The 235368-nt window shown below is 55.1% G+C and overlaps 54 protein-coding genes across 54 annotated transcripts; 24 read left to right on the top strand and 30 right to left on the bottom strand.

Annotated features, from left to right (window-relative positions):
* Positions 1-1940: 1940 nt before the first annotated feature.
* On the top strand, positions 1941-8476 carry CMQ_6074 (uncharacterized protein; the record flags this gene model as incomplete). The annotated part of the gene is made up of 3 exons (XM_014315139.1): positions 1941-2012; positions 2213-5860; positions 5927-8476. 3 exons carry the CDS (start codon positions 1941-1943, stop codon positions 8474-8476), a joined length of 6270 nt encoding a protein of 2089 aa, XP_014170614.1.
* A 583-nt stretch (positions 8477-9059) lies between these two features.
* On the top strand, positions 9060-10084 carry CMQ_6147 (DNA-binding protein; the record flags this gene model as incomplete). The annotated part of the gene is made up of 2 exons (XM_014315212.1): positions 9060-9198; positions 9285-10084. 2 exons carry the CDS (start codon positions 9060-9062, stop codon positions 10082-10084), a joined length of 939 nt encoding a protein of 312 aa, XP_014170687.1.
* Positions 9068-10600, bottom strand: CMQ_6161 (uncharacterized protein; the record flags this gene model as incomplete). Its single annotated transcript, XM_014315226.1, has 2 exons — positions 9068-9214; positions 10595-10600. The coding sequence occupies 2 exons, from the start codon at positions 10598-10600 to the stop codon at positions 9068-9070; spliced, it is 153 nt and encodes a 50-aa protein (XP_014170701.1).
* A 414-nt stretch (positions 10601-11014) lies between these two features.
* Positions 11015-15611, bottom strand: CMQ_6219 (uncharacterized protein; the record flags this gene model as incomplete). The annotated part of the gene is made up of 2 exons (XM_014315284.1): positions 11015-15426; positions 15560-15611. The coding sequence occupies 2 exons, from the start codon at positions 15609-15611 to the stop codon at positions 11015-11017; spliced, it is 4464 nt and encodes a 1487-aa protein (XP_014170759.1).
* A 2037-nt stretch (positions 15612-17648) lies between these two features.
* Positions 17649-18701, top strand: CMQ_6144 (uncharacterized protein; the record flags this gene model as incomplete). Its single annotated transcript, XM_014315209.1, has 3 exons — positions 17649-17899; positions 18131-18464; positions 18525-18701. 3 exons carry the CDS (start codon positions 17649-17651, stop codon positions 18699-18701), a joined length of 762 nt encoding a protein of 253 aa, XP_014170684.1.
* A 1631-nt stretch (positions 18702-20332) lies between these two features.
* On the bottom strand, positions 20333-21330 carry CMQ_6035 (histidine triad nucleotide-binding protein; the record flags this gene model as incomplete). Its single annotated transcript, XM_014315100.1, has 2 exons — positions 20333-21156; positions 21219-21330. 2 exons carry the CDS (start codon positions 21328-21330, stop codon positions 20333-20335), a joined length of 936 nt encoding a protein of 311 aa, XP_014170575.1.
* A 457-nt stretch (positions 21331-21787) lies between these two features.
* On the bottom strand, positions 21788-27151 carry CMQ_6057 (serine-threonine kinase; the record flags this gene model as incomplete). The annotated part of the gene is made up of 11 exons (XM_014315122.1): positions 21788-21938; positions 22189-23133; positions 23198-24141; positions 24199-24342; positions 24396-25552; positions 25623-25971; positions 26029-26467; positions 26530-26594; positions 26675-26704; positions 26768-26902; positions 26978-27151. 11 exons carry the CDS (start codon positions 27149-27151, stop codon positions 21788-21790), a joined length of 4533 nt encoding a protein of 1510 aa, XP_014170597.1.
* Positions 27152-29215: 2064 nt separating this feature from the next.
* On the bottom strand, positions 29216-31300 carry CMQ_6296 (uncharacterized protein; the record flags this gene model as incomplete). The annotated part of the gene is made up of 3 exons (XM_014315361.1): positions 29216-30271; positions 30335-31112; positions 31290-31300. The coding sequence occupies 3 exons, from the start codon at positions 31298-31300 to the stop codon at positions 29216-29218; spliced, it is 1845 nt and encodes a 614-aa protein (XP_014170836.1).
* Positions 31301-32529: 1229 nt separating this feature from the next.
* Positions 32530-34019, bottom strand: CMQ_6234 (er membrane protein; the record flags this gene model as incomplete). Its single annotated transcript, XM_014315299.1, has 2 exons — positions 32530-33339; positions 33402-34019. 2 exons carry the CDS (start codon positions 34017-34019, stop codon positions 32530-32532), a joined length of 1428 nt encoding a protein of 475 aa, XP_014170774.1.
* A 1146-nt stretch (positions 34020-35165) lies between these two features.
* CMQ_6004 (chromosomal organization and DNA repair protein) lies at positions 35166-36616 on the bottom strand (the record flags this gene model as incomplete). Its single annotated transcript, XM_014315069.1, has 2 exons — positions 35166-35393; positions 35498-36616. 2 exons carry the CDS (start codon positions 36614-36616, stop codon positions 35166-35168), a joined length of 1347 nt encoding a protein of 448 aa, XP_014170544.1.
* A 2350-nt stretch (positions 36617-38966) lies between these two features.
* Positions 38967-40501, bottom strand: CMQ_6090 (formamidopyrimidine-DNA glycosylase; the record flags this gene model as incomplete). The annotated part of the gene is made up of 5 exons (XM_014315155.1): positions 38967-39035; positions 39252-40036; positions 40105-40154; positions 40243-40417; positions 40483-40501. The coding sequence occupies 5 exons, from the start codon at positions 40499-40501 to the stop codon at positions 38967-38969; spliced, it is 1098 nt and encodes a 365-aa protein (XP_014170630.1).
* A 2148-nt stretch (positions 40502-42649) lies between these two features.
* Positions 42650-44767, bottom strand: CMQ_6413 (carboxypeptidase s1; the record flags this gene model as incomplete). Its single annotated transcript, XM_014315478.1, has 1 exon — positions 42650-44767. The coding sequence occupies one exon, from the start codon at positions 44765-44767 to the stop codon at positions 42650-42652; it is 2118 nt and encodes a 705-aa protein (XP_014170953.1).
* A 259-nt stretch (positions 44768-45026) lies between these two features.
* On the top strand, positions 45027-47464 carry CMQ_6242 (isopenicillin n-transferase; the record flags this gene model as incomplete). The annotated part of the gene is made up of 3 exons (XM_014315307.1): positions 45027-45880; positions 45960-46162; positions 46212-47464. The coding sequence occupies 3 exons, from the start codon at positions 45027-45029 to the stop codon at positions 47462-47464; spliced, it is 2310 nt and encodes a 769-aa protein (XP_014170782.1).
* A 352-nt stretch (positions 47465-47816) lies between these two features.
* On the bottom strand, positions 47817-50187 carry CMQ_5956 (vacuolar dynamin-like GTPase; the record flags this gene model as incomplete). Its single annotated transcript, XM_014315021.1, has 5 exons — positions 47817-47985; positions 48043-48127; positions 48179-49833; positions 49914-50048; positions 50132-50187. The coding sequence occupies 5 exons, from the start codon at positions 50185-50187 to the stop codon at positions 47817-47819; spliced, it is 2100 nt and encodes a 699-aa protein (XP_014170496.1).
* Positions 50188-57382: 7195 nt separating this feature from the next.
* On the top strand, positions 57383-63629 carry CMQ_6065 (udp-n-acetylglucosaminyltransferase; the record flags this gene model as incomplete). The annotated part of the gene is made up of 4 exons (XM_014315130.1): positions 57383-61428; positions 61574-62108; positions 62178-62677; positions 63509-63629. The coding sequence occupies 4 exons, from the start codon at positions 57383-57385 to the stop codon at positions 63627-63629; spliced, it is 5202 nt and encodes a 1733-aa protein (XP_014170605.1).
* A 3937-nt stretch (positions 63630-67566) lies between these two features.
* CMQ_6275 (myb-like DNA-binding protein) lies at positions 67567-68871 on the bottom strand (the record flags this gene model as incomplete). The annotated part of the gene is made up of 1 exon (XM_014315340.1): positions 67567-68871. One exon carries the CDS (start codon positions 68869-68871, stop codon positions 67567-67569), a length of 1305 nt encoding a protein of 434 aa, XP_014170815.1.
* A 15616-nt stretch (positions 68872-84487) lies between these two features.
* On the bottom strand, positions 84488-86352 carry CMQ_6496 (uncharacterized protein; the record flags this gene model as incomplete). Its single annotated transcript, XM_014315561.1, has 3 exons — positions 84488-84792; positions 84954-86118; positions 86200-86352. 3 exons carry the CDS (start codon positions 86350-86352, stop codon positions 84488-84490), a joined length of 1623 nt encoding a protein of 540 aa, XP_014171036.1.
* Positions 86353-87579: 1227 nt separating this feature from the next.
* On the bottom strand, positions 87580-89268 carry CMQ_6206 (uncharacterized protein; the record flags this gene model as incomplete). The annotated part of the gene is made up of 1 exon (XM_014315271.1): positions 87580-89268. The coding sequence occupies one exon, from the start codon at positions 89266-89268 to the stop codon at positions 87580-87582; it is 1689 nt and encodes a 562-aa protein (XP_014170746.1).
* A 1716-nt stretch (positions 89269-90984) lies between these two features.
* Positions 90985-91288, bottom strand: CMQ_6133 (uncharacterized protein; the record flags this gene model as incomplete). The annotated part of the gene is made up of 2 exons (XM_014315198.1): positions 90985-91094; positions 91177-91288. 2 exons carry the CDS (start codon positions 91286-91288, stop codon positions 90985-90987), a joined length of 222 nt encoding a protein of 73 aa, XP_014170673.1.
* Positions 91289-96526: 5238 nt separating this feature from the next.
* On the top strand, positions 96527-97429 carry CMQ_6108 (uncharacterized protein; the record flags this gene model as incomplete). Its single annotated transcript, XM_014315173.1, has 1 exon — positions 96527-97429. One exon carries the CDS (start codon positions 96527-96529, stop codon positions 97427-97429), a length of 903 nt encoding a protein of 300 aa, XP_014170648.1.
* A 420-nt stretch (positions 97430-97849) lies between these two features.
* CMQ_6077 (signal recognition particle) lies at positions 97850-100009 on the top strand (the record flags this gene model as incomplete). Its single annotated transcript, XM_014315142.1, has 1 exon — positions 97850-100009. The coding sequence occupies one exon, from the start codon at positions 97850-97852 to the stop codon at positions 100007-100009; it is 2160 nt and encodes a 719-aa protein (XP_014170617.1).
* Positions 100010-100247: 238 nt separating this feature from the next.
* On the bottom strand, positions 100248-107667 carry CMQ_6429 (cohesin complex subunit; the record flags this gene model as incomplete). Its single annotated transcript, XM_014315494.1, has 9 exons — positions 100248-100345; positions 100453-101281; positions 101384-101831; positions 101931-102118; positions 102751-103431; positions 103509-106455; positions 106527-106620; positions 106689-106761; positions 107248-107667. 9 exons carry the CDS (start codon positions 107665-107667, stop codon positions 100248-100250), a joined length of 5778 nt encoding a protein of 1925 aa, XP_014170969.1.
* A 131-nt stretch (positions 107668-107798) lies between these two features.
* Positions 107799-109691, top strand: CMQ_6456 (uncharacterized protein; the record flags this gene model as incomplete). Its single annotated transcript, XM_014315521.1, has 1 exon — positions 107799-109691. The coding sequence occupies one exon, from the start codon at positions 107799-107801 to the stop codon at positions 109689-109691; it is 1893 nt and encodes a 630-aa protein (XP_014170996.1).
* A 471-nt stretch (positions 109692-110162) lies between these two features.
* On the bottom strand, positions 110163-112349 carry CMQ_6304 (cell cycle regulatory protein; the record flags this gene model as incomplete). The annotated part of the gene is made up of 3 exons (XM_014315369.1): positions 110163-111547; positions 111608-111735; positions 111796-112349. The coding sequence occupies 3 exons, from the start codon at positions 112347-112349 to the stop codon at positions 110163-110165; spliced, it is 2067 nt and encodes a 688-aa protein (XP_014170844.1).
* A 2197-nt stretch (positions 112350-114546) lies between these two features.
* CMQ_5942 (guanyl-nucleotide exchange factor) lies at positions 114547-119486 on the bottom strand (the record flags this gene model as incomplete). Its single annotated transcript, XM_014315007.1, has 2 exons — positions 114547-118922; positions 118991-119486. The coding sequence occupies 2 exons, from the start codon at positions 119484-119486 to the stop codon at positions 114547-114549; spliced, it is 4872 nt and encodes a 1623-aa protein (XP_014170482.1).
* Positions 119487-120901: 1415 nt separating this feature from the next.
* On the bottom strand, positions 120902-122281 carry CMQ_6080 (uncharacterized protein; the record flags this gene model as incomplete). Its single annotated transcript, XM_014315145.1, has 3 exons — positions 120902-121466; positions 121533-121930; positions 122111-122281. 3 exons carry the CDS (start codon positions 122279-122281, stop codon positions 120902-120904), a joined length of 1134 nt encoding a protein of 377 aa, XP_014170620.1.
* An 869-nt stretch (positions 122282-123150) lies between these two features.
* CMQ_6418 (n-acetyltransferase) lies at positions 123151-123802 on the top strand (the record flags this gene model as incomplete). The annotated part of the gene is made up of 2 exons (XM_014315483.1): positions 123151-123319; positions 123399-123802. 2 exons carry the CDS (start codon positions 123151-123153, stop codon positions 123800-123802), a joined length of 573 nt encoding a protein of 190 aa, XP_014170958.1.
* A 1544-nt stretch (positions 123803-125346) lies between these two features.
* Positions 125347-127943, top strand: CMQ_6351 (glutaminase a; the record flags this gene model as incomplete). The annotated part of the gene is made up of 2 exons (XM_014315416.1): positions 125347-125520; positions 125583-127943. 2 exons carry the CDS (start codon positions 125347-125349, stop codon positions 127941-127943), a joined length of 2535 nt encoding a protein of 844 aa, XP_014170891.1.
* A 712-nt stretch (positions 127944-128655) lies between these two features.
* On the top strand, positions 128656-130266 carry CMQ_6277 (transcription factor tfiie complex alpha; the record flags this gene model as incomplete). The annotated part of the gene is made up of 3 exons (XM_014315342.1): positions 128656-128750; positions 128889-128984; positions 129066-130266. The coding sequence occupies 3 exons, from the start codon at positions 128656-128658 to the stop codon at positions 130264-130266; spliced, it is 1392 nt and encodes a 463-aa protein (XP_014170817.1).
* Positions 130267-131815: 1549 nt separating this feature from the next.
* CMQ_6155 (uncharacterized protein) lies at positions 131816-132775 on the bottom strand (the record flags this gene model as incomplete). Its single annotated transcript, XM_014315220.1, has 2 exons — positions 131816-132270; positions 132364-132775. 2 exons carry the CDS (start codon positions 132773-132775, stop codon positions 131816-131818), a joined length of 867 nt encoding a protein of 288 aa, XP_014170695.1.
* A 4481-nt stretch (positions 132776-137256) lies between these two features.
* CMQ_6250 (uncharacterized protein) lies at positions 137257-138078 on the bottom strand (the record flags this gene model as incomplete). The annotated part of the gene is made up of 1 exon (XM_014315315.1): positions 137257-138078. One exon carries the CDS (start codon positions 138076-138078, stop codon positions 137257-137259), a length of 822 nt encoding a protein of 273 aa, XP_014170790.1.
* Positions 138079-138676: 598 nt separating this feature from the next.
* On the top strand, positions 138677-140471 carry CMQ_6203 (snf2 family helicase; the record flags this gene model as incomplete). The annotated part of the gene is made up of 2 exons (XM_014315268.1): positions 138677-138767; positions 138928-140471. 2 exons carry the CDS (start codon positions 138677-138679, stop codon positions 140469-140471), a joined length of 1635 nt encoding a protein of 544 aa, XP_014170743.1.
* A 171-nt stretch (positions 140472-140642) lies between these two features.
* CMQ_5976 (snf2 family helicase) lies at positions 140643-143571 on the top strand (the record flags this gene model as incomplete). Its single annotated transcript, XM_014315041.1, has 3 exons — positions 140643-142335; positions 142400-142880; positions 142938-143571. 3 exons carry the CDS (start codon positions 140643-140645, stop codon positions 143569-143571), a joined length of 2808 nt encoding a protein of 935 aa, XP_014170516.1.
* A 538-nt stretch (positions 143572-144109) lies between these two features.
* CMQ_6059 (secretion pathway protein sls2) lies at positions 144110-147708 on the top strand (the record flags this gene model as incomplete). Its single annotated transcript, XM_014315124.1, has 2 exons — positions 144110-144233; positions 144302-147708. 2 exons carry the CDS (start codon positions 144110-144112, stop codon positions 147706-147708), a joined length of 3531 nt encoding a protein of 1176 aa, XP_014170599.1.
* Positions 147709-147929: 221 nt separating this feature from the next.
* On the bottom strand, positions 147930-149231 carry CMQ_6321 (serine/threonine-protein kinase; the record flags this gene model as incomplete). The annotated part of the gene is made up of 2 exons (XM_014315386.1): positions 147930-148954; positions 149015-149231. 2 exons carry the CDS (start codon positions 149229-149231, stop codon positions 147930-147932), a joined length of 1242 nt encoding a protein of 413 aa, XP_014170861.1.
* A 279-nt stretch (positions 149232-149510) lies between these two features.
* On the top strand, positions 149511-150580 carry CMQ_6013 (fk506 suppressor; the record flags this gene model as incomplete). The annotated part of the gene is made up of 2 exons (XM_014315078.1): positions 149511-149531; positions 149612-150580. The coding sequence occupies 2 exons, from the start codon at positions 149511-149513 to the stop codon at positions 150578-150580; spliced, it is 990 nt and encodes a 329-aa protein (XP_014170553.1).
* Positions 150581-150976: 396 nt separating this feature from the next.
* Positions 150977-154068, bottom strand: CMQ_6340 (uncharacterized protein; the record flags this gene model as incomplete). The annotated part of the gene is made up of 3 exons (XM_014315405.1): positions 150977-153364; positions 153494-153930; positions 154032-154068. 3 exons carry the CDS (start codon positions 154066-154068, stop codon positions 150977-150979), a joined length of 2862 nt encoding a protein of 953 aa, XP_014170880.1.
* Positions 154069-154303: 235 nt separating this feature from the next.
* On the top strand, positions 154304-154585 carry CMQ_6334 (uncharacterized protein; the record flags this gene model as incomplete). Its single annotated transcript, XM_014315399.1, has 1 exon — positions 154304-154585. The coding sequence occupies one exon, from the start codon at positions 154304-154306 to the stop codon at positions 154583-154585; it is 282 nt and encodes a 93-aa protein (XP_014170874.1).
* Positions 154586-154747: 162 nt separating this feature from the next.
* CMQ_6417 (actin-binding protein) lies at positions 154748-156030 on the bottom strand (the record flags this gene model as incomplete). The annotated part of the gene is made up of 2 exons (XM_014315482.1): positions 154748-155523; positions 155730-156030. The coding sequence occupies 2 exons, from the start codon at positions 156028-156030 to the stop codon at positions 154748-154750; spliced, it is 1077 nt and encodes a 358-aa protein (XP_014170957.1).
* Positions 156031-156589: 559 nt separating this feature from the next.
* On the top strand, positions 156590-157405 carry CMQ_6419 (uncharacterized protein; the record flags this gene model as incomplete). Its single annotated transcript, XM_014315484.1, has 1 exon — positions 156590-157405. The coding sequence occupies one exon, from the start codon at positions 156590-156592 to the stop codon at positions 157403-157405; it is 816 nt and encodes a 271-aa protein (XP_014170959.1).
* A 606-nt stretch (positions 157406-158011) lies between these two features.
* CMQ_5957 (KAP-like kinetoplast-associated protein) lies at positions 158012-160975 on the bottom strand (the record flags this gene model as incomplete). The annotated part of the gene is made up of 4 exons (XM_014315022.1): positions 158012-158021; positions 158102-158694; positions 158763-160836; positions 160971-160975. The coding sequence occupies 4 exons, from the start codon at positions 160973-160975 to the stop codon at positions 158012-158014; spliced, it is 2682 nt and encodes an 893-aa protein (XP_014170497.1).
* A 3242-nt stretch (positions 160976-164217) lies between these two features.
* CMQ_6485 (tetratricopeptide repeat domain containing protein) lies at positions 164218-165439 on the bottom strand (the record flags this gene model as incomplete). Its single annotated transcript, XM_014315550.1, has 3 exons — positions 164218-164709; positions 164794-165000; positions 165062-165439. 3 exons carry the CDS (start codon positions 165437-165439, stop codon positions 164218-164220), a joined length of 1077 nt encoding a protein of 358 aa, XP_014171025.1.
* Positions 165440-165822: 383 nt separating this feature from the next.
* Positions 165823-169436, top strand: CMQ_6412 (ap-3 complex subunit; the record flags this gene model as incomplete). Its single annotated transcript, XM_014315477.1, has 5 exons — positions 165823-165995; positions 166141-166840; positions 166894-167122; positions 167180-168036; positions 168126-169436. 5 exons carry the CDS (start codon positions 165823-165825, stop codon positions 169434-169436), a joined length of 3270 nt encoding a protein of 1089 aa, XP_014170952.1.
* A 136-nt stretch (positions 169437-169572) lies between these two features.
* On the bottom strand, positions 169573-171161 carry CMQ_6415 (tRNA-guanine transglycosylase family protein; the record flags this gene model as incomplete). Its single annotated transcript, XM_014315480.1, has 2 exons — positions 169573-170819; positions 171086-171161. 2 exons carry the CDS (start codon positions 171159-171161, stop codon positions 169573-169575), a joined length of 1323 nt encoding a protein of 440 aa, XP_014170955.1.
* Positions 171162-171616: 455 nt separating this feature from the next.
* On the top strand, positions 171617-173773 carry CMQ_6394 (lccl domain containing protein; the record flags this gene model as incomplete). The annotated part of the gene is made up of 1 exon (XM_014315459.1): positions 171617-173773. One exon carries the CDS (start codon positions 171617-171619, stop codon positions 173771-173773), a length of 2157 nt encoding a protein of 718 aa, XP_014170934.1.
* A 323-nt stretch (positions 173774-174096) lies between these two features.
* Positions 174097-176108, top strand: CMQ_6443 (short chain dehydrogenase reductase; the record flags this gene model as incomplete). The annotated part of the gene is made up of 3 exons (XM_014315508.1): positions 174097-174836; positions 175065-175587; positions 175644-176108. 3 exons carry the CDS (start codon positions 174097-174099, stop codon positions 176106-176108), a joined length of 1728 nt encoding a protein of 575 aa, XP_014170983.1.
* A 237-nt stretch (positions 176109-176345) lies between these two features.
* CMQ_6386 (ABC transporter) lies at positions 176346-177344 on the bottom strand (the record flags this gene model as incomplete). Its single annotated transcript, XM_014315451.1, has 1 exon — positions 176346-177344. The coding sequence occupies one exon, from the start codon at positions 177342-177344 to the stop codon at positions 176346-176348; it is 999 nt and encodes a 332-aa protein (XP_014170926.1).
* A 156-nt stretch (positions 177345-177500) lies between these two features.
* On the bottom strand, positions 177501-179988 carry CMQ_5980 (mis6 domain containing protein; the record flags this gene model as incomplete). Its single annotated transcript, XM_014315045.1, has 5 exons — positions 177501-178489; positions 178553-179144; positions 179232-179355; positions 179428-179878; positions 179934-179988. 5 exons carry the CDS (start codon positions 179986-179988, stop codon positions 177501-177503), a joined length of 2211 nt encoding a protein of 736 aa, XP_014170520.1.
* Positions 179989-184943: 4955 nt separating this feature from the next.
* Positions 184944-186969, top strand: CMQ_6224 (beta-n-acetyltransferase; the record flags this gene model as incomplete). The annotated part of the gene is made up of 3 exons (XM_014315289.1): positions 184944-186333; positions 186580-186723; positions 186863-186969. 3 exons carry the CDS (start codon positions 184944-184946, stop codon positions 186967-186969), a joined length of 1641 nt encoding a protein of 546 aa, XP_014170764.1.
* Positions 186970-188856: 1887 nt separating this feature from the next.
* On the bottom strand, positions 188857-194088 carry CMQ_5993 (GTPase activating protein; the record flags this gene model as incomplete). The annotated part of the gene is made up of 1 exon (XM_014315058.1): positions 188857-194088. The coding sequence occupies one exon, from the start codon at positions 194086-194088 to the stop codon at positions 188857-188859; it is 5232 nt and encodes a 1743-aa protein (XP_014170533.1).
* A 2192-nt stretch (positions 194089-196280) lies between these two features.
* On the top strand, positions 196281-199384 carry CMQ_6117 (chromosome segregation protein; the record flags this gene model as incomplete). The annotated part of the gene is made up of 4 exons (XM_014315182.1): positions 196281-196350; positions 196438-198315; positions 198383-198686; positions 198754-199384. 4 exons carry the CDS (start codon positions 196281-196283, stop codon positions 199382-199384), a joined length of 2883 nt encoding a protein of 960 aa, XP_014170657.1.
* A 5687-nt stretch (positions 199385-205071) lies between these two features.
* CMQ_6169 (uncharacterized protein) lies at positions 205072-207641 on the top strand (the record flags this gene model as incomplete). Its single annotated transcript, XM_014315234.1, has 3 exons — positions 205072-205305; positions 205380-206489; positions 206739-207641. The coding sequence occupies 3 exons, from the start codon at positions 205072-205074 to the stop codon at positions 207639-207641; spliced, it is 2247 nt and encodes a 748-aa protein (XP_014170709.1).
* Positions 207642-209805: 2164 nt separating this feature from the next.
* On the top strand, positions 209806-211670 carry CMQ_5973 (WD domain containing protein; the record flags this gene model as incomplete). Its single annotated transcript, XM_014315038.1, has 3 exons — positions 209806-211312; positions 211374-211518; positions 211571-211670. The coding sequence occupies 3 exons, from the start codon at positions 209806-209808 to the stop codon at positions 211668-211670; spliced, it is 1752 nt and encodes a 583-aa protein (XP_014170513.1).
* A 357-nt stretch (positions 211671-212027) lies between these two features.
* CMQ_6194 (h k ATPase alpha) lies at positions 212028-215392 on the bottom strand (the record flags this gene model as incomplete). The annotated part of the gene is made up of 4 exons (XM_014315259.1): positions 212028-212053; positions 212084-212490; positions 212550-214412; positions 214563-215392. The coding sequence occupies 4 exons, from the start codon at positions 215390-215392 to the stop codon at positions 212028-212030; spliced, it is 3126 nt and encodes a 1041-aa protein (XP_014170734.1).
* Between the last annotated feature and the right edge of the window lie 19976 nt (positions 215393-235368).

Here is a 235368-nt window from a genome sequence, read left to right as displayed (position 1 = left end):
TTTTAAACATTTGTATAAAAATACAAAAAGACTTAGTAAACGTTTAATTATATAGAAACCCTATAATTTTGTTAATGTTTTAAGGTAAGATCTAAAAAGAAGGCTGTATAAAGTTAATCTTAATAAAGAAAGACTACTTTAAAGGCAAAAAAGGTAGCTATACTTTGTAAAGCTACTAGAAAGCATTAATAAAGGGCCTTCTACCTTTTTATAATAGTTTTTAGTATTACTAGCAAGATAATGCAAGGGTATATATATTTATATTATTAATGTAATAGCTTATAAATAACTAAATTAAAATGCTACCTTTCTAGCTTGCCTACAGCCTAGATTTAAACCTAATTAAACATATTTAAGCTAAATTAAAGCGTTTTTTAGCTAAAAAATACCCTAATATATAAGAATTAAAGAAAAACGCAATGAATATAAAGGTTTTTAAGCGAGCAATTTGTAACTATTAGTAGGCAATTAACTAGGCCTTTATTAACAGGCTTATTAATTCGCTGCCCTAACGGCTAGCCGTAGTACGAAAAGCGCGCGGCTGGTATACTAAATATTAGAGAAAAATACCTGCTCTTTAACATGAATACATTTTTCAAGGCCTAGAAAGGCTTGCAAACGCAGTACGTGCTGTTAATGCAAATGTATCCTTTTGTATTAATGCCCTAAAATCCCGTTGGCGGGGTTACTGGTTCCATATTTTTGGACTAGAGGTGTATTTAGCACGCCACTGCACAATCCTTTATCTTGTTCGGAGGTCTGATAATAAGTCTACTCCATACCGACTCGACATGCAGTTCAGCGCTCCGGATCGTTTACCCAACTTGTAAGCTAGCACAGCTGATTACGACGCAATCCTTTTTCGCCCGCCCATCAGGAGACCTATGGTGTCCATTACCTGTTTATGCAGGCGCGTCTCTAATCGTCCTGCTTGGCCGCTCGCCGAACAATCTAATACGGGACGCCGGTAGAATCTAATTGGACCGTCGGTTGCCGGGCAGCCACTGATTCGCTGTAGGACCCCGTTGCAGCTGTTGCCCCACTCCCACCAGCTCACCAGCTCGCACGCAGTTGCTCCGTACCCGTACATAACACGTAATTTATGCAGTGCCTTTCCTCGCCGCGGGAGCTGGCGGCGTGCGATAGTCCACATCTGCTAGCGCCTGCTGCTACATACTAGCCCCATCGCACGTTGCTGTCTGCATCGCCATTGTTTACTCTTCGCCCAGGCACTGCTCCCATTGGCCACTCCACCGCTTTTCTGACCTTGGTTGCCATCACCTTGCTGAAAGAAAGCCTTTGTCTCTTGCCCTCTTGCTCCTTCCCACCCTGTTACTGGCAAAAACAGAAGCTGCGAGGCTGAATGGGCCACTGCATTGCTGTAGCTCTGAAATTACAGCTCTACCCTCTGACATCGTCAATCTTCTTTTCCCCCTCCTACTTTCCTTTTTTTCTCTTCTAATCTCGCCTCTCACCTCCTGCCTCTCGTTTCGCGCCTCGCGCCCCCAAATTCTTGTCTCTCCTTTTATTTCTGCTCCTTCTCTTCTTGTCGTGCTGCATTTTCTCAATCCAGCCAACGATTCTTGTATTCCCTCCCAACTCCCGCCACAACGCTCTCCAGTCCCATACGAATACGGGTATACAGACATTGGCGGTCTGCTCGGCCGGCCTCTGCCCTTTGAGCCATCGGTCCATTGTCCCTCACGCGCCCATCTGGATACCATTGTTCTCGGTTCGCCCGGCTCATGCCGCACCATACGTAGCTCAATTCGTCCCTTCGTCAATGCTGCCATGGTTTTCACCATTTCTCCGCAGCCCTGATCGACCGACTCTTCTGTTGTGCAGCGCTCTTCCGTGCCGAGCCCATCGGCAACCTGCATTAGAGCCGTCCAGGTACGTGTTACATACTGCTTAGCTTTACCTAACTTTCCCCCGTCGCCATGCCATTTGCTTCTGTCAGACTGGACGTGGACGCGATGAACGCATTTGTCACATCGCGGCCACAGCGTCTTGTTTCTCCAGAAAGTTGCTGACGGCCATTGCCGTTCTTTGTCGATCATAACCTTCCTACAAACCTTAATATGGATTGCCCCAATGATTGCCATCACCTTCACACTATCCTCTGCAATGCCACATTCCATAGCTGGCACATGCAGCCTAGCAAAAGGAAGAATGGAATGTAGCTAACCCTACCTGTTCTTTGTATGTTCAGACCATGACTTCCACCAAAGAGGCGTCCGACGACGGTGGCTCCACATCCGATTCCTCTGTTTCAACCACGAGGCCTGCTCCAACCACGTCTGCGGCGAAGCCAGATGCCGACAATGCCGCGCCTACGTCAACAGATACGCCAACGGCTACGGAAACGGCCGCGGAAACGGCCACGGCATCAGCTGCACCAGAGGATACTCCGGTGACACCAACTCAGAAGGCATCTGCTGGTCAGACGCCTAAGAGCGCGCCAGCAGCGACGGGGTCCGTTGGAGCCAGGCAACGCCGTCTGTCACAACCGGCACGAGTTCAGCCTACCCTGCTCACGGACTTCCTTTTGGGCCGCCAGTCACAAGCTCGTGTTGCTGCCAGCCGGAGAAAAACACTAGATGCCGCCGCTGTTAAGGCGGAATTGCGGACCGCCATGCGTCAGTCTTCCGTCCGCAGGATACAACAGCCAGGTGGCGTCCGGGACCGTGTCAAAAACTGGCAGAAGAAAACTGCCGTTGCATTGGTGGAAGGCGGAAATCCTGAGATAGATCCCAGTGAACCAACCGAGATTGCTTTCAAAGAAGAGGAACGCAGCGTTACCGAGTCTGATCGCGTCCGTATCAAAGCTCGCAAAAAGGAAAAACAACCTCGCGCGCCTGATGACAAGAAGATAGCACCCGAGGAAGATGATGAGGATGATTGGGACGACGACCCAGAGGATGCTGCCAAGCCCATTGAACCTCTACAACCCCCAAAGGCGAGGCCGGGCCCGCGCGGCCGTCCCAAAGTTACAAGTCCTCCAAAGCGAAGAATCGTTAGCGACGACAACTGGATGAAACGCAAAAAAAGAACCAGCCCCTCTCCCAAATTCACCGGCGCAAGGACGAAGCCAGACCTCGGCCGTCCAGTCCCTATACCAAAGGACTTTCTTCAGCGCACCGCCCAGAACCCGACTGTCAAGAACAAAATCAAGGACTGGGCCACAAGGGTGGAGATTCCCGAGACACCACCGGCCAAATACACCCGGAACAAGGAGAGGAGAGTCTCTCGGGAAAAGAGCAATAGGCAATCCTCGCAAGATACAGCTAGACCTTCAAGCTCCCGCAGTGCTCCTGAAGACGGCTTTCGTGCCCGCCCCGTTCGGTCGACAAGATCCGCTGAGGTCAGGCAGGCGCAGATTGAACGCGAGGCGAGACGACGGTCTGGGCCGAAAAAGATAGTCGTCGACGACGGCATTCGGGTGCGGCCTCTGAAGCCCTCGAGTCCTGATGACGGAATCAAAGTCCGGCCCCTGAAGCCATCGAGTCCCGATGACGGGATCCGAGTACGGCCCTTAAAAACCTCGCTTCCAAATGACGGCATCAGAGTCCGACCACTGGAACTACGAAACAAGGGTCCTGCGCCCCGAACCCCATCGGTCAAGACCTCCTCTCCAAGTCAGTCTGTTGCCCCAACAGAGTCAACCTACACTGCACGAAGTGCACCAGCACGAAGCACGCGCCTTGGCGGGTCGTCAACCGATAGTCTGCACCGTTTCGAAAAGAAGAAGAACAGCACGCCGGAGAAGGGCACAAAGCTACGTGAGAGTCGCTCGTATGAAGATCAAAGCAGGCGTGTCGATGAAAACAAGAGGCCAGGTAGTCAAACACCCACGCGGATACCACACCCAAAAAGAAGTCCCTCGATACGAAAGGCGCAGCCAAAAAGCAAACCAAGGCGTAGTCCTAGTCCTGCGGAGACTCGCACAGAAACAGCTACGACGCTTACTGAATCGTGGCAGGACCACGAAGAGTCTGTCAACTCTCAATCCCCGTCAAATGTTTCACTGGGTGAATTATCCGAGCCGTCAACGTTGCCTTCAAAGACCTTGGCCGATATCCCGGTGGGCCTCTCGGCTTTTAGCGAGCTTGATCTACCCGTTCGTGGGGAAGGTGGAAGATCACGACCAAGCAATGCCCGGGGAACGAGCTTCAAGGGTGTCCCGCAAGTACTGAAAAAGGTGGTCAGCGAGGGAAAGAAAATGATCCACGAGGTATACGAGAAGCCAGAGCCACCTCGTGCGGCACCAAACCGGCCTGTCCGGATCGAGAACTGGCTGGAGAACACCGTGGATCCTTTTGTCGATGCGTTACCGGCGCCGAAGGTCTCGCCCATCCAGAAGCAGCAGTCGGTGGAAGACGAGTGGAAGATGGATGCGCGGAAGCGATCGATCCCAGAGCCACGGACGCGCAGTCGCGAGCGATCCCCTTCGATGCCCAACAACATACTGCGTGACAACGGGGACCATGGGCGAACAAGCTCGACAAAAATGAAAGACATGGAGAAGAAGGCACCGGCGCCAGTGCCCAAGAAAGAACGTGTGGTCGAGGAGCCTATGATGACAGCCGCGATACCAGCAGCCGCTACGCTGGATGCACGGTCTAGTAGTCCTGGTCTGCGACGGAGCAGAGCCACACGAGGCTCGGCATCTTCGGTGAGGGCCACAAGTGCAAAGAAGCCCACGCGCGATCTACGTCGTGACACACTGCGTGGTGAAAGTGGAGGACATGCGGCGCCAAGTTCGAACGGCAGCCGCGGATCTTCTAGCCGCGGGCGAGACCATGATGCAGAGTCAGATCGATACAGGGACGACCGTAGCTCTGACAGCTACAGTACGTATAAATCGGGGTCAGAACGACGAGACCACCACCGGAAGATTTCTGCTGGCTCGGGCAAGAGCAGCGCTTTGCTATCATCCTCATCCGCAGACGCATCCAGCATTGCCGAGAGTGAGCTCAGCAGCAGCTATCTCGGTTCGGACATGCATTACTCGGACTATGTGCGACGGCCGCCACCTCCAACGCATGGGGACCATGAGCTGTCAACGATCCTTTCGGAAGAGTCGTCTGGCTCCCGGCCGTCGGACACCATGTCTACGATCTCGGAGTCCACCGTTACCCAAACAACGGTCACGAAGATGGCCGGCGACTTTTCAATAGCGGGAAGCCAGCGGTCGTCGACAGGTCTGAAGCGACGGCTGACGAAGCATTCCGATCTGGTGTCGGTGCTGTCTCTGCCGGACGACGCGCGGCGGCTTTCGCGGGCAAAGAGCATCAAGCGGGCGCGCAGTCTGCATCGGAGGACGAGCAAGCTGGACAATGCAACGTTAAGTGACCTCCTGCTGGAGTTTGGAGAAGATGACGATCTCTACAGCAGAGAGCTGAAGACTCTGGTTGACGGTGTCATCCCCGTTCTTTTGACGCAGTTTGTCCACGAAAGAGACCCCCAGCGGTCAGCGCAGATCTTCGGAGCTGGAGCAGATGCCCACAGGATCAACATGATGTCGAAAGCCGTGGTCGACATGGGCGTCGTCCTCGAGGAGCTGAGAACTCTGCACAAGCTTGTGCCGCTTCACGACGCGCAGCGCATGATCCAATGGATGGAGACGGCCTTTTCCGTGTACGAGGACTATCTGGATGCTTGGCGTCTGGGCTTCCAAGGCATAATTGTCAACCTGGCGCCGGCGGCGGGAAGGCAAGACGACAACGACTCGCTCCTGAACGCCATGGACCGAAATGAAGACGGCGATGTGCTGGACGTGAACGGAGAGCGGGTTGACGTGGCGTACCTGCTGAAGCGACCGCTTCTGCGGATCAGATGGATGCTGAAGTTTGCAAAGGTAAGGCGGACGAGAGATGCCGGGTGTACGAGGAAGCTCTGATTTCTAACGGTTCGGCGAATATAGGGAGTCAAGATCATCCTGGGCGCGGGGCTGGCGGGCGACATCGTGACGCAGCTGGAAGCTCTGCACGAGAAGGCGCGGCGACGACATCGCGAGGAGACGGCTCGCAAGACGGACGAGGATGCGATAGCAACGGACACGACTCGAGCGCGCAGTCTCCGCAACCTGGCCGCTCTGGATCACGTACACATTGACCGAGGACGGCAGGTCAACGCCAAGGACTGGTTCGACCTGGACCTGTCGCACTCCAACGGCCAGCGGCTTGAGTGCCAGGTCGAGCTGATCTTCCGGGACGTGCCGGGCGACCCGTCGGACGCGGGCGACATTCTCATCCGAGAAGCAGGGGCCGACGGCCAGTCATGGCTACTGTTCCCGCCCATCTCGCTGCCGTGCATATCAGCCCGCCGGGGCGAGGACGAGCAGTCACTGGTCGTCATGATCCGCGATGTCTACCATGGCCATGAATGGTACGAGCTCATGACACTTTATGCGGACCTTGACGATGCAGTAGACGACTGGTTGGAGATCATGGGCACCAGTCCGGTGCCACCGATGCTCTCCGACATGAGCGTGGCGGAGGAGATGCCAAGAGCAGCTGAGGAGGCCGACATTCCGCTGGGCGAACGCAGGTTCCAAGAGGCCGGCCACGAGAGTCCTACGGGGCCGAAGACACTATCCCGCTACCACTCGCGCCAGAGTTCCAGCTCGCGGACGCCATCGACACCGCCGTCGCCGTCGTCGCCTAGGTCCGTTTCCGATGCCGAGAAGACGCCGACACAGTCCAGCGCACGTCTGGCATCTCCACCACAGTCACAGGGGCGACGGGCACTGCCGGTGATTCCGGAGAAGCCGACGAGCCACCCGCTCAACGAGGACATGAGGCCGGATCCGTCGAAGCTCAAGAGCTCTTCCTCCAAGAGGACAATTGCGGACGAGGACGGGGCACCTCCTCTGCCACCAGCCCACCGGTCGGTTGGACCGAAAGCGGCGCCGATACTGGCACCGCCGAGCAGCAAGAAGTCGCAGGCGCCCTGGATGCGGCGTCGCACGTCGTCGCCGTTGAAGCACGAATACCATCCGTCAGACCACTCGTCCGAGAGCGACTCGACGTCGGAAGGATCCGAGACGGAGTCGGAGTCGTCGATCGAGGACGACCTGTACGAAGACGACATCCCAGACACGCTGCCGGGCATTAGCATCAAACAGGCGGAGCCGTTCTCGGCAGAAGCCATGGCATCGGAACGAGAAGACAGCATTGCCCCGTCGCATTCCGCCTCACAGATAGGACTGCCGGGTCTGCGGACGTCGCGTGTATCCGAGCACACGCTGCAGTTCACGGCGGAGATCTCGTACTGGTCAAACAAGAAGGGGGCGTGGAAAGGCCTAAAGGACCCGGTCAGCACAATCGTCATCACGCCAGGGCTGATCGAGGCATTTGCGCCGGGAGCCATGGTGGCAGATGCACGGCGCAGTCCCGGACGGACTGAGTCGTCGGAGGTGGAAATCAGTGCAGAGGTGCCACGGCCGCTGATTGCGCTGGACCTGACGCCGCTGGTGATGATCCGGCAGAGCACGCTGATTGACCTTGAGATCCGGTCGCCGGTCAGGGCGTATGCCAAGTACAGCAACCTAGACACGAGCATCTTCCGGTTCCGGGCGTCGTCTCCGGCCGAGCTGGCCAACCTGTACAAGGCGGTGCACCAGTCGCGGATGAACAACGCCAAGTACAAGGCGCTGGAGGAGGAGGCGCGATTCGAGTCGTTTGGCCAGCCGCAGGAGCGAGTGGCCGGCGGCGACGACAACAGCAGCATGCGCCGACGGGGCGGATGGTTCGGGCGCAAGAACAGCTACCGCGCATCGACACGGGCACCGTCACAGGTGCAGTCGCAGTCGCAGTCACAGGGCAGCTCGTCAACGCTGTCGGCAACGAGCTTTTTGCGGCGACTGACGGGACACGTCAACAAATCGTTCAACATTGATCGCTCGTCGGTAGACAAGTCAGGGCGACCAGGCAGCGGCGGCATGAGCTTCTACACGTCGTCCGGGGCGTCGTCAGCGGGCAGCGGCATACACACGATGCCGCGGTCGCCTTCGGTCAGCCTGGCAGACGGCAGCATCCGCGGCGTGCAGGCGCTGGGAACGACAAACATCAAGATGCGCTGCCACCTGCAGATCTCGGGCCAGAAGTGGGAGGACCGGGGCAACTGCACGCTGACAATTGCGCGGCCACCACCGGGCGCGCGACAGGAGCTGACAATCTACCACGGGCTGGAGAAGCGGGTGCTGGTGCTGTCGATTCCGCGCAAGGAAAACATCCAACCGCTGATTGTGCTGGATGTCGTTGTGGGCAGTGCGTGCTTCACGAGGCTGGCGGCTCGCGGCATTGTGCTCAACGTGTGGGAGGAGATGCGCGACGAGCAGAACCGTGTCGGCCATGTGTCTGCGGCTGGCGCCATCAGCGGCCGTGTGCGCAAGTGGTGCTTCCAGTTTTCGACGGCGGCAGTGGCCAGCTGGGTCTACGGCCTTGTGGCCTCGGAGGTGGAGATTGCTTAGACGGGTGTTACGATTGAAGACGAGGAAGCTTGTTCACATGACCTTTTGTATGTTTCCTTTGTCTGCTTTGTCTGCTTTGTCTGTTGTTATCGCATTGCCTTGTATTTGTATGTCTATTTCTTTGGCGAGCACGACTCATAGATAGATACCCGGAGAGAAGAGGGAGTTGTTTGGTTAGTTGAACTTAATGTCACTCGGATACGAGTATATACGGAATAGTCAATATCGCTGTATACAGATGCTTTTATCCACGTGATTGGTGACTAAGCAAGCGAGCAGGTGTTGTGGAGCACGAGCCGGGCTGTGTTGGTCGCGTCTGTCCCTTCGCACAGGCCAAACAGGATAGACGAGGCAACACCCAAGTTTATTCTCCCAACACGCCCAAGTTCGTCTTGTCGAGTCTGCGCTTGCCGGCACTGCTGCGCTATCGGTTTTTGATCGCTCATCTCGTTGAATCTTCGCCGCACCTTTTGGCCGTCTCAGCTCTCGTTGTTTCGGTTCCGGCTTCCTTTTGCGCAAGCTTCCTCGTTTGGCAACAAGTCTGTCGACGACGACGACGACGACGGCGACGACAACGATCAAGATGGCCGACTATTCCTCTCTCAAGGTGCCCGAGCTGAAGAAGCTGCTGAGTGAGCGCGGCCTGACGGTGAACGGCAACAAGGCCGACCTGATTGCGCGCCTGCAGGAGAACGATGCGGCGAGCAAGGGCGGTGCCAAAGGTTCGTTTTCGTCGAGCTTTTGTCGAGTTGGGGGCAAGAGTGTTTGTTTGGTGAAACCTGCGTTTATCTGCTGACGACCGCTGCAGCTGCAGCCGAAGACGAGATCGACTGGGACGACGAGCAGCCGACGGCCAAGGTGCCAGCGGCTGCGGCTGCCGCTGTTGAGGCCAAGGCCAAGGCCGAGACGACGACGATGACGACAGCATCAGAGCCGACGACAGCGGCGGCAGCGGCTGTTGTCGACACGGCCGAGGAAGCGGTGCCGGCTGCTGCTGTTGTTGCGAGCGACGACAAGGTGGGCGGTGAAGTCGGTGAAGTCGGTGAGGCCGCCGATGCAGTCGATGCAGGCGATGCAGAAGATACGACTGCCTCTGTTTCTGCTCCTGCAGCAGCCGAGTCCGAGGTCGTTCCCGGCCTGTCGCAGCACCTTGCCGCCACCGACGCGGACGAGGAGGCCCGGCGGCGTGCCGCGCGTGCCAAGCGCTTCGGCATCGTCGACGACGCGGACGTGGCCAAGAAGACGGAGCGTGCGGCTCGATTTGGCATCGATCAGGCCGCCGTCAAGGGCCTCGATGCCGCTCTGCCGGACCGCCCGCGCAAGCGCGGCGCCGACGGCATCGATGGACCGGGCGGCGCGGCCACGACGGCCAACGGCACAGCCGCCACCAACAATGGAAGGGGCAACAAGCGTGTGATGCCGGATCGCCGCAGTGGAGCCGGCCGCGATGGCCGTGCGGGCGGGCGTGGTGGCCGTGGTGGCAGCGCTGCTCGCGGACACGGAAACGGAAACGGCAGCTTCGGCGGCCAGCCAAAGAAGAGAGCCGTCTTGGATGACCCGGTCGAACGGAAGAAGGCCGAGGAACGGGCAAAGCGGTTCGCTTCTTAACGTGCGCGGACAAGTGGCCTCTGCTGCCTACTCTTTCTCTATTCTGCTCCAAATATAACAGTCTGCTTTGCTCTTGCTTGTATTATAGTTTTGTTTGATTTACGCTCGGGTGGAAATCCAATTTTTGGCTTTTAGCATTCGCAGAAGGAATGGTGTTGGAAGGAGCTCTTTTGGCAAGGAAATCAGAAGCACAAAATGCATCACTACGTGCGTTGTCGTCACATCTCGGCAAGGCTGGGACTTGCGCTGCACAATTCGTCTGTGTCATCTGCCACAAATGGGGTATCTCTTTGGTACTGCGCTGTGCTGTGCTGTATACCAAACTAAATACAAAAAGGGTTCAAATCGGCTTGGAAAGCAAAGAGAGGAAAGCACCTCGCGAAACGCTAAACAAACGCCTGGTCATGCAAGTATATCGTCCATCATCATCCTGCTTGTCATGTCATCGTCTTCTCCACCCCATGTCTTGTCGTCTCCTGTCGCTATAAAAGGATTCAGCCTACAACGGACCGGCATTGTGAGGAGGGAACAACCCCCATAGAAAGAAAATAAGAAAAAAGAAGGAAGAAAGAAAAATGTGGAAGGCAAAAGGCAAAAGCATAAAAGGCCTAGCTGTCCAAAAATCATGCAGGTAGAAGAAGAAGGAAACCAGAATACACTCTATACCCAATCAATAGGTCCCGCAAGGCCAGAGAGTGATTCGCAGATGCCGTACTGTGTATACCGACAATACACTCGTTGCTCTGTTCGGGGGGGAAATGCAGTCTGGGCTTGTTGTCGGCTTGCGCCTTTGTTTCTGATTTTGTTTGGCGCCCTGTCGCCCATGTCGCTTGTTGTATGCATATATGCTGGGTGATTAGAATTATAAAATAGGATGGGTCATGTCGGGTCGTCCGTATCCTGCCGTTCATCCCCTGACCAGCTTCCGGCTCAAATACTGGCGACTCTTTTGGTGTCCGGCACACGCGCATAGCAAGCCATGAGCTTCAAGTTCGTCCCCCACGCCTCACACTCGGCTAGTACGGCACGATCCGTCCACATGTCCGTCTTGACGGACCCGTTGCTGTCTATCGACCCAGACGGAGACTTGGCTGCAGCAGCAATGTCTCCGTAGCATTTGCCGTGCCACCATCGCCCAACCCGGGCCACCATGTTCGTAATGCTCTCATCGGCAACCGGGCTCTGGTCGCTAATCATTTCCGAGAGGCTGCGGTTGTCCTTCTTCCGTTTCCCTGCACTTCTAGGTCTGGCTGTGCCGTTCACGCTGATCTCGCTGCTTGACCGTGGAATCGCTTTTGCTGCTGGAACACCGACACGGCAGGATTTGATGTCCGTATAGCCTTTGCTTCCTAGAAGTCGGAGTATTGCGTCGGCTGCTGACCCCAAATGCACATCCGGTGTCTGGAGATGGATCTGCTCCTTCATCTGGCGTACGGCTCGGCGTGTGCGGCTTCCCATATTGTTCATGTCGAGGTCCAAGATAGACAGTTCGATGTAGCCACCCGGCTGCAATACACGGCGGGCTTCGCTGATGATGTTTCTGTAATGGCTTTCCGGAGCTGCACGAGGAAACCTGTAGACAACAGTCGTGAAAATCTCCGACGCAAAAGGGAACTTGTCCGCGTGAGACATGTACTGAATCTGATGATGGTTGGACGGGCTCATCGGGAACGTCGTGGCCCCATTTCCATGACCGGCAGGCAACGGAGCTCGCGGAGACATGTTGAAAAATGTTGCGGCCGGATACGTCTCAGCAGCATAAAACGACCAGTCGTCATTGCCGAGGCCGTCGACAACGAGGACCGAGTGTCCGTTCGGGGGACTCACGGCCGGAACCATGTCATCACGAGCAGGACTGAAGAGGACATGTCCAAACGTAAGCCACTTGCTGACCGTCATCGATCCGACCCGCAAATTGACCTGTGCAGTGGGAGAGTTGTCTTCAGATACTTGGCTGTAAACGCTGCCGTCCGAATTTCGTGGTTTTTGAGGCCCACTCCGCTCGGACGAAACACTGCTTCTTCGTGGCCCAGCTGCCTTGTCTTCTTCGTTGAGTCCACTGCTTCGGTCGCCATATCCGGACACAAATTCGGAGACGGAAAATGGCGTCGGAGGAAGCTGGCCAGATGGCGGTTCACCCCAGCCGTTAATAGCTTCATGCAACTGAGCCGCCATGTCGAATCCCCACACGCTACTAGTAATTGTAGGCCGAGCATATTGCCGCGTCACTTCGCCCGCAACTTCGGTTCGTGGGTGGATCACAACAGTCGGCGACTCCAGTCCTTCGTCCTCCAGCTTGATCTGCCTGGCAATTGCCTTCACTGACAGTGGTACACTCCCTTCGAGATGGAACGGCAGGCCATGCGAAGAGCTTGGCGAGAGCGGAATCTTTGCCGTTTCGTCCTCACCAAGAAGATCGTCATACTCGTCCCAAACCTCGTCTTCGTACAGAGGAGCAGATGGGTCCGGTACAATCGCTGTGGAGTCAGCAAAGGTAAGAACACCCGAGCTTCTCGAGGTCGTCGTCGTTCCAGAATTATGGCGTGGTGGAAAGGCAAGAAATTCAGTACTGTCACTTGCGGGATTGACTTGAAGCGAGCTTTCTAGCAACGGAGTATCTTTCGCAGAGATTGCACGAGGAATGATCTCGAGGGAAGCCGGGACCTGTATACTTGCCCGGTTGAACGGCCTGGAAAAGCTCCAGGGAGATGATTGTTCTTGTCTGGCGCTGACGACTTTAGGTATCCGACCAACCTGCTGCAGCCTGCTTGGACGTTCGGATTGTGCTGTGGATGTCTGTAGGAAAGTGCTTGGGGAACCGTGTTCCGACGGAGCTTGAGGGCTTGAGATCAGCTGAGGTTGAGGTTGCTGGATTGTCTGGTCTTCGTGCGGGACCATCTGCTGTTCTGGCAGAATGGAGATCAACGGCGGCGGTGGCGGTGGCAACAGTAAATCTTCCTTTGAAACCGTACTGTTTTCCAAAACTAGTCCAGTTTGCTCATCCAAAGGCTTTGGCGTTGGGCTCTGCAAGGCATGGGCCTCACGAAGAACGTGTTCCATGTCCGTATCGCCATCTTCTTGCTCAGACGAATCTATCATGGTATAGAATGCAACCGGCTTCTTTTCTCGTACAGAAGAGGCGGCCTCGACAGTGACCGTGACGGTTGATGAGGACTCGGCTCTCTTCTTCAGGGACGCAGGCTGGCTTTGGGAACGCCCAAACATGTTCCATTTGCGGGGTGACCTCGCTCGTTTTGTGAGCTTTTTTGGCGCAGCCTTGACATTGACAGGCACTGACTCTTTGAGCCCACGCTCAATCACTGACCGAGAGCCAATCGTAGAATCATCTGACAGAATGCCGGTATCAAGACTGGTAACGGAAGACGACACCCCAGGTGGGGACTCTCGGGTAACGATCGGTGCTGGAAGATGGATCTGGGATTCGCTGGGCGCATGTAGAAGTTGAACAGACCGCCGGAAGGCAAGTGTTGGGCGTATCAGTACTTCGGAATCACTACTGTCGGAAGGGCGGTGGTTTGAGAGCTGAGGCGACGAGGCTAGCCGGCCATCGCGGGACATGGCTGATGGCCAAAGCGCAGACCGATCTTCGGACGACGACAGAGACACTTGCGACGTATTAGGCAGGTCGAGACTTGGCCTTGAGAAGCTGAAGCTCGTGTTGCTGTCGGTGCGGCTCAGTTCCAGGCTTGTGTTTTTGTTGAGCACAACCTCGCCCCCAGAGATGATTACCGGACTCAGCCGATCCCGAAGGAAAGGGTCCTGTACCTGCGCGTTCCCCTGGTTGTCCTGCGAGGCCGAAACTCCCCTAGACAGAGTTCCCGCGCTGTTGCTTCGCCGCCGGCTGGCCCCGAGACGACCGTAGCCTTCATGGCCAGTGCCGGCGGCAGGTCCTCTCCTGGGCGGCTTTTCTTTCGGCTCTGCTGCTGCCGTGACGTTCACCACGAGGGCCGGTTTGGTACGCCGGCCGAACAAAGGGAATCGCGTCCGGAAAGTGGAAACACTGGGGCTTGGTGTTCTGGTTTTCCGTCCTGTATCTTCACTGTCGCTTAGTCTCGAGTCTTGGCGCGCCACTCGCACAGAGACGTTTGCAGACCCAGATGCAGAGTTGGGCCCGGGCACGGCCCCAGAAATAGACATGGACGAGCGATTCGCTGTCCGGTCTCGAATAGTAGGTGGCCGCGCTGGAGATTGCGCGCGTTGATCCCGAAACGAAAGAATGGAAGTTGACCTCTGATGGCGCTTGGCAAGAGTGGTGCTGGTTTGTGATGAGAGAGCCATGCCTATGCTCCCGCGCCGGTCGGAAGACCGGGCCGTGGCGAGGCTGCTGTGTATCACAGGAATGGGAAATCTGAAGTGCGAGTGCAGATCGGGTGTTCCGTCTCTGCTCGGACGAGTAGGTGGTGCAGGCTGGGTTGCGGATCGTGAAGGGACCGGCCTCGATGCCGTAGCGATCTGCGACTTCCCCGAGGGGGGTGGTTTCGGCAGAGAGGTTGGATTGGAAGACGCAGTCGCTTTGGCAGGCTTGCGAATCTGGCTTGATACGGATGGCCGTGGTGCGACTGTAGGCCGTTCTTGCAGTGTTGGCTTTGCCAGGGAAACTTTGTCTGTATCGGTTGGCATTCTGAATCCCTGCGATGACTTGCGTGGTGGTGGACTCGGTGGGAGGGGAGAAAGTCTCTTCTTTTTTGGCCTCGTGCTCTTCTTGTCGCCATCGCGAACGGTCCCGTTTGAGGAGGAGGAAGACGAGTTTAGAGACTCACGAATTGCGCTAAGGGGATGCGCCGACGTGCCAGCACAACCACCTATATCACCTGCCACTTCTGTGCCAAAACTGCCAGCCCTCCCCCGGCTGTTCTGACGTACTTTGGAAGCTGCGAGGGTGCGGGTGGAGGTTACCACACCAGGGGAATAAGACGACATCGAGGTAGGTGTTGTATCGCGACTGTATGATCCAGGACCAGGAGATTCAGAGAATCGTGTGGATGGGCTGCCACTGATACCGCTGGCCAGACTGCTCGGTCCGGAGCTGTATGGCGTCGGCGGTGGAGGCAGCCCTTCGGTGGCAAGCCGGAATAAGAAATCCGGATGCTGTCTTCCGCTCTGGTTGCCTGCTATCCCTGACGGCGGTTGAACATGACGATACCTGTCGAGCTCGGGGTAGATGGTTGCCGGGTGAGAGCTCGCAACCTCCGCCTTGTTGGCAACACGCAGCTCTGCCGGGCTTTGCGTCAAGCCACGGTCCGAGCTGAATGGTAGGGGAATCGAAGAGGTGGATCCGTTCTCTCTCGATCTGTTGTGAGGCTTGCTCAGATGTCCTCGATCTATTGAGGGGGGGCGGTTGATCGTGTGGTGTGGATTTGGGCGAATGGCGATCCTGTCTGATCCAGAAGCTGGTGGGGCCGGCACAGCTGCAGAGGCAATCCGCGTGCCTCTAGGATGGGGTGGAGGAGAGACGGCGGTTCGGCCTGGCCGTGCGAGCCCAGATGGGCCCGTTGCTGAAGTCCATGGCTGGGACTGAAATGTGTCAGGGGAGGGCGTGAGTGTGCTGGCTGTTGTAATCTAGGCGGCTGTCGTGAATGTGAGAAAGGAATGTGTGTTTGTGGCAGTCTGCTCGAAGGGTTCGGCCGGGCCCCGGAGGCGGATGCGAATGGAAGCCGACCGTTCTCGGGAGTGTCTGTTCTTCTAGATGGAATGCCGCTAGTGGATCCTGGAGGGTATCTCGCACCAGGCCTGAGGGATTCCATTGTGCTCTCGAGCCGTAAACATGAGGTAGTAGTAGCTGGCAAGATCAACCAGAATAACGTGCCATATTCCAGTGGTAGAATGCAAAGCAAGGTAGATTGACTAGAGCAGATGGTCAGCGAGGACTTCGTAGTTGTGCAATCAACATGGGCAGCACCAGTACCAGCCCTGGCGAGATTGGAATTCGCTATACCACCCTACTTTTAAATTAAAAAGAAGCTGTCCAGAAGTGGTCAGCAGGGGAGCCAAGCCGGTGGCGACCGTACACAAAAGGGGGAGGCCTTTTGTATTCGAAGACAAGGATGAGACAAACCCAAAGACAGAACCAAAAATACACTGTGGCTATCGAGCCAGAGGTAGGCAGGATACCGAGATGTTGGAAAGGTACGTGAAGGCCTGGAAGCGAAAGGCAGCGAGGGAAGAAAGAAGGAGGAAAGAAGAGGAAGAAGAACGGAAGAAGAAACGGATCAAGCTGCCGCCGGGACAGAGAATTCGACAGAGGAATTGAAAACGGCCCAGAGGCGGAAGGACGAGCAGAGGTATTTGACGATGGGAGTGAGGGGGGGCTTCGAATAAGCGCGTTTAGGTACGACGTAGTACTCCGTCCCACACCGAAATAGAACGACAGAGAGGAGTGGCCGTCGAAGGGGGTGTGGCAAGTGGCTGATGGTATAGGATGGGGGGCGTTTTGTTAGTCTCGGGCACGAGGTCCAGCCTGGGCGTTGTAGAACCGTTGCGAAGAGCAGAAGACGGGAAGGCCGATGCACGAGCTCGCAAGCGAAAGTCGAGGACGAGGGCCAGAATAGGAGACGAGCTGCTGCAGACCGACAGAATGGTAAGAAGTCACCGAGAGGTGGTCGCAAGGCGGACGGGTTGAACAGTAAGTATATACCCTCCTCACTGCCGTTTTCCTTCATGGGAAAGGGCCGGGGGGTGTAAATCAAGAAGCATGGGTTGCTCCGAAAAGTGGAGGAGGATTGAAAAGGTACGAGTACGGAGTATCTTACATAGTACTCTCTGTACATTGCAGCATGGGGGCCCAGAGGGCAGAATCTCCAAGAAGACACTAGTCAGATTGTCATTTTATGGACCCGCGTGAATGCAGCCGGGGTGGGGTGATGGCTTTTGCATAGTGAGATACGGAGTACATACGTCGTACTCCGTAGACGACGATCTCGAGGGCTAGAGATGGCCCGTGGCGTTGCCTTGTCGTCGCGGATGCCGACGGCCGTTGGGGATGTCTCTGGCTCATGGCGTATGGTCTGTGGCCTTTAACCTTTGGCCTATGGCTCAGTCTGGCGGTCAGCTTGCTCTCCTCGCCGACAAGCTGGTGCTCTGTACTCCGGCCAGGCTTAGCCGGAGAGGGCGCAGGCCAAGACGGGCAGAGCAGTTGAACCCTACCGGAGGATGAGGCTAGCGAGGTGTTGGAAGTGGGCCTAGACATCCGTGAGAGAAGAGGAGATCCAAGAGTGCATATCTCTGGACAGCGGTACCGACAGGCGAAAAGGGTGGCGGAGACCTGGCCGGCCAGGGCAAGTGGTGTGTTCTGGCGGTGTGGTGGAGACATTTGTGGTGGGGATTGTGCACATAGTATGGGATTGTTTCTTTCTTAATCCGGGATTGCTCTCGTTTTCTTTTGATTTGTTTCGTCTTCCCGGTTTTCTTCTCCCGCCATGCTTTCTCCTGCCGTCCCTTTTTTCCTTTTTTTCTTTTTTTCCTTTTTTCCTTTCTTCCTTTTTCTCTTTTCGCTTTTCCCGTTTCCCGTATCCTTTTTCCGCTTTCCCATTATTCTTCGTAAAACATGCCGTTATCGTTTATCGAGTGCGCCCTTCTTCCCCGCCCGCAGAGACTGCGCCCTGGCGTCTGCATACGGCCATGTCCTATGAGAGGCGGAGGCCCGGACTCGTCCCTGCCATTGGACAGCTCCGAGGCGGGACACGTCCAATGGCGCCTTCCCGCACAGGACGTGGTGGAGACCCTCCATGCGACGCAGGGCAGGTGTGACCGACGCCAGGAGCAACTGCAATGGCAGCTGCAATGGCAGCAGGAGCTGTCCGTACAGACGCGACAGCGACCTCTGGCTTGTGCTAGTGGCGGGTAGTTAGCGGAGCACAAGCTTGCCGTGGCAGCTTGCACAGCGGTCGTTGAAGCTCATACGTCGTAAGATGCTGGTCATAGGCGACACGGGACGACGCTAGGCCTGGGCCCAGCGCCAGCAAGGGCTAGGCCAGAAGGCTACGCTCCCTAAACATCCGCGTCGCACCTGCTGGTGTGCCAGCACAGCAGCATCTCAGCTGGCGCTGGCCCCCTTCCAGAAGGCGAGGCCAAGCTTCGGCTGTCCCAGCCGGCAGCCCAATCTTCAGCGTGTGTCGCCTGCAGGCTTCTCCGACGTTACAATGCGTGTCTCATCCTCCCACAGAGGGTGGTTCGGGGCGGCGACGCTACCACGTACTATGTTAGGGCGACATACGGAGTACTTAGATTGAGGATTACAGGGTTCAGCGAGATTACATACACAATCGCCGTTGGCTCGCTGACCAACGCGCCCGCTAGCAGAAGACCGCTAACAGCCGGTAGCGAGGAAAGGGCCGACGCCATGGTTGTGTTTTATTGGCGTGTAAGAAGGACCACGGGGTTTATATAAAGAAACGGCTATCCGAACCCCTTCACCAAATAGGCCGGCTTGTCGGTGGTGCCCGGAGTCGCAGATGAGAGCCATACGAGGATAGAGCTCCGAGGCTTCATCTTCACAATTAGCTCCACCACAGAGAGCCCACCTCTGCCGCTCCGCTGTGATTCGCTGATCCGCACAGGGGTCCGATGGGACGACGAGGTGGCCAAGCCGCAATGCTGATTTTCCATTCGCTGGAAAAGCGCGTATTTCGAGCCAATGAAAAGAAGCCCCACCCGGGTTGGATTGTCTGTGACCTGCCCATCCTTCCTCCTCTCTTTTTTTCGTCACCCGGCCTTGCTGATCCAATTGACCACATTCGTCAAATTGCTGATCCAATTGCCGCCCTCAACTGTCTGTCAAGCACGTGAGTCACTATGGGGCCACACCAACGGTCCGCGATGGCCTCAGATCGGTCCCACTGCCTCGCAGCAGACTCTGCCTCGAGATGGCAGCTGAGAGCCATGCATCGGGCCATGATGCGTTGGCAGACGAGAAAAAAATTGTGTTCGCTCGATGTTCACAAGGCAGTCTCTGCTGTCAGTGCGTTTTTTTTTCTCTCCTTTTTTCCGGCCTTTTTCCAGTGAAGGAGGCCTATTTCTGGCTTTTTCCTGTTTTGGTGGGCTTTTGCCGGGGGCCTTCAAAAGGCTGCCTCTTTAAATCGGGACCCTCCTGCAGGTTACTCCGTACAGCGCCCAAATGACTGGGCTTCTGCCTGTGCGCTGGCGGGCCTGCATACGCTGGGACCAAATGCTTCTTTTTAGCTGCACTTCGCCACTCGGGCTGGGAATCTGTGCAGAAGCCTTGGGCGGCTTGTGGCTGAACCAAACTCCTGCTATTGCCGGCAGGCCTCGTATCTCGAGATGCCAACACCTTGTTTTGTTCCTGCAGGCCCCTTCTGCAGGGTCTGTCGCACTTTGTCGACGTCTCCTACAACTACCTACTCCGTTGGTCAGCCATTTGGGGAGAGCAAGGGTCTCTTTCTGCCTCTGCTATTGGGTGCAAGTGCCGGGTCTCAACAGTACAACCGTTGCATCGCAATGAGGGGACTATCTTGGCCTTGGCTGAACCGTGCATCTTACGATGCTGACCCGCTCGAGCACGACGGGCCCTTTCGCGTCTCGAGCACCGACTTGCCTGCTTTGCTGTCCCCGGTGGCAAAGCTCGCCTCTGCTAGAGCTGTCTCCTTTTCGAAACAGAGTCTGACGCAGACCTGCTTGCTGCCTGCCTCTCTGCTCTCCAATCCTACGGCAAGCGGCCAGTTCGGCCAATGTCTACAGAGTACGCTTCGTTCGTGTGGACCCAGCAGGCCGGATTGGAAGCAGTAAGACCTGCAGCTAATCTGATGGATCTAGCTGGAGCGGCTTTGCTCGCCTGTCCATTGGTCTGCTCCTTTGCGCAGCTGACAAAAGGGCGAGCGAGCCTGGCAGGATTCGCTCGTTGGGAGTGTCTTGTCTACGGAGGAACAGCTCCTGTGTGACGCGGCTCGATACGAGCTGACACGCAATCCCTGACCAGTCATGCTGACTCAACCTGCTTCTCTCCGGAGCACAGACTGGGCGAACTGAAGGACTGGACGGCGAGAGCGCAAGTACAAAGATGCAGTCCTTTCCTTATTGCTTTTCGGCCCCCCACACTACACAAGTTGACTCGTCCCCAGATCGGAGGCTGGGCCACTCACATGCAGAATCAACTGCTACGATGTAGAGGTGATCCTGTCATACGATTCCCCATCATGTAGCCACATTGTATTAGTATTGCAGATCATTCTGCGTGACCTCACTGCAAACACTCGCGCTATGCGCCAACACCTCTCATTCGCGCTTCCATGCCTGGAACTCCTGTTCCAGGTGCCGCTTGAGGTCCGCGAACCGGTTGCCAAACTGCCGTCCGCACCGCCAGCACGCCATGCTCTGGTGCAGAGAGTCAGAACTGTGTCGAGGGTCCGACGCCGCGAGCGGGAAGGCGTCCAGCGGTACGAAAAAAGGCGTTGTGAACGAGTTGTAGTGCGAGCTGTTGCGCAACCGGTCGCTGTGCATATCTCGCGATAGCACATGTACGTGCAGGTGGCTCATGCTGGGATGGGCGTGCACGCCGACGAGGACCTCGGCCGCCCAGTCTCGGCCAGGTGGCGGATCTCCCCCGACTTCTCCCTCGCCGTCCTCGTCCATGCCCTCTCCTCTCATAAATGCCTCCCGCGCTGCGTCCTGTGCGCTCCCGGCTCCCAGCTGTCGCCGCAGCTCAGCAGCCACAATCGTCCGCAGCTGCTCGGCCGCGGCCCGGAGGCCGGCAAGAAACCGGCTGGCCGCCTCGTCGCTCTGGCGGCTGAGAACCTCCAGCGGGTGCTGTCGGTTGAAGCGTCGGTCGCGCGGCAGCAGCAGACAGTGTACCGTGGCCTTGGGGTACAAGTCGTGAATGGCCACAAAGTCGGCTGTGAAGAAGATGACGCGGCTACCGCGGCTGCCGCTGGCTGATCCGCCGTCTGCAGTAGCAGCCGGGCCGTCCATCAGGTGCGCGGCCGGATCGCTAATGTAGACGCCGAGACCGTCACTGCCAGCGAAGAAGCGATTGTGGTGACGGCCGGTAGTACTGGCAGGGGTGTCCAGCTTCGGTCGCTTGGGCCTCATCAGTTCAGAAACTGGGGTCAGTGCCCACAATGTCAGTCCTGTATCTTGACAACCGCCATCGAGCCCGACTCACATGCATTGTTTGTGTCCCTGCGCTTCTTCGTTGCCGTTGCCTCTGCTAAATCAGATGAGGTTGTCTCTGCGACAGCGTCCTTGTCATGCTTGGTCTGAGCTGTATTGGCCATGGCTGCCGAGAAGAAACGCAGGGTACAGTAATAGGGTCTATTAAAACAAAGGGAAGAAAAAGAGCGCAAGCCCGGCATGTAGGAACCAACACGGATGTTGTTGATTTCACTCTTATATTACGGAACATACGCAAAAGCGTGAATACCGGCGCTACTGCCTTGAATTCCCTTTTCACTCCACATTATAGGCCGTTTGCATGCACTGCTGCTACTGTAACATTTATAGCGCGTAAGGCTTAATTGACACGTGCGCATTCGCCACAAAACTCCGCCTGGCTAGCATCACTTCTATTCCATCAACAGACTGCAGGGTACAGAGATCAAGGAGTAAACAGTCCACCCAAGAAACGCCGTCTTCACTTCCCCCCGTCTTTTCTTTCCTCTCTCAGCCGAAAAGATAGCAAAGAATCCGCCACGCCTTGAAAATGCTCTAGGCTCTATAGAAATACTGGGCCGATTATGGGAATAGCTTCAGTTCATCGCTGTCATCAGGCATTGCGTAGTCATCGTCCGTCATCACACACTCAACCGGCCGTGGTTGGCCCCTCGGCCTTCCGTTGCCGCCGCCGCCGAGAGTGCCCCTACGACCACTTGGCATCGACACTTGGCTGCCGTGTTCGTCTCCGGTTGCTGACTCTGCTGCCGCCGCTGCCACCACTGCCACCACTTCTGCCATGGCCGCTGCCACTGTTTCCAGTGCTTCGACTAAACCGGCTGTTGCTTCCGCCTCCCATTCCGCTTCCCAGGGCCGTTAGCCTTTCGATACGCTCTGCCCCGTGGACTAATGTCGGCCCCAAACCGCCAGCTGCCGAATACCGCCCATTGGCAGTGTCCTTAATTGGCAGTGAGCTTTCGGACCGGCTGATGATGGCAGGGCCCAAGCTTGTTCGGCTAGCATGGCCTGCAAGCTGTCGTGGTGGTTTGATAGCTCCGACAGCCTGGCCTCCTGCACTGCCCCCAGACGCGGACAAGCTGCTGCCGCTGCTCAGACTGCTTTTGGAGCTCCCGCTCGACTCTCCGCTAACACGTCGTGGAATCGACGAGCCAGCCGGTCCTCCATCCTGGCTTCGGGGCCGGTATAGGAGAGATTCCCGCTCGTGTGTTGGGGCGAGCGCAGAGCGCTTCGGTGTGGCGGCCACCTCGATGAAAGTTACGTCCGAAGACGATAGAGACGTCTGAGAGCGGCGTGGCAGCGCGCGGTGCTGATTGTAGTGGCTGTGGTGGTGGTGAGCGCCACCATGTGTCGGTGTCAACGGGGCTGAGGTCGCCGACTGGAGGCCGGGCGGTGTGTACAAGGTGTTGCGCCTATGCGGACCCGACCGTGATCGCGATGAGCTTGCAGTACTCGACACTCCGCTGATTGCTGTGCTGTCGTGTTCGACTTCGATGCGAGTCCGCACGAGCTCCGATGCCAGGTTGCGCACCAACACAGCTGTGTCTTTCTCGGCCAGCATCTGGATGGCTTCGAACAAAACGGCAAGATGTGCGTTGCTGCTGCCACCTTGTCCGGTCCCAGCCATGCTTTCGTTGCTGTTGTCCATGATGTTCCGGACTAGACGTAGGAGATTGAGCCGGACCACGGGCTTCTTGTGGTTCAGTTTCTGCGCAATGCCCGAGTACATCTCTGCCTTGGCCAGAGTCGCTGCCAGCGACGGGCTGAGGCGAAGCGCTTTCAACAATGGCTCGAGGAGGTTCGAATCAAACGCATTTGCTTTCGTCGTATTGAAACATGCCACAATGGCCTCTTGGAACCGGCTTCCGTCCAGGAGATGGCTCTCTACCTTTGCCGTCTCTTCCTGCAGCCTAAATCGGTTAATTGAGATGCACCATGGGTAAGAATACGAAAGTCAGGCAAGCAGACACCTACCAGATAAAGATGGCATCTAGAGCCGTGACCTGCCAGTACTGGTCTCCCAAAAGAGAGACGTAGAAGTCGAGGCCCTTGTTTTGCCACAGATACCGTCTGCCTTTGCTGCCCGAGTGAGCCATGTCGCATAGAATAGGAAGTGCAAACTCTTTTGGTGGCCGTTCCGTCTGCATGATCTTGAGCAGAAGCGGAATGATACCATTGACAGCCGCATACTCCTGCCGTTCCTTACTGAGACGGCACAGGTTAAACATGGTATTGAGGACCTGGTTGGAGATCTCACGGAAATGTTGCTGGCCCTTTTTCATGCTGTGGCTCAGCACGTCGATCAGGAAGTCAATGGCATCGGCAGAGTGAAGCGACTCTAGCGTTGTCGACAGCATGGACAGGTTCTTGATGAACTTCAGCATCGTGATCTGGTGGTTGGGAGACATGTGTGTCAAGTCCTTCAGCACTGTCTTGAGCACCTGTCGGTCTGCCACAACCTCCTTAACGTAGTTCTCCGCCTGAGAGAAGAGATAAAATATGTTGACAATGCGGCCCTCGATCAGCTCCGAAATGGCTGTGTCCTCTTCGTCCAAGACTTTGTGCAGCACAAGAGCTAGGGGGTCGAGGATCTTGCTTCGTGAGAAGATGCGGCAGAAGTCGTTTTTGGGAGTTGGCCCTTGCAGCTCAAAGACGTTCCAGATACCGTTGACCCCAATCAGAACAAGGTCACGCGATGTATCGTAATCCTCGTCCAGGAACTCAACCAGAACATTAAGCCCGCCTGCGCTGACAAACATCTGCAGGGTTGTGGTCGATGTCTGGTACATCTGCCGCACAAACGCGGCAGCTTCCAGCCGGATTTCGTTCGAGTACTGTCGAGCCGCAAATTTGGTGACGATAGGAATGCCACCTACGAAGCATAAGTTCTCTTGAAGCTCTACATCATCAAGAATGATCTGTCGCCATATGTTAGGAACAGTGCGCAAAAATTAGGGAAGTCGCGTTTGCCGTACCGCATTGACAATCTTGAGCAATTGCAGAATCATGTGCTGCCGGCTCTTAACCGTGCGAGGCTCAAGAATCTCCAAAATGGGCAAGAGGCCATGTGCACTGATAATCAAGTCCTTGACTTCCGTATTTTCCCACAGGAGATTGAGCTTGTCACATTAGTATTAGGCCTTTTAATCGGGGAAATGGGAGTCAGGCGTACAAGGTCTTCCGTAAGTTCTGACAGATCATCTTCACTCTTGGCAATTTTGAGTGAGCGGACCAGCTCTTCGACCCGTTCGGCAAGACGCGCATGACGGTCTCTGGCTATGTTCGCCTCGAGATCCATCTCGTCCCAGCCAGGGTCCATAAAGGCAAACGGATCATCCTCGTCCTCCTCGTCACCCAGCCACGAGTTGTGGGATAGCTTGGACAATAGCATAAGACCGCCATCGTCGGACCCACGATCACTCTCCTCCTTCTCGGTGAGGTCGTCGCTGGGACCAAATATATCAGAAAAGTCTTCATCTCCAGCGCCTTCGGCAAAGCGCTCAATCTCCACCGAAGATCGTGTCCGGCGCATAGGGCGGTCCGGCAATACAGAGGGTCGCGTTGGTGGTTGGCGCCGCATACTACCGCTAGGAGGAACTAGCATAGACCGTGGAAGACTTGTGAGATCAGACGGGTGGAACAGCTGAGGTGAGTCTTGGGGTGTGCTGTAGGACCGAAGGAGGCCAATAGAGTGTGCCTCCGAAGACCCGGAACCGTTTAAAACCAAGTTGAGGCGGTTGTTCGTGAAGACAAGATCGCTTTCGGCGAGCAAGTCCGAGTAGTCCTCCACAGGCTGTTCCTGGTAGGCCATTTCAGGACGAGACGGAAGCTCAAATTTGTTGCCAAACTGAACTTTGGTGGGCGATCTCTGCGCAGAGAAGGGGTCGTGCGATCCCGAGGACACGTATTTGGTTCTACGACGACGAATTGGCTTTGGGGATACCGATGGCGGCGAGCTGAAGACCGTGGAGGACGCTGGTGATGCTGCTAAGTAATTGGCTGGTGGCGATGCGGCATTATTTGCCATGGCTGCAGCGATGGCCGCAGCGACGGCCGCCTTGTCTGATCGCCTTGGAAGTGGGCGGATGGTCTGCTCCTGGAAGTCCACCTCTGACAGCTGTCCTGTTGGGACCTTGATGGTCATAAGCTGTTCTCCTTCCGTAAAGTCGTCATCCCAGCTGCTGACCAAATTTCGGCACTCGTCGATAGATGCAAATTGTTTCAAACGGTCGCTAGAGAGCAGCCCGCCAAAGTTATCCTGGGGCTTGAGGTTTTGCAAGGCGCTGGGCGAGATGGCCGTGGCGAAGTCATTGTCCCAATTGTCCTCGTCTGTAAGGTGCATTGCTGTCAGCTAGAACTCGTAGCAGCGTCAAGACATAGTAAGAACTGAGAGACGTACCGGGAAGCTCCGGAGAGCCAAATACGTCCGCACCTGGTCTCGGTTTGCTGAGAGAAAGCGGCCGATTCGCCCGTTGCTGCTCAACAGAGGAGAACCTCGAGGCGAACTGGCTCATCTGTGGCGGGCCAGAACTATTGTCGGAACCGGTCGATGCCCGCAGGTTCGTCTCGGAGGATTCCAAAGCCCGGTTCCAGCGTACAACCTCTTCGACTGCCTCTGTTGGGTTTTTTGAAACAGGAGCGTCGCTTCGCCGACAACCAACGATCCATGGATGTCTGCCCAGTTTCTTGGCGGAGACTCTCAGGTTGGGGTCTTTCTGAAAGCACTGCATGAGGAAGTCCCGGGCGGCCTATACATGTCAGATATCTTGAGAGATAAGGAGAGCAACAAGGCGGGGAGCACCTACAGGAGAAACGCCCTCTGGCAACGGTGGGTGGTCATCGTTGACTATGGCAAAGAGGGCCGGCATGGCAGCCAGGTTATGGTACGGAGGTTTACCCTGCAAGAGCTCAATGACAGTACACCCTACACTCCAGATATCGGAAGCAGAGGTAGCACCAGAAAGCTGGATGATTTCCGGTGCCATCCAGTAGGGTGTACCGACTACCTGGGCCTCCTTGTCCGGACCACCGAGAGTGTTTGTGGAGACGCCAAAGTCGGCCAGCTTGACGGTGCCATCCTTGGTGGTGAGAATATTGGCACCCTTGATATCGCGGTGAATGACGCCCTGGTCGTGTAGGTACTGCAGGCCCTGAAGCACCTGCGTCATGTATACGCCCACGAGATTTTCGGGAAACTTGCCGTAAGCTTTGCATATTGAATGCAGGGAGCCGTTTTCGCAGTATCTAGGGTAGTTGCAGTGTAAGCGGAAGCAGCCTCGGGGAAAGTCCATACGGAGAAGACGCACTCGAGAATGATATTTAAACAGTCGGTGGACTTGACGAAGCCAATGTACTTGACAATGTTGTCGTGCTGAATATCGCACAGATTAGTCAACACAGCCTACACCGGCTTCTGTCCTCCCTCCCGCCGGTGTATTCTTCAACACGTACATGGAGGTTCTTCAGCAGGTCAATTTCGGCCTGGGTAGGATTGCGTCATTAGTCAGGCTCGCCTTACTGAGTGGGGATGGAGGGTCACTGTACCTCGATCATGCGCAACTCGCTCTTGGGCACGTTGGTCAGCTTTATCTGCTTCACCGCCACGGCCTCACCTGTGCCCCAGTTGAATGCCTTGTAGACGGAGCCGAAGGCACCTTTGCCGATACAGTCACCCAGACGCTGGCCTTGTCAGCTAGCTGTTTCCTAGGTTGTCAAGACAAGCAGAGAATCTCTCCGGTCCCCGCAGTCACTCACGTAGTCTTTCAGCCCAGGGTCTTGCAGTGCTCCGGATCGGTCCCGCATGTTGCTGCTCGAGGCGGATTTTCGAGAGGCAGGTGTCGGGGCCGATGCTGTAGACTGCGGGACACCGATGCTGCCGCTGTTGTACTGAGCATCCCTGGCTTCCGATCTCCGCGGGGTGCCAGGCATAACTTTGGCTGCCATAGCCCGTGAACCGCCGCTGCTGCTGCCGCTGCCACTGCCGCTGCCGCTGGCATTGTGGTGGTGCTGCCGGTAATTGCTGCCACTGCTGGTGGCCTGATGCGACGGCGGCTGCGTCTGTGTTTGAGTCTGTGTCTGCGTCTGTGCCTGCGGTTGCGAGTGGCTGTGGGCACGGGCATGGACGTGCTGATACGCACGCTGCTCCGAGGAGGAGCTGCCTCCTGGCGCCATGTGTAGCCCAACCCGGCGCCAGGGCTGAATGCCTACGGAGGCAGCTTCGACTTGTCACCAATCCGTCTCCCGGCTCTCCGACTGGCTTGGCGCTGGCTGTTCCCCTTTTGCTAATGGGTAGGGTTACAGGCCAACCGGCGTTGTGCGTTTCGGGCGAGGGGAAGCAGAGGTGGTAAAAGTAGGGCGTCGCGCGCTCGATCGTCTTTGGAACGTGTTTTCTCGGCGCGGATGGGCGTGCAGGATTCAAAGTGGGGAAAAGAGATATTCGAAGGGGAGTGGACGAGAGACAGCAAGAGGATACCTCCGCAAAGCGTTCCTTTGTCTTGCCCAGTTCTGATAGAGGCCAGCAGCAAGATCGATCGTCATTGGCAACGATTGGGGCAATTCGGGGTGGCCGTTTCAAGGGAGACCATCCTATTTGGCCGCGTAGTGCTTTGGCCGTTCAGGCATGGGCCGAAGTTGGGCTGCGTCAATGCGAGGTAAAAGGGAAAATATAAAAAAAGACGTCTGTTGGAAACGCAGACCAGGCCGTGATGAGCGAAGCCAGACCGCTCGTTGGCCAGAAAGGCGGGAGTCGTGCAGAGGCAAGAAAGGGAAGAGGGAAACAGGGCCAGGTGCGGAGGGCCGGCCTCCCACTCCCACGAGCGCCCCGGTGCTTTGGTGTGGCAGCGATGGCGAAAGCGGGTCAAGGCTGAGGACAGAAACCGAACCGGAGGTAGCCAATGGCGCCGGCGAGGATGGTCTTAAACGAGGAGTGAGGGCTGTAAAAACATAGATCGCTTGGACGATGCGACTGGCTAGTTTAACAAGGCGAGCAAGTGCAGGCGGGCAGCTGAAAACTAAGTGAAAAGGGAAGGAGGGAGACAACGGAAGGAGCAATCGTGCCTTATCCAAATTGCAATCTCAGCAACATGTATTGCACATTACCTTCTTCCTCTCACTGCAATGCTTGCAATTTTTTTTCCATCCCGCAATTTGCAGAAAAATTCAATCCGGAACCGAAGCTGTGTTGCCGTCCTCCAGTGCTTATCGTATCTACCCCCCTGCACAGCGGGCTTGCGAATGGAGGGGCTCACCTGTTTCAGGTTCAGCATCTAAAAGACCACAGACATAACGCTAAATGGCAACGGAAAAAATGCGACACGGATGCTGTGGGGATGCCACTAGGAGCAAATGACCAGGGCTCTCATATGATCACTGCATCGCATTCGTTCGGTCCTCAAAGGTGTCGATGGTGCCGGTTGTGCCTCGTATACCTCTCGTGGTGCCGCAGCACATGAGCAAGGCCAGATGGCACAGTTGCACGCCACATGGCTGAGTGCTACTGGACATCCCATGTCCATTACGGGTCTATTGCCACTTCCGTCGCCTATGCCTCTGTCCCTAACTGTCGCTCTTCGCACTTTGCGTGCTTGTCATCCCATTCCCCTCGTCGGTAAGGAGTATGACAAAGAATAAGCAGTGCGAGCCATATGCAGTACAACGCCTATGGATCTGTACCCTCATCCGGTCCAGTCTTTCTATCGAGTCTGGTTTGACAACGACTCACATGTTGTTTCCACTCTTAACAATGTATTCAATCCCGTTCCTACACTGAAGGATACAATTTTTGTCCAAGTCCAAACTCACAGGCTCTTTCTGTTCAGCCATATATGCCCATAGCCTTGAGCCCATATTTAGGAAACCCTAACATTGATCATCAATAGCAAGATGATACACCCACATTGCAAAGAAAACAAGAAAATCAGACCCAAACACCAAGCCCGCCAAGCAAAGCTTGGACTTTTTGCAAAACGCCCGATGGGGAATCGGAAAATGCTTTCAGCTGGATGTCCCCCGACCAAGTGTCCGGCTGAGTCCAGCTTCAGCCCAAAGCTCGTCGGGGATGTCTTCCCGTCGTGCCAGATTACGTACAATGTTCAGCATCCCGCTGATGCCAAGACGCTCCAGCAATTCATCGCCATTGTTGCTGCTATTGTTGCCGTTGGCGAGGCCACGGCCACGGCTACGGCTGTGGCTGTGGTCACGGCTGATGTTGCCTGTATCGCCTCCACTGCTGTTGCCTATATCGTGGCCGCCCGCAAAGGACACGAAGGCACGCGTCTCCCAAGGCTGCGATTCGCCCCTTCCATTGAAAAAGAGAGTTCTATGATTCCGAGTCATATCCAAGTACTGGTCTTCGCCATCCATTTCCGAGTCTTCGCATCCTGGCTCTTGACCCACGTCTGGCGCGAAAGCCAGGTCTCCGTCCAGTCCGGTCGTTTCGGGCAAAATGGTAGATTCGTCCGCCGTATCGGTCGATGCCGACACGACGGTAAAAGGAGACCGGACTCTTTGCGACGTGTTGGCCGACGTGCTAGACAAATCGCCAGATGTGAAGCTACCTGCAGGCGGCGACACCACGGCTGGGACGGGCTCTCTTGGAAAAATTGCAGGCGGGCCCGTTCTCGCTCCATTTGTTGGAGATGCCGACGATGTCCTTGCAGCTGGTGCCGGCGCAGTGGTAGAGGCAAACGACGAACCTAAGCTCGGCGGTTGGGGGTCGGGCGTTAGCGTCGTCAGCAGTGTATCCCAAGCACCATCGCCTTCAGGGCTAAGGCTCCGGCTGCGGTCGCCAAGCCCGTCAACCTGGTTGCCCAGAATCGTCCGGATCGACGGCAACGGGTGCGGCTCGTAGTATCGTATTTCCCAGGCACGTCGGCGATTGGCGGCAGCGCTGCTGCTGTTGTCCTGGTGTCCATCAATGTTGCCGGCATCCCCATTGCCGTTGCTTGCATTGGCACGTGCAGAGTTTCGCGCCGGAGACGATCTGCGTAGTCGGCCTATCGGATCGTGGTCGGACCAGCCCACTACAGAGCGTCTCGTTGGGGCAGACTCCTGTTTTGGTTTTAGCAAATGGGGCTGCGACTGCCGTCAGAACAGAGAAAATAATTTCCTCACATGTGAGCGTCGTAGAGAAGAGGTGTGTCGTATAAGGCGGCTGCTAAACGTCTGCCGACGACCAATCGATTCGAGGTTCCCGCCGTTGTCGCCGTTGCTTTCGCCAAGGAAGTCGTCAAACGCGTGATCCACCTGTCCATCAAGACCATACGAGCGAGAGCTGGCAAGATTGCCGTCGTTCGCGCCGGTAGCACTGTGATAAATATCGTATAGTATGTTGGAAGGACTCGAGGGTCCCTGTCCAAAGGCTGCCTGGGTCTGAGGTCCCCACAGGTCGCTGGGCGAGACAGTATCGTCACTCGCGGGCCTATGGTTACGAGGGGGAGGAAGCGATCGAGGCGATCGAGCGGCGTTACCCTCCGGTTCTGCCGCCCCCAATGCGTCTTCTGACAAAAAAGAAGGCCTCCATCTGGGAGGGACTTCACTGCTGCTACTAATATGCGTGCCAGGTGTTCGCGTCAACTCCGGCTGTCGAGCGCGTTCTAGGAACTGCTGGAGGATCTGCTCCCCAGCGTCTGCCGGAGGCCAGTTGGGGAGACCGATGATTCCCTGCTCGCGGCGTCGTTCTTGCTCGTGAGCCTCATCCTGCTCGCGTTGTCGCTCAAACTGACTGAGGTTATGAGCTGCCACCGTAGCCAAGACGCGACGTCGGCGACTCTCGCGCAACGTGTTTGGGGATTGCCGGTATGCGCGGAGGATGGAGGAGTTGACATGAGGCGAAGCAGGGCGACAATTGGCTTTGTGGCGCCGCTGGGCCTCGGTCGGAGCAACGTACAGTCTAAAGAGCCAGCGCGGTCAGCAAAGAGACCGATACAGGTGCTCGAAAATTGGAGCCTACCTCCTCTGGGTGCAACGAGAGAAGAGTTGACGAGTGGCACCGGCTTATCGGGTGATCAACCACAAAGTAAAGAGCAACCCGGACAGCGCAGCAAGAAAACCGAAACTTGATACTTACGGGAGACCCATAGTAATTTGCTGAAGAGAGGCAGTAAATGCGGTTTGTCGGCGGGCTATACTTCGTACTTTTGTCGGGATCCGCTCATGCGACAGAGCAAGCCCGTGCTTGGCGAGAGCAAAGGACAGAAGAGTTCCTGCGCGAAGGTAGAGTGCAAGGTTAACCCTCTTCGCGATGGCTAGAGAAAAAAAGGATCGAGTCTACTATTCAAGCGAGGAATAATGCATGAAGCGCGAAGAGGAGCAGGAGAACGAAATAATAAAAGGAGGAGGGATTCAAGGAAAGGGGAGTAAGAAGAAGGCAAATAAACCAGCAACTTCGTTAGCAATAATAGCTTGAAAAGGTCGGCAATGATGTGAGAGGGAAGCCAGGGGGTGTGCTGATGGTGGGCAGAATAAAACAGAGAGAAGAGGGGATTGGCGATGCGATTTGCGATTTTTTCGGGGGAGCGCCTTGTCTCTGAAAAGGAAGGCAAGGCGACGGGTGATAGCTGAGCGCAAGCAGACCAGAAACTGAGCCGCTTCCAAGACAGACATGTGCTAGCCAATCATTTTTCGGGATATCTCAAAGTACGTATTTTTATTCAGCCACGTTGCCCGGGGACGCGAATTTGCACAGCCACAGTCGCGGGCCGCTCGCTCCTCTTTCGTGGCACGCGTTTCCCACATGGAACCGCGCGATTCGCACGATGAAGCCCAGACCACATTCTGCCGCCAATGCGTACATACTAGATCAATAACACCGACGACATCTTCAATCTGTACTCCGCAGTTGCATCCATTAATATAAAACATAAAAGCTCGTCAGGTAGGTGCTACGCTCGCTATCGTAGTGCTCGTAGCCTCTACTGTTCCTCGTCGGATGCCAGGTCTATTGTTCGAATTTCCCGCTCACCACCTAATCGTACGCCGGCAACCCCGCTCGTGACCAAGTGCGTGTATAACATAGCCCACTAAATACAAGGCGCAAAAGCAAAGAACAGTTCAATGGGGTATAACAGTGCGGGTGCGGGTCTCGGCCGATTCGTGTAGGGCCCAGATATCTCTTCCTGTAGGGAAATGTAGTGAGTAAAAAGGGCATAAGGGGAATCGATCAATGCAAAAGGGAGGGAGGGGGGGTATGCACGGGACACGGATTTTCCCAGCGCTTTCCTCTCGCATGTCGATGATGCGAGGCTCTCCCTTCTGTCTCTGTCTCTGGCGCTGATAGCCGGGGGGTTTCTTCTCTTCCGCCGTGCCGTCTAGTCCATCTTCCAGTGATTCGTCAGGCTGCTTTCATCATCGCCGCCCAGGTACATTTCAAAGGCGTAGAGAACCATGACGCCCACGGCGTTGATCCACCGCCAGCTTGTGCCCCCAGCATTGCCACCACTGAGTGTCCAGCCGGCTTCTTGCCCCATATTAGACACGGGGAAGTGTTGTAGCAGCAAGCTTGTGTATACTGCGATGAGTATGGACGCCGAGAACCACGATAAGAAGCCAAGAAGCTTGCTTGCAGCATCTGAGTCTTCCAGTGTTGGCTCCTTTGAGAGTGCTCGCGCACCCGACTCCTGTACAGACGGGATAATGCGAGTGGCACAGTAAAAGACGATGATGCGGTAGGTGAGTGACACCAAGACAGACGGTGTAATCGTCTGAAAGGCGGCATAGAAAAAGGTGAGGGCGGAGTTGACCGCATTCGGCAGTGTGCTCAGCAGATACACTAGGGTCGAATATGAGGCCATGATGATCGGGGGAAAGGGTGGGAACTCGGGCTGCGTGGGCAGCTGCTGCGCCGCTGCTGCCGCACGGGCTGCAGCCTCTGGCGATGACGGCAGATAGTCGGTAAAGATCTGATACACGCACAAGACAATGTAGGCAAAGAGCAGGGATGACTCCACGGGATTTCCGCGACCGCTGCCGATGCCGTATGCAGAGAGGAAGACGGCAGATGTGATGGTCACCCCGATCAACGTAGCATCGATGTTGTCGATCTGGGGGAACCGTACTACCCGCCAGAGGAAGTGTGCTGCGCTAGCAATGATCGACCCCGAAAAAGCAAGAAGTATTATCTGCAAGCAGTGTGTCAGCTTGCATGTGCGCATATAGCGAGGTAAGGGGGAAGCTGTCTTACCACGTAGGTGTCACTCCTTCCACGATTGACAAGCCACCGTGTGATCTGACCTGCCGCCTGGATGACCAGTAGACTGCAGAAGCCTTCGAGCAGTTGAAATACGGGGCTAGAGTAGCGCAGTGACTTTTCCCAGAGGCCGAGAGCAACAGACTCCACCACTCCGCCGTGGCCGAGCACCCAGTCGTAGAAGCTGGTGCCCGCGGGCCTACTGCTAAAGAGAGCGCCTTCGCCATAGCCCACAAAGCTGTGGCCGTCCGGCCCTGTGCCAGTGGCAGCGCCATTCGAGCCGGTAACATGGGCAACCGTTTTTGCGACCCAGTCGGTTCCTCCCGCATCGACAGAGAAGCGACTCAATGACCAGATAAGCAGGCCTGGCAGGACAAACCATTGCGACATCCGAAGTACGCCCGAGACGGCTAGGCGTAGGGGACGCGCCTCCGGGGGTGTCGCTATCTTGAACACGATCTTTATAGACGAGTAGACGAAGTAGTATAGAAAGAGGGCCAGGCTGTAGGCCAGGCCGGCATCGCGGCCTCCGACATCAAATGCGATGGGTATAGAAAGCACGACGCTTAATAAAAACCAGGTGCTGAAGAGCAGCCGGAAAATCCACCACATGATTGCAGCTGAGGTCTGAGTATGGGAAATATAGAATGTGTGCGTGTGTGCGAGTGTGCGCGTGCACTCTGCCAATCGTCTTCGCGCTCGCGCGGTGTTCGGCGCAGCTTGTTGCTTCTTAAGAAAGGAAGAAAATACGCCGTTTGAAAGCAACAAGCTATGACGAAAGAAGAAGAAAAATCCTCGTCTGGGTGGTCGTCTAAGCAAGACTGGGCAGTATATTTGCGGATGGCAGAGTTCGCTGACCGATCGTGGCGCAAAGTGATGGCGTATGAAGGACTGATTCGTCGTGCGGTCGTGCGAAAGGGTTGAAGCGCTTCGTGCGCCGGTTTTTGTGAGGGGTACTGGAGCACAGGCGTGACGTGGAAGGCGAGGTCGAGAGCGCTCGTGGTTAAAGGGGGACGAGTCGTCCTATCACTTTAGTCGAGGATCAGCATTTTCCCCCGTTTGTGTTTCGCTCTATCCTCTTTTTCCTCTGGCCGAGCGGCGTAGAGGTGACAACGGAGGCGGAAAGAACGGATAGGGTGTGGAGCAGAGACAAGAGAGGGCCACGATCAAAGGGTGACGATAGACCGCTGCGATGTAATTTCACAAAATGTGAAGACAGTTACAGCCAAAGAGGGCGAAGTGGATTAATTTAGAATGTGACTGGGGGGGGTTTGGCTTATCTGGATCTACTCGTATTTTTATCTTCACGTGCTTGTGGTGACCTACATAGTTGATGATGGTTTGATTAGTCATTCTCGACCTAGCAACTCCACAGAATATTAAACGTCTACGCCGCCATTTTAGCTGTCTGACTGCAGACCGTGCATTTGCAACTCTGCATTTCGACTGGCCCTGGTAGCGTCCTGCTCGTACTCGTATACCCTCCATGATCAGACGACGGCACGCCGATGCCAGTTATCGCTGCCGTCGGCTCGGTCGCCGTATCACTGTATCTCTGGTACAGAAGCATTGCAAGGTCAGGCTCATGCCATTTGCCCTGCTGAGCCAATCACCCATGAACTGGTGCAATGCGAACGGCACGGAGAGCGCGGAGCTACCAGAGTCCGGCGGTCTTCGCAATAAGAGGGGCCTTTAGCCGCACTTCTCATAATGCCGTCCTGCGATAATCGTACGTGCGGGTGCCGATGTGACTCCTCATCATCGCTGTAACCGCGCAAACCGCTCTCGCTTGACCTCTCGAGCATGGCCCTCTACCACGCTCGGATCACCTGCTTCTGAATCGTCATCTGCAGCGTCGCCACCGTTTACCTCCTCGGCCTCCACATCTGACGTGGCATCCGCTTCGTTGCGCTGTGCTATTTGCTCGGCACGTTCGATCCTGCGACGCATTACGTTGTCCGGTACCAGGTCGTCCTTGGAGAGGGTCTGCAAGCGAGTCATCGTCAGTGACATGAAAAGTATGGAAAAGTGGGGAGAGAGGGGGGAGAGGCTTTAAAATTCGCAACCTCGCAACCGGGATGGCTCGTTACCTTGTCACAGCCAGTCTGCGGGCACTTTTTCGAGCCTTGTTGCAGATACTCCATGATTCCTTGCTTCTCGAACGTATGGCTGCAAAGTCGGCTCTTGTAGGGGTCCACCATTGTCCTGAGCATCAGGGGACACTTGAAGCTGATGACCTCCCGGGCCACGATGAGGTCGTCATCGTCATCGCCGCCAGCCCCCACCACACCGTCTGGCCCATACTCCACAGGTTGCCCGTCGGCGTCGAACCAGGCGGATGCGTCAGGCAGAAAAGCGTCGCCGTCCGGGTGTATGGCTTCGTGCCAAATCTGCTTGAAGGTGACGTAGTCGTTGTTAAGACCATACCTGCGGAAGGCATCCATCTGTGCGTACTCGGCGGCTCGGTTCTTTCGGGCCTGCCGCAGCACATCGGTCACAGCTGTCGGACACGACTTCTCGTCCTGGGTGTCGATGTCGTCCTCGTCCTCCTCCAGCGGCTGCGAGCCACCCTCTTCGTCTTCCCATTCTCCTTTGAGGCCGCTTGCGGCTCCTGCAGCTCGCCGCTGGATGGCGGCTGCTAATCGCTCTTGCCGCTGGTTCTGCCGTTGCTCCTGCAGGCGAGCCCGCTGTCGGTCCTCCTGCTGGCGGGCGCAGACCTGCTCGTTCGTCCACATGAGCGCCTCGCGTTCGTCCTCGAGTTCGGCCTGCATATCGATGACCAAGCGTGCACAGCGCTCGATATCCACGGTCATCGGAGGCACGTCTGTGGCCAGCTTGTCTACCGACTTGATGACCTCCGTCTCAATCTTAGACGGTTGGTCTGCGCCCCGCTCGTGTCGGCGGTCTGAAATGCGCTGCAGCTCCGACTTTCGCTCAGTATACAGATCGTTGATACTGCCAACAGCCTCTCGTAAATACTCTGCTGACTTCTTCAGTTGCGCGTCGTACATGCGCATTAGTGCGCGGTTATTGGCCAGCTCGGCCATAGAGCGAACTGCAGCATCGTCCAGTGGCAGCGTGGGCGGCTCGTAGAGGGGCAGGTCGTCGAGCTCGGGTGGTGGTATTGGGGGTTGCAAGGAATCGCTTGATCCATCTGCAGCTCGTCGCCTTCGATTAGGCTGCACGAGCAGCCGTCTTCTGTTCAGCATTGCCAGAACCCTTCTTGAGCGATTGGCGAAACTGCCTCGAGTAGCAGTAAAAACCGGGCAATCCAAGTGGAGGCCGGCAGAGACAACAGAAATAGACGGAGTACGGAGTATTTTTTTTCTTTCCTTGACTTTGGTGGTGCGAAAACAAATGAAGGCGCTTTGCTTAGGCTTTAACCCCAAGTTGTCTTAAGTCATGAACAAGACGGGACGACGCGTCGAAAACGCGTTTCTGATATATTGATTCAGGTGGGGTATGCATCAATCGGGTTTCAAATTGAAGACTCGACCTATTGACGAAATGTCGCACACGTGACTTTGACAGCTTAGATCTCAGAGCTTTTTCCGATTGCTAGCCTAGTTTCCTTTCGAACGATCGCAGACGATCGCAGACGAGCAAGTTTGTCACGTACCAGAAGCAGCACATACGTCGTATGCGGTGGCTCGGTAAAATCAATTATTTGACATGGGCAAGACGAGTGAGACGGGACGGCATGCCAAAAATTAAACTACCACCAACTGTCTTCGTTCTGGACGCAAAACGCCCGATCGCTGCAACTCTTGGTCGGCATCGAGATCAGACAAAGATGATTGGTCTACCACAATCGGCAAGCCCCAGCTTGTCGCTCTGGCGCGTGGCTTTGACGGGACGATCGGTCAGCGGCACCTCTTTGTAAGATACGAGCTAAGACAAGTTCTTTTTGACTGCAGCTACTAAATGTCCGAAGTAAAGCTTCTTGCCAAATTCTCGGTATCCTTGCTGTCATGGCACCCAGGTATTGTCGGTAGCTTTAGCTTCTTGGGCTTACACTTATTTTGTAGACTTGTGAGGAAGTAGCATTTTGTCCACGTAGTAACACGCTACGTCTACTATCTTCATAAAAGATATCCAACTCCGTGATCGTATTCTAGTCTTTGCTCGGCCGAATCTAACTGCCTGTGCTCAAAAGCATAAGCTGCCCATTCCTCACAAGATCTCCTAGTAGCTTCGTGATCACAGTGCAGCGCTAGTTTTATCGTAGATCGGCTCTTGTGTGTTTGGATGACAGGTATGCTCTGGAGCCAGCTCCTGGCTGATTTTCGCTATGCATTTCCAAACCTGTTCGTTGTAGCACGCCACATCTCGATCCCTCCAGCATTCTCTGCTACGTTTGAATATGGAATTATTATACAGAGCTCTATAAAAGATGGCTGCCTGTCAATCTGATTTGTCTTGGAAAAAAACCTCGAGCTAACAAGGCTCGGACACGCATCAGACACACCACATATATTCCATCATGTCTTCCATACTAGACCGCTCTATATTACAGACATCGGATGCCTTCCCTGTGGACAATAGCAATGAGGCGAGGGATTCGGGCTCGAGAGGCTTAGCATTGGTTCCCGCTGCAGCGGCTCGACAACGCCAGCATGAAAGGCTACAGTTGGGTCCAAACAGGAGATTTGGGTCCTCGTACAACCCCTTTTCCTACTCAGGAATATACAGCAGTAGTGGTTTCGACATTGTGAAGACCATGGTAGGTTATTCCTCGCATTTTGCGTTTATTGTTCTCTTGTAAGCTTCGATTTTCTATATGATGCCAAGGTAGCCCATGGCTCTTTTCCAACTGACATTCATCTTTTTTTAACAGTTCCTCGTCGTCACTCGCCCCAATCCAGTTGTACAGCTCGGACGGGTCGATGCCTCCTGCTCGATCGTGGTATGCGACCTCGACCTGCCAGACGCACCGATCGTCTACGCCTCCGATATGTTTTTGAAGATAACGGGATACCTTCTGGAAGAAGTGCTTGGCCGAAATTGCCGATTTCTCCAGAACGCTCCGATGCTTAAATCGGGCAGGCCAGAATCAACCACCGCGCACATGGACACCCATGTCGACCCACATGTGCGACAGCTTTTACATCATTCATTGGTACATAACCTCGAGGCGCAGGTACAGATCACCAACTTTCGAAAAGATGGCACTTCTTTCGAAAACTTCCTGACTGTGATCCCCATTCGGTGGGAAGAAAATTCAAACAACGGTGACAGGAAGAGACATCCAGGGCTGGACAGGCAACATAATTATACGAATTCTAGCGGGCTTCGTTATGCAGTAGGTTTCCAATGTGACATGGGTTTGATGAGCTCGACGGATACATAGACACCTGCCGTTCAGCTAGTATAAGGGATGGAGAAATCTTCGCCACATCACCGTTCCGCCTCATCCAAATACTCCGACAGACCGCAGTGCTAGTAAGAGGTTGTATCACACATCATACATCACCGAATAAGAAGAATAAACGAGATATGAGCTGAGCTGGTACTGGAAGCTATGCCATCAGATATACAAGTGCGGGTTGTCGGTTAATGTCAATTTCCAGTGAGCCTGGCGGAACGTCTTCGGCCTGGATTCAAAGGGAGTTTCGCGTTTGGCAACGCCTGCGTGGTTTTAGCTCGTGTCTGCCGAGAGTCAGCTGCTTGTGCCCTCCTTTTTTTCTCTGCTGGCAGCTTTTTCTCCACGACTGGCTCCTCTGATTCTTCTGGCTCGGTTTTCAGCATAGTGCGCTTTCGTTTTCGAGTTTCCACCGTAACAGCGACAGCTGTACTTTCTATTTTGGCCCAGGAAATTTCTTTCTTTATTCTTGTCCGCTTTACCGACTGCATTTCGATCTCTTGTTTGGCCTGTTTCGCTTGTTTGGTCTCTTTCGCCTGCTTCGTTTTAGTTCTTTCTACTCCATCTCCCTTGATGACGACTGGTTCCTCCTTGATTCCTGGCGCCACGCCGCCGCTCTTCTTTTGCAGGCTTGGCGCGAAGCAGCTCGTCCGGCCGCCGACAGTGAGGAAGGACAGCTTTTCGCCACCCGGAAGCTGCGGGACGGCGCCCTTGCTGCCCTTACCCCAGCGATAGTGGAAGAGCCAGTCGTCTGGGAAGCGGTCCGAGTCGCCGAGCAGATCGACGGCGGTGCGGCACACGTGGCAGATGGATGTATACAGCTGTTTGACTTGAGCGCCATCAAATTCGTCACAATACTGCTCTGGGTGCAGGCGCGCCTGGAAAAGGACCTCATCGCCGACCCAGTTGCCGATGCCGCTGATAAAGGCCTGGTCGAGCAGCAGGGCCTTGATGGGCACGTGACGGCGCTGCATGGTGTCGCGGACAAAGGACTCAGTGAAGATGTCGGCATCCACGACCGGGTCTGGACCGTTCTCGACCAGCGGGGAGAATTGGCGGATGCGGTCGCCAGGGCAGTCGATGAGGCGGACGCGACCAAAGCGCCGGGGGTCCGTGAAGGCGAGCTCAACCTTGTCAGCAGCGCCATCAGCTTCTGCCTGGAGATGGAATTTCCAGAATCTGGGCGGCCAAAGATCGGCATCGCCGGGCTTCATTTTGTTGTAGTAATTAGTGTACGCTGTACGCATTCCCTTGATGTGAATCCATCCTGGTAGATTATGTCAGACAAGACAGGCTACAAAGATGAATGATTCGGCTTTTTCAGCGGTGTCCTACCTGTCATGCCAAAGTGCATAACCGGATGCGGCTGGCTGTCAAGCACGATCCTGCAGGGAGCTGTCAGAATTTGAACCAAAGAGGGCCATGTACGCGCGCGAATGAATGGATGTGATGGAATCTTATTCAACCACGCACCAGAAGTATTTGCCTTGGCTACCGGCAGACAGGACTTTCTTTCCCAGCACACTGGCTGCAAAGGTGGCACCGGTTGTGCCAGCCTTTCCAAATACATTGCTATCATCAATAGCTGCAGCCTTCTTGATCTGTTTGCCGACAAGGTGTTTGCGGAGAAAATGCACGATCCGGGCAGCTGGTTACAGAGGTATGTCAGCAGCTGTTCGGAAGCTTGTGTTTACACAGGATTGGCTGGGCGACCTTCGGCAATCTCGGGCATTTTTAACGTTTTTCTGCAAAGGTCGGCAGTTGTAAAAGATAACGATATACAGAAAATACGAGTTCCAGGCACGTTGCCCAAGATGTGCTGCTGCCTTCAGAGCTCAGATGGCGGTGTTGCTTATGCGAAGTAAGCGCGTAGTCTCGTGACCTGAGCTCAGTCACATGACATAAGCCCGGCTTTACAATTTACGGCCCACACCGCCCAGAAAAGAATTGGCCCCACCCGTGGAGACAAAAAAGCGCGGAGCTCAGAATTTTTTTCGTCTCTTCTCTTCTTCTAATACCAACAGACAAAAAATTCTGCTAAGGGCAGCTGTGTTCGCAATGGGATTGCGACACGGCGCTGCAACATCAATCAAGTGGTAAGATTACACTGCCTTCAATTATCACGTAACACCTTCCCCCCCTTTCCTGATGACACAAGCATACCGCATACAAACTAGAGTCTTTGACCTTCGGGAGTGAAACTACGAATTTGTCACGTCAGTCTGAAAGAAAGATACAAACAAACAGAATACTGCTTCATCTAGCCAGCATCTTACAGTTTCAATGGACCAAGCTAACTGTTTTAAAAGATTGGTGTGCATTGCTTAGGTTGGCGACGTCGTAGTTTGTGGATGGGCTGCAGATGGTACGTTTTTTAAATTTTTCGCTCCTTTTCTTGCATCATATGATGATTCATCTTTGCTTCGGCAAGTTGGAATTACCGACTGAGACCATCTGGTCGTTGTGGAAAAAAATTGGCTGTTTCTGATCTATGCATTCACTGTTCATTACACTGTTTTCGTCCCCTTGTTGGTCTTGTCTAACAAGTTCAATAGAATTTAAAAGGTACGCTTTGGCTTATACAAACGGATATTATCCTGTCACATTCTCTGGGCTTCACGCTTGCATGATGAAACGGCACTGGGCTCCGACATTGCATGAGCAGATATGCCACTTCTGCGACAGGCCTAGAAAACCTCGTCCACTGATCCAAAAGAAGAAGCATCAGCACATTGCGTGGTAGAAGATCGTATTCAGTTTTGGAATATGATCTAACGTGTGCTCTGTATAGGTGACGGCTTGATTTGACAGATTGCGACACTAGGCAACGAGTTGCTGTACTACTTATGGTAGGTGTACATATGCTTGCTTATGCCTGCCTTCCTCCACACATCCTACGTGATGATACACAGATGACGAGTCTTATCCGCGTTAGCGATGCAGACAACCTATTATTTCTACCATTCATGCCAAATCTGACACGGACCCTACTTCGAATTTGAACAGTTTTACAATATTAGCAAACGCTAACTGTCTTGTACAGGTCTTCAATAGTTGCATAACATTTGTAGCTGGTCTATATGCTGTAATGGGTAAGCGACTTTCTTTTGTACAATCACTGTTCATTCTCTTTCTCGATTATGCCCACCGCAGATACTTCCAAGGTGTCGAATCAGCCGTGCCTCCTCCTATGATGATCTGACTTAACAATTGACAAGCATATGTCAGAGCTTAATAGCGAAGAAGAGAAATGTCTTGTCTGAGCTGGCTGCACACTTTACCCTTGTCGTTGGATCACTGTTCAGCTTTTAGGCAACACCTGTGCTAACATGGACTTTCAGTCGTTAGATGGCCTGATATCGTCGAATAATTGTAGCCACGCGATGGCTTTTCGCATTGTGTAAGTGCTTTTTGTGCTTTTTGTGCAACCCGCAGCTGCTTTGATGATGAACATAATTTATATCACGACGGTCTACATAGCTTTATGCCTTGATGACAAACGCCTTTGACAGGGCACCCATTCTGATCCAAAGCACATGTTCTGCTGTATTGTCCTTGCATTGTATTGTTGAGTTTAAGCTAACAATAAGTCGCTTAGATCGCGATAACATATCTGAGTCTAGTGTAAAGGTAAGTTTCAAGGTTGCAATAGAACTTAAAAAAATGAATAGCCATTGCTTTGTCTTGTGTTTTTGTATGTTGTCCGTGCTGGTTGTCGTAGCATAATTATCCTATCATTACCATTCCACCTAAGATCACACCATTGATTCTACCATTATCCCACCATTATCCCACCATTCTCATACCTCATTGTTTATTCCATCATCCCATCATTACTATTCGTAGGCAAGTGAACCAAAGAAATAAGGGCGTATCGCGACTAGACCAGCCGCAGGGTGAGAAGCTCCGCCCCGAGGCAGGAAAAGAGGCCGACAGCAAGGGCCAGGGCGGTGACAGACCAGGGTGCCGGTGTGAGGGCGCAGAAGGGCTCGGCGGCGGCGGGTGTAGCAGTGGCAGTGTAGATGCCGGTGAGAGAGGCTCGGGCAGCGTCAGCAGTAGCGGAGCCGCGAAGCATGGTGGTGTGACCAGGAGAGGAGGACGGGTTTCGATGAGAGGAGGCGTCAGCGGCAGCGACGAGGCCGGAAGCAGGGCCGGGCCAATCGCTCTTGGCGGCATACCAGATGCCGTTGATGACGACGCCACTTTGGCTATGAAGGCTGGCGAGCTGGTCGTCGGCGCAGGAGTCGGGAGCGTTGCCAAGAAAGCAGGTGGGAGCTGGGCTGGAGGGCAGCGAGAGGGAGCTGGCCGCGTGAAGAGGACCGGAGGAATTAAAGACGGCGAGATCGACGGGTTCGCCGGTGCCGATGTCGGTGCCGTAAATGATGCGGGCAAAGACCTCGAAGGCGGTCTCGGGCTGGCTGGCGGGCACAAAGTGGCCGGCCTGGTAGATGCGGCTGAAGCTGAGGTTGGCAAACTGGCGGACGGCGCCGCCAATGTAGGAGTCGTTGACGATGATGGGGGCGTAGCCGGCACGCGGAAAGCGGTCGGCATAGGAGCCGGCGGCGGCGCGGGCGACGGCTAAGCTGACGGCCTCGCCGCCGAGCCAGTTGCAGATGTAGTCGCGGTCGCCGTAGATGAGACCGACACGAACGCCAGCCTGCAAAAGGGCGGCCAAGTCGGTGATGGTATCGGAGGCCCGCTCGAGATCGCCGGTGGCGGCAAAGGCGGCAGAGACGGCGCTACTGGCGGCCGTGAAATTGAGCGGCGCCCCGAGAGCCTTCTGTACCGCGTCGCTGTTGAGGTAGTCGACGTAGTAGGCAGGCGGAAAGCTGTCGGGCAGCGCGTGGGCCAGGTCGTAGACCGAGCGGCCGGCCGCGCCGTAGGGGTCGATCATCTGGGCGGCACACGTGTTCTGAGCGAGTGCGCAGGCGCTGTTGGCCGCAGCCGAGCTGCCGTCGTCGTCGGGGTCGCTGCGGGCAACAGCAGCACGACAAGCGGCAATCTGGTCGCCACAGCCGCCGCTGGCATAGAAGCTGGCATTGACGAGAGCTGCCTGCAGCGGCGGCACGACGTGGAAGCCGTACGAGTTGTTGACCAGCATGGCGGCGTAGTGCGGGCCCTGGATGAGGTCATCGACGCAGCCGTTGATGAGACCGAGAGCGGCGAGGTGAATGTGGAGGGTTGTATTGGTGGAGGTGGAGGTTGTGTTGGTGCTATTTTCACTGTTTCCACCATGACCACCACTCTTCGCATTCTCGGCCTGCCACTGCGCCGCAAACACCGGCCCGTAGTGGCCGCCGTAGCTCTCGGCAAACAGGTTGACGCCCAGCGAGGAGCCTTTGGGCGGGCTGTAGCGCGGAAACTCGGCCAGAAAGGCCTGCAGCAGGTGGTAGACGGCGTGGGCGGCCAGCGCGGTGGTGTTGGCCGTGCGGCCGGGGTCTTGCGACGCAAAGGTGCCTCTGAGCAGCATGGGATCGCTGCTGTCGGTCGTGGTTCCGACCGTGATGTTGTTGCTATAGCGATCCAGCGTCCCGTTGACGAGCGCGTCGAACGAGAGCCCGACCTGGGCCGGCTGGTCGACGAAGAGCATGTTGGACGCCCGGTCCCATCCCCACGCGCGCGCCACCGTGCCCAGACCGGCCGCGCTCGTCTCCACGATGGCACACGGACCCGTCTCGGCAAAGAGCCCGAACAGGGAGCTCGATCCGGGCCCGCCGTTGAGATACATGGTCAGCGCGGCGGTCGGCTCGCGCGCGCCCACGAACCAGAAGAACGTGTGCGACGCGTACGGGCGGTCGGCGTCGGCCGCCACTGTCACCCAGCCGGCCAGCTGCTCCTGGCTGTCCAAGGCTGTCGTGCACGCCCCCAGAGGCCGCGTGTATGCAATGCTGATAGCTGCGTCCTGCGGCGACCGCACCGTCGTCAGCTTGGCTCCGTTGAGCGCGTCCGGATACTGCGCCTGGCACGGCCGCGACAGCAGCCACAGAACTGCGCACATCGCCGTCGCTGTCGTCGTGGACACTATCGAGAAGCGTTTCATCTACAATGTGTTGAGATACAAACTGCAAACATGAATGCTGTTTCGGCTAAATGCTCATCTTGCTCCTTCTTCTTTGGCTTTTCGCTCTCCCCCACACTCCAGGGCAAGCCACTAACGCCACAGGTACTAGCTAGCGTCCTTTCACATCAATCTGGTTCAAATCCTCTTGTCCATCACCAGCTTCCAGCAGCTATCCATTTGTGCGCCCTCTGACCAGATGACCCGCCGCACGGGAAGCCAAGACGGTGTCGTCGTCAGCGAAGGTGACTGTGACGGCCACGTCGTGACCGCTTCGATGGCCGCCACCCAGCCGCCGCCGCTTCTGCACCCGCTCCCTCGACCGCTCCAGAACCCCATCTTGCCCGACAACATTCTGGCGTCGAAGCCGCTGCCACTGGTCTCCAAGACACGGCGCCGACGAGGATCGCTGCGCAAGGTCGCCCTACTCGGCCGTGGAGCGGCTTCGGGACCGTCTGCCAGCGTCGGTCTCGGCATCTCGGGGCCGACAGATGGTGATGCTTACGTCAGCCACAGAAGCAGAAATAGCAGCAGCAGTACCAAAAACCAGATCATTCCGCCAGCAGCAGCACCGCGGCCGCGACCGGCCAAGCCGATGTCCACCATCCTGACGCGACGATCGTCACCGACGGCCTACGTGACGACGGACGAGGACCAGCGGAAGCAGCAGCTGCCCCGGTCGCTCTCGCTGCCGATGCTGATGCCCATGACGGCGATGCATCCCGGCAGCAAGCTCAGGGCCAAGTCGCCGCTCTCGCTGACAGACCTGGCCACGCCGCTGGCGCCGTCGTCGGCTGACCCCGACTGGGACTACGCCGAGACTGAGTGGTGGGGCTGGGTCATGCTGGTCGCCACCTGGGTCGTCTTCGTCGTCGGCATGGGCTCCTGTCTGGGCGTCTGGAGCTGGGCCTGGGACGTCGGGACCACGCCCTACGCACCGCCCGAGCTCGAGGATGATCCGACCCTGCCCATCGTCGGCTACTACCCGGCCCTCATGATCCTAACCAGCGTCATGGCCTGGGTCTGGGTCGTCGTCGCCTGGATCGGCATGAAGTACTTTCGCCATGCCAAGATCAGCGGAGACTAAACCAGAACTGTGGCTGCTGTGGCTGCTATAGTACGCTTTGCCGAGGTCCTTCGGCTCCGCTGCTGACGGCGCCTTCCCTACTAGCGCAAATCCACCCCGCAAACAGTACGCTGTAGCTGCAGCTCAGCTCAGCTGCAGCTTCAACCTCGTCGTTTCTTCGACCCTCACTTGTCATCTCTTCACCCTCGCCATGACTGACCCCCCGCTTGCCGGCCTCAGGGTTCTTGAGCTTGCTGGCCTTGCTCCGGGTACGTCTCCGTCTGTCGCTTTCGTCTTTCCCTCCTCCTAACATCACAGCTCCCTTTGCTGGCCTCATCTTTGCTGATGCTGGCGCTGATGTCCTGCGCATCGACCGTGCTCTTCCGGTCTCGTCTTCAGCTTCGCCGTCATCGCCTCTGCCTGTCCCGTCAGACCTCCTCACCCGCCACAAGGCATCCGTCGCGGTGGACCTCAAGGACGCTCGGGGCATCGCCCTCGTGCGCACCCTCGCCCGTCGTGCTGATGTCCTGATTGATCCGTTTCGGCCGGGCGTTTTAGAGCGTCTCGGATTGGGTCCCGACGTGCTGCTGGCCGACAACCGGCGTCTCATTTACGCGCGCCTCAGCGGCTTCCGCCGTGACGGTCGCTATCGCCACATGGCCGGCCACGACATCAACTACCTCGCCGTCTCGGGCGTGCTCAGCCTTCTCGGTCGCGCCGACGCGAAGCCCACGCCACCGACGAACCTGCTAGCTGACTTTGCCGGTGGCGGCCTGATGTTGGCCTTCGGCGTTCTGCTGGCCCTGGCCACCCGCTCGGTTTCGGGTCGCGGTCAGGTCGTCGAGGCCAACATGGTTGATGGCGCCGCCTATCTGGCCACCTTTGCGCGCTTCGGCCTACAGACACCTCTCGGCTGCCGTCCGCGTGGCCACAACCTGCTCGACTCGGGCTGCCCCTACTACGACACTTACGCCTGCGCCGACGCGCCCGCCAACCCCAACGGCTACGTCGCCGTTGGCGCCCTCGAGCCGCGCTTCTTCGACCAGCTGCTGCGTGGCCTCACCGCTGACCGTCCTGCCAATCCAGCCCTCGAGCCCCTCGCCGACATCCAGGCCTGGAAACTGCGACGTCTCGACCCCGAACAGTGGCCCGCCTTGCGTGCTGCCCTCACCGCCGCCTTCCGCCGCCATCCGCGCGCCCACTGGGAAGGCGTGTTTGACGGGACCGACGCCTGCTGCACGCCCGTCCTCGGCTTCGCTGAAATCCAGAATGGCGCCGCTACTCACGGCCGCGAGAGCGATCAGAGACCGCCCGTGGCACTGCAGGATACGCCGCTTCTAGCCGTCGCCGCCAAAGCTGCTGACAACAACAGCAACAGCAACAGCAACAGCAACAGCCGTGGCCAGGGCCCAGGCATCGATGGCGAAGGCTACGAGGGCCAAGCACTGCTGCCCGGCGAGGGCGGCGAAGAGGCCCTGAAGCGGTGGCAAGGCTGGACGCGGGGAACTGAATACGACATCAACGAGGCTGGCGGCTTTGTGCTCAAAGGCACCGATAAAGCGCGGCTATAAAATGCGGACTGGGTACATTGAACGGACACTGATTGTAAGCTGCTGCTACTCAGCAAAACGTTATTTGATTTCGTGTGGTATGGAAGAGTGGGAGAATCGGGAGAATCGGGAGAATCGAAAGATTCGAGCTATGGGGAATGACATATGCAGCAAGGAGGAAAGAAAGAGAGAAAGGGGAGATAGGCTGTTGTGACAGAAAATTACATCTTGTTTATTTTCCACGGCCGTGTGACATCACAATGACAAGAAAAGCCCCGACAGAGACAGGACAAACATGGGCAGGAGAGGAAAAGAGAAAGAAATATAGATTGCCGCCATGAACAGCAGCAGACATGCCGCACGCCAGCAACGTCTACTGGACCTGCGAGACGACCTCGTTTGCTCGTCCCAGAGCGTCCACCATCTGCTGGCACTCCTTTCTCCGGCGCACCGTGTAGTCGCTTTCCTTCAGCAGATCGTCGAGCGCGTCCGTCCGGTACATGTTTTCAAGCAGCTCGCGCTGCATCTCGTCCTTTGTGAATCTATCCGGTTAGTTGGAGAGAGAAGGTGATGGATTGGGAAAAAATAGAAAAACCTACTGCACAAGGTTCAACATAATGGCCTTTGGCACCATGTCGATCATCGTCCGCCTCACAATGCTATAGTACGACTGGATCAGCAGTTCTGCATCGTGTTAGCTGGTTCTCCCCCTTTCTCTCTTCTCCCTTCACTTACTGATCACCTCCACCTCAATGTTCTCCCGCTCCGACAGCGTGCCCGAGGCCTTGAGCGTTGGCGGTGGAGCCTCCATGGATGCCGCCTTCTTCTTGTTCTTGGCCGCAAAGAAGCTGCCGAAGAAACCGCTCTCCTTGTCGTCGGCCGCCAGCGTCGGGCTGGCCGCCCGCACCGGTGTTGCCGATGCCGGCAGCGGCTTGCCTGTCTTCGGGTCTACCTGCACCGGCTTCGGCGGGTTGTGCCGCTCGTTGACAATCGCCATCGCCCGGTGGCCGTTCAGAAAGTCCGGGTGCCCCGTGTTGATGTAGCAAGACTCCATCGCCACCAGGTCCCGCACCAGCTTGTTCGTCGGCTCCATGGCCTTCTTGAAGAACGAGATGACCACTTGGTGGATCTTCTCCTTCAGCCCTGGATAGCGCCGGTACATCGACTTGCTCAGCGACTGCGTCAGGATGCGCACCAGCTCGTCGTACACCAGCGAGATGCACTTCAGACTCGGCTCCTCCAGCCGCTTGATCTGCTGTTTCACAATCAGCTCAAACGCCGTCGTCCCCACAAACAGCGCCGGCGACGAGCCCGACGAGTTGTACAGAATCGTGCGGATGTCCACGTCCTTGACCTGGTCGAACGGGTCGATTGCTTTGATGCCGTTCGAGTACAGCTCGTGGAACACGAAGCTGATGCGCGCGCCGCCCGACAGCTCCGTGCTCGACAGCTCCGTGTTGTTGCCGTCCAGCACCGTCCGCCACTCGTTGGTAAACTCCGTAATGATGTTCAGCACCATGTTCGCGCTGTTGCCAAGGATCGACGGCCCTAAGCTGTCCAGCTCGGCCGAGTACTTCTGCAGCGACCCAGCGATCCGCGCTTTGATGTCCGGCAGCGTCTGCTTGATGTGCATCAGCAGGATCAGGTTCAGCTTGCGCGCCAGATACGGCGTGCCGCAGTACGAGCTCTTGTTGCGGTACGCCTTGTGCGACTCAAAAAAATTCTTCTCTGCCTCCAGCGACATCAGGATCGGCTTCTTGTTGTCAATGTCACGCTGTCCGCGGTTAACCACCGGCACATACCCCAGCCGCAGCGGAATAATGCGCCCGGCCAGGATGTCTACCACGTCGGTGCCCTCGTCCATCAGATCGACCTTGGTCAGCACACCAATCGTCCGCTGACCCTCCGGGTCGACCTCGCGTGCCAGCTTCAGGCCGTCCGAGTTGGCCAGATCCTGGTTAGCCGCCGTCACCGCCAGTACGATTGCGTTCGGCTTCTGGATGAACTTCATCACCATGTCGCGGATCTGCCGCTCAATGTCCCGCGGCTGGTCGCCCACCGGCACCTTGGTCAAGCCCGGAAGATCGACCAGCGTAAGGTTGAGCACGTTGGGCGAGTACACCCGCAGGTTGATTGGTGCCGCCGAGATGCCCGCATTTCGGCCTACTTTAGCCTCGGTCTCGCGGTTGATCTCATCGCGGATCTGGTGGAAGTCGTAAAACTTCTGTCCGGGAATGTGGAGAAACTCGCCCCATTCGTCTGCGTTGGCAGCCTTGTCCGTGCCGCTCGCAATCTCCTCCGACACCCCGTTCGTGCCCGATTGTGCTGGCCGGTTGATCAGCTGCAGAACGAGCGGTCGTCGGGTCACAATGCCGGAGCCTCGCGGCAGGCTGTTTGGGCCATCTGTCAGTACTGCTAAAACACTACCTCCATCCCTCCTTTTCTCTCCTTCTGGCCTGGACAATCTTACAAGTCTCGACCGACAATGTTTTCCAGGACGGAGCTTTTTCCACTCGACTGGCTGCCGACAACAACAATCTGTGGAAGGTCGATCGGGTTGTTGACGTTGATCGTCACAAAAACATCCTGAAGCTTGTTCACAAGCCTGCATATCACAGATTAGCGAAACGGAACAACGACAATACGAAACCACACGCGCAGACTTCAAAGAAAGAAATGACTACTCACTGGATCAGGGCCGGATCCGAGATACCGCCCGGCGTGGCCAAGCTTGCCCCCGTCATCGTGGCGGGTTCGATGGAAACAGCAGAAAGCCAGCGAGAGTACGAGACGCTGCTGGCGTCGTAGATGCGACAGCACTCGGAGGCAGTAAACACGTCCGACGGATGTGTGATGGCAAGCAGAGAGCTCTTCGATTTGGTAGGTTGGGTACCAGTGGCGGATACAAGTCCAAAAAAGGAGAAGCGGTGGGGGATATCCTTCCTTTGTCGGTGGGAGGATTCGGCGAATTAGCTCCCAGCAGGCTAGGATGTCTGATGTAGAAAACGTGAGCGATCACGCGGTGCACACAAAAACAGCTCGAGACGCTTTGCCGCGAGTGGTGATGATGGGGGTGCGTATGGCGGTGATAGAGGTGGGAGGGATAATAGGGTTCAGCACTGCGGAATATTCGTAGGTGAACAGCAAAGCGATAGAGCCCGCCGTTACGCATTGCCTTTCCCAATACGGCATAACGCGTCATGTGATGAGTGGCTCTACCCACCAGGCAGCCGCAAAACATAATCTGCCGCCCGTCACCGCCTTCCGATCGTTCAGGCACCAGCATTACCAGCTGCAGTGACGAAATGCGTTGGCGGGCATTGCGAAGGAGATGGCCAATTGAAAGAAAGCTCGTCAGCGATGACCCTGAATTCTTGTTTTCAAGGTTTACGGAGTATAATACTAACGCACAGAGGCTCAGCGTTGTGCGGAGGAAAGCAAGGTGAGCGCTTCCCACTTGTTAGTGTTAGTGGGGGTTTCTGCTGGGCCCACAATACGAGATAACTCCAATCTGAGATTCGGAGTAGACTGGGCCTCTCACATCTACGTTAAATTTCTAGTCGGCAAGCCTTATGGCACTACATGTTCTTGCTAGGACCTCGTCGAATATAAGTATTTGGGTGATAAGCCAGAAAGTACTCGGTAGAGAGCTCGGCCTTGCACATCCGAACTCATGCACGATCCCTTGTGTATTGAGTACATACATCGGCCTTTAGCGGAGACATGTCCGCAATTCACCAAAGTCGCACGAGTGCATGTTGAAAGAAAAATACTCCGGCTAAGTCGTACTTTGCAGCATATTTCAGAGAGGTCACTACGTTGTCCACTGCTCGAGAAATGATGGGCTTCGTCAGCAAACAGAATCTGCGCGCGATCGGCCTCGTGTAGAGAGGGTTGGTGACAAGCATCAAGTTTAGGCGCCTCGCCTGCAAGCAAGTCTCAAAGCGTCACTGCTTTTTTTGGCTCATGTTGACGAAACAGACCGCGCATCTTTTCAATGACCCACCGTACAGAACTGTCAGAACTCGTTCTCACCGATATCGTCAGTGCGTCGCTCGACGTCTGAGCCGATAAAGAACGACCCCTCTTCTGCATGCCGTCATATGTACACGGGGAAATGGAGTTGAGAGCCAACTGCTTGACAGTGGCTCTATACCTGGGTCACTTCCCGATGAGCTTTGCGGCACTGAACGCGGTCTCCCTTATACTTTCCAGTGGATAGAACGCTGTACGATTGCAAAGCCGGAGGGACCCCGGAAGGTGAAGAGCCACATGCTTGTCCAGCTCACTGCAGAGATGTTTGACACAGCCAGGTCAATAATGCAGAGTTGGTTGAGGCACTACCTCGGCAGGTTCTGCAGTAGTAACAAAGATCCAGTGTCTCATCTCCGCCGTGCTGGTTTTGCCCATGCAATATTTTCATATATCCCTCTCTTTCTTGACTATATGCAGAGGTTTTGTGTCGACTTGGTGTGCATTCACTACTTCTTGGGGTATTAGGGAATCCTATCTTCGCTTGTTTTGTAGCAGGGTTATACCTGGCGTCAACTGGGTGGCCTCGTAATCAAAGAAAGCAATGCCTCTTTACTTGTGGAACGTGGAAAACAACTTTGTTTTGGAAAAGCGCTGTCGTGAAAGTAGAAGCGGGTCTACCACGGCAACACTACAGGCATCTCTGCCATGCGCATTATGAGAAAGTACTATGCCAAGGTTGAGAGTAAATAGGGAGTTCCCAGCTATAGTTCCAATGACTATGTGGCCAATGAAGCCTTGTAAGAAGGTGTGAAGCTCTAGAATGGAGCGCACTGTGATCGTTCTGACTAATGTCAGCAAAGCGGCCTCTCATTGGTCAGACAGATTTCACTGGGGACTAGCCCTAGTGAAATCTCTGCACCAGTGAAGGCGCGCCATGTACTCCTTTCTAGCTAGATACATCACGTATCAGATTCGTGCTTACTTAGCATAAAGGGTTGGTTGTATTACTAAAGAGAGTAGAGGAGAAGATGCAGCTATTCTAGAGGTGTCTACACACAACCCGACCATTCCTACAAAAGCTGAGCCGACCATTGTGGGTCTATTTGTGGGTCTTTTCAATTAGTAATCCTTGCCAAAAAAATAACTGCCTTAGGCTCGTCTTCTACATCTTGTACTGTACTAAAGGGTGGTACAAGTACTATAAAAGCGGTGTGCTTGGTAGGGCGTGGGCGTAAGGTAAAAAGATATATGCGACCTATAGCGTTTAGTTCTTAAACCTGCTTATTTAGTAGAGGCTTGTATGTATATTAGTATAGCTAAGAAGTACCTACTATAATAACCTATATTTTGCTAGGTAACTGTGAAGGTTAAAGGAGGCTATACGTAGCGGTCATATAACGTGATGCACTGTGAGGAGCAGGAGGCTGAATAGGGTCTAGTGTGGGCGAAAGAGTGTTGTGTACTTAGGAAGAAATAGATACATCGCGACCCTTCTGGGGATCCGTATTAATACTAGTGTCAGGCCCCGCTTTTGTGCCTTCTGACCAATTACAGGCCAGTACGGCCAAGTGGGGCGGAAGGGCCACAGTGTGGCGGATTCCAATGCTTGACAGTAACTAAAATTTTATACTTATTATTTGTATAGAATATAAATAAATATACTATTACTAATATTATATATGTTATAAATAATGTTTAAATTTTAAATATAAACTTGTTTTTATATATATACTATATAAATATTTTATATAATATATATTAATTATATTTTTAAAATATAAAAATTACTTAAGAATTTTTTTAAATATAAATATATTCTTATACTATTATTATTATTTATAGTAATTACTTTATTAAAAAGTAGTTAAAACTTAAAATATAAATTAAAACTAAAATATAAATTATATTTAGTATATATTTTATTTACGTTTTAAGTATTTAAATATAAATATAGTTTTTATATATAAATAAAAGTTTATTTATATTTTTATTATATACTTTACTTTTTATATTATAGTTTATATTTATAATAATATTAAGTAATAAGTAACTATATGTTAAAGGTGTACTTAGGTAGGCCAGGTAAGTTAGGCAGGCAAGGAGGTATCTTCTTAACAGGAGGAAGCAGCCGTATATTCAATAGCTAATTCTTGCCTTCTGCACTCTAAGGGAGTGCGGGAGGCGCTCTTTATTATAGGCGCACCTCTGGCGCACTAAGTGCGCAGGACAGGCGCAACCCCGTTTCTACTTAGCCTGTGCGCTAGCACGTGCTGTAGCCTGCGCTATAAGCACTGCTTCTAGTTTACGATGTGCATCTAATACGCTGTGCGCATACTGCGTACAGCTTGCGCATAGCCTGCGTTAGTCCCCTTCCTAGGGCGGCGTTATAGGCTACTACTAGTATAAATTATAATCGTAGTAGTATGCTTTATACTAGGTTTAAACTAACTAAGGTTGTTAGTAATATAAATATTACCTCTTATATTAAACAGCTAGTCGTTTGTATAGCTACTATAAAAGTTATAGAAGAGGGCATAGTAGGCATAGCCCTTTATTAGTTAGAGGCATAAATCTAAGCCTTTATAATTCGTTTGCGCATCTAGTGCGTAGCTATTATTATCCGTAGTAACAATGCTATTGTGTAACCTATAGTAAGGGTCTACGTTTACTGCTTCTTATAGGTTATTAGTAATTATAACTGCACTAAAATCGAGTGCTAGTATAAACGTAAGTACTTTGTTTATAGGTTTAAACTAGACAGTAGTTATAAAGCTAACTGCTTTGCTAGAGGGTTCTTTCTTTACTATATTGCTAGTTTTGCCTTTAAAGGCTTACTTAGGGCAAAGCTTTAGGTTCTTCTTCTAGCATTCTATAATTGTATGCTTAGTATAATTATAGTGCGCGCATTTTATGCCGTCTTAGTGCTTGCTAAAAGCCTTAGTCTTTTAGCTCTTAGCGCTATAGTTGCTATCTTTTTCCTTAGTTATTTTGTTTTTAGTTTTAATCTTACTAGTGCTGCTAGTGCTGCTGCCTTTAGCGTTTAATGTAGTAAATAACTAATCTTTATAGCAGTTAGTAATAAAAAGCTTTATTGCTATATAGATCTTATTACCTGCTATAAAAATTTATTTGCTTTGCTAAAGGTTTAGTAGTTTTACGTTTAAGGCAAGAAACTTCCTATAAACGTAGCTTACTAGATTTACGGCTTTTTGCTTGCTTATAAGTAGTTTAACGTAGGTATTATAGTCGCGGATAACTTCTTTAATTCTACTAAAGAAGTCCTTCATCTTTTTGTTATTATACTAGCGCATTATTGTTTAAAATTTAATGCTATAATTAATGGCTAGATTAGCTTCCTATAGTTTTAAAAGCTATTTAAGCGTTTTATAAATAACTTAAATGTTGTCTCCTTTAGTCTGCTTAAGTAGACCGTTGCTAACTTATAGGGTAACGCCGTATTTAATTAATTAACGGTTGTTAGCAGGCATCTACCTAATAGTAGTAAAGTCGTTAATCCTAAGCAGGCTAAGGCCTTTAAATACATTCTTCTCCTACTCGTCCTAGTCTGCTACGCCGGTAAGCCTTAGCACTTGCTTCGAACAGTAGCTTATAAACAGCTTAATGCACATCGGGTCGACCTAAATCGGATTAGGCGCCGCTGCACTAGCTTGTAACATGGTAGAAGATTCGGGTTTTGGTTCTAGATCGTAAAAAGATTCAAAGGTTTGTGACTGCTAATTAGGTTCTTTACCACCAACGTTGTTTTCGTTGTTTAGAGTGTCTTCGTTAAGCTTAGCCCCGTAAATGCTATTTTCGTTAGCCATGTAAATGCTGCTTCCAATGCTTAATTCGGACTTAGCGTCTAATTCTAATTTAACGATCAGAGGTCTGCTGCTCTTGCTTAGTCTGCCACTGGGAGTTCTGTTCCAGCCAGGCGAGGTTATAAATATAACCTTGGTAATCTTAACAAGGCTCTTTCGTCCGTCAGATTAGTGCCCAAAGCACTAGGTGCTTTACGAAGCGTATCGTAAAGGCTTTTCGGTTTATTTGTTTAGCTTCTCCCGGTCCTCTTGGGCCGGGCTTATAACCTGTAAAGGTTAAAGGAGGCTATACGTGGCGGTTATATAACGTGATGCACTGTGAGGAGTAGGAGGCTGAATAGGGTCTAGTGTGGGCGAAGGACTGTTGTGTACTAAGGAAGAAATAGATACATCGCGACCCTTCTGGGGATCCGTATTAAACTAGTGTCAGACCCCGCTTCTGTGCCTGCTGACCAATTACAGGCCCGTACGGCCAAGTGGGGCGGAAGGGCCACAGTGTGGCGGATTCCAATGCTTGACATACTTACATTTTTCCGTGCCGGCGATTTTTTCCCCTGCCTAGCAGAAAAATTTATTCCTTTATACTACCTTTATTAAGAGTACATTGACGAGCCTAAGGCAAAATTTTCTGGGATGATTATTAAGTGAAAATAGACCCACAATGGTCGGCTCAGCTTTTGTGGGAATGGTCGGGTTGTATGTAGACACTGAAAAAAGGCGCGCCCGCTGCCCGCAAAACATTTTAGCGGTTGAATACGTAATCTATGCATTATTTTCCAGCAGTCACCCCACCCTGGCCGGTTGAATACGAGCCCCTGCGCCGAACTTCTCCAGCGGCGGCCTTAGGGCGTCCTTTCAGTGAGCTAATACGCTACAGCGACCGCTAAAACAGAACACAAGAGATGGCGACCGGCAGGGCCTAGCGCAGTGATGTACACCTTCTGTGCCTAGCGCAGCCGTCAACCAACCCACTGATTTCTTAGGCATTGCTCCGCTTTCAGCGCGATCTCAACAGCTCTCAAACGGCCCATCCCCCACTCTACAAGGGCAAACGTTAGCTTATGCTATTTTACAAATAGCATGATTTGCATCATTGCTCTTGGTCCGTGAAATAGTAAAGCAATGATGGCATTGAAAAGGCTAAGCGAAGGAGCATGCTACATGCAAGAGACACAGGGCTTCTTCTGCTCGCTTTGATATCTTGGCTGCCGAGTCACTACTTCCTTGCTACGTATACCCTATAATACGCAGTAGTGACAGATCGTCCATTCCCATTTTCGCTATTACGGAGTACACCCCGTCCCTCCTTCCGCCCGTCACCCCACCACGCCCCACCATAGCACCGGCCGTCCCTTTCCAGGCGGTCAGCAGTAGTAAGAGTGCTGTAAAGACGTAAAACCACTGCCTCGCGCCAAAAAAAAAAAAAAAAAAACAGTGTGAAAGTAATAGGAAGGGAAGCCATGAAATACAGCTGATAGAAAACCACCCCGTCATCAAAGCAGAGAGGACAAATAAAGAATTACCATCGGGATCCATGCGAGACTGGCTGTTTTTTGCTTTTGTTTTTTCCTGCTTTTCTTCGGCCGTTCCTGCTTGTTTTGGACGAACGCAAGAACAATCAACTCGTATGCATACGCACATACATGGCTGCGTCTCCCGTCAATTGCGCCGCCTGATTCTTTACCAGGGTCCTAAGTGTGCCTTTTAGCGGGCCCGACAATCATTAGTGGTCCCGCTAACTCTTTCTGTAAACAGCGGGCTGAGTGTGTCGAACCTGAATGAGCATCAGAAAATCGATTTGAAAACCTGATGCTTGTTCTCTCTGTTCTCTTCCTTCTTTTTCTCACTCCCTCCAAACCCGTGACAGCACGGCTCATCCACGGATTTTCGCTTCTGCGTGATCCTCTTAGGGCTCAATATCGACATCTGCCTCTCTCTTATGCATCTGCCTTGTTCCTTTCCCCTTCTTCCCCCCAGCCTATACGGCTAGGGCTGTGACTTGGACCCGAATTGGAGTCGAGGCGCCTCGACCTCGACCTTACCGACGACAGCGACGACAATCACGACGATAACGACTAATACGCCCATTACACGACACGGACCCATCAACCTCCCCTAACGTCCATCTCAACATACTATCAACATGCAGCAGCCACTGGTGCAGATGTCCCCTCAGATGGGGCATTCGCCCCTCTATTTTGACAACTTTCACCATGTCCACCTCAGGCCCGAATATATCTTCGCTCTGCAGCAGCAGCAACTCCAGCAGCAGGCCCAACACCAGTATTATCTCTCCCAAAGTCGATCTGTGAGGCCACAATCTTTTCATCAGGCCGCTGCGGTGGCTGCTCCACAACGAACCGTTGCCTTTCCGATTCGCAATTCGCAATCGACGGCTGTTTCGCTTGGCAGCCAGGTTCCGCATTCGCAACTGCAGCACCATCTACAAAACAACGGTCGACCCGTCCCAAATCTAGCCCCTGGCGCTGGCGGCGGTGCAAACGGGGCCGCATTTCCTTACATCAATAGCGGGCGTAGCCTTGCCGAACGATTTCAGGAACACCAACTACGCCGGAAAACGCCAAATGGAACCATCGATGCCGGGTACGATGGATCACCGTCCAGCCTGGCGACGGGCCCGCCACCTTTCAAGCAGATGGCCTTGTCGGTGCCCTCGGTCATTTTTCCCACCGCAGTGGTCCAACAAAATGGTCCTGTTCGAAGGATGCAGATGCAGCAGCTCGTCGCTGCCACCGCCACCACCACCGGCCTGCCCTCCAGATCAAACGTTGTCGCGGGACAGCCTTTGGTACAGACCGACGTGTGGCCATATCAACTGACAAGTGTGAGGGCTGCAACTTCTGCCGCTGCCGCTGCTTCTGCAGCACGTTCTGGCTTTGGGGCACCGTGGATGGGCCCAGAAACCATCAACCCGGAAGCTGCAAAAGTAGCGGCTACCTTAAATAATGTCCCCAATATGGCAGCATGTCAGGGAGCTCTACTACAAGCGTCTACGTTTTTCGATGAGCCGAGAGGCCACGACAGTAGCAACATGTTTCCCCAGCCTGTCTTTTCACCATCTTATCAAGCATCACCTGGACCGACAGCCTTCAATCCAACCAGCTTCAATCCCCAGCCCATTTGGCCCGACTCTGCATTGTTGCAGAGTTACCAGACGCATGGGTTCCCGCTCACCAAACTTGTCAATGTCGACAATAGCCTTAGCCCAATACCGCAGATTGGGGTATGCAATGCGAACTACAGGCAGACTGCTCAGGCTACCCAGCCGTTGTTTCCTCTCGCTGCGCCTAATCTCAACATGGCACCGTCTATCACGGCTTCCAGCCAACCGAACATGTTTAGCTACCACTCAGCACAAATCTCCAGCTATAATACTGGCCAGTTTCACCAAGGCGTTCAAAGGCAAGCTCCGGGTCGGAGCCAAAGTCAGCAACCTATGAACATGGACAGCTCGGCAATGCTACATTCTCCGATACAAGCATTGCAAATGCTGTCTATGGGACCGCCTTCCTCTGCTCTTCCAGCCGCTGTAAACATTTCCGCAACTGGCGAGGGTCTCGTGCAGTTTAAAGAACGTGTGTTAGCGCAAGGAGAGAAGACATACGCCGAACTCTTAGTGCACCTAACCCATACCAAGAAATCACTCAACGGCAGGCCTCTCCCAAGTCTACGACCGCCGATGAAGACATCTATGCACTCAAAGTCCTCGCAGCGACAACAGCAACAGCAGGCATTTTCTGCGTGTGGCCTCGTGTCTGAACCGCACATGGCCGCAGTTCAGATGTCCCATGGAAGGCAATCACTTCTCGACCATCGTCACGGTACAGCTCATTATCCGTCAGCGATAGTTAACGATGCCGGGATTTACCAACCGTCTGTAGCCAATATCCACGGCGCCCAAGCAGCAGTCCAGAACATGTTTTTTCCACATCCTCCTCTCATCCCGCAAGCGAAAGCCACGTTGGAGTTACTGTCAAGTCTGTGCGAGCAGAGCGATTGGAAGTGGACTGACGGCATGCTGCTTGGCGGTTGTTTGCACTACGGTCTAGATCATTTCGAGCAAGCTTTAGAATGGTTCAATCGGATTTTGTCTCTAAATCCTGGCCATGTCGAGGTCGTGTCTAACATTGCCGCCACGCTCTACTGTCTCGACCGTCGCGACGAAGCGGAAAAGTTCTGGTATCAGGCCATTCATGCCCGTCCCAGCTATCTCGAACCAGCAGAACACTTGGCCAGCCTTCTTGCTGCTGACCAGCGGAACCACGAGGCTGTGGATATGATTGACTTTGTCCAGGACTCTTTACGCATACAAAGGCCCATCGGGTCCGTAAATAGTGGCAGCAGTGCCAACTGTGGAGGGGGTCCAGAAGTTGCCGGTACAACTCCAATTTCGGGCTACAAAGTATCTGTCCATAACGATGACAGGGACTCATCATCGCAGGGCTCGCCCGACAACACCAACACACAGCCCGGGTTTGGTTCGAGTGGCTATGCAGTGCCAGGACACGACAATGGACGGATGCTCATTCTGATTCACACCAAGGCAAATATTCTATATGCGATGAAGGAAACTGCGTCAGCATCCAAGGCATACGAGGAGGCTGTTCTTATCGGCACCGGCCGGGGGTTCCAGCGCATCCAGACTCTGATACAGCGTGTCCACGCCACCCTGTCTCCTGCCGACGTCTCCCAAGGCAGCCTTTCCTACTTTCCACGATCAACAGCAAGCCCCCCTCTCTTGTCACCAGACAGGGCGAAGCTAACGGCGCACCTTGTTTTCGCTTCTACTCATGGTCAGCTTCCTGGCCTTCGCTATATTCCAGAGAGCCAACATCGGAAGTCGGCCATCGCGACAACTAGCAACGCCCTACTCTCCATGGCCAAGATCCTTCAGGACGGCATGGCAAGCACTGGTTATGCACCCGCCGGGCCAAATGGCCAGGGCTCTGCAGTTGCAGATATACTGGCGCTGTACTACCTGTCGTTGTCGCTTCAGGAAAGCCCTTCAACTGCAAATAACGTGGGCATCCTGTTGGCAAGCGTGCAGCAAACTCCAATTCCGTCGGACTCGCAGTCGCAGAGGCAGAAACCACAGCAGCAGCTGTCATCAGTCGTGGAGCCAGCCACAAAGCAGGCCATTCCTGCCGGCATCACTCCTGGCAGCGGCTTGGCCCTGGCCTTTGCGTATTACAGCTATGGCCTCCGACTTGACCCAAAGCATGTCCATCTCCACACCAATCTCGGCAGTTTGTTGAAAGACGTTGGACAAATAGATCTTGCAATCAAGATGTACGAGCAAGCTGTTGCGTGCGACGGCACATTCGATATCGCCTTGACGAATCTGGCGAATGCTGTAAAAGACCGTGGACGCATTTTGGACGCGATTTCATACTACCGCCGCGCCGTCATATCGAACCCAGACTTTTCCGAGGCTGTCTGTGGGTTGTCAACAGCTTTAAACTCAGTCTGCGACTGGAGAGGCCGGGGCGGCGTTTTTCTTGAAAACGGTCGCTACGACCGCTGGCATGTCGATGACGACGGCATGCTGCGAGATGTCTGCCAGACGTGGCATGGCTTGGGCCTCACCAAGCGTGTTGTGGATATCGTGAGCCGTCAGTTAGAGGAAGGATCTAGCTGGGGGAAGGGTGTCTTGCACGAAAGTGCCATTGCAATGCTCGCGTGCCAGATGAAGGATGCGACTGGTGTCCTCGGCAGGGATAGCGGCTTCGACATTGGAGAAGGTGGCGGCGACGGCGTCAACTCGGCAGAAGTTGCAACAGAGCTACAGAAATGGGCCAATCAGACTGGAGAGGGCTCGCGAGTGCTCCGGCTAATCGAGCGCGCCACTCGTGTTGTTATGCGACGCTGGTACCACGACCGATACGTTCGTGGTGTCGAGGTGCCCAACAACTATGCGAGGCCGAGATTGCCAGCCAGCCTGACGGTTCCTGCAGCACCAACTGTGCTTCCTTTTCACACGTTCACCTGCCCCCTTCCGGCCAAGGACGTTCGTCTGATTTCTCAACGGAATGCACTCAGGATTTCCTGCTCAACGCTGCGCTCGCCTTGGCTATCGGGCTCAGTTTACCCTCCACCTTCCCCTCCACAGCCCCAGCTGAATATCGGCTACATCTCCTCTGACTTCAACAACCATCCTTTGGCGCACCTGTAAGTGGATCTGCTCTTGCCTCTGATTCTTGGTTGCATATGTGAGGTACTGACAGAGTGCGACAACAAGTATGCAATCTGTGTTCGGATTTCACACCCCGTCAAGAGCAAAGGCTTTTTGCTATGCAACTACTGCTAGTGACAGGTCGATACATCGCCAGCAAATCGAAAGGGAAGCACCAGTATTTCGCGATGTGACCAATTGGGCGCCCGAACGTCTGATCGAGCAGATCCTCCAGGACAACATACACATCCTTGTCAACTTGAACGGATACACACGCGGGGCAAGGAACGAGATCTTTGCTGCCCGGCCGGCGCCCATCCAGATGGCCTTTATGGGCTTTGCTGGTACTCTCGGTGCTGAATGGTGCGACTACTTGCTTGCTGATACCACGGCTGTTCCGCCCTCTACACTGCGACCATGGCGAGGCAATGTCAGCATCGGTGACGTTTTCCGCGACGAGGCTGAGGCCGGCCAAGAGAACTGGGTGTACTCGGAAAACATTATCTACTGTCGTGATACGTTCTTTTGCTGCGACCACAAGCAATCGGCCGAGGCGTCCGAACGAGCAATGACCTGGCAGGATGAGCAACGCCGACGTTGGAAGATGCGCAAAGAACTGTTTCCAAACATATCTGATGATACAGTCATTTTGGGAAACTTCAATCAGCTTTACAAGGTACGGATTCTTGGCTGCACGACTGCCCGCGTGGCTGCTTTGGCATTGGCTGACTAACATGTACCTTAGATCGACCCTACGACGTTCCGAAGCTGGCTGCGGATACTAGCTGGTGTTCCAAACGCCATCTTGTGGCTACTTCGGTTTCCTGAAGCAGGCGAAGCCAACCTGAGAAGAACTGCGCTCACTTGGGCTGGGGAAAGCGTGGCCTGCCGCATCATTTTCACAGACGTCGCTCCCAAGCATCTGCACATTGCGCGTGCCAGTGTCTGCGATATTTTTCTTGACACGCCCGAGTGCAATGCGCACACGACTGCGGCTGACGTTCTGTGGTCCGGCACACCGCTTCTCACTCTTCCACGTTATAATTACAAGATGTGTTCTCGCATCGCCGCATCAATCCTGAGAGGGGCGTTGCCCAAAGATGCCGAGGGCAAACAAGCAGCAGCTGAGCTGATCGCGGTTGACGAATCCGATTATGAAAAGTCGGCGATCAGGCTCGCCAACAATAGTACTTACACTATGAAGCGGTATACTGGCAATGGAACTGACGAGCTCTACGGCGAAGGGTCAGGGCGACTGACAGACCTCCGAAAGCTGCTCTGGCTTAATAGATGGACATGTGGACTATTTGATACCCGAAGATGGGTGTCCGACCTAGAAGATGCCTACGATCTGGCTTGGCGCAGATGGATAACAGGCGAACGGGGTGACATATATCTCTAGAGATGGTGGTGGGTCTCTTGCTTAAAGCATGAGGAACAAACTCGGTCATTGGTTTGAGCGTTGATTTTTTTGGGAGGAACGGATATTGTGGACAACGGAGTCCATTGGAGTCGTGGTAGAATACGGGATCCAGGAAAGCAGGATCATCTCATTTGTTTTGGCATCGGACCCAAAAGGCTTCTTTAGCTTCTCGTCATGTTTTGAGAGAATCGGGCCATTGGTTGGGGTTTTGGGGTTTCATTTTCAAGGGCAGCTGGACAGAGACAAGTTTCATGTCAATGTTCTTTCGTTGTCTTTTGTTTGGTACTAGTGGTATACCCTTGATAGCAACGCAACGCTGTGGCCACTGCAGGTTTGCAAAAACGACAAAGCATGGGAGAAGCGTGATGAAACAGCTTCGCACCCAGTTTCAGACTAATAAAGACAGAAATCGTGAAGTCCGCTAGACATTGGCATCGCTCCTTCCCGCTCGGGGTGCACTTGTTCTTATTTCAGGAAAGTCGGCAGCTGCGACCTCTTACGTTTTCCTTTTGGCATATTTCCTTTTGCAGCCAGCTATACTGATTCTTTCTTCCCCTTCTCCCGTTTTCTTCCAGCTTCCATGCCATGCTTCGCACACCCTCTTACCTTCGATAAGAGAAGCGATTGCTTTTGAGTCCATAACATCCACACAGACACGATGACTATTCTCTGGCAGCTACCCTGTCTTGTCTCGAGATCGAATACTCGCCCGGCATCATCGTCGTCGTCCCACAAGCTATCGTTTCTGTACCACAGAAGCTCATTGGTCGTTGAAGGCTCTATAGCATGCTGGAGTGAAACGCATATCAACAGTTCAGGAGATGCACATGTTGGAGCTAGACAGCAATAGTTGGCTCGGAGCAAGAGTGTTGATTGTGCCAACCAGCAAACAACAGTTTTCGTACTCCTCGCCGTTTTCGTCCCTTCCGGTTCCTTCCAGATCAGCTAAGCACTTGCGGGTTCAAGCAGACCGCTAGGGAGGAGTCAACAACGGCATTACTGGCTCACAAAATGTATTTGACGGATTCGATCTCACCGTCCAATTGTCTCAATAGATACGCATGTTGTTAGACCTAGGCCACCGTGCAAAATACACAGGGACGACTGCACTTCAAAATCCCAAAGGATCGCCACAATGCTTCAGTGCTCTTTCCACTTGATCACAGCCGAAGATGTATGCTGGGAAACGTGACTTCGAACGACCAAGCGAGAATGCTAGATGTCAGTAGCGCTATGCGGTGACAAGAAACGTCGAGGATGAAAGCTCATGACTCGAAGGAAAGACACGGCCATGACTAGCAGACGAAACCGAGCACAAATGCAAAGCGGAATATCAACCGGACATCCTGCTAGTCAAGACGGGAGACAAAGCAAGCTGTAATCCGTGCCCTATATCGGTTTCTGACATGGGCCTTGTTGTGTCGGTGCGTCCTGGCACAAACGAGAATCAATGGGAATCTTGAGACAGACGGCAACCCATGAAAACGGAGCTCAATGGCTGCAGCCAAGGGAAGCTGCCTTTGTGCACAACTGTCAAGTTATACGAGAAAGCTGATGATTTTCAAGGCCTTTCCCTTTCAGAATCACATCACAATATGTGGGGGCACCAATTGTTATACGATGCAGGCGGCAAGAGAACCATAATAAAGGGATTTTCTGGCGACTCAGACCATTCATTGTCTCTTTGCATTGACTGTCTTTTTCTGACACTGAGACATTGTACTATCACCTAATATCCGTGTCTTGGAAAGAGGCCTTTGCATTATTCAGTGAGGGATGCTACGCATGCCTAGAGAGTCAGCCTAATGCGGATCGGACCAAATGTCTCGAAGACGAAACGAACTGATCTTCCTCAGTAGGACAGTACGGAGTATTGGCCAGCCGTTGTGGGGGATATGACATGTCGAATGCCCCTTTACGGCACAACAGTCAGACGCCCCGTTTTGCGGGTACGCTGCTACGACTGGTTCTCCATGCAAGCGTCGAACAATATCGCAAAATGCTGCCGCGATCGAACAAGCAGGCGGCCACTGGGTCCCAGCGCCCGACAAGAAAGTTAAATCGCGTGTCGATCCGCCGTTTTCCCCTTCTTTCTCGTTTGCGGGCTTACATACCTGGCCGTACGATGCCTGTTATCTCGCAGTTCCACACCTCACACCCACCCCCTGGGCCGAGTTGCATGCATGCGTCTAAATGAGGGCGAGCTAGATGCGAGATGCGAGATGTGAGATACGAGCAGCATCGCCATGTTATTTGCGCACCCTGCGCGCATCTTTGACCGGCAAAAAAGGCACGGTTCTTTTCTGCTGGAGGCTGGAGTCAATGCGCACTAGCTCGCATCGACGTTCTGACCAAACTCTCCCGCCCTCCTTCTTTCAGCCATCCTTTATTTTTCTTCTTGCAGCGATCGCGTTCAGCTCGTCTGGCTCGGTCTTTTTGTGCACGGGCTGAAGGAAGCTTCCCGGATGGAGGCGGTGGCACGGGATACGGATTCTGGCGGTCGATCTTGCAGAATGGAGAGTACAAGACTTGCAAAGGGGTGCGGGCACTCCGTTATCAAAAAGCCTACGAGTACTCCATCATCCTCCCTGCCCCATTCTCTCCATATTCCTGGGGTTCATGCTCGCTGTACGGATGGGATACGGATTAGTGTTTCAATAGTATCTCACACGTCCCGACAACTAGGACGCATGGAGCAAGTATTTGCAGGTTGTCGTTCTAGCCAAGCAGGGGTTGGGGTGGAAAGCTCAACAACCTGCCGCTCTTCCAAGTTCTTGGCGGCGCGTGCGTGCATGGCAAGTGCAAGCAAACTGGTCCACGCCTCGCGTACAGGGGGGGAAGGCGTCGGGCCAGACCCAAATTACAAAAACCCCCCTCAGCTTTGCTCCTTTGGGCCAGAGGACGGCTCGTCATGCATAGGCAGGCGTACGTGCAGATGCACCAGGGACATGCCTGGACATCTGTACAGCCTGAATCTCCTCGCCGACCAGTTGCGCTGGCGCCGGCTCTGGGCAGTGGGCTGGAGGGAGCGGCGAGGCACATAATACTGCAGATCGCAAACGAAAAAGAAATCACGCCGAGAAATCTACGACGTACGCATATCGGAAATTGAGCGGCACCACATACACACGTATGCTTGTCGTGTGGAGAAGACGTTTGGGGCAAGATGCTCTGATTCAGTGTACAGGAGTTTCTGAGGTATGGATGCAAGTAGGAAGATAGGAGACATTGCCATCAGTCGGTCTGGGATGCCCTGTATGTCTGACGGAACCGGGGATGGCAAGAGTCAATGTCGAGGCAGACGACTGCTGCCGTGAAGGCCAAGGATAGGAGCCATGCCAGCCGACGTGATCGTCGACTGGCGGTGGATTTTCGGCAGGTGGTGCAGAGCGGGCTTGTCCGTGCTTGTGTCTTGCTCCTTCCTTCCTTCTTTCCTGCTGCTGTTATCATGACCTTGCTAGTGCTCGCCCGCTTTGCTGCATTCGACCACTACGGCTTATATTGGCGGTAGGGGCGTACACGAAAGCACAGCCAGGTCAGCCACACCGAAAACCATCAACATGGCACACAGACACCACCCCTCCCCCTTTTAAGACAGCCAAACTACTCCGTACTATATATATAATCGCGAGGTCGCCGAACAGTGTGGGTCCCGGCTTTGCGAAACGTTCAGCACAGAAGAAGGAACAGGAAAGATGACACATGCAAGAGAGAAAGTCCGCTTTGTTGGCCGGGGCAAGGCAAGCTGCCTAGGCGAGCAGGCAGGCGCTGCTGGACTTCGTATGCGCTACAGTGACCATTGTGATGAATACGAACTTGTGTTGTCTAGTTGCCTGTAATATTGTGCACGGGACGATCCCGCTTTGTGCTGTTAGTTGCCTCAAGTCAATGACGAACAGTATGGAGTAAGACGTTGTTCGCTAACGGCGTTCGCATAAATACATATGCACTAACGGAAAGCAAGCGACGACTACTCTATGCTCCGTACCCATTTCCAAGAGACCTAAAACGCTCGCCGGCAACAATACGAAAAGCGAGGCGAGCGTAATTCCTCCTCTCATCTGCCGCTGCTTACTGGCTGAATTTTGTCTCGCATCCACGCCATGATCACCGGTTCGACTAAGACCAAAGGGATAACAATAAAAGGGTCAGAAGGATAAGCGAGCCATGTGAAGCGTAGGATGCGAATGGACAGTTGCGCACAAAATAGCAATCAATGCCCAAGAGTGTTTAGTAGTCACAATAGTGCACAAATGAGAGATTATTTCAAGATTTTTATTGTAATTGCACGATGAGTCGTATTGAACGTCTGGATGACACCCTACGCCCTGTACGCTATTTGGTGAGCTTTGTTGTCTAAAACAAAAACAAATCCAATCAGAGGCAGCAGACACCAGTCCGGCCTTGTCAACGCCAAATTGCAAACGCATCTTGCAGAGAAACTCCTCCAAACACCAAGCCCGAAACGACCAAATGCGGAAGCCCCTTAACATTTCCTTGCCAATGTCTGGCAACTGTAAACCGGTACCCAAAAGCTGTCTAGTATCAGCCACCTCTCCCATAAACCCGAAAAGAGCCAACGCCGGCTATCATGAGATATTGTAAACAACGCCTGACCTCTTGGTTATGTCAGACCATGAGGCAGTGATTAATAATAAGAGTAAAAGAGAAATGAGTAAGACGAAGAAAAATTTGCGCGCGCCATTACTGCTCAGTTGAGCAGGTCTGACACACCCAGGCCGCCTCGCTTCTTCCCATCGCCTTTGGGAAGGTTCATGATGACCTCAGCAGCCTGTGCAGCCTCTTCGGCAGAAGCTGTCAGCTGGTGTGTTCTGGCCGGGGAGTTTTCGAAGTCCTCCTCAGTTCGATCAGGAGATGGGGTCGAGTAGCTGTAGACCGATGCGGACGTCGGCTGTTCGGAGCTAGGTCGTTCAAAGCTGGGGCGATCATAATCAGGCAGTGCGAACTGAGTCGATGGGGGCGAGTTCGCCAAGTGCGCATTGCTCTTGCTCACGCTGCCGTTGATGTTGAGCAGTGGCGGAAGCTCCAGCGTAGGTGAGGGCCACGCGTGCGAGGACGAGCCACGCACAGACGGTGATCCGTGGTCAGAGACCAGCGACGGTGCCGAGCCGTGGTCGACCGAGTCCGCACCAGGCGAATCCGCGTAGATGGAGGGTCTGCGAGCCTGGTGGTAGAGAGAGTCGAGGCCGGCTGACGGCGGGCCAGGCGGATACTGGTAGCCGTTGAAGGGCTGCGCATACTGCGTGGGGTACTGTTGAGCTGACGCCTGCTGAACCGGGGTGTGCTGAATGGTGGTGTGCTGGGCCGGAGCGTAGTGTGCAAACTGTGGCTCACGAACACGGTGCTCTGACTGGTAGTAGGGTACATGCTCACGCTCCCGAGGAGAGGACTCCCGGCCACGAGCAGCGTAGACGCTACCATACGCCTGTGACGGTTGCGACTGGTGGTAGTAGTCCCGTCTGTGCAGAGTGGCAGCATCGGCCAGGTCCTGAATGGTGCCGCTGACGTTCCGCCGGTGTGTTGTTGGACGATCGAAGGGTGGCAGCTGCAGCTGCGGGCATGGCTGCGGGCATGGCTGCGGGAGTGCATGTGTGCTGGCGGGACTGGACATGGCACTTCCAACGCCGGGGGCAGACGGGTCGACCGTGGCTCTCCGCCGTTGCTCAGCACGCTTGATGCGGTTTTGGTTGCCGTTCCACCAGTTCTTGACAGCGTTGTCACTGCGGCCGTTGAGCTGACGGGCAATGTCAGCCCACCGCTTGCCGTGCTTCTGCACAAAAGCATTGATCTGTGCACCCTCGGCGGTGGTGATCGGGCTGTGGTTCAGCGACTTCTTGAGGTTCTGGTGGTAACGCTCGCGGCATTGCTTTGGCGTCCGGCTCTCAACCTGCATCGAGATGTTCACCCAGTTTAGAGTGGGATCATCCTTGATGAAGGTGACAAGTCTCTGGTCCTCGGACGAGGACCAGGGACCTCTTCGCTTTACCATAGGCATTGCGATAATGTGGGATGTTTGTTTGCGGGTGAAGGGTAGAGATATAAATGAGAGATGATAGCAGAATAGTCAATTGGTTTGATCAGAAGACACAGGCGGTGCAGTTGTGTCGCCAAGAGAGAGATAAACTCCAAAGTCGTCAAAGGATCGTGGATTGCACGAGGCGAGAGAATAGGTGAAGAGATAAGAGAGTTGAAAGTTGTCTGAAGATGTGAGAGGAAACACAACGCTTATGAATGCGAGTCTAATGAAATATGAGAGAAAAGGTTGGAGGGGGTGAGGATATGTATATATAATGGGGTGCAGAAACTTTGAAATAGATTAGACTATGATATAGCACAATAAGCGGACGGCCGAGGCAAGGGCCCCCCTTCCTTCAGCTTGACTTGGAACCAGGATCGCCCTGTGGGCTGGGCGGTGCGATCTGCTGGTGAAAGCAAAGAGAGCGTATCGTATTACGTAGAAGGGTAAGAGCCCACTTACCATGAACCGAAGCAATTCCGCCACCAGGGAAGAGCGTCAAGGGGTGTGCATAGTAAGCCAGGTGAAGCAAAGGATGGGGTTTGAGTATGAGAGAGCAGGGGTCCTTTTTGCTTGTTATTTCTTGGTTCTGGACGGGGAGGGGTTTTTTTAGTGTGCGTGCGCGGGCGGAACAGGGTAGCGCAGAACTGGCTAGGGGTGTACGCATCAAAGGCTGTGGATTCTCGAGGCCAGTGCCGAAGACAAAGATCGAGTTGCTCGTTGTGGAAACAGCGCCTGCTGTTTTGGACTGTGCTAAGAGCAGATTGCCGTTTCCTCGTTTTTGCTCCTTCCTGTTCTCGCTAGCCGAGAATGCACCGTGTCGTGCTAGTATTCTGTTTGCGCGTCTCTTAGCCGCACAAATCTTTACCTCGAGAAGGAGGCATCGGCAAGTAATACGTTTGCGTTACCTGTACCATACAGGTGATGGCACTAATGGCCAGGAGGAGGCAGGCACGGTGGGAGGCAGATGCTCTGCTCGTTATGCGTTGCTCGCTTTGATGCATACATCATACTGCCCGCAGTAGCGGTGGACCGGGCGGAGGGGCGTGAACGTAAAATATCACTACGACGTACTCCGTACGTGCAATGTACAAGTAGTCCCCCTTGTGGTGGGCCGTCACTGACAGGGCAGCTCCTGGCAGCGTCCTCCCCAGGCTGGCTGGAGGCCCTGTCAGGCAAAGCGGGAACGACCCGTCATGGGTGTGCTGCTATCACCCGGACGAGGTACGAAGTACGAATACTATGTATTAAGGGCTCTCTGGGCATGGCTTTGCGAATTCCGCGTCCAGGGCTGCCTTCTCCTCGGACTGCGCGGGCCTGAAAGGACCCAGCAATCACGAAACAGACATCATTTGCCGTTTTCTGGCAGCAGTGCAGCTGTCCAGGGCGCTGTCGCTTTCACCGGCCGGGAATATCATGGTTGCGTGTAGTCGTATCCGTAACATGCATACGAGGAATAGCAACTCGCGTGCACATACTCGTACTGTGTGTGTCTGTTCTTGGCGCTGGTAGGGTTCGGAGTATGTACAAGATAAAAAAAATGTTAACTACGAGTAGTCGCCCCGTAGATCGTCCACATTCTTGCAAGCACAGCTGAAAAAAAATAAACTTTGGTACGGACCGATACATGAAACTGCCCGTTTTTACTGCACCAAGACAGTACTGTGATGTATCTGCATTGTGTACCCCCCATTAATCGATCGCTCACTCATCGCCCAAGTGGATATTTTCACCATCGTCGCTCTCGTTAGTGTGCGTTATGATTTACTGGGACAGCATCCTTTCAACTTCGGCGTGAACGAAGTGCGGATAACAGAGCTAACAACTCCGTAACGGTACAATTCTTACACTCCACAGTGGTCTTTGCACCGCCCAGATCCCTCTGAAAACAGCCAACGCGTCCTCCGCTGCGATGCCCACACTCAACGGGAGACTACTGAGTAGCAACAGCCAAAAAAAAAAAAAAAAATTTATCTGCTCCGCGTGCGTACTCACTGGAGGCCGCACAAAGAACACCGGGAGATCGGGGTACCAGAATTGCAGTATCGCATCCACCCACACCCTGGCTGTGATTACTTCCTTTCTTGCCCGCTTGCCACTCTGACTTTAGTCATTATGCATCACAGGACCTTAATTGTCGCGGACAGAGCCCACACTCAGATCGGTCAGGATCATGACTGGACCATGACTGGATCGCACACAAGGGGTCCTTAAAAAAAGGGGGCAGAAAAAGAAATCATGCACCTACTGGCTCATGTGCCATGTCAATTTCGCTGGCTCAAACAGCCATGATGCAACACCTTATCCCGTGGCAAGCGTTGCAGTACGAATACGTATGGAGTGTGCTTCCTCTAATCCGTTGACTAAGAGCCGACACATGCACCCATGCACAGTTGTTGCCAGCGGCTGCTAGGGCGTCTCCCGTTGCTCTCTCAACAAATATAGTACCAAGAAAAATACAGGGCCCCACTGTGGTTCGCTTGCTGCCTTCTGTTTTCGTCAAGGATGCCGGTTGCATTTTTGGCCAAGGCGAAAAAGTAAAAAAGAAAAGAAAAAAGCGACGGGGCGACGAGGGAAAGCAACCGAGGAGAGACAGATGGACGAACAGAAAGATGAAGAAACAAAAGAGAAGAAGAGAAGGAGATGGAATACGACGTTGAGACACGTCTCAGGGAGATGAGAAGAAGCCTTGTCGCCGAACATGACGATGGCAACAAGGTTCTTACTGGAACCAAGTACGAGCTACAGGCACTGGATTAAGGCGAGTGCCCTGTGACCGCCCTAATAATAGTCCTGCACGGCAGAGTTTGCGGTACGAGTAGCGGGGGGCCCCACTACTGTGTATGGCAGACCCCATGTCCTGGTTCCCTAATGTACTCCGTATCTTAATACAGCCATTACGAATGAACTCAGCCGCTGGAAGGTGTTGGATACGACGAGCCAGACGGCCGGCTGGTTCAGCTGGCCAAATCCGCGACAGTAAACACAGGCACACCCGCTTGTCCGTGCATCGATTTTGGCGGGAAGCACGCAAACTCGTCCGGTGCCAGCCAAATGTATCTTACGTCACCATAGAGCTGCCCGGTCGAGTTCCCATGTGGCAGCCGTACTCGGGCGAGCCGATGAGACCCTACATACTTGCAAGGTATGGACAAATCAGATATCGTAAATCAAATCGAAAAATCGAAAAATCAAGATTGCATTGTCTCGATCCTCCCTTCTCCGAGTCGGGAGCCGAGTCGGGAGCCGAGACAAGGAGGGTGAAAGGAGATGCCTCGTCATCGGCAAGCCAGGCAAGAAGAAGATTGAAACAGCAAGAAGCGGTGGGAGCCAGATCGTGAAATTGCGCCTTGATTCCTGTGGGGCGCCACAAGGCGGTACCGAGCTTTTTCCACTTGGGGCTGATAGGAGTACGTATGCACTGTACGGCGGATGCAGCGAGTATGGCCTACTGCTCGCAGTGCGACGTACTCGTACAGTGAGGGGAATGCGGGCGGCTCGGCGGAGGACAGAACAAAGGAAGGCCTGTGCTTGGCGATCCTTCCCGAGACCCATGCATCTGGAACAAAGGCCCGTGTCCCCCGGTCTGCTCTGTACGAGTATTACATAGTAGTGTCTACATACAACCCGACCATTCCCACAAAAGCCGAGTCGACCATTGTGGGTCCATTTTCACTTAATAATCATCACAGAATTTTTTGCCTTAGGCTTTTCAATGTACTCTGCTAACAGTAGTACAAACAATAAAAAAAACAAGGTCGGCAGAATTTTCTGCTAGGCAAGGGAAAACCGCTAGCATAGAAAAGTAAAGTAAATAAGTATAAGTACTCTGTAATTCGCTACGTTTTGTATTTTAGTGTGCATTAGAAATTAATAATTTCTAAATAAATTTGTATTTTAATATTTTAAATATTATTTATAATGCACATTAACACACCGCCTTTGCTGCACTTGTACTACCCTTAGCATAGATGTAAAAGATAAGCCTAAGGCAGTAACTTTTTAACAAGGATTACTAAGTAAAAGACCCACAAATAGACCCACAATGGTCGACTCAGCTTTTGTGGGAATGGTCGGGTTGTATGTAGACACTACATAGTAGGAGCGTGTATCCTGGCTGCTGCAAAATCCCCAAAGCAGGGGTGCTTCATCCTGTTAGATTAATTGTGGCGTACATAGGGAGAATCCTCTTCCCGAATACAGAATACGAGCACGAGCACACCAGGCCGTAGGGCTCCATAATGCTTGGAACACTGCCATGCATTTCGCATCCGGAGATGTGACCCTGCTGCTGCTCTTTCGCATTTCCAGATCCCGCGGCAACGTCATTGTCCGAGAACATTGGAGGACGTCGTAGCGTAGCATCACTCATCTCGGGCAGCATTCATCCGGTAATGAAGCAGCGACGCCTTCGCCTCTCGGCCCAGCAGCCGTTGTCGATACCGCATTCGTGCATGCTTCCGCGTCTCGCGGCGTCGCCGAGTGCGATCGCGCCGGTAGTGGAAAAAGAACAGGGCAGCACAAGGGACCGTCCAAAGCTGGGGTTTAGCGCCCCTTCCGGTGCAGATGTGCTGCCCGCAGTATCAGGGGCACAGGGCAGCCGTGGCCGAGACTACTGTACAATGTATGATGTAGCCGTGCCCAAAAGCAGGAGTGAGGACTCGGGCAGGCCGTTAAGCCTGTGGCTTCCCAGGTTGCTAGCCATCGGAACAACGTCCCTGTTCGGCACTTGGCTCTGTAGCCAACGTTCTTTGTAGGACATCGCAACGGCCCTATCAAAGGAGCGTGTTACCGCGGTAGCCGTGCGAAGCGCTCGGAGTTACGACGTGCTAGTTCCTGGGATAAATTCCGTGCCGATTTGGCCCCGCCAAATGCCCATCTGTCGTTTGAGATGCAATACGGGGCCATGGCAAGCGAGCATTTTCCAGTCACACTAGCGCCCATACCAAAAAGGGAAACCCTTCCGCCCAGAAATGCAACATTCTCCCCTTCGGCACACTAAAAACAGGTTGGGAAAGCTGGTACGAAGTACACGTTTTGCGAATAGGAGCAAAGGCCAAACGTCACATGGACGACCGGGGGGTTCAGCCTCATGCGCCCGAGCTCCGACGATTTCATAATAGACTGTCATTTTGTCCAGCTGTCTGCCCGCGGCGAGGTGTAACGGCCTTCTTGGCACAGCCGCTCACAGCCAATACCGTGTCTACGATCCGCATTCGTCGAGGCTATCGCCTGGCCTAACATGAAATGCAGCAAGTCCTCGCGAAATTAACCCCCCTAGTCGCCTTTCCCTGTTTCTCTGGGGCCGGATGCCATGCAGCAGGGAAGAATCTTTAACGAGATGCGACACTTGAGGCCCTATAGGGTATGTGGGATTAAGATATTGCCCCCAGACAAATTTGTGCTGTTTCGTATCGGAGAAGGCTCTCCGGCCACTTGTTGGGCCTGTTCATAACTAAGATACATAGTGTGTATTCGCACAGGCTTAGTACGACCAACAGTGTTTCCGGGCACGAGCCTCCGATCTCCTTACGGGCCCACTGAACGGCCAGCCAGCGATCTTTGCCACTCCAAGGGAGCTCGGCGGCCCTTGCGAATTGTTTACAAGTTCGAGAACACCCAAGCCCCTGCAAACGACGGCAGCAGCTCCGACCAACCAACACAGCCGAGGCCACAAAGAGCAAAGAGAACGGCCATCCAGGCTGACCGCATCCTGATAAGCGAGGACCCGTCCCTCTGTACTGGATCCAACAATCAGCCACGTATGTAACCGCTTCGCTTCTCACATGCCTGCAGGGAGCGCAAGAGGCGCTGCTCGCTGTTGTGATGTGATTGTGTGTGTGTGACGAAAACAAGGTACGGACGGGCGACGTATGCAGGTTGCCGAGAATGGGGGCATCTGTGGCGGTGTGTGCTTCCTCCTATTGGACCTGTGACGAGATAAGGGGATGGCGGCGGATACAACGGGTGATTCACCCAAGGCGGTATGGCTTGTCTTGTTTTTCTGCAAGCCCTCTTTTTCTCGGCGTCCTAATTAAAAGCCTCCCTGACAGTATTTTGCTGTGAATGGGCATACTACATAGTATGTGTCGAAATGGAATTCCACAGAGCAATACTCCGTATATTGATTCAATGTGGAATCCGCACTCGTATGCACGAGAGTTGTACCGAGCTCTCGTGTTCGTGCAAACAGCATCGGCCTCGTTGTTTGAGTTGTGTTTCAAGGCTTGGGCCGCCTTACATAGTACGAATCGCTCCCAGCGTTTGATTTAGTGTCCCGACACCGAACATGCTTAGATACTCGATGCCCAGATCTCCAGATCCTCCGATCCTCAGTCCAACACTTCCCAAATGACGCAAACTCGTACGATGGACACGTTGTGTGCACAAGAGCACGTATGCCGCGACTCTGCCTCGTGGAGCCCAGTTTCTAGAGCATAAGGGACGTGCCGTCAGCGATGCAGACAGCGTGAAATCAGTCTTGGCAACGCACACACCCTTTCGCGTCGTTCGTGCCCACAATAACTGTTTAAATCTAGTACGAGAGCAAGGAAAGCTAGATGCGCTAGAGCGGCTCCGGCTAGTCTCGCCAAACTTTCCGTTTCGGGCTAGCTCGCCGACCTCGGGGACCTGTCTGATGCACAAGTAAGATACGAGTACAAGTACTCCGTACCTTGTACTCGTATCTTGTTATTGACGCAAATCGGCGGACTGCAACAACGGCTTTTGGGGTTGCAGATAGATACGGAGCATGGAGTGCTCTGCTCGTGTGCCCACGAAGCCCCTGTTGGGCCGCTCTCCTGGTAACGTTGGCTTGTCTTGTAGGGTCTACGTGCATGTGTAAGATGGAATGAGCCCGCTCGCGGAAAACGCGTGCCCGAATGCCACCACGGAAGGTGTGCTGAAAATAGAAGGTGTGAGCAGTGCTGTATGGAATAGATGCAAATAGGCAGCACACGGCCATACGTTCCGTCTCAAGTGAAAATGAAAGGCTTGCTGACACTTAGTCTTCTCCATCTTGATGGGATTGGTAATCCGCCCCAGGATTTTCCACGCCGTCCTGCACCTTGCTGCTCTAGGATAAATCTACTACGTTGTACTTCGTATGTAGCGACGACCCCGTTTTTGCAGGGCATGTCCTCAGCTGAGGTCAACCCGGCACCAGACCCAGAATGGAATATTTCTTGCACCTTCACAACCGCTTTCTGACCAATGAGGAGCTCTGCAGTATCTCCGGCTTCAGGCAGGAGGCTCTCCTTCCAGCCGATATTTCCGTTGGTTATGACTTGCAGTGATCCCAACAAATGTGACAGAACGTGAGACGCTTTTGCTAGAAGCCCGGACGGGCAAAGCTACCAGTTGTACTAGCAGGCGGTCCGGGATGCCACGAGGTCCATTCTGGTGTCCTGCTCACGGTAAACATGTGCCTCTGCCACCCGTACTCCGTACTCCGGACCGACAGGACGACAGGACCGACGCTTGGAAGTGAGCATATGCACAAAAATATATGGCACAGACACGGCATACTCTGTACAGTGAACCCGGATCCCTTCAAACGGACCCATCACTACGTACGACGTAGGCGTATGCAAGAAGGCAACAAGGCAAAAAGGAGGAAGCCAGAAGCGTTTCAACGGTGTGGGGGGGAGGGGGGTATGCCAACTGTTCGAGCAGACGTTTGGATGTGTCTGTGTGCTTGCATGGAGCCACCCCATGGCCAGCAACAGGACAGGACGGCGTGTGCACATTGTGCACGTTCTCCCTACTCTCTAACGTCCAAAGGACGGGTGCCGGCCCCGCCGTCTCAGAATGGCATATGTGTTAGTGCATAAAGCATACCTTCCGCTCACATGGACAGGTGGCAGACCAGCAACCGGTCTGTGTTGAAGGAGGGCGGGAAGAGGCTGCGCTTGCATTGCGGAAATGCAAACACACAAAAGACGATGTGGCAATACGTCGTAGTCGATCATTGCTTCGTTTGGGCCGAAGCTGCATAGCCGAAGTAACCCCGCTGAACAGAAAGTGCGCGCAGCCCATCACCGTCAGATTCTTCTGGAACTCGGACAGATGCATACTCCGTAACTTCACCGCACATTCAACCGTCGCCTTTCAGTGGCCTTGCTTGGGTGGCAAAAATACGGCGAACGCGTAATAGCGAGATACGTTGTACTCCGTACTGCGCGACCAACATCTCCGGTCTACCCCAAGCCCAGAATCTCTCCTGCCGGCGGCCGGTTGTCCGCACTAGCATTTCCGTTTTTTCCGTTCCCGATGCAACGTTTTTCCCCCTTCTGGCCCACAGGCCCCTCTTTTACTACTTCAGTTCAGCTGTCTATGCCCTCCTTTACGTCGTAATTATACTCCGTACGAGTACGAGCAAGCCCCCGGCCAGACAATCACGTCTGTAAGTACGGAGTAGTTTTCTTTTCGACGGCAATGCATGCACAGCGTGTGCAAATATGCGTCGGCAGCAGCGATCTGCTGCTCTTTTTAATACAGTAGCCGTGGACGGGTAAGAATGCGCTGCCCAATGCGTGCATTCTTCTTGTTGTCCCCTCCCCCAAAAGCATCTTTAACCGTACCGCAGCAGAACAAGGCTTGCTACAAGTACTCGTACGAAACTCCCATGCTGCTCCGGGAAAGCAATGTCGCGCTGGCCTGGAGGCGAGAATCCGACCATATCCCTATGCAGTAAACGACGGTAAGTTACGTTAGTCCCGTTTCGGTAATTGTTGTGCCCGCGTTATGTCCCGCGTGCTCCTTCCTTTTCTATTCGACACGATCAACGCGCTTTTCCAAATACTGTGCGCAGTTACATTGTAAACCACGGCTCGTACTGCAGAAGGATTACTGGATCTGTCAAACGTGTCAGACCGCCATCCCCTTCCCCTGGACAGCCAAGTGAAATGTGTAAAAAGAGGCCGGCGTGAAAAAAAGAAAGTGAAAAAGCAAATTCGCTCAGAAAGTCGGCATCCACCTCCTACCAAATGGCAAGACACGGCAGGCGTGACGCTAACGAGCGTTAAAGATTGCTCTCATTTTACGGCTGTTAAGAGATACGCACCCTTACCATACTGACTTGCTCAGAACCCTTGTACTCCGTGCCCCGCACGGATATGAAAACTGACCGCGATACAAGCCTGATCTGCGGACAACGATTGGCCAGTTTACGATGAGATTCGGCGGCTATACCAAAATGGTAGTAGCCTGATTACACCACTATATATAAGCGAAGTGCATCGTATACCCGTGCACGTGTACTCTTGACAAGGGTGCCTACTTTCTTCACCCCCCTACCCACCCCGTCCCACCGACACGGCAGATCGACCGGGGCTCAGTTGCAAGCCCAGAATGCTGGGTCCCTCTGAAAGTAAAGGAAAGGAGGGGTGTGGTCGAGCCCTGCGAGCCAGCCTATCACATGACGCTTCCGAGCTGTAAAACTTTTACCTGGAAGCTATTATTATCACGACACCCGCAGATGAACAGTGGTACGGTAAATTAACACCTCAGCTCTTACTCCGTAGGACCACGTGTATGTTGTCTGCGTAATAGATGAGGACGGAAACTTGGTATGCGAGGAAACAAAGTGGGTAAAGCGGTTGGTTTCCGCATAGTTGAGCCCCCAACCCCGGAAAATAAACAAAAAGAAAGAGGCAACTCGTACTTCGTACTCCTTGAAGAAATGAAGCGGTGAAATTTGCGCCAATCGGCCGGTTTGTCTTGCCAGATAGTGATAGCACTACCTTCTTAGCTCAATTTTATTTCCCGGAGCTGAATATTCCGTCCAATGCACTGCCTCCTAATACCGGCTGGCTGGTTCTGCCATACGGCATCGCCGACGGTACGTTGTAAAGATAGCCATGTTTTGAGCGCGGAAGCATCTCTGCTTTCGGCCGCCGCGACGCAAGTGTCAAGTTCCATGATTTCTCACTCATAACCCAGAGGGCAGCTGACGTGGCGCTTGTGTGTGTGTTTAGCCCGATTTGTTTATTTGCAGCAAAAACGCCAATTTTGCAGTATTTCATTACCTGGCCAACTCGCCCTTTCCTCTTTGTTCTCTCATGGATGAGTAACCAGGACGGGGTGTTGTGGAGCGTGGCCATTTTATTTGCATCTTGGTAGTCGAAGACTGCTAAATTCGGTTGCTATGCCGTAAGACATGTGCTTTCTTGGTGCACGACTAGCCGGTTGAAGTAGGGAGAATGTCATCACCGTACCTGCATAATCCGGCGTAGCGCTTGTCATTTCTACCGATGGCCCTCCTTGCATTACAAAGCCGTCGAGCACAATAGTCAAAGTGGATGAAAGCTTCCAGAAATTCTGATACAGAGGTCGCGCAAAATCGTATTTTATCATACACACATACATCGTACTACATACTACATACATACGCATCCAGCTGCCGCGTGGCGTCGAAGATCAGAAAGTCAAGACTAGCACGGCATTACGTCTGTGGCTAACACATCTAGTTGTGCTGACCCGAGAAGGAAGAAGAAATACGCTTACAAAGACAAATAGGTATATCTAGACAGCCTAACTTGGAGCAGCTTACCGAGACAAAGAAAGAGTTCGGTTGCTCCACAATGTCTCAAAGAATGGAAATACTCGAAGGCTTTGATTGTTTCCTATACAGAAATCATACATGTTGGCTTGAGGATAAACTCTACCGTCTTCGTTGCACGGGCGGAAAGCTTTCCTTGTCTCACACCTCTAATTATGCCGAACCGAGCCCGCATTTTATCGAACTTGTTCATAAGCGCAATCGTATGTTGCTGAAACATGTCACTCAACGTTGCAGAAATAGCAATGGCGCATTCAAAGGTGGACCAGATGAGGTGCTGTACGAGAAGGCTTAAACGAAGACAGCTGTAAAGGAGGCTCACCGTGACTGCTGGACCATTTATACGTAAGTATTGTATTATCGTAAGCCAGGCCAAACATAAAGTTATTTCCTGCTACACCCCCTTCTCAGAGGCTCCACATGACCATAATAAGAATTCGGGGTTTCTCTCTCTCCTTATCTCAACAGGAGTCCCGATGTGTGAATGTGGGCCCTGATATGGGCTTTACATGCCACAGGAGGAGAAAGGTCTAACCCATTGGAGAGGCTGCCAGCGAGCAATATTCCCCAAAACACACTTATCACGGAAGTGCCCTGGAAGCAGTACGGTATGCAACAAAGGATGCATGCCGTGCGTAGTTAGAAGCTAAGCGTTGCAAACAATGAGCCGTTCTCCTACTTGCAGGCGACCCGGTGCCGGTACTCGGCACCGATTCCCGCTAGAGAAGATCAACTCTAGGGAGGGCTCCTGCTCGGAGCTTGTTGGTCGTGGTAGGCAGTCGGCCGGCGGGGCACATGATTTTGGATCTTGCTGTGCATTGCCAATAAGTGGGCTGCAGTTCCACTATGTACTTCGGCTTCGGATGTAACAAGCGGCTTCAAGCGAGTGAAAAAAAAAGGGCAACATGCCACCTACAGCAACACGTATCTTTTAGGCCACTCAGGGTGGCAAGCTTCGCGGTCCGATAGGCTGGGCACTGTATCGGGTAACACCGCCTCTTCTCTTTGTCGGCTCTCTTCCGGTTGCCATTGGACGGCGGTGCGCTCACGCATTGTGCAGTAATGTAGCCATACACCCATCACCGGCAATGTTGATGGTCAAAGACAGCTGAGGGGAGCCCGCAAAGTGGAGACGAGTGTCCAACGCCGTTTTAGGGGCGGACTTCGGACTGATAGCCACTAGCTACGATTGGCTGGCCTCGCATGTATGAAGATGGTTCGCAACAATAGACGCTGCGGCAGGAGCGACAGAACGCCACGCGTGCAAGCCTCGGCAACAAGCAACTTGACGCAAGAGGGTTGCGTGTTGTACGACGTACGCCGGGCTCTTTCCCTGTACAGCAATCCTCGTCCCGCACGTTCCGTCCTCGTCTTTCTATTGGCCTTCTACGAACACTCGTGCGGCGCCTATCCTCGATACCCCACAAATCGTGGAGTACTTGGCGTCGGAGATGCAAAGGAAAGAAACGGCCGCTCCGAAGATCGAGAACAGGTTGCGGATAGAGGAACACAGCCTTGTTGGACTAGCTGTGTGTAAAGCATAGAAAGTCGAATCTACACACTTCTCCCCCGACAGAGAGCCGGATCGGGGCCGCCGAGATCCAACAGATCTCTCTCGGGAGGCCCTTTGCCATGTTGTAAGTGTATGATGGATGCATCCTGCGTCATGTTTGTTTTCTGTATTGTCGGCGCGACGGAAACTGGGCGGGTGGAAACAAGCCTGTTAGCGAACGTGTACAGGAACAAAGGATGTCCTCTCCATCCGGAAGTGGGCCTCGACTGGAATCGTATCCCTTTCAAACACCCGAGACACAGACAAGATGAGATCTCGGCAACCGGGGAATACGAGCCGTTTACGCGCGCCCTTGGTCTGTGTTCTTTTCTTTTTCCTCCTTCCTCTGCTGTTCGTTACCTTCCAGCGAGTTCAGTAGGTCCAGGAGCAGTCCATCTAACGGCGAGCCAGTGGAAATGCCACCGGACTCTTTGCCGGCATTTTTCTGGCTCTGTATTTTCTTCGGGGTTTCTCCCTTGTTTTCCCCTATCTTGTTCCCTGCATTGTACTACATCGCATGTACACTAATTCTTGCCGCGGCTTCAGTCATCCCTGATGGGATATTCCCTGTTTTATGCCCGCATCAGCTCCGCAGCTCACCCATAGTAGCGGGCTCTAGGTCACGGCTTTGCCTGCCACCAATGCAACAGTCCCTAAATCTAACGGCCAGACCTTCTCTCCACTGTAATGGGGCTAAGCTCTGTGCTTTTGTCACTACTCCGTACAATGGACGTAAACCAAGCTACGAGCTGTGCGGGTCGTGACTAAGAGAGGGGACGACCTTGAGCGGGGAGGGCCTGAACAAAAACTATACGTGGTACGGAGTAAAGACATTCTTGAGGTCCTCACTAGTCGCTCGCTCACCGAAGACAGTGTCTAGGTGCATAAAAGCGGTTATTGTGTGGACGATGGGCTCTGGATGATTGGCCCCTTCCGACACCGTTTCCGGGTCCATTCCTTTTGCAGAAATACTCGTACCCATCGATAGGAAATCAAATAGGGAGAGCCGAAGCAAATAACGGCGGCCGTGCTGATTTGTGCAGGCCTGTGCTGGACTCACCGGCTTGTCCTTGGGCCATCCTGGGCCATCCTGGGTCATCCTGGTCTCTCCTGCTCCACGTTCATCAAGGTCTATCCTGGTCTGGCTGACGCCAGGTTGGTCTGTGCCGACACGGCTGGCCTCTGCAAGTGGATGCCGACCAGCTACGCCATCAATACGACCCTGGTCGAGCTGAACTGCATTTTAACCGGGGAGATATTCACACTCCCACGAGACAAGGCAGAGGGACCGGGCAACAGGGCAACAAAGCAAAGACCGCAACGGGGCCAAATACACCCTGTCCCCCGCGAAAATGGTGGACGTTATGTTGCTATGTACGGCGTACTCTTGCACTACATTGCTAGCACGGTGGCCTATCCACATAGCTCTGTCCAACGGTCTATCATCTTCTTGGTCGGCATCTGGTCTCCTCGTGTGTTTTCTTCTTCCTGCTGCATACCTACCCGTTCGGGATAACCCTATAGGGGAAGTGATCCCGGCCTGGGAAAGGGAGGATGAGCAAAACCTGAAGCGAGACTGTACAGCTTTCGGAAGCCGTGGGCGTTACATATATGGTGCGAGTATTGCTCTTCTCAAAGAGGTTCTCTCCGTCTTTTTCAATATCGTGTGAGACACAAATACGACGTATGTGTTTAGTGAGTATCCATCCCCGTATGGATCTTTTCCAGGGCTCTTCCTGCCTGGAACACTGTAAGCTGCACGCAGGAGCAAGACAGGTTAGATGTGATCTGGCCACTTTTCTCGCATCTGCTGCCTGCCACATTTGCCACAGGTTTCTTTCCTCTGCTTGTAGTTAGTCGCACATATCGATCTTGCTCGTATTTGGTGCCCCATTTTGATTTCTTGTGGACCGGGCTGAGCAGGGAGAGGAGGCCATGGCTGCAGCATTGTGCAGCACACCAATCTGGAGATGTCATCACCGTACATACGGAGTACATTGGCTGCGTGACTGCTTTCGGGAGACATGAACGGGGCTTTGTCGTCTACACCGGGTTAGTCTTCTCACCTTCTGTTATTGAATACGACTTCCCTTGCCATTGCCTAATGGTGGAACGCCGGATGATGATGAGAGAGGAGTCATTGCAGCTGCAGGACATGGCATGGGGCCAAGTCTCTTCTTTTCTTTTTTTTGGTAGCCTGTTCCATGTGATGCTCATATAGGGGGCTGATCAAGGAGGGGGGTTCTATGTCTTTGTTTAAGGCGTAGGAGACACAAGCAGTTCTCCCATTGTGCTTTGCCACTCTGCCTTCCTGTGAATTGTCTGCAGATATACCGCCCTTTGAATTTATCTTTGAAATGTACCAGGTGGTCTAGACCAAGGCACGGCCAGGTGCATAACCAAAAACAAGAACCAAACATTCTCTATCGACCGAAGTCAAATGGGCAAATGCTAATCAAGTGTCCTGGATGCGGGCTGAAGCAGCTGCGGCCATGTTTCTTCTTCGACTAGACGTTTAGCTTGTGTTCCTATATGCATTGTAGAGGGAGGGGTGTGCGGTATTTTGCAAAGCTGATTGCGAGGAGCTGTTTGCGTAGAAGAATTACGACGCTCTGCAACGCCCTTTCACTGATGCTCGCATCTTGGTTCCCGACTTATGCGGGGGCGATCAAAAGGCATGTCGGCACGGCTACTTCTCGGCCTCGGCAGCCATGGAATGCACGATCGAGACAACCCAGGACGTACGGAAGGGAAGTTAAGGGGGTAAAAGGGGGTTGGCATACGGAGCACAGAGCAGAAGCTAGAAAGTGAGCGGAAGAGGAGTAGAGACGGGAAAGTGGCTAAAGCGAGACAATGATGACCAACCAACAAGCAGCAAGCGGAGAAAGTCTACCGGCCAAACGAAGCTGAGATTTCTTTTGCCTAATGCACGTTTTCAATATCCTTCAGCCGAAGTACCAACAGCACGTCCGTAGACAAAAAACGGGAGATGGAAGAAAAATGACGATGATAGAACGATTCTTGCACTCTTTGCTCCTTCCCTTTCCAATCGCATCAATTCGAGCCTGCCTTTCAGGGCCACTGTTTGCCCGACGTCAAGAATATAAAAGAAGAGACAGCAAATAAGGCCATGGGCCTCGACATTCTTTGTATTTTAGCAACTCTTTTTTATCAACAGTCCGAACGCCAGATCCTTAACCCCCGGCAATAAGCTATGGACGCACCCGAGCTTTTCCTTCATCTCATTTGTGTGTTGTGCAAATCGCGATCGTATTCACCTGGCAATGAAAGGACAGAGCACCACAGGACAGATCCTTCGAGCACCTGAAAGAAGAACGATATGTGCACGTGACATGAGTTCTACCTGTCGAAATACGTCTGGTGATTTTGAAGCAATGCTGATCACCTCTCCCTCGAACCTCCTCCTGTGGGATCCCGAGCACCTTCGTGTCGTATATGTCGGGTGCATCGGGCCTCCTTCGTTAACGAAACAAGTCCTCTGCGCGCTGGCGCGGCCGAGTCCGATTCTCTAGCCGGTCGGAAAAGATCTCTTTGCCAGCATTGCGGCCGCTGCTGGAACCGTGTCCGTTGCCGTTGCCGCCTTCGCCGCCAAACTTGTCTGGAAACAGTTCTCGAGCCGTGGCGGCACCTTTGATGCTTAGTCCGACGCCGCCTCCTGGCTGTTGGCGAGAAATGCCACGGATGTTGAATGTGCTCCCGCTGCCGTTGGCATCTCCATTTGCTGTTACCTTGGAGATCTCTCCGTTTGAAGGACGTGTGATTCGATCTGCAGAAAAAGGAGGGGGTCACTAATGTTAACGGTGTTCCGCTGGCCGATACCTGTTCTTGTCTTTTGGGTTCGTTGTTGTGACTGCCAAACTTCGACAAGTCGTCCAACCAACAGAAAAGATCCATCTCTCCCAAGCCGTCAAAAGGAAACCGACATACCACTGAGTCGCGAAGTGAGCGCAGCAGCGCCATCCCGTCCGCCGAGAAGGTCCATCTGGGCCATTCCTATCGTCTTTCTTGGGAATAGCTCCAAGCTGCCGCTTTCGCTTGCAGGCTTTGTCGTCGACAACCGGTCTTTGAGCGTACGGGCTTTGTCGCGGTTGCGCAATGCCGCCTCGGATGATGCTATTGCACGTGCGTCTGCGCGCCGGCCGTCGTAATCGTCGTCGTCATCGTGCAAAGGCGATGCTGAGCGGCTGCGCAGTCTGCCGTTTCTGCCTCTGCCCCGATTGCGGCCCCCGGAAGCAGCAGTAGCAACAATGGTGGGTGTTGTCCGCCCGTCTTCAGTGCTGCCTTCGCCACCTACCTTATGGGGGAACAGCTCCTTGCTTTTGCCGGGAAACAGCTCTCTGTCAGCTTGGCTCCGGCGTGAGACATCATGTCGTCGAGACCGGGACCGCGATCGAGACCTCGACTGGGATCGAGACCACGTTCGGGACCGCGATGTCTGCGATGTCCGCGCCGCCAGTGCTGGCGCATCATCGTCGTACAGGTTGACGTCGAAGGAGTTGTTGCGAATGTCTGCAGCCCGGTCGTCCTCCTCCCGGTATGATCGATATTTGGACCGATAGTCACGGTCGCGGCCACGTCCTGATCCGCCACGCCGGTCGTCTCTTCGCTGGTTCTGCCTCCGGTTCTGCCGTTCCTCGGGGTCATATTCCGGGTGCAGCAAGTAGAAGCGGCTACGCGAGGCCGCGCCCGCCTGCTTCTTGTCCGAGGTGACGGCAAAGCGCACCTGCAGACCGGGTCCGCTCGTCGTGGCCATGTCAGCCGCGCTCTTGGCCTTGGCTGTGTATGGCTTTGCCGGTAGCAGTTCACCCATCGGCAGCAGCGTGGCGTCGGCAATAGGCATAGCGCAGAGGGCTGTGACAGCAGCTGCAGCGCTGCTCTCGGAGCCAAAGATAAGGTTGGCTGACGAGTCGTCGATCCACTCGACGCGATCGAAGCCCCCGGAGCCTCCCGCGTGCTCGGCGAAGTATGCCTTGAGGTCGTCTGGTGTGAGTGTGTCGAGACCGCGTAGGTGCACCTTGTTAGGGACAATAGCCTCGGCAGCCACATCGGCCGCGTCGATCGCCTGAACGGCCTCGTCGATCTCGCCAGGCTCCTGCTTTTGTTAAAGTCAGCTTAGCAGATGCCCTAGTAGTCATAAATGGCTGTCTTCTGCCAACTGGGACCTATCACTTACCTGTCCGTCTCTCGTGTCTATGTCGGCGTCTGTGCCCAATATATCATCCGTGTCGTCCCGCGGCATATCGTCTGGATGGTGTGTTGCCTCGTACGGTGCTGCCTCGCCCGGATAGCCACCAGCGGCATCCTCCATCTCGATATCGAAATCCATGGCTATGGTGGTGGTGACGGAGCTGTGCGTAGGCGAGTCTCAACGATAGGAGGGGTTGATCCGAAAAAGGATATCAGCTGAAGCTGGTAGGAGAGCTTTTTGGGTACAGCCGGTCGGGTAAAGCTAGTCGGCGCGTAGACGATGAAGAAGGTGAGGACGAGGAAGAAGAGGAAGAGGAGATGCGCGCGAGAGAAGTTGGTGGTGAGCTCGTCTTTGGGGTTATGCGTCCCCTGACAAGCTGCTGGGCCTGCCGAAAGGATAAGGTGAAGAGAAAATGGGCAGGAGGCTGAGCCTCGGACGGGAGAAAACACGTGCAGAAAACAGCTCCTTCTTTCATGCGAACGCGACAAACTGTCCCACCCCAACAATCAGGGCCGTAGTACTGATAAATTGGACCGGACGCTCTCTGCCGTTCTTGCTCCTCGTGCGAGACTGTGATACAGGGAGGACGAGACAGTGGTGCGAGCTTGCGACAACACAAGGTACTGTGATTTTGCTGCTGAGTGACCAAGACGTGCAATTGCTTGGTCTTATTTATTTATCGATAATAGCGTTCCGGCCTTTGCTCAACGGGGGCACTGTGCACTTTGTGCAGTACCGCCACATCGCCCAGCACTGCAAGATGCTGGCTATTTTAATATCCTAGGGCATCCAACACTGTCTCAATTTCACATTTCCTTACGCCGGATCATTGGGTGACAGCATCATCTCTCCTGGGAAACAGCTGCCTTCAGGCCGAAATGATCTCATCTAAACAGCTGGCGCGGATTATTAGACGGCCCGAAGAGCCCAATGCGGCTCAATTGAGACACAAGGTGAGGAACATCCATGTTTCGGGTATTTACATCACTTATAGGCGTCACATGTAATATCCAAAACGTTGTTAACAGCCGGTTTTGCCAAGCATGTGAAATTGTAGACCCAGAATATAATAATTTCGTCCCTCCCAATGCCGGAGCCCGGCTCACATCTATGTGGTATATGTTTATCATAAACAAAAGAAAAAGAGAGCACGTCGCAAAGTCCGTAGTCTCTATACCGCTGACAAACAATATAACACAGATGGTATAGCGTATTAACGTTGCTTTTAACACTGCCGCTCACCACTAAACAGCGCCGTTCGAACCGGTTCGAATCGACCTATTCAAGTCGTATTTCCCTTATAACCCAGTATCCCTGTCCATCTATCCGCTGCCCCAAAATCCACCAATTGTCGTTGTCTCCAGTTCATAATATTGTCACTCCTCTTCGGATTTCAACTAGGTCAGGCAAGGGATGGATCCGTGGTATTTTTGATCGGGATCCCTCACCCTCAAGAGCATATGCAGCTGTCGTTGTCGGCACCTGGGTTGTACCCGATCCAAAGCTGGACGAGCGAGACATCTCCGAAGCTGCACGCTTTAGAGACAGGCACGCCGCAATGTCTCCGGCCGGTGGCCGCGGAATACCACCTTTGTTCTCGTCTTCACTGCTGTCCCCACCACCGTCCCCATTGCTGGCGACAGGTTCGTTTTTGTTGTCCAGCATCGTGTCAAAACTCCAAGACGCTTCCAATCCTTCGAGAAAGATGGGCGCCTTCCGCAATTTGTACCACGAGATTGTCCTGTCTCTCATGGCAATGTAGAGAGAGTCAATATGGCCATTGCTGTCGTGCACGGCGCGGTTGTCCATCAGAAACTGGAGGTCGTACGGCTTATCGACCAGCGACGGATCAAGTTGCCGTAACATCGGCAGACCGGTCAGGCCGTCAGCGGTACATGGCTCGGCTTTGAGCGGTATCCAGGGGTGGTCGCCGAGGAACCCTTTGAACGCCTTTCTTACAGCTCTCTCGACTGCCTCGGCATCGGTGCCGTTGACAGGTACCATCTGGTGCAAGCCCCGTGAGAGACACCGCTTGTAAGCATTGGTTCCGCGCTCAAAGGGCATCGGCAGCGTTGCTGATGGCATGAGCGAGATGTGAACAGTCCAGAGCTCGTTCGACTCATAATTGCTTCCAGCGCTGCTGGGACGCTGGGATATCGAGACTGGATGAGCAGGAATTGACGTCGGCGGGAGTATGCGGCGATCTGTGTGGTGAGAGCTGCCGAGGAAAGACATGACCGGCAGCGCTTCTTGAGCCGGTCCGGCTCTGTGTGCCGTTTGCACTCTGCTGCTCGCAGCCTTGTCGGAGAATGGGGACGACAGGGAGCTGGAAATTGACTGACTCGCAATGAGACGAGAGCCATCGATAGGTCGCGGCCGCAGTGACGGTGGCGGCAGTGCTCTTTCGGTGGTAAGCGCAGGAGAAGAAAAAGGTCGTTGTTCTATGCCTTTAGCGTCTCTCCGGTTGTCGATCAGCCTCTGGTTCTCGAGAGCCTCGAGCGATTCCACCCGCTCTTCAAGGCCATCTAGGGTTTCCAGAGATTCAATGCGTTCTTCCAGCGCAATATTGATGTCGGCGAGCTCGAGCTGCCGCTGGCTTATACGGGCAACCTCGGCATCGAATTCGATCTGACGCTCCCCGAATTGCGGAATCTCGGCGTGTACAGCGCGCAGATTCTCCTGAATATGTTGGATCTGGTTGTCGGTAGCCATATTGTGGTGCGACAGCTCGTTTATAGAATCCCAGGCCCGCCTCAAATTCCGGTATGCTTCGCGGACCTGCTGGTCGATGTCGAGCTTGCTCTTTTCAGTGGCATCTTCAAGCTCGCTGACGCGTTCGACCAGTTCCTGGTTTCGGAAGCAGCCCTGGTTCAGCTGTTCCTGCAACAGCATGAAATCACGCCGAAGCTGGTGCAACTCGACGTGCTCTTTCTCTAGCAGTTGAAGACGCTGCTCGAGGACAACAACGTCGTGGGACCCAGACACGGTAGGCGGTTGGGAGTTGCTGACGTGGTAGCAAGCAAGATGTCCACATTCACACGTGGCTCCTGGCATTGACCGGTTGAGATTGAAGTGAGCGCAGCCGCAACGTTGGCCTTTGAGCTCCGGCACAAGTAATATGTACCGGCAATGGCCTTGCGGAAGCTGAGTATCGTCTGCCTGGCTCTTCGGACGTAGCCTAGGTGACGGGGTTGAAACGGTCGACATGGTGAGCCGACTGGTTTCCCTTGCCGCAAAGTCGCCCTTTTTACGTTAAGTTCTTTGAAAGTAGCTGACTGTCCGGCCACATGGGATGTACAATTGCTGGCCCGCTGGTTATATTCGGCTTGCGTAGATGAATCTGACGCCCCTGCGTTTCCAGAATATGGATAACGTGTCAAGACGGGACAAGACAGACAGGATCCTGCTACAAACTGAGAAGACAAAAAGCAGAAAACGAAGACGGCCGGTCTATGTTGTCCATGGAACAGCAATCCAACGTTCAAGAGATACGTCTCTCGGGTAGCTATGAGGTGGCTTGCAGAGTCATTCGCTTCCTGATATAAGCACGGCCAAAGGTGTATTCGTAGGGGCGAGAGGCGTGGCGTGCTCGAGAGGGCATATAAACAGTAAAGATAAAACAGATAGCTGGAAAAGCCCAAGAGCAATAGGGCGACGGTCCCGGTTTTATGTCTTGGGACGCTGTCCGGTGGGTATCAGGCAGTTGTGGAGCCTGTTCCCTTGCCTTCGTCTTAGTCTGAAGCCAAAGAAGAGTGTGGGTAAGGAATCAGCAGGGGAGGCGGGAAAGACTGTCCGTCTAGGTGTAAGGGGTGGCTACTAGAAGGGTGTTCTCTGAGACACGGCGGACGAGGAAGAGGGAGAAGGACAGAGATGATAAAAGGAGGGGGGTGATGTGATATTCCTGGGTCCAGGGACAAGGCAAGATAACGGAGGTGAAAGATAAACCGGGCACCTTGCAGCAACACGTCAGTTGTCTGTTCCGGCGCTGCGGATTAGGTTGAGGAAGAAAGAGTCGGTCTAGTAGCGGATCGTGTACTGGTTTCGTCTTCCTTGTATTAGGCAATTCGTAGTTGGCTCTCCAAGTATATTGCCTCGACCCTCTATGACGAGAGAGTGGGCTGTGTGAAGGGGAAAGAGAAGCGAAAGGGGGTGAGGGCCGAAAGAGGAGGGGGCCCTCTACGGAATCAAAGGGGTGTGAAAGATGACTAGTTGAAAAAAATGATGGCGTCAGATAAGGCGACACGAGACAAGTGGCAGTCGAGGAACCGGGAGGAATAGAAGTGCGCCTGGGCAAAAACGCAAGGCAAACGCACAGCCGTTGTTGAGGGAAGGGCTTTCTGCAGGCGAAGCAGCTGCCGAGCAGAACAGTAGCGCGGAGTGCAAAGCTACCAGGTATGAGGATGCAGAAGGATTTAAGAAAGTTCGCCGTTGGGATAGGACGAGACGGAGCCGAAAGCGGCGCTTGTCAAGCTTGTGAAGTTTATGAGGGGGTGATGGGGGGTAAGGGGAAAAGAAGGCTGTACCGAGGGCTACAGACAGTGAACGAGTTGTTGTTCCTGGACAGACGTGAGGGGATGCTAGGCGATAGAGAGGAGAGAAATCGATCAAATGGACGGGAAGAGTGATTTCGAGGCCAGCGAAGTTGACGAAGAGTGGAGCACACACTTTTTTTTTCGGGGAGGGGGGGAAGGTGGAGAGTTGGAGGTAGTGGAGGAGGGCGAGAAGCCTGGTCGTAGACAAGGAGAATTCCGTAGCACTACGAGGATGGTGTCAAGATTGCGAGTTCGAATTGGGGTTGAGGCCGTTGACGTAGCTGGTTTTGGGGCGGTACGGAGTACGGCCTGAGAACAAGGTGTGCTCGTAGCGCGCCAGCAGGTGTCCTAGTATATAGTATTCAAGGTTCATGGGTGCCTTTCTGGATAATTTAGAGGGCGAGACCAAGACGACGATATGAGGACGGACGATGTTTGGCCAATGGACCCCTGGTCTTCGGCGTGGTGATAAGGAAAAGGCCCGTTATAGTGGGATCGGTCGTAGCGGTCGTAGCGGTCACAGAGGCCGCAGAGACCGCCATGGCCGCCGTGTAGAAAAGCAGCAGCTTCGTCTGTGGCCTGCAGTAGCAGTAGAGAGAGTAAGGGGGAGGGCGTGTGGGCATATGCGATATGTGGGCAAGTGGATGTGCGTGGGAGAGCGAGCCAGCAAGAGACAGCGGCAGCGTGGGCTTGCAGGCGTGGGCGTGGGAACATGGGACATGCCATGTGGGCCGTGAGAAGGGGGAATGGGGCACAAGTCTTTCGAGAGATGGGAGATACGAGTACGGAGCACGGCATCGCAGCGGAAGTCGCGAAGGACAAGGTGCGACCCACGGCCTGTCACATCAACTCGGTAGGGGCAGGTACGAGTACGGGAGACAGCGGCAGAAATAGGCTGGGCCGTCGCTGCTGGACGAAGGGAAGGAAGGGGCGGGCGTTATGAGACGGTACAGCTGTGACCGCTGGCAGGTGCTGCCCGCCAGGTACTATGTATCTTACTGCACAACAGGTCGGGAAAAGTGGTCCGGTGGGAAGGCGCCTTCCTTGGCCGAGCAACGTGTTATCTGATTGGTGGACGCGGGCTGCTGCTGCGACTTTATCTATGTATGAGGAAATCTAGCAATGTCGCCTTCTGGCGTGCTGCGGAAGGAACGAGTCAGCGCAACCGAGCCGGCCAGCCAGCACAGGAGGGCGTGAGTGTAGATGCCGTGGCCGAGCGAATTAGTGTGGATAGAGTGGGGCGTGGCACGGGTCCCCGACGCCGTTGAGGGTCTTTGAGTGGGGGTGCGATAAGCAATTGTGAAAAGAGCAAGGGAGCAAACAATACCACTCGTGTCCATCCCGCGCGCGGCTGGCCCAGGCTGCTCCTTCCCTCTGTGCTCTCTCTCGCGGCCAGAACAGCGCCTGTCGGCGGTCTCGCTAAAAAGGGGGGCGATGGCAGACAATTGCCTCGGATCTGCGCGTAGTCCCACGGAAGAGCGGAGCTTGACCTGGCTTATCCGCATCTTCGCCTCGGGAGGGGGGGTAGCTAAAAGTCGGGGAAGCTGTCGCCAGTCGGTTGGCAGCTAGACAAGTCGAGGGCAAGGTCTGGCTAGCGGCGCGGGGAGCAAGCCATGGACTTGTTTTTCTGGGCTATGGGGGCCCGACTCCGTAATAAAAATGCTAAGAGGGTGTGTCAAGGTTGGTGGATGCTGCCACAGAGCTACAGAGCCACAGAGCCACAGACCGCCTGGCAATGTGCGAGTACGAGCACGAGCGGTGCCGCAAGAGCCAGAAGCCGTAAGCCGGGAAAGCGTAGAGCGTGAAGCGTAAAGCGTAAAGCGTAAAGCGTAAGGCGTCCCCATGAGCAACTGACAGATTCGCCACAGTGAGATGAGAGAGCAGGACGGCGAGGATGGTGGGCACGGCAAGCAGGCGCACGGACGCTGCAGACTGGTTCCAGCAGCGTGTCGGCCGCGATTTTCCAGATCCAGTGCATTGGCGGTCGCCCGTTGCTGTCGGACGCTTCTCTCCCTTCTCTCGACAAGGAAGGGCGGGCCCTCCAAATTGGAAAGCTCGGCGCTGCAGTCACGGCTTACCCTGTTTGCACGGAGTACTCGTATGCATGTGCGCATGCAAGTACTTGCACTAGTCTGCCTGGCATGCAGATACCATGTACTTTCTCTTGGCCGTTGCAAGGGGATGCAGCTCCTGAGATTGCGATCACGCCAACCGCCGGGGGACACGAGAAAAAGGGGCACTGATCGCCGCAGGTATGGGCAGACTGGCCGGATGGGCGATGTCGTGAGCGAGATACCGGACATGAAAGGGCAAGGTTATCAACACGAGCGGGAACATTTACGGTTGGACGAGAACGGGGGCCACTACTCGCAGGAAGATGGCAGGCTGAAAAAGGCGCGCGGAAGCGCAGGAACGAGGCGTGCGAGTACGAGTAGTGCGCGCTGTACGAACCCGCAGGACACTGGTTGAGCTGAGCGCTCGCAGCCTGGCTGCTGCGACGTCTTGATAACGCCCGCCGGCAGCAGCGGCAACACGACGCACCTGCGGCAGGCTCGACAACAAGCGATCGGACAGAGCTGGTCCTCGTATCTCGCCTGATGCCTAGCCGGTGCCTCGTCAGCCAGGCTGAAACCCAGACGGGGATCCAGCAAAGGGAAAAGTGAAAAAGGAAAAAGGACGCGAGCACGAATATACGGAGTATGTCGTAAGATACGTGCTCCGTACTCGTTCGCGAACAATGACTTGTCACATGCAACGCTACCGGTATATCAAGCAATGTAGCTTACGGCTCGATGCAGAGTTCTTAATCACGTACGTCGTAGAGCCTAGAACCTCCGAGCTCGGAAAGGACAGCAAGCTGGAAAAGAGTCGTCGGCCCCTTTGGCTTTCATCTCGGCCCTGTACGACGTATTGCTTGCTTTTTTAGGTCTCGCAATCCTTGCAGTTGTCCGGCACTTCCCGCGCCGACCAGTCATCTCGTTACGTTTTCCTGCAAGGCGGCCCTCTGCGCCGATAAAGGCACGAGATTTGCCTGCGACTCGTCATTGGCTAGAATGGCCTGGGAGCCAAGAACTGACTCGGGCAGCGATAGCCGGAGCGCTAGAGACGGCCAGAGCCCAAACGGCACCTGGGACGCGGCTGCGCATCGCCAGGCTGCGGTGAGCAGGCTAGAGGTGAAGTGAAGAGTGCCCATCCTCCGTCATCGTGCTCCGTGCTCCGTATCTTACATACGTCGTAGTAGAGATAAATTTGTAACCAGCACGGCATAGGGAGGGTGGGCCCAGGGAAAGAGGCCGGAAAGGGTAGGTATAAAGGTTCTCTTACGAAAACACCCTCATCCCGCGTGGGAGTCCGGAAGCTGCTTCCCGGCTCCCCGATGGACTAGAGTGACGCCCGGGTGAGAAGAAGGAGCCATGTCCGGCCGCACTTTCCTTGCTAAAAGACCAACATACAGACACGGTACAATAATAAGTATAAAAACAGAGAAATAAACATATAGGCGAGGACAAATCTGGAGTACTCTGGAGTACTCTGTAAAAAGTAAACGAAAGAGAATAGTACGCAAGTAGGGCCAGCTTGGCCGGCCAGAAGAGCGGCGATTAGGTCGTCGCTCGTTTCACCATGGACCCCCAACCGGCGACCCCCATTTCGCCCTACTTTAGGACCCAACGGCGCGAGCTGACAGCAGATACGGCAAATTATCCAAGCCCGAAAGCAAAGCTGCGCAATTTTGGTTCCTATCTTCCCAGCAGAGGCTGAAACTGGTCGCCGACAAAAGAAGCAATTACTCCGTGGAGGCGGTGCGGGAAGATGGCGGTCTGCTGCCATGCTGAAGATTGGGCATGCGCGAGAACCAGGCTCTGCTTATCAAAGCCCGCGAAAGGCATCTTGAGACAGCCAACCTTTTGACCCTTCTGCAACAACGACGTCATTGCTCCGTAATCCATCACAGGCCTCCATGGTGAGCATCCACTTTCTCCTCCTACTTCTGGGTCCGATCCTGCCCCGTTTTCAGCTTACAAAGTCGTCTGTAGTTATCTCGATCTGCTTTACTTTGGTGGTCCCGGTATCATATTCTCCAGCCATCTACTCCGTACTCCTGAACCCCCTTCCGAACCCCTGCCAGTTGACAGACGTCCGGGTACCATCGCTTCGAGTGGGTACGATACTACCAGGGCTCAGCACTTCTCGATCCGGAAGTTTACGCGTCCTATGTACAGTACTCGTACCCCGTACACAGCTTTCCTTTGCTGTGCCTTGTCTTGACTGGTCCTCGTCAGGTTGAGAGCCGTGCCTCGATTCTCACGGATGGACAGCAAAGTGAGGCCTTGTCGGGGGTCACATGGCCATCCTGGAGAGAGGGTGCCCACGCTTGCTCTACGTGTGTACGTCGTACAACCATGAGTGTGGGCCATGAGTGTGGGGGCCGTAAGTGCGGCAGACCCTCCTTATCTCGACTGTCAATATCGGTGTTGAGGCCATGGTGCTTTCCTGTTTCCGAACTTTCCAAGGGCGTATGTTTCATCCAGCTTCCTTTGGAGTGTCGCCGGCAGAATATCGCTCACCAGCTCCCGTCTTCCGCTGCGGGTAGTCGTACGACCAAGGCTGCTCGGACGCCATCTTGCCGCGATACCTTGTGATTCCCAGTCGAAATGGACGTATACCAAGATTGGCTCAGTCCTCCAGCCCCCAACCATACGTGCGTGACGTTGATGTGCTTGGATGCCGATCACGACGTGATTTATCAAATAGGCCACGCCGAGGCCCGTGCCGTGTAATGGGGGCCATGAGGCTTCGCAATTGCCTCTCAATATTGAATACTGGCACTATCGCGTCGGGGAGAGCTTGCTTGGTCAGGCAATATTCAGTCTTTTAGTTTGAGAACTGTGGATTGTACGGCATTTTTTGATGCGATGCTGTTTGCGGCTGTGCTCACATGGCTCGACTTGTTTTGGGATGTAAACAGCTGTTTTCGTAGGGCAAACGCCATGGCTGTGAAGACTAATATGCCCGTGACGTGGATGTGTGGACAAGGATCCAACGATACCGTAACTCGTATTGTTATCACGATGGTAAGTATGCCTTGTATGCCCAAGTTTGTGAAGCAAGTACGGAGATAATAAATTGTAGACCCAGCATCATCGAGAGGGTTTGGAGATGTCGTTGAGACCGTGTAAGTCTCTGCACTGTGTGATACGATACTGGAACGATGCCATACTGTGTGAGCATAAGCAATTCTGTAGACTGTTTTCTGTAAGTATTTGTAATATATAAGTACTCAGTACGGGGTAGATTCCCCGGATGCTAACGCGTCGTCACAAGCGGCTCGTAGAGGCCGAGTTAGATGGTAGCTCAGGACAGGACAGGAGATCCTTCAGCGTGGCTGTGCGGTATCATCTACATAGCTACGCAAGCGGGGCGCGTAGTGCCCAGCGGGCGGTCCTATTAAAAGCATCATCTTAGATAAGGGAACAGGTGGGTTTAAACACGGAATACTCCGATTTGGCTAGAGAGGAACGGAGCAGACATGAAACCCAGGCACTTTCCTCGGGCATCTGTGTTCTGCAGCTGATTTGCTCTTTCCCCAATGCAACGGCGTGCTGCACGGGCAAGCGAGAGGACCACCGTGGTGTCCGATTGGCTGAATGTACGTAAGATGGCTTCTCGTCCTCAGGAGTGGCACACACCTGTCAACTGGCGGCTAGCAGTAGAGCAATCTCTTAGTCAGAGCGAGGCCTCTCGATGGCAGCCAGACTCGTGCATCGTCCACCATAGTCAGAATGGCGTTTGGCAAACGGGTCACGGAACTACTCGACACATACTCGCAATGTCTGAAGCATCTTGGAGGGCCGAGAGCGGTGCAGGAGGCTGTGAGCAGTGGCCGTCCATCGGTCTCGGAGCTCTACCGGACACTCGAGTCTGACCGAGATCGGGTTCGCCGGCGGTACTCGACGCGTCTGAGCGAGACCGGCAGCCGTCTGGCCAAGGGCGATGGTCAGCACCCCGTCTTTCTTTACATTGTTAGCCCTCCGCTAACATACGTGGCAGGCCATGCCAGATCGGCACTCCGACGCATCATCCGGCGGCTGCAGGACGTGCTGACCAAGCTTCTCGGTAGCAGAAAAGCGGCAGGCGGCCCACGGGTCGACTACGGTTCGTTGTGTTCGCTGTCTGAGGCGTCGCGGATGCGTGCCGTCGAGACCATTGACGCTCTGTCTGTGCGTCTCGGCAACATCGGCGTGCCGCTGGACAAGCAAAGCAAGGGTACAGCTTCCAAAGGAGCTCGTGGTGGCTGTGGACGGGAGAAAGCGCAGCCAGCTCGACAGAGAACAAAGTCGCGGTCCAGCAAGCGGCAGCACGACGAGAAGGGACCGGCAACGAGACGGAAAGAGGCAGACGGGAAGCGACACCGGGACAAGAAACGCCCCGACAGCCATGGAGGGCAGCAAGGTGCAGAGCGAGGCGACAAGCGGATCTCGCGGGTCTCAGCTTCGTCTGGCAGCACGAGGCTGGGCTTCATACCCGAGCACAAGTGGGCGCAGAGCGACGAGACGGGAGTCGCGGAGGACGAGGGATACTACAATGTGCGGCCAACGTATCCTCTGCGGCCGTACCACACACCGCCAGAGAAGGTCGAGAGGAGGAAGGGTTTCTGGAGCTTTCTGCGACGTTCGGCGGTTTGATAAGTAATGGCAGCGAGCTAAAGAGACTCTTAAGATACAAAGTGCTTAGCGTGTTCTGCCACTGTGGCCATAGCAGCCTCGCGGCCCCACCTAAAGGAACAAGCCCTGTAATGAGGACAGCACGAAAAAAAGGGAGGAAAAAATAGCGAGCCCCACCAGTTCTGCTGCCCCTCTCTTTTTCGGGCGGGATTTCGTCGACGACAACCAACAAGGCCAAGGCTCACGAGAAGAATCCGGTGAGCAGCGGGATCAGCCGGACAAGACCATCGGTGGACACATTGCGATATCCGTGTGGTGCTACGGGACGTACGCGAAGACGTGTGCGAAGACGTATGTGAAGCAACACCGGAGCCAACAAGCCAGCGACGATCGATCATTTTTCAATTTTCCCGACCTCGTCTTCTCGCTTTATCTTATCCGATGGCCAACGCGGCGGTCAACGCGCTCAACTCGCTGCTGCGGGGCACGAGAATCGAGGATCATGAAGAGGCGCTGAAGCTGGCCAATGGTGCGATACAGGCAGCACGGGCGAGCAGCGGTGCGGGCGAGCAGCTGGCGACGGCCCAGCACACAAAAGTGGTGGCGCTGCTGAAGCTGGACCGGTTTGACGACGCGCTGCGAGCGGTGGCAGAAGGAGGCGACGCGCTAGCGACGCGGTGCGTGCTGGAGCGGGCGTATGCGCTGTACAAGACGGGCGAGTTGGCAGAGGCCGAGACGCTGCTGAAAGCTGACGAAAGGCTGTCGTCGTCATCGTCGTCAATATCGATTTCACGGGCACTTAAGCACGTGGCTGCTCAGGTGGCCTACCGGGCGGAGAAGTTTGGCCGCGTGGCGTCTCTGTACGGCGAGCTGTCAGAGGGTGGAGGCAATGGTGAGAACGACGACATCACAGGCGAAGCGCTGGACCTGCGGATAAACACGCTGGCCACAGCAGCACAGGTCTCGTGGTTGGAGCCGACAGCAGCTGGAGCCAGGAGCAATGCCGACGTGGGACGACGACAGGACCTGGAGACGTTTGAGACGGCGTACAATGCGGGCAGCGCGCTGCTGGCAGGCGGTGATGCGGCACGGGCGAGCGTGCTGTTGCGTCGAGCCCAGCAGCTGTGCGAAGCGTCCGAGGAGCTGAGCGACGACGACAAGCGAGCCGAGCTGCTGCCGATTCTAGTGCAACAGGCCTATGCGCTGACGCGGCTGGGCCGCCATGGCGACGCGGCCGCACTGCATCGAGGCCTGGGCCAGCTGATCGACGTGGATGAAGGCGCGACCAAGGCGGTGGCCCAAATCAACAATGTCGTCGTGGGTGCTGACGACAGCAACAACACCGAGACCAACCCATATGCAGTGCAGGCCAAGATGGCTGCCATTGGGTCGCCGCCATCGGCTGGCAGTGACCGGTTGTTTGGCCACCAGGCGCGCGTCATGCGGCACAACCAGCTCGCGCTCGAGCTGCAGTGCTTCAAGTTCAAGGGCGTGCAGACGCGGACGGCAAGACAGCTCAAGAAGCAGGTTCTCGACAGCGACCTCGACCTTGCTTCTCTGGTCGACCTCGGCCTCTTCCACGCGGCCGCCAAGGCCGGGATGCAGACCGGCAACGAGGCTCTGCGTCGCCTACAGCCGCTGCTAGAGGACCGTCCTGGCGACGTCGGCCTGCTGCTGACAACGTTGCAGCTGCATCTGCGCCAGAACAAGAACCCGGCTGCTGCCGTCGGCCTGCTGGAGGCCTTTTTTGCTCACTGCGAGACGCCATGCGTGCGCTTTGCCCCCGGCCTCGTCGCCCTCGCTGTCGCCCTCTACCGGCTGCAGGGTCGTCATGGTGCCGTGCGCACCGAGCTGGCTGCTGCTGTCGCCCACTGGCAGCTGTCCACGACGGATGCTCCGGCTTCACTGCTCCGTGCCGCCGGCGTCGAGCTGCTGCGCTCACCCGATCCGGCTGATCAGGCCGTCGCTGCGACCGCGTTTGGACAGCTGCACGCGGCTGACCCGACCGACCGCGTCGCTGTGGCCGGACTTGTCGCCGCAGCTGCCACCACGTCCCCGTCCTCGGCTTTGTCGGACCACCATCGCCAACTAGCCGCTTCGTTGACGCCGGTCGATAAGCTCGTGCAGGGCGTCGACGTCGATCGACTTCTGCAGGGCGGCGTAGCCGTGTTGGCTCCTGCTGCCACGGCAACGGCTCCTGCAGCAGCAGCAGCAGCAGCAGCAGCCAAAAAGCGCTCCCGCGATGCTGATGAGACGGCAGCCAACACGCCGCTGGCCAAGAAGGCCAAGACGCCCGCCACGCTTTCGCGACAGGCCCGCAAGCTGCAGGCCAAGGATGCGGCCACATTTGACGCCGCCAAGACGCCGGACGCCGAGCGGTGGCTGCCGCTGCGCGACCGCAGCTCGTACCGTCCGCCCAAGGGAAAAAAGGGCGGCCGGCGACGCGGTGCCGACGCGGCCACCATGCAGGGCGGCGTCGTGCGCGAAGAGGAGACGTTGGCGCTGGCTGGCGGCGCTGGCTCGGTCAAGGTCGAGAAGGCGTCGGTGCTGGGGCCCGGTGGCAACAGTGCGGCCAAGAAGCGGAAGAAGGGGAAGAAATGAGGCAGTGGAGGACAGGGACAGACAATCGAGACTTGTCTGCTTTGTAAGCATGGTGATAATGAGACCAAACAGGAAGGGACGACGCCGCACATCTAGACCAAAAGCGTATTCTGATTTCTCCCTAGAACGGCCACTGACCCACAACCGATAACTCCGCCTGCATGGCATCTATACATGGATCTCCTTGCCAGGAGTTGCCAGCCCTAATCATGCACAACATGCAACACTCCCCTAGAGACTATTCCAAAAACGTAAACAGATTCGTATGCAACACGTTCATGGCCCGCGTTGCCTCTTGCGCATCGATGACGCAGGAGATGTTGATTTCGCTGGCACCTGGATGAAGTCAGTACATACGAACACAAAACAAACAACACACAAGTTCAAGCAACACAATACACACAGCTTCAAACCGCAACACCAACACACACACACAAACTCACCCTGTGAAATCATCTCAATGTTGATGTCGTGCTCGCCCAGCGTCGAGAACATCTTGCCGGCCACGCCGATCATGTTCTTCATGTCGGCGCCCACCAGACTGAGGATGGCCATGCCGTGCAACAGGCTGACATCGCCCAATGCCCCCAGCTCGCGCCGCGCCCGCTCCAGGTGGCTGTCCTCAACAGCGGCGCCCTCGCTAGCATCTGGCGCGTGGATCGCCATCGACACATGCACCTCGCTCGTCGCGATCAGGTCCACCGAGATCTGGTGCTGGTCCAGCACCGAAAAGACTCGGGCTACAAAGCCATGCGCCAGCGACCGCTTGTTCGAGTAGATGTTCAGCACCGAGATCCGGTCCTTGATCGTCACCGCCGTCGGCCGCTGTGGCCCCGTCGCCGCTCCGCTGCCCCGTGCCGCCGACTTCTGCAGCTGTTGACCCGGCGCTCGCACCGGATCTGGCAGCACAATCGTTCCATCACCGCGCGGGTTCTTGACATTCTTGATCCGCACCGGAATTGGCGGCGTCGCCTTGATTACCTGGTCCATCGTTAGGTGGTGAATCACCTCCGACCCGTAAAACGTCAGCTCGGCCGCCTCCGACGGCGTGATCGACGGAATCAGTCGTGCTGTCGGCACTTTGCTCGGGTCGGCCGTGAATATTCCGTCCACCTCCTTCCACACCTGCAGCTCCTTGGCCGAGAGACCCACCGCCACCAGCGCCGCGCACAGGTCCGTATAGCCGCGGCCCACATCGCCGTCCATCAGGCTGCCCGGCACATTGCCGAAAAAGCCCGTCACCACCGGCACCCGGTCTTCGCACGCTGCCATCTTCCGCCCAAACACCGCTGCCGCGTCCCGGTAAAAGGCCGCGTCCAGCCGCCCGCTGTCGTTGCTGCTGCTGTTGCTGCTGTTGCTGCTCTTGTGAAGCACATCTGCCAGGTCCACATACTCAGCCGCCACCTGGTGGTCCCGCAACACGTACGTCATGAAGCGGCAGCTCAGCTTCTCGCCCAGACTCGCCAGCCGGTCTTTGGACCGCGCGTTGACCTCGAGGTGAAACCGCTTCGTCGCCGCCACGTATTCGGCCAGCTCGCCGCACTCCGCCTCGATCTCGCTGCGCAGAGCCGCCCGCAGTGCTGTGTCCTCGATCGTCGCGTCTGCTGCCGCCAGGTGCTCGTCGCATATGTCCTGGATGATTTGCTGCGCCGACTCCACGAGCTCCGTCTGCGCCTGCTCGTCGCTGATCGCCGTCGCCGCCGCCAGCTGCTGCAGCCGCCGGTACACATCCAGCAGCCGGCTGGTCGTGCCGCTGGCCTTCTTGCCAGGGCTGCGTGCTGAGCACACAATCACCACCCGGTTGTTACTCGAAACATACTGCCTGCAGAGGAAAAGTCTGGTCAGCTCTGGCGTGGGGGAGGGGCCCTGCTGCCGTGGGAGCTTCGGCTAGACCTGTAGAGCTTGCTCGCCAAACACCCACCGGACAATATCTTCAGCAATCTGCTCCGGGAACTTGCCGACGCTGGTGCCACCAAACTTCTGCACGATCCACCCGCCCGTGGCCGGGTTCCGTAGTACTGGCCGCGACATGTCCGTGTTGTGTAGAGCGACGTGGGGGGAACTGTACGGGCGATGCACCAGGAGGTAGGTCGTGAATTGGGTAGCTCTCTGAAGCAAGGAAGTGCTCAAGAGAATGGCAATGGACATGTGGCAGCCATTAAAGGCCCACGACAGAAAGAGTGACTCTTCTTTGCCCCCACAAATCATAAAAGTGGAGACTTCCAAAATACGAGTAGCAGCGAAATTTTTTCTCCCTTTTGCCATACTAAGCCAGCCATTGGCGTACTAACCCTCGCGATCAAAAGGGAAATGCCGTTTTGAGACGGCCGCACTTGCTATTTCGGGACTTTAATAATTAGGGAGACAGTCCCGGAACCTTGTCACTCGGGAAAGAACGACACAATTCATGACAACTGGCGCAACCACAGCTTCGGCCACGCCACCATGGGGCGGAAGGAACGAAAAGAACCGGGGGCTTCATAAAATGACGCACATCGAAAGGACAAGTATCTTTAAAACTCCATGGAAAGGCCGTCTCCTCTCAACACTCACAGCCCACCGAAGAAACAAAACGGCTATCCTCCCTAGTATATACACAGAACATGACGCCCACGTGCGCCGGCCGAGTTGACACTCCAAACACTGTGTCCCCTAATAGCAATCAGACGTATTTCCGCAGCTGCCCAAAGTTAGCTATGACTACAAAGCAAAAAAAGACAAACATCAGAATCAATACTCACATCTAGCGTCAACGTCTTGGAGCTGTTGACGTCCTGGTCCCGGTACACACCCACCAGGCTCTCGCTGTCCTGAAACAGGCCCGGCTTGAGGCTGATGACGATGAACTGCATGCCCGGTCCTGCGTGCTCGCGGATGTACTTTTTGATCTTGTCCACGTTGGCATTGTCCAGCGCCGCGTCTACCTCGTCCAGCACGAAGAAGGGCGATGGCTGGTAGCTGTGGATGGCGAACAGGAGCGCCAGCGCCGCCATCGTCTTCTCGCCACCAGATAGGTGCTCCATGTCGCGGAATCGCTTCAGCGGCGGCATCGCGTGGTACTTGACGCCGCTGAGATACGGCGGTTCGTCGCCCTCGGCCTCGATGTCGAGGTAGGCTTGGCCGCCCAACGGATACGCTTCCGTCCGCGTGAGCTCCTTGTACACCTCCGTGATCTGCTCCTGGATGTGCGAGAACGCCTTGCGGAACACGTCGGTCCGCTGTCCCTTGATGTCCTCAAATTCCGTCTTGATCCGGTACGCAATCTTCTTGCTGTCCTCGAATTCTTTGTCGACCTCGCGCAGCTTGCCTTCCACCGACTCTAGCCGCTCGATCGCCCGCATATTGGGGTTCAGCTTTTCCAGCTCGGCCGTCAGTTCGGCAATCTTGGCCTCCAGCCGCTCTTCAATGTGCTCTTCGTCCTGCTGTTATCGGAAGACAGACGTTAGTACTTGGCACTGCTGTCTACCACAAAAACCTTCCGCCCCTCAGCCACACTAACATTTTTGAATTCCGCCTCGAGACGGTCAAAGTTCACCTCGATGCCGTGATCGTCCATGGCTGCTTCCATGACGCCGTCGTCGCCATCATCAACGTCCATCGCGTCCGGATCCTGGTTGAGCAGCTGGTCCTCGTTCGGCAGGTTGTCGAGAGAGCCCTCTAGCAGTGGTATCTGGATCTGCTCCATCTTGCAGCGCTGCAGCAGCGCAAACTTGGCCGCGCTGTTCTTCTGCACCTCCGTCTCGAGCCCGTTGATCTCCTTCAGCCGCGACTCGATCTCGCGCTGCCACCGCTGCACCTCTGCCTTGGTCTCGGCCACCTTGTCTGTCGTCGTGCTGTTCTCCTCCTGGATCTGATCCAACTTAGCGTGCAGATGGTCCACATCGCGCCGTGCCTGTGCCACAATCTCGCTGATACTTGCCTTTTCCGTCTCGTGCTGCTGCAGGTCTTTTCGCCGCACCTGCAGCTGCCGCTCCATCTGTTCGACTCGTAGCGCCGTGTTATCGCGCTTGGATGTCTCCCAGCTCAGGGCCGACTTCAGCCGCTGCAGCTGCACTTTGAACTCGCCGCGCTTCTCCTCGGCCTGCTGCTCAAGGCTGCCCTGCTGTGCCTCGTACTCCCGCACGTCTGTGAAGCCGTGCTTCGTGCAAAAGGCTGCAAAGATCTTGTCCTCGATCTTCATCACTGCCTGCTCCGTCTGTGCGACGGCCCGGCGCGTGCTCTCGAGCTTGGCCGACTCCTCTGCCAGCTTCTGCTCCCGCTCGTGCAGCTGCTTCGTCTCCACCTCGGCCTCCTTCTTCTTGCCGCCAAAGTTCTTCTCAAACGCCTGCAGCTCGGCACGCGCTGCCCGCAGCCGCTGCTCCAGGTTGGCCAGGTCATCGTTGAGCACCTTTTCGTGGTGCAGCAGGTGGCTCGGCTTCGGCAGCTTCTCCAGGTCGGCCCGCTTCTTTTCGTATATCCGCTCCAGGTTCTGCACGTCCTCCTCGGCAAAGCGCTTCCCGCGATTGCCCTTCTGGTCCGGCATCCGGCCACCCGTCATCGTGCCGGAGCGGTTGATGAGGAAGCCCTCCAGCGAGACGGCCTTGACTGGCAGCCGCTTCTGGTACACAATGTTCCTGGCCACCTCCATCGAGTCGCAGATGACGGAGCCGCCGCAGGCAAAGGCCATGCCGCGCTCGAGGTGGGCGTCAAAGTCGATCGTGTCGATTGTCAGCCGCGCTCCCTGGATGCCCCGGATCGCCGTGTTGGGCGTGTTCACCTTGACGTTGTCGAGCGGGATGAACGTCATCGGTGTCTGCCGCTGCTCCTTGAGGTACTGGATGCAGTCCGACGCTGTCTTCTCGCCGTCCACAATCACCGAGTCGAAATCCTGGCCGAGCGCCGTCACCACCGCGTCGTCGTACTTCTTCTGCTTTGGCTTGCACAGCTCGCCCACGCGACCGTGCACACCCGGGTAGATGCGTCGCATCTGCGACACGACTTCCTTCATGCGCGTCTCCTTGCGGCTCTGCACCATGCCAGACCGTGCCGTCTCCAACCGGGTGGCAATCTCCTGCATGTTCTCCTCGATCTCCGTCACCGTGTTGTTTACGCGCACGCGCTCCGACTTGGCCTGGTTGTACGCCTTCTTGGCCGCGTCCACGTCCTGGCCCAGCTTGTGCACGTCCTGCTTGCAGCCGTCGCGGCGCTCCCTGATCGTCTCGAGCTCGGCCTCCAATTTGGCCACCCGCGACTGCCGGTTGTCAATGTTGCCCTTGATCGTGTTGACCGTCACCTCGTCGCTGTTGAGCTGTCGCCGCATGTTGTCCCGGTCCACTATCTCGAGCGCGCTCTTCTTCAGGAGATCGGACCGGAGCGTGTGGTATTCCTTCCGGTCGGCCTCGCTCAGGTCTTTGCCCTGCTTCTGCAGCGTTTCCTTCCACTGCTTCTCAAACTGCACCCGGGCCTTTTCGACAATGGCCATGTCCTTTTCTGCCTTTTGCACGCGCGCCACCATGGCGTCGCGCTCTTCCGTAGCCGATGCCACTCTCTGGCTGAGTGTGGCGATCTCGCGCGACAGCTGTTCCACCTTTTCGGCGCTGGGGATCAGCCTGTTCTCCTCGTCCTCAATCTCCCGCTCCTTGGTGCGGATGCGCCTCTCGACCTTGGAGGCCTCCTTGTGTGCAGCGGCATATTCGGCACGCGCCTCTTCCAGCTGTTTCTCGGCCGAGTGCAGCTTGCGACGGAACTCGGCCAGGTTCTCCTGGTGGTCCTGGATCTGGACGCTGGAGTCGTCCATGATGCGCTGGTAGTGGTGGATCTTGGAGAGCATCTGGTTCACGATGGCCTCGTCCCGTTCGTTCAGCTTCCGCTGGAAGCTCTCGGCCTCGGCCTTTTGCTCCTGGTACTGTTTGATTTCGGCATTGATGGCGCGTCGCCTGGTGAGGTGGAAGTTCTGATTTTCGATGGCTTGCTCGGCCTCGGCCTTGAGGCGCTCGTACTCGGGCTTGAAGTCCAGGCTGCCCGAGATCTGCTCGATGAGGCGGGTCAGGTCCTGGGACGACTGCGACGCGATGGCTTCGACGTCACCCTGGAAGACGAGAAAGTTGCGGGCCTTGATGAGGATGTTTTCATTCTCCAGGGCCTGGTTGTAGTCCTGAGCCGTGACGACGCGATTGTTGATGCGATACTCGCTGGAGCCCTGGTTGGTGATGGACCGCTTCCAGCGGTGCGTATCGCCGGCGTCGTCCTCGTATACTGCCATGACCCAGGCGGTCTTGGGGTCGCCACGGCCGGACCGGCCGCCTTCATCGTCTTCGAGAGCGTCGCCGCCTGTCTCGTTCGTCTCGGGCGCATCCTCGCTCGGCTTTGACGTCTCCATCACACGTCCTCGGTACACCAGATCCTTCAGATGGCTCGACCGGAGGTGGGACGACTTGATACCCAGGACGAAGGATATGGCATCCATACTGCACGGCACCAAAGGTCAGTCAGACGGGAGGCGTTGGGCACGAGGGGTCAGCAAGCAGGAGTGACGCACGAGTTGGATTTGCCGGAGCCATTGGGCCCGACAACAGATGTGAAGTAGGAGTCGCCAAAGAGAAGGACATGGTGGCCCTTGTAGGACTTGAAGTCTAATCGGTAGGCAGGCCGATTAGTATAAGCAAGGAAGAGATAGCGGAAGCTAAGCTGTCAGACGTACTGAAAAGCTCCAGACGGTTGAGTTTGCCCATCTTTGCAGCAGGGTGCAACGGCGGCGGCGGCCGTCGTTCGCGCTACGACAGCGACAGATAGCAAAGCCTTTCAGGGGAATCGCGGTGAAGGATTTCGGGGCGAGACGACGAACGAAACACGCAGCCGGAGGCGAAAAGCAGGCCGCGTATTACAGCTGGCCGTTTCCGGGCAGCAGACGAGGCAAGTCCGCTCGTCCGTGAAATGGAGGCTGTGCAGACGTGCAATCTGCCGGGGTGCCGAGAAGCGTTGGAGGGTGGTGGTTGGTGGTGGTGAGGTTGCACCTTTCGCGTTTATCACTTTCTGATCGTGAGGTTTGAATTTACGCGACGACAGCTCTAGGCGCAAAGCGCGGGGGAGCAGGTAGGCACGCGTAGCAGACTGACATTGCACGTGACACGACAAAGCCACTGGCAAGATCCAACCAAGACGCGGTCTTGGAACACGCTGTGGCTCAGGCAGACGTAACGAGATGGCGCTAGCCGGTTTGGGAAGACGTCGATCTACCTCATCCCTTCCCTATTACATACCTCGTGGCCGAAAGACTCGATCACAATCAATCTGCCACCGGCACTGACAGCCATTCTCGACAGAGACAGAGAAATCGGCCACCATCTGTTGCAGCATAGCGTCCTGTGCACACAGACGGGATCAGCACGGGACTTGTATTTCTGTCTTTTCAGTTTGTCATCCTTGGCGAGCTCGACCCAGTCAAGAGGCCCAATATCGGTCAGCTGGGCTAGCAGGTCATCTACACACCACGACGGGCAGCGTGACCACACCTGACCCATACGAAAAGACGAGGTAAGGTCTGCTTTCTTTTGGCGCGCGGCGAGAGGCTCCGACATGCGTGCTAGTGCTGCTGCTGGTGCTGTTGCTGGGTGCTCGTTCTTCTTCTGCCCGACCGTTGCATTGCAGCAGGGTCTCTTGTCTTTGCCCCTCATCCACATCCGTTTTCGGCAGTGCATCTGCGTCCGTCATCCCGCGGCAGATATACGCAGAGACGGTTGATTCCCGGGTGGTCCGAGGAGGCGAAACTCCCCGTTTCTGCGTCTTTTTTTTGTGCATCCCGTTTCTCACGATGGCTGACGTCTTGATGGTCCGGATTGCAGCGGCCTTGCGGAAGGTGTCCTTTCACAACGACCAGCCACGGTTTCGGCATCGCAGGCTGGCGGAAATGGCAGAGCTGGACAGCAACACGCCGATGGCGATCCCATCGACCAAGTCGGAAGGCGCGTCGACCGACAGCGAGCAGATGCTGACGCCGTCAATGGGCAGCAGCAGCAGTGGGATCGGAGCAGCAGCAGAAGCGGCAGCAACAGCAACGGCAGCAGCGGCAGCAGCGGCAGCAGCGGCAGCAGCAGCAGGTACGACTAGCAGAACGACATCGACGGCCACCACAACACCAGGCGGCTCGCCACAGCTGACGGCCGAACAGTCGATGGCCGAGACGCCGCAGCTGGGACCGACAACGCCGGCGGACAAGAGCCCGCGAATGGGCTCGACATCGTCGCGACACGCATCGTTCTCGGGCAGCAGCTCGTACCTGGAGGACTGGGACATTCCGCCGCTGGACCGACTGGGGATGTTGGACCTGCTGGACAACTTTGCCCTGCCGCAGCAGCTGGAGAAGCTGAGCAAGGGCATCTCAGCACAGACACGCAAGCTGCGCGAGTCGCGGGATGCTCTCAAGTCACGCAGCCAGGGTGCACGCAGCCGCATGGTGGAAGAATGGCGGCAACGGGCGCCGTCAGCCGAAGAACAGCTGGAACGATACCGCAAGCGGATGCGCATCAACGTCGAACGGCTCGGACGGCAGTGGAACGACACGCGGGCCATCACGATGCGCGAGAAGGTGTCGTTTATCTGCGGCGTGCTTAACATCTTTATCAGCGGATACCTGATCGGCGGCTGGCCGGAATGGATGCCGCTGTGGTACACCGTGCAGCTCTGCTATTTTATGCCGGTGCGTTTCTACACGTATCGTCGCCGCGGCTACCACTATTTTCTCGCCGATCTCTGCTACTTTGTCAACATGCTGCTGCTGCTCAGCATCTGGGTCTTTCCCGGGTCGCGTCGGCTCTTCGTTGCCACCTACTGTCTCGCCATGGGCAACAATGCGGTTGCGATCATCATGTGGCGCAATTCGCTCGTCTTCCACAGTTTCGACAAGGTCACGTCGCTCTTCATCCACGTCATGCCGTGTGCCACTCTGCACAGTCTCGTCCACCTGCTCGATCCCGACACCCAGCGTCGCCGCTTTCCCGCCATCTACGCCGTCCTGCACTCGCCGCCCGGCACGCCTGGTGCCTACGCTAACGTCGTCTCCATGCTGTCGTGGTCCACCATCCCCTACGCCGTCTGGCAGCTGTCCTACTACTTTTTCATCACCGTGCGGCGTCGCGACAAGATCGCCGCTGGCCGGCCGACCTCCTTCACCTGGTTGCGTCGCTCCTACAGCGGCACCTGGATCGGCCATGTCGTCCTCTCGCTGCCCGGCACTCTGCAGGAGCCTGCCTTCATGCTGATCCAGTACCTCTATGCCGTCCTGACCATGCTGCCGTGTCCTCTCTGGTTCTACCATCGTGGTGCCAGTGCCATCTTTCTCTTCTCCGTCTTCACCTGGAGCATCTACAACGGCGCCACCTACTACATTGACGTCTTTGGCAATCGCTTCCAGAAGGAGCTCGAGACCATGAAGCTCGAGGTCGCCAAGTGGCATATCGCTGCCGACGGTCCTGTCGGCCACCAGCGCGGCGCCAGCACTGCCAGCACTGTCGATGGCCTCCACAGCAACGACGCCAGCCCCCCCCTCGATGCCGTCCACCGCTCCCACAGCATCGATCAGATCCCCCTGCTGGACGCCAGCCAGAACGGCACCACCACCCACACCACTTCGCCAGCCGGGGCCACTGGCACCGGCGTCGAGGCAGACGAGGGTGCCAAGGACGTGGCGCGGCGTCGGGCTGTCTAAGGCGGACGTTTCACTGTTTCACTGTTTACCTGATTTCCTGTTTCCCTGTCTCCCTGTCCTCTTTGCTACCAAGTCACGTGCCCATTGCGTTTCTGTTCTGCTCCCTGTCACATTCATGTATTTCGCTCGCAAACAATAGACATTCACATCTCCTCGCGTCTATGCTGGTTCGCTCTTCGCTGAGAACCTATTGCTAGTAAAACAGACAAATCGAAATGAAAACCCAAAAGACAAAAAGACAAAAAGCCAAACCTGCTCCATTCCGCATGCATCGATCCGCTCATCGTGATAAAATAAAACGGTATAACAGTAAACAGAAACCGGAAACCGGAAAACGGAAAACGGAAAAAAAGAAAACAAAAAGCAATGTACATAGCCAGACAACACCCCGATATGCCGGCCGAGACCGCCACCCGGCCAGGCCCAATGCAGCCCCAAGTCAAAAAGTACAACAAGGTCTCCGAGCCGCCCTCACCGGATGACTCCCCAGTCGGCCAGGCGGCCACCTCCGTCGCTGTCGTCGCGCGTCCCCGGTTTGCGGCCAAAGACGTTCCAGAACCGCAGCGTCTCGTCGCCGGCCCCCGTCACCACCACCCGGCCGTCCGGACTCATAGCCAGGTACAGCACGCGGTACGTGTGGCCGGTCAGGCTGACCACCTGCGTCATGGACGGGTATTTCCACACAACAATTTGGTTCTGCGAGTAGCCGTGCGTCGACACGATCTCGTTCGAGTTCTTGGACCACGCCAGATTGCACACCTGGCTGCCCGTGTCGACCTCATTGACCACCGTGCCCTTGATTGTGTCGTGGAAGATGATGCGCCGGTCAGCCGTGCCGCCCCCCGACGCCAGCAGTCCGCGCTGGTGTGGCGACCAGGCAATCGCCTTGACGGCCGCCGTGTGGTCCGAGAACTTCCACAGCGGCGTGTCGTCCAGCTTGTCCCACACCATCAGCTTATTGTCGTTGCCGCCGCTGGCCAGCTGTCCGTCCTCGCAGTTCCACTTGAGTCCGCACACCTCCTGCTTGTGGCCGGCCAGCTTGCGCAGCCACTGGTCCGGTGCCCGTACGTCGCGATGGTAGATCAGCCGGTCCCGCGAGCCCGACGAAAGGATGTGCGTGTTCCACGCCAGCGAGCTCACCCGCATCGTGTGGCCCGTCATCGTTCGCAGCCGCCGTGCCTTCTCCGCATCCCAGATCTGCACCAGGCCCTTGCCCGTGCCAATGGCAATGTGTGTGCCCTTCTGGATCCACGATACGCTCGTCACCGTGTCGTCGTCGCTGAGTGTGCACAGCTTGTTGACCCGGCTCGTCTGCGCGTTCCACAGGTACACACTCGAGCCCAGGCCCACGCCCAGCACGTTGGCACTGCCCCAGTCGACCAAGTTCAGATAGAAGTCGTCGGCAAGCTCCGGCGCGTCGAGAACCTTGTAGGGAACCTTGCTGACCGCCCGTGGCTGGCGCCGTGGGCTGAGCAGGATCTGCTGGCTGCCGAACCGCACCGGCGACAGGCTGTAAATCTCTGCGCGTGTGTCTAGGTTCGGGCCATGACGGCTCTGCGGTGTCCGTGATGGGGTCGGGTGGCCGGCAACGTGGCTGTACTGCCGGGGGGACATGTAGGAAAAGAGGTTCTTGTGTGGGGTCGAAGGCGTCATGGACGAGGGGCCGGCCGACGACGAGGTGGGGTTGGTCGTGCGTGGGGGGGTATGGGAGCGCGTCCCGTCCAGCACGTTAGTCACGCGTGCTGAGCTGGGCAGCGCGTGGTCCGGTGACATGGATGGAGGCGTCACCTGTGGTATCGAGTCCTCAAACAGCTCGGCACGTAGGAGCGTCGAAAACGTCCGGTTGGCTTCTTCGGCTGCAGGGCGCGTCACGTCAGCCATGTCGCGTCTGAAGGGGCTTCCGGGCAGATACATACTCCTCTGGAAGTGCAGATCCCCATGGGGTGTGCGCTTCTTCTGCTTGGACGGCGTTGCCGGAGAGCCGTCCTCGTGCAGCAGGCTGAAGCTGGCCTGCAGGTCTTGGCCAGACCGCGTCGGGATGAAGCTGTCATACGGTCAGCAGAGAGCACACGACACGGTGATGGGGGTCTGAGCAGAAACTGACCGGTCGCCGTTTATTCTCTGCCGCTTCCTATGCGGACTTGCCCCCGGGACGCCTTCTCTCGGTGCCGATTGCGGGGGGACGAGCTGGTGTCGGGTCTGGCGGCCGAGCTCGCGTCGCAAAGCGCTGTCGACGGCGTCTGGATCAAGAAAGCCGCTGCTTGTCCGGCCGGCCTCGCCCAGACTGCTGCGGACACTGGCCCGGGTGATGCGATGGGCGTTGCTGTGACTGCCCGGACCAGACTGGCTGATCATGCCGTCAATGCTGTGGGTATTTCGGTCCACCTCATGCAGGTGTCCGCGTGAATAGGCCGATGGCGGGGGTGGCGTGGTGGCTATCCTTGCCGACGCGCCACCGATGGACGAGCCGATGCGGGAAGAAGAAGGCGCCGCGTGTTTGGAAGCTGCCAGTGGTGGAGGAAGCGGTGAGTAGTTTGCGAGAAGGCTTGCCGACGATGACGGGACAGCCGAGAGCGGCGGTGGTGTTGCGGATGCGGCTGCTGCTGCCGCCGATGAGGAGGATGCAGCACCATTTCTATCTGTGCAGGAGGGCGCCATGGTCTCTCTGGCTTGACGAGGGTCGAGACCGACGACGGGAGGAGGCTCGGGGTCGCAACGACGCCGAGAGGGGTAAGAAACGAGGCACCGTGAGGACGGACTCGATCGGGACAGAGATGTCGGGACTGGCCGATGCAGAACAAGAGCAGAGGTGAGTGCAAAGAGAAGTCCGGGAGGCTGTTGACCCCATTCACCCAGTCGGCCCGGCTTGAAGGTCCCTATCGCTTCTTTCTCGTCCTTGGAGCCTGTCGGTCTGACAGATCTCTTCTTTTTCTCGCGCGGTACAGCCGGCGGGCGTCGGGCGGCACAGATGCACTATGGCGCCAGAAAGACTGTTCTTCCGGTCGGAGGTGCAGGTAAAGAATGCAGCAATAACGCTATTTCAAGACAGCGGAAATAGGAAGCTGTTTTTTTAGGATTGGAATTGGCGAGGATGGCGGCGTGTCGATTGCAGAGCAGAGAGGAATAGGATTAAGCGAATACTAGGGACGCGAGGCCGAAACCGTAGGATTGAGCTTGTAGGGAGACAGATAGATCTGTTGTCGTGCGTGTTGGAGAAGAGTTCGCCAGGGAGCGGGTTCTGGCGTCGGCGATCGTCTTTGTTGTCGTCCGACGAGGTTGGTGTGGTGGACGGAGAAAGAGGCAGGAGCAAGTCAGACCGGATGGGATTTCGTGGATTGGTGGCGGGCGGCTGTGGGCTGTGTGGGCTGTGGGCTGTGGGTGCTGGCTGATGGTCGACTGGGCCTAGCAGCCAGTGGAAAGGGGGGTGCTGGTGTTGTGAAAGGCCATGCACGCACGGGCCACGCATTGCTGCTTCGGGCTAGCGTTCATGGCGAATGAAGTTGCTGTGGTCCTGGAGCCGGGCCCGCTTCTTTGTTTGCGCCATACGACCGCAACGGCGCAAAGAGGCAGCTCTTGGGTGTCTTGTGTCTTGTGTCTTGCGCCGCCAGGGCGCGCATGGCCCATGCCAGCAGGGCCGTCACGGTCCCACATGCGCGCGCAGCTGGAGCCGCTGTTCTTGTTGTCCTGTCATGCCTCGTGTTGTCGTGCTGGCGTGCTCTGGCGTTCTTTGGCGCGATTCAGCGCTCTTAGCGCTACAGAGGTCCTATTCAGCGACCTTTCCATTGTCCTCGCCCGTAAGATACATACGCGTATCGCGGCGCATCGAGCTCGCCAGCTCGCTTTATCTCCGTCTCCACGTGGCCTGGCCCTTCCTCCCATTATTCCCCCTTTCTGCTCCCTGCGTCTCTGCAGTCCGTTCTTCTGCCGTCGGGCCCTTGCTCAAGCGCGGTCACGAAATCACCGTGGGCGAGCAGGGGGGGATGTCGGAGTAAAATAGTGCCCAGACCAGGCCGAAAGAAGCAATAACAAACAACGGCGTTGCTGCTCCGCAAAACTTTGTCTCTGCTCTGGTTCTTTGTTTTGATCCATCCGCAAGCCCAACGATGCAGCCCACCAAGAACGCGTGCCGACTGGGTCACAGCACTCTATCCAGGCCTCCCAGGTGGGGACAGACCGGCTACGCCTTCTCTGATCTGCCCGACGCGCGCAGGGGCTGCTGCCCGTTGTGATTGGCCGCCCGTGACGCGCTCAACTGCTGTCCCCATAGTTAAATCACTTTACGCGTTGTTCTTCTCTTCTCCCTGCGGTTGCCTTAGTACTTTTCCTGTTCGCTTGTCTTGGAAAATACGTCCTTTTTCTCCGTTGTCTCACCCATTCCTAGGGTCTAGAGCACATCGCATCTCGTCCAGATCGTGCACAGATCTGCTGTCGTGCTTGTAACTCTGAATTTGTACTCAAATGCTTTCTATGCATCCCGTGCACTTGTGTCCCAGCGCCCGTCTATTGATACAGGTACATGCATAAAGGATATCAATGTCCATCTCAAAACGTCCTGACCCTGACTCTCTGCCCTTTTTGTTGGTGATCAATGCCCTTCGAAAATCAGCCCCCGGCTTTCTCTCTCTCGCTCTTCCAATAAATAAAAAGAAATGAAAAGTAAAAGAAGAAACGAGTGAGTGCCACAGAAGGCGGTGCGTCGGAGCCATGTCGGCCATGCAGGTCCATCTAAACATAAAGGAAATTGGATATAGAGAATGCACCCGAGCAGCAGGCACCCGGTCCCGCCACCGTCTTCGCTGTCTCATCAGATCACCAGCTGTCTGACAGACTCACATACAGCCAACCCCCTCGCGCGCTATGCGTGGATGGTCTGAGCCGCGAGTCCTGTCGCAGAACCGCTGTCAAGCTCCAATGCTGACTCATCGTCTCCCACTTCCGGTGTCCTCGCCCGCGGAGACGCCGGCGGTTCGGACGTGAAGAACTGCGACGGCACGTCTTCGTTGACTGAATAGATGCTGTCGTTGTCGTAGTCGTCTTCGTCGTCATCCGTCACCGCGTCAGAGTCGTCCTGGCTCTCGTCGTCAGCCATCCTCCCTCTACCTCTTCTAGGAAAGTGCTTTTCCCCGCTGCCTTCTGACTCTTCCAGGGCTGGTGTGAGCGGCGTGTGCCCTCCTTCCAGCCCACTGCTCACTGCGGCCTCACTCTCGCCATCGTCACGACGCGATGCCGACCGGCCACCCGTACTCGATTTGCTCGCTGCCCGGACGGAGGAATACTTTTTGTGCAGCTCCCGGAAGCTGCGAGCTGTCGCTGTGCTGGTGCTGGCTGCAGACTCTCGTCGTTCTTGATTGCGATCGTGTTGGAGAACCATTGCCCGGAAATCGTTGTTCCCAGCAGGCGTACTACCTCGAACGCCCTCGCCTTCGGCTTCTTCCGCCAGCGACTGCGCTGCATCGCCTTGACCATTCCCCGTCGTCATCGATGACTGCTGGAGCGACATTCTCTGCCGCAGACGTTCGTCTGACGGCAAAATCGACTGCAAATCGCCGCCAAAGCTGATGACAGATGCCTTCTTTCCGTGCACCACAAACGACCCGCTCCCACGCTCGAGCACGCCGGGTTCGCCAGCCGCATCATCAGAGCCACCAGCAGAGGTCGTCTCCCTTGTCTTCTTGCCTCGGTGGTGCGAAAGGTGGCCGGCACCTTCCCTGAGAGTGCGGTGTAGGCTGCGCCGAATCTTGTTCTTGTCGTGTTGCGACGGGGACGACTGCTGGGACATGCCCTGGGCCTGCGGCAGGCTATGTAGTGAGGCCGGGTAGTGGTGCTGTGTCCCGGTTGCTAACGGCGTGCTGCTTTCTTCGGCCAGTGCCGGCCTGCCGCTCCCGGCCTCAGCCCCCACGAGACTCAGTCCAGGCTCCAGGAGTCCGGTTTTCTGGAGAAGCGTTTGCTCATCCGCATCCTCGTCGTTCGGCTCCGGCGTGTGGTCCAGCTGCGAGTCTTCGGCGGGAACTGCCGTCGTCGGAGTCTGGCGCTGCAACGTCGATTCATTCGGCAGACTCGGCCTCCGTGCAGCGCGCGAAGGCGTCACCAGGGCTGAATGGCTGCCGGCGGACACCGCACTGGAGACTGACGCCTTCCGCACACCAGGGCTGCCAGCAGTCGTAGGTGTGTGCTCTGCCGACTTGTGACGATTGTGCTGTGTCGAAACCGTTGGCGTGGCGCTTGATGGTGTCGCGGAAGCGTCTGACAGCGGCAAATCGGTAACGACACCGATCACACTGCCAGAGCCACCGCTGCCACTGGCAAGAGAGCCACAATGGGTCGTTGGCCTTGGGCTGCATTGCAGCACTGTGCTTGCCGAACTGGCCAGCGAGTCCTCCCGACTGAGACCGGGCTTCTGCTCCAGCTGATTTACCGTAGACGAGGAGCCCTCGGCCGCCACTCCTCCCAAGCCGGGGGCCACTGCTACCGCTCCTGCAAGGGCGGCACCGCTTTCCAGTGCGTGCTCTGAGCCTAGCCCGACAGCCTGGTGCTCCTCGTCCAGATCCATCTCCAGGATATCACGATGGCACTTGAGACGCCACATTTCCACCCGCGTCCATTGTACCTGGGTGGCCATGCGGGCGGCCGAGTGCAGCATCTGCTCGCGAGTCTTGGGCTGAATGGGCGACATGATTTGCAGATGTCGTGAGTTGCGCAGCTGTACCTCCAGCTTCTTCTCTACGCCTGCCAGCTTCTCGTTCGCGTCGGCAACCTTTTGTCGCATAATGTCGCGGCGTGCAGCCAATATATCTTCCGCCATCTTCTGGTCGATCCGGCTGCGCGTAATGGTCACCTCGCCGCTTGGAGTCTGCACCGCTTGGCCCTCGGCCGACCCAAGACGCCGCAGCACCCGTCTGTTCTGGCCCTCGTACAGGCTGCCGATGGCGCCGCGTATGCGGACGCCAGACGTCCGGAACGCAGCCGCATAGTTGAGCTTCGCGAGCCAGTCGTTCATCTCTTCTTCGTTGTCCGCCAGAAGCACCTCCTCATCGCCCCCGCGACGCACATATGTGAACGCATGCTTGTGCTTCTTGTAGGACGAGTCCAACAAGGCAACGGCGCCGTCGGTTGATATCAGTGCGTCGGGCTTGAACTCTTCCAGTGGCGGCTTGAATATAACGGGGATGCCGTCATGGCCATGCCGAACATGTCCCTCATACTGATGAATCAGACTCTTTACCCACGTAGTGTTGCGGAAGAAGTACAGCTGGGCCCCAGTCAGTATGGCGCCCCATTCTTGCCACGGGGACCGTGCCTTCTTCCTCTTGGCCTCTTTGCGCCACAGCAAGCCCACTTTTGTGATTTTGATGTCCACGATGCCTGGATGGGCCTCCTCCGGATTCGTGACTGTCTTCAATGTCATGAAGGCATCGGGCCGGGACCGCGCCGAGACGATTTGGAGAATGCCAGTACGGAAAAATGTACTCTGCAACTCCTTCATGTTCAGCGAGCTTGCTGTGCCTATGTAGCTATAAGGGTCTTCGAGCTGCATCGCGTCCTGGAAATTGGGCCGCAGAATGTCCAGCTTGTTGTCGATGATGAGCGTGTAAGGGTCAATGGGCTCCTTGGATGTTTTCTTGGCCATGTCCACATTCCCGTTGGGGAAAATGTACTTTCGCTTAGCCTTGTGGGTGATGATGCGATCACCGTTAATGTCAAGTTCATCCTCGACATGGATGAAAGGCGTGTACGTGATGTTGTCGTAGAAGACTTCCAAAATCTCGTCGAAAATGCCTTCGCCACGCGTGTTCTTGAGATAGTCCTGCTTCTGCATCTTGTGTTTATTGTTCTTGTTGAAGACATCGGTGTGTAGAATCAGCAGCGAGAATGCGATGAAATATGCTTGGTCCGGCGAATTGTAGATCCCTGGATTGCATTCGTGGTAGCGGTTTGCAAAGGCCTGCAGGCAGCGGTCGATCTGCTGCGTCTCCTTTGGCAGTTCAGCCTCCATGAGGAGCTTCCGGATGGCCATGTCCATTGGGTCGCCAAAGAACCTAAAGCTGCGCATGTAGCTGCGCAGAACGGCCTGGGAGAACTGGTCGGCCGACTTGGATAATGCGCTGGCAATCACGCTGCGACTGACAACCTCTTCCAGACGGGCCAGATACTTGGCTGGCGTATCGTCGTCCCGCCGTTCAGGAAGGGTGATGGAGTCCCGCGGCAAATGAAGCGAGTTGTTCGAGGGAGTGCCGGGAGCGAGTGAGCCTGGGCGGACAGAGAGTTCCGAGTTCTGTCTCAAGCGGCTAAATCCCAGCAGGTCGCCAAAGCTCTTGCGGCCTGTGGCAGAAGATGAACTCCTCACGGTGGGTGGAGGGTGGTTGCCTTCGAGAGAGTCTCGGCCCAGAGAGCTCAGGGTAGACGATCGTCCCCGAAGATGCATAGCTGCGGCAGACGAAGGCACAGGAGTCGTGCGTGTCGGCGATGAGCGGCCCGAGTTTCGCGAGCTTGGGCGAAAGAATGCAGACGCTGGCGAGTGGTTTCCCTTCTGGAAGATAACGAGAGCTGGAGATGGTCCGACTCCAGACGGGGTCGATAACGCCTTGTTCTGGGACGACGGTCGCGATTGTGTCGGCGTCGACTGTCCTTCGCCAAGGACGTAGAGCCCGCCGGCGTGTGAGGATGCCGAGATGTCGTTGCGCGTGCTGCCTTCGTACGAGCGCTTGGCAGGCACCGGTGTATCGGAGGGAGTGATCGGCCGTCCTTTCTGGGGCAAGTGGCCGATGGGGAAAAGGGGTGGTGGATTGGCGTTCTTGCGACGCGGCAGGCGGAAGAAGGTCGTTGTGGTCTGAACGGTGTGGGTGGTTGTGGTGGTACTGCCGTAGACGCGATCGGCAGAGCTGCCGTCAGACCTAGACGACTCGGAGAGCCGGGTAGCAGGAAGAGCGAGCGCCGATCCGGAGTCGTCGCCGTATTCGGGGAGCATCGGATTTCCGTGCTGGTTGAAAGTCGACTCATCAAAGGCAACGGCAGAATGCTTGCCGTCTGTTGTTGACTGCACAACCATCGACTTGCGCCTATCCCTCTTCGGCCAGCTCCGGAAGCTAGTGCCAGATCCGCCAGGGGTGCCCTCGTCGTCTATCCGTGCAAGTTCGCCGGACTTTCGGACACGTACAGCGGACCTGTGCCCAGGCAGTCGCTCAGCCGCAGAGCCTAGTTCCAAAGTGGGTGCGGTCGTGATGATTTCGGGGGCTGACGGGGCGCACAAACAGCGCGTTAGCAACAGGCAGCGGGGTCTTGAAATACAGATAGACACATACGGCGAGGCATGGGGGGCATCTCTTCGGCCAGGGCCTGCTGTCGGGCCCTGGCAGCCAGCTGGGAGTCCGAGGCATTGCGGAAGCGTAGAATGGAGAAGCGGTGGTGCTTGGGCGTCTGCTCCTGGATCGGAGGGGACTCGGGTCTGTCCATATCGCTTTCGATGGACATGGCGCCACGGGTGGCCTCGCCCTGGTGGATGCTGTCGACCGGAGGGGTGATGGGCGGTGCGGGAAAAGAGGGCGCAATGGTGTTCAGAGAGAGAGAATCCAGGCCACCAGCATTGGCGCGATCCTGCTCGGCAGCCGCGACGACGTTGCTGGAAAAACGAGGAAGCTGGATCGAGTACTTGCGAACTTCCGATTCGGGGATGGCCGTCTCGGGACGTATTGGCGGTGGTGATGCCTGCTTGGAGATGGCCAGCGGATTGAAGAAGGAGGTGTGCCGGCGCATGTCAGACTCGCTGGCCATGACGCCTCGCCGACGGAGGAACGGCATGGTGCTGGCAGCGATAGGTATGACGATGAGGGCGGGGAGACGAGCATGCGGTCATTATCTCATACTGGGTTGCTCTATCGGGAGGATTACTGCAAAAGTCTGTCTGGTGCGGACATGTCGATTCAGGCAGCGAGGGAAAAAAAAAAAAAAAAAGGAGCGAGCCGGGGCTTGTGCCAAGGGCTGGGGAAAGGAGGTCGCAATCTCGTGTGTTCAACCGGCCCAGACGGACAAACGGCGCTCTGGAATGTTGCTAGGGGGTAGAGGGGGCAGGACAGATTCCGATCGGTCGATGGAGATCAGCGGATGGTTCGGACGCAAGAGGCCTGAGGAGGAAGAGCATCCAAACGGTCCCGATCAAGGCTAGAAGAAATACAGAAAGACACACAGGGGGCACCGGGCGCGACGAGGTACATGGGGGGCGGGGAGCCAAAGAACCGGCGGAATAGGGGCGATGGTCGGATGTGGATGATGAGATGAGAGGGAGGCGAGGAAAAGGCTGGGAGAGGGAGAAAGGATGGATGGAGAGTAATCGCCCATAGGTTGGATGCAGCAGCAATACTAGAAAGGAAATAAGCTGCAATAAAAGGCTGGCAGCCACGCAATAATTGGCTGGTTAGCGCCCTGCCTGCTGGTTGTAGCGGAGCAGCACGCCTGTAAAGGGCACATAAAAATAGCGATCTGGGGCTCTTCAGCAACTCAATGGGGAGGTGTTGGGGTTCTGCAGCTAGTCGCTTAGCGCATGGCCACGCTCCAGCCGTTGCTGGAAGGCAGAAAAAAAGGGGGAGCGTACGCCATACCATCTGGCTGCATATTGCCTTGCCTGTGCTCGTATTATCAAATAGCACGAGACTGCTGACTGGAAAATCCGCAACGGGAACCAGGCCAGCCAAAAGGAAAGTAGGACAGCAAGACAGCAAGACAGCAAGACAGCAAGAACGTACACACCAAAAATAGACTGACCCGTCTGCTGACGTCCCCCTTTTGTCTCTGCTAGGACATGCTACGAGAAGCCGATGATGGCCTAGGCCAGGAACCGTCTTGGACAGCGTACCCGGTCTTCTGTGTGGCCTGCTGATCTGACGCACGCGCCGACGACAATTGGCTACGGAAGGCGATTTGCCACACCCTGTGCACGAATAATATGCATAGATCGGAGGGGTCAAGACCACCTAGAAAGCGCTCAGGACTCGACCACGCCATTTCGGCGAGTGGCAATTCCCGTCTACCCCTAGATGTATGCATTCGTATAATTGTGCTGCAAGGTCTATCCATGGTCTTGTGTGTGCAATGCGCATTGTATCGAGCCCAGATGAAGGGCAGAAAAACGGACAGGAGTATAGATAACGAAACAGAGAGGCTGGCATCGCCGTGCCGTGAAATGAAGCACCGTCCGTCCGCCGATCCGTTCGCTGTCCTTATGCGGACGCCTGCGCCGCCTCTGCTTGGGCCAGCAGCCGCGCCCGCCAGCCGTTGCAGACCTCCTCAAAGCCGCCGACAACCTCGCCGCAGACGTGGGCGCACTCGCGCCGTCGCAGCCGCTCGTCCCAGTTGCCGCGGGCCAGCCATCGCTCGCCCTCTTCCCGCAGCTCCTCGTCGCGCCGCATCTCGGCCACCAGCTCTTTGGCGCTGCGCAGTCGCCGTGTCGCCGTCGTCGTCGTCTGTCGTGCCATGTGCAGCGTGTCCGACAGGTAGTTGAGCGTCGCCACGAGGTCGCCTGTCAGCCCGTGCAGCGCCGCCAGCGACTGGTATGCCGCCGTGCTGGGCCGTGGCATCTGGTCGGCCAGCGCCGTCAGCATCGGCGACAGCGAGTCCTTGTCTTCCTCGTCGTCGTCGCCGTCGTCACCGTCAGCACCGCCGCCACCCCCTACTGTCATCAGTGGCGACACGGCCAGCGGCGAAAAGAGAGGGAACGCCAGCGCGTGCAGCTGTCGTGTCTGGTGTGCCAGATGTGTCGTCAGAGCGGAGTGGGCCGTGATCAGTCTGGACCGTCAGCAAACCTGCACATCGGCACATCTCGTAATTGTCTCTCTCCAGCACAGCACCTACCTCGATGCTCCTCCCTCAATGTTTGCCTGCGATCCCAGGTCGCGCAGCTCCTCGATCAGACGCCGGCAGACGCCGTCGCTCGGCCCGCCGTTCTCCTCTGTCCCGCGTCGTGCCAACGACTCGACGGCATCCATCTTGGCCACCAGGCTGGGCGGCATGCCCGGCGTGTCTAGATCCGAGTCTGAGCCGTACTCTGAGCCGTCGTAGACGCTGCTGCGCTTGTGGTGGCCGTGGTGTCGACCCCGTGCGTTGCCGCTTCCGTTGGCTGTCGGCAGGTCGAGGCTCGTGTTCCTTGTCCGCTGCGCTCCAGGGCTGGATGCCAGTGCTATGTCGACGCCGCTGTCGCGCTGCCCGCCGCCTCCCTCTCGATCTCCCGCGTCTTCGTCGTCCCACGCCGCCTCTGACAGGTTGATGTCGGGCGGTACAGCGCCGTCATCGTGCGCCGGAGCCTCGTTGTCGTAGTACTCCTCGTCACCCTCGATATCGTCGTCTTCGCCGTCGGAGAGCGCATCCGCCAGCTCGTCCGCCAGATTGCCCAGCCCCATCCCGCCGCCGCCGCCGTCGCCGCCTGCACCCACGCTGCTGCTGAACACGTCCAGGCCATCACTGTTGCCAAACGACGGACGCGACTCGTGGGAGGGCGTGGAGGGGTCCTGGACAGAGGACGACTTGGAGTTCCGCCGGTCTTGTGGCGAGTAGTCCATGGTGGACCGCCGCGAGTGCCGCGGTGTAATATTTGGTGAGGACATGGTTAGTTGTGTGCCTATAGCGTCTGCCGTATTACCGGCCGCCGCTCGTCTCGTAACTTTGCCGGTCTATCGGACGCTCGTGAATGTGAGTGCTCGGATGGAAAAAGGAGCAGGATGGACAGCCGTTGGCTTGCGGACACTAAAATCAGAAACAATGGCCCCGGTGCTGGTGTGCTGTTTTGTGGTCTGTCGGTGTTGCCAGGATATAACAGAACAAGGATATTGAGGAGGTAATTAAGGAATGGGTAAGAGGGGTGCTATAGCACAAGACGAAACAAGCAATACAACGAACTGGGGCGCAGTCCCGGATTGGCGTAATTACAGCAGACCGGGATGGAATTGCGATTCAAATGCGAACCTGCCTATGCCAGACGCAATCAATCGCTGGTACAGACGTACGAGAGCGGTCAAGTATCGCCTCTTCAACAGGTGTATTTGATGCAGGCCAGATACTTCCTACCGTTACAACGCGTCGCAGTTGCTGAAACAGCGGTAAGGTACTTGCAGCTTATCGCATTCCCACAGCGCTTTGCTGCACGTCCGATAAGGTACATGTGCCCCCCCTAAGACACGCTATAAACGTGGCCTGGGAATTCCCCGACAATTAAGCAACGGCGGCTGGTGGGATGGATGGCGGGGCTAGTCAGTATTTGCTTTTTTTGACAGGTTAGCAAACCTCGCTGCTTTTGCGATTCCAGGGAGCTACTCCGTTCTTGACGCTCTGCGATGCGATATCGCCCGGGTGACAACGCAACTGCAGAACGGATACGACCACAAAGGCTCAGCACCGTCCGCTGATCCTCGCGCACTTCTGCTGTCCTCTGTCAGCCTCGGTGGCAGGCCGTAGCCGCTGGAAGCCAACGTCCAAGATGGCCAACTTTCGCCGCTTCACGCCTGGCGACCTCAACAAGCTTTCCAAGTGCAACCTCGATCCCCTAACCGAAACATACGAGCTGTCTTTCTACCTCCAATACTATGCCAAGTGGCCTGCGCTCTTCCAGGTCGCAGAAGACAGCGAGGGCAACATCATCGGATACAGTGCGCTCCACCCTTCTCATCTGCGCCGATCCTTTCTCGGCCAGCGGTCTCAATCATGTCCAGTGCTGACAACTCTTAGTTATGGGCAAGCTCGAGTCTTCGCCCGATGTCTACAAGTATTCGGAGCACTTCCTGCCCTGGCACGCCCACATCACGGCTATCACTATCGCGCCCGATGCGCGCCGGCTCGGTATCGGCAAGCTTCTGAGCGAACAACTGGAGGCAGCGGCCGACGCCAACGATGCCTGGTTCGTCGACCTGTTTGTTCGCGTGACCAACTACCGCGCCATCACATTTTACGAGAGCATGGGCTACAGCGTCTTCCGCGTCGTGAAGGAATACTACGGCGACCACTCGACAGATCCGAGCCAGAGCTCCGAGGACGCTTACGATATGCGCAAGCCAATGAAGCGGGACGTCAAGCGGGAACATGTACGCGACGATGGCAAGAACCACGAAGTTACGCCCTACGACGTGTGGTAGACGACATTTCCGGAGCTTAGGGGCTTTGGTCATCCGAAATGTCCGAGGACATATTCACCACGTAGTTAGAACGACGTCCATCTGCAACGTAGAGCTATTAATTCAATCACTGTGCCACTTCATCATAGTACGGCCTTATGAGCTTTCATGGAGACGGGGAGTCAAAAAAAAAAGGCATAGATTTGATAGACCATAGGGAAAAAATATCAGGGGCAAATACAATGCGACTTGAGGTATAAAGAGTTGTTTTGACACGGCTCTCTCTTTCATTCTTCACAACTTTGAAGGCACGTCCTTATTTTGTGCTATTCGGGAGGTGTCTCGTTAGATATTGAAGTCAGCTCCTACACAGATGCTCTAGTTGTTCTGTTGATAGACGTTGCAAACATGCTACGTCCTACTTTATTGTTGGCCAAAACTCAATGTAGCCATCTCGGTGGCTCTGGCATATATATGCAGGCAGTCTCTTACAAAAACCATGTTGTAACCCACTGTCGCCTGTCTCTCAGTAACTTCCGCAACAACGGATGCAAAACAAGTTTCAATGTAATTACATCGAGTGCCAATAAGCAAATTCAACGCCGCTTACGCCACATCCACAGGCGAAATGTATACGGCTGTAGACAGCAAAAAGAACCTGATAGCCTTTCATTTGATTTATCTATAGCACTGTCTTGTACGGCCCGGATAGAAACGCTCGGTATATTGCCCATGGCCACAAAGATTGGGGACGGATTCTCCCCAGAAGTAGTGCTTAGAATACAGTATTATGCACAGCACAAATTGAGACGACCAGTTTAGTGCTGCTACAGAAGGTATAGGCGATGACAATCTAATTTTGGGCATGTCATAAACCAATGTCCGTTTCTAAGCTCCAGTTGCGCGGGATGTCTCGGCAGAAACGGCAAAGTGGATGGCAAGACGGTAACGAGATGCTGACGTCCATTTTGTGCATCCCTCAGCCTTACGACCGTCTACCAATATTACCATAACGGCGACTACACGCTTTTAGAATGTATACCTTTACTCAGCAGTCATGCATGTTCAAAGAGCGCCAGTTTCACAGCGCTTTGTGCAGTGGTTCGTGAGATAGTCGTAATTGTACTCCGTACCACGTTCATTGGAATCAAACCAAGCGGGGCTTCGCAGCCATCTACGGAGTAACCCACACTATTTCCAGCTACGGCACCCGCGTGACCTAAAAGGGGAGGACTCGTCAGTGCCTGCAGCGCACTAAAGTGTGGGGTAAAGCGGGAACAGGTCAGCTCTTTCAATGCGTCATTGTTCGCTTTCCGAGGCATTACTTCACAGCATCTGCCCATTTGTCTCTCCCCAGTAGTTTCTGTGCTCCCACACCGACTTTCTTTTTGGCACCTTTTTTGGACGTCTCCGATCATAGTCTCTTAAATTCCTATCAACGCCTTCTATTTGACTGGTTCTCCTTAGCCATTTGCCATTCTATGTGCTCGCCATTTGTATTCTCCCATCGGAGCTAAACCCGGTCTTCCGCAGGCCTTCCAGAGTCCATCTGAAGCTCCCTGGCCATGAAACTTATCCGCCTCATCACAACTCTAGGTCTCGTTGTCATTGCGGCAGCATCGACACTGACGCCACCCGTTTTGCCTCTCATCGTGCGGAACCCGTATCTCAGCACATGGCTGTCTAGTGCTCGCAAGAACCCTTGGGAGCAATGGCCCATCTTCTGGACTGGACAGAGCGTGCGTTGAGCTTGCAATCGTTGCATTTCTATGTCTTCAGTATACAGACTCACAGATCCTAGATCGGCTTTTCTGTCATGGCCTCGGTGCCCGCTACCAACTCGGTTTATCCTCTGTTGGGCAGACCTCACGACTCCCTTTCGCGAGAAGACAAGAGATTCCAGGTGTCGAAACCCGAGTATCTGGGTGCTTCTTTTGATGCTTCTACAACCAATCTCACATACCTGCTTCCGGGGCCGGCGCACAAAGACAGCTGGGGTGCGAGCCATCGAGAGACGCTGCAGTTGACACTCTCGTTTCTCTCGCCCATAACTCCCACCTCAACGTTTCGGCAGTCGATACCAGCAGCGTATCTGAGCGTCATCGTTGAGGGCGACTTTGATGTGGACATCTACGTTGATCTGAACGGCGAGTGGGTTAGTGGCGACCGGGGCAGCCACATCAAGTGGGAGCTTAACGAGTCTGGCCGTAGTGCTGAGACCGACGCAGACACGTCTTCGCCGTCTGCACCGCCAATCAAGACGTGGAAGGTTGTGCGCGAGGTGGAGCAACTGTTCACCGAGTTCGCCGACCGCGCAGAATGGGGGACGCTCTATTTCTCTGCGCCGGCGTCTGTGCGGCACGAAAGCGGAGTGTCAGCCGGCATCCGCTCCGAGTTTGCGCGTACCGGCATGTTGGGCAATTCCAACGACAACAGCTTCCGCCGTATCATGGAGGACGAGCCGGTCTTTGCTTTTGCCAAGTCGTTTCGCCTGCAAGAAAACAAGACGACAACAGACAGCGTCTTGTTCACCTTTGCGCTGGTCCAGAATCCCATCGTTCAGTATGCCTCAGCTCGTGGCCTCACGTACATGCGGCCGCTCTGGGCCAGCTACCTGGCTACGCCAGACGCTTTAATCCAGTACCACTACGGCGACTTTCAGACCGCGTCGAAGCTTGCCCGTCGCTACTCGGAACAGCTATCCAAGGACGCCTTCGAGTCCGGGTCCAAGGAGTATGAGGAGATCGCATCGCTGTCAGCGCGCCAGGTGCTGGGCGCCACCGAATTTTCTGGCACGCCCGACAACCCGCTCCTCTTCCTCAAGGAGATCTCGTCCAACGGCAACAGCCAGACAGTCGACGTCATCTTCCCGGCCTTTCCCTTTTTTCTCTATACGAACCCACAGTGGCTCGCCTATCTACTGGAGCCGTTGCTAGAGCACCAGCTGAGTGGACAGTATCCGAACGACTACAGCATGCATGACCTTGGCTACCACTTCCCCAACGAGACGGGCCACGACGATGGGAACGACGAATACATGCCTGTGGAGGAGTGTGGAAATATGCTCATCATGGGACTGGCGCTGATCAACGCCTTCAAGTACGACACTACGCCGGCCTTTGGGCACAGCGGCTCAGCCGAAGCTGCCACAGACATGGCTGGTGCCGCTATGTTTGCCCTGAATGAGTCGCAGGCAGTTTTGATGGACGCGTGCGGCCTCGATCGGCCGTGGGGTATGGACAACGACGCGTCGACGGGAGAAGTCACGATGACAGGCTCGAAACAGGCAAAAGAATGGGCAGCACGATCGTATAAGCTATGGAAGCAGTGGACAGGATATTTGGTGCGGGAGTCGCTTGTTCCGCGCTGGCAGCTGTCCACAGATGACTTTGCTGGCTGGCTGGCATACCAGACCAACTTGGCGCTCAAGGGCATCATCGGCATCCGGGCGATGAGCGACATTGCCGACCTTCTCGGCGAGAACGAAGACGCAAAGCACTACCGCAACATCTCGGACACCTACGTGACTAAATGGATTGAATACGGCATCTCACGCGATGGCTCCCACGCGAAATTGGCATACGACTGGTATGGGTCGTGGACGACGCTGTACAACCTGTTTGCAGACTCACTGCTGTGCTTCCACATCCCAGAAGAGAACAGCAGCAGCATCGGCAGTCCCATACACAGCTCTGTGTTCATACCTGACCGCATCTACAAGGCCCAGAGTGACTGGTACCACAATGTCCTGCAACGCTACGGGCTGCCGCTCGACAGCCGGCACCTCTACACGAAGAGCGACTGGGAGTTTTTTGCAGCCGCCATCACGAGCCGGTCGACGCGCGCTGAAATCCTCGCAAGTGTCGCGCGCTGGCTCAACGAGACCGACACGGACATGCCCTTCACCGACCTCTACGACACGGAGGGCACCGGCGGCTACCCGCCTGGCCTAACTTTCAAGGCACGTCCTGTCGTCGGCGGTCACTTCTCTTTCCTCGCTCTGGAACGAGCATGCGGCGGCAAGGCCATGCAGGCGCTCGACTATCTGAATGCGGACTCGAAACCACCACAGCTGGACGTCCAGGCGTTGTTGGACGCGGAACGGGAGCCATTTTTGGAGGTACCCGAGGACGAAGAGGAACAACAGGTTGACGAGCTCTAATGGTGTTGGCGATAGAGAGTATGCTGCGCTTGTATTATAGTCTCCGCATGAAGGGTGTGTTGTTGGCTCGATTGATTTTGTACCTGAATAAAGAAAGAATGGGCGAAGAGGTAATAATGAGGCTTGATCATCAGAGGCGCTAGTCCCCACCGGCAGCGCATTTTTCCGTTGCGATGGCCTAGTCGCATGCCTATCAGCTCCTTAGCCTCATGCGGCCAGAAAAAGCATCATCGCCCTTACAGCTCCATCGCCTCTGCCTTCCCCGGTCGACTAACGCGCAACGCAGGCTCTACACCCATCGCCCTACACGCTTTCATCTCCGTGGGCATCGGATATAGCTTTGCCCTTCCAGGTTTGGTTCTGTCCTTCTTGCGACCGCGCACGCCCCTTCGACTGCATCGTCCTTGCTCGTGATTTGCCTGCAGATTCTTTCGATCTGTCCAAAATCATGACCAACGAGGAGGTTCTTCTTCGGTAGCGCGCTGGCTGCTGCCATCATATTTCGCCCATCCTTAATTATATAATTCATCTTCAGCTTTGCTTCAACTCTTCAGCCCCCCGTTACCAGACTTGCTTCGACCGCTGGCCCTTTTGCCTCACTGCAACGAAGTCACCCCAGCACCGCCTCGATCGTTTGCTCCCCTCCTGTTTCGCTGCGACTACGACAAGTCTCTTCTATATCGCTTTCATCGACAGCGTATTACTTTTCACAATGGATCTCGCAAAAACGCTCGTGCGGTCCGTGGCCCGGGCATTTTACGAGACGAAGCACATCTTGATCATTGATGCCCTGGTCATCCACTCGGCGTATGTTTCTCGTCTGTGGGAGAGCAGGGAGAGACTGTCTTTGCGCTTGGAACTTCTGTGCCAGCTGCGTTGACGCGGGGCTCTTCTATGTCCTTTTGCTACCGAAGCTGACCGTCTTCCCTCGACCGGGGTCCATAGTGTGCCAGACGACGATCTGGCCTATCTGATCAGCATGAATATCAAGGACCTGCGCAAGATGTGCCAGAAGCTACGAGAGGATCGCCTCTTGGTCTCGTATGACACGGCCCGCTTTCCTTTAGCGGTTTCTCTGTCTGGTTGGTGCTAACAAGCTGTGCCTGGCGAGACGGTATGTAGACATTCACGGTCCGAACTTCGAGAAGGCCAGCAGAGGCCCAACAACCGAACGTACTACTACATCGACTACCGTCAGACAATCGATGCCATTAAGTGGCGTGTCTACAAAATCGACAAAGACCTACAGGGGCCAGTTGTGCCGCCTAGCGAGAAGAAGGAATACTTTTGTGACCGCTGCAAGGCGGAATGGACCCAGATGGAGGTGCTTGACAGCTCTAGTACTTCAGGGTTTCTGTGCCACCGCTGCGGCTCTGTCCTTCGCCATGGCGATGGCGGCCGGGCGGGTGGCCATGAGCGCAGCACGCGCATGAACAACCAGTTCAAGTTTATCACCGAGCTGCTGCCCAAGATCGACAGCGTCGTCATCCCCGATAACAACTTCGAGGTAGCCTTCAACAATAAGCGGCCGGTCCTTCGTGACGCGACGCACCAGATAGCTGCCAGCATCGGCGTCGACGCTATGAACAGGCCCACCGCAGTCAAGGGTCTTGCCAACACGGGTCCCAGCACCCTGTCTGTCTCTATACAGGCCGGCAGCGGCCCCACGGAGGAGGAGAAGGCAGCCGAGCGCGAGCGCCGCGAGCGTGTCGCTGCGCAGAACGCGCTTCCTAGCTGGATGTCTAACAGCACGGTCACTGGTGAAGCTTTCAAGACGGACCTAGCACCTGGCAAGGGGCCAGGCAGCGGTGCCGATGCCGACACCAAAGACCCGACCATCAAAGCCACAAACGACACCAACGCCGAGGCCGATATCGACGACTACTTCTCGCGCCTCAAGAGACAAGCGGCCGAGGAAGCACGGAAGAAGATGGCGGGAGCTGGCCAGGACGACGAGGACGAGGATGAGGAAGACGAGGATGATGCCGAGTTTGAGGACGTGGTACAGACCGCCGGCAGCACTCCTGTGGCAAGCGGCACTCCAGGCAGCTCGAATGCCATCGGACTGGCACCGCCAACCTCGGTACCACCCCCACGGTTAGGGTCTATACCCAAGGCGCCGTCTCCGTTGCGGCAGTCGTACTCGCAGTCCAACCTGAAGCGCGAAGCGGTGTCAGAGCCGCCAAGCCCGTCTGAGGCCGGGCGGCTGGCAAAGAAGGTCAAGGTGGAGGACGAAATCGGAGAAGTACCTGTTTCGGCGGTAAAAGCCCAAGCAGAGGATAGCGACGAAGACGAGGACGACATCGAGTTTGAGGACGTATAGAGATGCGAAGGTAGGGGAGGCGCGCTTTTTTTGGCAGCCTGCACATACGGCGTTTTCCTACCACTTTCCTCTCCTTGGAGAGATAGACAGACGGCGTTGGACGCACAGAATATAAGGCGAAGATATCCTGAGACTTTGACGCGCGAATAGTGGCTGCTTAGCAGCACAAAAGCATTCTCTGCTATCACGTGATATCAAGTACATGAAAAACACGAGGCTGAGGGACTAGTCCTTTTAAGGTGAACAGACAATTATTGGACCCACCTTTACGGTTATTGTTTTAGGAAACACCGACACGGGCATATAAACCCCGAATCTTACTTTCCGGAATATACTCCGTAGAAACATCACATGCTGCTCTGCATCCGCCAGGAGATATGACATTTCTCCTAGGTCCTTTTGGGGATGACTATTTTAGGAGTGTCCATTTCTGTCGGTATACCCTATCTTTCGGCTCTAAATTTCGGATGGTCGTACTTCCGAGCCTTCCCCTTTGGCGTACTACGGAGTACTATGGAGTTGAAGAGGAGAGCAAATGGGGACAGAAAGATCTCAAAATCTTTGGTACCGCCCAAGGCACCGGTCATCCTGTCACCTGCCTAGCCCCCTTCCCCTCCCTTTCCCCCTTGCTGACAAAAGCCAAAAAGCTGGCAAGGATGCAGATAGCTGCCTAACCTTTGAACCGGCTTGCATGCCTCTTTGGACCGCCTCTCCACAAAACTTCAGGCGCCCATCTGGGTTTCTGACTATGCCACTTGCACTGTGTATCTTACTGTATCACTCGGTGGGACATAGCATCAGTTGTGGGAGCTACAGGACGCCATGCAGGCCTGGCCCCATGCTAGACGAGAATGGATCTGGCAGAAGACAGGGGAAATAAAAAGTACATCAGTTCTTCCAGGGTGCGGTATTTTTGCATTATTGGGAAAATGAGTTTGCCACGGATATTGCCGCCCCTAATACTCCGTAGAGCATCGGAGATGCGAGCCCAGGGGATGAGTCAATTGCGAAAGTGTCTGGTGATGCAATAATTACGGTGTACTCGTAAGTTACATAGCAGTGCCGAAGCCACGCTAATACCGAGCGGGCTCTACATGGTCTATGATTGGTTTAAATCAGACGTGTTGCATTTATTATCCTGGCATTGTTGTTTTTTAGGACATTTATCCTTGAGTCTATGAAGAATAGGGGTCATTTTGCGGTGGTGGTAATACAGTGCTGCTGAGACTGAGAGGAACCTGGAGAATGGCGAAGGGAGATAGGAGATGGGAGAATGAAGTTTATGGGTGAGCAGGAGATTGATATTGAGAAAGTGCCATCTGAACGAGAGGAGACAGTAGTGCGGTTGGGGTGGGGACCAAAGAAAAAACAAAAAAAGGCACATCCAGCCCAGGGGATGCAGGCCGGTAAAAATCAAACACCTTGATTTCATAGTCGCTGGACCCGCCATGTCGCCACGGCAAGAGGGGGGCCGAAAAGTCGTACATAAGATGCATAGTAGTATGGAGTGTCGACAGAAAACAGTCATAATCGTAAAGAGCTCCCAAGACTAGTCGTAGTAGTAGGGAGACTCGTCAAAGTACTGCGGGTCTTCGGCTAAGTTGGTGTATGTGAAATCGCTGCTGCTTCGACTGCTGCCAGCTTGACTGCCGTCGCCGCTTGCAAAGTACAGCTGGCTGTCGTCGCTATATCTGTAGCTAGCGGCGTCTGCCTCTGCGGCACCCCCTTCAGCCGCCTCTGTCGCTCTGCGGCTACGACTGGCGGAGGCATACATTGCCATCTCGTCGGTCAGGTATTCAGATGCCCTCCGGCTACCCTGATTGCTGAGTGACTCGTGGCCCTTGGCCACTACAAAGCGCAAGCTCGGGCCGCCCCAAGGTAATCCCGACAGCTCACCGTCGCCTGCCAAGTCGTATGGCCCGGGTACTTGGTAGCTGCTGGCGGCATGTTCCTGGTTGCGCTGGTCCCGCTCTGTACGCTCCTTTTGCTCGCGTGCCTTCTCGCCTGTGGGGGTAGGGATTTGTCAGCATCCATCTCGGGGCAAAATTGTGCGTCTCGGAGCGAGGCCGAGACGATCTTGGGGTAGGACGGATTTACGAAATTTCCGCTGGGCAATGCGATTCTGAATACGCCTTCGCTCCTCTGGGTCTGTCACCTCACTCCAGTCGTCCGTCTTTGTCTTGCCCTTGGACGGTTGCCGGCGTACACTCGAGGACGCTCGCCCGGATCGTGATGGTATCGGCAACATCGTGTTGTTGTGTGGTTGCTGTTGCTGCTCCTCTCCACCTTTCCCCTTGTCTTTGCCCTTGCCCCTGCCTCGGGATTTCTTGCTTTTCTTTGTAGGCGACTCTGTTTCGGTGTCAGAGCCGGAGTCTTGGTCGGTAGAGGCTCGTGAAGTTGTTTGCCCAGTCGCCTCTTCAAGCTCGTCTGAGTCGCGGTCCCGGCGCTGTCGAATCCGTCGATGGCTGGATGCCTCTATATCTTTTTGAAATTGTTGGCTTGAGGACATTTAACTTGAGAGGAAAGGGTTGAAAAAGGGAAAGTAGCGCGATCAGAGAGGGAAAATAATAAGAAATTCAATCGGGCGCTTGTTAATAATGAGAGAGACCATTTGTGTACAGCGATTCAGGTGTAAGGGTCAATACATGGGGGAAAACCTTCGATGGACAGGAGTGAGAGAAAGACTGCAAATTGCGTGGTAGAGGGAAGAGCGTGTGGAGTATCTTAAGGTGCATGCGTTGAGGTGCTGCGGGAAAGCTTGAACCCTGACGGGGTGGACTGATCTAAGGATGACGCTTTATTCAAAGAGAAATGTTGGGAGAGTCCTCCTTATACGTCTTTGATTTGGGGGTTTTTGGGAACTTCTGGATGACGACCAGTTTTGTATGCTCTCGCTGCAGCCTTGCCTTCTGCACGATTCTCCCTCCCGCTAATGCCAGGTATGGTGGAACTAGCAGAATGGGAAATAGACGAGGTAGGGAGACCGTAACAAGAAAAGCGGCAGGAAGGAAAAGTAAGAGCCAGGGTCTGTGTATAAGCCTCTCCCTGTAATTTATTATTGCTGTGAGCTGGCACATCCCCGCAAGGCTTAGATGATAGCCATGATAACCTGTAACGGGATACAATGAAAAGGGTAAGGGTCCCGTTCTCAGGTCACAGTGGGCAGCTTGAGGGTGCTGTGTGGGAACGCAGTGCAGATGTAGCGAAATCAGACAACTTTGGATGACGACAAAGGATTTGCACTAGCATGCAATGCTTCATCTGTCCCGTTATATGGTTGTGTGGAGTAGAGGGGGTGGTGATAAAGAAAGAGGGCAGGGGTCGAGGAGAAACGGAAGTGAGTCGCTGGTTGGATTTCCAATTCACCTTTTCTGCCGCTTTGACACGGCCGTGGATCGGATAATCCAAAACAAAAAGATACTCCAGGCTAACAAATGAGGCGAAGCAGAGGAAGGCGGGAAGGATGTAACAAAAAGATTACGGCACAAGGATGTGCAACGCGTAGGCGGAGACGAAGAAATGCCGTGTTGTAGGCAGGAGGGTTAAACCATATACTGTTATGCGGATCCGAAAAAGATCACGGATGAGAAAGAGGTAGGAGCGATAGCAGACAAGGCCTAGAAAGTGTGCTTGATATCCAGATTCCAGCAGGGATGACGAGTGGGGAAGTCTGCCTAAGGATATTATACTCAAAACAGGAAGAGAAGCAGCAGCCGAGGGAAGCGCGTGTATGCAACAGAAACAGGCAACAACACTTGGGAAGCGAATATTGCGTAAGAAGCCGGGTTCGACCTCGTTTGGGAAAGTGGAGAAAAGGGCTGATGATGCATTGGGCAGACATCGAATAGAGGGGAGACTGAAGACAGAAATAGTAAAAAGGGGACTTACAAAGAATGGACGAGTCAGAAGCTTCAAACAAGAAATGACTCGGATTGAGACAGTCAGACGGAGAAGTAAGAGCAGGAGACACTTTTATTGCTTGTCCAGCTTGCTATGCTAGCTGATAATACTACACAACATAATATACCCCAAGCTCCAATGACAAATGCGAAGCACACAGGGAACAGGGTAAAGAAGGGGGGACGATCAGAAGACATAAGGCGTAGGGTCAAAATGGCCAGGGAGGGAAACATACCGCGAATTGGGACTACGAGGTCCCAGAACGGGGTGACAGAGGCCCAAATAATAGGATCGAATAATATGCGAGTTGCAAACGAAGTATACGAGTACAGTACTCATACTGCCAAGACACTGCAAGCCCGGCAAGACGGCATCAATGGAAAGGTTAAAATCGGTTCAATGTAAGATTTGAGCATGTTTGGACGAGACCAGCAGCAGCCAGCGCCAGTGTGGAGTCCACTAGCACACCCACCCAGAATGGGGTCCTGTGGAGAGGGGCTTGAGTGGCTTAGTTTATGAATACGTCGGAGAAGAGTGAAGCTATCAAACTATGATTGCAAAACGCAGCATGCTAGGCCATATGTGAGAATGGCATGGTAGGATTAGCAGGGTGGGCGTATAGCAGAGCGGTGTAGGTGCTAAAAGATAGCTGATTGAAGTATTAGATGGTAGAATGGCTCGTGGAAGGTAGGGTTGTAGATGGGCACAGCGTATCCTACAATGAATACAAAGGTGTAGATGAGTAAGCAAATTCAGCCGGATGACGGCGTTTTTTTAATCGCCGACCCGGCTCATTGGCGGTAGAGCCGTTGCCGCGGAGGCGGGTGGTGGGTACCTGGACGAGCTACGTTTGAACGAACAGTCCTTTGGGAGGCAGGACTAGGCATCCATCGAACGAATCCTGCATACGAGCAGTACGACAGAGCACAGCCCTGCGCCAGTCTTGCTGCAAGGACTCGTAAATGGCATGCCTGCCAGACCAAAGGAAGCAGAGTGTCATTATTGGCTCGTCAGAATTTGGCAGCCCATTTCAATGCCTATTTTCGTGGATGCGATACGCGATGATTCATATCAGCGTCAGCTGTTATATGCAGGTCGTGTCCGAGTCACCGAGTGGCCGTTGCTTTAATTAACTTTGGTAGATTTTGAGACAACAAAACGTTACATCCATGTGATCTGATTGGCCCCAACAGCCATTGATGGAGACGTGATTTTGACGGCCCCGTCTGGTCGCTGCTACTCAAGGCTGGTCAGCCTCACCGGGCGTTCAAGAGGAAAAAAGAAGTTTCTTACGGAGTACTCCGTACAAGAGGTGGACATTGTGACGCAGCGGCATGCGCCACCGACAGGCGGCTTGGCCACATTCGGCTGCTTTAGGCCTGTTCTGGAGCATATAACGGGCCGGGATGCCTGTTTCTTGACCTTGGGAGGCATACGTAATGGGTATCTTTCCGCGCTACCTGGTGCTTTTCCACTTGACCTCTTGAGGCCGTATAGCCGCGTTATGTCCAGGACCAGTTATTAATACCTCAACTTCCGGTCGAGGCAAGCTTCTCGCCAGGCATCCACCAAAGTGGTCATTCAGGACCTTTGCTCCGTACAAAGCGACTTATTGCGTACACTGAGTGGGCCAAGAGACAACAGAAAGGGACCCCAAACCTTAATCGGACGTACGGGTGCCGAATCCGGCTAGCGGTGTGTCCTGCATGGTAGTATCTTACTTGGGTAGACGAGTGCGAGTGCGAGCGAGGCTCAGCAGATCCGTATCGTACGAGGAGTGAGATTGGCAGGCTCAGTTGTGACAGCTGTTCAAGAAGAAAACAAGCAGGTGACCTGAGATGCCGGCCGGTTGGTGACGCTGGGGCCAGACCGACGCTGATAGTGCTGTTGTTGCCGGAACCTAGGAAGGTACTGAGTACGAGCAATGCCAAGAGCACGCAGAGATAATCCGGAGAGAGCTACGGAGTCCTCGCAGATTTGGTGTGGATTATGGGTGGAGGTATGTAAGATACAACCATACTACGACGTAATGAGTCACCGGTGCTAGTGCGACACACTAACTACGTTCGCTAAGAAGGGTCACCAAACGCTATCGCTTTCGCTATTGACCCCCTCGCGGACACTGCTGCCTAATATTGCTCGGCCGGAGACATCATAATTTCCGAACCGAGTCGAGCTCGGCTTTTCCTTCCGACAGCCGTTTCAGGCCCGACTTTATTTCCGGACGTTACATGCGGCATCCACGCCATCAATACGACTTGTAAGAAAACGTATACGTTGCTTACCAACACACGTCGGTGGTGTCGGGTTTGCCGACGATGATACTTGTGACTGTCTATGCCGTTGGACTGGAGCCTGCTGTCGATCTGGGTGTTGCCCTGACAGTTCTCAGCGGCCTCGTTCTCGAGCAAATCAGACACATGCCATGTCATCCGACCACGAGTTGGTGGCAAGCTGCCACCCAGTCTCTTCGTCGCCTGTGACCGATTGTGCAGAAACAAGGCAGAGCGTTGAACCAGCCTTCCCGAGTCCTTGGTAGCGGGAGCAGCCTCTTAGGGCAGAGAAAACAGATTCTGCACAACGGGGCCGCCACAAGCAACAGACAGTCGATACTCGACCCGCGTGAACACGCGTCTCGACACTTGGCAGGGCTGAAACGGCCTGCGCATGCATGCAAGATAGCATAACACCGCCACCAGGCGCTTGGCACACGTAAGATACAACGGCGGCTAAGACGGCTTCGGAATCTCACCATGCGCTCCTGCATTGCGACAATACCTTCGGACACTTTCGAGGATCTTACGTACTCGTGGGCGCCAGACAGGTGATCCACCAGCCGCGTTTCCCCGAGTTGGGCAGCAGTGGCAGCCTGGATGCGACGTCCACATTGCATTGGCTAACAAGCTTTTATTCCTTTTTGCTTTTGCTTTTTTTAGCACCTCCTCCTCTATGCAACAGTGAGATGTGGTATGGTTATTGTACATGCATGCGTCTTGTAAATAGTACACCGGGACGACAAAGGGCCGAGGAGAAGGGAAAGGGGGGTGATTTGTGGGCGGCAGGGTTGTGGTTCCATTGAAGGCGATTCCGCTACTCGCGCAGAGCCTTTCGCTCGGCTGCCTGCCGCTTGAAGCGCACTTCAGCCCGCCGCCGCTCGCCGCCGTCGATCTTGCGGCCCCGCTTGTCTTCCCACATGCCCTCGGTCACCAGCACGCGAGCCCCGCTGCCAGCCTTGAGCGGCAGCGCAAACGGCCCAGCAATGGTGCGAGCGCCGACCACCTTGTAACCGTGAACGCGGATGGCTTCGGCCAGGCTGCTGCTGGTCGGTGGAGAAGCGGCCGTCTGTCCGGCTTCGCCTTCGCCTGCTTCTGCTGCTTCTGCTGCTTCTGCCTCGGCCTCTGGTGCCGTCGGCGCCGGAATGTCCACATTCACCACCGTCTTGTGTAGCTGCAGCGGGTCGGCTTCGTCGACCTGTTCGCGCACCCGCAGCTCGGCCACGCCGTCGCGCACGTGCGCAAAATCACCGCATATGCCGAACCGGCCCTCGCGAAACCGCTGGCACCACCGCAGCAGGTACCGCCGGTCCCGCGGCGGCTCGATGCCCAGCTCGCGCAGCTGCATCGACGTCAGCGTGAAAAGAGCCTCCCACGTCGGGAACTTGGCCGCGTGCTGCTTCATGTTGCGGCCGATCACCGTCAGGAAGGTCGCCACGTCGGGCACCAGCGGGATGGGTGCCGGGATGCGGCTGTCCGCCACCGAGCCAGACTTGCTCGCCGCAGGGCTCGCTGCTGAACCCTGGTGTGCCCATCGCCTTGCCGGCTGCTGGACGAGCTGTGCTGTGGCAGCAGGTGCCCATCTTGGCGGCGTGAGCAGCAGGCCCAGCGTGGGCCGTATTGACCGCAGGGAGCTCATAGCTGTGGTGGCTATGCCGATCGTGGCTGTCAGCAGGGCTCCGAAGCCAATGGGCAGAAAGAGGTTCGCGGGGCTAAATTTGGCAAAGAGGTGCACGGAACGTACCGATTCTGCTTCTACGAGCAGACCACCTCTGTGCGATTCCCAGGTGCGGCACGCTATGTGCAGCTTGGAAGGAGAATCAAAACACGGCCAAACAAAATCAGAGGCTCGAGATTTCCCACTGCAATTGGCTCACCAAAGCCTCCTCTGCATCCACATGTGCTCGTCGTGATGTTGTACGGAAGGCAAACCGATCGCCTGGAAAATCTGACCGGAGCAGGAATATAGTAGCGCCGAATGTGTGGAGACCACTTCCATACTCGTAGCACGACATAGGCAGCAACGCGCCTATTAACGACCAGCGCGATATGGAATGCGATAACGATAAGCTTTTTATGTAGGTACCTATGCGCCGTGAATGGCAACCTCTATCATTGTAAGTTCCCCCCCTCTGTGCTTTACGAGTTCTCGTACATCCTTTCTCTTTTCACGACCATCCGGATGGTAACTCGGATGACCATCAATCCAATATCGCATCGAATACTGCCTAGTCCCGATGCCTCCAGGTCGATCGACGTCTAAAGCGACCAGGTCGAGTCGAAGTCAGCCTCCACCTCAAGCAGCTTCAATACCCCCCTTTCAAGATGGTGAGCCCTGCCTGACTTTGCCGCCCCTCGTATTGCACCATAGATTTATGGCGACTCATTGATGTACACATGCGCTCCCTAAAATGAGGCTTGCTTACCATTCTGTCATGACGTTCTGTACATTGAATCACTTTTCAACGGCCACTAACTCGCCTATTAGTCGGTCCTCTTATCGATTTTATCGACCATCTACTTTCAATCGCCCATGACGACTCTGATGAATCAAACAAGTCTCTCGGGAAGGAGCGCTCAGAACAAGACGAGCGGCCTGCAAAGCGATCCAAATCAGACTGCCACGTCGACGACCCGTATATTCCTGTTTCTCGCCGATCGCTAGCCGTAACTAAGTCGAGCTCGAGAAGAGGTTCTGTGGCCGAGGAGGCTACATCACGCAACGCTATCCGGTTCTTCGACTTTGTGTATCGCGAGAATGATGGGCTCACTATCACTGCCCGGGACAGACGTCGTGTTAACGCGAAAGTGACATTGACACCCAATGAGCTCGGACCCTTGGATGCAAAGGATGTGCTTATGCTGAAGGCTGCCAACAAGATCGGCCCAGACCCACCAGAACCAGGACGCTTTTGGACTTCTGTGTGCCTCGAAGTGCGTCTCACAGAGGGACAGGCTACTTTGGCCGTCAACCTGGAGCTTCGGTGGAACACAAACATATCTGTGGACGGATCTCTCCATTTAGAGCCGCAGCGGGAATTGCGACAGCACATGTTGGCTGCGTTCTTTCCAGGCATCCCACTGGACCGCCCGCCGGACAGGCGTGGTGCCGAGCAGTTCGGGTCTCCGCAGGATTTCTACGAGGCGGCTCATGTTCCGTCAAAATCCGAGTATGGCGAGATTGAGTCGATGCGTGTGCCTGCGCTTACCGCCAACCTTTTCCCCTTTCAACGTAGGGCTGTCGGATGGCTTCTGCACCGAGAGGGCGCCCAATGGACAACGAACTGTGGCAACGGCAATCCTGGTGTGATCCCGTACCAGCCGCCGTCTGACCAACAAGCCTTCATGCACTTCATACGTACCGTGGATGCTGACGGCGAGTCCTGCTTTGTAAGCAGCCTGTTCGGAGTGGTTACCAGAGATCCTGCTGTGTTTGAGGCGAATGAGAGGGCCATCCGGGGCGGCATCCTGTCCGAGGAAATGGGGCTGGGAAAGACGGTCGAGACCATATCGCTCATCCTTTTGCATCGTCGGCCACCCGTGTCAACACTGTCGCCTGCTGTCAGCCCATCCGCGACTCAAGTTCCCCGACCAATAGGCGCCACTCTGATTGTCACGCCACCAGCGCTGAGGAGTCAGTGGATTTCCGAGCTTAAACAACACGCCCCTGGTTTCAAAGTGATGGTGTATGAAGGCATGAGGAAGTCCTGTCCTGACGAAGCCAGCGAGGCTGCCATGGTGGAAAAGTTTGCCGTTCACGACGTAGTTATAACGACGTACGGTGACTTGCGGTCTGAGCTGCACTTTGCCGTCGAGCCTCCGCAGCGTAACTTGCGAGGAGAACGCAAACGACCACGACCACGCTCTCCACTCGTTCAGCTCAGCTGGTGGCGTGTTTGCCTCGACGAGGCGCAGGAGATCGAGAGTGGCGTAAGCAACGCTGCTACCATCGTGCGAGTGGTCCCTCGTGTCAATGCCTGGGGAGTGACCGGCACGCCTGTGAAGGACGACATTCAAGGCAAGTACTCGTGAATTGTGTTACAAGGTCATCGTCTTCAACCCTCATCGATGCTTACAATGTTAGACTTGCGGGGCTTGTTGGTGTTTCTCCGTTACGAGCCATATGCGTCCATCCCAAAGGTGTGGCAGGATCTTACCAGATCTTACAAAGCTGTGTTTCGATCCCTTTTTTCGCAAATCTCTATGCGCCACACGAAGCTGGTGGTCGGGGATGAGCTCTTTATCCCACCGCAGAAACGGTACGTCATCACGATGCCGTTTACTGCTGTTGAAGAGCAGCATTATCAAAGCCTTTTCAGGCAGCTTGCCGAGCTGTGTGGATTGGATACCCATGGGGCTCCCTTGCGGCCTGACTGGGACCCTAACGACTCTGCTGTTTTGGAGGCCATGCGATCGGCCTTGAATCGTCTCCGAAAAACCGCGCTTCACCCGGAAATCGGCGATCAGAACCGCCGTGCCCTCGGCCACCGAGCCGGACCCATCAGGACTCTGGCAGACGTTCTGGACACAATGATTGAGCAGAGCGAAAGCTCGCTGCGTGTCGATAGGAGGGCCATACTAACACACAAGCTGAAGCGAGGTCAGATGCTGGAAAACTCGCCTAGAGTACAGTTGGCCCTTAAACTCTGGCAGGATGTGCTGAAGGAGAGCAAGGCGCTGGTGCAGGCAGCTCGGGAAAAGCTGATCTCGGAGTTAGAGAAGGCGAAGGAGGCCGGAGTGAATGAACCCGATGGGAAACCGCACAACGGAAGATATGACGACGATAGCGAGAGCGACGAAAACGACGCTGATGACCAAGATAAGGCGGCGGGTGGACGTGTAGGCGACGCACAACGCGAGCTGCGATATGCACTCGAAATTCAGCATAGGGCGGAATTTTTCTGTGCCAATGCGTATTTCCAGATCAAGTCCAACGAGACGATGACGGCACTTGATTCGGACGAGTTCAGGAGGCTGGGGAGACTGGAGACGGAGGGGTACGAACGGGCCAAACGAGTTCGACAGGAGATCCTGCAGGAAAACCGCGGCAAGGCCAGACGGAAGATGGAGGAGCTTTCGGGGAAGGCAGCCTCGCAAAGCTTCACTGTTATTCCAGAGTGCGTGTTTGCGAAGCCAGGTGGCATCGAGGGACGCCGAATTGCAGAGGAGCTGGAAGAGTTTGGTGGCCTACTCAACGACCAGGCAAACCAGATCGACAGCTGGCGGGAGGCGGTGATACAGTTGCTGCTAAAGGACCTAGTGGATGAAGACGACGAGATCGAGATCACGGGTGACGAATACGAGAACTCGACCAAGGTTCAGGACGAGATCCAGGCCTATCTAACCATTCTCAAAGCGGCTATCAGCGACCGGCACGTTGCACTGACAGGCATCGCACCAAGCGAGCTAGCCAAGTACGAAGAGCAGGTCGCGTATCGGCTGGCCGAAAACAATGACGGGCCTGCACCGAAGCTGATGATGCGCCTGTTTAAGGAGCGACAAGCCGTCGTTCCCGATCTGCAGGGCAAGCAGAGTCCGTGGTCCCTGAGGGCAGCTCTGGTGTCTCTGCGGGAGAGGTTGGCCAAGTTGCGCATCCATGCGAACAGCGACAACCGTCGGGCGCAGGTAGAGCAGGCCAGTATCATGGAACAGTTGAAAAGCACACAGGAGCAGCAGACAGAGCAGACCAAGGCGGTCGCGATGCTCGAGAAGGAGGCAAAAAAGGTGCGGAGCGCGCTCAACACGCGAATTGCGTTCTATCGACAGCTGCAGATCGTCTCCGACATGGTGGCCCTCTACGAAGGCGCGCGAGATGACGAGGCCATCACGGCCGCTGTCCAAGAAGAGGAGAACCTAGGCAATGCGCTGGCGACGGCTGAAGCGAAGCACCGGTACTGTAAGTGATGTCGGGGGTGTGGATGTGTTTGCGCCTTTGGCCGACTTCTAACAAATCATCGCAGTGGTGCACCTTAAGGAAACAAACGCCAAGGATGAACACCGGCTTTGCGTGATCTGCCAATCGACGTTTGTAGTGGGCGTGCTGACGGTGTGTGGCCACCAATTCTGCAAGGAGTGTATGACAGCCTGGTTCCAGGCGCATCACAACTGTCCGATGTGCAAGCGCAAGCTCAGCCTGGCGAACTTGCACAATATCGTTTTGAAACCACAAGCACTCAAGGTGGTCAGCGAGAGCGCAGCCGAGGGAGACCATGGAGACCATGGGGACAACAGCAGTGGAAGCAGCCGAGGAGACGTTGGCGAGCAGTTTGGACGGCAGACAGGCCGGTCGAAGAAGACGGGCATCTACTCGAATTTCAGTGCGGACCAGCTGGACATGGACTTGCCAGGCCCGTCATTTACAACAAAGGTAGACACGCTGATCCGTCACCTGTTATGGCTGCGGTCATCGGACCCTGGGACAAAGGCGATTGTGTTTTCGCAGTACGTCTGATTCGGATTTAGAATCTCTATGTTACTCTGTTTCTCACCCCGACTTAGGTTCCCCGAATTTCTCGTCATTCTGGCCCAGGCTTTCACGCACTACCACATTGGCTTCTCCCGGTTCAGCGACTGCGACGGCATCGCCAAGTTCAAAGAGGACCCGAGCATCGAGTGCTTTCTACTGCACGCGCGAGCGCACTCTAGCGGGCTCAACCTGGTGAATGCCAACCACGTGATTTTGTGCGAGCCGTTGGTCAACACGGCGCTGGAGCTGCAGGCCATTGCACGGGTGCACCGGATCGGGCAGGAGAATGAGACGACAGTGTGGCTCTACATTGTCGACGGCACGGTGGAGGAATCGATCTACAACCTGTCGGTGCAGCGACGGATGGAACACATGGGACGGAATCTACGCGGCAAGTCGGCCGAGTCGACGCCCGAGCTTCTGGACCGAAACCTGGAGCTGGCCAACTCTTTGGAGATGCAGCAGGCGCAGCTGTCGAAGCTGATGAGTAAGAACAAGATGGCTGGTGAGGAGGTGGCCAAGGCCGATCTGTGGAACTGTCTTTTTGGCAGCTCGGCGCGGCGGTCAGCTGCAGCGACGGAGGCGGCGGATGAAGAGCAGCTGCAGAACAATGCATTAGTGCGGCGGCATCTCCTGGCCAGCGTTGCAGAGGAGAGGCAGGAATGATGAGGCAGGACGGCAGTGGTGCATGTACAGAGGATAAACGGAGTAGACAACCCATATCACAATTCTACAGTGGAGAGACAAACGGAGAAAGTGGTTCTGGAGCAGCTGCTAACAGCTGCCAGCTGGGTCGACAGGGGCAATACGAGATGGCAGTTGCAACCGTGTTGCGGGACCCCAGAACCCCTTGCGCCTGCCTTACTCCGTACATTTAGGCTCTAAATATTGGGCCCTTCCCCCACTGTGATAGCTGACTGGCTGGTTTATGTTAACCGCACCACCGCTACATGGCGAACTAAGCAAACACCTCAGTGCTCTCACCTCCTCGACATCACGACCACCTGCATCGATCATCATCGCTGGACCACAGGGCAGGACACAATCCGATGATCTGGCGTTGGTTGTGGCATCCCTCGCGCCGCATTGCCTATGCGCCGTGATCTCTGCGAATGACTGTTAAGCAAGCACGTGGCAAAGCTCGTGTGGCTTTTTCTCCTGATTTTCTGCTCAACTTGTTCAGCTCCCAGTCACAACAGGAGCTATGTCCTCATACAACTACAATGGTGGCGGCCGCCAGGTGGGCTCGGGTGGCGGATTCCGGAACAGCGGGATCCTGGGCGTGCTCCAGGCGACGCAGATCGACAACAAGAGCGTCTTGCCAGCAGGTCAGTAGCTGGCAGGTAGAAGCTGTTTCGTTGTCTCCAAGCTGATCCATATTCTTCTGTCGGTATAGAGATACTCTTCACCATCCTGGATCACCTTCCCGTGCCAGACCTGATGCGCTTCGCCCGCGTCAGCCATCTGTTCCGCGAGATGGTCTACGACGACACCCGGTGGGTATCCCGGCTGCAGAGCATGGGATGCTGGAACGAAGTGGAGGCACGGCGGCGGTTTGAGGAGGCACTGGTCCGGCGGCGGCGCGATACGGCGACAGCAGCAGCAGCAGCAGGCGGTCTTGCTATAGCAAGAGGAATGGTTGGCCGCGGAGGTGGAGTGTTGCCATCTGGGGCAGCCAGGGCTGGAGGGAGAAGTGTCGGCGGCAGCACGATGCTGTTTGACGCTCCGCTCGAAGAGGAGCGGCGAAAACAGCTGCTCGTGCTGCGACAGAAACAACAAGAGCAGCAGCAGCAGCAGCAGCAGAAACTGGGACAGGTTCGTGACGGGTTCGAGACACTGGCGATCGAGGGAGTTGGCAGCCAGACAGCCCATGCAACAGCAGCAGTAGCAACAACAGCAGACAAGCAGCAGCCGCAGCGGGCGGTGACAGACCCGCTGCAGGACACGGAGGCACTGCTGGACGTGCTCAAAAATGTGCGCAGCATCCGCGGGCATGCGCGCGAGGAGTATGGCCGGGTGTACGGGGCACTAGCGCCGTTCTTCTATGACCTGGTGCGGGCCAAGAGTCACGCAGACCCGGCGGTGTTCAAGGTGTTCCGCGACCCGGAGCGACAGGCGAGGATGCTGGCGAATCTGCAGCGGTTCGCGCACAGCGACTGGGCCCAGGGCTGGCGGCTGCGTGAGGAGCGGCTGGCGACGATGGTGGGCATCTTTGAGGCGGCGGTGCTGCGCGAGTTTGAGCAGGGCTACGAGTTCTGGGACGTGGACGGTCGGATGAACAAATACGCCAGCGTGCTAGACGTGCTCAACGGCAGCAAGGCGGGTGTGGACCTCTTCATCCACAAGCACCCGCTCTTCTCGGACCGCGAAGTGGCGGCTAGCAACGACATGGAGTGCCTTCGACTGGCGCCGGCGGCGGCAGCAGCGACAGCAGCGGTGGCATCGTCGGCAGTCTGGGGGGATGCAGCGAGCGCTTCGGGTCAGTCGGGTGTGGAGGACATCATCACGCTGGAGCCATCGCGGCAGTTCTTTGGACGACTGGCGGAAAAGGTCAACGAGCAAGGCGTGATGATCGGACGGATCTTCCCGCGGCCAGCAACGGTGTTCTGGGCCTTTGTCGACAAGGTGCGCGAGGACATTGTGATGGAGTACATCACGCCGCTGCTGGACGAGACGCACGAGCGCAGCATGGCGGCCTACCTAACAGCGGTGTCGGGCCTGTTTGAGCAGTGCCTGCAGTTCTTCCAGGCGCTTGAGCCGCCCAAGGGCGCCGAGGCCGAGAAGAAGGAGGCGGAAGCGGCAGCAGCAGCAGCAGCAGCAGCAGCAGCGACGACGGCAGCGAAGGCAGCAACAGCAACAGCAGGCAGTGCCCAAGCGGCGGCCATGAATGGCAGATCAAAGAGAGCAGACCAGACGCGGAGTCTGTATGGTCGTATCGGTGGCGGCAGTCTCGGCGGACTCGGCGAGGTGATCAAGGTCGAAGCCGAGGACGATACCGACGGCTGGACGGTGCGCGGACGTGTGCGGAAGGCCAAGGAGATGGCATACAAGACGTTTGAGCCGCATCTCGACCTCTACCTGCAGGAGGAGCTGGACTTTTTCCGGGAAAACGCGGAGAAGGAGGTGGGTGACTGGGACAAGAAGCTGTCGGAGCAGGACGCCAGCGTCGAGTCGTTCTTTATGGCCAATTTCAACCGGCAGGAGGTGAAGAAGGACTTTTTGAGCTCGTTCAAGAAGGTGGTGATGATGCCGGTGACGGTGTTGCCCGGCCAGCTGCTGGGAGGCAGCAGCAACAGCAGCTCTGCACACACAAGCAGCACGGCAGCAGCAGCGACAGCAGCATCAACACCAGGGTCATCGGGAACGGCGACACCGGTTCCGGCAGTGAACATGAAGTCTCTGCCGGACAAGGCGCCCGACGACGAGCTGGCGGCCAAAGCAGCGCTGATGGCGACGCGGCTGGAGGGCATCCGGTCGCTCTTCAGCATTGAGATGGCGCTCAACCTGGTGCACACGGCCAAGATGGGCCTGGGACGGGCAGCGGTGTTTGTGCAGCTGGACGGACGGGCAGGCGGCGAAGCGCGCGAGCAGTGTTCAGCCATCTTTGTGGAGCTGCTGCGGGTTTTAGGCAACGGTCACGTGAAGCAAGGATTTGACCGGGCGGTGGAGCATCTGTCGCAGTACAATCCACGGGCAGGCGGTTCTGGCGGAAGCAAGAGCGGGAGTGGAACCGGGGCCGTGACGGGGACAGGTTCAGGCGAAGTCAGCGAAGCCAAGGACACGGGAGGTGTGGCTCCGCTGATGACGTTTATCGAGCTGGTCAACGTGGGCGACCTGATCTCACAGATGATCGACGTGTTTTACGAGCAGCAGCTGGCAGGGCCGAAGATTGCGGACCGCAACGACTTTCTGGACGCGGCCGGGCTGGCCAAGAAGCGGTTTGAGCAGATGATCGACGAGAGCGTGGCAGCCGGTCTGAACAAGGGCATCGACGTGTTGATGGACGAGGTGGAGTACATCTGCGCGACGACGCAGAAGCCGACGGACTACTACCCAGAGGCGGCTGATGCGGTGGCCGAGGGCTTTCTGTTCTCGCTCAACGGGGCGCGGGCCAGCGTGATCGGCGGTGTGGGTGGCGGGACGTCAGCGGGCGCGTCGACGCCCAAGTCGAAGCGGGCATCATCGCCGGCAGGAAGCGAATTCTCTGCATTTGCGGCGGCAGCAAGCTCTGGCTCCGGGGCAGGATCGGGATCTGGGAATTCGGCGTTTGCGTCGGCTTCGGCTTCGGCTTCGGCATCGACTGGTGGCTCGGGTGGCAGCACGTCGGCGGTGTTGGACATTGGGCCAACGCGGACGGCTCTGCGGGTGGTCGAGCTCGTGCGTGGACACACCAACATGCTCAAAGGCAGCACAGAGAAGACGATGCTGGAGGTGTTCAACGGCGAGGTTGGGCTGCGGCTCTTCACGGCTGTATGCAAGCATCTTAAGCGGCAGCGGATTAGCATGGCGGGTGCTGTGCACGTGATCGCGGATATGACGCTGTATTTCGACTATGTGCGCACGCTGCGCAACACGGACCTGCTGGCATACTTCCGGGCACTGCGCGAGCTCAGTCAGCTGTACCTGATCGACGCCAAGCACCACGCCAAGGAGATGGCGGTGATCATTGCGGACAACGACCGGTTTGGCGGTGTGTTCCGGGCAGAGGAGGTGTACGAGTTTGCCGAACGGCGAGCTGACTGGTACCAGGTGAAGCGGGATGTGGAACGGGCAATGTACGGGCTGGAGTGTGCAGTGATGTAGGGGAGGCGTGGCCATGAAGCATGTAGGATGACGAGCCATATTTGCATACAGCGAGCATTCATATAGCGGGGCGAATTGGATTCATGTTATGCAATTAAGGGTGTCAGACTGTCTTTTGTTTTCTGATGTCCTTTCTTTTTGATTTCTTCTGTTTGTTCTATTTTCGTTCTTTATTCTTAGAAATCTCATACCTTTGGTCCGCCCCGTCGTCTTCTTCCGTCTCACTTCCTCCCAAAATCGAGTCGTCGGGCTACTTTGGCCCCCCGGTCATCCTCGACACCCGGACGCCGCTTCAGATCGGCAGCCATGCGCTCGCGGTCCTTCTCGGACGGGACATGACGGCGAGGCAGGTCCTGGATGGGGGTGGGACGTGGGTCGACGTGCCACCAGGGGTGCTGGAGCATGCCGCGGGCGGAGATGCGGCGACGTGGATCGAGGACGAGGGAATGCATGAGAAGATCGACGCCGTCGGGGCCAACGGTGCCAAAGGGGCCGAGAAAGACGTCGCGCGTAGGCACGGGATAGACGCGATCGGTGGGCACGGCATAGGCGTCGAGGCGGGAGACACCGGGCCAGTTGTCTTCGGTCGGGGTGCCGAGAGCGCGACAGACGAGGGCGATCTGTTCGACTTCGGTATTGCCGGGCAGATAGGGGTTGCGGATGACGAGCTCGGCGAAGACGAGGCCGACCGACCAGACATCGACGGCGCCGGTGTAGTGGCGAGCGCCAAAGAGCAGCTCCGGGGGGCGATACCAGCGGGTGATCACGTTGGCGGTCATGGGGCGATAGGGATCGGCACAGGCGCGAGCGAGGCCGAAGTCGGCCAGCTTGAGGGCGCCGTCAGCAGCGACGAGCAAGTTGTTGGGCTTGATGTCGCGGTGCAGCACAGCGCGGTCATGGCAGAAGGCGACGGCACGACACAACATGCCCATCCAGGCCTTGATGTCGGCAGCGCCGTAGCGGATGTCGGCCGTGTCGCGGATCAGCATCTCCAGATCGCCGCGTGGCAAGTGCTCCAGCACCAGATGCAGGTTCTGGTCGCGCGTGCTGTAGACGCCGTGCAGCCGGATGATGTTGGCGTGGCGCAGCTCCTGCAAAAACTTGATCTCCCGCACCGCATCCGGCGCGATCCCGTCGCTGTACTCCTTCTGCACCTTGATCTTCTTGATGGCCACCAGCTGCGTCGGGTCTGTGCGCAGACGGCCTTCAAACACGACCGCGTACGTGCCCTCGCCAAGCTCCTTTCCTGGAGATGTTAGCAGGGGAGAAGATAGGAGGAGTAGAGTAGACAGGAGTAGACACCCACCCTTGATGTACTTTTTCTTCTCCTCCTCGTTCAGCCGCTCGGCCACGTCCATCGGGATGGCTCGTCGTGCTGGCGCTGTCCCACGTCCTCCTGCAGCCATGCTGTCGTTTGTCAACGGCCGCGACGGCAGCCCCGACGGCGACCGCACCGCAGCCGCCGGCGAGGTCGACTTGTGCAGCGTGTCGGTCGGGATCGCGAGGAGCGGCGACGCACTCATCTTGGCTTGCTGGTTCGGAGCTCCCTCAAGCCTGCCGCTGCATGTGGCTGCGTGATGAACGAGGCGCACATGTGGCTGTGTGTGTGGCTGTGCAGATGGCCGTGACGTCGTACGTTTCTCCTCACGTGCACGTGCAATGCAGCGTGACGTCACCGCGCCAAGAATTGTCAACATCCCAAGCAGGCGAGCGATGGTCGGGCCACTGGCTCGTTCCCCTGGACTCATCCTACCGTCGCAGCATCGTGGGTGCGTGTATCGTGTATCTGTCATCGTATCGCCATGTATGGGTTTTCGTATTGGGTACGTGTGTTCTGTTCGGCTCGGCTGCCCGTCTCGCTCTCGCTCTCCTCCCATCCTCGGGCGGTGCTAACCCCTGACAGATGCTCCCGGTCGTCTCGGGGCTGTCGTGGCTCGGCATGCTCCTCGGCATGCTCATCGGCTGGACCGTCGGGACACACCGCGAGCACTATGCCAACATGAAGGCGAGCCAGTCGGTGGCCTACATCAGCGACGTGGGCGCATCGCCGCGCTTCAAGCCCGTCTTCATCGCGCTCTGCTGCGTCACGACCGCCTTTCTGGACCTCTCCTTTGTGGCCGACCGCTGGCTGCGTCATCGCGGCCGCCTGACTCCGAACGGCAGCACCGGCCAGAAGCTGCTGGCCGTGCTGGCCATCGGCTTTGCCCTCGCCGGCACCGCCGGCCTCATCCTGCTGTCCGTCTTTGACGTCGCCCATCACAAGCGCCTGCACGACGGCTTCTTGCTGCTCTTCCTCGCCGGCTACGTGCTCGCCGCCATCTGCGCCTGCTGCGAGTTTCACCGCCTCGGCCGCCACAACCGCGCCGTCCCTATCCTGCGTGCTTCCTTTCGCGTCAAGCTCGCCTTCATCCTCGTCGAGCTCGTCCTCGCCATCGTCTACGTCTGCCTCACCTTTACCCACTCGCCCAATGGCGGCGCTGTCATCGAGTGGGTCATCGCCTACGTCTTCACCCTCTACGTCCTCTCCTTCGCTGTCGACCTCTATCCGGCTGTCCACACCCGTCACGGCCTGCCGCCCAAGAGCGCTGCCGAGACCGTCGGCGACTCTGAATTCGCTGGTCCCGAATCCAATCCCGTCCGCCTCGCTAGCCTCAATACCAACACTGCTGCTGCTTCTGCCCCCGTCGACTCGGAAGCGCCTGCCGAGATGCACGACGCCTATGGCCAGAGTGCGGCTCGTGCTACTCGAGCCTCTCGCTCGTCACGTGTTCAGCAGGACTCTTACGCTGCTGACTACGCCGCCGGCAACGGCAACACCTTTGAGCCTGGTCGGGCTTACAGACACCGACATGAGCTTTCGGGGACCATGTAGATGGCATGGTGATTGACAATGAACATGGTGATGCATACGGGTACATGTACCGACAATTACTTGATTTTTACTTCGACACATTCGAATACTTCGACTCCTCATCATACTATGCCACATATTCGACTAATCTTTTACATATTCATATTGGCTGTGACAAGGCCCTTGTAAGATAGATAGAAATATACAATAACAGGACATAATCCGGGATATCCTCATAACCCATCTCTCCTCATCCAAACACCTGAAACCAAATGAGTGTAAAGCAAGGTGGGAATCAAACAGATCATCAACCAACAAAACCGATCAACCAGCCGACCAACTAACCAACCAATCTGAAACCAATTACCAACCTACCAACCTCCAACGTACCAATCATATGGCTTAGTCAGCACACACCTAAGCAGTTTCGTGCAAGTCCTCCAAGAAGCGCGAGTCGCGCACCGGACTGACGCTCTTGTTTGCCGCCAAATTTCGGATGCTTCGAGGCACCGACAGGGGCGACACACTGCGCTCCACGCTCTCCACGGCGCCATTGTCTTCGCCCTGCTCGGCTGTCAGCACGGGCGGATGCAGTGGCTCGCCGCCGTCCGTCTTGTCTGTCGCGGCAGTAGCAGCAGTAGCAGCAGCAGCAGCGCTGTAGATGCTGCTGGAGCCTCCGTGACTGTCCCAGCTGGACCTATTGCCACCAGCCGGTTGCGTCTCGGCAGCCAGGGTGTTCTGGCCAACTGTCGTCTTCTCGGTCCCGTCGCTGGTCTGCTGCCTCTCGTGTGGGGACATTTCGGACACGTCTGCTTCATTCTCGCCATTCTCGACCTGTCTCGGCAGACCGACTGCTGCAGCAGTCCCGACGGTCCCGACGGCTCCGATGGCTTCGACGGTCCCGACCCCAAAACCAGTCGCCAGGCTGCTGCCATCTACCGGAATGGCCGGCAGGATGGTAGCCTGCAACGGAGGCGTATGCACCGGGGCAGCAGCGACAGCAGGCGTGACGGGAGAGCCAGTAGGATGGACTGCGGTCGTGGATGCTGCCCCGGATTGGGTCAGGGTGTGGCCACCGATGAAGGCACGCTCGGTGGAGGGAGAGCCTTCGGTGGCTGAGGTGGCCGAAACGGTCGACTTGGCTCGCGGCCGTGCGAAGCGTGTCTTGATCCAGTTCTTGACGCGCGCCTTGGGATTGCCCGACGACGATGCATCCGACTGCGGCGACTGTGGCGATTGCGGCGACACCTCTTCCGGGGCCTGGCCTTCTCCGGTCTCGTCTGGGACTTCTGTCTCGAGGCGAGGAACCGCTGCCGGGCTCAGGTCTGCAGACTCAACCAGGGCTGCCGGAGCTGTCGGGGTAGTTGGGACCACAGAAGCCGCCGGGACCACAGCAGCTGACGTTGTAGACGTCGTAACTGGGACTTCCTCGGCCGCCACAGCCTTGCGGCTCTGCAGTCTCGATGTTCGCGCAAACAGCTTCGACAGCCGTCCTGGCGATGTGGGCGACGTCGGTGACGTCGGCGATACCTGTGACGACACGGACGGCGACAAGTGCCCGCCATCGCTCGCGGCAGCCGTCATGAGCTCGGCCTCGTTGTCGTCGTTGTTGATGTTGTCGTCATCGTCATCATCGATACCACTGCCGTCCCGTGCTCGCTCACTGCCTTTGTCCCTCTTTGCCGCCTTGTCCTCCCGCTTCAGCCGCACGTACATTCCCTTCATCTCCTTGTCGCGTGCCTTGAGTTCTTGGGCCTCGTCCTTGCGGTCCTGCTCGTCCTGCTTCAGCACGGCCTGGCGCTCGCGCTCCTGCTCGGCCTTGTCGTTGATCTCATCCAGCAGCGGCTGCACGCGCGCGGCCGCGATCCGCTCGACCTCGGAGCGCGCCATGAACCGCCCACCGCCCAAATCGACCTCGCTGGCCAGCGGTTGTGCGTCCAGTCGAGCATCGCTGCGCGCCTGTGCCGTCCTGGCCGCCTTGTGCTCCCACGTCGTCCGCAACGACGGCCGCACTCTGCCCGTGTTCGCGTACACCTGCTCGTCAATATCGTGCAGCTGTGCTCGCACGTTGCGCTGGGCTGCTGCCATTACCGACTGCCGGTCCCGTCGCCGCTTGTCATAGTCCACCTCGGCCGCGCCGCGTAGGTCCGTTGATGGCTGCCGCTGCTCCGACACTCGCTCTGACACTTGCTCCGGCACCACCTCGCTGTCACTCGACGCCCGACGCCGTCGTTGCAGGCGGCTGCGCACCGCAAATCGGCTCGACATCGTCGTTGACGATCGCCCGTCCGAGTCAGCCCCGTCGGCTGACGACGTTGGCTTCGGGTCCACGTAGTGGTCCCGGTAGTCCCGGTTCTTCTGGTGCTCTTGATTGAGCTTCTCCAATCGCACCTGCGCCAGCCTGTACGCCTCTTCCTGCAGCCTCGACGTGAACGGTGCCGCTGCCGCTGTCGTGCCCTTGTCGCCCTTCTCGGCCGTCGGGTTGTACATGCGTCGGGCCATCTCCACCGCCGACGCCTGCAGCATGTCGTTGTGCTTCTTGTCCTCGGTTTCCAGCGCCACCGGCGGTGTCGCTGTGAACATCTGCCTGTCCATCTTGGTGTACGGCACAGCTCCGGCCTCACCCACGAAGCTGAATCGGTCACTCGCAGCCGTGGCAGCCGAGAGCGCGTTGGCCGCTTCCGGCGTCATCGTGGTTGTGCCGTCCGGATAGTGCGACGAGTAGCTCTTGCGGTGTCGCGCCCGCTGCTGCGGCTGCTGCTGTGGTGCCGCTTTCATCGCTCCTTTGGCCGCGTGCAACGACGGCTCTTTGCCGGTGACTGGCCGTGCCGGAGACACACCGTTGTCGTTGCTGTTACTGCCGTTGTTGCCGTTGTTGTTCTTGAACGCGTGATTGGCTGCCGAATTGCCCCAGGCAGTCCGCTTGGCCGAAACGGCGCTGCTCGATGGCGAGATGGCCGAGTCGCCGCTGGCCGTGCGCCGGTGGCGACTGGTGGCAGACCCAATGGCTGCCGTGGCTGCAGCCATCGATGATCCGGCCGTGCTGCCGACGTCTGACGATCCCGGCAGCTCTACAATCACGGGCACCGGCACTGGTGGTGGGTCCGGGCTGGCTGACGGCGGCCGCTGGTACAGAGCAGCTGCGGCTGCTGAGGCTGCTGTGGTGGCTGCCTTGAGCGAGTCTGCGTTCGCCGGCGTGCTCGATGGACGGCTCGGCGGCGGCGAGGCCGTACCGTCGCTGGGCGACTGCAGCTGGCTCTTCCAGCCGATGGCGGCCGCGATGCTGGCAGCTGTGCTGTCGTCTTTCAGGCCTGCAGACGGATATGACGGCAGGCTGCGCGCATCAGCATAAACAAGCCGGCCAGAAAGTTCTATACAGGCGTAAAAAAGTGGTCAGTCTTGTGTTCCAAGAGGATCTTTGCAGTTCAAGTAGTCGTGCAGCAGGATCTGAAAAGAAAAAGCCTTGACCTACCTGGCTGACGACGGTGGCTCTGCTGCTGGTTCTGCATCGCAAATACGAGATTGGGACCCGCCTGCGTTGCGTTTCTCTCTGCAGCTGCTCCAGCCAAAGGAGGTCCGTGAGAGCTCGTGATTGGCAGTCAGCCCCCGGAAGAGAACGTGTCAGATTGATTCAGTCAGATAGCAGTGATGGAACTCGACGGTACCCTGTAGCACCGGCAGCGATACGAACATGTGGAGAAGTGTATGGAGTAAAACAAGAGACACAAAGCAGTAGAGACGGGGATGGAGGAAACGGAGGAAAATAAGAGACAAGAGACTGACGAGCTCGTGCTGCTCACAATCGAAGAAAGCTATGCGAACAAACAGCACGCCGACAGCGACGACGTCACCACCCATCGCTATCCCCAAGGGAGGAAGGCGCAGGCCTCGACTCAGCTGCCCGAGACCACCACCTCGCGAGACCTGCTGTCGAAGAGGGGCCGGGCAACGACGTCATTCGCCCCTGCCATGCCCACAATTTTGCAGACCCACTTTTTGGCATATACGAGACGTTCTTCTACATAGCCTCCAAACAAAGGGCACTCGCCAGGCTGACTAACGTCACCAGCTTCGCCGAGTCAATGTGGGCCCATTACGACGCAGTCTAGTCACCACGAGTTTGTACACCTGCCATCTGATCGTCTCTTCACATACGCCGTACTGCCTGAGTTTCCCATTGGCTACGCTTTATAGCCTGCGGAAGCGTCCTTGCAGCCAGCAGCGGTACATCTTGAGCTTCATCGCCCGGTTGACAATCAGTCGCCGGTCTGCGCCCATTTTCTCGAGCTCAAACAGACCGGCCGTCTTGCCTACGTCAGACTCAGACTCATCCCCATCCTCTGCACCTCCCACTCCTGTCCAGATCTTCACCAGCTCGTCCTGCTCAAAAAAGTACACCCGCGTCCCGTCGCCACGAATGTAAAAGTTCTCTTCCAGATACCGGCCCTTGCGGAAGCGAACCTGGGCCAGATCGCCGCGCCCGTAGTCGCGGAAGAGCACGAGACCGCCCGGCTTCACTACGCGCGCCACGTTGGCCACAGCCTGCTCCCACTGCCCCGGCGCCAGCGCCGAGAAGATAAAGACCATGATGGCCACATCGACCGACGCTGGCGCGAGGCCGGGCGGCAGCGACTGCTCGCCCGTGCCCGTGACGTCCCACACGTCGGCCTGCATGAAGCGGGTGTCGTACGCCTCGTGCGTGCGCATCACCTGCACGGCCGTCTTGGAATAGTCGCATGCGTGGATCCGCAGCTGTGGGTTCTGGTTACGCTTCAGGATGGGGAAGGCCGTGTTGCCCGCACCCGCACCGATCTCGAGAATGGTGGACGGGCCGGCGTCCGGCTCACACATACGGTCTAGGATGGGGAACTCTTGCTGCAGCCACTTGCGGTCCTTGAAAAAGTTGGCCGTGTTGTTCTTGTAGAAAAGATTCCACCACTTGGCCGGGTCGCCATTGAAACGAGCTGATGGAGTAGATGTGTCAGCAAGACCGATTGCAAAGCAGAAAAGGCAATGGAGAACATGTAAAGAGTGGTGACAATCTAATCAGATGGGAGCGAAAGACGATGGTTGCGTTTTGTCATCATGAAATCAGATGAACTATGCTTATTGGTGCAAATCATCATAGAAGTCGGGAGAGGCATTGGTGAAAAGAAAGGAGTAAACATACTCTTGTCAAAGTCAGACACCGGTGACTGCCGCTGCAGCTCGTACTGCTTCTCTGCATACTCCTTGAATGCGTCGTCCGTCTCGACATGGTCCCACGCGTTGTACTCAAACACGTTGTCCTCTTCTGTGAGGAACCGCTGGCCAAACATGAACGGGTCCGTCCGCTTCTGGTTGCTGCTGGGATCGTGAGACCGATGAGCAGCATCCTTCTCAACGTTCTCTCCGCCGATCGTGAGAGACGCGACCGCCTTAGCAGCCTCGTCCTCGGCAGCAATGGCCGTGGGCACAGCCTGTTCTGCCATTGTTTCAAAAAGATAAGTGCTTTTTGGGGAGATTGGGTCTTGCTTCTTCCAGGAATGAGTCAAGAAAAGTACTTGTTCGTCTCTGCATTCCTTTCCTGGGCCTGTATGCTATCGGATCGCATCAGACGAGACACCGTTCCGGCACAGAAGCATGATGGGCCAGGACGGAGGAGGGGCGAAAAAAAGGAAGGGATCCTTTTCTCACCCAGCTGCTTTTCTGTCGCCGCAGTATAAGCAAATTTTATTTGTGGGAGAAAAAAAATTCTGTCGAGACGATCTAAGCGCGTTCATATAGTCCGCCAGGTTGTGGCTGGTGCTGCATCCAGTGTGGCTGTGCCCCACCGGCGCTTTTTGGTCCTTTTTTTTGCTGCATGTCCCACAAGCAGGGATGGTCTCCGGAGACGGATCTGGACGATGCTAGCAGTGCCCGCCGTGTCTGCGTGAGCAAGAATGCCAGCGACAGGACTGTGCGAACGAGAGCACAGAAAGAACTATAGAAGCACAGAAACCACGGAAAGTACGAGAGCCACCGTCTCGAGATTTTTCCAGCCGCAGCGCCATGGCGGCAGCGACTCCCATCCGGGCTTGGTGCCGCTGCCGGGGGCCGGCTACCTGGCCGCGCTGCTCGACACAGGGCCACGGCAGCCGGTCGTTCTTCCAGCTGGCCGCCGCCGCGCTCGGCCAAACCCATACAGCCCACGCCGCTCACACGCTCACGACTGCGCGCACGCTGCCGTTTGCCGCCGGTGATCTCTTCCGCCTCATTGCCGACGTCGACGCCTATGCTGCCTTCCTGCCGCACTGCACGCAGAGCCGGGTGACGCGGTGGAGGTCGGGGGGCGAGGACGCGACAACGTCATGGCCCGCTCGTGCTGATCTCACCGTCGGCTGGGGCCCCCTCGCCCAGACGTATTCGTCGCACGTCTACTGCCTTCCCGGCCGCGGCATCGTCGAGGCCGTGTCGGGATCACGCGGCAGGCCTACGCTGACGCAAGACGAGCGCGCTGAGATCGGACTGCAGGAGAGGCAGGAGGCCGACGAGGCCAAAGTGGCGCCCAATCCCGCTCACTCCTCCCAGGATGACCCGTTTGAGAGCCTCGTCACCCGCTGGACCGTCGTTCCGCTCGCCAGTGCCGAATCACAGTCACAATCACAGTCACAGTCACAGTCACAGCTACAATCACAGCCGTTGCCGCCCGCTGCGGCTGCCGTGTCGTCCTGGAGCCGCGTGGAGCTCCGTATCCGCTTCCAGTTCCGCAACCCGCTCTACCAGCTTGCCGCCGCTCAGGTCGGCGATGAGATGGCCACCAAGATGATCGCCGCGTTTGAAGACCGCGCAAGAGCCGTCCTGGACTCCCGGCAGACCAAGCTGTGATTGTCGGTGGCTCAAAATAGACTAATATGTTTCTGTATTTCCTCTAAAATAGCATCAAAAACCTCTCAATTAATTTGGGGATTAGGCCCGAGGACAGAAAATGGGAGAGTGAACACGAGCATAAACAGGCCCCCCCAAGAAGCAACGCCCTCCTTGCATCTTGCATCTTGCATGTCCATATGCCCAAGCTCGCATATGGTGTCCGTTTTGATAGCCGGTGACTGTAGCCAAAACAACGTTGCCTCCTGTCCTGTTCCCCGGCCCCAATCCTGTGCCCTCACTCGTCATACTCCGTCCAAAGTGCATGCATGAGGCAATCCGAAACGCTCTAGATGGAAGCAAAAGCAGAAGCAAACATGGCAAAGGCAACAGACGTCAAACAATAATAAAACAAACGTAAACGTAAGCGTAAGCGTAAGCATAACCGTCACACAGCATAAACAGATAAACAGGAAACCAGAGACAAAGGAATAGTGGGGATATCCAAAGACGGCCAACAGGAGCAGAAAAGAAAGCCTACGATGAAGCAGCTGGACTTTAGCCGCGACATTGTCGAATACAAGACGAGCCATCGTGGCAGATCGTACAGAATGCGAGCCCATCGCTTTACTTGCGCCTGGAGACACCATCCGTTAGTTCGGGTCTGTCTAGAGCTGCTGCCTTGCATAGAAGGAAATCGGGAAACGGGAAACGTACTTCTTGACCTTGACCGGCTTGCCGCCCATGAATGCGAGCAGGGTGCCCGCTGTCTTGGAGCTCGACTTCTTCTTGTCGTGGTGTCGGGACCCATCACCGTTGACAACATGGGCCCGCTGCCCAGGTTGCGGCACAACCTGTGGCATCTGGCCAGGGACTCCCATGGGCCACTGTTGTGCCGGCCCTGGCCCTGCAGCCCGGCCTGGACCTGCGGCACCGGCGGGAACCATCCCCGGTCGGAACGGCATGGGCACGCCGCGCCCCATCCCGCCAGCCATCGGGTATCGGACACCATTAGCCGGTGCAGCAGCCTGACCGTGTCCGGGATGTCCGGGATGTCCGGGATGTCCGGGATGTCCGGGGACTCCAGGAGGCGGCACCGCACCTGGCACGCCAGGCCGACGAAGAGGCGGCATCTTGTCCATTGGCCAGATCTGCATCGTCACAGCCCAGTCCGGCTGGATCACCCGCTCCCAGATCGACGGCAGGATGATCTCTCCGTCCGGCCCGATCAGATCGTAGTGTCCCTCCTGCACATGCTGGCCGATGAACTCCACCTGAATGAAGGCCTGCTTGATCAACTCTTCCATGCCCTGCAGCATCAGGTTAGCATCCCTTTCGTCCATGTGTGTGTGGGAGAGAAAAAGACGGTGCGACGTACCTGCCAGGTCTTGCACAAGTGAAACGGGAAGCTGTACTTGCGGCCAAGCGCATCCTTGAATTTGACCGGCATCATCTCCTTTTTCTTTTCCGCTTCCTCCATCTTTGCCCTCGCCTCCTCCATCATCTTTTCCTTCATCGCCTTCTCTGCCTTCTTCCTCGCCTCTTCTGCTAGCCGCGCTTCCTCGGCTGCCTTCTTCTCTTCCTCCAACTTCTTGAGAGCTTCCATCTCGGCCTTCAGCTTGGCCTCGTCCTCGAGTTTCTTCCGGTATGCTGCCTCCTCCGCCGCCTTCTTCTCCGCCGCCTCTTTGGCCTCCTGTTCCGCCTTGAAGTCGGCTGCTGCTTTGGCCTTGGCTGCCGCTTCCGCTGCTTCCACTCGCGCCTTCAGAGCTGCTGCCTCAGCCGCCGCGATTTCCGCCTCACGTATCTTCCGCTCCTCCTGTGCCCGCCGTTCGGCTTCCATCTTGGCTCGGGCTTCCTGCTCGAGATGTGCCTTCACTTCAGCCTCTTGCTTCCGCCTCTCGTCCTCAGCCCGCCGCTCGGCTTCCACTCTGGCCCGTGCTTCCTGTTCGACCCGTGCCGCTACCTCGGCCTCTCTCTTCTTCCGCTCCTCGTCGGCACGGCGTTCGGCCTCCATCCTGGATCGCGCCTCTTGCTCCACCCGTGCCGTCATTTCTGCTTCTCTCTTCCTTCGCTCCAACTCGGCCACGCGTTCTGCCTCGACCTTGGCTCGCGCTTCCTGCTCCACCCGTGCTGCTACTTCGGCCTCCCTCTTCCTTCGCTCTTCGTCGGCACGGCGTTCGGCTTCTATTCTCGATCGAGCCTCCTGCTCCACCCGTGCCGTCACTTCTGCTTCTCTCTTCCTCCGCTCTTCTTCCGCCCGACGTTCAGCTTCAATCTTGGACCGGGCTTCTTGTTCTACCCGTGCCGCCACCTCGGCCTCCCGCTTCCTGCGCTCCTCGTCAGCTCGGCGTTCGGCCTCCATTCTGGCCCGGGCCTCCATCTCGATGCGTTTTATCGATTCGGCTTGCTGTATCCGCTTCTCCTCATCCGCCCTTTTCTCGGCTTCCATCCGTTCACGCGCCAGGCGGTCTGCTTCTTTCTTCGCCCGTTCGAGCTCCTTGGCCTGCTCCTCACGCTCCTTGTTCGAGGCCTCTAGTTGCCGTGCAAATTCGGCCTGTGCGGTCTGCCGGATGGCGTCCTCCATCTGCTGACGCCGAGCGGCTTCTTCCTTGGCTTCCTTCTCCGCCTGCAGCTGCTTCAACTGCTCCTTTATCCGCTCCACTTCCGGGTCGGGCTTCTTCTCTTCTGGCAGAGCTGGGGTAGTAGCAGCCGGTACTTCGGGTGGGGGTGGGTGCTGATTTCCGAACATGTAGGGTTGCATCGGAAGGCCATAGCCGGGACCGCCTCCGTAAAAGCCCTGTTGCTGCTGGAATGGGATCATGTCGTGATTGGACGTACGCGGGTCGCTGTAGTAGTTTAGGGCAGAGCTGGCACCCATGGCACCCCTCATAGCGGCCCCCATACCGCCCCCCATCACGGCTCCCATATTTCCCCCCATCGAGCCCCCCATGTTACTACCCATGTTGCCACCCATGTGCGGCGCAAACGGATTGTATTGGTGCATGGGGACCATCTGGCCGCCCCGACCACCGTAGTGGCCGTAGCCGCCGTGGCTGGGAGCATATGCGGCGCTCTGTGCGCCATGCTGCGGGTAGTAGCTGTTTGCCGGCGGCGCACTGTAGCCGGTGCGGTGCATGTACTGCGGATAGTCGTCCGATGGGTCGCTCATTGTTCCGGTTGGCACAGAGGGTGCGTGGTACCCAGAGACTCGCTGATGTTCGTATCGGCTATGCGAGCGGACGCTGCCTCGAGGAGATGGTTTCTGGTACCGGTCTTGCTGGTGGTAGCTGGCCGAAGTAGCGGCAGAGGGTGCGGCCGCGTCGTATTCGTCGTTGAAGGTGCCGTTTATGTCGTCTTCGTCGCTGTAGTCTGGGCTGCGGGAGGACGAGTCTTCGCCGTCGTAGGATTGCGAGGAGCCGGTGGAAGGCTGGTCGGAAAAGCGTGTTCGACGTCTGCTGGAGGACTGTCAGCGCTGCGTTCGAAAAAAAAAAAAAAAAGAGAATGTGGCTCTCTGCCCAGTTTTGTTCCCACATGGTTCCCCCGCTACAAAGTGTAGATTGCCACATCGGTATCCGATCTCACTTACGACATTGGGAAAGGTAACGGGAAACACCCTCCACTCACGACAATCTGCACTGAGAAGGTCGGAGCAAAGGCTTGGCCAAGGAGGGAGGTGAATAGGCTGTGTTTTGCACTTGCGAAGCGATCTTGGGTATGCAGGGAACGCGACAGACGTGAATGAAAACGATCAAAACGGGGTTTGTGGAGGGCGTATCGGACGAAGGGGTAGGGTGAGTGTAAGGGCGCGATTGAGCGGTCGCGCGTTCTGCCTAGTTTCGAGGGCCGGCGCGAGGAACTGGCAGGATAGTGTTTGTTGGTAGACCAGAGACTGGAGCAGTCGAGGTGAGAATTAGTGGTTGTTCTTTTGGAGGGAGCGAACGCGGCGATTAGCAGCGGTATTTGCCGGTCAGGATGTCAGGACAAGCGGCCGTATTTAAAGAGGCGGAGGCAGGGGAGTATTTAAGATCTCAGAAGGGCGGCTGGAACAAGAGGGCGAGATTCGATTCGCCAAGGGGAAAGTCTGTGCTGGCGAGGGGTTTCGTCTGGTTCGGCGGGAAGTTTTAAGAGAGTCGGGTCCAGGACAACGGGAGAGGGAAGGAGAAAAAATTGTGTGGGGAGAAAAAGCATCACAGTTTGGGAGCAGGAAGGCGATTGGGCACAGAGGGGGCGCAGAGGAAAAAAAAACGGTGCGTGGAATCCGATGCGGTGAGGAGGGTTACGGGCTATGAATACGGGGAGGGGTATCAAAGAAACCCAATCAGATGAGAGCAGCGAGGTCCTTACAATGCAAGAGATGGGAAACCAGCCTGGGACAACGCACGACAACCCTGTTTGCGTGGCTGTAACGAGGCAATGGATGGCAGTAGGTGAGTGTGGCGAAGGCGAAAAGGCGGCGGATGGGAGAGCAGAGAGCAGCCAGTTGGGCTGGGGCCTCGGGTACGCGTGCAGAGAGGACGTAGAGCGGTGACGCTGGCCGTTGCTGGAAGTTGGGAAGGAGGAACTTTTGTCACGGCGCGCGACACGTCGAGCGACGCTATTTAGTAGGCGTGCCTTCCCTCCTTGCGTCTCTGTCCTCTGTTGACTCCCCTCGTGCCTGTGCTGTATTATTATTATTATTATTGTTATTATTTCTGGTTGACCCCCCTCTCTTGGGTTTCGGTCGGGTTCGATAGAACGGGCAGTCGTGACTGGTCGCATTTGCGCCTGGGCAGCTGCTGATAGGTTGGTGCTCGCAACTTAAACAACACGCTAATAAGTCGTCAGCTTCAGACGGCGCACAGAGAGGTCGACACGGCAAGCCAGTCTATCCGCTGAAACCCGCTCTAGGCTGGGTCGGTGCTAGCGGGCAAGCCAGCAAGGGCAACTCCAAGGCCCCGACAACCAGCTTACATATGTAGGTGCTGTCGCTCGCTCTTTCGTTACGAAGTACTCCGTACAGCCGTGGTGAACTGATCCGCAGGACCAGGCTGCCATATATATCGGGCGTTGTGCTATTGCGATGGCGAATCAACTGACAGGAAGACGCTGTCTGTCGCTCAAAGAAAGGCAGAGCCGTTCGAAGCAGAATCCTATAGACCGCTTCTTTATGTCTGCCGTTTTCTGTCCCGATTCCGTCCAGATCCAAGGTCACAAGGCCCGGGGTGGAGGCCGGATTTAAATATGCAGAGAGCAGGCTACTCGCACAGGCTGCTCACCAAATCTGTGCAGCCTCTTAGCCACTCGAGCAGTGACCAGCTCAGACATCGACCCTCATCGTCGCTCGCTCACTAGGCCGCAGGTTGCCATGGAGCAGCGGGCACTACTCTGTACGACCATTCCTCCAGGAAATCAGACACGTGCCAGCAAAGGCCCCGCGCCCAATAAGACGTCGGCGCTCTGGTCGTTGACTCACTAGCCAAAAAAGAACCAAAAAAGAGGCCCGTCGTCCTAGACGAGATCGCTGCCTTCCAGACCCGCCGTGCTGCCGATGACGACGGCTGACAGCGCACGACGAGTGGAACGGCATGGGATAGCCTGCAAGAGCCGGTATGTTTGTGCTTGCGTGCAAGATGTGCCTCATCTCATGACATGGGCGATGCAATGCGAGTTGGCGACGTTGCACACGCGCGCGACGGCTCCCTTGGCCGCCTGTGTTGCACGTTGCATCTTGACACTGTGTGCACCACGCTGGATTGCTGCCAGACGATCGGAGAGCTGTGTCGGCCGCCTGCCCGCCGGCGACACGACACATTACTCAAAGCTGATAGTACTTTGTACTACCAATACGAACAAGGCGGACGATGAAGCGGACCAGCATCGCCGCTCCAAACTAGACCTCCGTGCGATTGGGCAGTCCTGCCCGAGCCCTCACCTTCAACCTGCCCTCTTTTCCTTCTTATCCACCCAATCGGCGGGACGCCAGGTGCAAGGCGCATGGTCAACCTCCATGCCCACGGGGAGGAGACCCCTCCGTGGAGACGTCGTATGCACGAACTGCAGCGCTGACGAAATGAACTAGAGAGGGGCAAAACCGGATCGAGAGGAGGACGACCAGGGCCATATACGAGTCATACTACGACTCCTCTGCCTCACCTCCCCTCCCCACTTGTGCACTGTCCATTGGAGCCACGTCCGTGTGAGAAGGAGTCCACCCGACAAGAAATTTAAAATTAGCATAGGCAGTCGAGCAGCAGAGAATCATCGTTCCTGTTCGCACTCTAGAGCGCGAAAGGACCGGTTGCGACCGCACATGGTCCGATGCACAAATCTTACTGAAGGGAGATGGCGGCGCCATAAATACGACGGCGTGCAGATGGAAAGGAATGAAAATGGCTTATGTGGGCCGCTTCAGGCCATTTTTAAGCGATCGAACCCAACGGTCAACCCAACCAGCCCAACGCCAACGCCAAAGTGCTGCACTCCCGGGCCGCTGGCTCCAGCCCCTCCCTTATCATTGCCCGGCTCTGATACCTTTTCGGCTCTCCGGCCTTTCTCTTGTCCCTTCTCGCCTCCTCGCCTCCCCAAATCCCTTCCGTCGCTGTCTCTTCCCGCCTGTCTAGCCCGCTTTTGGCCTGGAGATGGCCGATGGGTGTGCACGATACTTCCACCCTCCCGCTGCGCCGGCATGCTCGTCAAGTCACTGGAACGCGCACTATCGTCTGTGCATGTGCGCGGGAACAAAAGGAAGAGGTCAAGAACGAGCGCAGATCGGAAGCGATATCGGGAACGCCTGGCAGAGATAGGCTGCCTGAAGGGACCCCACTCCTGCTTTCCGTTCTTACATGGTAGGACCATTATCGAACAGTCGAGGCCGTCTCCTGCGCGAGTAATTTCCGTGCTGCTGCAAGTTCGGCCTGGTCATATCCACTCCAGTGGGGTTCCTTTGCAGAACCGCGCCGTACGATTTCTGACAGCTTCTCGGTCGCCAGCTGACTAAGCAGCTGCAGGGTGGCAGTGTCCGGTAGGGCAAAGTCCTCCGTGTCAACGCTTCGTTTGGGCCATTTTCCAGAATTTTCGATCGCATATGCCGTGACCTGCATGCCACCGAAATGGGCTTTGTCAGTTGATTCTGTGCTGGTCGTGCACTGCAGGGTGGTAAGTGAGGGAGAGTTTTGTGATCGTACAAGCTTGAGACCGTAATAGCCACGCAGATAGTCGTCGCAGAGCTCGATGCTGCGACTGAAACGCTTCAACGATTCGGCCGTGTACTTCTGCTGCGACACGGCGTCGCCACTGACAGATGTCGTTGCAGCCATATACTGCACTTCGCCCAAACGGGCGTGCACCTGCAGCAGATCGGTCAGCCGCCTGTTCCGAAAGGGGGAAATGATATGCATGCGAGAAGAGAGAGGAGGAACGGAAAGACATACATTCCAAGCATTGGGCGCCAGCACAAGCACCTCCTCTAGGGCGTAGACGGCCTGTGGGTACATGCCCTGCGATAGGTACACGTCGGACAGCTCAGCCCAGGCCTCGGCATCGGTGGGCGTGAAGTCCAGAAGGGCCACCAGGGCCGAGACAGCCTCAGGGATGCGACCCAGTGAGCGCAATAGGGCAGCGCGTCGTTTGTGGATGGCCTGTTGCGTGCGGTCAGCAAGACGTCGTGTGCCGAGAGTTCTGGCGGGGGGGAAGACCAACAATGTTGCTGTCGTCCTCCTTCAGGATAGAGTCGTAGCTCTTAAGCACTTCCAGCAGGGCTGTCTCGTCCTCGGCTTCGGCCTCACGCACGATGCCGCCCAGCGCCTTGATGCGGTCGTTGCTCTCGCCGAAGCGGCCGACGAGGCGGCGCAAGCTCTCGCGCGCCGACTCAATGTCGCCCGTCCGCAGACACGACAGCAGCAGATTCTCGTAGGAGATCCAGATCTCGGGGTCGTCAGTCGGCGCGATGACCGACTGCAGCATAGACGAGCTGACCGTGCTGGGAAGGCTGTCGAGCACGGCGGGCGCACGCTGCGACAGCAGAAGGGCCTCTGCTGCCGACAGACGGCTCGGCGGATGGAGCAGGGAGGGGGCCATCTTGGACGGCGCGTGGAGTGGTGGAGTGGTGGCAGGAGGGCCCGGGAAGCTTGCGATCGGAGGAGCTTTAGGTGTTCTCTACTCTGAGCCGGTCCAAGGCCTAGTTCTCGGAACGGCAGAAGCTTGTTCCGGAGGGACAGTGCGTAGGGCTGCCGGATCGCATACGTAATGAGTGATCACGCACTAACGACACTGTATTTTGCGTGGGGCCGTCATTACTCCCGATATTATGGACGACGCCTGCGCCGAATGCTCCAACACAGCTGCTTCCTGCATGAACACTCCGCTGGCTCCCACCGACGGGCAACGAGCAGCGTAATCTGAGCGAGACCGGGCCTCAGTCCTTTCCGATCGACGACTACAGCCGGGTGCCCGCAAGATGCATGTCGATCCACGGCTATCGCCTCGTTTACCGTCTTCACTTTTACCTATTCGCGTCTGAGCTTCCTTTCGAGACGAAGGGAGCTTCTGTCTCCGCCTTCCGGACGGCACCGGGCGGCCACAACACAAACACATACCGACATTGGGTGGCGGAAGAGGCTGACGGCCCTCGGACGTCCCAGTCACGATGTATGGCCATTTTCTGGGTTCTGTTTAGCTGTTCCGCTGTTCCGCTGTTCTGCTTGATCTTCTCTTTTGTTCTTCTGCTCTTAGGACCAGAATGTCGGTGGACTAACCGTGACGGCTCTTCTGCCATGCAGGTTCGAAAAATCGCTGCTAGATCTCATCCGGGGTCTCCGCTACCACAAGGGAAACGAGAAGGAGTACATCCAGAAGAGCCTAAAAGAATGTCGGGCCGAGGTGCGCAGCCAGGACATGGACGTCAAAGCGACAGCGCTGCTGAAGCTAGTCTACCTCGAGATGGTCGGACACGACATGTCGTGGGCGTCGTTCCACGTGCTCGAGGTGATGTCGTCGCAGAAGTTGCACCAGAAGCGCATTGGATACCTGGCGGCAGTGCAGAGCTTCCGCACGGACACGGAGGTGCTGATGCTGGCGACCAACCTGCTCAAAAAGGACCTGTGCTCATCGTCGCCTGTGACTATCCAGCTGCCGATTGCGGCCCTGCCACACCTAATCACGCCGTCGCTGGCTATGTCGGTGTTGCCAGACCTGCTTCCGCGGCTCAATCACTCGCACCGTGTGATCCGCAAGAAGACCATTGTGACGCTTTACCGTATGGCGCTCGTCTTCCCTGAGACGTTGCGGGCAGCGTGGCCCAAGATCAAGGACCGGCTGATGGACCCGACCGAGGATCCCAGCGTGACGGCGGCCATTGTCAACGTGATTTGCGAGCTCGGATGGCGCCGGCCACAAGACTTTCTGCCGCTGGCACCGCGGCTCTTTGAGCTCTTGGTTGATGGCGGTAATAACTGGATGGCCATCAAACTGATCAAGCTTGTAGGTTCTTGGAATCTCTTTCTTCTTACTCGTCTTTGAAGTTAACATGATAGTTTGCGACTTTGACGCCACTCGAGCCTCGTCTAGTTCGCAAGCTGCTTCCGCCCTTGACCGACATCATCCGCACGACACCGGCTATGTCGCTTCTCTACGAGTGTATCAACGGAATCATCCAAGGCGGCATACTGGGCAGCGACGACGACATATCCGGGCGGGAGGAGATCGCGTCGCTCTGCGTGACCAAACTGCGAGGGATGATCATGGTCCATGACGACCCCAACTGTGAGTGCTGGCAAGACATGGCGGCCTGCTGCAGACAGACTCTGACATGGTGGACAGTGAAATACGTTGCGCTGATCGCGTTCAACAAGATCGTGTCGACACACTCCTTCCTCGTATCGGAGCAGGAAGACGTGATCATGGAGTGCATCGACAGCCAAGACATCAGCATCCGGATCAAGGCGCTCGACCTGGTGCAGGGCATGGTCAGCAGCGACAACCTGATGTCGATTGTGGGCCGGCTGATGCGACAGTTGAAGCAGTCGACGTCGGCAGCACCGAAAAAGACGACCGAAGTGCGACAGCTGGAGTTCCGGGCAGACTCTGACGACGAGGCAGAAGCGGCAGCCCAGCCGAAGAGCCAGGAGGCGCTCCTGCCGGAGGACTACAAGATCGACGTGATGCACCGGATCCTGTCCATGTGTGCGCAGAACAACTACAGCAACATTGCGGACTTTGACTGGTACATCGACATCCTGACACAGCTGTTGCGGACAGCGCCGCCGTCACGGGGGGGTGACAGCGACGGTGGCGGCGACAGCGACAGCACGGACGCGAACAACGGGCCGTGGTATGTGCGGACAGGCAGCACAGACATCTCGGAGCGGGTCGGCAACGAGCTGCGGAACGTGGCGGTCAAGGTGCGGGCGATGCGGGCAGCGGCCGTGGGGGCAGCCAACTCGGTGATTGGGCAGCTCAGCACAGAAGCGGCATCGGCGACGACGGTACAGGTAACGACGCGGTCGCTGCGGCCGATGGTGTGGATGGTGGGTGAGTATGCCGAGCTGCTGGAGTCGGCCGAGGACACGCTATCGCTGCTGCTGCAGCTGGTACCACGGATCCGAGCGGCGGAGGTGTTGGCGACGTGCGTGCAGGCGCTGGCGAAGCTGTTTGCGTTTGTGGCGGGCAATGATGCGGTACTGTGGACGGCCGAGCGGCGGTCTTTAGTGTCGCTGCTGATCGCGCGGATGTTGCACGCGCTGGAGCCGTTATCACAGCATCCGAGCCTGGAGGGTGGCAGGAGCGAGCGGTTGAGCTGTCGGAGCTGCTGCGGCTGGCAGACGAGGCAGCGTCGGCGCAGTCGCCGTCGATCGAGGGCGTGCAGCAGGACGCGCCGCTGCTGCTGACGGAGGCGATCCCATCGTTGTTCCGCGGCTGGGAGCTGAACTCTGTGGCGGCGGGAGCGCAGCTGAACATACCGCTGCCACAGGGCTTAGACCTGGACGAGCCGATCCACGCAAATCTGGGCGCGCTGTTGGCGGCAGCGGCAGCAGCAGATCAGGATGGCGGGCAGATCACGACGGGTGGCGTCAACGACGACGACGACTTTGACGCATACTACTACCAGACAGCAGCACCGGCCAGCATCTCGTCGGCAGAGATGCCGGCCATTAGCAGGCTGCCAGAGGGACCGGAAGCGGGGTCCTCTTACCAACAACAGCAGCAACAGGCTCCAGACGAGGAGGCATACCTTGATGCCGACATCCTAGCGAGACGCAAGGCCGAGCGAGAAGAGCGGTACCGCGATGATCCGTTCTACATCCAAGGGAGTGGTGGCAAGGGGCTGCGAACATCGACGCCGATCCACGACATTCTGACCAAGGAAAACGGCCAGGACCTGGATATTGACTCGATCCCGGTGATGCAGCTGGACCTCCAGGCTCTGGGAGCGGCCAAGGCGCGGCCGAGCGGCGCGACAGGGCAGCCGCATCAGGCACGGGCGCGGCCCAAGAGGATTGTGGTGGCGGCAGATGAGATGCTGGCCGGCAGCGGACGATCGACGCCGCGTAGCCTAGAGTCGGACGTGTCGAGCGACGGACGGCAGCAGCCGCGCCGCAAGACGACGAAGCACCAGCAGTCGCTACTACAGGTGGACTCGAGCTACATTGGGACACTGAGCCTGGAGGAAGTGGCGGGAGATGGGGAAGGGGGTGGAAGTGGAAGCAGTAGGGCGATAGCCAGCAGTTACGACTACGAGCGGCAACGACGAGCCGATGCGGAAATGGCACAGGCGCTCAAGGAAGTGGAAAAGCGACGGCTGGAGATGCAGCGGGCCAACGAACGGGTGCAGATGGCGCAAGGGATCCCGATCGAGGGTGTGGTGGTGGTGAGGAAGAAGAAGAAGACGGCGACGAAGAAGGCTGTCGGAACGGCTGACGGAGAAGTCGTGGCAACCAAACCGAAGAAGAAGGCAGCTGCAGCAGCAGCGGAAGCTACAACGGAAGCCTCAGCGGCAGAGACGACAGTCATTGCCAAGCCGAAGAAGAAAAAAGGCAGGAGGATAGTAGACCTGGGGGGAGAGGAGCCGGGATTGTAGAAGGCGTCTTGCTACTACCACAGTAGTCTAGCAAAGGTGCGATTTACACATGACGAGAAGTGTTGATTAGTCAGCAATATATTGGAGTACATTGGAGTGAATTTGTATTTTTGGAAAGGGAAGCCGTTAGACCGGCTCAATGGCCGACCTCTTCCAGACGTCCCCAGGCAGGCTTGTTGAGGCGGCTGTCAACGGGCCCATTGCTGACGGCCTGGTAGCCGCGGGCGCGGGGACGGACAGCGGAGCCGACCGGCAGGTCAGGGGCGAAGGCGAGGTGGAAGCGGCGTCGGGTGCGCTCAAAGGCATCGGGATCGGGGTCAGCGAGGGTGGCGCGGACAGCGGCAAAGAGGCGGTCGACGACATGGTGGTTGTGGATCTGGAGGAGGGTCCAGGCGAGCATCTCGTGGGCGTCGAGCAGGTGGTGGACGTAGGCGCGATGATGGCCGGCGACACAAGCAGCACAGCTGCAGCCGGGAGCGAGCGGCAGAAGAGAGGCAGCATGTGAGGGATCAGAGAGGTCGACGGCAAGGGGGAGGATTTGGTCAGGAGAGTGGTCAGGATGGTCGGGAGGATCGAGAGGATCGAGAGGATCAAGAGGGCGATCAGAGGGCATAGTCTCGGCCTGGAAAGCGACATCCCAGGAGAACGTATATGCCAGGCCAGCTTCAGAGGCAGCAGTGATGGCAGGCAGGACGATCAGGTCGGCGCCGAGAGCAATCTGGCGCAACATATGATGGGGGGTGGGGGCGGGGTGCAACGACAGGCGCGGCAGCAGGGCGAGGGAGTTGTCGTAGTCGGCGCGCAGGTCGGGCAGGAGGTCGACGTCGTAGACGGCGAGGCCAGCGAGGGCTTTCTGAGGGCTTCTGTCGCCCTGGCCGGTCATCCAGTCGGCCAGGCCGTTGAGGTACTGCCACTGTGTCGCATAAGGCACCGGCAGAGTTGGGGCGAAGACGTGAGGGCCGTCAGCGGTGTTGGTGGTCCTCGACAGAAACTGGTCGATCCAGTCTTCGGTGCGGTCAGCCATGCGGACAGCGCGCTTAGCCGTCGGGTACGACAGGCCGCCATGGCCACCATAGGTCAGGTCAGCCATAGGGACGACGATGTCGGGCAGCAGGGCGTCGACGGCATCGTGGTAGGCGTCGAGAGTCAGTTTCTGGAAGCCGGTAGAGGTGACGACGGAGATGTGGCCGGGACCGTTGCCGAGATGGGCGGCGGCAGCGGGGTGACGGCGAGGGGCGAGGACAGAGATGGCTGCCGGGGGGAGGGCACAGAAGGCGTGAAGGCGGGAGGGCGACGTCAAGGTGGAGGAGGACGTTGCACTGTCCAGAGGCGTCGTTAGGATGGGCGGCGTGCGGTCCGGCTGCAGAGGCACCTGCTCGACAACTGCACAGTCACGGTCAGCCGTCTCTGGTCTCATCTGGCATCGTCATCTCGTCTCATCTCGTCCCATCCCCACTCACAGTCCTCCAGGGCGAGATAGGCAGCAGCAAAGAGATCATGGCGGATTGCATTGTCGGGAGTCACGTGAGGAACAGAGCCGCGTGAGGTGACAGCGACAAAGGCAGGTGTTGACAGCGGCAAGCCACGTGACCGAGGAAGTGCCAGCAAGCCGCAACGGGCGCCATGGTCGGAGGAGACGGCCGTGGTACCTCTGGCTGCGGTCGCGAGAATGCGGAAGAACGGTGTCGGGGCCGAAGCCATGGGCGCGTCTGCAGACGTCGTCATGGAGGGCGACGCACACGAAGCGCTCACTCGCTGTGCCGATGGTGGTGCCACGGGCTGGCAGTTGGATGTTTCGGGCTTTCGCAATGCTGTCGTGTGCAGAAACCTCACCGCAAGCCCGCGGCAAGTGGGGCGCTAGCAGGGGACACAATCACGTGAGTGTCCCGCCAGGAAGTCGCCGACGGATCCGTAACAATACGACTCCGTAGTACTCCATAAAATACTATCTTACAGCTTGTCGATCAAGTCTGGGTCTGGTTCTGCCAGCCCATCCATCAGCGCGCCAACGCACGTTTCGGATCCCATCCCGGTCGGACACTCCGGACCAAGAGCAGCTGTTGTGTGTTTCCATTTCCACGCTCATTCGCAGCTGTTCGTTTTTTTTTTCTTTTCGCTTTCACTCTCATTTTTCCTTTTCTCTAGCTCTCGCCCTCTCTTCTCTGTCTGCAACCTCTACGATGATGGACGACAACGAACAGGACGACGTAAAGGTGGCGACGTCACGATCGGGCTCGTCGTCGGAGGTGACCATTGGCGTGGCCGACGTGGCGAGCGGCCCGAGCAGCAGCGGCAGCCTGGTATCGGACCACGACGAGCACCTGGACGAGGCAGACGCGCCGCTGCTGGGGCAGGCCGACGACGACATGACCAACTCGGACGGCGAGGGGCCGCCGACGCCGCGATTCCTGCAGGAGACAGGGACGTGGAAGCACTGGCGCTGGCTGCCATACCCGGCACGACGACTGGCCGTGGCAGCCGCCCGATGGTCACGCGGGCCTCCAGACGCTCATGCTCACGTGATCAAGCCGTTGCTGCCGGCCGTGCAATTGGCGCCACTGCAGCTGCGGGACCGCCTGCTGGCAGCGGCGGCAGCAGCAGTCGGCGGCGGGCCCCGGTGGCTGTGGCGACGAGCGGCCTTTTTCGGCTGGCTCTGGCTCTGGCTGGTGACGTTTGCGGTCGTGCTGCGACGCGGACTGCGGGCCGGCGAGATCGCCGGCTGGGGCACGCCGGCCGACATTGGCTGCGGCAACACGTACTGGGTGCCGGGCAACCAGTGCGGGCTCGACGGCAGTGACTGCCGGCCGTTCAGCGGCAGTGGGTTCCCATTTCGCTGTCCGTCGAGCTGTGCCGGCTACGCAGTGCTGAATCCGCGGGCTGTCGGCGACCAGGAAGTGGTCTACCGCACACTCGTCGTTGGTGGTCCCGGCAGCGGTCCCCACGGCAATGCGACCATCTACCGCGGCGACTCGTTTCTCTGCAGCGCGGCCATCCATGCCGGCGTCGTGTCGGATGCCCGTGGCGGCTGCGGTGTCGTCCGGCTCGTCGGCCGGCAGTCGGCCTTTGCCGCGTCGACACACCACGAGATCGACAGCGTGGCTTTTGACTCACATTTCCCGCTCGCGTTCGAGTTTCTCGACGGCATCGACTGTCCGGCCCACGATCCCCGCTGGCCGCTGCTGACCGTTTCGGTCGTCTTCTCGGTCGTGCTCTCGTTGATGGTTGCCTCACCGGCCGCTTTTTTCTGGCCTGTCTTCACCGGCATCTTCTGGACGGTCGGCCTGGCCACTGACCCCCCTCCGGCCGAGTCGACCGCCTCGCTCGTGTCCATCGTGCTGGGCGCTTTTTTGCCTGCCGCTCTGGCCGGCTGGGTCATCTACGACAAGCTTGGCGTGCGTCGCACGCTCGGTCGCGGCTTTGCCGCCCACATCGAGAAGACGGTCCTCTGGCTGGGCGCCTGTTGGGTCGGCGCGCTGACCAACTACACCTTCGACTACATTCCCATTGCGCGGCTGACGCCCCACGACCTGCAGCAGCAGCCGGGCGCCAAGGCTGCCCTAGCCACCATCATCACCATCCTGCTGGTCATCGTGGCCTCGCAGATCTGGTTCTTCCGCCAGGAGGGTCGCCTGCGCCCGTACCTCAAGCTGTACATCCTCTTTGTCAGCAGCCTCTGCTTCTGTGCCGCCATCCCACACCTCAACCTGCGCATCCACCACTACATCCTGGCCCTGCTGCTGCTGCCCGGCACCAGCATGCAGACCCGTCCAGCGCTCGCGTACCAGGGCCTGCTGGTCGGCCTCTTCATCAACGGCACCTGTCGCTGGGGCTGGGCCTCGCTGCTGCAGACGCCGGCTGCCCTGCAGGGCGATGCTCAGCTGGGCTCGCCGCTGCCGGAGCTGCTGCCGCCGGTCGTGCGGCTGGCCAGTGCAGCTGCTACTGCGGCTGCTACTGCGGCTACTGCTGCTGTTGCTGCTGCAGCCAACACCAGCTCCATCACCTTTTTCTGGCGTCCACCGCCTGGTCCTCGCTATGATGGCATCAGCGTGCTCGTCAACGACGTCGAGCGCCATCGCGCCTTCTTCGAGCCCGATGGCCGTGACCCTGACAGCGGCGACGAGGTCTCGTCGGGCGCCCGCTCGTTTGTCTGGCAGCGCCCCGTCGACGCCGCCGCCGACGAGTACTTCCGCTTCGCCTACCTCGAAGGCCGCAACAGCGACGACTACACAAAGGCCGGCACGTGGACCGCTGCCGGCGACTGGATCCCCATGGCGCCGGGGCCGTCGCGCGTGCGCAGCCGTAGTCTAGACGGCGAGACGACGCAGTGGCTGCGGTAGAGTGGTGTGGTCTCTTTTTGTCTCGTCTTTTGTCCGTCTTTGTCCGTCTTGGTCTCTCATCTCTCGAGCCATCTGTCCCAATTGGTATAATAGTGAACTAGACGCTAGAAAGCCCGCGAGTTCTCCACTAATACCTGCTTTGCTCCGTCCACCCCGCCGCTCCTTCCCCGCTGGGCTGCAGGCGTGCCTGCCGTACTGAGAATTCTGCCATTCTAGACTGCAACTTGCTTTTGGCATCTCGATCACGTAGTCTGTTCAAATTTATGCTTCACTTCCCACTCCTTTGTCGTCTTCCCCTACCAATTCTTCCTCTCCAACCCACCATGACTCGTGTTCCCACCGAAGAGGATTTTGCCTCGCTGGCCCCCGACCTGACCGTCGCCCTGCATTTTCCCGACCCGCCAGCCTCCACCACGGCCATTTTGCTGCTCTTCCACGGCCTCGGCGACAGCGAGGCCCCCTTTGCGTCCTTTGCCCGCGCCTTGAACCTGCCGGGCGTGCTGGCCGTGGCCGTACGCGGGCCCAACGCGGTGCCGTTTGGGGACGATGTCGACGACGACTTTGGCACTGGCCCGCGCCATTTCCACTGGGGCGACGATCTGCAGCTGCGCGGCGCCGACATCGACCCCGATCCCGGCTTCGACCGCGCTCTGCGTCTCGTCGGCGGCCGCCTGGTGCGTGACGTCCTGGGTGCCCGCTGCGGCTGGCGTCCCGACGACCTGCTGCTCTTCGGCTTCGGCCAGGGCGGCACGTTTGCGCTGGCCCTGGCAGCTGCTGTACCGACAGAAACCCCCTGCAAGGGAGTGATTACTGTCGGCGCCGACGTGCCATCCGCCATCGCCGTGGCCGCTTCCGAGGCTCCCAAGACCAACACGCCCCTCCTCGTCTGCGGCGCCGTCGACGGCGAGGCCGTGTCCGACGAGACCGTGTTGCTGCTGCGCAACCGATTCGCTGTCGTCCAGACTGCCCGCTGGGTCCGGCCGTCCGGCGACGACGCCATGCCGCGCAGCCGAGCCGAGATGCTACCCATCATGCAGTTCCTGCTGCCGAAGCTGCGGGCCTGGTAACCGGGGAGGAACGGGTGGCCTGAGCTGGGCCGCGTTTCAGATGGGGTGAGGGATTATTGATTTGGAAAACTCATGACAGCGGCTACTTGCAACTGCCATTTGTCCTTGTGTCTTTGCACCGCTTCCACCACACAACGACGCGATGCTCTTCAATCTGTAAGTCAACACACCACACGCCGCTCTTCTCTCCTTACGCCTTGATGGCTGACAGACAGTCGTCCCAGCTACCCCTTTCACTTTCTGTGGGGACAGTGGCACACGATCCCGCTGCCCCCCTCCGGCTTCTTCGCCGGCCAGACCGTGCTGGTCACCGGTGCCAATGGTGGTCTCGGCCTCGAGGCTGCCCGTCATATGGCCCTTCTCGGTGCCGCCCGTGTCGTCTTGGCCTGCCGCTCCGTCGAAAAGGCCGAGGCTGCTGCGGCCGACATTCGCGCGTCGCTGCCACTCGATCGCCAGCAAGACTGCGTCATCGACGTCTGGGATGTCGACCTCGCCTCCTTTGCCAGCGTCGCCGCTCTGGCACGCCGCGCTGCCGTCGAGCTGGGCCGCCTTGATGTCGTCGTCGAGAATGCCGGCGTCGCCCGCCCGACCTTTTCGCTGGCCGACGGCCACGAGACCACCATCACCGTCAACGTCTTGTCCACCGGCCTGCTCGGCCTGCTGCTGCTGCCGCTGCTGCGCCGCACCGCCATCCAGTACAACGTGCGGCCACGCCTGGTCGTCGTCTCGTCTGATGCCCACCTCTTTGTGAGCCTGGCCTCCTCCCTTTTCGTCCTCTCGCTCCCCTATGCTCATACTTGCAGGCTCGCTTCAACGAGACCAAGGCGCCGTCCATCTTCGAGGCTCTCCGCGATCCCGCCCACATGTCGCACGACCGCTACAACGCCTCCAAGCTGATGGAGGTCTACTTTGTCCGCCAGCTGGCCCGCGTCCTCGATGCCCATCACATTCCCGTCACCGCCAACTGCCTCAACCCGGGCTTCTGCCGCACCGAGCTCTTCCGCAGCGTGCCCGTCCCCTTCCGCTACGTCGTCCAGGCCGGCCTCCATCTCCTCGGCCGCACCGCCGAGATGGGCGCCCGCACCCTCGTCGCCGCCGCTGCTGCCGGGAACGAGTCCCACGGCCAGTACATGGACTCGGGCATTGTCTGGCCGCCCAGTCCAGCCGTCACGTCTGCCGCCGGCGTTGCTATCCAGGAACGCCTCTTCGGCGAGCTGCTGGACGTGCTCGAGAGCGTGCATCCGGGCGTCAAGGCGAACCTCGAGTGAAGACAGTTCGGTCATGTGTTGATGTGTTGATGTATCTAAATCTATACTATGCTTATGCCACAGCGTTGAAGCTGGGCTGTTCCTGCCTCCACCCACGCCTTCCCACCGCGTGTCTGTTGAAATTGTAGTGAAACGCACTAGGCAGCTGGAAACGGAAGGTCCGTCCCAGCTCTGCAGCCTAGACCGGACGACTCCTCTCGCCATCATTCCTCTCTTCTTCCGGCCTCATCCACCTCTTCAGTTCTCCGTCTCCTTCTCCTCGTCTACATGCTTCTCAGCCCCATAGCCGCCAATGCCACCCACCGCATACGTCAGGCCCTCCGGTCCACGACGGTTCTGGCTGCGAGGGCCACGCTCGCGCAAGTCATCACGCAGCCACGACAGCACCAAATCGCCGAGCCGCGAGTTTCCAGAAGCCCCGAGAAGACTGCTGGGGTTGAAGTGTTTCTTGGCGGCAGCCCCGTCCTTTGTCTCGCCATCCGCATCACCGGCCGCCCCGGCAGCACCGTCGTCCTGCATGCGGTCACGGTAGTAAGCCGTGTCGTTGAGGAAACGCTCGGCCGGACCCCACTCGCGCACGGTGCCGAGATGCATGTGTACCAGATGGGTCGGCCAGCCGGCGAGGTTGTCAAGGATGTGGGTGGCATACACAATGGTGGGCGGCGGCAGGCCAGAAGCGCGGTCAGGGTGGCGCTCACACTCGCTGCGCAGCCAGCCGAGGAACTGGGCCCGGGTCCAGACGTCCAGATCGACGGTGATCTCGTCGAGCAGCAAGATGTTCCACGGCCGAATCAGGCCCATGGCCAGCTGCACGCGGCGTCGCTCGCCATCGCTGACCGCGTGCATTCGCCACGACGTGTCAATGTCCAGCACAGCCACCAGCGCGTCACGCCGCTCCGGATACGCATCGCCGCCCACCGACGCCAGCAGCTCGTTCACCCCAATGTCCCGCCGCACCACCGGGTTCAGCACCCACTCCAGTCCCAGGTACGTCACGCCCGCAATGCTGTGCGAAAACGGATCCAGGCCGCCCACCCGAATGCTGCCCGCCGGTGCCAGCCGCTTGCCCGCCAGCAGTCGCAGCAGCGTCGTCTTGCCCGCTCCGTTGGCGCCTACCAGCAACGTCCGGCTGCCCGCTGGCAGTGCCAGGTTGATGTGCGAGATCCCTGTGCTGTAGTCCTGAAACGTGTACGTCAGGTCAATCGCCTCGATCAGCGCTGTGTCGGTGGCCGCCATCCTGTCGTTTGTGCGTGTGCTGATTCTTTTTGTGACCAGTTCGACGATCCTGTTTCTTGCTTTTGACCGGGCGCTACTAATCCACCCATCTCATAGTGGGGTTTGTATGGGACCATACTGACGCGCACAGGTGCTTCGCCACAATGGACCCGCGGCTCATCCCGTCTGGGCGTTCATTAGGTTCTTCATTGTGTTGTGCATCAGAGCCGAAACGCCGCCAAAACCGCGTGTTTCGAGGTGGTCCAGCAGCCCCGATCGGTATGCCGCCCACGACACGTTGATGCCGCCAGTACGGGCCAGCTGCACCAGGGCCGCCTGCGTGACCGGCCCGGCATGGCGTCGACGCACTGTCACTGTCGTCGCGCTGCCGCTGTCGCTGTCGTCCTGCCCGATCGCCGCGTCTTCCAGCGCCCGGAGATAGCGGATGGCCTGCAGACACATCACCGGCGACTGCGACAGGCTAAAGGCGGCCGTCAGGGCCAGATCGCGGTCCACGACCTGCATATAGTGTGCTAGTTTCGGCACTAGCACGGCCGGCACGCGGCAGCCCTGGGCATTGGTGTCGGACCCGGAAAACGCCCGCAGACGCCACAGACAATTGCAGACGTCCATGAGGAAACCGTTGAACAGATTGACGCGCGCCCGCTCTTCAGCCGCCAGCTGTCGACCCGGCCGTCGCGCCATCGCTGCCTCCAGCGCTCGCTTGTACGCTGCCAGAACCGCGTACAGCCGCGATGCTACCGCAGCCGACTGGCTGAAGTGCATCGTGTACACCATTGTCGGCGGCGGCACCACCGCCTGCACTTGCTCCAGCACGTCGTCGCGGCCCATTCCCAGCGTGCCCGTCACCTCTTCGTAAAAGTCCAGCACCGCCAGCGCGGCTCCCGTCGGCACCGAAGACGATGAGGACACAGCCGGTGGCGTCTGCAACACGACCAGCACCAGCTTGGCCACATGGCCGATGAATCGCGGTAGCGCTGCCGCATCGCTGTTCTGGGAGGACGCCGCTTCACCCTTGGTGGCCGTCAGTGCCACTCTCCAGTTGTGCAGAACCTTGGTGTAAAAGGCCAGCAGATCAAGATGTGAAGTCGCTGAACTGTCGAGAAGCGCTTTTTCCAGAACCGCAAACGTCGACACATATGTCTCTGGAGCAATACATGTCAGCTAGACAACTCTCTTCCTCTCATCCTCTCTCTCTGTCAGCTCACCTTCAAAGCCCTGGACCGGCACAAACGAGAGGGTCTGCAAGATGAGCTCTTTCTGGGTCTGGCGGTCCCACGTCGACAGAAGCTGGCCGAAGAAGCGATGCAGCACGGGCGGAAATGTCTGCGTGCTGGTGACGTAGTCGTTCACCGCCTCCATCAGGTCCATCAGCTCGTCAGGACTGCTGTCACCGCTGGCCACACTAGCCACACAAGCCGCCAGCCAGTTGTCAGCTCGCGCAGTCGCCTCAGCTGCCGGCCGCAGCAGCAGCAGCTTCTGTAGCAACGGATCCGCCAGCACGGCGACGAGTTGGCTCGGCAGCTCAATTTTCTCAAGGTTCTGCACGAGGCCCTCGGCGCTGTCAATTTCCTCAAGTGTGACCGACTCTTCCTGTGCATGCAAAGTGTGCACAGCTGGGATTCCCGAAAGCGCGGCACCACCGCCGGCCGTCCGGCGTCCGAGCTGATGATCCTGTCGCACGCGAAACCCGGTTTGCATCTCGGGCGTCGCGGCACCGCTGCTGCCACCCTGTAGGAGATTTTGTCTGCGGGCGAGCTGGATCTCGTCCAGCCTCGCACGCCATGGCGGGTCTGGATGCTGAAGAGAGGACGATGCAGTACGGGGTCAGCTGGCGCTCATCCTAGCGATTGGACATGGACCCTTGGCTCGCCCGGACAGACCTACCTTAAATGGGGACGCTCTCCCCCGCGTGGCCTCGCCGACGATCACTTCCGGGTAGTAATTTTTGAACACGCGCAGCAGGCCGATCAGATTCGGATCGTGTCCAGCCTGTCTCGATAGGTTGAGTCTGCATAAAGGACGCACGGTCAGTATTTGACGACGACGCCTCGACAAAGGCAGGCATTCTCTCCCGACTCACATGGCCTGGATCCGAAAGGGCCGCACATGTCTCCGTCGGGTGATCAGGGCCAGGACGTGGCATAGCTGTGGCCGGATGCCGACGGTGTCAAGCAGGTTGAACAGCACGCCGTACGCGCGTGACAGCACGGCCGGGCTGCCCAGCACATGATAGACCAGCACGAGCCATCGCAACAGCAGCGCCTGGACGGCCAGCGACGGCTTGAGCTGGCCCTGGCCGAGGCAGCCGACGACGGCAAGCACTACGTCGTCCGGCACGGCCGAAACAGCCGGGTACAGGTTTCGCACGAGAGCGCCGAGACTGGCCTGGTCCAGGTGGCCGGGAGTCGTGACGACGTCGACGAGGTTGCGGAGCGCGTCGGCCGGCAGCCCGTGTTCAAACGCCAGCGAGGCGAGCCGCTCAACCGTGGGCTTGACCGCAAACGGACGGCGTTTGGCCGGCACGCGGGCGGCTGTTCAGGTCAGTCGGTCGGCGGAGCCGCATGTGACGCAAATAAGAGCACTCACCCTGGACCAGATCGCCCACCAGTGCAGCTGCTTCTTCATCTGGCTCGAGGTCCATCGTGACTCAGCGAAGGACGGAAGCAAGCCGATTGACAACAGACGAAGTATTAAACCTCCGAGCGCGACAAGGTCGAGAAACAGGCCTGGAAGTTCTTACGGCGTATTTTCCTGTGGTTAGAACGCGTCTAATAAAAACGCGTGTCTGCAGCAAATCGATGATGCAGGTGGGGTTGGCTATGTACGGCTAAGCTCTAGCAACCCCGGCTCTAATAATAGCGGTCCTGTATTAGTGTAGCCCGCTAAACCACCCCCCCCCTTCTCGTGTTCCCGTTCTCAACCGTTACACCAGGATTTAGCGGGCTCCAATTGCTCGTTAGGCTCAGCAGCTGATGCGCTGTATTAATAGCAACAGAACAGGCATTGACCCCCAGCCGCCGTGCACGAGCAGCACAGCAGGAGGAAAGGGAGAACAGCATGCTCGGAGAGGCTACTCTAGCGCAGACTCATTGGCCGCTTGTGTGGTATGCATCCAGAACGGCTTCAAGTCCGGCCTGTCCCGAACCCGAGAAGCTCCTTGGTAGACCATCCTGGTTCGTGAGATAAGACACAAGCACGGGTTTAATTCTGGTATGTGCGAGCTGTCTGCCGTGTCTTGTCCCTTTCGGACGTCAAGCCTCGGCCAAGGACCCGTCGTGTTCGTTGAACACAGATTGATTTCAACCCTGTCAGCCTGTCAGGGTGAGGAGACCGTGACACAGACGCCTTTATTCTACGGAAGACAGCAGGGTTGATGCGGTGAGCACGAACGGGGGTCGGATGGCGGATGGAAAAGCAGGAAATGACCACTGGCAAGCTCATCTCTGCCTTCACTTTCTTTTTTCCCTTTGTTTTTTGCCTTTTTGCCTTTTTCCCTTTCCACTTCTTCCTCTTCCCTTTTTCCCCTTCGTTTCCCTTCCGTTCCTCTGGTACGGACCACGTGGCTTGCACGCGCGGGTCCTCACTCTCTTAGAGAACATGACAAAGTGACAAAGGAAAGGACACGGGACAGCTGTCCCTCTCTCTCTGTTGGTTCCCGCCCCCCGGAGCATTTTTCCCAGTTGGAAGAGCTACTTGGACCCGCACAAGTCTCCGCCCTGCTTCTGCTTGTGTCACCCACCCTCTTTGTTTAGTCTGTCTCGGCCTCGCACTCGCACGAGATCGTGCGCGGCATGCTAACTTCCGCTGCCTTTCCGTCCGTAAGCCGCCACCACGGCTGGCACACCATCATCCTGCACGGGAGAAGCAGGAGATGGGTGGCACGGCCGACAATGTCGTCTCGCACTCACAGATTCGCTCTGCTGTCACAGCTGGAACGAGACTGCGAGACGGTCACAACTGGTGAGCCAAGCCGCGTTGCGTTAAAAGGCGGATGGATGGGTAAACGACCGGAAGATGAGGCGAGAGACAAAAGTTCGGAAACGGAGGAAGTGGGAAGGGGGGGGGAGTCGGAAGAGGAATGGCGCTGCAGTCCAGGCATGGGCTTGTATACATGGTACACGGTATGAACCTAGTACCCTTTGGCGGCTGTGGGCTTGACCGGGGGGGCCAGCCTTTTCTGCTGCCAGCGTGCAACATCCGCGGCGCATGCTGCTTGCTTGTTGTCTTGTGCGGGTATAAGCAAAAGAGCTAAGCAAGCCCAAGGCAACCAACAGGTGACAGGCGCCTGCAGCTTACCCCAACTCGTGCTAGTCTATGATGATCGGTGTGTGATGCTGCATGAGTTTGTGATACAACAGCCTGCCTACATTGCGCGCACCGTCCATCCGTGTATGTTGTTGCGCTGTGCTCGCACATATGTACTTGGTAGTATCTCAATACGCCTCCCAGCTGTGGCAGCATGCCACGCAACCTGCCTTGGTCACCGGACGAACAGGGGTATGTGCGCGCTGTACGTGTGTGTCCACGAGTAGCGTGCCGGCCTGAATGTGCCTTTGTGCCTGTTCGTTGTCATCGGTGACGTCCTTCTTACTATTCTGGTCTCGTCTAGCCCTGCTGCAACTCTCTTTTCCTTTCCACCGACAAGCCGGTCTGCCTGTCTTCCTGTTGCACACGCAGCATTGTCCGGATTGGCGGGCTTTCTGAGCCTTTGCTTTTCTGTCACCCTAGCCGCCGCTCGTTTTCCCTTCTCGTCGGCAGTCCCGGAACACGTGTGGGGACGCATCCAGAGAGCGCGTGAATACAGCGAGAGGGTAAAGTTGAGGCCGAGGAGAGCCGTGTCCGAGCAGGAGAGCCGTGGCGAGACTCTGCACATGTCCAGCAGTCGCTGACACCGACACCATCCACACATGTCTGCGTCTCTATTCGCTTGTGTAACAGGCAGCTCATTTCCAACCTCGTGTCTGCGCAGTTTGCTTTTGCATGACGTCGTGGGTCGCCACAGGTCGCCACGGGTCGCCAGCACAAGCTTGTCTGTGGTTAGGGACTTTTCCATCTTTGTTTTTGTTTTTGTTTCTCCTCCACCTCTGGGCACCGTTCGCTGTCTTCTGCCCTCAGCCACGGCCGCGGGAAACGGTCCAAAGACGGCTAGCAAACACAACGCAGTTGCAGCAACGCGATGCAGGGCGACCAGGCGTGTCGGGGGGGAGGGGGAGGTCAGAACCGCTCGGCTCCACAGCCCAACAACAGCGGCCTGTCTAAATTGTTCTCGACTTGCCTCTTGCTGGCAAACAACAAAGAAAAAGGGAAAAGGAAAAAGGAAAAGGCAGACAGAGGCGGCCAGCAGCCGGATCCAAGACCAACATCGCAGCCCATCCAGCAGTTGCCGGATACAGTATATTCCCTGTCTGAATACGCGTGTGTTCCTCCCTCCGTAACAGGAAGGCCCTGGCAGCCCATATTAGCGTGTGTGCGACCTGAGGAAGCGGCCTAGTGGCCCCGCTCGTCCCTTCCACTTTCTAGCATACGACGTACTTGCACCAGACGCTGGCTCAGAGGGCGGGAGGTGCGAGGGGGTGGAAGACGGAGAAAACAGAAAGAAAAAAAAGGAAAGGAAAAAGGAAAAAAAGAAACGAAACGAAGCGAAGCGGCACGGCAAAACGGCAGAAAGGCCGAAAAGGACAGAAACAGAAGCGCAAAGAGACAAGAAAGGCCTGCTACCGCATGTGAAGACTACTTTCAAAAAAACATACATCCACCCACACCACCATCAATCTCGCTCGTATAACTTAGTGGGCTTGCAAGCCTACGGACTGGGAAGGAGAAGACGAGACAGCCTCGACATGCACCTTCCCACACGTACGGAGTACTTGCTGTTCCACCCCGTTGGGGCAGTCTCTGTGACACTCTACGCATTTGCGCGAGTGGGCCTGTTATACAGAGTACCTTCAACCACGTCAGAATCCACCACGAGCCAGAAAGCCGGCCGTTTCAAACGGCAACTGCGCCTGCGCCCTTTCTCTATCCGCTCTGCCTTCTCTCGTTCTCTCTGTCTGAAGCCACTGACCGTTGCATCAGAGCCGGCGAGGCTAACAGGCAGCCCCCCCTCTCACTCTCCCCTCCATCCCCACAACATTAAATATTGTGCTCCTGCATAAACAAAAACTTCCCTTGCTATCCTGTCTGCGAACCACATTAATACCATCCCGGCCAGCTACAGATTTTCGCGGAATAACACCACCCTCTTGTACGCCGTTGTATTTCGCGCAACGAGGAGTTTGTTTTTGGATATTTTGACTCATCTTTCTCTGCTGATCGTCTTCTCTGACCACCACGCACTTTTGTTTACAGTCCCTCTCCCGCTCTTAGTTCTGTCCATCTCCCCTGTCCAACACCCGTTTCCCCACCACACATACACTCACCCCCCCTCCTTCTTCTCTTCTCGCCGTCGAGTGCCGTTTTTTCTTGCCAGTCCTGCGCCTACGATTGCCGTCTGCCACCAAAGCGTCCCTGGCCGCAGATTCAGCCAGATCCTGCGCCATTGATGGTGCATGCCCCTTCAGCCTCCATCTGGCTAGGGACGGCGGGCTTCCCGTAGGCTCAGAGACTGACCAACAACACGCAGGCCCAACAACAGGTGACGACGAGGCGGCCACTGCCAGCTGGCCGGGCTGCCTGACGCGGCGGTTTCCTGTTTCTTGAGCGAGGTGGCAGGGCTCTTATAAAGAAGAAGACGTCCGGATCACCACACAAGCCCTTGCTGATGGCTTGCGTGCCGTTTTGAGAACACCGACGCCAACTATACAAATACCCGAGTTGCCCAAGTGCCCAAGTTGATGAGACTGACGCTCCCTTTTCTTTCCCTTCCCCCTGTCTGAAAAGGACCTGGTAAGCCTTGGCTGAATGCAGGTCAGCAAAGCAACCTACACACACGCCTCTTCGCAAACGCCCGACGCCGTTCCCACAATTCGGCACGGTGGCTAAGTTGCTTCCTGGGTCCTTGTACCTTCTAGCGGTTCCTCACCATCCCAATTGCGAGCCGCACCGCTCCACAGAAACAAACCCCGGCTCGTCCTGACTCTGCCCAGGTTGGGCGGATATCCTCTAGCGGTAACCTTTTCTCTGCGCCAGCCAACTCCTTCCCGTCTAATTTTTCGGGGCTGCTTGTGTATTCCCGGCACACCCATTCCCGAACGTCGGGATAGTATCAGTCGTCACGACGGACGGTAATGCAAAGAAGAGGCTCTACTTGTAAGTTGGCATGACTGTGTGTCTCCGGCGTGCCTTCCTCGGATCTCGGCGAGGGTAGAGACCGAGAAGGAGAGAGAGAAAGCAGGCGGGTCAGCACGCTCGTGCCTGGCCAGATGGCTCGGTTGATGCTTTTTTGGCAGGCGAGGCACTGCGTGGAACGAGTGCCGATATGGGCGGCCGTGTGGCACACCTTTTTTTTCTTTTTCTCTGTGTGGTGCAGAAGACCGACGCTGACCCAATCGTGTGGATGTTATTATAGCGGCATCAGTGTGAGTGTGAGGGCGCCTCGTCTTGCAACGGCCAAGGCAGAGGTCATGCGAGTGCTCCAGCGCGGCAGGATTACAGAAAATGGAACCGCCAGACAGTTCGGGACAACCAAATCGATCGGCCGTCGTCCTTGTGCAAGACCTGCAGTCGTGCGTTCCGCTGGGGAAAGTCCTAGCTGAAGGGGACCTTCTCTACGTTCTTACGCCGGCTGCCGTGCCAATCGAGTCAGCAAAGCCGGGACAAGCGCAACAGGACCCGTTCGAGCCCTTTGGTCGGGCATTGGCCACGTACCACCCTTGGGTTCGGCACATCCCTTATATGGTCCGAGACGGCATTACTGGGTACCACGCCAGTCATCTCCGTCTCGCTACTGCTGTTATCTTTGTCATCACCGGACCACCTTGCGCTGGCCAACCATCTCAGATCGCGCTCTCCCAGACCGCGCGACAATTCGTGCCGGACCGACCACAAATTGTGCTGACCTGCTGCAGCCTGCACGACCTGGGCTTAAGCGTGACGGACAGCCCATTTCCTACGCTGGTTGAAATACCAGACTACGCGCGCCCGCACCTCGAGGCGGCTGCCGACTTTCTCTTCCGATCGCCAGCGTCGCCACGGGGCTCTCGATCCTCGCAGGATCCGCCGTCTATGGCGCTATCGTCGAGGACGCGCTGGCTGGTGCAGGAGTGGGACGTGCGAGAGGCTCCCCTCGTCCATGAGCTGTGGTGCCGCAGCCTGCCGTCCTGCTTCAGCCTCGACTTTGCGACCTTCCAGCGGTTGCTCCACCGGCCGGGCTACTCAAAGCACTTTGTTGTCCGCAGCCCGTCTACGCATGAGCTGCTGGGCTTCTGTGCCACCTTTACCACCTTCATCGACAATAGCGACTCGTCCTGGATCGGCTGTCTGGCCGCCATCCTCGTCCACCCAGCCCACCAACAGCGCGGAATCGGCACGAGCCTGCACAGCCATGCCATGCGCCAGCTGGCCGAGCACCGTGTGTCGCGGCTGCAGCTGGGCAGCACGTTCCCCCGCCTCTTGTACGGCATTCCGTACGGCATGCCGTCCGAAGACTGGTTCCGGCGACGGGGATGGCGCATCGACACGCCTGGGCTCGCCGGCTGCGGCCAGGAGGCCTGCGACTGGGTCCTGGACTTTGGTGACTGGAGGGCAGATGGGCTGTCAAGTGGGGGGTTGACGTTTCGGAAGTGTGAACTCAGCGAATTCGACCAGGTGCTGGAATTCGTGGCACGCGAGTCTGTCCGCAAGGACAGCGTAGGCTGGTATGACCAATACTATCAGCTCGCTGGCACCATGGGCATCCATGACATCCTGCTAGGACTGGAGAGGGGCGTGATCGTCGCCACTGCTCTCACCTACATTCCGCAAAACCACAGTCGGGCCGCTGACGACCTACCCTGGGCGGGCACCATCGCCGCTGATGTTGGCGGTGTAGCGTGCATCTGCATCACAGGTACGTGCCTATTAGCCCCCCTACTCAATGAGGAAGGACGAGAAGCGAGAAGGCCGGTGGGCGATGGGAACGAAGAAGAGGGGGGGCCGCGGCCTGAGACGCGGGAAAAGGAGGGAAAGAGGGAAAGAGAAAAATTAGAAGAAAAGCGAGCAAGCCACGGGGAAGAGTGAGAGGGCCAGGCTGCGGGAGGGACCACTGACTGGCCGAGACAGTTTCTCACACACGTCGGCTAACTGAACCACGCAGACGACCACCTGTCGGCGGCCCACACTCGAGACTCGGTGATGATCCGTCTGCTGGACTACTGCGTTCGCAGCCTCCAGGAGCAGGGCATGCGGAAAATGTTTCTCGACGCCATCCGAGGCGGCTACGAGGGATACCAGTCCATAGGTAAGAAAGAGTCCGGTACAGCGGCTGTATAGGGTGGTACGCTAAACAAAGGCCTGTGGGGGCGGTCTAGGGTTTCAAAAATGGGCAAGATACAGGGACGTCTGGTGCGAAACCTGACAGACCCAACACGAAAACGCAGCTATCTCAGCAAGCTGGGCGGACCGATTCCGCCGCTGTCCAGAATGCCTAGACAGAGCCACGAGGGCCAACGAGGTACAGATTCTAGAGCCAGGCCCAAGCAGCTAGTGATGTGTGCTCATGTACAATCGGAAAACAATAGAAGCTAGGCAACAGGGGCATTTCCAGCATACGAAGTAGATTCTCTTGATGAGCGAGTGAGTGGTGGGCGGAAACGACAAATCCCCGACCCGGACGACCGTTGTATCCTACGTGACTGGGGAAGGGAGAAGAGGGGGAGAGAGGGGGGGGGGAATGGTACAGAAAGGGACGGAAAGCATGAGCTTTGCAATTTACGGTTGGGCAGAGGAACAGATCGGGCTTGACTGCATGTAGAGAGGCTCCTGCACAAAGTTTTTTGCCTTGAAGGCACTGATAATAATGGACGGCGAACAAAAGCTACGGACAGGCAGGACAGGACAGACAGACAGGGCAGGAAAGCAGGGAAAGAAGGGCAAAGCAGGGCAAACAGGGCTAACAGGGGCAGAGCAGGGCAGGGCAGGGAATGGCGAAACGGGAAGGACAGGCAGATCAGCGTGGGTGTGAAGAGCAGGACTTTACATTGCTCTCTGTCCATTTTTTTTTTTTAATTTCTAAAAAAAAAAAAAAAAAAAACTTGCCTGCATATCTTTCTCTTTTCTGCGTTCCTCCATCCTATTGGCCTGTGTCCACGGCTGAGGCAAAGACGAAAAAGACAGGCGCAACAAAAGGACAAGAGGCGGGTTCGCTACGATCTCCACCGAGCAGTGGGTCAGCCGTGGTGACGATGTATCCCACGCTGTACGAGTAAGGGTATACGACGTACGATGCGCACGGAGGATATAATACGGCGCACTCCGTTCATGCTAGCGGATAGCGACGGAATGCAGATACGGGGTGGTCGGTGCCCGATTGCAGAATGCACGCTGCACCCTTGTGGGTCCGAGTGCATTGCCTCTTTCGTCACTTCTTCCTTTTTCCCTGGCTTTCTTTTTCTGCCTTTTATTGCCGTCCAGCCGCTGTTCCAATTTGCCATGCATCGGGCTTCTGGCCAATGGGGATCCAGAAGACCGCTGCACCTGGGCGCACTGCCAGGGGACCGCGACACACACGGCAGCGGAAAAGTGGTGCCAGGGACGGACTAGACGCTCCTGTTTTTTTGTGCGTTGCGTACTTGCGTGCGTGGTGCTCTCTCTTCTGTCTCCATTCGCTCGTCTACGGAGTACGAGCGTGGCGAGTCTGAGAGTTTCCTTATTTTGATGTCCGATCCGTGCCTTCCCTTTCGGGCCTGCCGTCGTGTTGGTTGTGGCTGTTGGGCTGACGTCAGCCACGGGCCCTTGCGCCCTCGGCCAGGCCCTGCTCAACCACCACTCGGGCCGGCAGGCAGGCGACGTGATCAGAGGAGGGATGGCCACATGGTGAGATTACTTTGTATCAACTAATTGTCGTGAAACCCACAGCAGTGGCGGTGTGAAGCTGTCAGTTGTCAAAAAAGAAACAAAAAGAAAGACAAAAAACAAATCGAGCCTCTCCGGTCTCCTTGGCGAAACTAGCGGAAAGACAAAGAAGCAGGGAAACAGGGCTCCAGGGTGCATGATCGCACGACCGGCTAACGGCCTTTCTTTGGAGGAGACCTTTCTTTTCTCTCTGCCCTCACACAACAACGGTTTCGGCCCCTTGTCTATGGCTGCGCCCGCATGGCCCGGTCCGGCCTTCGTTTTCGTACTTCCTCGCCCTCTGGAATGTCTTTTTTGCTCAGTCTGCCCCATTTTTTGGCCTGGCCCCGTCTTCATTCACCGCTCCTGTTCGCTGCCTCCTGTCACACCCCTCTCGCCACCGAGCATTGCACAATTCACGCATTCATGAAGAGGAAATGAAAGAGACCCCCCAATACATAGTACAACCTCACACATAGGCTCTCAAAACAGTAACTTTTGTGGTATATACTCCCCCAACCCCATAGCAAAACAAAGCCAGCTAAGTCCATCGGGAAAAGTCCAGCGACTCCACCCATGCATCTGTGCTTCCGTGTGCCGTCGCCGTCTCCGTGCTGTCCGACGTGGCTGTGGTTGCTGTCGAGTGCACCGATGACCGGTGGCTGGTCGGATCGCTCGCCACCGTGAAAAAAGTCGCCATCGACGACCGCCGCAGGCTGTTGAAGCTGTCTCGAACCCCGGCCCCGGCTACAGCTCCAGCTCCGGCTACAGCTCCGGCTGCAGCTCCAGCAGCCGTGGCAGCGCTCGCTCCGGCCCCGGCTGCCATGCCCGCGCTGGCCGACAGTGTCGATGGCGGTGGCGAAGGCGTCACCGACGGCAGCTGGCTCGGACCATAGCGTTCCCGCATCTGCATGACCTGGCGCAGTCGGTTGCGCCACGACGACACGTGCTCGCCGCCCTTTCGCCGTGCCCACACAAGCGAGAAGACGGAGGCGTTGAGGGCCAGCAGCCGGATGAAGTCGGGCAGCGCCCGCAGACTGATGACCTTTGTCTCAGATGCCGGCGATATCTCGGGAAATCCCGGCTTACTCATCACTTGCACCTTGTAGAACGGCATCGGTCGGGCTTGAATCCACGTTCGAGTCCGCGCCCGTTCCGGACCCCCGGCCTCCAGGCCATCCACGCCCTCCTCGTCCCGCAGCACGCCCGCCGCTCGCTCCTCGTCCTCCTCCTGCTGGTGCTGCAGCGCCAGCTCACGGCGGGCCACAAAGGACGACCGCGACTCAGGCGAGATGACAATGTTGACGTAGTTGAACTCAGACGGGAACGTGTTGAAGTCAAAGGGCAGGCCCGAGTCGTTGAAAATCACGTTGACGTAGTCGTTGCCAATGTGCCGCTTTTTGTTGATGCACGTCGGGTCCCGCTGTAGGTCCGTCGGCATCTGCGTTGTCACATGGAAGACCATCTCGGTCACTCGATCGCGCCAGCAGAACGTGTAGGCCCCGTCCGAATCGTACTGCCGGTCGAGGCCCTGCGTGTTGAATGTCGCGCCCTTGAGCCGCACCAGCGTGCCCAGTCGGTTGAGAAACTCGACGTAGTCGCTGCTGCCCGAGATGTTGCCCAGGATCTCCGCCTCGTCCGTCTGACCCTCGCCGATGTAGATCACGCCCACCTTGTGTCCGTCCACGGTGGAGTTGCGGTCAAACGACCGAATTGCCCGGGCCACCGCCTCGTCGCCCGGCAGTGGAATTGGCCGCAACAGCGAGTCGTGTGGCTGTGGTACCGGAGCCAAAAGCTGTGCCAGCAGGTGGCTCGGCAGGGCAGGTTTGGGCCGCTGGACAGACTGGACAGACTGGGCGGACTGGTCCGGCAGCCCCAGTTCAATCAACCCCTGCGTCTGGTGGGCCCGAGGCGGGTGCAGGCTTTCTTGTATTGAAAAGTACGTCGTCGCCGACGGCTGTCGCTTCGTGATCGTCGCCCAACCCGGCTTGCCTTCCACCGGCTGAATCGTCACGATGCTGTTTCCCACAATCCAGCTCCGTGCATTGGCCGCCTCGCTGTCCGGCCGACACGGCTCGCTCCCGAGGCCGTCTTCGTCTGCCGTCGACTCGTCCGTGTCCGAGAAGGTGACCTGCTGCATGAAATTGAGCGTGACCTGTGCCTGCTCGTCCACAATCTGCCGCCCATCGCCCTCGATGAACAACCGGCTGGCAATCCACGACACGTAGCTGGCTCGGTCCGGCAGCCGCAGAGCCAGAAACCAGTACGTGAGGGCGTGGTACGCCAGCGCATACACGTACTCGGGTAGGTCGTCCTGTCCTGTCGGCTGTGCTGTTAGCGACTCCGAGCTGTGTGCATCGACATGTGCCACGCCCGCCCCGTAGATCGACGCGGCTGCCACAAACAATGGCGCCTGTAGCTCGCTGCCGCTGCTATTCTGGCTGGTCCGCGCAGTCGATCGCCGGTCCCGGACCGTCTGCAGATACCGGAAGCACACCCCAAACGCTATCCGGTACTCGTCTTCCCGGAAGTTGGAGTACAGCCACGGCAGCCGGCTGAGCAGGGCCAGCAGCTCCAGGATGTGCATGGCGACGCCCTGTCGCGTGATAATCTGCGACATCTTCTGCAGAATCGTCACCAGAGACTTTGCCGTCGCGTTCGGAAGCTCGAAGCAGCAGATCGACAACGCCTGCACGCACGTGATCGGGTTCTTGTCCATCAGCCCGGTGATAAACGTGCGCACAAGGTCGTCGCCTTCCTGTCGCGTGAAGTGGTCGTGGTAGCTAAGAATCGCCGTCAGGATCTGGAGGATGCACGTCTGCGCCTCCGGCCGTCGCAGACCCGTCGCCGCCGGAGGCTCTTGCGAGCTGTTCAGCCGGATCTGGTCACACAGCGACGCACGTATGCGCAGTATGACCGGAACCGCACCCCTGCACACTGCATGGTTGCTGAGCTGTGACGGCAGATGCACGAGCACAAAGCTGTAGAGCTCCCAGTCCGTGCCCTTGGTCAGGAGATCGCACACGACCTCCATCCACGAGGCCATGTTCAGCGTACATGGTATCAGCTCTTCGCTGGACGTGTTGTCGGCTCCGTTGGCCTCAGGCGCCGCCTCGAGAGCCTCCTCCCAAGAGTGCGAGAACAGAACCGGACTGGCGTCTGGCGACGGCACTTCCGGCAGCGCATTCGCGTCTGGCAGACTCCAAAGCTGGCGGTAGCGGTGCGTCGATGCATTCGGCCGCGCACCGCCTCCCCCTTGGCTGAACGAGATGCCTCGCGTTGCCCGAGAAGGATGGAATGACGGCGGAGGCGACGGCTCAGCCCTCGACTGGCGTGTAGCGATCTGCGGTGACGCCTCTTCGGCAGTTCTGCGCTCCACGGAAGCCTCCGTACGCAGCAGTCCGGCGGCCAGACGGTCGGACTCGGTGTTCGACACGAGAAACACCCGGTTTTCCCAGTCGGCACGCAGGCGAAATAACAGCTTCAGGGCCGTCAGACGCGCATCAGCCGGGCATCGCTTGTCCCGAGCCACAGCGATCAGAGCCTCGAATGCCTTGCCTGATTTGTTGGCATCACAGTTCATCGTCTTCATGAATATCTGAGCTAGAGCACGAGCTGCGATGTCGGATGTGCTCTGGTCGATCAACGAGTCCGGCCGTTCTGTCATGCTTGCCGCCGAGTCTGAAATGCCGCCTGTCGAGGCCATGGCCAGTGGTTGGCGTCGCTCATCGCCCTTCACGACAGAGGCAAGAGCCTCCAGTATGATGTCGTAGAGAGCCCTGTCGACAGAGACAATAATCTCGGCAATGAACGAAGCGACCTCGTGGAGGATGTCCATGTCTCGCTCTTCGCTCACACGCGCAAGGATACGCCGTACCAATTTAGGAACCGCATCCGGGATATCGGTAGTCCCGTCGACCAGCTCCAACATATCGTGCACCTCAATGGCCGTCTTCATCGCGAGAAGACGGGTGTCCGGCGAGCGGGCCCTGTTCGCATAGAACGCATCGAGTACCAATCTCAAGTTTGCGTCCCACTGCGCATCAGACGGAAAGCAACAGCGGAAGTCGTGGAAGTACCTCAAGACGAGCTTGGCCCCGGAATCGGGAAGTATGGGGTGCACGGCAGTAAGAAAGGTGATGCAGCTACTCCGCTGCGAGTATTCCGAACGATCGTTGAGCAAACCCTCCAGAAGCAGTTCGATTCTTGCCGTGAGCTTGGCAGCTTCGCTGTCGACCATCTTCTGCAATGACTCGTCTCCTCCGCCGGCTGATGGGTGCGCCTGTCTTCGCGTGCTGGCTCCGTCAATCGACTGTGACAGCTTGCTCTTCTTGGCACAGATCGTGGCAACTTCGAGAAGAGGAGCCCAGTCTTCGTCAACAAGAAGCAGACTGATACGGCCTTCGCCATTGTCAAACAGCATGTTGATGAGCTCTAGGATGCCATGAACAATACGAGGGACCGGCGACTGCATGGCTACGTTTTCGAGGCCATCCACCAGCAGCACAAACGGTACCGCGGGATAATCGCTCGACCCAGCCTTGCCCACCAGCCTCTGCATGACAGCCAAGGCGCCACGCACCTCTCGGATGGCAGCTTTTGATTCCACGCCTGCAGGTGGATAGTCGCGAAGGATGCTGAGAATAATGCGAATGGTGTGGAGACCGTGGTGTGACTTGAAGATGTGAGTCAGAACTACCCAGGCCGACTTCCTCAGTTTGGGCACCAAGCAGTAGATCGAGCTCAGTACCTTAACGCTGCGGTCGAGGCTCTTGCTAGGCATCGCCCCAACAGTGACACAAGTATTGATAACATCAATGCACGATGCAAGGTCATCTTCAATGCTGGTGTTCATGGCAATATCCAGGACCTCGGCAAGAAGATTGTGGATCGCTGCGTCACTCGCAATCTTGAAGCTGTACTTGAGCAAGTCGATCGTGTAGGCAAAGAGCAGTGAGAGGTTCTTATCTGCATTTGTTGACGCAGGCCTGCTTCTGCTGCCCCTTCCACCAACACCAGCACGGGATGCTGCCCGTTTAGACGCCACCTTGGACGCATCGTAGGCCGCCTTGAACCATCGCGTCAGGACAGGAAAGACGTCGTAGTCGAACCCAGCCAGGTCACGCCCGTTGTTTGTGAGATTGATCAGGGCAACAAGCTGCATATGAAAGTCTTCTGGATCTGCCTCCACCATTATCGTGCCAAAGTATTCCTTCCGTTCTAGATTGGTGGAGGCGTGCTTGGCACACTCAGCCAGCAGCTCCCAACCGGCATGTCTAGCAGCCTGAGCCTTGCCACGTTCAGTGAGATCCTTGGATTCGCGCCATACGTCAGAGACGGAGTCAACCGGGCATTCCGCAATGATGCAACGCAATGCCGAAGCCGCAGTCACCCTCTCGGACGTTGTTCCATTTTTGAGCTGTTCCAAGCAGTCGGCGTACGTGGTCATGGCGCTGTAGGGGACATTATTAATCGAGTCAGTGTCGGCCCGTTCAGACGGTGGTAAGGTCGATGATATGGAGGAAGAGGAGACGGCTGAAGCTAAGCTAGCCGATAGAGTCTTAGGTGTGAAACGCGATGCCGGAGGAGTCGAGACGGAGGCTAGGGGAGCCTTAGTCAGCTTAGCTGCTCCAGCCAGACCTTTGAAGACGCCAGCAAGGCCTGTCGAGCTCTTGGTCTCGTTGAGCCGCCCAGTGTCGTTGGGTGGTGGCGACATAGGGTTGCCGTCACTCTCGGAGGCCTGCTGGCCCAGCGAGACTATTCGACGAATCATGTTAGCTGGTTGCAAAAGGCTGTGTGGTCATCACGAAACGGATCGCAGGTGTAAGAGACGAGGACGATGGTTTTGCCTAGGACTAGCAAGAGAAGATTGTAGGAGAATTGGCGAGGATCGGAAGCACGAGAAGATTGGGTCTGATGGCGATGACTCGAATTTGTGCTGGAAGGTCGAATGATCTTCTGCCCAAAACAGGCTGGCCGGTGGTGGATGTAAATTGAGCAGGCACCCCGTCCTAACTGTCCCTGGAAATTGCCGATCCCGGGAGATCATACAGCGCTACCTAGTCACAGAGCCTTGTTGTCGTCCCCCGCTCATACTCGTACCAGGTTGCGCGTAGCTAAAGAGTCGATCGTGCTGACCGCTCTGCTCCTGCTGGCTTTGCTCTTTGGTCGTGTCGTTGAAAATGGCTCAATACGCCCGTCGATGTGCTCATTGACCTTGCACTGCCAGGTTCTCTTCGTCGTTTCTCCAGAAGCACGATGTCTGTTGCGAATGGTTCCTGCGTGGCTCCTCTTGTGGATCTTCCCGTCTGGCTTCACATTTTTTCTCCTCTCTTGCTAGATTTTGTTCCCCACCAATCTCCCACGCATCTGCAAGTGCCTAGCTCGAAATGTTGGGAAAATCGATGCAACCTCTTTGATTGGAGGCAGGGGTAACAGACACAACATGGACCAAGACAAGGCAGTCATCGGGTGGAGAAAAAGCAAGCAGACAAGTGACTTACATGCAAACTGCTACTTGCATAAATGGTGTGAAGCACAGGAAGACCGTCAAGGGGCCGCCAGGTTCAGCAACGGTCCCATCAATATGTATAAATCCGGTATTAGACGAAGGCTTATGGAAGGCAGGCGAGTAGGCGGGCAGGAACAGAAGTCGTTAGAAGGAGGTCGAGGACAGTAACCCGAAAGGCGGGAGTCGAGTTGCGCAGATTCGTCTATTCGGCTTCCGCACCCCGTGCCCCGTGCCTCGTGCTCTAAGGCAATCAGCAGTGCACAGAGCCGTGCTGGGATTGGCCTCGGACCACAGTGATACGGCCAGCAGGGCGCATCCGCCAACCGAGCTGTGGGCTGATTTCCAGGCAATCCCGTCCCATAGACTCCTGACAAGCAGAATACAGTCCTCCTTCACTCATACGTCGACCCACAGCAGAACGGTGAGCTAGATGCGGCTGGTTCGTTTCGGAAGGGAGTCGCCGTTCCCGTGCTCCGCTGGCGAGGATGAGAATAGTCTTATCGCAAAAGGGGGACCAGGTGACCTGCGGCAGGCTGTGACAGGGTACGAGACAGAGAAAGGTCGTAGCCGAGTGGGTGCGGGCAGGGCGCCCATGTGCGGAGCTGCTGCTGCGTATGCGGAGACTCCGTCTGCTCGGGCGGCGTCTGTGGTGCTTGTCGTTTTGGTGATGGAATTTTTCGGTGGTTGAAAGCACGGAAAGGCACAATTGCCATAGAAATGGAAGATAGTAGGTTACGCAATACAGAGATAGCAGTAGCTGCACCAATTCGGTCTTTCGGGACCGTATGATAAGACCCAATGTTCTCCACTCCCAGGTGCTAGTGTGCTAAAATGAGCACCTTCTATCCGCTATTGGAAGCATTCGAGACGTGAGACGTGTATCGAGACTGACATGAGAGGAAGGGGCATGCTGCAACACGGGAAGATGCTTTGGTATACCCGGTTATTTCTTCCGTGGATAGCCGAGAGGTTCTCGAAATGAGAATTTTGCTGAGCTGCTTGTGTTCCCTTATGAACTGGTATCGCTTTCGTCGTTCTCAGCACATTACTGTATATACGACCCAGTTTGCAAACTTTTTGCAGACCGAAATTTGATTACAAGCATCGTATCATGCTAATTTAGCTTCACGATGCGATCAACACTCGTACGACGTAAGAATATACTCCGTAGAATGTGCTGCGCGCTGCCTCATATATAACAAGCTCCCCAAAAGTTCCACAGAGGGGTAGGTCACATGACCTATCCACTGAGTCCCCGCCGTTTGAACACCCAGCCAACGGCAACGAGCTCTGTTTTGTCCTAACGAAGCTTCCAAAAAATTTAATATCAATACTCCGTCCATCGTTTGCACCTGGAAACAACCCCCGAAAAGGAACATCTGGCCCTGACCTTTTCACTTTCCACTCCCATACCGGTCATCCACCTTAGTACATCATACCCTCCCGAAATCAAAATGAGTCTTCAGATCGGAAATATCGTGCAGCTTCTCGACTCCACGATCGACCCACAGCAACACAGAAAAGGTATGTCCTTTGCGTTAACGTTTTCAGTTCGGTCTCAAGTGGGCTGTATTGTGGTTTCAGATGTGCTAATCGTCCATGTTCTCATAGCCGAGGCGGCATTACGCCAGGAGGAGAAGAAGCCCCAGTATTGCCTTTCCCTCCTTCAAATCGTCTCCTCCCAACCACTTCCACTCAAGACGCGCCTCGCCGCCGCACTTTGCTTCAAGAATTTCATCCGTCTAAACTATGTCGATGAAGAGGGGTCCTACAAGCTGCCTCAGGAGGAGGTCGGCACCATCAAGCAGGAGCTCGTGGGGCTCATGATTTCCTCACCACCAAACATCCAGACACAGCTCGGCGAAGCCATCAGCATCATTGCCGACTCCGACTTTTGGAAACGCTGGGATACGCTGATCGACGACCTCGTCAGTCGCTTGTCTGGGTCTGATCCCAAGGTCACAAACGGCGTCCTTGAAGTTGCCCACTCCATTTTTGTCCGATGGCGGCCACTTTTCCGATCCAACGAGCTGTTTGAGGAAGTCAACCATGTGCTGTCAACCTTTGGAGAGCCATTCATGCGCATGCTCAACGTGGTAGACCAACAGATCGATGCCAGCAAGGATAGTCCAGAGGTTCTGAAGACCTGGTTCGAAGCCCTGAGCCTGTTGATGAAGATTTTCTACGACCTGTCCTGCCAGGACCTGCCGCCTATCATCGAATCCAACCTCCAGCCAATCACTGCCCTCTTTCAGAAATACCTTTCCTATTCCAACCCAGCCCTGGCTGCCGATGACGACGACGATCCAACGGTAGTAGAGAACGTCAAAGCGGACGTCTGCGACGCACTGCAGCTGTACACGACTAAATACGACGACGATTTCGGCGCGCACACAGAGCCGTTTATCCGCTCTGTGTGGGACGTGCTGTCATCTACGGGTCCGGGGAAGAGATACGACACTCTTGTCAGCAAGGCTCTGCAATTTTTGACTGCCGTTGCCTCGTCCCCGCGTCACGCCGCAGCCTTTGACTCGGAAGAGACCCTGGGTCGCATTGTTGAGGCTGTTATCTTGCCAAATGTGGCGATTCGCGAATCTGACATTGAGATGTTCGAAGATGAGCCGATTGAGTTCATTCGCCGCGACTTGGAGGGGTCTGACACCGACTCGAGAAGACGGGCGGCAACGGACTTTTTGCGGAAACTGCTGGAGAAGTTCGAGATGCTCGTGACCAAGGTTGTGTTCCGTTACATTGACCACTACCTCACTCTGGGCAAGACGGATTGGAAGGCAAAGGACACAGCCATCTATCTGTTCCTGGCTATCGCCGCCAAGGGCGCCGTCACGGCAGCCCAAGGCGTGAAGACGGTCAACCAATATGTCGATGTCGTAGATTTTTTTCAGAAAAATGTGGCGCAGGACTTGCTCAATGGCTCCGACGCAGAGCCGATTGCCAAAGTCGACGCCATCAAGTACCTCCACAATTTCCGCAGCCAACTGACAAAGGAGCAATGGCAAGGTGCTTTCCAACCTCTGATTCAGAACCTCGCCTCGACGAACTACGTCGTGTACACATATGCGACCATTGCTGTGGAGCGGGTGCTGTTCCTCACCAACGATGCCGGCGTCCACCTGTTCGGACGTGCCGATATCGAGCCGCTTGCAAAGGATCTCTTGGATCATTTGTTCGGCTTGGTGGAGCGTGATACCGCCCCTGAGAAGCTGCAGGAGAACGAATTTCTCATGCGCTGTATCATGCGCGTTCTCATCGTCCTCAAGGAAGGAACTATACCCATTGCCGATGGTGTTCTTCTCCATTTGGCCAAGATCACTAAGACGATCATGCTGAACCCGAGTAACCCGCGTTTCTACTACTACCATTTCGAGGCCATAGGCGCTCTTGTACGGTATTGTGGCGACAGCGTGGGGACGAAGCTGGAGGAGCAACTCTGGGAGCCGTTTTCGTTCGTTCTTAGGGAGGACGTCACAGGTACGTCTTTCTTGTATTACGCTTTCTGTTCCTTTCGCATGATGTATAGTGAAACTGACTTCCAAAGAATTCGTACCTTACGTCTTCCAGATCCTCTCAGCGCTGCTTGAGGCAAGCCGAACAAAGGCTCTATCGGATCATTACAAAACTTTACTACCCATCGTCCTGGCACCGACAATTTGGGAAACAAGAGGAAATGTCCCTGCGTGCGCTCGATTCCTGGCTGCAATCTTGCCCAAGGTGGCAGATGCCATCGTGGCCGAAAATCAGATCGAGCCGGTCCTAGGCATATTTCAACGGCTCTCTGCCAGCAAGAAGACAGAACAGAACTCCATTGACATTCTTGAGGCCGTTGTAACCTCTCTTCCACCGTAAGTCACGAGTGCCCGCTACAAGTGCATGTTAAAAGGAGAGTATCTATGCTAACATTTTTCAAAGATCATCTTTGGACCCATTCTTCGGCACCATTTTGACCCTCTTGTTCACCAAGCTGCAGAACAACCCATCGGACTCGTTCAAGATTCGGTTCGCGCGGTTTTACCACTTGGTATCCGGCAAAGGTGTCGAAGCAGGCCTTGGTGCAGACTACTTTATTCAGCACGCAGAGGCACTCCAAGCCGGTGTCTTCACGCCAATCTACCTCACCATCATTCTGCAGACAACAGGCCAACTAGCACGGCCAGTGGACCGCAAGCTGGGAGTGATTTCCTACACAAAGACGCTGTGTGACAGCAAGGCATTTGCCGAGCGGTACCAAAAAGGCTGGGGCTTCACATGCAACCATTTGCTGGATCTGCTGAAGAACCCGCCCCAAGTGACAGGCGGTATCGGTGACGAGGTTGTCAACGAGGCAGATGTGGACGACATCGGGTTTGGGGTGGGATACACGCCGCTGAACACTTGCAAGCGAGGCCCCCGAGACGACTTCCCAGAAGTGGAAAACGTGCAGCAGTGGGTAGGCACATTCTTCAAGGAAGCAGACAAGCGGCACAATGGCACCATTGCCGGATTTGTGAACAGCCGGCTGCAGCCAGAGGCACAAGAAGCCCTCGCCCCCTATCTGTCATAGTCGAGTGCTTCAAGGGCATCGTGGCATGGCTAGGGTGAAATATGAAGAAACAGAAAAAATAATGAGGCAAATGGGTTAGCTGTCCATGTGGGCACAAGAGTTAGAAGATAGCAGCCAGCCTTCCAAAGTATGAGCTCAATACGATTTATACATGACAGACGAGTGACGTTGTGGATATTAGGTTCTGTTTTACGTGATAAATTGACAAATGTATTCGTGTTGGCTGGTTACTTTCCTGTGTCACACGGAGCCTAGATTTAATGTCATGAGCTTGTTGTACTCCGTGTACGGAGTGCCGTAGCAGATATTGCTAGACGTGTCTGTTTCGTTCTAAGCTCATAAATCTTCTCTACGACAATAGGATTTTTTATACAAAGAATCCCCTCTCTCCAGTCTATCACATAGTAGTAACCGCATTTGAGACGTTATTTCATTTACCCCGGTCGGCTGCTTAATCGGCCGGCTTCATACGATTCTTCTCGCCCTTCGTTGTCCGATTATGTAATATATGAGAGGTCGTATGCTCTATTTCTCACGGGACAAACCTGTAGCATCAACGCTCAACATCAGGAATATGCTGTACCGATCACCTGATATTTTACTTTGTAAAATGACTTTGAATAGCCTACATTTATCAAACAGAATTTCATAATGACAAATTGACAATGCATAGGGTGATGGACAACTGACTGTTAGCTAATGGCATACAGGAAACAACAATCACTTAGTACTCCGTACAGCTGGTATTTTTGGCAACCACCAGTAAACGACTGAAGTGGCGCTTTATTGATAAACAGCTTTATCGAACATGGCAATGATCTTCTTCCGCTCGGATATCTTGCGTGTACTCCGTACTCCGTATGGGGAGCCGTGATTCATCAGGATGCAGATTTTGAGACACACTAGACATCATAGTAGTAACGAAGCTGCAAGTCCGGCCCGAACTAATAGGAGAGATAAGGTGTCACTGGCCTGTACGGAGTACATAAGCACTTCTATACATCAGCTGCAGCCGTGGGTTCGGGTTTGGACATGTGCCGAACGTTGACCTACAGTAGCTCGCATCCAGCTGGTGCAAAAGTTCTAAGGTAAGGGTGTCTCTTTGTTTGCAAGGCCTCAAACAGGGATCAAACCGGGAAACTACAGATATATTTAGCCCGGTTATAGAATTGCATCTTGGCTAAGGCCTGATGGCGCAACAGTCCCTTTTCGGGGCCATCTTTCTCGTCTAAGTGGATTCTGATACAGGTTGGTAAGGTTTTCATGGGTGCAATGCATCCCACCCTTAGCACGCAACGGATATCCGAAGGCAGAGCAATAGCATCTAGTACTCGTGCCCGTAGATGGGAGATCGTATATGTGTCGTGTGATCTTATGATTTGCAGTCTGGGATGCCTGTTTTCGCCCTCCTTGCTCTGTATTACGCCATGGTGACAACAGCCAAACAGCATGTGGGGGCTTGACCTCCAGCCACTCGGCGGGAAGGTCAGGCTAAGCTTGGCGAGGCCAAAGCAGAAAGCATTGCGAAGCCGGGACCGGAGACAGTTCGGAACTCGGACAGGGGGGCATCTTGCTTCTTTCGCCTGTATTTCAACAGTCATGAGACAGTTCCAGTCCAAGCTCTACATAGTATTGAATGACGGGGGGCTATCATACGGGACTCGGATCGAGTCACGGCTCAAATTCGACGGATGTGCAACAAACTGATAGGGAAGAAGGGGGGGCAGCTGACCGTTGCGAGCCGTGGTCCAGTTCACGGAGTATAGAGATATGATGCAGTCTGTGTGGGGCGGATGCATCGGGTGATCGATGACTTGCACGCTCTGCAAGCCTGGAGCAGCATAATTCTTTTTAGTAATGCTCCGTAATCCTGCAAATTTATGTGTACCATGTACCTGTGCTTCCGCGTCCCCGCTGCGGCTGTATTCTAGTTGTATGGGAGGCAAAGCTGCGTTAGCTCTTGGGTCCTTCTGATTTTTTTTTCTGTTCGCGAAGCCGATCTCGCCTAACCTGGCTGAAGGGCACGGACAGAGCCATTGGCCCATCTAGCTAGCACGCGGCCTGAGCACTTGCAAGATCTCACCTAAGAAGTGCTCGTAACCGCTGGCAAAGTCTCGCTAGGACACTCTTTCTGCCAAGTGAATCCGGCGGGCTCAGACTAATACGACGTAAACATACTCGTGCAAGGAGCGAAAGTGGGCTCTTTTTGGTGGCGTACTTTGGGACTCTGTATCTCTATCGTAGGCTATGCAATGCATTGGAATCAAGAAAAGAGACATAGATCAGATACTCAGCAGAGAAGAGTACCGCCCCAGAAAGCTAAACGGCCGCTGGGATTCCTAGTCTAGTTCATGCAGTTTTGCTGCTTCTGCATTAGAGTGCCTTACGCACATAGCAGTGCATGCACTGATGCCGAAACCATAGCCGGTCGAGCCCTGGTCCGCATAGATCGAAAGCGCGTCGTGCGCCGAAGGATGACAAACCCCCGTCTGCTGCCGGCTGTTCCACAGGTGGATCGTGCGCTGATTGAGGGGAAATCGGTTGCAGGAACTGGTGAAGACGCATTGACCAGGCCGTCTCCATACGACGTACTAATCATTCTGCCCTGGACAACCTCGGCCGTATTCTAGAGAGGGCTCTAGGCCGTTCACAGTAGTGCGGTGTACGGAAAATTACGCCGCACCTCGTATCCTACCTTCCACAATCGGCCATGCATCTCGCTGTCATGACCGGATCGTTGAGCCGGGCAATCTGACAGCCCTCGTACGAGTATCTTACACACAGTACTGTAAGACGTCCCAACAGCCGTACGAAACCGCGGGACGTGCGAGCGCTGTCGCCCTAGAACGGGGCAAGACTCGCATATGTACGAATCTTTCGCGCATGGCTCGCTGCATCCCAACGGCTCTGCGAGCACGCATTCTTGCTGCAGCGTCGCAACCGGAGCCCAGCCTCGTGCTCATTCTCTCTTGCGTCTTGCTCTGCCCCTGCTTGCAGCATCGACCCCACCTCGATGCAGGTACTGGACAAGCGAAGTTGAAGGGGTAGGGGAACGACCAGGGAGCGTTAAAAAAAAGGGGGGCACAAAAGAGGCCCAAGCTTTGGGTGGACGGACTTGCCTGCACCACGGGTAATTACGAGCACTTTCGTATTTCTCTGTTGACCGCCGTACGACTGCGTGCAGCAGCGGTTCGTACGAGCTCGTCTAGCATTCGACCCTGGAACGATCTTGCGACTCGTCGGCCGCGAGCATCTGTCAGCCCGTTTGCACGGCAACCATGCTATCTGACTATCTGTACGGAGAATTCTGTCCGGTTCTTGATCTGTCCAGGGGTCCTGTAACTCCGAGCGGTCAAGCCCTGCATGCCGTCTCATGCCATACTGCATACTGACACAGGGGCAAAAAGAAAGAAAGAAAGGAGGACAGGAGACACGTTCCTGTTCTTGTTCTGTTGGCTCGCTCGCTCAGCCGCTTTCATTCGCTGCATTCGCTCTGCAGCCTGCATCTCTTTATTTTTGTCCTCTTTTCATGCTTGCCCCTTTCGTTCCATCGGCACGTTCTGATGACCATTGCCGTTTACGACGTACGAGTACTCCCTTCCGTGATTTACGCGTACTGTAGCATGGCGTCTTTACAGTGGATCTCTTCCTCTGCCTTCCTTGCCTTCCAGCGTCCAGGTGGGCAGGGCAGCCGATGACTACTCCGTACGTCGTATGTAACTGCTCAGCACATGTCTCGAATGCACACCGCCGTCCATCGCCGGCCTTCGCCCACAGAGACCTCGTTCCCTTGCCATATCGGGATTGGACACCTTGAATAGGAGAGGCAAGGCAGCAAAGTAGGACCTCAGTACTTCCTAGTTGGTGGCGTATTGGGTATAGACAGGAATGCACGGCCTCTGGGCGGGAGCTTCGGTAAGCTATAAAGCAATCCAGACGAGCGAGGCAAGGAGTTTCTTTTATTTTCTATCTCTGCCTCTCTTTCTCTTCTCCCTTTGGCGGTGGTAGCAACCGTTGCAGAGTTGCATCGACCGCTACGCATTCTAGCCCAATTTCCTTCTTTCCGACTTTGTTACCTGTCACTTTTCCATTCCCAGTCTTTCCACGCAGCGAGCTCGTATCTAAACTCCGTATGAGCACTCCAAATGGAGCACGGAGTACAGAGTAGAGTATTCCATACATATTCCAGGCTATCATGCGTACCTTTGTCTGCCACGCTATTAAAGACCGTCCTTTTTGCAGCGTGGCGGAGGATGCACCTCTTTCCGCCAGACCCAATCAATTTCGTCCAATCTGGTATGCTGTCTCCTATACGTACCGACGAACATCCCCACACACCTGCAGGCGCAAGTCCGTTCTTGGCTGGAGGTACAGGTACGTCGTAAAATACGAAAGATACGCTCTTTGTAATGCTCCTTCTCTCACCCCTGCCCGAGCTCCATACTACGGGTTCTTTTTTTTGGCTGTTTTGGCTGTGCGAGTACGAGCACAACCTCCGTGCAGAATACGACTACCCAGGCTATCAGCACGCCCCCTTATTTGGGCAGGGGCTCTTTCAGGTACCCGCCCTGTCCGCGAGTTATGTTGGCTGTGGACTGCCGATCTGCGGCGGGGGACTGAAAAAAAACTAGCCCGTGGAACGCAGCGATACAGACAACGTAGTCCGTAGACAGGTTAGGGAAACGAGCAGTCTGTGAGATACGGCGGAGCCCATTTAGTAAGGCGCCAAGAAGCCAAGAAATCCCGTTCTCATCGAAGGCTAGCGGTTCTTGGGACGGCCTTCTAGTGGCCAGCCGTGGCGAGCCGTGCCCAGTTAGCGGGTGAATCGTCTGTACTCGTACATGTGCAGTATCACATAAATATGTATGGAAGGCGCTGTACGGAGTAGTCGTAAGATATGAAAGCGAGCGACTGCCCGGCCGACCAGCCTGCCGCGTGCTACCGGCTGTCTCCTACAGAGGGCGCAGCGTGTCGTTTGGGCATGGGTCTTCAGCAATGCAACGCCTTAGCCTGCTGGAAGTTCGTGCTAGTGCCTGGAAGGCTTGTTTCATTATCTCCTCTGTCTGCATTTGCCTCCGGCGCTGTTACGGGTATTACAAATTAGCGTTTATTTTCTAAACTGCATGCTTTTAATATTCGTATTATTCACGTTTTTTATTACTTTCCGGCCCATGCTCGCTCACCTGGTTCCTCTACATACTCCGTAGTAGTCTCGGCATAGTATTTCTTTGCTTTTTTTCTTCTCTTGTCTGATCTCGTCGTTCCCTCTTTTTCCTTTTGCAATTCGTGGCCCTGTCCTCCGTATTCCACTTCCCACCTCCTTTTCCCTAGACTGCAGCTTTCCTTCTTTTCCTTCTTCATTTCCTTCTTCTTCTCCTTCCCTTCTCATGTTCCCTGAATTCGCTCTCGGCCGGACATGAGCTATCTCGACCGCTCCTAGCGAGGCGACCCGAATGGAGACGATATTGCTGCTGAGCGTCCAGTCTCTCCGCACAAACGCATCTGCTGCCACCGGAGTCTGAGGCCTTTTGCGTGTTGTGTTCTGCACTTCTCTTCGCCAAGCTCTTCCGACTGTGTTTTCCGAGTCTTGCTTTTGCAACATGCTCTCACCGCATAATATTTAATGTGCTCTCTTTCGTTCGTCTGAGATACTTTGGGTTTGCATTCTCTTTGTCGGCATACCTACAATGGAAGGCATTCTGTATATCCCACCAGATCGGGGGACCATCATAGGCCGGGCTCTGTGGAAAGCTCGTTATGTCGTTGTTGGTCCCCCCCGAGAAGCGAAGCAGAAGCCTAGCTCTTCTGCAGCCCAGTTCAAGCCTTCTGCCGGGCAGGCCCCTGCGCCACGAGCTACCACACCACACAGCCCACCAAACTTCTCACCCGAGTCGATGTTCATATCCATCTATAAGAACAAGGTGAGTTTTCGCCAGTTGCCGAGCTTGCCTGCAATCCCGGCACGGTAATCGTCATTGCTGACTAATGTGTCAAGGATGAATCGGAACCGTGCCAGCAGCTCGCCCTCAGCTCCATCACAGAGTGTCAGGTGCAGATGGTCACCCACCGAAAACAGGGCCCGATACTGCCGACGCTCGTTATCACCGTCTCGCCCGACCCCGTTGCCGAGAAGCTCCGCAAGCGCCGGTCCAGCCGCTCTGCTGGCTTTGCCTCCTCGAAAGACGCTACGCCCAACTGCATGTGGTTCCGTCCTGGCGACGATAACCACCATACCCACAAACACATACTACAGGAGTGGTGTCAGGTCATCCACTCGCTTTTACAGCAGCCGATTTCGGCCCCGTCCGCGTCAGGCACATCTTCTGTCGTGGCTGGGCCTACAGCTGTTCTGAGCCCTATCACACCTGCGACACCTACCTTTACGAACCCCTTCGCCTCTTCTGGCCTTCGGAGCCGTGAGATGTCCGATCCTACTCTTCAGCAGCAGCAGCTAGTGCACCGACCTGGAAGCGATACACATGCTGCCAGAATAAGTGGCCTGAGCCGCAAGGCGTCAAACCAGACCACCCAGACGTACTCGAGCCGCGAGCGTCCTGCGACGACAACTTCGGGATCTCCGAGTCTGAAGTCGCGCCGCAGTGACTTGTCACATGCCAGTTCCACCGTACCGTCACATCCTTCGTCTGCCTTTGTTGGCAGCAGTAATAGCGGCAACAGCTTTGCGCTTCCGATGTTCCAGCACCGTCCAGCCGAGCTGCCTTCTCCCGCCACGACCGTCGGTGAGTTTCAGGGCGACTTCGTGGAGGGCTGGGCGCCGGTCCAAGGTCGATCTTCAGCCGTGAGCTCGCCCATCCGTGGCCGCGAAAGCATCAGTTCGCAGACGCCGCATCCGTCAGTAACTGCACCGGCGTCGGCGGCAAACTGCAGCTCCCCAGCGCCCCGAGAGACAATTCTGGACCGTGCTTTTCAGATGCGCTTCATACCTGGCTATGACCGGGAAGTGCCGGGCGAGGAGAAGCTGAGCTCCCTGGCGCGCTTCGACGCACTCATGCGAGAGGCCGAAGAGAGAAGGCGGCTTAAGCAAGCAACGATAGTCGCGGATGCTCGTGCTCATGAAGTCGTACCGGCAGCTCGTCCTAATAATGTACTACAGAGTGGATGGGATGCAGACGAAGATGACGAAGACGAGAGCGACGAGGACGACGAGGACGAGGACGAGGACGACGATGAGGGAGACGACGACAGTGACGACGAAGCAGAGGGTGATGATGACGACGATGATGATGACAGCGACAACAACTCCTCGCGGGAGAGCTGGCTCAACGGAAACAGAAAGGTCGGACGAGAGCCGACGCAGCTGCATCCCCACAACCATCTTGACCCGGCGATCCAGATAGCACCTAAGGCGCTGAAAGCACTCGACTTCATCGCCAACCACCGCAGCGAGGCGCAGCAGGCCAGACAGATCACATCGCCGACATCCCCTATTGCCGGGTCCGCTCGAGCAAAAAATGCCTCATACCGGCGGCCGATGAGCCGCACTGGTCCGGCCGACTACGATGCGCAGGCACTCCAAATCTTGAACAGTGGGTATCATTCTTCTTCCGCGCAGCAGCAGCTCTCACGGCCACAGACCGGCTACGCTCGTGACCGCCCGACAGCAACTCAAAGAACACACAGTCAACCACAACTCGCGGCGCTGAACACCGGCAGCCATATAGGCCATCGACAGCACTCATTCCTGGCCGAACACCCGCCGTCGCCGTTGTCGCCGCCATCGTCACAGCGGCCGCCTGAGGCGTCGTCGGTGTCACCAACCCCGACGGCAAACGACATCCGGACAAAGCTGATGGGCGGAACAGTGTCGTTCTCGTCGCCTCTGCACCGGTCGGCCACTACGGCAGCCGCGACAACGTCCGCTGCTGGTGGACAACCCACCACTGTCACTTCTCCTGTCACTCCGGGAATGACGCAGTCGGCGACGAACAACAAGCGGCTGAGCTTCACCGACTTCACAAAGCGCATAACTACCAGCACCTCCAGCTTGCTATTGCTGCAGACGAACGCTAGTGCCACAGGCCTGGTGTCGGAGGCGGATGCTGCTAGAAGCGGAGAGGTCACGAATGCCCGAAGCTCGGAGAGGGGCAGCCTAGGCCAGGGTACAGTGCACACCCGCCATCACTCGATCTCCCAGGTGGTGTCGCCGCCGCCGCCACCACCACCACCACCGATTGGCGACCGTTGTGGCTGGCGCGGCAGCGTAGGGGTTCTCAATGGCGAAGGCGGCTTTTCGTAGGGGATGTGTCTGCCTGCAGACGCCACGATTTTTGATTTTGTTGTTTTTGCCATATCTGCACTATGCAGTGCCTTCTTGTATTGTCTTGATACCACTTGTTGTCATGCTGGCCTTGCAGTTACCTATTTCCTATTATAGTTCACGACACTGACGAATACGAAGACGGAGCTTGTATGTTTGGGGATGCCAAGTAAGATGCGATGCGGGATACTGGCGGGGGGAGGGAATCAGCCCGAGGAGATGACGAAATCGGGCGTTGACGGGGTAATTTACTGCATTGGATAGCTAGCTGACTAGATATTGGGAATGTTTTGTTGGTTCGGGGCAAATATTATACATACATGGCAACATGTTGTAGCATCACTCTCTACAATGGTCCAAGCACCACTCACAAGCGTTCAGTGGGATTGCAAGATATCTCACTTCTCGTTATCTGGGCAATCACACGTTGAGGCTGTCGGTCCGTGATATCCGTAGGTCTCCCAATGTTGGCACATGTTGAGCGTTGTTCTTTCACATGACCACGGTGGATATCAGTGGATAGTAATAGCTAATCTGCAAGCTTATGTGGCTATGAGTGCGCAAATTTGTGGCGTTGGGCCCGATGAGCGAAGGGTACGGAGTATACTCCGCGTATCGATGACAAAAACGAATAGGAGGCAAGGAAGTGTGGCATGTAGGACGATTGAAATAGCCGTACGCAGGTCATGTGCTGTGTGCGCTGACAGCATGTAAGAGTACGATACTGAATCATAGGTGTGATCTGGGCAGTCCTTGTAGCTGATTTTAGTGGCCCCGCTCTGGCAGCCGATAGATAACAGGTGCCGCCTGACGCTGTGGCTCATTCCCTCATTCCCTTGCCTGCTTAGGCAGAAGGCCCCAGACTCCAAATCCCGGCTGGTCCTCCAGCCAGTCTTCTCCACCCAGGTGATTTCTCTGTCCTCTGCCACCACGCACGCTCGTATACCAAGAACATCCAGGCCGAGGTCGACGCAGACGAACAGACCAGACATCCAGACCGGTGCGCAGGAAACAGGCGGCCCTCCATCGGACGACGAGCATAATTGACGAGAGACGACTACGACATCCGACAGTCGATAGATCTCCGATCCCCGATCCCGTGAGCAGGCCGCCCACAACGACGGCGACCCGACTTTGGCAGAACGAGATAGAGCGACCTGTCGACCCGCGGTTTCCCCTGGCGACAAGAGCGTTCCCGTCCAAGCCAGCTGACCGATGACGGACAGTCTTGCCAGCTGTGCACTGAAGGTGGTCCTTCCATTCTCTGCTTAGCTTGGGACAAGGGAGGAGACTGGATCTTTCCGTCTCTTGGACCTGCAGCACTTACTCGCAGACCTGCCATCTCTCTCTCTCCACGCCACCAGCCCTTCTCTCTCACGAGACCGACCAGCCTCGATCCCGGAACACCTGCTGGCCATCTGTTTTCGCTCCCGACTCTTCTTCCGTCACCAGCTTACTCACGGCCTTCTTTGTCTCCCAACGTCGTCTCCCTGCCATAAAAACACATCTTCGTTTGCACGGGAGGCTCTCTGGATCCTCCTTGTCGTTGTCCTCCCCCCTATCGACGACGTGGCTGAACCAATCCCCCGTCCTGCAACCCCCCTGTCCCCATCCGCACCACATCCGCCCCGCACATCTCCGGCCTCTGCTGCCTCCTCTGCCCTGACTACCCAGACCACCGAGACTGCCCAGTCTCTCCAGACGTTGACCGCGTCTACCGATTCGACACACGCTCGCCGGCCGAACGGAGCTCGCCCCACATCGTCCCCGTTTCCCGGAAGGCGACAGAGGCTGCTTGTGGAAGAAGAGGAAGACGAAGAAGCCGAGGAAGAGCGGGAACAGACAGAGGACGGCAAAGGACCCGGCGACGAGCAGCAGCCCGGTCAGGACCGACGGGGAGTCCACTTTCCGGCGTCGACAGCAGCCCGAGCGATAATTTCGGCTCCAGCTCCGAAAGCACTTGGCCGCCGTGGCCGGTCCGACAACGGATACCAGCCCCCTTCGAAGCGCATGCGCACCGACGACGACGACATGCTGGCCAGCTCTGACGGACAGGCAAGTGGCCCCCTCTGCAGTCCGGGCTCTCGCTCAAAGGCTCTCGCTAACCACACAGCTTCCCCAGGCCTCAATGTCTAACGGATCGATGCAGCTGCAGAACGGCAAGGAACGAGCTCGCAACTCGACGTCATCGCTCGTGCCGTCCGCCAGTCCGCCAAATGCATCCGCCGTCGGCGGCGCCACATCTTCCACATACTTTGGCCACGACCGAGAAGAGGTGACGCGGATCCTGATCCAGGCCCTTTCCGACCTGGGTTATAGCCATGCGGCCGAGAGCGTGAGCCACCACAGCGGCTTTGCGCTGGAGAGCCAGCCCGTGTCCGACTTTCGTCAGGCCGTGCTGGGCGGCGACTGGGCCGAGGCCGAACATCTCTTGCTCGGGGCAGCCACTGCCGGGACAGCGTCGTCTGGCTCGGGCGTGGCTGCAAATGTACCGGGCCTGGTGCTCCTCCCCGATGCCGACCGCAGCCTGATGCGGTTCTGGATACGGCAGCAGAAATACCTCGAGCTGCTGGAGCAGCGAGAGACGGCCAAGGCGCTCTCTGTGCTGCGCACCGAGCTGGCACCGCTGTACCAGGACACGCAAAAGCTGCACTTTCTGTCGAGCCTGCTTATGTGCCAGTCGCCCGGCGACATTAAGAAGACGGCTGATTGGGACGGTGCGTTTGGACAGTCGCGCCAGCTGCTCTTGTCAGACCTGTCGCGCTTCATCTCGCCGTCGGTGATGCTACCGGAGCATCGGCTCGCCGTGCTGCTGGAGCAGGTCAAGAACTATCAGGTCTCGGGCTGTGTCTTCCACACGAGCTCGACGTCGCCATCGCTCTACGCTGATCACTACTGCGACAAGAGCAACTTCCCGTCACAGGTGATGTGCGAGCTGCACGACGGCGCGGGCGACGTGTGGCAGGTCCGCTTCTCGCACGACGGCAAGCGGCTGGCCAGCTGCGGAGCCGGCCACTACGTGATCATCTGGGAGGTGCCGACGTTCAAGGTACTCCTCAAGCTGGACGGCCATGTGACGGGCGTGGGCGACATCTCCTGGAGCCCCAACGACACGATGCTGGTGTCGTGTGGGCGAGATAACCAGGCGCGGATATGGGACACCCGCACGGGTCTGCTGCTGCGTCTGTTTGAGCGGTTCGACGAGCCGGTCAGCTCGTGTGTCTGGGCCACGGACGGCCTGTCGATCGTGCTGGGCTCCTTTGATAAGGACCGGGCGCTCTGCCAATGGAATCTCGCTGGCGAGCGGCTCTTCACGTGGACGAAGAAACACCGGACCGAGGGCCTGGCCCTCTCGCCCAACGGCCAGTGGCTCGTGGCGATGGATGACAACAAGCTGCTGCACGTGTACAACTTTGTCACGCGCGAGCTAGAGTATGAGCTGGAGTTGAAGTGTCGTGCCATGTCGGTGACCATCAGCGAGGATTCCCAGTTTATGCTGGTCAACCGACAGGATGGCGAGATCCACCTGTACAACATTGCGCTGCGCGGAACTCTGATGCGCAAGTTCGTCGGCGGCACGGGCGGCGATTGTGTGATCCGCAGCGCCTTTGGCGGAGCCGACGAGAGCTTCGTGATCAGCGGGAGCGATGGTAAGCCCTCAGCCTGCGATTTGACGGGAAAGACAGGAGCTGACATGCTGTATTGGTCCAGACGGCAAGCTGAACATTTGGCACAAGAACATTGGGGTGCGGTTGTTCATGCTCGATGCTCATAAGCCACGGTGCAACGCAGTCAGCTGGAGTCCGACGGACGCGTGCATGTTTGCAACATGTGGCGATGACAAGAAGATCAAGATGTAGGTGAAGCCGGCCAGGACCAGTGGTGTATATCTGCTCACACGTGCACAGATGGTCCAACAGCGAGCGGGTCAGACAATATGAGATGGATGTAGCGCGCAACGGTGTGGGACCTCGCTCGACGGGCAACGGCTACCTGGTCGACATATAGCTGCAAGGGCATAGTGCTGCGGCGTCGACGCATCGGCCGCCATTTAGTTATTGTATTCTCTTGTACAGCATTGCAGTTTACCTCCGTCCCAGAAGCTGGTTGGGGCGATTCGCCATGGCAGTCGGTCAACTGGATTACCATTGGCGCTGATGGCAGACATGTTTGGGGGACTGGGTGGGCTCTGTAGGCAGGAAGGCCCCTTTGTTTTGCGCTGATACATCCTGTCACATTATGCGGTAGCTGTTAGAACAACGAACAACAGGGCAATGGAACATTGGGACGCTTTGGTAAATTTGATAACACTTCTAGATAGACAAGATCACGTGACATGCCACTATATCACAGGCATTGCCATCATCACCACGCGATACGAGCAAGAAAGCCTGTAGGATAGCGGCGCACGCAATACTTACGGGCCTCATCGAGAAGGAGAACGCCAATGCCAAAGGCCATAGGAAAGAACCAGTACTCGACAGGGACGGGCTCGTTGCCGAGGACGGTGTGGAACTCGGGGACGTAGAGCCAGACGAAGACCATGACGAGGACGAAGAGGACGGCGGGAAAGATGTAGAGATTCTGGGTTTTCTTGTTGAAGACGGGAGGGTGCTGGAAGATGGAGAGGCGGCGAGTGCGGACGGTGAGCACACTGAACCATTGCATGACGACGAGGTTGACAAAGTATATGGAGCTGGCGATGTTGAGCTTGGCGGCATAGTAGTCGGGGTCGATGTCGTCTGGTAGGCTGCCGAAGCGGAACCAGATGGCGTGGAAGAAGGGGATGCCGTTGCGCTGGAGGTACCAGTAGGACATTGTGAAGGAGCTGAGGGTTTCGATGACGCCGATGAAGCCGTAGGCATGCAGGATGAGGCGGTAGTTGACGAGACGATCACGGTCAGGGATACGGGGGAGGGGCGGAGGAGGACGTCGGCCTCGGGGGCCTCGTAGGCGAGAGCGATGGCAGTGGCAGGGTCGGTAAAGAGGCAGATGACGATCATGAGGAAGCTGCTGAGGATTTGAGGGATGCCGAGGACGACGTTTGTGAGGATCGGCCAGAACTCGCTGAAGCTGCCGGCCGGCAGGAGGTAGGCGATGCTCTTCTTGAGGTTGTCGAACATCATGCGACTGTAGCGAAGGGCCTCGACGATTCGGGCGAAGGAGTTATCGAGCAAGACCATGTCGGCGGCCTCGATGGCCATATCGGAGCCGGCGCCCATGGCGATGCCGATATCGGCGGCACGGAGCGACGGGGCGTCGTTGGCGCCGTCGCCGGTCATGGCGACGATGAAGGCGCGGGCCTGCAGCTCGTGCACAATGTAGAGCTTCTGTTCGGGGGTGGTGCGGGCGAAGATGACCTCCTCGTAGCGCGCGAGCGCGTCCCACTGCGAAGGGGCGAGTTCGGACAGATCGGGGCCGCTGAGGACGATAGTGCGGCGATCGGGATCGGCCTGGAACGGCTGGCGGCCGAGCTGAGGGTAGGGGCCGCCGCTATCAGGCTCGCGGGGAAGGTCAGCAGCGGTGTGAACGGATCCTTCAGCCGGAGCGGTCACGATGCCACAGTCGGCTGCGATGGCCTGGGCCGTGAGGGCAAAGTCGCCGGTGATCATGAAGATGCGAATGCCGGCACGACGCAGAGTGGCCACGACATTGTGGGCCTCGGGGCGTGGCGGATCGACGAGGCTGACGAGGCCGACGAGGGTGAGGCCATCACGACATTGACGCTTCATGCCAGCCTCGAAGTCGGCGGTCGAGAGGTCCTGCGGCAAGGCCGAGGCCGAGAAGATCTTGCGGGCCAGCAGGATGACACGGCAACCCTGGCCGGACCAGGCATCCTTGGTGGCGTCAACGCGAGCGCGAGCCGCATCGTCAAACGGCAGGATGGTACCGGTCTCCGGGTCGACGTAGTGCTGGACGCGCGGCAGGAGGGTATCGGGGGCGCCTTTGATGGTGATGAGGATATCGTGCGGACTGAAGACAGCGGCAATATCTGGCGGCAGGGCGATGGAAAGGCCGTCATTGTCGGCCAGGGTCAGGGCGCGGATCATGTATTTGTTCTTGCTGTTGAAGGGCAAGGCGAACTTGGAGGACCAGCAGCGACGAAGATCGGAGACGGAGCCGAGACTCTCAGAGAAGCGCAGGATGGCTTGGTCGGTGGCGTCGCCGTGAATGACCTGCTCGGCCAGCGGGCGGTCGAGTGTGGCGGCGTCGAATTGGCCGTCATTGCAGAGGCCGGCGACGGCACGCAGCTGGTGGAGGGTCGAGGCGGAGACGGAGGGCAGGCCGGGGAGCAGGCCGGGATCTGCTGAGTCAGCCGTCAAAGAGGAAGTGTGGCCCCAGTTCTGGAGGGTGTCACGTGCAGCATCAGCGGAGAGGACGGCGTGGCCGCCGACGGCACACTCGGTGACGGTCATCTTGTTCTGGGTGAGGGTGCCGGTCTTGTCGGAGCAGAGGATGGAGACACAGCCGAGGGTCTCGACGGTCTTGAGCGCCTTGCAGAGGATCTTGTTGCGACGCATCATGTTGGCGCTGATTGTCATGCTGGCGGCGACGGCGACGGGGAGGCCATCGGGGACGAAGGCGACGGCGACAGAGACGCACGAGATGATGAGGTTCGAGACGTCAATCCAGCCGGGGTGGCGGCGTCGCAACCAGGAAGCCCAGACGATGACGAGGAGGAGGATCATGGTGATCATGATGATGCAGATGCCGGCGACGAAGCGGAAGACCTCGCGCTCGAGCGTGGAGCTGGCGACATTGGGCTCAGCAGCGAGGCGAGCGATACGACCGAAGACGGTGGCATCGCCGGTGGCGACGACGACGGCGACGGCGGATCCGGAGATGCAATAGGTGCCCTGGAGGCCGATGCAGCGGGTCTCGAGGTAGTTGTCGTCGGACGAGTCGACGGCAGCAGCGAAGGCGGCCGACTCGCCGGTGAGCACGGAACGATCGAGCTTGGTGTCGTTGGCGACTTTGACGAAGCGGACATCAGCCGGAAGGCGACTACCGGCGCGCAACAGCACGACGTCGCCGGGGACGAGATCAGCAGCGGCGATGTCGGTCGGCTGGCCATCGCGCAGCACGATGCAGCCCGGCAGCAGGGCCTGGATTGAGGCCATGATGCGGGCCGACGACCAGTCCTGCCAGATGTTGAAGCTGGCCTGTACAATGAAGATACCCAGCAGCACGATGGCCAGCGCCAGGTTGGCCAGCTGCGGCGGGTGGCCCAGCGGCCGCCACGCCACAAAGGCCAGCACGGACGCCACCAGCAGCACCGGCCCGAAGCCGCTGAAGAAATAGCCCAGCAGCCTGCGCATGCGGTGGGCTGCCGGCGGCGACGGCACGTTGGGCCCGTACTGCTGCAGCCGCCGCGCCGCTTGCGCCCCTGACAGCCCCGTCTTCAGCGACGTCGTCAGCTGTTGTGCCAGCTCGTTCGGTGCCAGCCGGTGCCAGTGCAGCTGCGCCAGGGGAGAGCAACCAGGTCCGGTCTCACCCGTCACCGTCACCGTCGACTTGTTCTTGTCCGCCCTGTGCCCGGGCTCGTCCACGGCCATCGGCAGCGCTGCCGCGTCGATCGACGTCCGCCGTGAATGCGACCGGATCGACAGCGACCCGCTCGAGCCCATGCGCCGCAGCTCTGCCCATGCTCGTCCACCGTCTGCCGGGCCGGCCTCTTCATCGCGAGCCTCAAACCGGATCCAGTCGGTCGACGTGCCCAGAGACTCCATGGCCACGAAACGTGTCTCCAAAGACCAAAGACAGACAAGAGCGCGGGAGAAGATCAGGCGAGAATTGGGAGATGGCACACGTGTGCTTACTGAGAGCTGTCTCACCGTCTGCAATGGCCTACAGACCATGGCTGCTTTATACTCGCTCGCCCATCCATTTCCTGCTTGGCCCCTGCTGCTTGGCACAGCCGCGATCCAACAGCAACTCCAGAACAACCAACTCTGGAAGAGGACGCCCTCACACTAACTTGTTTCGAACCTCTGTGAGCCGGGCAGAGCGAGGGTATCATCGGACTTCCTCTCATGCAGGTGCTCAACGAGTCAGAAGCGATACAATTAAAAGGGGTCCAGTACGGCCATATAGTCACTTACACGGTGCGCTTCTGCCGACGTACGACTCATACTAACTCCTTCCATCTCGGCCTTGCCTCTATTCGGCTATCTATACCTGTTTTTTTCTCTCTGTTACTTTCTTTTTCTTTTCCTGTTCTTTTTTATTCGCCTGTTGCAAGCCTACCACTAACAGGAAATTCGCTCACCGATTGTGCCGTCCCCCTCTTCCTCGCGCACAGCCACCTACACGGCCAGCGATCGCCTTGTCCTTTGAATATAAAGGAATTCCACAGCAAGCCCCAGGGCGTGTCTGGACAGAAACGGGGCGTGCCTGCGAGCAACCATGCGAGTCATTCCCAGAGCTCCGTTGCTCTCGACACCACACGTCCTGTCACACTGTCCTGCTGCAACGTCGCTCCATCTTGGCTGGCACGGATCATGCGTGGGCTGTCGCCACTGGTGCGGCAACGCAACAGACGGATAAGGACAATCACTGCATTATCTTTTGACCTTCATGCTCTCTCCCCAACAACAGATCTCAACATGCAAACTGCCTGGATTGGCATCCTGCTATCGTTATTGCGCTAAACTCTTTAAAATCTAGTATACAAAGCTAGACGATAGCCTGGTTAGAGATCGCAAGAATCCCGCGTTGTGCTCCAAGGAAAGAAAAGAAAGACATCATAGACTAGTGCGCAATCTAGGCTCGTCACGTTACTCCGTACATACTAGCCATCATTTCCAGGCGCTATTATACGCTGAAAGATGCAAAGAAGAGGTAGAAGAGGGGTGGACGAGGGGTTTGTCCCCCAGTAAAAGACTTGGATAATATATATACGCTTTCGTTTCGATTTGTTTTTGTCCTGGTTATGCATACCACTAGCGATCTACTCAGCAAGCAGGAAGGAGCTATAAGTCTTTACTGTACTATAATCCTCGGCTACGCTCTCGGCACCTTCCTAGCCCTTGCCAGCTCCACCCCACCTCTTCCGATATATGGTTAGCCTAGGGTAGACGCCCCTCTCCCGAACGCTCTTTACGTTTGCCCCCATTTCTCCACCACCACTGCTCCTAGCCGCATGGGAAGGCTTACGACTACTCCGTACGAGTAACACGCAGGGTTCATGAAGGGTATTGTACTGTGAGGAGCAGGAGGCTGAATTGGGCAAGGTGTAAGCAGATTGTGTTGTGTACAGAGTACCTGGGGAAGGAATTGCTACATCGCGACCTACCGGAGATCCGCTTTAATACCACATAGTATGTCAGTTCCCACTTTTTGATCTCTGACCAATAACAGTACCATATGGTCAATACCCATACGTAACAGAAGCACAGGAATCGCCCGTCCAGTTAGGAAGTATCACTTCCAGTATAAGACTTGGGAGAATACACGCGCGTTTCCACAGAGGAGCATCGAGATCGTTTCGTCTTGGGTTTTTCCCTTGTTATTTATCAGCTGTCACCTGCACATATTGCCGCCTCCTTACCGTTAAAGCAACGTACCTCAGGTTGGAAGGAGGCCGAGCTCGACCAAACATAACCCGTAGCATTGGCATTGCGAGAGCAGTTTGCAATGTACCCTCCCCACTATCACTCTCGATGCATCATCTCTCCTACTGGTTAGGAACCCAGATAACAGGCATTCCGCATGCAATGGGATACCTCAACAGGAAGGCCTGTTCGAGCTATGGTCACCCTATGCCGAGTCATTTTTATCTTTCACCCTCTCCACCAATTATGTTCCATATCCTGACATCCCTCGCTACCTGCCGGTACCTCCCGTTATCTACCATAATTTCCCGGCCTTTATCCGTACTCTAGGTCATTTGTCGACCCTGGTGTGGGTTCGGTACTCGTCCAAAAGGGGAACCCACGCCTGCATGCGGATTACGTCTCCCCCCTTTGTTTTTGTTCCTACTATCAATTTTTGTGACTGCGTCAGGTTTCGGCTCGCTCCCACTGTGTGCACCTTCCGTTTTCTTTTTCTCATTTTCTTCTCCCTCGGCTAACCGAGTCTTCCCTGGCCTTTGTGCAATTTTTTGACCCTTCTTTCGCCTCTTGTCTTCCTAATACTTTCGACCTCCCACTTCCTTGATCCTCAAAATCTAGTTCTTTTTGCTGTAGTAATTACAATCGTCAACCACAGCTGTGGCCCACAAACGAGGGGTTACTGCCACGTTGCAGCTCTCTACTTGCAACTGCTCCGTTTCTACCAGAACACCCAAATCGCCTACTCAGTAGAAGCTTAAACCCTTCTGTCACAACTGATGCTTATAGCAGGGGTAGCGGTGCACTGTATAGGGTCTGAACGGTGTGGCTGATGAAGTGCGTGATGTTAAGTAATCACAAGTCAGGTGACATACGGGTGAGCCCTGATTGGTCAATCAGGGCTCCACCCTATGCAGAGTTTTATACCTCTAGAATGTGTCTACATACAACCCGACCATTCCCACAAAAGCTGAGCCGACCATTGTGGGTCTATTTTCACTTAATAATCATCCCAGAAATTTTTGCCTTAGGCTTGTTAATGTACTCTATTAGAGGTAGTACAAAGGAATAAATGTTTCTGCTAGGCGGGGGAAAAAATCGCTGGCACGGAAAAATGTAAGTACTATAAAAGTAAACAAATAAACAATTTACTACGCTTGCACTTAATGTGCATTTTAAGTTAATAATTTCTACACTCTTAGTTTTCTTTAAATAAATTCTAAGTTGCTACTATTTTTTTTATAAATCTATTACGTGTATTACTAACTATTATTATAAAGGCTTTAAGATAAGATTTATACTATATAAGAATATATATATTTAGTATAATTATTTACTATTATTTAAGTATATTATTAATATACTATAAAAAAAGTATAAAAAATTGTTTGCTTATATTTAGTATATTTATTTAAAATTTATTTTAAGTTATTAATATAGCTATTATTTTAATTATACTAATTAATATTTTTATAAAATATATATAGCTTAAAAAGCACTTTTTATTAATATATTAAAAAGTAATATACTATTATTATTAAAAGTAATGTAGCTAAGAAAATTACTTTAGCTAATATTATATAAGTAATTAGTAATTTTCTTATAATATAGTTTTATATTTATACTATGTTTATTTTTAATATATAATATAAAGTACTAATAGCGTTTATATAGCTATATAAACTTATAAATATACTAATACTTAATATACTATAAAAAGAATAATATATATAAAATATTTTACTATTAGTTAAAAGCTTACTTAAATTATAGCTATACTTGCTTAAAATATAATAATATAATTAGTTATTATTAATTAAAAAAATAAGTTTATTAATTTAACCTAACTTTTTTTAAATATTTTAAATATTATTTATTTACTATATATTAAAGTAATAATCTTAGCTATATATATATATATTTTATATAAATAAATAATATATTATTAATAAATTTTAGCTATATATATAAAAGATATAATAAATAATAAGTAAAGTAAGAAATTATATTTATAAAGGCTATAGTAATTTTAACTATATATACCTTTTACTTACTTAGCTAGTAAATAAAATATATAAAATTTAAAGTAACTTTATAGTATATAAAAATAAGTAAATATATAAAAATATATTAGTAATATATTTATAATAAATATAAGATAAAAATAAATATAAGGTATAAAAAATAAATAGATATAAATTTTAAGTATAATATAAAATAAATATAAAGAATACTTTATTATATATATATAGTATAGCTTGCTAAAATACTAAGATATAGTTTATAATATATATATAATTTACTTATAGTATATAACTAAACTTATACTAAACTTATACTAAACTTATACTAAGCTTATACTAAAAAATACTATTATCTTTATATTTTCTTTATTATTATATATTTTCTTTATTATTATATATTTTCTTTATTATTATATCTTTTTATTCTTTTTATTCTTTTTATTCTTTTTATTCTTTTTATATTTTTTATATATTTTTTATATATTTTTTTACTCTTTTTATTCTATATATATTTATTTTTATTCTTTTTTATTTTACTTTTATTTTATTTTCTAAAGAATTATTAAAGGTATACTTAAGTAAGCTAAATAAGTTAAGCAAGCAAAGAGGTATCTTCTTAATAGAAGGAAGCAGCCGTATATTTAATAGCTAATTCTTACCTCCTACACTCTAAGGGAGTGCGGGAGGCGCTTTTTATTGTAGGCGTACCTCTAGCGCACTAAGTGCGCAGGGCAGGCGCGACCCTGTTTATACTTAGCCCGTGCGCTAGCACGTGCTATGGCCTGTGCGCAGACTGCGCCACGCAGCCTGCGCTACAAGCACCGCTTCTAGTCTACAACGTGCATTTAATACGTTGTGCGCATACTGCGTACAGCTTGCGTATAGCCTACGTCGGTCCCCTTCTTAAGGCGGCGTTATAATTGCTCCTCTTTTATGCTTAACTCCCTTAAGGCAGGTCTTAACGAAAGGCTTACAGCCTTTGTTCTTAGTAGTGGTGGTGCTTATCCGTTTACGGCGGCCCCTTTGTGCTTGCTAAGATTGCTATTAAAGGCAACTTAAAGCGCCTTTAGTTTCTTTTATTTAAGAGGTTAGTCCTATAGTTAAATTAGATTATTATAGGGTCTAGCATCTAGTTACTTTTTCTAGAAATAATAAATTCGTCTTCTAGTAGCAACATAGCTGCTTTTAATTCTAACGCTTTTATGCTTATAGTAAGTGCCTTTAGCGCTTTAGTACCTATTATAGCCCTAGCCTTTGCTCCTTAACACTCTTTACCCTCTAGCTAAGGTGCTAGTTTTAGCCGCGCGTAACGTACACGCAAGGCTTACGCTAGCCTAGTTTATTGTTTTACATAGACTATAGCGCGCGCTATGCCTTTAGTTAGGCCTCTAGTAGCCTATTAAGGTATAGGAGCTGCCTTTACTAGTTTAGCGCTTTTAAGGTTAGTAGCGGCTACGCTACTAGCTTACTATAAGAGTTAGTATACAATGCGTAGTTATAAAAGCTTAACTAGTTTATACTATTATATTAAGACTTTAACTTAACAAACTATAAAAGACTAGTAGGCAAAGGCCTGCTAGCTAATATATACATAGCTAGAAGATGCAGTGTAGCGCAACCCTAGTAGGGCGTAGCACAGCTAAGTAGCTATGCTAGTCCTATGCAACGTGTTAAGATAGTTCGTTAAGTTTATCGCTTAGTAAGCAACTAGTTGCCAAACCGGTGCGTAGGGACGCGTATGTAGAATCCCCTTACACTATCCTCCCCCTCTTTAAGTAACGCCCTTATTAGCCTAGAGGTGCATACGCGGCAGCTACTTACTTATTTAAAAACCTTCTCTTATAAAGTTAGGAAAAAGAGTTAAGCGCTCTAGGTTATTAGCTATCGCTAAGCAGTTGCAGACCGTTTACTTATGCGACTGCATTTAAGTAATATAGAAGCGCATACGTACTGCTTAGTCTATAGCAGTAGTAAACGCTAGATTCTGCCTAATATATAGGTTGTTTTATTTGTTAAAGCTCTCTAAGAGGCGTGCAGCTTAGATCCTAGTTAGGAAACGCTTAAGTTGCTGCTAATAGGTGTTGTAAGGGGGCTAGCTTTAAATACTAGGTGTATAAGGGTATAGTGTATGCTAACTAAAAACGGCGGCGTAAGGCTTATAACTTCTAACTACTAGCAGGGTAGGATAAAGGCAATAGTAGCTGTTTATTGCCTGCTAATTATAAAACTATTGCTTACTAGATAATAAAGGCGGTTTGCTACTAGGATGTCTTTTTATTTAATTTTAGACGTTTTTTACCTTACTATTAAAGTAAGGTTAAGTAAGTTTTTAAGATGCATTTAAACGTTTAATAATATAGCTTCTTTATTACCTTAAGGTATAAAAGAGTAGGTGTATTTTATAATTTAAGATAAATTTATTTATACTTATAAAACTACTTTTACCTCTTTATCCCTTTTTTCTTTAATCTTACTTATATAGTAGGTTAATGCAATAGTTTGCAACTCTATATAGTAGCTAGCTAATAATCGCTTATAGATAATGTCTAACTAAAGCTACTCTTAAGTCTTAATAAACTTTTTTATAAATATAAACTTTATAAAATACTCTTTCTAGGCATACGCACTATCTCTTAAAAGCGTAGGTCTTTACTAGTATAGCGTCTACTAAGTAATAGCTAACCTTATAGTAGGCTTTATGTTTAAACTATATCTTTAAGGCTTATTTAAACGTCTACTATAAATTCTTATATATAGCTACGCTAAAGAACCTAGCGCGCTATATTAGTTATATAGCTAATAATATATTATGCTTATTAGTAAGTATATTAACTTATATATACTAGTAGCTAATTATTAACTAATAGCTGCTTAAAAAGATTAAAGGCTTAGCCTAATATATTTAAGAATTTTTAGCTAGTATAAATAAGTTGCTACTTTAGCAAATAACAGTTAACAATATTATTATAGCGCTAGGCAATTGCGTAGTAATTGCTTAAAGGTTAATAGCTTTAACGGTAGTAACTAAGAAACTTAGCCGCGCCTTATAAGAAGATAAGTTAAAGCCCTTAATAACTAACTAGCGCTCTTAGCGCAAACGTTTTAAGACGGCATAATAGGCTGCATTACGCCTTAATGTTCTTTACTAGTACTAGTAAAAGCTAGAGCTTACCTTAACGCTTGCGTAGTAGTTAGTAAAGGTAGCCTAGCTTTTACTGCTAACGTCCTTAAACGTAGGCATACTATTATAGGCATAGACCTAAGTTACTACTACTTTTAAAGTAATAACAAGTCTCTTAATCCTTATTATTAAGTTATTGCTAACTTATTACTTAAGCTAATTCTTATTCTATTATGCTTAGCCTAGCTTAGCGCGCTATAGCTATCTAAGCTAGCTATAGTAGCATGCTTTACTATATTATAAAAGCAAAGAGGCCGCCTAAGCAGATCTTATAAACTATAGCGGCCCTAGTTAAGCTAGCCTAGATTAACTAGGTAGTAGTCTTTCTTTAGCCGTTGTCTTTAACAGCGCTTAGTAAGCAATAGTTCTATACTAAGTTACTAACCTTAGCTAAGCGCTAGCGTAGCGCTAAGACCGTTCCTAGTGCTATAGCTAGCGGTAGTAAAGCGGTTATAGTAGCTAGTAGTAGTAGTATAGCGGCATCTAATAAGAGTGCGCTAGTAAGCGGCTAGTTAGCGGCTAGTAGTAGCTATATGCTAGCTAGTAAAGGCTTGCCTAGTAGTAAAGAGAGGAATAAGAAGAATAGTATTAAGAAGAGGAATAAAAGGGTAAAGAAGACATTTATAAAGAAGAATAGTAATAAGTAGCTAATAGCTAAGCAATAGCTTGCTAATAGTATATTTTAGGTTTATAGCTTTAAGGGGCGCCCTTAAAGCTAGAATAAGTAGTTTATAGTGCATAATTATATAAAAATAGCAAGAGTAGTTAACTAACGATTAGCTTATATATAGCTAGCTATTACTTTATAGTTTTTTTATTTCTTATAAGTGCGCTTTATTATAAAGGTATTCTATACACGCGTCCCTACACACTGGTTTAGCAACTAGTCGCTTACTAAGCGGCAGACTTAACAAACTATTTTAATACGTTGCACAGGACTAGCACAGCCACTTAGCTACGCTACGCCCTACTAGGTTTACGCTACACCGCATCTTCTAGCCACGTATATATTAGCTGGCAGGCCTTCGCCTACCAATCTCCTATAGTTTGTTAAGTTAAAGTCTTAATACAACAGTACAAACCAGTTAAGCCTTTGTAACTACGCATTGCACACTAGCCCCTTACATTCTTTAACTTCTTTTCTATAAGGAGCAATGTCTGATTATAGAGCGGCTACTTCGCGATTAGCATGCGAACTGTTAGAAGCTAAGGACGTGCTAATGCCACCCCCTACGCTAATGCACGGCAGCTACACCTTGCGCGCAGCATCTATAGGCACCCTAACCCTGTCCGTCGAATTAAAAACGAGACCGGTATACGTGCCGCTTAACGACACCTTGCCGCTTAACGACACCTTGCCGCTTAACAACATCTTGCTAGCTAAAAAGCAGCTGCAAAGCGATGAATACACTTGCATTATATAGACGCTAAAGGCACTAACTAACATTATAGCCGTAAGGGTTATAGGGCCACCGCCTAGCAGTTGCCACCGTGACGACAAGCTACTGTAATATAGTATTAAGAGGCTAGAAATTAGTGCCTTTGCTATAGAGACAGAAGAGTGGTTAGTAACGATAGAGGACGCCTATAACACTAATGCATATAGCAACGCGTCGAAAGATATAAAGATTATTTAGGCAGGTAGTTAGCTAACTACTATACTAGCGGCTAATTAGCGAAAGCACCGCGACTAACTTTGCGCTAGTAAACCCCTAGTTATACGCTGTATATAAACGCACTTTGTCGCGTTTATTCGTTGGGAACACTTAAACCTTAAATTCTAAATGCACTGCATTTATAAAGAAAGCTAAACGCTTTAGCAGGGCGGCAAGTTGCTAATGGCGTACTAGCGGAAATAGGACTACTTGCAACGAAAGATTAGTAATACCTTTAACTAGGCAAGTAAGATTGCCTAGAGGTATTAGCAAGGGCTTAACGACTACTTAGCGAAGTAGTATTAAAATAAGACTATTAGCAAGTTTTTTAGTATAGTAATAGAGATTGCTAATGCTTGCAAAGAGTATTGGTCCTAGGGCTAGAAACAGAGGAAGAGATAAGACAACTTGTTAAAGGTGTACTTGGGTAGGCCAGGTAAGTCAGGCAGGCAAGGAGGTATCTTCTTAACAGGAGGAAGCAGCCGTATATTCAATAGCTAATTCTTGCCTTCTGCACTCTAAGGGAGTGCGGGAGGCACTCTTTATCGTAGGCGCACCTCTGGCGCACCAAGTGCGCAGGACAGGCGCGACCCCGTTTCTACTTGGCCCGTGCGCTAGCACGTGCTGTGGCCTGTGCGCAGACTGCGCCACGCAGCCTGCGCCACTAGCACCGCTTCTAGTTCACGATGTGCATCTAATACGCTGTGCGCATACTGCGTACGGCTTGCGCGTAGCCTGCGTCGGTCCCCTTCCTAGGGCGGCGTTACAATTGCTCCCCTCCTGTGCCTGACTCCCCTGAGGCAGGTCTTGACGAAAGGCTTGCAACCTTTGTTCCTGGTGGTGGTGGTGCTTGTCCGTTTGCGGCGGCCCCTTTGTGCTTGCTGAGATCGCTGTCAAAGGCGACTCAAGGCGCCTTCAGTTCCCTTTATTTAGGAGGTCAGTCCCGTAGTCAAATCAGATTATCGTAAGGTCTGGCATCCGGTCACTTCTTCCAGAAACAACAAATTCGTCTTCTAGCAGCAACATGGCTGCTCCCAATTCTAACGTTCCTGTGCCCGCGGTGAGCGCCTCTGGCGCTCTAGTACCCGCTACGGCCCCGGCCCCTGCTCCCCGACACCCTCTGCCCTCTGGCCAAGGTGCTGGTTCCGGCCGCGCGCAACGTGCGCGCGGGGCTCACGCTGGCACAGTTCGTCGTTCGGCGCGGACTGCGGCGCGCGCCGTGCCCCCGGTTAGGCCTCCGGTGGCCCGTCAAGGTGCGGGAGCTGCCCCCGCTGGTCCGGCGCTCCTGGGGTCGGTGGCGGCTGCGCCACTGGCTTACCCCTAGGTTGCCTTGGACGGCTCGTCGTGCGTGCGGTGCCTGCACTGCTTTCTGACAACTCTCCCTGCGGAGTTGCCTGGGTTCGCGGCCGTGCTGTGTATTTATAGCGTCGCTAGCGCTGGGCGCTGCGACGGCTGCCGTGCTAGCAAGCACAAGTGTTGCGGGGTGAGTCCTCTTTGGTGGCTACAGGCCGCTCTAGTGGCTAACAGAATGCAGGTTTTCCCGCTGATGGTTGGCAACCAGGCCGACTTTAAGATGGTGCTGCGCGGCCTTGACAAGAAGCTCTACGGCTAGGGTTTGCCCGCAGTGCGCGCGGCACTTGCGCGTGCTGTGGGTGCTTTCGTTGCTACCTTGTTACAGGTGAATAAGCAGCAGCGGCCCACGTTGCCGGGAGTGTTGTTGGCCGCCAACGTTATGCAGGCGGAGCTTGATCTCCGCCGGGGCATCGAGGCCTAGGAGGAGGCTCGAGAGGTAGCCCGCCGGGTAGAGGCCCAGCGGGCTTTATTAGCCCAAATGCACCCGCTGTCGCTGTACACGCCTCCTTCGTCTTTGCTGCCTAGGCTTGCTGCTTTAACTCTTTAGCAGCTTTTTTAGCTGCCGTGCTTAATGCCTAGTAACACTGGTTATGCTGCCTTTACTACGGCCTTTAATGCCTTTCTTAAGGCGGTAGTAGAGGCGTATGTTATAGACAAGGCTTATGCTAAGGTGGCGGCCGGCGTAGCGTTGCTCTAGGGGCTCCTTAGATAGTTTTGCAAAGTCTCTTATAGAGCCTTTTAGCCGGTTAAATTGTTTTAGGCTTTTGCCTATATGTTTTTGTCTTTACGCGCTTGCTGTGCGCATACTGCTTAATTGCTGCGTGCGCATTTTCTATATCTTCTTCTAGCACTTACTAGTTGTATTTAGTCGGCTAGCCCGTCTAACGTACTAGGTATTTGGTCTAGCTAGCCTTACGTCTCTTGTCTAAGACTGCTTTTACTTTTTATTTGTTATCTAGGTCTTCTAACGCTAGCATTGTTAAAGGCGCTTGTTCTGCGCCTACCCTGCTCTCCTAGTGCTCTAACAGCAAGACTAAGAAAACATTATATAGTTAGCTATATTGTTTTAGCAGTGCTAGTCGATATGCCTGTTTGTCTATAGTCCTAAGGATTCTAAAGGGCCTAATGCGTCTTAGTGCTAACTTCTTGTTTTTTAAGCAAAGGTTTTTTGTAAAAAGGCTTACTAGCTCTTTTACCGCAAAGCTTATAGGCTAGTGGCGCGCATTATAGTAACGCTTTTAGCGCTTTATTGCGTGCTCCTAGTTTGCCGCTAACCTTTTCTATACAGCTTTTAGTTTTTCTAAGCGGTTGTGCACCGCTAGAACTGTGTTGCGCGTATCCTACTCCCCTCTTACAGTCGCGCCGCCCTTAGGGCAAGTTTGCAGGTTTAGTTTCTAACTATATAGCGCTTTAAATAGGCTAATTTTGGTTGTTGCGTTAATAGCGTTATTGCAAGTGTATTGCGCCGAAGACAACAAAAAGGGCTAATTTAATTGCTTTTTTATTATAAAGCAGCGCAAGTACTGCTTTAACGTTTAGTTAGATCTCTTTGTCTACTTGTTTGTCTAAGGGTAAAATGCAGTTAACAGCTGCCTATAGATTTTAGTCTAATAGCAATATTTACTTTAGAATTTACTAGTAAATATACTTCCTTAGTTAAAGACTATACCCTCTAGTATTACGCCGTACACTAGTTCTATATGTTAGTGTATAAGGTGCGCAAGGCCTTTGGCCGTTAAGGTAGTCTGTATAGCGAAGAAGAGATTTATCTTTATAAAGCGGTCGACGATTACTAGAATTGCATCTACTTTGCCGCCCGTGCTCGCTTTGGCTACTAGTAGCCCGGTAATTAAGTCTATAAAGATTTCTTGCTAAAAACCCTATAGTAGCAGTAGCGGGTTTAGCTTACCGTATTGCGCGTGCCGTTTAATCGTCTATCTCTAGCAAACTAGGCATAAGGCGATGTAAGCCTTTACGTCCTTCTCTATTTCTTCCTAGTAAAAGTAGCGACAAAGCAGTTCTAGGGTCTTAGCAACTGCAAAGTGCCCAAAGATCTAGTCGTCGTAATAAAGCTGTAGCAGCTCTCAACGAAGGACGTACGCGCCGCCTATATGCAGGCGGTTTTCCTACAATAATATACCGTCTAGTGCGAGGCTCTATAGCTTCGTCGCACCTCTTGCGCTTATAGTGCGCTTTACGCGCGCCTTAACAACTTGCACCTCTAGGTCTACGTCTTAGATTCCTGCTATCGCTCCGCAAATAGCTTTAGGGACTCTGTTTTCTTAGAGGTGTAGATGTAGGGCAGCAACGACAGCTGGTTGCTGCGGTAGGCCAGAGTACACCGGGTTCCCATCTGCGCCCGTCGGGGGCGTCAGACCCTTAATCAGCGCCGCAGCGGTAATATCCCCAAGGTCTCCTTAGGGTCTCTCGTGGTTGTCTGGCCTTCCCAGTTCACTACGCTTCGCCTGCTCGGGCGGTGCGCTGTTTTGCGCTGCGGTGGCTCGCCGCGTAAGATCTAGGGCCACCAAGATCCTAGAGGTAGCGCTTAGCTCCTCTTCCCCGCTAGGTCCTTTTGCGGGTGCGCGCATCTCGCGCGTCTTATTCGTATAAGCTGCGTCGGTGACCAGCTTAGCGCTGTTGTCTTCTACAACAGGTGCGCGCATCTTGCGCGTCTCTCGCGCTACAGCTGCGGTGCCCGCTAACTATGCGTCTTCCTTTTATACCCTAGTAACAGTTATTCTAACTTGTCTAGGTTCATCAAAGTAATCTAGCCGTCTTAACGGCGCATCGGCCAGGTTTGTCACGCCCGGTCTATGCTTAATTATAAAGTTAAAAGAGGATAGGTACATAGCCTAGCGAGCCCTGCGTCCGTTGTACCTTGGCTGGGTTATGAAGGTGCGTAAGTTGTTGTGGTCTGACAAGACTTTAATCGTCTCTTTGCTGCTATTAAGGTAGTGTTGCCATTGCTTAAAGAAGTCTACAATTGCTAGTAGCTCTTAATCTAGGGTGCCGTAATTTAGCTCTAGTCTTTGTAGTTTTCTTAACTAGAAGGCGATTAGGTGCTAGGCTCTCTCTTTGTCTTGTTAAGAGATAATCCCGCTAATGGCTACCTTTAAGGCATTGGTCTTTACGCGTATTGCCCGTTCTAGGTTAAAATAGCGTAGCAGAGGTGCTTTTGTAAATGCCTTCCTTAGCATTGTAAAAGCTGCGCGCTTCTTGCTCTCTAGCTGCACCGGTCCCGGCTTTTTGCCATTTTTACTACTTTATAGCAGCCTTAATAAAGGAGACAAGATATCTAAGTAAGCTTTAATAAAGCGATGATAGAAGTTGTAGAATCTAAGGAAAACTTGCACCTCTTTGAATGTTTATAGCGTTGGCTATTCTGCGATTGCGTGTACTCTGCGCGGGTTTATCGCGAACCCTTTGCTTCTAATAATAAACCCTAGGAATTTAACTTTTTATTAGTAAAACAAGCATTTGTTGCTGTTAATAAATAACTAGGCTTGCTAAAAACGCTTAAAGACTTAGTTTAAGTACTTTATATGCTCCTTCTTGTTACGTAAGAATATAAGGATATTGTCTAAGTAGATAATATAGATTATATCTACTAGACTATGCAGCGCTTAGCTAATATAGTACTAGAAGGTTGCTAGGGCGTTAGTTAGCCTAAAAGGTAAAACTAAGTATTTAAAGAGACTGTATCTAGTCTAAAAAGCTGTCTTTTATTTGTCTCTTTCTTTAATCCTTAGGCGGTAATACGCCTCTTTAATGTTAATTTTCGACATTACCTTTATTCTTACTACGCAGTCTATAATCTTAAAGATTAAGGGTAGCGAGTATTAGTTCTTTACTATAACCTTATTTAACCCTTTATAGTTAACGCATAAGCGCAAGCTTCCGTCCTTCTTAGGCACAAAAAGAATAGGTGCGCCTATAGAGCTTTTTAATAGGCGAATTCGTCTCGTCGCTAAGTTATCGTTTAAGTACTAGCGTAGCTCTCCTAATTCTTTTTGCAACAAAGGATATATTGTCCTATACGGTGGTTGACCGCTAGGTAGAAGATTAATTGCATGGTCGGTAGCCTTATATAGCAGTAAGACCTTAGCATTAAATGAATTTAGCACGTTGCTATACTTGCGCGCTAAATGCGCAAGCAGTGCGCCCGTGCCTCTTAAATAATCTTTTATTTCTAGGTCGCCTAGCAAGATTATGTATACCTATGCGCGCTCTCTGCGCGCTATAGCAAGGAAGATTTTTTATAGTACAAGTTGCATAGTCTTTGTGCGTGCTTTAAACTACTAGCGGTAGTCTGCTGGCTCTAGGTGAACTTTCTTACTCTAAAGGGTTATTATTAATAGTAATATTATTAGGCCTTAATACCTAGCAGGTTTAGTGACTCCTGCACAAACCTGTGTAATCTTATAGGTGTACTCGCAAGAGTCTCTTATACGTAAGGGCACCTTCTACGCTCCTGCTGCGCTTGTAATGCTTTTGTTATGCGCTTTAAGGGTTAGTACTAACATCTTTATAGATTCTAGTCCTTATAGTCTTGCGAATTTATAGTTAATAGTATTAAGACTTGCGCAAGTATCCTACGCAGCGGATACTTTTGTAGTTGTTAGTCTAAGGAGAGAAGCTTAAATAAAAAAAGGATTACTAATCTTAATTGTCTCTAATAACGCCTAGGGGTCTTGGTTTGTTCTAGGCGTTTCTAGTTTTTTGCCTTTTTAGCATTCTTTTTAGTTAGTTAAACTAAATTTACTAATGCAGTCTCTTGCCTTTTTAGGCAGTTCTAGGCAAAGTAGCCTTTGCTTTTATAGATAAAGCACTTTATACGCTTACTATTTGTATAAGTAGGGTTTTTTTGGTAGCTTTTGGTAGCTGTAATGGCTAGTCTGCCTTTTCTTTTGCCTTAGCCTCTACCTCTAGCACTACTATAGTAGTTGCTGCGATTGTTTTCTTAATTAGTGTTATTTTTATAGCCGCTCTTACAGCCTCTTTAATTCTCTTGCGCCCTTTTGCCGCGCGTGCTGTTATTGTCTTGTTTCAACTAAGCCTTTAGCTTCTTTAAGCTTTAAAACGTTATTGCTCTAGCCACTAGTTCCGCTCTAGTCTATAGTATCTTATTTAATTTTAAGAGATCTTTTTTTAATTCTAGAAGTAGCTTAAAGAACAACAACTGCGCCTATTCCTCTTTTAATTTAATAGGCAGTTAGTTTTTAAGAAAGGCAAGGTAGTTATTAAAGTCTTAGAGAGTCTGCCTTAATCTTTAATAAGCCTTGCTAATTTTATTAGTAACAATAAAAGCTATGTTATAAGGATTAGCCACAAAAGTTAAAGTTTAGGCCTTAAATACATCCTAGTCGCTCTAAGCCTTTGCTACTACTACGTCTATTATGCTTTGCAAGCGCGTTTCCTATATAGTGCGGCATAACTACTCTATATATTCAAGCATATAATTAATCCAGTAACTAGCGCTTTTAAACTTATTAAGGGCTAGATAAAAGTATCGCTTCCTAGCCTATAGCTAGGTAGCGCGCTCTTAGAAGCTGCTAAGTGTCTTAAAGAGCAGTTCGATGCCGCTTTTTAAGATAATATCTTAACTGCAAGAGCTGTCTTTGTTAAAGTCTTTGCTGCAAGTACGCTTACCCTTCGCTTAGGTTGCTCTTATATCTAGAAGCTGTTGCTGTAGGTCTACTATTCGCTGCTTTAAGCGCTCTGCTTTACGCAGTCGATCATTTTTAGCAATAAGGTCCGCTACCATCTAGTCTATAGTAGGCCTAATAGTCTGCCCTAAGGGGCCTTCGCCCGCATCGTCGTCATCTAGTTGCTTGTAATCCTCCTCTAAGAGATTAAAGTCTTTATTCTTTACTTCTTCGACGATAAGGTTAAGAGGGTTCTCGACTGTTGCCCTAGAGCTGCTCTCTTCCTACGCACTACGTGCGTGCGACGTTTGCTTCGTAGTCTTTTAAGGTGCCATTGCTCCTTCTACCTTCTAACTTAGGTAGCCTAATAGTAGAAGAATTAGGAATTGTTAAAGGTGTACTTGGGTAGGCTAGGTAAGTTAGGCAGGCAAAAAGGTATCTTCTTAACAAGAGAAAGCAGCCGTATATTCAATAGCTAATTCTTGCCTTCTACACTCTAAAAGAGTGCGGGAGGCACTCTTTATTGTAGGCGCACCTCTAGCGCACTAAGTGCGTAGGACAAGCGCAACCCTGTTTCTACTTGGCCCGTGCGCTAGCACGTGCTGTGGCCTGTGCGCAGACTGCGCTACGCAGCCTGCGCTACTAGCACCGCTTCTAGTTTACAATGTGCATCTAATACGCTGTGCGCATACTGCGTACAGCTTGCGCGTAGCCTGCGTCGGTCCCTTTCCTAGAGCGGCGTTACAAAAAGATAAGGAAAAGCTTTTATTCTTAGAAATAGTAGAAGACTAGAAGAAGTATAAGGTTAAAGATATTATTACTTACCTTAGTAAAGGTTTATAGACCTAGTTCTTAGTAAAATAGAAAGGCTAGCTAGCTAAGTATAATACCTAGGAACCTAAAGAGCACTTAGCGCACGCTAGCTATAAGTTATAGTCTTATTAAAAGACTATAAAACGCACTTATAAGAAATAAAAAAACTATAAAGCAACGGCTAGCTATATACTAACCGATTATTAGTTAACTACTCTAGCTATTTCTTACGTAATTGCGCACTATAAACTACTTGTTCTAGCTCTAAGGGCGCTTTCTAAAGCTATAAACTTAAAACATATTGTTAGTAAGCTATTGCTTAGCTACTAGCTACTTATTATTATCCTTCTTTATAAACGTTCTCTTTACCTTTTTATCTCTTTTCTTAATACTATCCTTCTTATTCTCCTTCTTACTGCTAGGCAAGCCTTTGCTAGCTAGTATATAGCTACTACTAGTTGCTAACTAGCTGCCTGCTAGCGTACTTCTACTAGATGCTACTTTATTACTACTACTAGCTACTACAACCGCCTTACTACTATTAGCTATAGCACTAAGAATAGTCTTAGCGCTACGCTAGCGCTTAGCTAAGGCTAGTAACTTAGCATAGGACCGTTGCTTGCTAGGCACTGCTAGAAGTAGCGGCTAAGGAAAGACTACTGCTTAGTTAATCTAAGCTAGCTTAACTAAGGCTGCTATAGTCTATAGAATTTGCTTAAGCAGCCTTTTTACTTTTGCAGTGTAGTAAAGCATGCTATTATAGCTAGCTTAGATAGCTATAGCGCGCTAGGCTAGGCTAAGCATAATAAAACAAGAATTAGCCTAAGTAATAAGTTAGCAATAACTTAATAATAGGGATTAAAGAACTTACTATTACTTTAAAAGTAGTAGCAACTTAGGTTTATACTTACAATAGTATGCCTACATCTAGGGACGTTAGCGGTAAGAGCTAGGCTACCTTTGCTAACTATTATATAAGCGTTAAAGTAAGCTTTAGCTTTTACTAGTACTAGTAAAGAACACTAAGGCGTAATATAGCCTATTATGCTATCTTAAAACGTTTGCACTAAAAGCGCTAGTTAGTTGCTAAAGGCTTTAACTTATCTTCTTATAAAGCGCGGCTAAGTTCTTTAGTTACTACTATTAAGGCTATTAACCTTTAGGCGATTGCTGCGCAATCGCTTAGCGCTACAATAATATTGTTAACTATTATCCGCTAAAGCAGCAACTTGTTTATGCCGGCTAAAAATTCCTAAATATATTAGGCTAAGCCCTCGATCTCTTTAAGAAGCTATTAGTTAGCAATTAGCTACTAGCGTATATAAGTTAACGCACTTACTAGCAAGCATAATATATTATTAGCTATATAACTAACGTAGCATGCTAGGTTCTTTAGCGTAGCTATATATAAGAATTTATAGTAAACGTTTAAATAGGCTTTAAGAACATAGTTTAAATATAAAGCCTACTATAAGGTTAGCTATCGCTTAGTAAACGCTATACTAGCAAAGACCTACGCTTTTAAAAGATAGTGCGTATGCTTAGGAAGAGCGTTTTATAGGGTTTATATTTATAAAAAAGTCTATTAAGACTTAAGAGCAGCTTTAGTTAGACATTGTTTATAAGCAATTGTTAGCTAGCTACTATACAAAGTTGCAAACTATTATATTAACTTACTACGCAAGTAAGATTAAAGAAAAAAGGGCTAAAAAGGTAAGAGTAGTCCTATAAGTATAAACAAATTTGTCTTAAATTATAAAATATACTTACTTTTTTATACCTTAAAGTAATAAAGAAGCTACGTTCTTAGACGTTTAAATGCGTCTTAAAAACTTACCTAACCTTGCTTTAATAGCAAGGTAAAAAACGTCTAAAATTAAATAAAGAGACGTCCTAGCAGTAAACTACCTTTACTATCTAGTAAGCAATAGTTCTATAATCGACAGGCGATAAACGGCCGCTATTGCCTCTATCCTACCCTGCTAGTAGTTAAAAGTCGCAAGCCCTACGCCGCTGTTTTCGGTTAGCGTATACTGCACCTTTATGCACCTAGTGTCTAAGGCTAGCCTTCTTATAACACCTATCAGCGGCAACCTAAGCGTTCCCTAACTAGGATCTAAGCTGCACGCCTTCTAGAGAGCTCTAACGAACAGTACAACCTATACATTAGGTAGGATCTAGCGTTTACTGCCGCTATAGACTAAGCAGTACGTGTACGCTTCTATGTTACCTAAATGCAGTCGCATAAGCAAGCGGTCTACGACTGCTCGGCGACAGCTAATAACTTAGAGCGCTTAACTCTTTTTCCTAACTTTATAAAAGAAGGTTTTTTAATAAGCAAGTGGCTGCCGCATATACACCTCTAAGCTAACAAGAGCGTTACCTAGGAAAAGAGGGGATAGTGTAAGGGTATTCTATACACGCGTCCCTACGCACTAGTTTAGCAACTAGTTGCTTACTAAGCGGCGAACTTAACAAACTATCTTAACACATTATACAAAACTAGCATAGCTACTTAGCTACGCTACGCCTTACTAAGTTTACACTACACCGTATCTTCTAGCTATATATATATTAGCTAGCAAGCCTTTACCTACTAATCTCTTATAGTTTGTTAAGTTAAAGTCTTAATATAATAGTATAACGCCGCCCTAGAAAGGGGACCGACGCAGGCTACGCGCAAGCCGTACGCAGTATACGCACAGCGTATTAAATGCACATCGTAAACTAGAAGCGGTGCTAGTAGCGCAGGCTGCGTAGCGCAGTCTGCGCACAAGCCACAGCACGTGCTAGCGCACAGGCCAAGTAGAAACAGGGTCGCGCCTGTCTTGCGCACTTAGTGCGCCAAAGGTGCGCCTACAATAAAGAGTGCCTCCCGCACTCCCTTAGAGTGCAGAAGGCAAGAATTAGCTATTAAATATACAGCTACTTCCTCCTATTAAGAAGATACCTCCTTGCCTGCCTAACTTACCTAGCCTACCCAAGTACACCTTTAACAATTCCTAATTCTTCTACCATTAGGCTACCCGAGTTAAAAGGCAGAAGGAGCAATGGCACCTCGAAAGACCACGAAGCAAACGTCGCACGCACGTAGTGCGCAGGAAGAGAGCAGCTCTAGGGCAACAGTCAAGAACCCCTTAACCCTATCGTCGAAGAAGTAGAGAACAAAAGACTCTAATCTCTTAGAGGAGGATTATAAGCAACTAGATAACAACGATGCGGGCAAAGGCCCTTTAGGGCAGACTATTAGGCCTACTACAGACTAGATGGTAGCGGACCTTATTGCTAAAAATAAATCGACTGCGTAAAGCAAAGCGCTTAAAGCAGCGAATAGTAAACCTATAGCAACAGCTCCTAGATACGGAAGCAACCTAAGCGAAGGGTAAGCGCACTCGCAGCAAGGACTCTAACGAAGACAGCTCTTGCAGTTAAGATATTATCTTAAAAAGCAGCATGAACTGCCTTTTAAGACACCTAGCAGCTT

The sequence above is a fragment of the Grosmannia clavigera genome (assembly GCF_000143105.1).
Source record: "Grosmannia clavigera kw1407 unplaced genomic scaffold GCSC_167, whole genome shotgun sequence".
NCBI classification, from domain to species: Eukaryota; Fungi; Ascomycota; class Sordariomycetes; order Ophiostomatales; family Ophiostomataceae; genus Leptographium; species Leptographium clavigerum.
The sequence above is the reverse complement of the archived record's forward strand: the minus strand, read 5'-3'. Positions and strand labels throughout refer to the sequence as shown.